The 261,150-nt window shown below is 53.0% G+C and overlaps 10 protein-coding genes and 1 pseudogene across 13 annotated transcripts; 9 read left to right on the top strand and 2 right to left on the bottom strand.

Moving 5' to 3' along the window:
- Positions 1–8,236: 8,236 nt before the first annotated feature.
- On the top strand, positions 8,237–9,143 carry MIF (macrophage migration inhibitory factor). Its single transcript, XM_090291342.1, has 3 exons — positions 8,237–8,478; positions 8,649–8,821; positions 8,947–9,143. Exons 1-3 carry the CDS (start codon positions 8,371–8,373, stop codon positions 9,011–9,013), a joined length of 348 nt encoding a protein of 115 aa, XP_090147468.1. The 5' UTR covers positions 8,237–8,370; the 3' UTR covers positions 9,014–9,143.
- Positions 9,144–32,537: 23,394 nt separating this feature from the next.
- On the top strand, positions 32,538–35,801 carry LOC149997128 (glutathione S-transferase theta-2B-like). The gene is made up of 5 exons (XM_090290584.1): positions 32,538–32,738; positions 33,300–33,387; positions 34,315–34,465; positions 34,551–34,724; positions 35,046–35,801. The coding sequence occupies exons 1-5, from the start codon at positions 32,627–32,629 to the stop codon at positions 35,253–35,255; spliced, it is 735 nt and encodes a 244-aa protein (XP_090146710.1). The 5' UTR covers positions 32,538–32,626; the 3' UTR covers positions 35,256–35,801.
- Positions 35,802–40,180: 4,379 nt separating this feature from the next.
- LOC149997127 (glutathione S-transferase theta-4-like) lies at positions 40,181–47,191 on the top strand. The gene is made up of 5 exons (XM_090257645.1): positions 40,181–40,292; positions 41,521–41,608; positions 43,766–43,916; positions 45,363–45,539; positions 46,698–47,191. The coding sequence occupies exons 1-5, from the start codon at positions 40,181–40,183 to the stop codon at positions 46,908–46,910; spliced, it is 741 nt and encodes a 246-aa protein (XP_090113771.1). The 3' UTR covers positions 46,911–47,191.
- Positions 47,192–48,029: 838 nt separating this feature from the next.
- On the top strand, positions 48,030–56,399 carry LOC149997126 (glutathione S-transferase theta-1). The gene is made up of 5 exons (XM_090257644.1): positions 48,030–48,209; positions 49,452–49,539; positions 51,063–51,213; positions 55,542–55,718; positions 55,938–56,399. Exons 1-5 carry the CDS (start codon positions 48,098–48,100, stop codon positions 56,130–56,132), a joined length of 723 nt encoding a protein of 240 aa, XP_090113770.1. The 5' UTR covers positions 48,030–48,097; the 3' UTR covers positions 56,133–56,399.
- Positions 56,400–58,132: 1,733 nt separating this feature from the next.
- LOC149997125 (glutathione S-transferase theta-3-like) lies at positions 58,133–63,225 on the top strand. The gene is made up of 5 exons (XM_090257643.1): positions 58,133–58,386; positions 59,707–59,794; positions 60,566–60,716; positions 62,447–62,623; positions 62,951–63,225. The coding sequence occupies exons 1-5, from the start codon at positions 58,275–58,277 to the stop codon at positions 63,143–63,145; spliced, it is 723 nt and encodes a 240-aa protein (XP_090113769.1). The 5' UTR covers positions 58,133–58,274; the 3' UTR covers positions 63,146–63,225.
- Positions 63,226–64,993: 1,768 nt separating this feature from the next.
- LOC149997124 (D-dopachrome decarboxylase) lies at positions 64,994–66,205 on the top strand. The gene is made up of 3 exons (XM_090292585.1): positions 64,994–65,178; positions 65,508–65,683; positions 66,064–66,205. The coding sequence occupies exons 1-3, from the start codon at positions 65,071–65,073 to the stop codon at positions 66,134–66,136; spliced, it is 357 nt and encodes a 118-aa protein (XP_090148711.1). The 5' UTR covers positions 64,994–65,070; the 3' UTR covers positions 66,137–66,205.
- A 2,302-nt stretch (positions 66,206–68,507) lies between these two features.
- On the top strand, positions 68,508–197,302 carry CABIN1 (calcineurin binding protein 1). The gene is given in 38 exon segments (XM_090292689.1): positions 68,508–68,874; positions 74,692–74,768; positions 75,617–75,709; positions 75,972–76,085; positions 79,333–79,467; positions 80,319–80,499; positions 83,143–83,272; positions 84,594–84,743; positions 87,027–87,313; positions 88,401–88,569; positions 90,803–90,939; positions 91,534–91,751; positions 93,066–93,144; positions 93,549–93,736; positions 94,760–94,912; positions 95,872–96,066; positions 99,514–99,756; positions 101,091–101,247; positions 105,497–105,612; positions 112,118–112,279; positions 113,077–113,283; positions 113,475–113,620; positions 117,152–117,413; positions 119,437–119,697; positions 123,131–123,282; positions 124,784–124,962; positions 138,454–138,636; positions 139,803–140,134; positions 153,043–153,156; positions 184,397–184,560; positions 185,344–185,440; positions 186,388–187,071; positions 188,180–188,254; positions 190,732–191,014; positions 195,266–195,430; positions 196,373–196,390; positions 196,393–196,685; positions 196,788–197,302. Coding segments are annotated over 37 exon segments (6,669 nt in total). The 5' UTR covers positions 68,508–68,874; positions 74,692–74,765; the 3' UTR covers positions 196,932–197,302.
- A 3,548-nt stretch (positions 197,303–200,850) lies between these two features.
- Positions 200,851–208,633, top strand: SUSD2 (sushi domain containing 2). The gene is made up of 15 exons (XM_090257784.1): positions 200,851–200,981; positions 202,520–202,727; positions 202,916–203,067; positions 203,559–203,726; positions 204,277–204,451; positions 204,591–204,792; positions 205,007–205,092; positions 205,178–205,446; positions 205,534–205,670; positions 205,737–205,929; positions 206,740–206,988; positions 207,114–207,386; positions 207,515–207,691; positions 207,846–207,948; positions 208,065–208,633. Exons 1-15 carry the CDS (start codon positions 200,906–200,908, stop codon positions 208,087–208,089), a joined length of 2,493 nt encoding a protein of 830 aa, XP_090113910.1. The 5' UTR covers positions 200,851–200,905; the 3' UTR covers positions 208,090–208,633.
- A 2,351-nt stretch (positions 208,634–210,984) lies between these two features.
- On the top strand, positions 210,985–216,618 carry LOC149997121 (small ribosomal subunit protein uS14 pseudogene; annotated as a pseudogene). The gene is made up of 2 exons (XR_016507258.1): positions 210,985–212,681; positions 216,336–216,618. The product of XR_016507258.1 is annotated as a small ribosomal subunit protein uS14 pseudogene (transcript).
- An 8,242-nt stretch (positions 216,619–224,860) lies between these two features.
- GGT5 (gamma-glutamyltransferase 5) lies at positions 224,861–242,068 on the bottom strand. 3 transcript variants are annotated; one of them, XM_090292143.1, is made up of 12 exons: positions 241,391–241,791; positions 232,756–232,886; positions 232,370–232,465; positions 231,712–231,907; positions 230,971–231,128; positions 230,291–230,437; positions 229,008–229,144; positions 228,472–228,662; positions 227,910–228,016; positions 227,674–227,792; positions 227,444–227,554; positions 224,861–225,313 (listed from the first exon to the last, which is right to left on the bottom strand). In XM_090292143.1, the coding sequence occupies exons 1-12, from the start codon at positions 241,561–241,563 to the stop codon at positions 225,167–225,169; spliced, it is 1,713 nt and encodes a 570-aa protein (XP_090148269.1). In that variant the 5' UTR covers positions 241,564–241,791; the 3' UTR covers positions 224,861–225,166. The 3 variants fall into 3 exon arrangements, with proteins under 3 accessions (XP_090148269.1, XP_090148270.1, XP_090148271.1); XM_090292144.1 differs by having other exon boundaries at positions 227,674–228,016; positions 241,391–242,067; XM_090292145.1 differs by lacking the exons at positions 232,370–232,465; positions 232,756–232,886 and having other exon boundaries at positions 227,674–228,016; positions 230,971–231,124; positions 241,391–242,068.
- A 1,509-nt stretch (positions 242,069–243,577) lies between these two features.
- GGT1 (gamma-glutamyltransferase 1) lies at positions 243,578–256,254 on the bottom strand. The gene is made up of 13 exons (XM_090291753.1): positions 256,223–256,254; positions 253,505–253,669; positions 252,916–253,046; positions 252,666–252,752; positions 249,728–249,920; positions 249,188–249,345; positions 248,022–248,171; positions 247,507–247,643; positions 244,897–245,084; positions 244,554–244,681; positions 244,344–244,456; positions 244,151–244,264; positions 243,578–243,847 (listed from the first exon to the last, which is right to left on the bottom strand). The coding sequence occupies exons 1-13, from the start codon at positions 256,237–256,239 to the stop codon at positions 243,701–243,703; spliced, it is 1,728 nt and encodes a 575-aa protein (XP_090147879.1). The 5' UTR covers positions 256,240–256,254; the 3' UTR covers positions 243,578–243,700.
- Between the last annotated feature and the right edge of the window lie 4,896 nt (positions 256,255–261,150).

Here is a 261,150-nt window from a genome sequence, read left to right as displayed (position 1 = left end):
GTGCATTTGTGTCTGGCTTTGCTCCCTATAATATTTTTGAAATTCATACAGGTTGTTGCCTGTGTTAATATGTATTCCTTTGTATTTCTGAGTAGTATTTCATGGTACGGATATACCATAATTTGTTTATCCATTTGCCTATTGGTGGACATTTGGGCCATCATGAATAAAACCGCTCTGAACACATGTTTTCATTTCTTTTGGGTAAATGAATTGCTGAGTTTAATAATTAAGGTGTGTTTGGTGTAGAAGAAACTTTTCGAAAGTGATTATACTGTTTGGCATCCCCACTAGCAATGTATGAAAATTCAATATGTTCCAAATCCTTATCAGCACTTGGTATTGTCAGTCTTCTTAATTTGGTCATTCTAGTTAGTGCATAATGGTGTCTTCTTGGGGTTTAATCGAGGTATTTCCCTGATGACCCCCAATGTTGAGCATCTTTTCATCTGCTCAGTATGGCCATTCATCTATTTTCTCTTGTGAAGAATCTGTCAAATATTTTGCCTATTATTTATTTTTATTTTTTAAATTTAATTTTTTAGAGCAGTTTTAGGCTCACAGCAAAATGAAAAGATACAGAGATTTCCCATGTGCCTCTTGCATGCCCCACCCCACGCACGGTGCTTCCCCCATTATAAACATCTCCCACCAGAGTGGGGCATTTGTTCCAATCAATGAACCTACAGTTACATGTCATTGTCACCCAAAGTCCATCATTCACATCAGGGTTCACTCTGGGGTTGTACAGTCTATAGGTTTGGACAAATGCATAGTTATGTGGTTTCATCATTATGGTACCATACAGAGTAGTTTTGCTGCCCTAAAATCCTCTGTGTTCTGCTTGTGGTGGCGGAGTTGGAGGCGGGGAGAGTGCCAGCCTCAGAGCCTGGTTACCTCAAGACAGGGAGAGTCTGGGCCTAGGCCCCAGATACTTCCACCGTGATAGAGGAGAAGCTCCCTCCATGACTTGGCCCTCTTTTGGGTTTCGTCCTGGGCAGATATCCTGACCCCAGAGCTGGTTAGGAAGAGGCATAGGGCATTGCAGAGCCTCAGTCCTCAGGGGGACAGGAAAGCAGGGCCAAGGCTCTGTCTCCTCTTCTTGACCCTTGAGAACCTGGGATACCTCCTCATTGTCAGTGGAGACCCCGGGGCTTCCTGGAAGGTGAATCCCTGATCTCAGGTCCCCGGAGCACTCTTGCTGGAGGGGTTCCCACCAGCCTGGGCACTCAGCTAGACCCTTCATGTCCTTTTCTTTTGGTTCCTATCAAGCCCCAAATCCCCCTGAAATGCTTCCCCCAATACCCAAATGCTCCTAAGTTCAGCCTACCTATCCAAACCCCAGACCCAGTGTGGCCTCTCCTTAATACCCAGAGCACCGAGTAGCTCCCTCTCCAGATGTTCCACATCCTCCCTTGCTTGCTGGACTGTGAGTCCCAGCTTCCCAGACCCTGCCGCCAGCAGCCTAGCCTCTCCCACTGGGCCACCACATAGTGGGCGAGTGGGTAGGCTATTGGTGGCTGCCTGGCTGCTGGGCTCCACGTGGCACTCATGAGGGTCGGATTGTGCAGCTTCCAAAGGCTGCAGTCAGTTCCACATTTGCTCTAGTGCCCTCCTCTTTCAGACTCTGCTCAGGTTCAGCAGAGGCAGGTAAGGAGCCATGGGTGGCTCTCGCCACAGAGCCTGCAGGAGGGGAAGTCATGTCCTGCCAGTTTCCTGGGTCCACGCTCCAGGCAGCAGGGAATTGCCGAAGGTTAGAGAGAACCAGAAATCAGAGAGACACAAAGACTCTAAGGGGGAGCCCAGGTCCCATCCCCATGGCCCCAGCGTTAGAATAACATTCCAGGAGCAGAACCCAAGTTTTTGCCTAATGAGCCCTATTTGGGGTGGCTGGGGAAGAAGGCTGAGAGCCAGGAGAGGGTGGACACTGAGCAGAAGGAGACAGGGCTCCAGGCCCTGGCATGTACGTGCGCGCACACACACACACAGCTTGCTTTGGAAGCAGACCATAAAAATGCATCCATGGATGCCCCAGGGTGAGGAGACCTGGAGATGGGTTTGCAGAGGGAAGGTTTACTGGGAGCGACGAATGCTAGCGCCCCGATGGCAAAGGCCTGGGACAAGGGGGAGGTGCAGGAGGGGAAGGCCAGCACCCACCTGGAGAGAGGCTCTAAGATGGAGAGGGGCCTTGAGGCCAGGCTGGGAATTTATCCTGTAATCATGACAGCCAGACCCTCCAAAGGCCTCTTCCCACATCACCCCCATGACCAGTGAGGGCCCTCCACCCCCAACTAAGGCGCATGCTCACATCTCCTCAGTGTTCTGGAGGTGAGAATTTTCGAGGGGCTCAGTACCCCACCTTTGGGACAAGCCACTGTGAGCTGCTCGTGGCTCTCTTCTGTGTACATCAGCACTGGGCCGCACCACGGTAACTAACTGCTGGTGCAGCAGCTGCAGCCGGCCTGCTCCCTGGGGCCTCCGGAGCAGCCTGGCCTCAGCTCTGGTGGGACCCAGCGAGGGGAGGGATGGCTGGGGACAGGACCTGGACACCAGGGGAGGAAGGTACCCTTGCCTGCTCTGCTGGGATGCTCACTATTAGGGTTCAGTCCTGTTAGCCATTTCCTGCTCCGGGACGCTTGTTTACAATGCAGTAAGACCCGGCAGTGCTTACTGAGCACCTACTATATGCCAGAAACTTGTGCTTGTCTCACTTAATTTTCACACAAGTCTGTGGGAAAGGAGTCACCACCCTTGTTTTGAGATGATGAAAATGAGGCTCAGAGAGCCCAGATCACCCTGCTGGCCATGACCCTGGCTCCCCACCCAAGCCTATGCCCTTCCTCTTCAGAGTCATGGTATCCTGGAAGACATCCCTCTTTGCAGTTCTGTACCTTCAGGTATGGCTGGGTGGAGGTCACCAGCGAGGATCATGAGCCCCCAGGTCTTTTTCCACGGTGATTGGAGGGAATGGGGTATTTGTGCTTGTCTTTGCTGTGGCTTTTACCACAGTCAGTGCATAGGGCACAGGGGCTGGTGAATGAGGGACAGTCAGAGCCTAGGACCAGCTGGGGTGTTTTGGCAGGAGGGAATGATTTGGCTGGGTAGAGTGACAGGAGGGTAGCCCATCCACAGACATGGACCAATGACTAGGTCCATGTCAGAGAGAGGCAGTTAAGGGGAGAGCGGGTAACCCCTCTGTGGGGAGCTGGTAGGCCGACCCCACTGTGACTTCCCCTTTCCGCTCCCTCCCTCCACATGGGTAACTCGGGTCCTGCCCTTGGAGATGTGTAACCCAGGGGCCAGCTGCCCACGTAGAGGGTCTTCCGGGTGCTCATTGTGGCCACAGTCCCCCTCACCCAGCGGACATATCCCTACATCATGAGGTTTTCTTCCCACCACCTTCTCCAGCTGGCAGCCCCTACCCACAGAATATGACACTCAGGAAGTGCTCTGCACCAGCCTGGGGTTGCACCGAGGCTGAAACCTGGACAAGCAGTGCTTTGAACAGAGAGGGGCTTATTTCCCTCCTTTAAGTGAATGGCAGCTGAAGGGGCAGCGCAGAGCCCGCAGAGCCCCAGGCTCATCGGGGCTGCCATTTGCCCCTCCTTTGTCTTGTTTTTCCAGCTCATGGTTGCCCAACAGCTGCTGCACAACCAGGGTTTCGTGTAAGTTCCAGGTAGGGCAGGGGGAACTAGGTAAGGTGATGGCACCTCCGTCAGCGAAGCAGCTGCTTCCCTGTAAACCCCATTCATCGCATGAGCCACAGCTGCGTCAGATGGCCTCCTGGCTGCCAGGCGCTCTGGAGCAGCGAGTGTTCTAACCAAGCAGAACTGGGGTGCTGTCGGAGAGGGGGAAGGGGGAGGGGACCTCAGGCAGGGCAGCAGCCTCGTCTGCCAATGTCTCCTGGGGCAGGTGTCCTGTTGTTCAGCGGATAATTATTGAACCCTATTGATGTCAGAGGTATTACTTTTTTATTGTTCCCAGAACAAAAGACCACAAACTTAGCAGCTTAAAACAACACATATTTATTACCTCACAGTTTCCGGGGGTCAGATGTCCAGCAAAGTGTGACTGGGTCTTCCGCTTAAGGTCTCACGTAGCTGAAGTCAAAGGGTCTCAGGTCAGCTAGGGAAGACCCCACTTCCACGGTCATTCAGTCTCTTGGCAGAATTCAGCTCCTTGCAGTTATATGACTGAGGCCCCAGGCCCCTTCATCTTCAAAGCCAGTCACAGCACGTGGAGCCCTCCTCCTATTCCGAGTCCCTCACTTCCCCTCCAGCCGCAGCCCTCTGACTAGCTGGAGAAAATGCTTTATTTTTAAGGACTTACGTGATTACATTGGATCTTTCCAGATAATCCATGATAATCTCCCTAATTATATCCTGTAACCTTAATTATATCTTCGAAGTGCCTTTTGCCATGTAACGCAGCACATTCCCAGCTACTAGGGATTAGAGTGTGGACATCTTTGGGGGCCCTCTGACTGCCACTGAGGTACAAGGTCAAGAGGTAAGCAGACAGCAATAGCCAAGAAGAGACAGTCTCCACCCTTCTGTACCTACCCCCTAGAAAGGAAGATTAAATTACAAACAGAAATACAGTGATGGCCTTGAAGGACAGGACAGGTAATGGGCACATTACAGGATCTGACAGTCAGGAACTCTGGGGGTTTTCCCAGGGAACTGAGCCCGAGTCAGATGAGCGAAGTGCAGGTGAAATGATTTCAGCACCAATGCCTGAGCTAGGAGCCAGAAAACAAGAGAGGTGGTATAAGACATGGGGTGGGGGGCGGGGGACTGGGGGCAGGGTAGGTCCCCAGGGCATTGTGACCATACTACCTCCAATATCAGAGAAAACTATCACAAGTATGTAGACCACTAGATCCTCACAACACCCATCTGTAAGGTGGACATTACTGGCATCCCCAAATTACAGGTGCAGAAATTGAGACTCAGAGTGGTTAGCCAAGTAGCCAAGCTAGTAAGAGGGGGGACGGGGAATCATATGGCCTGCTTAGAAAGTTGGTGCTCACTGCTCCCGTAAACAAGTTGGGGGAGGGTAAGAGCACATGGCAAATGGCTCCGAGGCTGTCCTGGTCAGAAGAGGCTCCCCTATACTACAGTAACAACCTGAAAATGGTTGTGGCTCACCTGCAGGGGCATTGCAGGTGTTCACTGGCCAGGCTCCACGTTGTCACCCACTTCCACTATCTCAGAGAGCAACAGTCCATGTGCTGGCTCTTGAATCTTCTGCCTGGAGTCACTCATGTCACAACTGTCCACATTTCACTGGGCAAGGCAAGTCACATGGCCAGATCTGCTGCTAGAGTCAGGGAAACGGGCTCCTTCCCCAAGAGTCCAGGCCAAGCCAAAGGCAATGGCAGCTCTCTAGGTGGTGGTGAAGTGGGTGGAGAGAAATAAGGATAAAGTGGGGCAAGGAGGGAGGTACATTTCACTGGCAGGCAGTGAAGCGTGGGAGGGAAAGTAGTCCACTTGGATTGGGGCATGAAGGGCAGGAAGTGCTGAGCTGGCTGCTGGAGTTCAGAAGAACACCCTGGACTGGAGATGTGGCACTGAGTGTGTCCATCCGTGTATCAGAGGCCACCATCAAGGCCAGTCTGTGCTGTGCCACCTAGACCTGCTGCATCTGCCAGAGACCAAGGACAGGACCTTCCTGGAGAGTTCTGAGGACTTGGCCAAATGCAACATGCCCCCTCCAGCACCTGAAAGAGATTCATTCCCCCAGCACAGCACCCTGGCTGGGGTGGGGCTCCTCGAGTGGGAGTAGGGTGGCCACTGAACCACAGGTTCCTCTGCCCAGTGATGACAGGTCCTGCAGGCTCATCCCTGGCTCTTGGTATAGCCATGGATCCATGTGGGGAACTGCTCCTTGTGGTTTAGGGAATTGTAGCTCTGGCCGTGAGCCTTACTTGCCGCCCGCCCCCAGTTTGTCTTTAAGTCTCAACAAAAAGCTGCGTGGGAGACATAACTGAAAACCATTCAGAACGTTTCCATGGGAATTGAATCTGAAGGTGGCCTATTATGCTTTAGAGCTTGCTCTGCTTTTCTTATCTCTTAGTTTAGTATAAACACTCTCTAGCAAGGAATGTATGAAACCTGGCACCTAATGCTAGTATGGCATCAAGATGTTTAATAGATTCTGACACAGACTGGTCACTGTGCCCTCTGTACTGGTACTTGTAATCTGTTATTGTCAACTGTAATCCAAGCACCTAAAAGCTATTGATTTATGGATTTTGACTTTATATCTCCTGTGTGTATCCTCAGTAAAAAGCATGAGGGACAGAGGTCTAGCTGCTGTTCTCCCCTAGAGAGAGCAGCTGCCTCCCTACCCCCAAGACATAATATAGTGTCCTGGATAGATTTGTTCCGCCATGGTCATGAAACCTCTGCTGGACAGAGTAGTTTCCAACCATGCCTAGGGCATCGGAGGCAACTCCACCTCAGCCCTGGCTCAATTGCTGCCCTGTCCTCTTCCTGCCGCGTCATCACTATCTTCAGTCTCCCACTCATTTGTTCAGCCAGTATATAGTCTTATAATTTTTTTTTTGCATCTTATAAACATTTTGCTTTTATTTGAATAGTTTCTGAATAGTTACTAAAACACATTTAAGTTTCTCCCTTATAGATACACATTGTATGAACTCAATGATTGCTCAGCCAGAGCTTAGTCTTGTGTGCTTGGTGCTCACTGTGAGCCTGCTGAGCTGACAGTGGAAGAGACAAAGAACTCAGCAGGAGCTCTCTGGGAGGGCACCGCAGAGGGCCTGACTGGGCTGGGCTTCCCTGAGGAGTTGAAGTTCCCAGGCCTGGAGAGAAGTTGCCCAAGAGAACTGAGGCCGAGTTGCTGACTGCCTTTGGCCCTTGGAGCTCTGTCTGGGTCTCACCACCTACTCCCTGGGCCTCCCCTTGGAGCCTCCCAGCATCCTCACCCACCCTGAAGTGGGGGGGCGGGGAGGGAGGGTAATGTAAGGAAGTCACCTGGATGGTGACTCTTGTGGCAGCCCTCCTTCCACCTGCAGCAATGACACACATTCTCTGTCTCTGTCTCTCTCTCTCTCTCACACACACACACAAAGGACTATAGCCCTTGGGGACTTAGGACACTGGGAATGAATATGTTATGCTTCTATAAAGCTACCCATATTAAGTGGTGAAAATTATTAAATATCTAGATATTTTGAAATAACAGGATACTGCAATATTAGAAAACAGTCCAAAATGTCATTGTTGCACCAACAGCTATGTTTGTTGTTTCCGTATTGTTAGTTCCTCGTGGGTAACCTTTGCTGTTGCTTCTGTAATTGTAGGAGCAAGGAGTTCATGGCATCTGGAACATCAATCTTGATTCCAAACCCATAATTAATCTTGTCATTTGTACAGGGTTTTCTTTCCATTTTTCTGCACACATTTCCTATGCATTTGTTTCCAGTTCTAGGTTCTCAGTAAACCAAAAATCAGCAGAGGCATTGTATATGTAGGCTACTCTGTGTTACAAAGCACAATTTCAACAGTAATAGGAGTGTGTGTTTTATCTCTAGCTAAAGCATGCATCTTCAGGACATTTTTTTAGATTATGTTTCTTGTTATGGTATTTGAGGCTGATCATAGTCTAACTTTTTATTACAGTATTCTTAACCTTTATTTGAAGGTTTGTTTAACCATTCACTAGCAAATCAAAGACCAGTTATAGAATTCCTAATGGCCCCAACTCAATTTGGTAAAAATGAGCCATCAATAATAGTCAAGAAACTAAAAACAACGGCATGTTTCCTTAATTTGGAAATACCATTTTAAAGTGTTAAGAAAAATTTTACAAACAAACAAAAAAACCCACATTTGCCTGCACCTAGATGTTAAGATGGGCTTTGGGACCAGAATCCCCCATCTCCTCAGGTGGCCAGCACTTGAATAAACCTCTTTCTTTTCCTACCAGCACCTCAAGTCGCAAGAGTTTGGCTTTCAGGGCGGGCAGCTGAACCTGGGATCGGTTAAACTGGCACACATACGTCACTGAGAAAACGTCAGCGACTCATGAAAGGACAAACAAGGGACAGGCAGATTTCTGGCCGCCACGTACAAAAAGGCTTTGAGGAGGTGAGCGAAGCCAGAGCCCTCCACTGGAGGTCAAGCGGACTGACGCTCCCGGAGTCCCGCCTGCGCCGCGGCCGTGACCGTGACGTCTTCAGTCGTCGGGGCGGGGCTTCCAGCCGCGGCGGCGTTACGGGAGGCGGAGCCGCGGCCGCACGGGGGCGGAACTGGGTGGTGGTCACGTAGCGCAGGTTCCCTAGCTGCAGTCCCGCGCACTTGTGGGTTCCTGTGTCCCAGTCCTCTCCGTTCCTCCGCTATCATGCCGATGTTCGTGGTGAACACCAACGTGCCCCGCGCCTCGGTGCCGGACGGGCTCCTCTCCGAGCTCACCCAGCAGCTGGCGCAGGCCACGGGCAAGCCGGCCCAGGTTTGTCGGGAGAGAACTGGAAGAGGGGTGGGCCCCGGCCGAGGTGGGCCCAGGCTGGGGCGGGGGGGGGGGGGGGCGGAGGCGACCCTGGACGGAGAAAGGCCGGGGGATGGGGTGGCGCCAGGGGCCTGCAAAGTCGCTCAGGTCCTGACCACGCCCCTTCCCCGCAGTATATCGCCGTGCACGTGGTTCCCGACCAGCTCATGGTTTTTGGCGGCTCGAGCGAGCCTTGCGCACTCTGTAGCCTGCACAGCATCGGCAAGATCGGCGGCGCGCAGAACCGCTCCTACAGCAAGCTACTGTGTGGCCTGCTGGCCGAGCGCCTGCGCATCAGCCCTGACAGGTGCTGGGGGTGCTGGGGACGCCGGGGGCGGGGTGGGGACGCCGGGGGCGGGGTGGGGATGCCGGGCGCTCAGCTCAGGGCCCAGGACCATGCAGCTTGCTTAGTCCTGCATCCATCCCCCGCAGGGTCTATATCAACTACTATGACATGAACGCCGCCAACGTGGGCTGGAACAGCTCCACCTTCGCCTGAGGGCCACGCCTCCCCGATCCACCCTCACCGGACCCCAGACCACGCCGCCCACAGTATTTGCCCGCCGCTTCCCAGGGACCCCCACCTTCCTACTTCCTGGTCGAGAGAAATAAACGTTTTGGAGACCGTAGCTGCCTCGGACTTACTTGGCTTGTGGTAGAATTAGTTCGTGGCTGGGACAGTGACTGGGGAACCAAGGCTCATGGAGGTGCCCCCTAAGAATCTGCTACCGGTGCCCTCTGAGCAGCCTTTCCCTTCTGCTCCCCTAAAAGAGGGCTTAGTCTTGGTTGGTATCCTGCCTAGGGCTACAGACCCAGGAAACAAACTTGAGTGAGAGCCTCCCAGGGCCAGTTTATGACTCCAGTTGAGTTCCCATCTAAGGGGCAGAGCCACCACGCAGTCTAGGGCTGGCAGGGAAGAGGGCAAGGGAGGGTTGATGTCCAAGTCTGATTGGTCTGGGTTGGAGGTCAGCTGGACTTGGACCTTTCTCTCAGCCCCACTTCCCTCCATATTCCAGATGAGCAAAGGGTATCTTTTGGAGAGAAAGCCTTTTGCCTGCAACTAAGGTCACTCTCTGCTAAGTTGGTGCCCCAGTTTCTTGACCTGGAAAATCCCATTGTTCTGGAACTTTGGGAATCAGTATCAAAGCCCAATATGACTGGGGGCCAGGATCACGCCTTTGTGGGGGAGGAGATAGGATGGATAGGGGGCAAATGCTGCACATGCACCTAGACCGCAGGGTCCTTAGCTGCCCTGCTGCCCACCCTCCCAGCCGGGCAGTGCTGCTTAGGTCAGTTGCCTGGGGCCAGAATTGCTTACACCCTGCAGTATGAGAGCCTCCATGTACCCTTTCCCTGGCCACAGATGCTAAGCAAGGCCACAGATAGTGACAAGCTCCTTCCATGGGATGACTACCAATGGCCCAGCCCATCCTGCATCCACTGCCCTCATGTGTCAACTTGTGGCATCACTGAATATCCTTCATGCATGAGCAAGAGGCTCTCCCTGCTCAGCCTCAGTCAACTCAGCATGGATTTACTTCCAGAAAAGCACTAAGAAGGCAGAATCAGCTTGGAGTCAAGAAGGGTGTGCCCCATTTTGGGGGGGTGACTCTTCTTCCACAAAGGCCTGTGAGAGGCTTTGTCCAGCTTACCTCAGACTCATGCTGTCTTCCATGAAGGGGCCATGGAGCCTCGTATCTGTCTCTCCTTGCTGGGGCAGGCAGCATGGCCCCAGCTGCAGCTGAAGGTCTCACTCAGCCTAGCTTGTGAGCTGGGGCCTCCCTCGTGGGTCTAAGCACCTGCCATTTAATAGGTTCCTACCTGTGCCTCAGCCCCCATGTGCCTCCAGCCCCCCAGTTCCTAACACAGGGCCTCTTTCCTCTGCTTCAGGCTCCATTCTGCCAAGCCATCAGCTTCAATCACATGGCCATGAGGGAGCAGGGCCGTGGGTCTGAGCGTTTGGTCCATCTCCCTCATTTCACAGATGAGAACACTGACCCTGGGTTCCCTGGGTATGGCACAGTTGGGTGGGCTCCCTCCCAGAGCTTGGCCATACGTTCACCCCCCACTATCCCCTGTCAGGGTTTTGCCTGAGTCCACATGAGCAATGAGTGTCTCCACAGCTAAAATTGGGGTCTCTGAGGGCCAAGAAGACAGGGCAGGCTGGGTGTCTGCTGTGTTGGAGGCTGGAAGGGTTACAGAAGTCAGGGGAGTGAAGCTTAGTCCGTTCCCCACCACAAAGCCAGAAACATCAGGCTCTGGCCAGCCTGGGCATCTGCAAGGCAGTGGCTCCTTGGAAAAGAAAAGGGGACCCACAGTGCTCCCAAGTTTCCTGGAGCTAATAGCTGGCCCTGAACCTGACCCCAGTCACCCCCTGGCCAGCCCCATTTCCTCCAAGGTATGGGCTCCACTAGGGGCAACCTGTACCTCAACCCCCAGGGGTGTGGTCTGCGTTCAGAATGGCAGCAGAGACTAATTTCCAGGCACTTCAAAGTGAGGTGTGGAACAGATCTGGGTAGGCGCACAGACAGCCACCTGCTCTCCGTCTCTGTCATTGCTCCAGTGGTACCATGTCATCTGCTGATAAAAGGATAACACGACAGTCCTCACAGCCACTCTGCAGGCCCTGGCAACCTCACAGCTCACCTTGTGGGTGCTGTTCCTTCTGCAGGGGCTGCCTGTTCCCTCATCTGCCCACTGAGTCCCATGCTATGCCCTTCTAGGGAACCTCCCCTGAGGCTGCCCAGTACATGACAACACCAAAGCCCCTCTGGCTTTGGCCTAGATCCTGGGAGGCAGGGTTTCTCTTCCTGTGTCCTCCAGCATCCTGTGGGCGCTGAGAGGAGGCTGCACCCAGCTCTGTGGTCTTTGGGCAGCAGCCCCAGCAGTGCTGGCTCTCCCCTGGGCCTCCCACCTCCCCAGGCATGCCTTCCTCGCAGAGACCCCACTGCCCCTACCCCAGCCTCAGCTGAGACCCCTACCTCAGGCCCTATCTCCACCCAACTCCCCTCAGTCTTATGCCAGCTTCCCTTGAGAAATTGGAGTCTGCTGCTCTGCTCCCCCTCTTGGCCTCAGTTTCCCCCATCTGTGAAATGAAGGGATTCACTAGATGTCCTTCCCACATACAGCCTCAGCCGTGGAGCATGACAGGACATCTCAGTCTCGGGTATGAAGGGCGGGGAAGGGCCAAGTACGGAGCCTGTGCCTGTACTCAGGTCTTGATAAACTGAACCCCCTTCCTGGGACAGAGGGAGTGTGGGCAGGTATCTTGGAGGCCGGCTCCACCCATAGTTGGGAGGTGCTGAGGCAGATGAGGGAGGAGGGCCTGGAGGAGGGCGCAGTTCTTGTGCGATTGCTATTGAAACCTTCACTGTGGACCCCAGTGCACACCAAGAGGCCCACCAAAGCACAGGAGCGGGCGGGTCAGGCCTTGGGGCTAGCTCCCCTGCTGCCTTGAAAGCAGTAGATACAGTGCAGGGCAACCCCCAAGAGCTTAGAAAGTTTCTAGCATTTCTGAGCTGTGATGTCTTCCTTGACTCTTTGTGTCACTGGTCAACTAAATGTGCTCCCCCACCCCCCAAAACTGTTTCTGTAAAGCCCTCTCCTGCCAGCCCACCCTCCCTTCCCAGCTTAGGAATTGCAAAGCCAGGTCCCAACCCTCTGGGTCTCCCAGTGAGAATTCAATAGGACGAGCTTTGGGTTGTGTGTGAAGGAACATAATGCAAACTCACCAGCCACATGCCCAGATTTCCCCTCCCCGTTAATTAAGTGGACACCCGCCTCATTTCTGTGTTCGAAGCCTACATAAAAGACAAAAATTGCCAGTTTTCAGAAATTGGTTCTGTGCCCTCACTTTCTGGAGCCTCAGCCCCAATCTGGGGACAAGAGTCTGGACTCCATATTCTCATGGGTCTAACCCCCAAAACATCCAGATAGGGCTCTGAATCCAAAAATTCGAAATGGGAAATCTCATCCTCTGTGTCCCCTGTGACCATGTGCTGCTGAGACCGTTTCTTGTGTGTGCACCTAATTTTAGTAGGTAATATATTTACATGGCTCAATTCAAAGCATTCAAAGGATCCGTTCCTACTATCTTTCTCCACAGCATAACCCTCTCTCAAATCCCTCTAGAGGCATTTTCTGCATATACAAATAAACATGTATAAAACCCTGCCCCCAGCTCCCTGCATTGATAGCATATCCTATATAAGTTCTTCATTTTGCTTTTATTTTTTTAACTTAAAAGTTTAGCCCTGGGCAGTATGTCTCAGCTAGTTGGAGGGTCATCCTGTAACTGAAAGGCTGTGGGTTCAATCCACAGTCCAGGCACTTATGATCCCTGGTCCAGGCACGCATGGGAGGCAACCAATCGATGTTTCTCTCTCACATCAATGTTTCTTTCTTTCCTTTCTCTCCTCTCTAAAACCAATGGAAAAAAACGTCCTCAGGTGTGGATAAAATATATGTATTGTCTATCTCAGTATCTGAAAAGTTTCCACTCTTGCCTTGCTAGGACTAGGACAGACCACAATTCCATCCGACCAGCCCCTATCATGAACATTTAGGCTGTCTCCAGCCTTCAGCACTTCGCTCAGCTGTGATGAATTCCACGCATGTGGAAGTGTACCTGTAGGATAGGTTTCTAGAAGTAGAATTGCTTGGTCAAAAGCAATGGTGCTATTTTAATATGGCCAGATGTTCCTCTCATTTGGGGGAGGGGGTCTGTTGCACCATGCAGCTGGGCACTGGAGGCCCTCCCAACCCAAGTTTTGACTTTTGGCTGTCTGATGGGGGAAATGCTTTTCTCTCAAGCCAAAAGGTTTAAATGTACATTTCTCTTATCATTTGGCCAACAGTCATTCCATTTTCCTGTTTTGGAAACTAAGCCACACCCTCGAGCCCATTTTCCCAGAGGAATTTTTGTTTTAAAGCTCTTTATATATTAGAGAAATTAACCCTTTGCCATGAGTTGCAAATGTGTCTCCCAGTTTGTCGTCTCGTGTTTGACTCTGTGGGCAGGATCTGGAGGCAGGCTTATCAGACCCTTCTTCAGAATGTGTGCGGACCTTTCCCACTCCACACTGTCGAAACTATTTCCCATGGTTTCTTCCAGGACTCCATGTGATTGTTTTGACATTTATGTTTTTGCTCTGTCTGGAATTCCTCATGTCAGGTCTGAGTTGTGGCTCCATTTTTTATTGCAGATGCCACCTTCTTGTCCCCTCACCATCTGTTAAATCATCCACTTTACCCCTCAGATGAAATGCCACCTTTATTTCAAATTAAATCCCCTTTTGTACTTGGGTCTACTGTTGCAGGAAGACAGATCTCTGGGTAGGGGCAGTCTCATGCCCCTCCACCCAGGTGGCATCCCATGACTCAGGAGATGATGAGCAACTCTTGTCTCCGCCTTCGGCTTTAGGCTGTCGGGGCCACTGAGTCGTGGAATCCTGGGTAAAACAGGTTCTGTTGTGTACTCCATCTGCTTCCTTGTTAATGAAGTCTTGATATGGAGCTGGCCTTGAGGATTAGTGTGTCTGCCTTGCTTCCTTGATAGGTGCTAGCTAAACCAGGAGTTACCCTGGCCGTATTTTACATATTAATGCTACTGTAAGAATTCTATCACTTGTAAAATTCTCCTGTTGTTGGCTGGAATGTCACACCCCCTGTTCTGGTAGCTTTTGAAATCCTAATAAAAAGAGGATGAGGCTTCCCGCTCTCCGCTGATGGTCAGAGCGAGCCACAGTCCTCCGTTCGTTACTGGCCAATAATCCTGCCTGCCGGATTTATTTCAGCGTCTGAAATCATAAGCAGCACTACAGTCTACTTCTGAGCTCTTGATTCTTTTTCCCCCAATAGGTTCTCTGGATTTCATTTATAACAGACAAGCTCCTTTGCAGACTGCGCCCACGCTGGGGAAGGCAGGGTACCTATCTCCGCACACCCAGTTTGGGGGCCTTCCCTCTCAGGCCTTGTCCAGGCACCATCCCAGGCCCTCCCCTCCTCCAGATGCTCCCTACCTGCCCTCAGTTTCCCCTCTGCCTGCCTCCCCACCTGCCCAATGTCAACACTTCTGGCCTTGCTCTCCTGAAGGGACTTGACTACTGGGTCCACCAGGCAGCCTGCACCACAGGGCCCGCTGATGTCTTGAGCACCAGGTAGGTGATGTGCTCAGAGGCTACATCAAGGCTGTCAGCAGTGAAAAAGGAGCTGAAACAAATTCCAGTTTTCAACTTGGCTTATGAATGAGGACCTCTTGGTGCCAGAATCCTCCCTGAGAAGTTTATTCCCTCATGCCAGTGGCTTTGTTGTGGAGGCAAAGGTCATGGCAATTGCAATTATTACTTTACATGTGTGAGAAATGCTCACAATAATAAAAAAAACTGGGACACAGGACTTGAGCAGTAAAGTGAGGCCTTTATTCACGAGTCTGCAGAGCCGGGCGCACCCTCACAGCCAGGAGAATGTGCGCGCCAAGTAGACAAAGATGGCTGGTTTTATAGTCTTAGCTTCCCCACCCTGAAATTGCCACCCTAAAGTGAAATTGCTTAGCTTCCTCGCCCTAAAGTGAGAGCGATCAGCTCCCCCACTCTAATGCAATTAGCTCCCCCTCCCCTCTCCTTCTTCCCCGTTTCTCCATTACTGGTTACTCCGGAGTTACAATCTAACACGGTTATCTAAATGCCCCTATTGTGATTTGTGAATATGCCAATGCTGTCAACTCCCTTCTCAGAGACCCTTTAATTACATTTGCCTTTTGTTATTGCTGATTTTCTACTGGTTTGGGAGTCACTATTTACTTGTTTTCTGCAAGGGTACAGGAGGCTTCCAGTACTGCTGCTAGAACCAGTACAGGGACCAATGAGCCAAGCATCAACCTTCATTGTTCCAAGGACAGGGGCAACAGTGGAAGGAGCTTCTACAGAGAAATTGACCCTGCAGGTGCCAAGAACAAAATGGAAAAGGAGCAGTGAACTTCGTGCAAGTGACCTTTACACTGGTTCAAAAATACCCCTGGGGCAACTAGCAGGAGAGATCAGCTCCTCAACTACAATGCATAATCAGGTCAAGCTTATTGATGCCCACTTCCAATTGTTGGAAGCAAAGAGGGACAAGCTACAGACAGAGGGATCCTTCGTGCATTCAAGATCCATGTAAGGAGCTCCCCTGCTGGAATCTTGTATCCTGGTCTCGTTTCAGACAGAACCAATCTTCCTACAGCTGTCACTGTGTTCTCTGCTCCAGTATCTGACGCTGAGAGCAATTTTGTGGAAGGGCAGGTGATCACCAAAAGGACACAACAACCCAAGCACAAGGGACATGAAATCCCACAGCATCTTCTCTTCCGCAGACAATCACACAGTGTCTGTGAGCGACGCCCTGAGCCCCACGTCTGGCTCTCCAGGTGAATCACATGTCTGTCCTGGACCAAACAGCACTCCCTGCCTGAGACCACCACATGGGCCTGCAGTTTAGCCCACTGTAGAAAAATCTGGAAATAATTAACAACAACCAAAAAGAAAAAAGAAAAAAAGAAAGCCACATACCGATAATGTAATTTCATTTATTTAAAGTTCAAAAACAGGGAACCCCAAACTGCATTGTTCAGAGGTTTCAGGTCTTGGTGATAAAACTGTGATGAAAGCCAGGAAATTATTTTCCTTACGGTCAGGACAGTGGTCCCACTGTAAAGAGGGAGGCCTGTGATTGGGGTGGGACACATGGGAATTGATGGGGTGCTGCCATGGTATTTTTTCCTCTTTTCTTACTGTTAGAAGTAGTAAAAAAAACGAAACCAAGGAAGCTGAGATGCAAGATTTATTAAGAGGAACCTGCCGGTCTGTCTCAAAGGAGAGAACAGCAGCTGGCGTACAGGCTGACAAGGTTTTAAAGGGAGGGATAGAGGATGACTGGAACAGGGTATCGGGGCGCCTAGTGATTGGTTTGGCCTGGAGGGAACGGCAGGAACAATGGGTTGGGTCTGGGGGTAACGGCGTGAACAATGGTGGGAACAACGAGGTACTTGGTGTTCTGTTAGGTATGTTGTTCGGGAGAAGGTACCTGGTGATTTATTGGGCGTGTTGCTGGAGAGAAGAATAGAATAAGGGAGTAAAAAATTTTCTACCTCCTACTGGTGTTTTGCAAGATTTGAAGAACTTTTCACTGGACTCCTCAATAGTCATTGTTTGTGGGTTTTACTTCCTGCTAATCAACTTATTGAGTGAGGGATTTTGAGGCTCTTACTGAACCTAAGACTTACAAGTATCTGTGTTATATTTGTGAAACTGTATGCATTTTTGTGTGTGTTATAATTCATGATACAAATTATCACATGCACACACAGGACAAAGGGAAGACTACCACTAGCACACTGTACAGAGGTGCTGCCTGACTCCCCAATGCCTCTAAGAAATTGCCCCACTATAGCCAATGCCTAGGGCTACTCTCACCCCAGCCCACCCCCAGCCTCCCTGAGTTTCCTGCCAGTGGTGCTCCTGCTGGGGTTAGGGGTCCCTTTCCCCTCACCTCCTCCTGTTTCCCCAAGATGTGATTCCATCCCTGGAGATCTCCAATTCCTCACCCCCACCCTGAACTGCCTGGCTTGCCCCCATCCCCTGCCAGGCCTGCTCTGGGCGTGTGCCATGACTTGTGCCAACTCTGTGGCAGAAGCCCCAGGATTGGACCTGGAAAGAAGCAGTGTTCTATTTAGGCCCCTCCAAACACACATCTCGCAAATGTTTGAGTCCACTCCAATAACCTCTGTGAAGACTTTAAAGAGGCTAGTGTGTACACAGGGACTTCCTGGGAACTTTGGGGATTCCTCACAATGCTTTCGTGTTGTGAGCTGGTGCATATGGTCGTGTGGTTGGCTTTTGACTAGTGGCCCTGGTGACAGGCTCCATCCTGCTGCATAAGCAGGGTCCACGTGGGGGTTTGACCTCAGCAGCTCAGGCAGTGCTTTGGGGGTGGTTACAAGTTCACAGCTGTGCTCTTTAATAAGTGAGGCCTTAGCAAGCCCTGACTGCTGGGGTTTGGTGAACAGAGAGAGAAGTTTGGTGTGAGCCTTGACCTGTGACCTGTGACAGGGACAGTGGGGTAGATGTGGCTCCAGATGACTTGAGTCTTCTGGGTGGAGGTGGGGGGGTGTTTCTCAGCCTGTCTGGATGTAGCCACTTTCAACTGCAAAGGCAGCGAGGGACTGGAGTGCACCTGAGTGAGAATCCTGGACCACCATCAGGAGGTGGTGACTTGTGAGTTCCTGCCAGAGCAGCGGCTCTGAAGGGTCCCTCCTGACCCTGGAAGTACATCCTAGGCTCTCCAGAGTTAGTCCCCTGAGTTGGTAGACTGAAGCCTGGTTCCATGAAAGAACAACAGTTTGTTAATGCACAACAACATTCAAAGGAATCAGGGCTGTTAAAAGAATGTACGACTTTCTTAGGATGGGATAGAAAAACAACTTGAGGAAATCAGTGCACACCCCAAAAGCTAGCAAGGCTGTGCAAAAGCTTGTGCCGGGAACTATCTGTCCCAGGGAGTCAGGGTTCCTTGGGAGATCCAGAAAGAACAGGAATGATATGAAAAACACGCCATAGTCGAACTCTGAGAAAACGAGACGCGGGGAATGAGAGAGACCACCTTGGGAAGAGGAATGTCCTTAAGAGAACGTGAGGCATGGGAGACAGGCCACCCCCCAGGGAGCCAGGTGACCCAGAACACTCTTGAGGGGTTGGCCCTTCAACACTGCAGCCAGGGACCTGTCAGTAAGAACCAGAAGCCATAACATGAGCCTGGCAGCTCTCAGAGGCTGTAGAGGATCTGGACAAATTTAAGAACAGAAGATCAGTGTCAAATTCTGGGACCATTTGGGAGTGGACAGCACAGTCACTGTGTGTGGGGGTCCAGGGATCGCTTGGACCCTGAGGCCATGAGTAAGTCTCAAGAAAGCTCAGCTGAGCCCGGCCAGAGGCAAGCAGGACCAGGAGTCAGAGGGGAACTGGCTGGAAGTACATGGCCCATGGCTGCCCTCTCTGGGGTGGAGCCATAGGTCTGTTTCAATAGTGGATGCTTGTGAAGAATCTGGAATTGACTGGTTTTACTTTCTCTTGCCATGAGAGACTCCAAGAGACAAAATCTAAAGGGATAGGTCAGAAAAATTAATGTCTGGGCCAGATTTAAAAGAGAAAATAAAAGGAGGAAAGGCGCTGGAATCCAGTAAAAATGGCTAGCCCTCTGTGTGGTGAAGGAAAGGGAATCAGTCAGGAACCCAGCAGCCTTCCCCACTGGGAACAACGTTACAGAAACAAATGACACTCAAGGTGAGGAGCATCCCCGATGGAGGACAGTCAAGTGTCCTGAGAATCAGTGGGACACAGCTGCAGTTCCCTGGCCCTCCCTTGGGGACCCTGACCCAGGCAGGATGTGCTGACGAGTGAGGAGTCGCACAGGTCAGCGGGCACGGCACACTGGGCTGAGCCCGAGCTTGGTTTCTGCATCACTAATCAGAGCTCAACACTGGACACACAGCGGGAAATGGAAATTAGGAGGTTTTGAACATACTGGAAGGTATAATAAATGAGACCCCATGACTGGGCTGCCCCCAGGGCAGGTGATGTCCATGTGTAAGAAGGCAGGAGTGGCAGAGACGTGCTCAGAGAGAAGGATGGTAGAAGTTGCTCCCTGCCCCACCAAACATGATCCGAACAGGGCTAAAGGTGACGTGCCATTGGGTCAGACTCCCAGGGCATGTGTGGGGTCTGGGCTATCCCTCTCTTCCTTCAGCTGCCAGGGGTCTGGACACAGCAGGAAGAATGGTACCCATGGGGCTGAGCACTGGATTCCAGGTTTACCCAGCCGTGTGCAGGCTGCCACAGGGGTTTCCCTGTGGTAGACAAGGCTCTGGGGCCGTCACCATCTGCCTCACCCTAGCAACTCTGACAGCTTACAATGCTGATTGTGGAGAAGGACCCCATTCCAGGAGTGCCCCAGCCCTCCATGCCTGCTGGCTGGGTGGGTTGGGTATGGAGCCTTGGGGAGGTAATGAATGCCACTGGGCTTTGACCGAAGGCTGGACTCTCTGCTTTGGATTTTAATTTTTTGATCTTATGGTTTTCAGTTTTGTTTTGTTTTTAATTTGAAAGGGCAAGGGAATTTAATTTTTTTGATTTGAATTTCATCCCAGGAAATTCATAGAGAGGGCATTTCTGTGTTGATGTTTTACTGGAGTATCTTTGTCATTTTCTCTCTTTGCAGAACCCCTGAGCTAAATTTGGACTTTGAGGTTAGAACTAATTTTGGATGGGAAAGAGTAGGGAGAATATTTGTTTAGGATTCAATGTGCCCTTGGGGTTCAAATACACCAGGCTCTGACTCATCCCAAGGCCTAGGTGGGGGAATCTAAACTCCCCATCGGGTCCCAAAGGGGGAGTGGATGAAATGGTGATGGTCTCCCTCACCCTGGCGCACCCTTTCATTCCCTCCCCCATCACACCCTGCCACTGTCAGCAAGTAGCAGCAATATCTCTGACCCATGAGTTTGGGAAAAGAGAGTGGTCAGGTTCAACTCAGTTTCTGTGGGTCCTCTCTTTGGATCTGGTCAACCTTATCATGTGGTGCCCTCTCTCCTATTGGGGGTGAAGCAGAGTAAGCTGTGCAGCCTCTGAAGGACTCTCTCCATCACCTCAGACCCCTAATAGGCTGCTGAGGAGCAGCCCTCCCACTCAGCCCCACATGTCCCCATCCTCTCCCTTCTGGCTTCCTCTTCTTCCTCCTCCTCCTCCCTCAGTGCTGCAGTCAGCTTCAGCTTCACTCCCCTGACCTCAGCCAGCCTGTCCCCAGAAACTGACACCCATATTTTCTCTTCTGAAAGTGAACCCAAAGCTGTCATTTCTGGCAAGATTTTTGTTTTGTAAAGGGCTCACTCCGTCCACCTTGAAGAGACAGAATATGTGCAGAAAGGTGGCAGTGGGCAGCAGGAGAGGGGTAAGAAAAGCAAGTACCAGGTACCATCAGGAGGAAAGTCAACCAGGGAAGCAAGAAGTCCTGGATGCTCCAGCCTCTAGAGCTGGCTCTCTGCCCTGCAGCCAGGGCCTCTGGTATTGGTGCCCTGACCCTGGACCCAGAGCCAGAGTGAACCCTGGGCTTTGCAGTTCCTGCTCATTGGACCCTTGCTCCTCACTGCTTGGCCCCAGCCCCAGGGCCACCCTGTCTCCACCTTTGCGGACTGGCCTCTCACACACACTCTCTTATCCTGGTGCCGGCCCATCCCTGGTCCACTTTCCTGTAGCCCCCTGGACGGGCAGACTGAGCTACTCCAGGAAGCTGGGGCCTACTGAACCAGAACAGCAACTCCTCAGCTTTCCAGGCCTTTCTGAAGGGCCAGGCCCTAAGGCGTGTACCAGTTGGGCTCAGATTCTGTGATGGCCTCGCCTGCATCAGGGGGACAGGTGTCGTCTTGAGCAGGGCTGTTCCTCCTGAGGCAGGGTCAGCTTTGAGTAAAGGCCAGCGCAGTTTCCCCAAACAGGTAAGGCCAGGCCCAGGTCCAGGACCTCTGAGTCTACTTTCCCCCTTTGGCAAAAAGAATTATGAGGGGTCCTCTCTGAGTGACCTTTCCCGATGTCCCAAGCCACTTCCCCAGATGTTACCTCGTATTATCCTCACAACAACCTTGTGAGGCAGGTATTAAAAGGACAAAAGCCCCTTCAGGCCCTCTGTACTTCTTGACCCTGTCAGCCTCTATTATCAGGACAGGAAAATGGCTGACAATATCCAAAAGCACAAATGTTCTGAAAAATTGCCCAATAGGACGTGCAAGGTCATGATGACTGGGCCCTGCACCTGAAGATAACACCAAAGCAAACTGAATACTACACAGAACTGACTGAAGCACCCTATTTTACCACCGCCAGCTGCAGCCCCTCGCCCTTCCTAACCTTCACACCTAGCCCCTTTCCTCTCTTGGAAAGTGAATAAAAACTTTGCTCTCTACATTTTTGTGAATTCTTTCACAGCCCACAGCACCTAACAGGTATTTGAGGCCCTACTTGAAAGGGGAAGCCAAGGTCCAGAGAGGTCAAGTCACACATCAGGTACAGCAGCAGGAAGAGAGCCGCCCTTACCCCACTGCCCTCTCTTCCTAACTGTGGCCTTTTTTTTCTTTCAATTCTTCTGCACTCTTTCCCATTTCCTCTTCCCTGATGATATGTCTTTTTATACTTGTGGATGAGTTTTCAGCAGTCTTATTACAGGACAAGCAGGTAAAGGGGAGCTGGCACAGGGTTCTGAAAGACCTATCTGGGACCTGAACCCCATTTCTGGCTCCCCACTCTTGCCCTTTCAGGAAGTGCACCTGTGGTTCAAAGGTCAGCTTGACCAGCTGTGTGTGTATGTGTACACGAGAGGGAAGACTGGGCTCTACAGGGAGAACTCTGCTCAGGGCCAAGGACCCCCTTCCCGTCCGGAGCAGGGGTTTTGGGGGGTGAGCACATATCTCAGGAGCCTCCCTGCTCTGCATGTTTGATGGGGGCAAAGGGAGGCAGGTGGGCTGGGGAGCTTGGGTGTCAACACAAAATTAGCCAAAATTAAGAGTCAATCAGTCCCTGTATTGTTCAAAGGCTTACACTATCTTCCCTTGAACTCTCAGGGGGCTAACCTTGAGCCCTGTGCAGCTGCAATTATTCAGAAGTGTGTTTACAGCAGAGATAAATGGAGCTGAAGCAGCTGGACCTCTGTTTGTCCTGGAAGGGGCCCTAGCAATGCTTTCAGTTGCCAGGTGCTTTTGAAAAATTTGCAGATTATTTTACAAGTTGGTTGAGGCCCACTGTCTGGTTCCATTGCAAGTTCCCTCTGTCACTTATCTCCTGTGGGAGTAGCTGTGGCCATTTTGGAGGTGGCTAAGGGGGAAGGTAAAATTGGGGAATCATGAATGTATGAGTTGAATAGGATATATTTGTGTCCTTGGAAAACCCCCCTATGTTTACTTTACTACGGATATTTTGGTGCATAAATTGCTTACTGACGAAGAATATTATTTTTGTAGAAATTGTTACAAAATCATGCTCATGTAAAAAGTCAATCAAAGAGTCTTCAGTCAAAAAATATTGGGGGGAGGTAATTTTTAAAGGTGAAGTCATGTCCAGCAGTTAACTAAAACATTTTTAAGAAAAGCCAAGATATTGTTCTTGAGTTTGTTATCATTTGTGTATTTTTTGGTAAAATTCATAATTTCCTTTTTCAGTCAAAATAATTTTATTTTTTTTAAAAAAGGATTGCTTATTTTGAGTGTGTTGACAGTGATCTGGTCTTTTCAGACTTCTTTTCCAATTTGCTCTTCACCGAAGACTCAGTGCCCCCTGGTGTTTATATGTCAGACTCTTATCACCTATTAACGGGGTCCAAATGTTCTCCACAGCTGTTCTCATGCCAATCTATCTGCTGCTTTCTAGATCTGAATACCCTCCTAAATGCATTTAAACTGTAATATAACCTAACAGCTTCCTTATCACAAGCTTACTGATTCCTATAGGAATCATCATCCTCAAGTTAGACATGAGGAAACTGAGGGTAAGGCCAATACTAAGGCTGAAGGCGGTGACAGTGTTGAAAGTGACAGCATAACATAAGGGATGAAGTCAAGGCAATTGAGGAGGTCAAAGAAATTGATGACCTACAGTGCTTTGTCCCAAGGCCATTTCAGTATCGGATTCCCAGCCAGGGCTCCTTCCCCACAGCAGCAGCCTCCCTCTGGAGCTAGAGATGCTTGGTTTTTATACGGTTTCATTCACAGGTCATCTTAGTTCTACTTAAGAAGGGAAGCAGAAATGACTTGCCCGAGATCAATCAGCTAGTAAGTGACAGATCCAGGTTTCAAATCCAGGTCCCTGGACTCAGAGAAGGGCCAAAGAGAATGAGGGCAAACAGACTTGGAGCCAGTTAAGCTGACCCAGCTCTCTTGGCAAATGGGGCAGACAGCAAGGAGAATATGGCAGTAGTAGGCTGTGGCCTGAACAGTTGGCTCCAGCCCCATCTTTCCCCCAGTGACTCCTCGAGCCATGTGGATTGGGCTTTCTGGTCACATGTCCCATGTTTGAGGGCCCCATACCCTTTAAAAGCACTTTGTGCCTCACTAAGTGTCTGTGACAACCTCAGAAGCGGGCAGAGCAGTGATTGTTTTATAGATGACAAAACAGCCTCAGAAAACTTTGGGAGCTCAATAACCTCCCCATCAGCATTAGTGCTTCCTAAAGGCCCAGGGACATTTGCCTTACAAGACCGCCAAGCTCCTCCCCGAGGGATGTGGACTGAGACCCCAAGGTGCCCTGGGGCAAAGGATGAACAAAATATGAACAAGATTGGTGGTGGGGAGGGGTCAAGCCCATGGAGTGGGTCCCACATGAAGTCTCCCAATTGACAAGGATTACTGAGAGGGGTCTTCTCCACACCCCCTTGTCTCACACTTGGTCTACCACATCAAAAAGCCACATCAAAAACGGGACTAGTGAGTTCATGAACACATACTTCTCTTAAAGTCAGTGTCTTGATCTCAGCAGGCTGGGCGCCCCACCGTAGAGTTCTCTCGCTCACCTCCCACTGACATTCCTTTCTTGCATTGCCACTGTCCTTCTGACCCCCCTTCCCCTCCTTATCCCGAAGGTAAGTACCCCAGAAGTAAAGGTAGGTCTCAGAGTGGTTAAGACAGAGCCTTAGGCACCAGAAAGAGCAGAGCTCTGGTCAGACATTCCAACTACATGTGAAAGCAACCTCTCAGGGCTCTTGATTCAGGTCAAGAGAGTTTGTTTTTTGTCAAAACAGCTTTTTGTTCCTTTTCGTTTATGCCCGACCTTCTTTTCCCCTGACTATCCTTTCCCTACCCTATCTTGCACATAAAAAATATTGACCTTCCAAAAATTGGTCATGATTTGCTTAATGATCTGGTTTATAAGGCTGGCGCATGATGCCATAGACTCAGCTTTGCGGGAGGCCTCCCCGCTCTCTTCCATCTCCATTTTTCCCTCTTCACTTTTTGAGTTTTTCCCTCTTTTCTTCCTCCCTTCCTGTCTTCCCTTCCCCTGCTCTCCCTGTGGGGCTCTGCACAGCTCCTTCCACCCGACAGGGCCAGAGACTCTGAAGTGGGCACAGCCAGGCTCCAACCCTTGCCTTCTGCCCGGGATCCAAGACAACCTGAGACTCCTCCCACCCCCAAGATCCTTTTCGCCTCTGAGGCCTCAGCACTGTCTACTCTCCCCACTTCCGGGAGGATTTTCCATCCCCCTCCCTTCAGCCTCAGAGGCCTCCTGGCAATGGGACCCTCAGAGGTACTGAGCACAGTGGGGCGCTGTGGTCACCAGCGTGAGAGTAACGGACAACCACGTGCCCGGACACCCGTTGCCGGAGTTGTCCGTTGCCCGGGCAACCTGCTCGCTAACCCCACCTCCTTCCAGCCAGTTCCAAGCACAGGGCACAGGTTAAGCGCACGCCAGGCGTGGTGGGTTGTCCATTCCCAGCATGCTCCACACGGAGCGGGGCTAGGGGCGGGAACAGGCGGGGACAGGTGTGATCAGCGCGTCCCAGCAGCCCTGGACACGTGTCCAAAGGCAAACTGAAGGCTAATTAAGTGCTGTGCCCGGGTTCTAGCATGAGGCACGCAAGAGTAGGATTATCTGGCTTGATTTTTATTTTTGCAATGACCTTTTGGTTAGTATGGTGGTTTTAGTTTGTTACTATAGAGAATAATGTATTAATACAAATATTTGTGAATTATCACTTGAGTCTGGCTGAAATGAAGCCTCCAGGCACTTTGGTCTCAGCCTCCACAGAGCAGACCACCCTCCGGAATCTGGTGTTTACAGTTGTCAACGTGTTTATAATTGAAGTACTTTAGAACATGCCACCCCAAAATAGGCCACTTTGGCATATTGGCTGTTTTAAGTTAAAGACACTGGAAAACAGGAAATACAAGAAAAACACTTTTTTTGTAAAAGCGAGCGATGAAATTGCTATGTCATTTTGATAGTCTTTTATTCCTTGCTCATGATTTAAACTTTATATTTTATATCGTCAAATATTTCAGCACACATATATTCTAATATATTTTATAATTCCAGTATCTGAAGTCACTGAAGGAATCTATTTTTCTGCCTTTTGTCTTACCATTGACTCTTAGTCTAATGGCTAGTTTCTCCTGTGGTCCATGACTTGGTAATGAAGTCTATAAGCATCTGGATTTTATGGGTGAGAATCCTTTGAGGCCTGGTTGGAAAAGGGGGAGTTCCCTCTAAAAAGCAGTTTTGTTGGCCTCTGAAAATGCCTTGAAAGTGTGCTCAGCTTGAGACCACAGAAAGTTAACTTGGGGTTTTCTGGGTTGTTCAACTAGGTATAAATAAACCCAAACCTATATGGCAGGCTTTTGTTACATGTTCTCAGAGTTGTTTGTTCCCACAAAAAAATCTAGGCCAAGACACATAACTTCCTGGTCATCTGCTAGGCCATTGAACAGGTTCCTGAGGCCCAGGCTCTGTGTGGGATCTCACTCCCTGTTCCCCACAAGTACAGGCCCTAAGGTTCTAGGTCTTAAAGAAGGACAGTTGCAGCTTCAGCCTCTCCCATCCCATTCAGACCATACTGATTTTCAGCCCCCTCTTAATTTTCACCCCTGGAGGGTTTGTTTATTTTTTATGAATTTAACTGTGCCTTTAAAAGGATGTTTGTAGTATTACATCAGCATTTGGAAGTAATTCACAGCAGCAGGATATTTCAGGCTCCCTGAGTTCCTCAGTACGGCTGCATATTTTTAGAGACTGGATTGTGGGATCACACTGGATTCTCTCTGACTTTCTTGACCAGCACTAAGATTCTAAAGTTCTTGGTCAAAATAAATTTCCAAAGCCCCTGCCCCCCCCACCCCCCCACGAGCCCTTGCCACTGTCAGCACTCTGGGCTTCTTCCGACAGATCTCAAATTGGTGGGGGATAACATATCTTACTGGGCAAAGATGAGACTTTTCAAAGAGGACTCTGGAAAGGGAAGTGCATAAATTACCGACCAGGCTCAGTGAGCAGGAACTTCCTTCTTCACGGAAACTTTCCCCAGGTCAGAGGGCTGTGGAACATCCAGGAAAATGTCAGGAAATATTTGGGGAACTCAGCTCCACCCTGAGGAGTGACTCTCTCTTACATACATACATACAATGGAGGATTACTTGGCCTTAAAAAAGATGAAATCTTGCCATTTGTGACAACATGGATGGATCTAGAAGCTATTATGTTAAGTGAAATGTCAGACTGAGAAAGACAAATACCATATGATTTCACTTACATGTGAAATCTGAAAAACAAAATAAATGAGCAAACAACACAGAAACTTATTAGTAAAGAGAACAAATTGGTGGTTGCCAGAAGGGAAGGAGGGTAAGCCTGGAGCTGTAGCAGCTCTAACTAATACATAGAAACAAACACAGGGAGGCTGCCAAAACACACACATGTACTGTTGTAAAATGCATCTGGGGTTTGTTTTAATAAGGTATGGTAAGACACACAGACATGGATATGACTGTCACGAAGGAAGAAGTTTGTTACAGTTCCCCAGGAGCCGGAGGAGAAGAGGGATTTGCAAGAACAACCCTGACCCCTTGAAATATGGTTTGAGAAAAGGAAGGCTGAGGAAGCAGGGTGTGGTACACTTTTGGTGCCTGGGTGGCCGTGGGATCATCCCGGGTGTGGAGCAGCCACTGCGGTGTCTGTTGTGGGAGCTCAGTGTTACCTGTGGAGTTTGAAAATGATAGACCCAGCCTCAGGACAGTGGGCAGAGCTGGATAGGGCAAAGGGGCCGGGGTGGGGGTGGGGGGAGTGTAGCCCAGGTGATGCCTTTGCTTTCATTTTCTTCTCCAGGTGGGAGGAGAAAGCACCCTCCCCCCCAACCCCCAATTCGCAAAGGTAAGCTTTGGATGAGCCAAACATATTTGCAAGTGTGCAATTGCTCATTCCTTGAAGTCAGAGGGAAAAATTAAAAAGGCAATCATAGGGCTGATGCAAAATTTGAGAAAAGTCAGGGGGGTACAAAAGGGAGAAAAAGACTCCAACCTTCTTCAGTCAAGCTGCAGTTCCTGGCCCCCTCAAATTCCAGCCTAGTGTTTCCCTAGAGCCCATAATGTTAACTCAGTAAATGCTGGATTTACTGCTAGAGGTCTGAGCAATTTGTAATGAGAAAAAAAGGGCGGAATTATTATTTTTTTTTTACAATGGCTTTGTATTTTGTGGCTGTTAACATGTAGATCTCCAGCAAATTTGACGTAAAATGTTATTTCCTTTAATTTCACAAATGCTGTAAGGAAAGCTGCAAAGAAAAAGTACTAGTGGCACACAACTGCCTTGTCTTAGGCTGATTAAAATTAAATTCTTTGAGTACTGAAAAGAGAACAAGGCTGAAGCTGATGATTTTTGCCTATCAGAGCCTCTGGGAAAAGGAAGATGACATGGAAAAGAGAGGCAATCTCAAAATGGAGGTACACGTTTGGAGTTTAAAACAGAAGTGTTGGTTTGCCCAAGAGCTCATGTGATTTAGAGATCTGATCCTTTGAGGTCGGTAATTTTTGGGCCTCATGGGCCTATTTTAGAGGGGGTCAATTTGGACTCTAAGTTGAATGAAGTGAAAAGGACTCAAGAAAACCTTGCTTGCCACTTGGACTTGGAACTCAGCTGTCTGGCGCTGCAGCATCTTAAAGAAAACTGATGACCTTTTTGGATCCTGATTTCATTGATCTGATCTTAACTGGCCAACGTGGCTGAAATCTGATACTGTTGACTATGGGCAGATTCATCCTCAGTCCAAGCTGTGCCCAACTGAAAGTGGGCAGGCGGCATGACCGAGATCCAGAACAGATCACAGACTCCAGGATGTTGCAGGCTTATGACACCCCTCTGTGGGGCCATAAGCTGTGAAGACTTCATGGGTAATGACTAGACTGACTGGGTCACATACAAGTGTCCACACAAAAGGGCCTGCTGGGACTACTTGCTGCTAGGCTGTGTATTTCAGATACAGAGACTGACTGCATTCCTAGCATGGAATCCCCCAAAAGCTGGGAATGGGGTGAGGACACATTATAGGGACTGTGACCCTTCTGCCCAGATGGGACTCCCAACCCCACCTCAGGGATGTCTCCCTGCTGTTGGCTTATAGCTTTCAGACTAGATGCACTTTGCAGCAGCGGACACATAACCTGGCTCTGGGTCCCTTGCCTGTCCTTGGTACACAAGCCTTAGGAAGCAGTTTGACTGTGAAATGCAACTGTTCTCAGAGAAAGACTGAGCTGTTCTAGGCTCATGACTGGTTAAATAACCAGGACAAAAGTGATGGAAGGTTATGCAAACCCATTTGAAAATTGTTGAAAATTTAGGATTTCATCCTGATTATTTCCTGAATATAATGTGTCTCTCTGATTAACTTGTACAAAAATGTTTTTCTGCGAAAACGCTTTTGTCCCTCTTGCATGCAGACATTCCAGACAAAGGTCTGGATGAGACTAAGGGATGTAAAGGTTTGATTACTAAATGGGACACCCAGATTTTATAATGAGGAAAACCCAGGCACCTGAGGAAGTGAGGGGTGGGGAGTGAGGAGATGGGGGGAGGTGGGGGGAGGACATAATAGTCTTTGTTCCTGGAAGGTTTCCCCTCTTCCTGGAGGGAAACGTCCCAAGACTGTGGTTTTATGATCACACCTGACAAGCAATGATATGAGGGATCAGGTGTGGCCCCAGCTGATGCACTTTCCACATTGAACACCTCCAGGTGTTGTCCATACTCATGAGGTGGATAAACTGGTATGGCAGACAAGCAAAACTATCCGGAACTGACTGTCTCAGGCAGTGCTTCTGAAACCGAGGGCTGAACTGTGAACGCTGTGGTGGGAGGCCATCTGGGGAACCTGTCAACCAGACTGCCTGACTAATGTGGGTCCCTGTGGGCAGTTCCCTAACACTGTAAGCTGTTTCCAGTGGGACCGCATGTGCCCTCTGGGATTGCACTTTTGTGTGTGCCCTTGAGGCAGGTTAATAAGAAGCTAGGACAATTCCTTGACTGATGGAATAAGAGAAACAGACAAAATAGTTAAATGGCTGAGCAATTAGCAGCCAACTTATAAATCGCAAGACCCTGTCCTCCCTGACCAAAGACACTTAGGCACAGATGGTTTACATCTCTCCTCCCCAGCCAGAGAGCAGGTAGCTTAAATCACCCGGGTCAGGGAGATAGATAACAGAGACCCAATTAATACCAGCCAAATCCAAGAATGGATGACATCAGGGGAATAAGTAAAAACAAAACAAAACAAATAAAATTACAGCCAGGTAAATCAAAGATAAAGGTGAAGCTGACCAGAGAATGACCCCAAACCTCACTATACACTCATTTTGATTCATCAGCATATTGAAGGACACATCTGGAAAGCTGATGAATATTCTGAGACCTCCCCTAAGATTGCCACCTGCAGAAAACAGAGAAAAACTCAAGACAAAGGGCCCTGTAGCACTCTCTCTTGAGCACACCTCCGCCCCCCCCTTTCCTCAGGCGTGTACTTTTGCTTTTTCCCCTAAGCTCTGAAGGCCCTCCTCTTGCCTAACTTCTCAGTGAGCCAAAACAGCCCGCCTTTTCTCACTCCCTTGTAATCTTTTTTCTTCTATTCTAAGCCCTTCCTTTGTCTCACTGCCCCAAGTTTTAATAAACATATTCTCAAAATCACCTGGACTCATATATTGAAATCTTTTCTGCATGAAGTCAGAAACCCACACATTCCAAAGCGTGTTGGGGCAAACCTGCCTCCACCCAGTCCCTTCCCAGTGACATCCTGACTTTAATGACACCCCTGGAAAGCATTCAGATGAACTTATTGGCCTGAGCTGTGCCTTGGGCCAGAGTTAAAAAGGCTCAGAGAAAAACTGAAGGCAGGAACTACCTGGCTTTCTAAGATGGGCTTTGTTTTGACTGGCTAAGTCCATGATAGGCTGAGGATTTCCCAAATCATCAAGTCCTGCTTCATTTTTGTTTGACCGTTCTTCCTTCATATTTTCTCCCTCCTCACATATTTTACAATAAGCAGGAAGAAGAAACCAAGTCACACCTTCAACACTTTGCTTGGAAATCTCAACTAAATATCCAAGTTAATAGTTTACAAGCTCTGCAATTTAGTTAAGTTTCAGTAACTATGTAACTGGTTCTCCGGAACTTCTTTGCTGTTTGTCAGAATTCCTTTCCTGGGAAGGGTCAGAAACTCACTGCTAACTGGTTTAGGCCAAAAGAGGGATTTCCCAGAAAACTCCATTTGTGCCGGGGAGAGGTGTAGCTGGCCCTCGTCCTGGTGGGGGGCGCGGGGCAGGGCCTGGGATCAGAATCTGTATCTCTCGCCAACTTCCCTTTTCCTTGAATAAGCTTCTTGTTCTCAGGACAGCCTGCTCAGTGAACTCAGAACCGTGACCAGTGGTGGCCCCAGGTCACTGAGCCAACATTTACCGTTCCAAAGGACCCCCTCTTTCCTGGATTCCAATTTCAGAAATCCCAGAAAATTGCATTCTGATTTGCCCACTTACTTGAGTCACGAGCCAGAGGGATGGATTACAGTAGTCCCTCTCTATATCGTGGTTCACTTATCGCGGCCTCACTGTATTGCGGGATTTTGAAAAATATTTTATTTAATTTTTTATGGCGGATTTTTCTCTATATCGATTTTGCGGTACTGTATACGTATGTTGTTAAAGTTAAGTAGGTTTAAGAGTATAGAATATGTTTAAGAACATAAGTAGTGTTTATAAAAGTGGAAAAGGTTAATAAGGGAGTGGAAACGGTTTATAAGTGTGGAAAGGGTTTCTAAAGCCTTAAGTATATATGAATACTAAAATAAATGTAAGATTCCTACTTCGCAGATTTTTACCTATGGTGGGGGTGTCTAGAACGTAATACCCGCGATAAGTGAGGGAATACTGTACTCTGAAAGATTCAGCTGTTGCTGGGGCACCCAGCCCTGTACAACTGTGAGAAACGCTCACAATATTACACCGGGACACAGGACTTGAGCAGCAAAGCGAGGCGTTTATTCACGAGTCTGCAGAGTCTGGCGCACAGCCAGCCAGGGGCATGCGGACCTGACAAAATGAACTGGCTGTTTTTATCCTAATGCGGGTAAAACCCCCTCCCCTTCTCCTTCTCAATTTTTCCATGCTGGATACTCCAGAGTTGCAATCTAACGCGATTAACTAAATTAACTGAGGGTGATTTGGTTATAGGTCTGTCCCCAGCTCTCCTTTGAAATTTCCATATCTTGTTTGCTGGGCTGTCTGGCTACATTTTCTCATTTCCCTCTGTTTGGTGGTGAATATCTCCCCCGCGTTGATCTCAGATATCCTTTGTCCTCAGAAGCATTTGTGTTGAGCTGCGGAATGCCCCCTTCCTGACTCGTAAATATGCTAATACCATTAACTCTGGCTTGGAGACTCTTTGATTACATTTGTCCTTTGCTGCTAATTATTTTCTACTGGTTTGGGTGTCACCAGTTTCCTTGCCCCTTACACCATCACTGCGGCCCCTGGGAAGATGTGGGGGGAGGGGGAAAGATACGGAGAAGAAAGGACGTTTCCTTGCAAGACATCTCTGTGATCCCGACAGCAACCTGCCTAGGTTGAGGATCCCCTACGCCCCTTCCCCGCCGTGGGCCCCCTCATACCGCACCCCCCCCCCACTGTGTGCCTCCCGCTACCCGCGCGCCCCTCCGGGCCGTGCACGCGGACCAGGTGAGAGACACCGGCAGGTGAGCAGCCACTCAACCCGCAGCAATCGCACCCGGGTGTAAACGCGTCTCCCACTCGTCACCTGGAACACAGAGCCGGTGGAGTCTGAGCAAAGTATTTTCACAGAAACTTAACCAGACAGGGGCGGGGCGGGGGCGGGGCGCGGGCGGGGCGGGGGGGCGGGGCGGGGGCGGGATCGAGTTGGGCATTTGCTGCGGTGGGGCGCGCCCTTCACTGGCGTTTGTCGGGGCGGGGCCCGACGAACCCCTATTTCCTGGAGATACCCTGCCCCTGTCACCGCTGCTGTCCCTGCCACCTTTGAGCGCCGCCATTCCTATCACCATGGGCCTGGAACTCTACCTGGACCTGCTGTCCCAGCCCTGCCGCGCCGTCTACATCTTCGCCAAGAAGAACGGCATCCCCTTCGAGCTGCGCAAGGTGGAGTTGTTCAAAGGTGGGCTCGGACGTGCTCCCCGGGTGTCCACAGGCTCCTCACGGGGCAACTCCCTGAGCGTCCCCACCGGAGGATGCCCTGGGCTGTGTGGCCTTGGACAGGCCTTCTCTGAACCTTAGCTTTCTCCTCTGAAAGGGGGAATAATGTTACCGGATTTTCAGAGTTCCTGCCCTAAAAAGCATGCGTTTAAACTCATAAATCCCTAAAAACCCTGAGGAGACTGCCACGCTGTGGTGAGAAGGGGTGGGAAGAGCTGAGGCACCCCTCCCCTTACCCATCCCAGTCCTATCTAAATAACTTCACCCACCTGAAGCACCTGGCTGCACCCACCAAAGCCCCTCTGCTGGTCTGGGAGGTAGCAGGGCAGGGATGCCAGCCCCTCCGCAGTCAGGAGGCCCAGCCTGGGAGGCCCACAGCGGAGGGGAGCAGATCCAGCGCTGCCCCCACCCCTGCTAGTTCTCCGACCAGCCTGGCCAGGGGGCTCTGGTCGGGGGAGGGAGAGGCAGGGCAGAGCAGATGAGCTCTTGCCCTGCAGGCTTTTTCTGACCTCTTTCTCCTCAGCTCAGCACCTGAGCAAGGAGTTCCTCCCAGTTAACAGCCTGCAGAGGGTGCCTGTCCTCAAGGACAGTGACTTCGTCTTGAGCGAAAGGTACTCTCCTTCCCACCCACTTCCCAAGCCCTTAGCCCACTGGCCCCTGGCTCTCCCACTGTGGCCCCTCCCAGACTCATGAGCACTGGGGGGCCAAGGTGAAGTGTGTGATGAGAGCAGGTGGTCTGGACTAAGCCCAGGGTGACGAGGGGCTCACGGAGCACGTCACTGCCCCTCTCTTGTCCTCAGACTCTGCTTCTCCCCAACACCTCTCTACCCCCACACACAGGGGCACTAGAAGAGAGGACATGTGACCTTTGTCCAGCATTGTACAGAGATGAGGCTCAACAAATACAGCCTGGGAGGGCCTCTCCTTTCATTGCTTAGAGTTTGTCAGGGCCTGAGGGCACAGCTCATGTTGAGGGCCAGCACTGGCAGGAAGAAGGCACAGGGTCAGGCACTAAGGCAGTGATAGCCGGGGGACCTGTCACAGGGGATCTACAACAGACCTGAGGACATGTTTCCCCTCCTGGTACCTGACACATACACTCAAGCATGTGAGGGACTCAACTGAGGACCCACTGTGTGCCAGCCCCAGGTGGGCTTCCAGTGGTCCAGAGAGCCTTTTCTGAGTTGTGTAGCCTTGGACAAGTCACTGAGCTATTCTGAGCCTTAGTTTCCTCATGTGCAAAAGAGATGACAAGAGTCTCTACCTCACAGGGTCGCTGCTGGAACAGCACAGAGATGAGGTTCTTAAAGTACAAAGCAGAAGGTCTGGTTGAAAGTGAGTGTCCAAGACAGAGGAGAAAGGAGACTCAGGAGGATACAGTCAGGGGAGAGAGAGGGGCAGTGCCCAGGGAGCCGGGCATGGGAGGGGAGGCCATCACATGCAAAGAAGCCCCAGGACCCCACTGGGGGATGGGAGCAGGGGGGATGAAGGCCACAAGCCAGGGTCTTCACAGCCATTGCTCCTGCCTCTGTCCCCAGCGTGGCTATCCTGATTTACCTGAGTATTAAGTATCAGACAGCAGATCACTGGTACCCATCTGACCTGCAGGCCCGCATGCGCATCCATGAGTACCTGGGCTGGCATGCTGACTGCATCCGTGGCACCTTTGGTGTGTCCCTGTGGGCCCAGGTGAGGAGAGCCATCTGGGGAGTGGTTGCCTGTCAGGGTCCTGGGAGGAGGCAGGGAACCACAGACTGAGACTACACTTTGTCAGGTGCTGGCCCCACTCATTGGGGTTCAGGTGCCCGAGGAGAAGATGAAGCGCAATAGGGCTGCCATAGACCGGGCACTGCAGCGCTTGGAGGACAAGTTCCTGCAGGACAAGGCCTTCCTCACTAGCCAGCAGATGACGCTGGCAGACCTCATGGCGCTGGAGGAGCTGATGCAGGTGTGAGCTTGGCTGGTGGAGCAGCATTTGCGGGTAACATCCCTCTTATTGCCACCACGGTTAGACAGCACTGCCGAGGACCAGAGAAAGTTAGAGCTTGCCCAGCATACAGAGCAAGTTTCTGGCTAGACTGATTCTGGAGCCGTGACCTGCTGCCTCTCTTCTGGTTGGGGTTTCATCCTAGTGCCCTCGGGTCCTGAGGTTGGCCACACTGCCCTGGGCCACGCATAGGAGTTGGGAAACACACCTGACGCCTGTGCCAGTGCTCCTGGGCATTGGGACCTCCATATCCTACCAACATTCCCAACCTTGTCCTTGCAGGTTGTGGCTCTTGGCTGTGACCTGTTTGAGGGACGGCCGCGACTGGCTGCATGGCACCAGCGAGTGGAGGCTTTCCTGGGTACTGATCTGTGCCAGGAGACTCACAGCCTCATCTTGAACATCCGGGAACAGGCAGCCAACAAAAATTTCCTGGATCCTTCCCCAGAACTCCATTCACATATGATGCTTCGTATATCCAGGATCCCCTGAAGGGACTGGGATAGGTTGATTGGGGGTCAGAAAACTAGCAGGATTCATTCTGTTTCTTACTTGTCTCTTTTCATCTTTCTATCTGGTCTCAGTCTCTTGTCTCTGATTCCTGGAGGAGCTCTTCACAAGGAGGACATTGAGTGTCCTTGGCAGAGCTTCTCCTCAGGCACAGCAGATATAATCATAGAAGGTGAAAAATTACCCTGTGTTTATAAAGAGCTCCTAAAATTCAATAACATGAAGAAAAACAAAGCAACTAAAAAATCAGCAAATGCCATCATCGGTCTTTTAAATATAATGAAGGTTCTGAACACTGATACAGAGCCAAGAATTCTTGGTTTGCCCTGGCCGGTGTGGCCAGTTGGTTGAGTGTCATCCTGCAAACTGAAAGGTTGCTGATTCGATTGGGTTGATGGATTGGACCCCAGTTGGAGCACCTATGGAAGGCAACCAGTCTCTGTTTCTCTCTCACATAGATGTTTTTCTCCCCATCTCCCTCCCTTCTCCTCTCTAAAATAAAAAATTAAAAAAGAATCCTTGCTTTTATTACATTGTTGTATTATATGCATGGAGTAAAATATGTCCCAGGAAACTTCATTACATAGTTAACCAAAGTAACTTACTGTGCCGGCAGGTTCTATGGTACCAGTGCTTTGGCCTGTTCTTTCAGCCCTCAGGAACCACTGGGCAGGCCGGGCAATGTGTTGTCCCTGGAACCGAGGGTGAAGTCAGTCCTGCCCACGCCACAGGATCTGCAGTGTGTGAGTGTGTGTGTGTGGTGGTAACCCCCAAGGTCTTGTCCACTGGCAGATGGCAGTTCCTGTGAAAAGAGTGGGAAGGCATTATGGCCCCCTTGCAGAGGTCAGGAAGGCCAGAGAATGGCTCCAATCTTCCTGGGTGCCAGAATGGGGCCAGGACAGTTTCCTGGGAGGCCTTGGCTGGGTGCCTAGGAGGGCCAGGGCCACTTTGGCTTGCTACCGACTCCATAGCCCGCCCAACCAGCATAGGCCCTGTGGACGCCAAACCATGGCTGTCCTCTGGGTCCATGGAGGCCCTGCCTACAACCCAGCCCTCAGCACCCCAGACCTGGGTCCTGATGGAAGAGAAGCCCGCAGGGCAGTCCAAGAGGAAGGCCTGTGTAGGCTGAGAAGCAACTGGACGGAGCTGGGGAGTGCAGCCACACTGGGTGAGGGGACACTTCAGCCGTGGCGGGTGTTGCACAGAGAACATAGGATCAGACTTGGACTTTAGAAATCCCCTCTGTTGCTGTGTGGACCAGGACTAAGGGCCCAGGGTAGAGGCAGGACAGCTGCTCTGGGTGCTGGTGAGGTGGCCAGGCCATCCAGAGGCTTGGTGGGCAGACAAGGGGTGCAGCATATAGAGCGACAGCATGACAGCACCTGGTGATTTAGGGTTGGGGTTGGCATGAGGAAGAGGAAGACTGTTAGGGGTCTGGCCTGATCCCTAGGGGGTGGGAAGCTCTGGAGGAGGGTAGCCGAGGGGGAGGTGCCTTTAAGATGTCAAGATGGTTATTGGGTGCGGAGAGAGGAGAGGCCTGGGCTGGGGTGGGTGGGGCATGTGTGTGTGTGAATGTATGATTTGTGCGTGTCACAAGCATACCGAGAGGGAAGACACACAAGACCTTAAACACCTGAACTTCATGCCTGCCAGCTTCTCCCAGCCTGTGTCACCTCTACTTAAAGGCTGGTGCAAGCCACCCTGGCTGCCCCAAGCGAAGATCAGGGCAGCCCAGGAGTGCAGGTGTTTGGCCCCATCCAGCGGGAGGAGCAGGACGTGGGAGTGTCTGAGGGCTTGCAATGCCCTGCGAAGGGGGAAGAGGGCCAGGCTGGGGACCTTGCTTTTGGAAAACCCATGACCAAGCCCCAGCAGAGCCACAACCCAACCTGCTGCCCCTCCTGAGAGGCCAGGAGGGGTGGCAGCTTGGCAGGGCACCCAGCCAGTCAAGGAGGAACTAGGCTTTAGAGAGGGGCACAGACCACAGATCCCATTTTGAGGGTCCCAGCGAGCCCCAGGAGGGAGGGCAGGTGAGGCCAGACTAGCACAGGGCAATGGCCTTGAGCTCTTTCTGGACTTGTACTCACCCCCCTGCTGTGCCATCAATGTTTTGACTGGAAGAATGGCATCCCTTTGAGCTGCAGCCTGTGGAGCTGGCATGGGAGAGCCAGGAAGCTAGGATGGCCCCACGGGGGGCACCTGGGGTCAGACTCTGTGCTGAGCCTCCCCTCTCTACATCCCAAATTCCTGAGGTGAACCCCCTGGGGAAGGTGCCTGCTCTCAGGGATGGGGACTTCCTGCTGGCTGAGATGTAACAGTGACCTGGTGACAGCCCAGGCTCAGCCCAGTCTCTGCCCGCATCTGGAGCTTATGGTTGGGGGGAGGCAGAGAGAGCAAGGCAGAAAGCTAATAACCCCTGGCTTGGAGCTCTTTCCCGGCTGTGGCAGCCCCTTCTGCCTTTCAGCCTGCCCAGCTCTGAGGGCAGGAGCTGGGCCAGGGGGCTGCTTTGGGGCCAAAGCTGGGAGCTTCAGGGTGGAGAGGAGGCTTAAGTCACCCAGTAATGCCCAGACAACTTGCAGCAAGGTTTGAGGTGAGCTTCTTCTCAGATGTCTCCAACCTGTCCTTTCAGAGTCATAGGCGCCAGGCAGCCTCACGGTGGCACTGGACTCTGCGTCCCAGCTCCCTACATCCTCACTCTGCTCCCGGGCAGGTCACAAACCTTCCTGCCCCAGGTTTCTCCTTTGTAAAATGAGGCTTGCCTGAGGGTGGAAGCTGAGCTCTGAGAGCCAGGAGCCCAAGGGGGATCAAAATTGGGGGACCCTCTGAGCCCCTCCCTCAGACCCTGGGCCCAAGGGAGAACTGGCTCAGGAAAGGAACTTGGAGACCCCTTGGAGGAAGGGTGTCCTTGGCAGGGCTGCCTTCCTTCCTCCGAGTGGGGAGCCTGATGCCAGAGAGCTGGGCCTTGAGGCAGAGGGCAGGTTGCAGTGGTCACCAGGAGAGAGGGTTGAAACGGAACCCAGGGAGGAGCAGACTTTGGAATGGGGGAATGGAGCAGTTTGGTGGCGGTAGTGCGGAGATGCAACCTGGAGATGGGTGTGGGAATGGGGAGGTCCTCCCCTGGAGGTGGAGCTGGAGAGAAACCTTTATTAATCAGCCTGCTTGTGAGAGTTGGAGCCACCCAGTTCTGGCAAGGTGGGGAGATCTCTGATACCTCTGCCCTCAGCATGGCCATCATTTTATACCTGAGCTGCAAGTACCAGTGGAGGCTCACTTGTACCCACTGGAGCTGAAGGCCCATGCCACATTGATGAGAACTTGGCATGCCAGCACACTGCCACCCATCTGCCTGCCACCAATGTCTACCTGTGCAAGGTGAGCCTACCTGCCCTACTGTGCAGGATTGGGCAGGAGCCAGGACGCCCAGAGCTGGAAAGGACCAGTTGCCCATATACTGCTGTCCCTCCACTGCCCTGGGCAGACATTGCTAATCTGTCACAGCATTCTTTCCCTTGAGCCTGAATGAAACCTCAGAATCCTTCTAAACATGGAGTCTCAGAGGGCATCACTGATGGATGGTAGCTGGGGAGGAGGAGACAGGAGGCCCAGGGGCTTGGAGGAGCACAAGATAAGCTGTGCCTTCTCTTTCCAGCCCAGTCTCTCCTGCCTCGCTTTCCCAGGCAACTTGTGGATGCTGCACAGCTGGAACAGCTGTTGGGGAGGCTGATGCCTGCTCTGCAACTCCTGGAATGGGGAGGTCCTTCCTAGCAGCTGAGCAGGTGTCTCTGGCAGAGCTGATGGCACTTATGGAGCTGATGCAGGTGAGTTTCTTCTGTCTTCGAATACATAGGGGGTTACACTGAACTGGGCTGAGCCCTCAGCTTCAGCTGCCCTGTCTTCCCAACCCACTGCTGTCTGCTGCGACCTCTTCTGAGACTGGCCCCGGCTGGCAGCACGGTAGCTTTTGTGGAGGCTGCCCCGGGCCCTGAGCTTGTTCAGGAGGCCCACAGGCTTGTGCTCCAGCCCCCGGAACCCCTTCCCCCATTCAAGAGGCCCTGGGACCCCCAGCTGACCCCAGAGCTGGTGCAGGTGCTCCCACTCTCCTGCACCCTGATATCTTCAATAAACACGCTGTGCACCCTCTACTTGTCTTTAGCTTCACACCTGCCCCAGGGAGTGGGGTTTCTCCATTTCTGAGCAGATGTGGAATCCCCCAATATCACACAGCAGAGCGAGCAGCACTGTTCCCCACAGTGTCTGCATTTTTCAGCTGCCAGATGCTAAGTTCCAGGTGCATGGCTTGGCCACTGCCAGACCCAACCCAGGCAGGAAGTTTCTGGGCTCCTCTGTGTGGCATAGCCTACCTGGCTGCTCCATGATTCCCCTGTGGCATCATCCCCAGTGTTCTGACAGCTCCTGTTTCTCTTCCCCCAATCCTTTTCTAGTCACAGTTCAGGCTAGATTGGTCAGTGAACACTTTCAATCTCTACTTCTGGACCCTTAGTTAGATCTCATTACCCATACTCCTTCTGAGCCCTGCAAAGGCCCCTTGGTTACGTTCTACAATGAAGGCCCGACCCTGGGAATTCCCTTGAGTGAGCCCTTTTCAGACACTGGCCATGGGCACATATGTGCACGCAAAGGAGGGGAAGGGCAGTGGCACAGCTACCCCCTAGTCCCCTACCCACCCACTCCCATTCCTGAGCCGGGGGTCTCTCCCCAGCCCACTCCTGGGTCTCAGAATCCTGGCTGCTGTGACAATTCCAGGCTTCACAGCCTCATGACAACACCAAGGGAAACAAGAAGTTCCAGAATGCAGGGTCCTGGGCTGGGGTCAGGAGGGCTGGTGGGCACAGGACCAGGGTCTCAGGCCTGCTGACCGTGGCTGGAGGGAACCCAACACGTGTCTCATCATGGGCCTGGAGCTCTACCTGGACCTGCTGTCAGCGTCCTGCCGCGCCGTCTACATCTTTGCCAAGAAGAACAGCATCCCCTTCGACTTCCAGTTTGTGGACCTGCTGAAAGGTTGGCATCCACTGCTTCCCCGGGGCACACCTGGTGCTGGGAGTAGGCAGCACACAAAGTTGTGGTGTTTCTGAAAAGTGGATACAGACACCAGGGAGACTGCCTCGTTTCAAACTCCACAGAGGAAGAAAAGGTTCCCAAGGGAATTGCAGGCTGTACACCTGTCCAGCCTGCCTTCGCCAATCCCCGCTGATTCTGCCTCTCTATGATGAACAGGCTCTTAGAGGGTCAAATGGGAGAAAGGGGTGTGGAGGGGCCCCCGGGCTCCTACCCAGTGCCCTCACCTTCTCCTTGTGGGAGTCTAGAATCTTGTTAGCTGCAGCACCTGCTATGAGGTTGGCAAAGGTCACAGAGGTGTGTGGTCATCCCGGATCTAAAAGTCCAGATGCTGCTTTGGTTCATATCCATCCTCTGCCAGCATTCAAACCTGCTCAGGGTGACCGGTACAGACCCCAGCGAAGCCCAGGGTACTGGTCTGGTCTCCAACAGCTTCCCAAGCCCCAGCACAGAGGGAACTCTGAAAACTCAACTTGCAGGAACCTCTAGAACAGCGATTTTCAACCAGTGAGCTGTAAAGAATTTTTAAACCATGCAGTCCCTGCCTGTTCAGTCAGGGGCACTGACCTCTCTTCCCTTAGGCTGTCAAATGAAAAAATGGCAACAGCCAACACAACAATAAAATGAATATGAATAAATCAAAATTATACCTATTTTTTTTGTCAGATTGGCAAAAGATGTATTTTTTGGTGTGCCGTAGAATTTTAGTAATTCATTTATGTGTGTCAGGAGGTAGAAAAGGTTGAAAATCTCTGCTCTAGAACATAGAGAAGGACACATAGGAGCTCCAGCCATGAACGAGGTATGGAAATGTTTCCAACCAAAGACATCTGGTCAAGGAAGGGTTAAAACTTGTGCCCTGTACTGGGTTGGTTGCATGTGAAAGACCCTTTTTGATTCTAGCTGTGCTAGGGCTGGGGCTCCCAGCAGCAGGCTGTGAGCCAAAGGGCAGTCCCAGATGTAGAGCCTGGGATGGGGGCAGGAGTCATGATCCTGGTCCCTTTTCTGCCACTGCACTGGCTTCCCTCTGATCTGGGGTGAGCAATGATGTCGTCTGGGCCTCGGTTTCCCCTTCTGAGCAAATGGAGAGGAGGGCATTTCTGCCTCTGGGATGCTTGGCTCTCTCTTCCCTGGGGTGTCAGCAGCTTCAGCCCTTCCCTGCCCCTCTCAGGTCACCACCACAGCAAGGAATACATTGAGATCAACCCCCTGAGAAAGCTGCCCAGCCTCAAAGATGGAAACTTTGTCTTATCTGAAAGGTAATGAAACTGGAAAAGTTGATGTTCATGCTGCCTGTCACCACCAGAACCAATAATTAGAGACAGAGATTGAATCTTTCTGGGCACTTTATTCAGATGGCCGGTGATCTAAGAAGATGGCGGGTTATGTGCCCTTACAGACCGTCTTACATCTCATCTCAAGCCGACCTTTTTTATAAGGCGCTGATGCTTCTCCGCCCACATTGCCTGTGGGGCTTCGCTGAGAGTGTGCCAGCCTCCATCTCTCAGTGTTCTCTGTACACTCACTGCCAGCAGCAGCTTTGGAGCCACATCTTTGGCGCACCTGGTTTTCTGGAAAGGAGCAACCCCTCCTTCTTGGGGGATCCGAAGCTCTCAGCTGAGTGACCTGCTTGCTTGTTGACCACTCACTGGCTGGGGAGCTTGGGACCTGTGACTGCCAGCCGGCCCCCCCTGGAAAAACTGGGGAAAGGGTGCAGGGCAGACAGAAGGCCAGATGCCCGCTTCAGGGTCATCCCAGGAACTGTGATGCCGGCAGGGGTGCCTGTCCTCCAGGAAATGGGGCTCCTCCAGTCACAGCAAGCTCTGGTCTGTTCTGGGGGCAGGAAGTGTTTGAGAACATACATGCTGGTGTGATGGACCCCCTTTGGCCCTGTGCTCCCAGTGTGGAGCCAGGGGGCTGATGTTAGGGAGTAAGTGGTGGGGACTTCAACCTCAAGGTTTAGGACAGAGACACAGAGGGTGTGGTAGTGTGGGTGGTGGGTCCTGGTGGAGGGGTGCAGATCTCAGACAAGCCTGGAGGAGCCAGCTGGGGCCGGGAGCCACTGGCAGTTCTGCCCAGAGCAGTCCTGACCCAGGAACAGGCCACCAAAAGTGGTGCTCCTGGAGGTCACAGGATGGGCAGGGGTGTTGGGCCAGTGAGTCAAGCCTCTGCCTGCCTCTCAAGCCTCCCTCAGTGGCTGGAGACAATGTCACCCCCCTTGCTGCCAATTCACTATCTTCTGTGTGCTTCCGCCAGTCCCCGTTCCCCGGCCCCACCTGACCATGGTCGCCAGCTACGCCAGGCAGTCGAGAAAGGAGGCAGTACTCATTGTTGGGGTCAAACCCCAATCCTGCCACTTGCGGGCTATGTGTCTTTGGCCAGTTAGTTGTGTATCTGAGCCCCATTTTCCTCAGATTCAGGTAGGGAACACACTGGCACCCACAGAGCAGGGTTAATGTGAGCTCAGCTGAGATGATTCAGAATTTAGGATTGCCCTCCTTCTCCGGGGCCTCTCTCCTCCCTCCCGCCTTGCAGGCTGTTCCTTCTCTTCCTCTTTCTCCACCCACCTCTGCTTCCTCTTACCTGCTGACTCTGCCGCTGGGACCCCCATCTGCTCCTCTGACTTTGATGTCCTCTCAGACTCAGCTCAGGACTCCTTGGGGCCCCAGATGTCCCAGACACCTACAGTGCCCATGCCCACCTTCAGATCCTCCCTCCCTTCCCCTCACCAGCTGACAGCAAGGCCTGAAACATCCCCTCCAAAGCCTGCCTTCAGCCCATTCCCTCCCATACCCTACCCCAGGTCCCTGCCCTGCTCAGAACCCCCAACACCTTCTGCTTGGGTATCACGGTCATCACTATCGTGGGCTCCTTGTCATTGCTTCTGTCCCTCTGGCTCACCCTCCATCCAGCACCAGAGGAATCTTTCTAAAATTTGAGGTGGATCTTTCTTATTCCCCTGCTTACAGATCCCATAACCTCGATGGCTAAGTCTATGTCCTTGCTGTATCTCTGTGGGCCTCCTTATATGGCCTCCCATCTCTGGCTGTCCCTGGGCCACGCCCCACCTGCCCCCACCCTTCTTCCAGTCATGCTTTCTGACTCCTTTCTCCAAGTTACCACGCTCCTTTTTACCTCCATATTTCCGCACACGTTGTCCCTTGTCTGGACTGCCCCTCCTGATGCCATCTGCCAACTCCCACTCACCTTGCAGGTGTCCCTCCTGCCCTTGCTGACTAGTGGACTGATGGCCTTCCCTGGAGCCCTTGGGCTCATCCTTCCCCTGGAAGAATGTCAGCACCTAGAGCCCACCTGTGGCTGGAAGCCCTGCATTCAGTCCAGGCCACACTGGGGTGGTGGTCAGTGTAGCAGAGCTGGGAGGGCAAGAGCAGTGCCCTGACCTGCCCTTTCTGCAGCGTGGCCATCCTCCTGTACCTATGCCGCAAGTACAGTGCGCCCTCACACTGGTACCCGCCAGACCTGCACACGCGTGCCCGTGTGGACGAGTTCATGGCTTGGCAGCACTCGGCCATTCAGGTGCCCATGAGCAAGATACTCTGGATCAAGGTGAGTGGGTCATGACTGGGGCTCCCTGCTGGTGAGCTTGAGCAGGTGTCCCTCCATCCCTGAGCCTCATTTCCTAGGCCCCTTTCCCGCCTGCCTCACAGAGCTGTCAGGAGTGTGGAGTGCACCACTGGGTAGGAAAGGGCCTTGTAAAGGTAAGGGGAAGGGCACCCGGGAAGCACTGATCTCTCTCAAACTAAGAGAGGGCTCAAGAAATTTTATTCTAAACTAGACTATATCAGAGTTGAAGGGCCCATAGAGACCACCACTTTGAAGATGACAAATACAGTTATGTGCCACTTAACAATAGGGGTATGTTCTGAGAAGTTCATTGCTACGCAATTTTGTCGTGTGAACATCATGGAGTATACTTGAACAAACCTAGATGGTGTAGCCTACTACTTACTTAGGCTCCCTGGTACACCCTAGTGCTACAAACCTGTATAGCATGTTACTGTATGAAACAACACACATCACATCGAGCACAAGAAAAAATGATACAGTAAAGAGACGTGATAAACACAAGACATATGAGGCTAATGCTGGTATAACTCAGCATACTATTTCACAGCAACCTTCTTTTTATAACTAGAATGAATACACTCTAAAAAATGATAAAAGTATAGCATAGTAAATACATAAACCAGAAAGATAGTCATTTATTATAATTATCAAGTATTACATACTGTACATAATAGTATGTCCTACATATATATTTTAAATATTTTATTTATTTACTTTTAGAGAGAGGGTAAGGGAGGGAGAAAGAGAGGGAGAGAAACAGAAATCAATCAGTTGCCTCTCGTGTGCCCCCCAGGCATGTATCCTGGCTGGGAATCAAACCAGCAACCTTTTGGTTAACAGGCTAGCACTCCATCCACTGAGCCACACCAGCCAGGGCTTTTCTTTGTGTTTATTTTTTTGTAGAGAGTAAAGTTTTTATTCACTCTCCAAGAAAGGAGAGGGGCATGGTGTGGAGAGAGATACCAGCAATTCCCTATTTTTATTTGACTGGCAGCATGGTAGGTTTGCCTACACCAGCATCACCACAGGCACCTGGGTAATGCACTGCACTACATTACGGCAGCTATGAGATCACCAGGCAACAGGAATTTCCAACTCCTTTATAATCTTATGGGATCACCGTCATATATGCGGTCCATCATGGTGCATGACTGTCACAAGTACATGTGCCAGTACTTTTTTATCCCACACCCATGACAGACATCACTAATGAATCATAGGGTTCTTTCCTAGTGGGATCTCAAAATTCTTCTGAACGATGGCTGCAGGTAACTTCTACCAACCAGAGCTTCTGAAAGAGGTGAAACCACTTTCATTCTTGGCTCTGTCCAACATCTCTCCAGCAGACAAAGGTACTGAGGCCTGGAGGGTCAGGCCTGAGGCTCCAGAGTACAGCCTCCTCATCCCTCCTCTCCCCAACCCCAGCTGCTGATCCCAATGATCACAGGTGAGGAGGTTCCAGCTGAGAAGACAGAGGAGCTGATAGCAGAGGTGAATAAGAACATGCAGCTCTTCGAGGAGAAGTTTCTGAAGGACCAGATGTTCATCACTGGAAACAACATCTCACTGGCAGACTTGGTGGCCCTGGTGGAGATGATGCAGGTGTGGAGTTTGGTGGTGGGGAGACAGAGCCCAGGCAGAGGTGGGTCACCTCTGTGACCAGTGGGGCCATAACTTAAAGACAGGCTGGTGAAGAGGGAGATGTGAAGGCTGTGGCAGCGAAGTCCGGGTGGCTGGACTTGATCCAGGGACCACAGGAAACACAGAAAGTTTTGAACCAGGGAGCATCACTATCATCCATGCTTCACAGCGATTCTTTAGTGTGGGCAGTAGGGGGAGGGCACGCCTGAAATAGGCAGAAGGACACAGCATTTCTTGGTCAGTCAGCCAGGATCCTGGATGCCTCCGCCTCCTGATGGTCTTTCCAGGCAGTGTCCAGAAGCTTCTAGAGTGTCCTTCTGGCTGAGGTGCCTCTTTTCCAGAGCTCCAGATAGCTGCAGAGAGCAGCTCCTCTGGCTGTGGGTCTGAGGAGCATTGTCCACTGTGCATTTTGGGGATACCTGGGTGGGGGTCACTTATGTAGCTTCTTCAGGCAGGGGAGGGTGGCCAGTTCTAACCTAGCTGGTGTGCAGGATGGTCAGTTTAGACCCTGGCCAGTGTCTTGCAAGGCCAGCATCATCTCTGACCAGTTGCAAAGTGGCCACTTTGGTCCTTGGTCAATGTGCAGTGCAGATCAGTGCCAGGAAAAACCATTCCAGATTTTCTGTCCCAAATGGTGTGGCACCTACTTTTCACCCCCGCCCTTTCATTTATCCTGCCCCACCCTCTTATGGACCTCCCAAATATCTTGGATGCATGTTTCTGAGGCTTCCTGCTGAGTCTTCCATTACTGCCCCTTTATTGCAACATGTGGGTGGGGGAGTGATTCTTCCCACCTTATCTGGGGACAAGGGGTTTCTCTGGAAGAAGGCAGGACCCATAGGAGGCTTCACACTAGAAAAGTAGGAGCCACTTAGGCCAGGGTTCACCTCAGAGAGGGATTCAGGATCCTTGGACCAAGACCAGTGACCAAGAATCCTGGGGGATTCTGGATCTTCCATCCTCATCCCTTATCTATTACAGAGCTTGTGATTCCTTGTCCAGGCATTGGGGATCAACAGACTAACTGAGGCTGTAGGAGGAGAGCCCAGGGAGGGGTGGGGGTGAGAGTGGGGGGCTGGTCCCCAGGCTGACCACGCCTTCCACTTTGTCTATCCACAGCCCATGGGGGGAAACCACAATGTCTTCCTTAGCAGCTCCAAGCTGGCGGAATGGCGCATGAGGGTAGAACTAACCATTGGCTCCGGCCTCTTCTGGGAGGCCCACAACCGGCTGATGAAATTGGCAGAGTGGGACTGTTCAACGTTGGATCCGATTGTCAAAGAGAGGATCTGCGAGTTGCTGCAGAAGTTCAGTAGAAGCAACTCATCCTGAAGGGCCTGGCTGGCTCAGCTCTGTGGCCCTCTTTCCTTGGGAGAAACGCTGAAAAGAACTCCATGTCTTTGCCTAATAAAGAACTGGAACAACCACCGTGGCTGCGGAGCCTGCAACAGCTGGTGTGAGCATAGGGTCTGATGTGGGAGTGGGTGGAGGTGGGTCCTTCCAGCTTCCAAAAGAATTTAAAAACTAAGGGTTAAATATGACTAAACTGTCGATAATAATTATTGATGACTTCAGTACCCCACTATCGGTAATATATAGAATAACAAGACAGAAGATCATCAGGGAAATAGAAGACTTGAACAACACTGTAAACAAATTGGATCTACTATATGTATACACAGAACACTCCACTCAAGGACAGCAGAATAAATATGCAAGTGCATGTGGAATATTTTCCATGACAGACCATATGTATGTTAGGCCATAAAATCTCAATAAGTTTAAACAGATTGAAATCATAACAGTGTATGTTCTCTGAACACATGGAATAAATAAAGCCTGGCTCCAGACTCCATGCCCTTAGCCCCACACTCCAGAGATCCTGGCTCTAGCAAGTGTCAAATCCTTGGGGCGTATGGTCAGCCTTTTGTGACAGCTCGCTTCACTCCAGTTTCACGCCCCGGCGTTTGGCAGCCTTGGTCTTCCTGCTTCTGTCAGTACATCCCCTGGGTTTGTTTATTTTCCTTCTCTGGGCCCCTGTTTCTTCATCTTTAAAATGACGAGGAGACACCCAGCAATCCCACTCTGGGGATATATCCAAAGGAAATAAAAACGGGGTACCCGAAAACTTTCTGGGTCTGTATTCACTCCGAGTGCCTTAATTTCCTCATCTGTAAAATGGGGATGTTGGGAAATTCTCATACATGTTAATCGATGAAGACGTGAAGCCATTATTCTAAATTCAATGAGCCAGTCACAAAGGACTGGGGCTGGGGCCCTTAGTGTGACGCTCGGAGGGGTGACCACCCCATCGCCACCCCTCTGGCTGGGCCCTGAGCCCCTGGCTTCAGCCCCTCAGACTATCCCGGGCCGCACTGGCAATTGGACCAAAGCGCCCAGGCGCCCAGAGCTGCCCAATGGGGAACGGCCCCCAGGGGGCGTGGCCACGCGGCCAGTTCGGGTCCTGCGTCCCAGCCCTCGGTTTGCTGTGTCCTGAGTTTGGTCCTACCGTCCCCACCATGGGCCTGGAGCTCTACCTGGATCTGCTGTCCCAGCCCTGCCGCGCCGTCTACATCTTTGCCAAGAAGAACGACATCCCCTTCGAGCTGCGCACCGTGGAGCTGCTCAAAGGTGGGCCGGGCGGGGCTTCGGGAGCCGAGGGGTCGGGGAGGAACGGGGAGGCCAAACATCGGTTAGGGGGACCCTTCCCTGCGCCACCTCCTTCCTGAGGCCACCGCCGAAAAAGGTGAGTCACGAGGAAGATCCGAGATTCTGGTAGTCCTCCAAACTCTGCTTGGTTCCACAGAATAGAGGACAGGGCTCATCTGAGGCCAAATACGGGGGTGCACGTCATGGGGAAAGGAGAGACCTGGGCATAGGGACAGAGGATCTCTGGAAAAGAGAAGAGGGCAGAAGAAGAGGGGTTAAGGCGTCCAAGTGTAGAGACTGGGGCAGAATCCCGTTCCTCCTGTGTGGTCTCCAACTGCTGAGATTTTGCAACAGCAGGCATTGCCCCAACTTCCCAGCGCTGCTCTCTGCAGTGGCCCAGTCTGCACTGGAGTCCCCTTCTAGCCTTTCCTCCTCCACCTCCTCCTCCTCCCGCTTGGCCTTTATTCACCTTGCCCTCTGGTTCTCTTATTCCTGATGGGGAGGGGACACTCCATGGTGTATACTGGGAGCAGGATGGGGGTTGTGAGGCCTTGGTGAACCCTCTACCCTGAGCAGGAGGATTTGTTTCTCTGTCAGGCCCCCAAAGCCCCAAGGACACAATTGGCATGCTGAGTCCTGGCGTTTGGGAGTAGAACCGACGTATTACTTGGGGAGAAAGTAGGGTGACTACTTGGCTGAGCCTTCCACCCAGCGCTTCTCCACCATGCCTTTGTGTGTTTGTACTGGCCTTTCCTCCTGAATCATCATCCCTTCCCAGCATCCTCTGTGGACCACCACATGTCCTCTGCAGAGTGAGGGGCAGGAGAGAGGGCATGAGGACAAAGGGATGTCCCAGCCGGGTTGTCAAATAGAAGGGTATAAAGGGAGATGTGTTTCATCAGGAGAAGAGGGAGCGTGTCCTTGGTGAGGGAACAGTTTGAAGGGAGGGAAAAGGGATGATCATGGGTGTGGTTGAGGCTGGAGGGTTGAAGTCATTGTATGTGGTTTTGAGGAGCTTCCCCCAATCCTGGAGTAATGGGGAGCCACTGAAGGCTTTTCCTGCTTTTCCCATAGCGGCCTTCACCAGCCTTTGCCATGCAGGAAGGCCGCTGGGGGCTGGGAAAGAGCTGTGAAATTGGGGCCTAGGCATTGCAGGGAGTGGGCACGGGCTATACAGGGCTCCATGTTGACTTCTTACCACCCAAAATGATGTGCTCTCTGCAGGCCAGCACCTCAGCGATGCCTTTGCCCAGGTGAACCCCCTGAAGAAGGTGCCTGTTTTAAAGGACGAGGACTTCACCTTGACAGAGAGGTAACTGGGGCCCTGGGCTTGCTACCAGACCTTGCTGGAACCATCTTGTCCTAACCCTCTACTGTATAGACAAGAAACCCTAAAGTCCTCAGAGGTGAAAAGCACTTTACCCATCATCCCACAGTGAGTCAAGGCTGGAACCCAGGCTCCGGCCTATTTGCTGGACCAGCCACAGGGATGTATTTTACTTCTGTATTAATCATGTGATTGTTGGTGAGAGTGCCCCAGAGAAGGAGTGCTGGGCAGGAGGTAGCAGCATTAACCCCATAAAGACAGCTCTCTGGCCAAACTTGCACTGAGGTGGCCCAGGGGTATCTGGGCTACCCAGTGGCTTATCTTCTAGCTGTAGCTTCCCTGGGTGGGCCTCATCCATGGGAGGACGCCCCTCCCCCCATCATGCATGTGGACATTTTGCATGACAACAGATCCCGAAAAGTGGAAACCTCTTTAGGGGAGGCCAAACGTTTTTGGTTGTGTCCCTTTTATCACTTAAGTCACCCTCTTGCAAGAAGATCCCAGAGCTTTAGAACTCGTCTCTGGAATGTGAAGGTGAATACACCCCTGAAGAATTCCTCAGACATTTTGCCAGTGCCACTTTTCCTTCCTGGGGCCCCTGCTGTCCTGAGTCCTTGTGTCGCCTGCTGTGGAGCAGTGTGCAGCATCTGTATTTCTCTGTCTCTTCTCTTCCCCTTGGGAGTTCTGTGGCTCCCAGGGACCGCCACCCTCCTCAGAGGTGGCTTGAACAATTTAGCTGGGAGCAGAAGGAGCTCTGGAGTATCTTGCACAGACGGGGAAGTTGTTAAGCTGGGGCGTGGGGGCAAGATTCCTAATAGCAAGACGGGTGAGTGGCAGATACAGAGGTTTTTCTGCTCTTTTGGCTGGAGTGCCCAGCCCTTGGGGTACCCCAAGTTCCTGAAAGCCTTCATGTGGCCCCAAATTTACAATCCTCTATGCCATTCCCAGTACATCCCAGTCCCAATCTCATGGCAGCCCTCATAAACCTGGGCAGGAGGAGAGCCCCAGGGGCCCTCCTGCAGCAGCCCCAGTGTTTCCTATAGTGTTTTCTACAGGAACACAAAGGGATGATGAAGAACAAAGGGATGACAGGAAAGACTTTGTGAACAATCAGGCCACCCGAGGCTGGTCTGAATGCCAGATAATGACAGCAGATGCAGACTGGAAAGAACTGAACTTCTTAAGGCTCAGCTTTAATGCCGTCTCCTCCAGGAAGCTCTCTTTGGTCTTCCCATCAGAAACTGTCTCTGAGCACATGGCAGCACATGTGGGATTTTGCCTGGTGGTAGGATGCATTTGGGTGTTAGCCTCAGAAAGACTCTTAGCTCTGCTGCCACCAAAAGGTGTGTGCCCAGGGCAAGTCCCTTCACTGTTCTTAGCCTGGCTTTCTTGTCTGGAAAATGAGGCAAATACCTTGGCATGTTGTCAAGAAGATTAGAAGGGACTCTGTGTAAAGTCTTTAGCGCAGTGCCCTGCCCACACCCATCATGTCTTCCCTTCCCCTACAGTGTGGCCATTCTACTCTACCTGACACGCAAGTATAAGGTCCCCGACCACTGGTATCCACAGGACTTACAGGCTCGTGCCCGTGTGGATGAGTACCTGGCGTGGCAGCACACGGCCCTGCGGAGAAACTGCCTCCGGGCCTTGTGGCATAAGGTGAGGCCCTGAGGGGGGACAGTGAGAGCATCACCCCAAAGAGGCTCAGGTGCCATTGCATTCTTTTCAGTTCGGATGGTTTCTACAGACCTGGCTTTGACTTCACTTCTTTCTTCTGTCATGCTCAGGTTGCTGCTAAGCCCATCTAATACATTTTTCCCTAGAGATATGTATTTTTTCATTTCTAGAAATTCCTTTTAGTTTTTTTTTTTTAGAGTTTCCATTGTTTTGTTGAAATTCACCATCTGCTCATTTGTTGGGTTCATCTTTTCTTCTAAATTCTTAATTACATTTATAATAGTTACTTCTAAGTCTTTGTCAGCTAATTTCAATACTCGGGTTCTCTGTGGGTCTGCTTGTATTAGTTGCTTTTTATCCTTTTGATTATGGGTCACATTTTCCTCTTTCTTTGCATGTTTTATTATTTATTATTGTGTGCAAGGCATTATGTATAGGACTAGAGATTGAAGTACATAATAAGTACCCCTAGAAGGAGCTTGCACTTTAGTCAGGGAGCCTGACAGCTAATCAGGAGCTGGGCTAGGTTGCAGCTTTAGTTAGTTTCAGTTCATCTCTGGTTTTAGCTATCTTGAGGATGAGATCAGATTCCTTGATTTCCCGAGCACGGATTTGGAATCTAAACACCAACTACAACCATGAGATCTCTCTACTTTTCAACCCTACCCTCAGTTCCCCACATGGCTTCTTACTAAAATCCCACACAGATGACAAGCTTGAGTCCTGCCTACTTAGTCCCCAGGGATGAAAGTGGTTTATCTAGGAAGGGCTTGTGACTCTCTGGAATTTAGTTCATTTAGTTCAGTGCTACACAATGGAACTATAAAGTAAGCCACATACGTAATTTAGAATTTTTTTAGTAGCCACATTTAAAAAATAAAAAGAAACAGGTAAGCCCTGGTTGCTGTGGCTCAGTGGACTGAGTGCCAGCCTGAGAACCAAGGGGTTGCCAGTTCGATTCCTAGTCAGGGCACATACCTAGTTTGCACGCCAGGTCTCCAGTTTGGGGGGTGCATGAGAAGCAACCACACATTGATGTTTCTCTCCCTTTCTCCTTCCCTTCCCCTCTCTCTAAAAATAAATTAATAAAATCTTAAAAAAAAAACCCCAAAAACCTGATAATCCTAAGTATACTTAAAAAAAAAAACCTCAGGTGAAATTAATATAAACACATGAAACAGGTAAAACTACTTATAAACACATGAAAAGATGCTCAGCATCACTAGTTATTAGGGAAATGAAAATTAAAACTATAATGAGATACCACTTCACATTCCTTAAGCTGGAATATATATACCAGAAAATAATAAGTGGTGTGTTGGTGAGGATGTGAGGAAATTGGAACTCTTGTGCACCGTTGGTGGGAATATAAAATGGTGCAGCTGTGGGAAACAATATGATAGATCCTCAAAAAATGAAAAGTTGGATAAATGGCGATGGAAAGAGACTTCACTTTGGATGGTGAACACACAATACAATATACAGATGATGTATTACAGAATTGTACACCTGAAACTATATAATTTTATTAACCAATGTCACCCCAATAAATTCTATTAAAAAGTAAAGAAAAAATAAGTAAAAGTTGAATTACCAAATGGCCCAGCAATTCCACTTCTGGATACATACCCAAAACAATTGGAAGCAGGATCTCGAAGAGATATTTCTACACACATGTTCATAACAACATAGTTCACGATAGCCAAAAGGTAGAAGCAGTCTCTATGTTCATTGATGAATGAATGGATAAACAAAATGTGGTACAAACATAAAATGATATCTTATTCAGCCTTAAGAAGGAAGGAAATTTTGACACATGCTACAATGTGGATGAACCTTGAAAACATTATGCAGAGTGAAATAAGCTAGACGGACGAGGACAGATATTATATGATTCCGCTTATATGAGGTACCTAGAGCAGTCAGTTCATAGAGACAGAAACTAGATTAATGGTTGCCAGTGACTGGTGAAGAGGGGAGAATGGGTACAGAGTTAACTGGTGACAAAGTGCCAATTTTGCGAGATGAAAAGAGTTCTGGAGCTGGATGATGGCGTTAGTAACACAACAATGTAAAGTACCTAATACCACTCAACCGAACACTTAAAGTTGGTTAAAATGGTAAACTTTATGACGTTACCATAATTAATTTTCTGTAGCCCTTGCCGCTCACTTGGTTGGAACATTGTCCTAATGCCCCAAGTTTGCAGGTTCAATTCCCACTCAGTCAGGGCATATACAAGAAACAACTAATGAGTGCATCAGTAAGTGGAACAACAAATCAATGTTTCTCTCTCTCTTCTTTCTCTCTCTCTTCCTTCCTCTCTCTCTAGGATCAATAAATTTAAAAAAATTAAAAAAACTTGTCATTTAAAAATGTAATCAATAGAAAATTTATTGATGAAATATCTTGCATTCCTTTTTCTTCCTTTTTTTGGTACGAAGTTCTCAGAACCTGGTATGTATTTTACACGTATAGCACATCTTAGCTAAGACCAGTCACACTTCCAGCGCTCAAAAGCCACTTCAGTCTAGTGGCTACCGTATTGGACAGTACAAGTTTACGCTTTTTTTCTTTTCTTTTGTTTTTGTCTTTTCCTTCTTTTCTATAAAAGGTCTATGACTCTTTGGTGGCTCTAAAGAAAAATAAGTTTAGTTTCTTGTCAAGGTGGTTGTGGTGGGAGCAATGCTTTTTTTGTTGACTGCTTATATCCTAATCAGAAGTGGAACTCCTCTTTTTAAAAAATGTATGGCTAATTCTGGATCATGAGGTTTATTGTTCTGACTTATATAATTTTTTATATAAGAAATAGAAATTAGAGAACAAAAGTCAAAAGACCTCTTTGTTGCCCTCAGCCCTTCCTGAGAGCCACCCCCGTCTGGGATCTGATGTAAGTTCTTCCATTCCTAATTTTATACACTATTACATGCAGGTATAGTATAAGCAAAATACAGTTTTGCTTTGAGTGTTTAAAAGTTTATATAAACGCTCTCACACCACTCTGCAACTTGCACTTTTTCATATTGTAATGGGTGGATATAGCTTATTAATTTTGAACTACTCTATAGTATTTCATCATGTATGTAAAGAGGAACAAAAATACTTTTTAAAACCCTAAGAACTTTTGAACTACCATATTGAAACAGAAGGGAAGTGTAGACCATCTCTTGCAAGTGCAAGGCAGGTAGGTAATAAATGAGGGAGGCGGGCTGGGTGGGGTCCAGGGGACTGAGAGCCCATCTGCCCCTCCTGAAGGAGCAACTTATCCCCGCAGCAGCCTTAAATGCTGAGCAGGGATGCCAGGTAGCAGTGGGGACCCCATGTGGTCAGCTGGAAATCTGGAATTTTATAGGAAATGTCTCCAATTTTAAATGTTAACAGCTGATCCGTATTTTAAAAAAAAGTTCTTTAGCTAAAGGAATGTCATTAATTCAGCACTGACCTCCAGGCCACCAGAGTGTGATCCCTAATCTTACCTTGTTGTATGGGGGTGGGAACTGAAGCCCTGAGCCAGGATCTGAGTATAGTCCCAGTCCTGAATCTCAGCCTCCAAGCAACTTCACTGCTCTCAGAATGAAGCTCAGCATGAAGGCCCCCTCCCATGCTCCCTCTTCACTGTCTCCCTGACAGTTGTCAAGTCTGAGGCTGTTGAGAGCTTTGCCCTAAAACACCCTCCTTCCTAAATCCTGGACACGTTTCTCCCCTGGCTCTCCTCCTTATTCCCTGGCAGCTCACTGGGTCATAAGACATTGGTTCTACGCTTGGCTGGCTCTTTTCTTGGCTGTGCTGCCTCTGGAAACGGTCCTTTTCTGGGCTTCACTTTTTTATATACAATATGAGTCATGTACTGTTAGTCCTATAGCGCAGAGGAGGACATTGAGGCTCAGAGGGTTTGCATATTTTGCTCTAGGTCACACAGTTTGTAAGTGACAGAATGGAGACCTTAAAAGCCCATACTACTTACTTATACTGTAAAAGGCACTGATTTTATATCGGGAGAAGTTATAAAATATAGTTTCTAAGCAAGCCTCCTCCCCTCCACCAAAGTTCGGGTTTCCTCTGAGTCATTCTTAAGGGGGTTTGAGTCCTTCAGAAGCCTTCCAGGCTCAGCCAATCAGAGCTCATGGAAGCAGGAATAGTTCGGGAAGAAGGGGTCCTTTGGGAGTTTCCCTGCAAGCCTACCCAGGACATGGAAGAAAGGTGTATGGAACCAGAAAGAAGCTCCAAGGCGGGGGATGGGGATTGCTTGCCTTTCCTGACCCCAAGACTGGGCTGGCCCTAACCCCATACTTTGCTTGCCCATTCACCAGGTGATGTTCTCTGTTTTCCTGGGTGAGCCCGTATCTCCCGAGGTGCTGGCAGCCACGCTGGGTGAATTGGATAAGACCCTGCAGATACTTGAAGACAAGTTCCTCCAGAACAAGGCTTTTCTTGCAGGACCCCACATTTCCCTGGCCGACCTGGTAGCCATCACAGAGCTGATGCATGTGAGTGCTGTGGGTAGGGGGGCCCGCTGGGCAGGGTGGGCCCACTAGGCAGGGTGAGTGCTAAAGTTCTGCTCATGTCGCCCCCACCCCAGGCTGTGGGACTGTACTTATTTGTGGTAACCTCTTCTGGAGCTATGTAGTCCCCAAACTAGGCAGATGCTGCTGTCCTTAACCCCATTCATTCACCCCTATCCTGTCCTGTCCCCTTTTCCCCTACAGCCCGTAGGTGCCGGCTGCCAAATCTTCGAAGGCCGACCCAAACTGGCTGCATGGCGCCAGCGCGTGGAGGCAGCGGTGGGGGCGGTCCTCTTCCAGGAGGCCCATGAGGTCATCCTGAAGGCCAAGGACTTTCCACTTGCAGACCCTTCTGTAAAGCAAAAGCTGATGCCTAGGGTGCAGGCCATGATCCAATGAGCCAGGAAGTCTTGCTCCTGTTCTGCCCTTGGCAGTTCAGAGAGCACCTTCATGTCAATGTTCCAAGGGAAGAAGACCCAGAGAGGAGGAGTGACTTGCCCAAGTCCCATCACTCCTCAGACCAGGTCCCTACACCTACCCCGTCTTCCACAGTTGCCTGAAAGCCATGATGAGAATGGCACACTCAGACCTTGTTTCCTTTAATCATTACATTCCATGTTCAGTTTGGGAAATAAACCTCAGCTTAGCCTGAGCCTCTACTTCTAACTCTGATGTGTGATTTATTTGACTTTCCTTTTGCCCTGGCCCTGGTATTAGTCTCTATCCAAAAGACAACCCCCGTTCCTGGGCCCTGTGTGTCAGTTTCCCCCTGATGGTTGTGAAGAGTGAAATTGAAAACAGCTCTCTCGTCTTCTCATTCTTGGAGAAGGTGATTTAGCAGCATAGGAGTCAGCAGGCATTGCCCAGGTGTTGGCTGTAGGTGTGGTGGTAGGTCAGTGGGCTGGGCTGTCCTCCCAGGACATGGCCCTTTGGCACCAAATACTCTTAAGTCATGAGTCCTGCATCTATCCTGAAGAGTTGGTTGGGGGAGTGGAAAAACCAAGTAGCAGGACTCCTGGTTGTTACCTGTCCAAAGCCCATATGCTGATGTTTTGAAAGGCCAAGAGCTCAAAATGTCAGAGTTGGATAGAGTAAGGAAAGGTGCCAGCTGAGAAGATGGGAGTGTTATGGTTCCTCAAATCTTCTTACCAAAGTATAGAGTTCAGGCTTCTTTTATGTCAAGAAAAGGGGAAATGGGAGGGGCTATCTTTGTAGAACTCAAAACTCAAGCAGAATTCCTCTAATAATTAACATGTCTACATGCAAGACTGAGCAGACGCTATTAGCCTGAAGGCCATGGGAATAAAGCAGGCTTGAACAAGATGGAGTCAAAGAGACTAAGCATTTCACTCTTACGTGGTCAGGACTCAGTCACTCAGAGCCTTGAATGTCATACCTAGGATTTGTAAACCGTGAATAGGAATGGTGTGCTCAGATTGTGTTTTAAAATAATATTCTGGCTGCTGGTAGGGGGTGGCCAGGGAAGAAGCAGGTAGATTGGATATTGCAGTAATCCAGCCAGTCAAAGGTGAGGAGGGCAGACCACTGGAGGGTGTGGAGAACATGCTCCTTGCAACCCAGAGAGGACTGCAGCACTAGGCCAGGAAGGCACTCTCCTGGGGGGACTAGGCCTTCCTTAACAGGGGAGCATGGGGGACCAGGGAGGCCAAGGTATTTTCAAAATTTTCAGTAACTGATCCTCTTGCCAAAGTTGCTTTCTCTCAGTCTTGAGTTTGGGGTCAGAGTCTCTTAATCCAGGAGGCTTTCTTAGAGAATACCGCGTTATAGCCACATATTCAAGGAGCTCCAGGATCTTAGTTGGAGGGACTTGGCCCTGCTGAACAAGTGGGGGAAGTTCTAGGTACCCCCTGCAAACCTCCAGATGAGCCCCACGGGGCTTCTACTTCCAGGGAGGGATTAACTGGAGTGTAATGAATATGACTCCAGGGATTGAGGAGGAGCTACTTCTTTCTTGGAATGTGGGTTAGGCCTGTGCAAAGAGCAGGTCCAGACACCCGTCCCAGCCTCCGCCCCGGGCACAGGGCACCGGGCCGAGGGGAGGATGCTGCCTCTGCTTTCTCCTCCTCCCTAGTGTTCTCAGCGATTCCAACTCAGCCTCCTCCCTGGGTGGGGGAGGTGGCTTAAATTCACTGAGGATCAGTGCTGGAGCGCCCTTTGGCCTACCGTTTCCCATAACCACTCCCCCTGTCCCATTTGACAAAGGCAGACATTGAGGTCCAGAGAAGGGGTGTGACCTGGCCGCGAGACCTCAGCTCAAAGTCCAGGTCTCCCTGTATCTCCCGACCGAGACTCGCAGTCTCGATCCACTGGAGAGGGAAGGAGGGAGGCCCGGAGCTCCGCTGATTGGCCTAAAGTTCTCCGGAGTTATCCAATAGGCGTGGAGGGCGTGGCCGGGCTCGGGCAGGGGCGGCCGCGTAAATCGGCTCGGGTGGCTGGACCGTTCCTGCCCACCGTTCCGGTTCGCGGTCCTGTCCCCGGTTCTGCTCACGCCCCCTCTTAGGTCAGTCTGCTGCCCCCTTCATGGGCCTGGAGCTTTACCTGGACCTGCTGTCCCAGCCCTGCCGCGCCGTCTACATCTTCGCCAAGAAGAACGGCATTCCCTTCGAGCTGCGCACCGTGGAGCTGCTCAAAGGTGGGCTCGGCAGGCAGGCCTGGGGGTCTGGGCCGCCTTTGCGCACACACCCCCTCGCCCACCGGCTCAGTCTCACGGTCGGGCTGCGTGTGCAGACAGAAGGGAATACAAGACTCTAGCTCTGACAGTTAGCATCATTTATCAGTTGGATATTTTTAAAGAACCTCGACCTTTGCCTAGTGAAATAAAAATATTCTTTAAAATATCGGTTAAGAAGGAGTGGGGCAGGTAGAGATTATTAGGGTTTGGGGGTGGGGTGGGGAAGTGGACTGAGTGCCCCAGTACCTCTACTTGGAGAAAATAATGAAACTGCCTTCTCATTTACTAGTAGGAGTACTCCCCATCTCTGGGCTCCTGCATCTTCTGGGAGGAGAAGGTTGTTCCATCTGGATCTGGTCTCTTCTTTACTCCTACCCGCCCCTGTCTAGGTCCCCTCCACGTTTACAGAATCTGGTGGAGGGGGCAAGTCTGTGACTGAACAGTAGGGCAATTTCAAGATCCAGAACCCTTTGCGCAGACCAGGAGGGAGGCTGCTGCTTGGCTGAGCCTGCCCACTTCTGTCTTTGATGCCTCTAGCCTAGGCCACCAGCTGCTACACTACCATATTGCTCTGCCTTTCCAGCCCTCCCAGGGATGGGGGGTGGGGGGGGTGGGGCTGGACACAAAGGCAGTTTCTAGAGGGATACTGGGTAGAGGTGATTCTGTCCATTAAATAGAAGGGCCACGAAGCCCACAGTGGGGTCTATAGCTAGGTTGGACCCTGGTTTCACTGAGGCAGTCCTATTCCATGAATATTAACTGGTATACCCTCAGCACTGGCCAGGGCTGGGGAGGTATGCAGAATTGAGACAGACCTGGGAACCCCCATTGAAGAGGGAGCCTTGAGGGGTTTGGCACCAGAAAGAAGAGCTGAGCTACTGGAGGCTGGGTGAGTGAATGGGCAAGAGCTCCTGGTGAGACCAAGGATGAACTAAGGGCTGGAAATAGGCGTTACTGGAGCTCTGGGGTATGGACAGCTCACTCAGCCAGCATGGGAAGATGGATTATAGGGGGCAAGCTGTAGTGTCTGACATGGATAGGCTGGCTGTGTGTGTGTGCATTACAGCTTCAGGAAATTGCCTTTCTCCCAGGCTCAAGACAAGATGCTACTTGGCCCAGGTTCCAAGGGGGTGAACACAGGAATGGTGGCCCTCTGGTGGGGTCAGGGTCTGATTTGGTGGCCAGTGGAGTGGCCTCCTCTTCCCTGGATAGGGGCATCAGGAAGGTCCTGGATACGTTGGCTCAGGGTTTTTCCCACTGCTTCATTGGTCTCTCCCACAGGTCAGCACCTCAGCGATGCCTTCACCCAGGTGAACCCCCTGAGGAAGGTGCCAGCCTTGAAGGATGGGGACTTCACCTTGGCTGAAAGGTAATTGACCCCTGGATTGCTGCATTGCCATGTGGGGCCAGTTAGCCATCTGTGGGTGCACTGTTGATGGCTTGGATCATGGCTTATGTACCCTGAGCAACTGTGCCAGCCCTAGGGTGGAGAGTGGCTTGATGTGGGCAGAGGTGCCAGAGCTGGTAGGGACATCTGGCATTGTTCCTGTCGTGTTCATGCTTTGGATGTGTTGGGGCGTGAAAATGGAGATGCTCTCATCCTTCAGGACCCAGACTGGGTGCCCCTTTTTTTGTAGCACGCTGTGTACCCCTTTTGTGTGGAAGCTTTCCCCCTTCTTCTTCTTTAAAAAAAAAAAAGATTTTACTTATTTTTAGAGAGATGGGAAGGGAGGGAGAGAAACATTGATATGTGAGAGATACATCAACCCATTGCCTATTGCACGCCCCCAACTGGGGACCTGACCTGCAACCCAGGCATGTGCCTTGACTGGGAATCAAACCAGTGACCCTTTGGTTCTCAGGCCAGCACTCAATCTGCTGAACCACACCATCCAGGACTGAGCACCTTGGTTCAGATGATGGGACAATTCAGTGTCGAGCTGTGTGACACTGGAAAGTCACCTAACATCTCTGAGCCTCACATTCCTACTCTGCACCATGCAGATAGTGAAATGTGCCACCCACAGGCATTGGGGAAACACATGCCAGGAGCAGGGGCCTGCCCCTCCCAGGGCCTGGCCCCTGTGGAGTAGCTGAAAGGTGACTGGGACATCTCTCTCACCCTTGCTGTGCTTCCCAGCGTGGCTATCCTGCTATACCTTAGCAGAAAGTATGAGGCCCCTGACCACTGGTACCCTCAGGACCTGCAGGCCCGTGCCCGCGTGGACGAGTATTTGGCGTGGCAGCACACGGCTCTGCGGAGTGCCTGCACCCGGACCATGTGGCAGAAGGTGAGCCCCGGAGGGCAGGGACCCCTCTCAGGATGCTCAGGTGATGGTGCTCTCTGTTTAAAACATCCTGTTCAGACCTGAGATCTTAGAACACCAAATTCTAGAATGTCAGAGACTCCAACCAACTTGTTTTTCAGAGGGGAAATTGAGGCAGAGCCAAGGAGTGACTACCCAATGTGTTTTAAATCCCTAGTCACTGGACATTAATCCTATGTCCCTTTGCACACTCTGGGTTGCCTGGAAATGTTGCCTTTTGAAGGATAAAAAAAAAATTAAAATAAAATCCTCACTTTATTACACACATACTTTCCAGATAGAGAGGTATTATGTGGAAAGTCAAACTAGGAAGAAATGAAGAGACATTTCAATAAAGTTGATCTGGTTTCTAGATATGCAAGGACTTCTAAGCCTAAGAGCCATGGAAGACTTAAAGAAAAGCCTAATTGACTTTACAAATACAATGAAATTTTGTGTAAGGACAAAAAAGATTAAATTTAAAACAAGGAAAAAATTGAGAAAGATCTTGGCAAAGATATGTCAGAAAGAAGTAACCTTTTTTTTTAAAAAAAAGGTTTTGCTTATTTATTTTTAGAGAGGGGAAGGGAGGGAGCAAGGGAGGGAGAGAGAAATCAATATGAGAAAGAAATATGTGCCCTGTCCAGGAACCAAACCCTCTACCTAGGCATGTGCCCTGATCAGGAATGAAATCGACCACCTTTCCCTTTGTGGAATGACTCCCAACCAACTGAGCCATACCAGTCAGGGTAAGAAGTAACATTCTTAATGTTTAAGATGCTCTTCGAAGACACAGGAAGAAAATGAGCAAAGGAAGCCAGCAGGGATTTAATGAAAGGACAGAGAGAAATGGTCAAGAATGGATGAAAACATATTTAACTTCAGTAAAACTCAAGCAAATGCATATTAAAACAGCACACACATACCATTTTTTGCTTATTTAATGTGCAGGTATTTTTTGAAACGTGTACTCTGAGTAATTATTTGTAGAGTGCTGGCACACAGAGGGTGCCCTGTGTATGTGAGGGAGTGTGAGATGGGCATGCTTATCCTCTGCTGCAGGCATGGTACCACTGTTCTGAAGGACCATTTGGCAGAAAGTAGGTTTCCATTGCCTCGAGCTTCTAGGGACTGAGAGAGGAACCCCCTCTAGCTGATGGGGGCAAGATCCTGGTGCATTTGATTGCAGAATGGAGAGAAGTTAAGTAGAATGAATGTAGATTGTGGCTCCTCAAAAGTGTGGTCCACAGGCCAGGGGTGTCAGCATCACCTGGGAACTTGTTGGAAATGCTGAGTTTCAGGCCTCACCCAAGCCTACTGATTAGAAATGTGCACTTGAACCATATCCCAGAGGGGTTCTCAGGTTCATTACCATGTGAGAAGCCTGGGTGGGGCAGGAGGTGGAGAGTGGGGGAGGATGGTGGCTATGGCAGTGGGAGCCAGGGGCCATGGTAGGCCTTATTCAGGGAAAGGATATGGGCAGACTGAGATTGCAGAAGGGTGTGCCTGGCTGCTCTGTATGAGGACCCAGTGAGAGGTGGAGGTTGTCCCTGTTTGAGCAGGAGATGAGGCCTGGGCAGATGGTGGCTGTGGGTGGAAAGGGGTGGCTGGGAACAAGGAGAAATCCAAACGACTGGTGATAAATTAGATGAGAACAGGAATTAGGTTGGGCTTTGGGCAGAACCTCAGCCCTCTTCTGCCTGCCCACCCACCAGCTGATGTTTCCTGTGTTCCTGGGTGAATGGGTACCCCCTGAGACATTGGCATCTACTCTGGCTGAGCTGGACAGGTGCTTGCAGCTGCTTGAGGACAAATTCCTAAAGGATGAAGACTTTCTTGCTGGGCCCCACATCTCGGTGGCTGACTTGGTGGCCATCACAGAGCTGATGCATGTGAGTGCCATGGGGCGGGTTGCCCATTGGGCCATAGGATATCCTGGGAAGGAGCCAATGTACTACTTCATGTTGCCCTTTCTGGCTGTGGGACCCTGGGTGAATCACTTCTCCTGTGCCTCAGTGTCCTCATCTGTAAAATGGGGCTTGAAAACCCCACACTGCAGGGATATTGAGGAGCTTCTAGGTGTCTCCTGGGAGACGACCCCCAGCCTGTCACACATGGTACAGAAGAGGGAAAATCCACCTAGTGAATCCCTAAATCAGGTCATGCTGTCTTGTGCTTGACCATGCCCAGACCCTCCACCTGACTCCCTCTTCCCATAGCCCGTCAGTGCTGGCTGCCATGTCTTCAAAAGCCGACCCAAGCTGGCTGCCTGGCGCCAGCGTGTGGAGGCCGCTGTGGGGAAGGACCTCTTCCAGGAGGCCCACGAAGTTGTCATGAAGGCCAAGGACCTGCCTCCAGCAGACACTGCCATGAAAGAGAAGCTGAAGCCTTTGGTGAAGATTTTGTTGCACTGAGTAGGGACGGGGCTTGCAGTCAATGATGGGAGTCTGTTGTCAAAATAAAGAGACGGAGCTGCCTCTCTTCTTGGCTGTGAGCAAGATATCCTACAGTCTCTGGTCCCCAGGTCCCTCCATCAGGCCGGCGTTCCTTTTGTCTATCTCCTTATTTAATTTTGGCTCTCCCATTCCAACTTTTGTGTGACTTCTGGAAAGAGCTTTAGTAAATACATGTTTGACCCTGTCCTTCCTCTGTTTGAAACTTCCCTTGGTGCCTTACTGCCCTGAGGCTACATACAGTACAGGTCAGGTCATTGAACTTTGCATCCAGGCTTTGCTCCCACCCCTCCAGGCTGCCCCCTTCTGGTTGCACACAGTAACTCATCATTTTCCAGCATTTCTTGCAACTCTTGCCTCATCTTTCTTGCCTTGCTTCATGCTGATTCCTCTGCTTACAGAACCCCTCCTCACCTTCTTTGTTTGGTACCCTCCACCTCAATCTTTGGGCACTTGTCACCATGTCACTTTTCCAGGGACATGTCCTTGATCTCTCCAGCCCCAGGCTAGGTCAGGTGACCCCTCTGGGCTCTTTAGCCTTAGTGTTTGCTTCGTTCTGTACTGGCAGGAAATTGGTTCCATGCCCCATGGGCTGAGCATGTGTCACAGATGGATGTTTACACTGTGAAGAGATGCCTGGATCAGGAATGGCCTCTCTCCTGGGTCTCTGATTCTCCCTCAGTGGAGTACAGGCTAGTGCATGAACCTCCTTGCAGGGAGGGAAGTCCCTGGTTATTCCCTGGCCCTCCAAGTGCTGCTGAGAGGCCTACTTGTAACCCTGGTTCTCCATGCCCCACTCCGGGTTCCAGACTTGCCACTTGACTTTGCCCTTTCCCCTCCAAGACTGTCACAACCTACCTGTCTTGTGTTCCAGAGCCTTTGATTATCCAATAAACTGCTAATGGAACAGGGTCATGAACAGACAGCTTCTCAGCTTACCTGCCTTCCCATAGGGGTTCCTTTAGTATGCATACATAGAGAATTTTAGATGTGTAATTGAAATTATCCATATACACACACACTGTTTCAATTACATTTTCATTTACAATTCCGATAACTTTGAAACGCTGATGATAGTGCCATGGTAAGCCACAGCAGATTTCCATGTTTTAAATAACATCTTTTGTGAAAATAATACCATATTAAAAGGTAAATGAACAAGAAATAAATAACACCTTTTGTTTTGCCTGTAAAAATATAAGGTACTGTAAACAATGTTGGTAATTCTACTGGGACCTTGCTCCCATCCCCTGGTGGGCAGTTCCTCACTGAGGCAAAGTTGCTACAGGCGCAAGAGGACATGAAGGCAGACGTTTGGGCCCGGCAGGATTTCAGTGAACCCTAGCATCTCTGCCCAGCCCCACATGCCACCCCCACGTGTCATCCCCACGTGTCACCAGGTCTCCTGATCAAGAGAAGCGCAGATTCTCATATTGAACGTGAAGTTGCCCAACTGAGTTGGTGGCAACTCATTAAAAATTTTTCTCTGTAACAATGTAACGTTTATTAGGGTCAAACCTGAGGAAGGTCCCTAGAGGTATGTGTGTGTTTGGGGGTGTTCAGACCTCCGTCTAAACGGGATAGATCTCAGAAGACTGCAACTCTGAAAAGCCAGAAGGGCTGGAGTGGGGCCGAGGCTGGGGCGCGGTGGGCCGGGCAACAGGACTTCCGGAAATCTGCGCCACAGCCCACCAAGGTTGAGGGCGGTGGCCGGGGGTGCAGCCTAAGGCAGCCAATCGTGAGGCTCTGTGTGCCTGCAAAGCCAATGAGGAGCCAGGTTTCCGTGGCGCTCCGCCCCTGCTTTTGACCCGGCGCTTGGGATCTCGGAGCCAAACTCCGCAGCTTGCTTTCTCCGCCGTCACAGCTCGCACGCTTTCCCTCCGGATATGCCGTTCGTTGAGCTGGACACAAGTTTGCCCGCTGGCCGCGTGCCTGCGGGGCTGGAGAAGCGGCTCTGCGCAGCCACCGCAGCCATCCTGAGCAAACCCGAGGACGTGAGCATGGGCTGGGGAGCATGGGGCTGGAAGAGGGTGATGGACCAGGGATCGGGCTCTGTCCACACCCTGATTTCCCTACAGTAATTCCGAGTCTTCCTCCCAGGGACCCCCACCAATCTCGCTCTCCAGTACGCCCCCCCAACCCCGTTTTCTCAGTATCGCCTTCCCCAGCCATGACTGCGATGTGACCTCCAAGGACCCCGGCCCATACTCCTAACCCAGATCCCGCGGGGCCGGGCTCGCGCTTCTCCGATTGCGCGCTCCGCGGTCCCCATCGCGAGCCTGGCTTGTGCCGGTTTCAGACGAAACTTTCGTGTCCCCCGCAGCGCGTGAACGTGACCGTGCGACCCGGCCTGGCCATGGTGGTGAATGGCTCGGCGGAGCCCGGCGCACAGCTGCTAGTTTCCTCCATCGGTGTGGTGGGCACTGCAGAGCAGAACCGCAGCCACAGCTCCCGTTTCTTCGAGTTCCTCACCAAGGAGCTGGGACTGGGCCAAGACCGGTGCGTCGGGGGAGGGAGAGGGCACTCTTGGGTCTGCTGCGCGAGCAGGGGCAGTAATCCCACGTCAGGGCCCCTCCAGAGGTTGGGGGAAAAGTTAAATTCCTCACCTTTCCCAAGAAAAGTCTAGTGTCTGGGGCCCCCTGGTGGTAGGTCCACCTTTAGTATGGTACAGGAATTGAATAAAGTTCTGGCTTTGAGTATAATTTTGGGTGGGCCACGCTGATGTACAGCCACTATCCCTCCTCTGACATGCCCACAGCCTTGCTGGAGGGAGAACATTAATGGGGGAGGCAGGCTGGCGTGGGAGCCCATGGTGGGATTGCCTGGCTAAGGGCCTTGAAATATGAGGCTGATGACATCTTTTTCTCTGTCCCCTGAAGGATACTTATCCGCTTTTATCCCCTGGAGCCCTGGCAGATTGGCAAGAAGGGGACGGTCATGACTTTTCTGTGACTGACACGGAGTTTATTCAGGGCATCTGTGAGCTGGTCACCTCTTCCAGAGAGGTCTCCTGGCTGAGTGAGGGCCTGGTGGGTACCAGCGCCTGGCAGCCCCACATGCACACACGACTGTAACCTCACAATCCTCTTCTTCCCCATTCTCATGCCAAATAAATGAAGAGCGCTTCATCTTTCAAACATGACTTCTTTACCCCACCAAGCATTCTGGTCCACCCTGGGTTGTGGGGTTGGTTTATGAAGTAAGGGGACCTTAGGGAACCTGGGAGGTGGGATGGAACCTCCCAGGTGGTGGGAACCTGTCTTCAGGGTTGCTGTTTCATGTATTGTATTTAGGCTCCTTACATTGGAAGATGCTGAGGTTTCAGCCTGGAGGCCCTGTTCTCCATGCCCATGTTTAGGCCACTCGGGAGGGGCTGACAGCCTGGGCCTTCCTGCTGACTCTGTTGACCAGATATTCCTGTCCTCATCCTGGGCTGGCCTAGGTAGTTCCCTGTCCACAGACTGCTGTGCCTGCCAGAGGAGCCAGGCAGGCTGGATTTCAGGGACCTTCCCTGGGCATTCCCAAACTCCATCTTCTCCTTTGAGTCTTGCTGAGGATTCTCTAGCTGTGTACCATGTCCCAGAAAGGCAAACCAGGAGATGCAGTGTCTGCTGTTAGAAACTGAATGAATGGGATCTCCCCTCTCCCTTCCCCCTAATACCATATCATGCTTTTACATTTAGAGGATAAACACAATGAGGGCACTGTTTCCTGACACAGCTAAAGGTTTGATCACCATTGTCTTTAGTGCACAAGTGAAATACCAAATTGAGATTTTTCAGTCTTACTTAATATAGCCAGTTTCCAGTGGAACGTGTGTCTGCCTGCTTGCTGTGTTTGGACCAGACCACCGCTGAAGATTCTCATTAAAAGCTAGAGCTTGTAGTTCCTTCCCCTGGTAACCTGTCCCAACTGTTTCTCCACTCATTCCTTAGGCCAACACAGATGTCTTGCTTCCTAGAGGGGTTCAGGGAATGTGGGTTGAATGTGAATGAATGGATGAAGTGCTCAAGGAGGGATCTAGGACCATAAGGCAACAACAACCCCCTGTCTGGTCTCTCCACCTTAAATTTCTTATTTCCACTCTAGTGAGAGTGATGTCATCTACTTGCTGTAGGGACTGGGCCCTCTGCCCTCTCCAGCATTATCTCCCCACACTGAGCTTTACCCCCTGGTAATACTGTGCTGCCTGAGGCTCCTTCTTGGCTTCACTGTTTCTCACCTCCAAACTCTTGCCACACAGCTCCCTGGTGGTTGGACCACCCTTCCCATCTTTTTAAAGCTGTTTCACTCCAGAGCATCTTTCAAGGCACAACTTAAGGGTGGGAGCTACATCCAAGCCTGCATGTTATCCATTGAAACTTTGAAACCATCTGTTTATGCTTCTGTTCACTGCTCCTCTCCCAAGGCTATATGTACTCTCAAAATCAAGGTTGGTGGCGTAATTATTTTTGTAACTCCTGGCATATCAGTAAAGCGTTATTGTTCTGAACTGACTCTTGAATTCTTCCTGATTTTACTGTCTTTAAGGTCAAAGAGAAAGCCAAAACATTCATTCCTATTTAAGTCATTCTTGCTGGACTCAAGTAGCTATGCATTTGAACCACAGTGTGAAGCCCTACCCTGCACCGCTTGGCTTCCAAGAGAGTAAGCGCTCTTCAACCCAAGGCCTTGTCAGAAACCCTTCCACACTGGACCCTCTTTTGGGATCTGAAATTCTGTCACTCCCTTCCTGGCCATTCATTTACCGGATCTTGGTTTCTTTTTTTCTTTTTCTGTTTTCCTTCTGTTTCAGTAGTTGATTGTATCTGTATTTTGGAGGGGGAGGGGGCTTCCAATCCTCAGAAGAGATGAAATACAGGCAACATGGAGAATGCTGTTCCTCCCTCGGTTCCCTCTTAGCTGTTCCCCAGGTTTCCGTTGCCTTCAGAGCGCCTAACCCCAGGTTGTTAACTATGACACCTCCTGTCATTTAGCGACCGTTCGGGGTCAGGCACCGAGCTCGGCGCTTCCAAAGTATTACAAGTGGTGGAGCCGAGAATCCGACCCGCGAACTGGCGCTGCAAGCCTCAAAAACGCGAAGACCAAACCCAAGGCTCCGGCCATCGTTCACCACCAAGCTCGGAGCGGCGCCGGAGGTCGCCCGCACGGTTTTAGCGAGCTAGTAGCCAGGCGAGCGGAGCGTGCGCCTTCGTTGATTGGTTGGCGGAGCCGGCACTGGAGCCAATAGGAGCGCGCCTTGTTGTCAGGCGCGCAGCCGGCCGGCGCGGGGGTCCGGGCGGACGGGCAGTTGCCTTGGAGACGCCTGGTGAATTCCTGCGGCCCGCCCCCGGGGTGGGGACGAGGTTCTATTCCGCTGAGCCAGGGGCGGGGGCGAAGAGGCGAACCTGAAGGGCGGCGGGATCGGAGCCGGTGCGGACGCAGGGGGCTCCTGAGCAGCCCCAGTGCCACCATCTGGGAAACAGAGGCCGGAGAGTGGGAGCAACGAGGCCGGGCTTCCCGGCTGCCCCTCGGGTCATTTCACAGCTCTTGCCGCGATCCTGGGGTGCCTCGGACGGGCTCCGGCCTCGGGCATGGTTCACAGGGACAACAGCAGGAGCCACCATTGATTTGGCGTCTGCTGGGTGCAAAGCCCGGCGCTAACCCTTGACTGGCATCCTTTCACTTCACCTTCACTACAGCCCCGCGAGGTGAGTGGTGTTACCGCCATTTACCGGGGTGGAGACTGAAGCCGAGAGGTGAAGTGAGTGTTCCAAGTCCCCCAGCTAACCAGAGGGTCAGCTCGACTCCACAATGAAATATGTCGCTGCACTGCCTCCCCGGAGGAGGCAGATGGGGCTAGATGAACTTAATGCTCGCAGGTGTCTGAACAAATGGCTTTGGGAACCACTTAACTCTTTGGGGGCCAGGGTTACTATAGGTCGTAACTGTGGGATGATGGGATTCCGTGCAGCTAGGGTTCCTTCTGTGTGATTCATAACTAAATTATCCTTAGAGTAGTTTTGTTTGAGGTCGGCAAACTTTTGTTGTAAATATAAAAATATTTATAATAATTTTGAACATTTCATATAAGTGGGATCATACAATATGTGGTTTGTGACTGGCTTCTTTTACTTAGCATAGTATTTTCAGAGTTTATGCAGGTTGTCAGTATTTCATTACTTTCTATCGCTGAATAATATTCCATTGTTTGGATATACCACATTTTACTTATCTATTAATCAGCTGATGGACATTTGGCTTGTTTCCACTTTTTGGTTATTATGAATAGTGCTGTGTGAGCATGCCCTCATTAATTTTTACAGTAATGTATTACTTCATTGTCTGGATGTACCATAGTTTATTCATCCACTCAGCTATCTATGGCCATTTAGGTTGTTTTCAATGTCTTGCAATTATAAACAGTGCTGCAGTGAATAGCCCTGTGCATATATATTTTCATATTGTTGGAGGTACATCTTCAGGGTAGATTTCTAGAAGTGTAATTGCTGGGTTGAAAGACAGCTGCATTTGTAATTTTGTCAAATTCCCCTACAGAGGGATCGTACCAAGTTGCATACCCACCAACAATGTATGAGAACAGTGTGCTGGGTGAGAAATGGTGTCTAAAGTTAAAATTTTTATTTTTCTAATTATGTGTAAGTTTGAACATACTTTCATATGTTTGAGAGCCAATTATGTCTTTTTTGGTGAATTGTCGGTTCATATATTTTCCTCATTTTTCTATTAGATTTTTGTTTTTCTGCCCTCATTTAAAAAAATTTGTGGTAAAGTATACATTACATGAAATGTACCATTTTAACTATTTTTTAAGTGTATAGTTCCATGGCATTAAAGTACATCCACATTGTTGTGTGACCATCGCTAACATTCATCTCCAGAACTTTTTTTTATCTTCCCAAACTAAAACTCTCCCCATTAAACAATAATGCCCCATTCTTCTCTCTCCCAGCCCCTGGCAACCACCATTCTCCTTTCTGTCGCTATACATTTGCCTATTCTAGGTATCTCATATAAACGGAATCATACAGCGTTTGTTCTTTTGTGATTGGCTTATTTCACTTAATTGGGAAGCTTGAAAGTTCTATTTTCTCTTCTGTATTGTGGGCTTCTTGATGGTCTTCTGACCCAGCTCATTACAGTGCTCTGGGAGCTGTGGCTTTGAGCAGTCCAGGTGCCTTCTTTATTGGAGGTGGGCAGGCGGAGGGATGGGCAGGGACTTGGACAGCCACAGAGCCAGAAACCCTTCTCCTGACTTGGAGCTCACTGTTGTTTTTTTCTCTGACTTGCCTGATCATTTATTTATTCAGTTTGTCCCGAGGGTGTATCTCCTCTGGTGCTAGGGATACACAGAAGCTCCAGGGAAGGCATAGGCACCTAGCACGGTCCCTGTGGTTGTTGGGCACTTTCATGCAAAGTTCTGCTGAATCAGGAAGTACAGGCTCGCTCCTCCTGAGAGAGTAGGTTGACCCTGGGTGTGATGGCTGTATTGATGCTCTCCCATCCACACACATGGTCCTCATCACTGCCGTACAGGACCTTATTTCTCAGCTGTCCTTGGGCCCTCCTTATGGGATGGCAGCTGGTAAGACTTGCTGAGACCTGGAACTGGCACCTGTCCAGTGGAAAGTGGGTTGAGAGGCCTGTGGTTCAGTATGAGTGCCACTTTGTATTTCTCTCCCTTTGTAGAAGAACTGCCTGCCTCTGTAGGGTATCAGGGGGCAGAGACAGGGGTCTGGTTTCATGCAGCTACAGCTTGTCAAGAACCTCCTGAGTGTCCACGCTGTGAAGGCTTGCCGTGGGGAATCCCGGTGAGTTAGCTGTTCTCCGTTCAGAGGAGTTCCCAGTCTAGTCAGGATGTTGATCCCATTTTATACACAAGGAAACTGAGGCTGGTAAAAGGTCAGGGACTTGAGCATCATGAGGCAGAACCTGGCCACACTCTGAAATCTTCCCATTCCAAACCCAGTACACTTTCCATTTTTTCTTCTTACAGCCTCAGATGTAGGAAGAATAGCAGATTTTTAGAATAAGAGAATTGTGAAAAAAATCAACCAAAAGATATTTATTGAGTGCCTGCTCTGTAAGTGAAGGTGGAAATTTGAGTGGAGGCTGTGTGATGCTATGTGGGATTGGGGTTAGAGGTCCTGTAGGATTCAGTGGGCAGAGCCCTGTGGGTGAACTAAGACAGTGACTGTGAAGTGGTGAGTTGAGAAGCTCCCCCACTTCTCATCTCTGATGGATTCTGTTGTGTTTTCCTGGCCCCTGAGTCTGAGGGTTCTGCTCAGAGTCAGCAGGACGTGGCTCAAGCTGCTGTCTGCGCCATGGGCCATTGGCTTTCCGGGGGATGAGCAGAGTCTGGCAGAGATTTTATTGGGACTAGCATTTTGTACCTTGAAAACACATTCAACTTCCATCCTTATTGGAAACTCTTTTATTCTATGGATTCATTACAAGCAGGTTTTAAAAAGTTGTGGTAAAATATATGTAACATAAAATTTACCATTTTAACTGTTTTAAAGTGTGCAGTTCAGTGGCATTTGCGTTGTTGAGCAACCATCACTACCACCCATCTCCAGAACTTTTTCATCTCGCTAAACTGGAACTCTGTCGCCATTAAACAGTAGCTACCTGTTTCCCTTCCCCAGTCTCTAACAACCACCATTCCATTTTCTGTCTTTATGAATTTGCCTCTTGTAAGTAGTACTTCTTATAAGTGGAATCAAATAATACAGTGTTCCCTCACTTATTGCGGGTATTACGTTCTAGCTCCCCCCGCGATAGGTGAAAATCTGCGACGTAGGAACCTTACATTTATTTTAGTATTTATATATATTTTAAGGCTTTATAAACCCTTCCCACACACTTATAAACCGTTCCCACTCCCTTATTAACCTTTCCCACTCCCTTATTAACCTTTTCCACACTTTTATAAACACTGCTTATGTTCTTAAACATATTCAACACTCTTAAACCTACGTAACTTTAACAACATACATATACAGTACTGCAAAATCCCATGATATAGCGAAACATCCGTGATAAATAGTTAAATATAATATTTTTAAAAATCCCATGATACAGTGAGGCCACGATAAGTGAACCGCGATATAGAGAGGGACTACTGTATTTGTCCTTTTGTGACTTGCTTATTACACTTAGCATAGTGTAAATTTCATCCATGTTGTAGCATCGTGTCAGAATGTCCTTCCTTTTTGAGTCTGAATAATGTTCCATTGTATGGATGTACAGTCGTCGGCAGCCGTCCGTCTCGAGAGACGATGGTGTAGCTTCTTAAGAGTCTATCTGCACCGCCGAGAATGGCTGTGCAGTCCGACTCGGGAGTGACACGGTATCTGTCTCCTCCCGTGTTGAATCGACATCTTGCGATGACACTGGAGTGTCCTCTCCAGTGAAGCTGAAGCTACAGAGCCTGGGCAGGGTGATATGGAGGGTCTGCTGTTGCCCATGCAGCAGACTCCCCCTCTCTTCGCAGCTGAAGGGTCCAAGGGAAAGACAGAGTCGATACAGCTTGGCTTCAGGTGCGCCGCAGGAGTTGCCGGTGTTGACTACAACGTCAAACCGCCTTAGGGACTCCGGCTCCGGATTTTCTGTCGGGGTTTACTCCCTTAGCCTTTCCCCTGAAGAGGTATGCCGCAAGGCAGCGGAGGTTTTTTGGAGTCAGAGTTTTCCTTCTCTGATGTGCCCTGACTGGAAGATTGAACCAGCGACACTTAGCTCGCAGGCCGACGCTCAATCCACTGAGCCAAACCAGCCAGGGACATGGATGTACAGTATTCCCTCACTTATCCAGGTATTATGTTCCAGACCCCCCTGCGAAGTAGGAACCTTACATTTATTCTACACTCTTAAACCTGTGTAACTTTAACAACATATGTATGCAGTACTGCAACATCTTGTTTATATAGCAAAATATCTACGTCGTCGTCGTCGTCGTCGGCAGCCGTCCGCCTCGAGAGACGATGGTGTAGCTTCTTAAGAGTCTATCTGCACCACCGAGAATGGCTGTGCAGTCCGACTCGGGAGTGACACGGTATCTGTCTCCTCCCGTGTTGAATCGACATCTTGCGATGATGCTGAAGCTACAGAGCCTGGGCAGGGTAATATGGAGGGTCTGCTGTTGCCCATGCAGCAGACCCCCCCTCTCTTCGCAGCTGAAGGGTCCAAGGGAAAGACGGAGTCGATACAGCTTGGGTTCAGGTGCGCCGCAGGAGTTGCCGGTGTTGACTACAACGTCAAACCGCCTTAGGGACTCCGGCTCCGGATTTTCTGTCGGGGTTTACTCCCTTAGCCTTTCCCCTGAAGAGGTATGCCGCAAGGCAGCGGAGGTTTTTTGGAGTCAGAGTTTTCCTTCTCTGATGTACCCTGACTGGAAGATCGAACCAGCGACACTTAGCTCGCAGGCCGACGCTCAATCCACTGAGCTAAACCAGCCAGGGCAAAATATCTACGATAAATGATTAAATATAATATTTTTAAAAATCCTGCGATACAGTGAGGCCACGATAAGTGAACCATGATATAGAGAGAGACTACTGTACCACAATTTGTTTGTCCTTTCATCCATCCATGGACACTTGGGTTGCTTCTACTTTTTGGCTGTTGTGAATAATGCTGCCAAGAGCACGTACAAATATCTTTGAGATTCTCCTTTCAATTCTTTTGGATACATCAGGGAAGTGGAATGGCTGGGTCAACTGGTAACTTTATGTTTATTTTTAAAAACTTATTGATTTCAGAGTGACAGAAAGAGAAACATTCGTTTGTTGTTCCATTCATTGGTTGATTTTTGTATGTGCCCTGACCGGGGATTGAACCTGCAGCCTTGGTGTCTCAGAACAATGCTCTAACTAACTAGGTTACCCCACCGGGGCTTTTAAACTTAACTTTTTGAGATACCACCATATTGCTTCCCATAGCAGCAATGCACAAGTATTCCTGTCAGCTGCCCCGCCCCCCCCCTTCTCTCTCTCTCTTTCTCTCTCTCTGTGAATAGCTAGATGCAGGGTTTTTTTTTTTGTTTTTTTTTTTTAAGATATTATTTTTTAGCTCTGGATGGTGTGGCTCAGTGAATTGAGTGCCGACTTATGAATTGAGGGGTTGCCAGTTTGATTCCCAGTCAGGGTACATGCCTTGGTTGTGGGCTGGGTCCCTGTTTGGGGGCTTGGGAGAGGCAACTTACCCTATGTGTCTCTCGCACATTGATGGTTCTCTCCCTCTCTTTCTCCCTCCCTTCCCCTCTCTCAAAAATAAATAAATAAAAGTCTTTAATTAAAAAAAATATTTTATTTATTTTTTAGAGAGAGGGGAAGGGAGGGAGAAAGGCGGGGGGGAGACACAGCCATCCTGAGGCAGTCACTCAACAGCCTGTGTGCAGAGCTGTGGAGCCCTGTGGCTTTGGGGACTGGTTCCCTGTGGGCCCCTGGCATTGTGACATTCTTGACTCTTCATGGGCCCTCTCTTGGTCTGTCCTGTGTCCTCTCTAGGAGACCTGTGGACTGGTGCAGCCTTCGCAGGTGATGGGAAGCAGTGCTAAGCAGCAGTGCTGAAGCGCTCGAGTATGGTAAGGACTGACGCTTGCTTATTTTCCTGGTGTCAGTGTTCTTCTGTTACTCCACTCCTGGGGGTGAGGGGCATTTTCCTGGGTGGACCCTGAAGGCTCTCACTATGGGGCAGCCTTCCTCCCAGCTGTTGGCACATTCAAGGGTGCGAATGTTAAAGCAGCTTGCAGGGCCTGTCATGGTTGCTAAAAAGGGACACAGTTCATGTGTTTTGTTGGAATCTGTTATTCCAGTTCTTGGATCTTCCTCTATGTTGGGTCATTGTTGGGTGTCCCTGGCCTCTGTTCCTTTTGCAATGAACACTACTCAGGACCTGCTCCCTGAACAGATTGTTCTGGTCCTACAGTTACCGAACTCAAGGGGTTTGCTGCTTGGGGTGCTGTATTCAAGAATGAGATGTGGTTGTCCCAAGGTAGTTATTTGCAGCAAGTAGGACACAGAATTCATATCCAAAGCTGTTTCCTGAAGAGAGGCTTAGCTGTTGCTTATGTACCCTATTTGGTCAATTACATATTGATTTCTTCTTTGCAGTTGGCTACATTTATTGGTTGAATTCCCCATCAATCTTACCCTGTTTATAGCTGGTCTGTGAAATATTGTGCTAGATTTTAACATCTAGCAGGAATAACATAGAAAGACTGGCCCAGACCCTGAGACCCTTTCCTATCTAATACTTCTTTTTTTACTGGATGATCATTTATTATTCATTTCCCACATTCTGAGAAGGCCATAGCTGTTTAAGGCAAGAATAGGTTATGGAGCAGGGTTGTAGTCATTGTGGGTTTTTGAAGAGACAAGTGACATCTCATTTAAAAGCAACTCCTTTCTTTTGTCAAACCTCTGTTTCAAGATTCGAATTGCAGCCTTAAATGCCAGCTCCACGGTTGAGGATGATCATGAAGGAAGCTTTAAAAGTCATAAAACCCAGACAAAGGAAGCCCAGGTATCTAATTCATTGTTTTCCTCTGCAGGTAGACCTTGCTTCTCATTTCTGTAGGTGGCACCTCATTTTAAATGCATTCAGATATATCCTTAATGGGGTTTTAGGGGATAAGATCCTGGGAGTTTGGAGTATTAGGACTATTTCCACTACAGAGGGTAGAGCTGACAGTTAACATGGCCTTGACTGCAGCCCTTATAACATACATTTTTGGCTTTAAAAATACAAACTTTTGTGTGAAAACTTCTCCTGTGTTTGTTTGCAGGAAGCAGAGGCTTTTGCCTTGTATCACAAGGCCCTGGATCTGCAAAAACACGACCAGTTTGAGGAGTCTGCCAAGGCCTACCATGAGCTGCTGGAGGCACGCCTGCTGCGAGAGGTGGGATGCCAGCAGGCCGGCAGGCAGGCCCTGGGGCCGGGGGGCCGGGGGGCCGGGGGGCCAGGGCTGCCCTCTGCCCTCTGCCCTCTCACTTGGCTGTAACCTCGGACACATTATTTCTCCTCTCTGCCCCTCAGCTTCCCCGCCTGTAGAGTGTGTGCCTTGCTGGGTTGCTGTGAGGGTTGAATGAATCCAATGAAGTATGTAGAATGGTTCTTGGTGCATAGTAAGAGCTCTGGAAGTGTCAGCTGTCACTGTTATTTAATCTTCACAGCCACTCTGCCAAGTAGGTGGGGTTATTGTCCTCATTTTATAGTTGTGGAAATGGAGGCCTCTGAGGTGTTGAAGGCTTAGAACTCCTTAACTAGTGAAACATCAGTCCTGACTGGTGTAGCTCAGTGGGTTGGGCATCGTCTTGCAAACTGAAAGGTTGCCAGTTTGATTCCTAGTCAGGGCACACGCCTGGGTTGCAGGCCAGGTCCCCAGTGGGGGGCACATGAGAGGCAACTAATTGCTGCTTCTCTCCCTCTCTTTCTCCCTCCCTCCCCCTCTCGCTAAAAATAAATAAATAAAATCTTAAAAGAAAAAAAAAAGGAAGAAATATTAGAGCAAAAATTGTAGTCTGTGGTGTTCTGATTTCAGAGTGCTACCCATTGGCAGCACATTTTGGTGAAATGCCATATGGGTGATAGCCCATGAGTTCAGGGAGCCTGTGTAGGTGTGACATGGGCTTTTGGAAAATGTAGTTAGAAGGGTTGGGAGACCAACATAGAGACAGATTGAGGGAGCAGAGCCACAGTGAAGACATGGGCATGGTGCAGAGGGGCAGGCACAGCAGGGCCTGGATCAGCGTGTGGCCACACTGGTGGCGAGTGAGGTAGCGGGGTCATGGAGATGTTATCTGGAGGGTTGGGAATGGGTCTCAACCTGAAATTGAATTAGGAAGATGATGTGTATTTCATTAGGAGGTATCATTTTTGTTAAGTACTCAACACAGAGATGATGTGTAGTAAGGAGGCAGATGGACTTCATCCCACAGGTATTTTCGGGATGACATAGTCCTTTATTGAGCTGAGTGTCCTGCAACCCCAGGATGGCAGTCTCTTATGTCTTAAGCCCCATCCCTGGAAGGTTTCTATCCCTGATGAGGCAGATGCTGAGTTCTAATTGTCAGCAGAAAGTGTCTATTCCTTCTCTTCCTCAAGGTATCTCTTCCTACTTCTGCTTGTATAGCTGGTCAAGATCCTTTAGGGCTGTAGGAACTGTGACCCGCCTTCCCCTTTTAGTAGGAAGTGAGTGAGGGTCCAGAGAGGCAAAATGATTCATGTCACTTTTACTGGGTGCCAGCTATGGGCCAGGGGCTAGGCATGTTTCAGGTGTGGATCTTCCCTGTCAGGCCACAGTGGAGTGGGCCTTGGAAACGTGAGTGGATGAACACAGTGCTGAGCTGGCAGTCTAAGAACAGAGCTGATTCTGGGTGGGCCCGGCCCCTGACAAGGGCCAGGCATAGAGCCTTTGACTGAAGGGCCCTGGCTATGTGTCACCTTATAGTCATAGGTGTGTCTCTCTCTCTCTATCACTCTCAGCCTTAAAGGGTTGTTGCAGCGTTCTCCCTCTTCACTTTTAAAGGAAAACATGCTCATTGTAAACAATTGAAAAGTACAGGAAAGTTTCTTCTCACACTCATCTGGTATTTGTGTACTTAATAGTAAACTAAGCTGTGTCATTACAGTCTTACAACCATGTGGCATAAACAGGCTTGGAACACAGCGGACTTCTAAGAAGTATACAGCTTAGCTGGTGGGCAAGACAGAGGGGGCTTGCTGGGGTCAGCTTTTCGGCTCCTGTGGGCATTGGAGTGTCTCATTAAGAGTAGAAAGTAGTCCTGCATCCAGCTAGTCAGTTAGATAGAAGTTAGTTACGAGAGCTTCTGCTCTTAGGTGTGGATGTATGACTGATAGTTAGTCTCTGAAGTAGACTCACGACCTCTGTAACTGTGTTCACATCCTTTTTTGAACAGTTCTGTAGCTGGAAGGCAAAGGTGTCGGGGTCCCACCCTGGTCAGCCCTTTCTTGGGGGTCTTTCTTCAGTAGAAGCCAGACAACAATACAAAATAGTGAATAAAGCTTGATTTGAGATCTTCAGTGTCTTTGATGGGATTCTTTTAAGAGCTCGAGGGTAGGTATCTTGGGTTAGTCAAAGGGTGTTTCCTGAAGGTTCCTTGGGTCTTGCCTGTTCTGAACACGAAGAGTGATGTATGAATGTGGTCTGTCCCAAGACAAGGCTGGGATGTGGACCCGCCCCTGGAAAGTACTTGTTTGTGCCAGCCAGTTTCTACTCTGTGTCCTGTGGTTGGAGTAAGAGTTTTTCTAATCAGTGGTTTTTTAGAAGTTATGTTTTCCAAGAGTTGTCGTAACTTTTTTTTTTTATTATTTTTAAGATTTTATTTATTTAGAGGGGAAGGGAAGGAGAAAGAGAGGGAGAGAAACATCAGTGTGTTGTTGCCTCTTGCATGCCCCCAACCAGGGACCTGGCCCACAACCAAGGCATGTGCCCTGACTGGGAATCGAACCTGTGACCCTTTGGTTCACAGGCTGGCGCTCAATTCACTGAGCCACGCCAGTCAGGGCGTCATAACTTTTTATATAAAGCATATTACAACCTTGATGCTCTTTGAGCTCATTTTCACTTTTGATATTATGTTACAGAGCTGTTTTGGGTACTAACTTTATAGTTAAAGTTTTAATTTGTCCATGGTCAAGTGACAGGTCACAGAGTCTGGAGCTTGGCTTCCTAACCTGGTTCCAGTGCTCTTCCTGCGGTAGGATGTGTAGGGACATGTAGGGAGGCTGGCTGCCTAAGAGAAACTCCAGGCCAGGCCTGCTGGCCTCAGGCTGTCTCCTTACACTCTGTCCCTTATCTTCAAACCTGCTGGGGGACCCACTGGCTAGCTACTGATGCCATAAATGTCACCCTCCAAACTTGAACCCTCAGGTTTCCCTCTGTCTTCTGGTGCCCAGACTACCTACCTGCCTCCTGGTGGTCAGGCCTTCCTTTTCTGTGTGCTCCAAGCTCCCGGGGTCCTGTAAGAACATCTGGTGCAGTGCTTCCACTTTCCAACAGAGGGTGGCACCAGACTGGCCCAAGGGCCTGCGGCCAAGGCCAGCCTGGAACCCAGGTGTCCTGCTAACTGCCTGCCGAGCCTTCAGGGCCTAGTGTCACTTTTACTTCTCTGTTTTGTTCCCAGGCAGTTTCATCCGGTGATGAGAAAGAAGGGTTGAAACACCCTGGGCTGATGCTGAAATATTCCACATATAAGAACCTGGCCCAGCTGGCAGCCCAGCGAGAGGACCTGGAGACAGCCATGGAATTCTACTTGGAGGTGCGGTTTTGGCACTGTTCACTTCCTTTGGTGTTTTTGAAAGTTCTTGGTGGAGTGGGTGAGGTTGTGGTCTTATTGGCTGAAAAGAATTTGTAGTGGTGTATTGCCAAGCTTAGTCCCTGAAGCCCTGGTTTCTGGGTTTTCACAGTGAACTCAGAGAGGCCTGGAGATCAGGGGCCTGTGTGTGCATTCTTCTTCTGCCATTTAGGGCACATGTGACCGTAGGTGCGGAGCTTAATCTCTCTGGGCCTCCAGGTCCACACCAATGTGGTGGAAGTAATAAGAGGATGATTGTGAAAATTACATGAATTGGTATGTACACCTGGTACCCTGTACCCATTCACAATAGTATTGCCATTATTTCTGTATTATTGTCACCATCTCTATAAGCACCTCCGAAGTGCCAGACACCAAGCTAACTGGTTTTTATGCACGTGCTGATCCTCTCATGGTCTTGCAAGGCAGGTTCTTTATCCTCATTTTAGTGATGAAGATGCTGAGGCTCAAGATCATGCCGCTCATCCAGGCAGGAGCAGGGATGTGAACCGAGGTTTATCTCTAGGACCCATAGAATCTTTCTAGAATCCCACAGGGCTCCTGTATTTTCTTTTAATTATACTTCTTTCACTTCCACTTCTGTCAAATATGTGAGAAATACAGATGTTCAGAGTGACAAAGTAGATCAAGAAAATGTTCTGGATTAGGTAAATAGGTCCATGTAACTTCTATTTGCCATTTTCCTGGGTAGTTTGAGTGGCTGGGCCAGTGCTGTGCCCCTCCCATCACCACAGGCACCTGCTCTGAGAGAGCTGACTGAGTGTGTGTGCGTCCTCTTCTTGTGCTGCTTCCAGGCGGTCATGCTGGACTCCACGGATGTCAACCTCTGGTACAAAATCGGACACGTGGCCCTGAGGCTCATCCGGGTCCCCCTGGCTCGGCATGCTTTCGAGGAAGGGCTGCGGTGCAATCCTGATCATTGGCCCTGCTTGGACAACCTCATCACTGTCCTGTACACCCTCAGTGATTATACAAGTGAGTCAGGCTTTGATACTTTTCTCCCAGGTGCTTGTGTTTTGGAGATAGAGGAGGGAGGGTGGCTTGGGTGAGCTGGAAGCCAAAGTTAACACTGACGGTCTTTTTGCTGGACTCTCAGGGAGAATGGAGATGTTTTTGCATCCCTGCTTTATTCTTTTTGTCTTTTTTACTCTATTGAAATGTATCAGGTATGTATTATAGTGTAAGTAGCATGCTGTCTGAGTGGTTTTCTCTTTGGTTATCTCATTTCATTCCTGCATTGTGCCATTCTGTGCCTGATCCATTTCTATAACTTGCTGATAGACGGTTTAGAGCTGCAGCTTGACTTTTTCTGGTGTCAGGGAGCTCACTAATCTTGAAGCGGCTTGTTCCTTTGCTAAGCAGCAGGGCTACTGGAAAGATCTCTGCCAGACAGAGCCCCAGTCTGCCTTCCAGTTGCTTCAGCTCCCTGGTCTCGGCCTTGCCCTCTGCTCTGCAGAGAACTCTTCTGCACCTTGCACGGGCTGGTCCTGAGACAGGTACTGATTTTGTGGCCTTGGGGGTTCTGGGCCTCGCATGGGGTCAGACTCTTCTGTGTGCCTTCTGTGGCCAGAGTGGAGGGTGGTTCCCCAGAAGTGCCCTGAGCAGGGCTGAACGCGCGTGCTACACGCTGGTCCTAGAAGAGCCCAGTTATTCTTTTCACAACAGACATGCTCATGAGCACTTGTTATCACGTCCAGGATTTGTGCCTGAGAAGCTGACTTGCAGAGGAGTATTTCTTTCCTTTTTAAAAAAATTTTTATTTAGTTTTTAGAGAGAGGGGAAGGGAGGGAGAAGGAGAGGGAGAGAAACATCCATGTGCAAGAGAAGATTGCCTCTTGCACTCTCTACAATGAGGGACCTGGCCTGCAACCCAGGCGTGTGCCCTGACTAGAAATCGAACTGGTGACCTTTCGGTTCACAGGCTGTTGCTCAATCCATTGAGCCACACCAGCCAGGGCATTTCCTTTCCTTTTTAAAGACAAATAGCTCGAGGATGGAGTATGTTGAGAAGCACTAGAGCCTGCTCTCCTGTCCCCACCTCCAGATCTTGTTCTCCACAACCACTTTTTAAATCTTTTAAATTAAGGTTAAACATATACACAGTAAAGTGCACACCTGAGGTCCATCAGTTTGTATATGTGAAAACACATTAAGGTGCAAAATATTTGCAGCACCCTAGGAGGCAGGCTGCTTTGGGTGTCTTTCCAGTCATTGCTACCCACTGAGGTGACCTTTAGTTTTTCCCTTTTGTCACCAGATGAGCTCTGCCTATTGCCAAACCGCCCCTAGGTGGCGTCAGATGGCAACAGGTATTGTTCTCAGCCTGGCTTCCCAGGCTGTGGGTGTCCCATCTGTGAGTGTGCTCCTAGGTAGGGCGTGGCGTTCACTAGGCCTTTTTTATTGCTGTGTAGTCTGTTATGTGCATACACAATTTGAGTGTTCTGTGCTTGGGTATTTGGGTTATTTCCAGGTTTGGGCTTTTGCATAACGCTGCTGTGAAAGTTCTTGTATGCTTCCTTCTGTTGGTTGCCCAAGTCTTCACTCCTACCAGCAGAATATGGTAGTCCCTGTGGGGCACTATTTTGGCGCTAGCAGTTTCTTCTTCCAGAGGCTTTTATTTTCTTCTGGGATGCTCTTCCTGCAGCTTGGGTCGTCAGTGTTCAGCTCTTTGTCCCTGACCATCTGTCTGGTTTAGTTCTTTGCACCCCTCTCATGGTAGGAGAAGTTGTGCTTGGTAAACTTAGGTTAGGTGGGAAAAATAGTTTTAGGGGACTGACCTGATACGTGTATCTGTTGAGAGCACTGCTAGATTTGACACGCCTTTAAACCCAAAAGGGAATGCAGCATGTTAAATCGACTTCCAGTGGCATTTATACTTTTGAGGTGAACAGGCAGGGGTGCTTGGGGTTAAAGCCCGCTGACCACCTCTTGTTCCCTTGAGACTTCTCAGGCCTTCCCTCTGCAGCTAGTTTGGTTAGTTTTGCTGCAGCTGAAATGCCTGCTGGGAACTGGCATCATTCAGATGCTCAGGGCCTCCCTGATTTTCTCCCTGAAAGTCACCGATGGCCATCCTCTAGTCCACTGTGGTCCCAGAGATGCCATATCTTTTTGTACAAAGGGAGTTGCACTGTGACTAAAATCCCCTGCCTCTTCCCCAAGCTGTACTGTGGCCTTCCTTTCGGTCAGTAAGCATCCCCCTGCCCCAGCCATCTGTGCAGTGGCTGCTCAGCACCCCAGTGTGTGGATTGGGAAAACCTTCCTTAACCAGGCTCCCATGATGGGGCACTGAGTGGTTCCTGATTTTTTTTAAAGGCTGTTTTGCAGTTAGCCAATAGCTAATCCTGGGCCCTGCAGGCTTTTTACAGCAATTTGTAGAAGTGGGTTTGTTGGGTCAATAGTGTGCAATGCCTGTGGTTCTCTAGAAAGGTCATCCAGTCTATCCTCCCCAGCAGTGGTTGGGTTGCCCCCTGGACTGTGGGTAGTAGTATTTTCAGAAATCTTTCCTGATTGAATCAGTTAAAATGGGATCTTGTTATTGTTTACTGGGCATTTCTTTGGCTGGAGCAGGAACATGCAGAGTGCACACTCAGACGTCATAACTGTTTCTTTCCCTGCCAGCGTGTCTGTACTTCATCTGTAAAGCGCTGGAGAAGGACTGCCGGTACAGCAAGGGGCTGGTTCTCAAGGAGAAGATCTTTGAGGAGCAGCCTTGTCTCCGGAAAGACTCCCTCCGAATGTTCCTTAAATGGTAGGTCCTGCCTCATTCCTTCAGGGTCTGCACCCACTTCTTCCCTCCCTGAGTATCTGGTGAATATCAGGAAGTGTGTGCACCGGTTCTCTCAGGGCCTGACCTCCTGGAGGACGAGTCGCTGCACTGCATCCCCTTCATTGTCTTCTGGTGAACTGGCTTTGACCTGCCTTTGTGTTACCCAGCTGTGTGCCTAATCTCAGCGCCACCTGCCTGGCTGGCTGCTGCCCTCCTGCCCCACTGCCCCGCGGCTCTTGGTGATTGCCAGCTCTTCTCTGTGGTTTGCAGTAACCTCATGTCCACCACGTCTCCTTGACACTTGTTTGCTCCCAAACACACCTCTTATCCTGTGCTATCCCTGCTGTACCTCCAGAGCAAAACCCCTGCTTGGTAGCATTGCCCAGGAGGTCCTCTACAGTTCTGCTTCTCCCTCCCCCAGGAGGAGAACTAGGAGATTCTAGGCCTGGTCCCATTGTGCTCTGTCCTGTCCCTGCACCCCAGTTCCTACTTTACTCTCACTTGGAATGCTCCCCTCCCCCCATGTCGTGCTGTTCCAGCTCTCAGGCACCTCTCAGCAGCTTTCTAAGCTCTGGCTGCCTCCCTGCCCCAGCCCTCCAGCTTAACCAACTCCAACACCCTCTGGTGTTTCCTTGGCCCCTTGAACTCAGCTGCTGGTGGTGGGGGTTATTTATCTCGGTCTGTCCCTTATATGACTGTCTCTTGAGGGGACTGGCCTTTGGAGAGAGAGAGAAAACAGGAAAGTCCCTAAGCAAGTGGCTCTGGTGGAGCCCTGATGGGAGCATCAGGACAGTCTGGATCTGAAGGCAGGTATTGCTGGGCCACCTCAGGCAGAGAGGTGTGTCTGGGGAAGGGAACCCGAGGCCTCAAAGCCCCGCCCTTTCTGTAGTTTGGAGACACCATAGACTTTGGTGAGCTTGGCTGGTGTCATGACTTTTAGTTGGGATGGGCAAGATGGTCTAGTTAAATTCTTTAAAATTTTTCTGTAAATAATTAGAGAACAAGATTTTATTTTCCTGTGACTTTTGACATTATTCTGATACTGTTTATACATATGAAAACCCTTGCTCAGTTTTGAATTGTAGAAGGAACAAAGGGTATTAGTCATTTCTAGTGTATGTGGGTATTAGGAATGCTAATTACTGCCCTTCAAAGGCCAGACTCAAGTGGTTATTTTATTTGTAGAAATAATTAATATAGATTAAAGGGTATTAACTTAATGACATACCTGTCTGTAAAATTTTAGATTTGGCTCTGTTTGTAACATTGTAATTTCTTCCTGTCTTACACGCTGTGCTATTAGTGACATGTCAATCCATGATGTGTCGGTGAGCGCAGCTGAGACGCAGGCCATTATAGATGAGGCCCTGGGGCTGCGGGAGAAGAGGCGAGCGCTGACTGTGCGAGAGAAGGAGCCAGACCTGAAGCTGGTGCAGCCCATCCCCTTTTTCACGTAGGTTGTCTGGGCTTCTGGGGAGGTTGGGTCAGCTGTTGGGCCCTACACAAGAGTGAGAGGCCGACCCCAGGCTGGTGGCGTGGGTGGGACCTGGGCGCACATTAACAGATGGCTGGAGGTGTGTGGCCTGCTTTTTGACAGCTAAGAAGCAGCCAGGCCTTTCCCAAGTAGGCATAGTCTAAGTCCCTCTTTGCTGTTGCCAGCCACCTGCCACATTCCTATAAGCCCCCTCTAAATCTGCCCCACCCAGGTAAGAAAAGGATGCCTTTCAGGTGCTCTTCCCCCTATTTCATTAGCTGGGTCAGGAGCTTCATCTATCTCGCGTGTGGGCTCCCTAACCAAGAGGGTCCGGGGTTTTGGAAGGGCACTGGGTGCCTCCCTGGTACAGTGAAGGAGCAGAAGTCCCGAGAGAATGACGCTCCAGGGGACTGAGGTGATGTCACTGGAGAAGAGGAGCTGTGAACTGCTGTCACAGCCGCCCTCTGTGGTGCAGGGTGAAGGTCAAATGGAAGCGTGAGGGGGATAGGTTTGTTTGGCCAAAGGAGGTGCCACTTGCTAGTTAAGTGTGGGGTTGGGTTATTAAAGGAAGGCTGTCAAGGTTCTCTCTCTGGGGGCAAAGGGTGTGGGCTTTTAAAATAACCACCATCTATTCCAGGACCTGGCGCACTTTTCCTGTAAAGATCCAGACAGTAAATGCTTAGCTTTGTGGGCCAGGCACCACCTTTGTTGTGTATTTGTGTGTGTGTGTGTGTGTGTGTGTGAGAGAGAGAGAGAGACAGAGAGAGAGAGACAGAGAGAGAGACAGAGAGAGAGAGACAGAGACAGAGATAGGCAGAGACAGAGAGAGACAGAGAGAGGGAGGAAACCATTCCGAGCTGTATATAAAAGATGCTGAGGGCCACAGTTTGCTGCCCCCTGTTCTATTCAATGCCTGCTAGGCATGAACAAGGCACGAGTAAATGAAATCGGTGTCTTTAAGCATCCAGCACAACGTAGCTGATGAGCAAATTCTTCCCTGTCTGAATGTCACCGTGACTGAAGGCAGGAAAAGAATGGAAAGAAATCCCTTATAGTCCTAGGGGCCTTCATTTGGTTAGATTCTGGATTTTGAAGTACTGTCCTTTCATTCCTTCTATAGTATTTACTGGATGCCAGCTTCATGCTGGGCACTCTGCTCTGTGCTGGGGGCTCAACATAGTAGGGCCTGATCCCTTGTGGAATGATCCCAGGGGTAGTTAATCACCCAGAAGGAGTACACACCCCAAGCTGATGGGCACCCTGAGGAGCGAAGCACAACACAGGAAGTCCACACGGCTTTGGGGGTTGAGACAGCTTAGATACCAGAGCAGGAGCCCGAGAGAGGAGTGGGCATTGACCAGGCATAGGGGTTGGGGCATGAGTGGGGGCGTTGCTTCTGGGCAGAGGGAAGCCTCTGAAGGCGCTGTGGTGTGCAGAAGTGGGAGTTTATTTGCAGAACTGAAAGAAAGCTAGCACGCGGGAGGGTTGGGGAGGTGTGAGATGAGCTGCAGCAGTTGGCCAGCCAGGCTGTTCAGCACTATGGGGTCAGGCTGGGCATTTGGGTTTTAGCCTTAGAGCATGGGAAGCCATTCAGCGGGGAGGGATGGATGGATGGATATATCATGCCATACCACATCATACCAACACAAAGACAATGCACAACACATACCACAACAGAAAACACAATAGGTAGCACACAACATAACACACCACACCACGCTATAACACACAATGGTCTTGGTTTGCCATCTACCAGCTCTGGCCCACATGGGGACTCACTGGATGCTGCTCCCAAGAGACCCTGCCCAAGGGCCCATTTACGTAGCTCCTTTAGACCACGCCGTTTTTAGTAGCTCTCTCCTTAACCCCTCTCCCCCTCCAAACCCCCAGATTAGTGGCAACAGAGAAATGTCACAGATGTTGGAAAGATTTAACCTGTAGGGAAGGAGCTTCTAAAGCGAGTCAGTGGTTTTCATGCCTGCCTGGTTGAGTGTGGAGGTGCCTGAGATGCATCAGGGCCTCTGATGTAGTGAGGGGAGGAGGGTGGAGGCCCCTGCCCCTGCTCCAGCTGCTCCATCTCAGCTGCGTTAGACTCAGGATTTTGTCAGTAATGACAGTGACAAAACCATGACAACTCTCCCTGCCCTAGTGGGGATGGCGGCCCTGGGGCCAGCTCTGCTGCCTCCCCATAGGCCAGCTGGCCGTGCATTCAGAGCACCTTGTCATGGGTGCTGGCCCACTGTGGTTACTGTCTCCTCGCAGCTGGAAGTGCCTCGGAGAGAGTTTGCTGGCCATGTACAACCACCTCACCACCTGCGAGCCCCCGCGGCCCAGCCTCGGCAAGAGGATTGACCTGTCTGACTACCAGGACCCCAGTCAGCCTCTGGCGCCCTCTGTGGTGGTGGCGCCCGTCAGTGTGATCCAGCCAAGCCTTGTCAGTGCCAGCCCGTCTGTGACCATGACAGAGCCTGTGCTTTCCTACTCCTCTGTGGCTGCAGCCAGCTTCCCGCTGCACAGTCCCAGCCTGCTGGAGACAGGTGTCCCTATGGGTGAGCGGGCCTTCGGGGGAGATCCAGTTTGCTGGGCAAGGAATGAGTTTGGGTGGCTCTGGTCGCTTCAGGGGGACAGGTGCTGCTGATTCTCCTGGTCTGAGGTTTGAGCAAGAGCACCGGGCTCTGAAGAAGAGCCTCTCGGCCTGCTCCTGGGGCTGCTGCTCCTTAGGGGCTTTTGCTCCTCAGGTGCTGCTTCAGTAAGAAGGCCTCTCAGAGAAGGGGTCAGGCTCAGGGATACAAGGCTCCTTGGGACCACTCGACACCTGGCTGATAAGTCGCGGTGTAAAGGTTCCTCTTCCGACTTGTGACGTGTGAGCTGGCAGGTCCCTCTGTTGGTTCTGCTCTGTTGCCGGCCTTATGCCGTAGCACTCAGCGCGGCTGTACACTGACAATCTGAGTTCTGTGGCCTTAAAAAATAGTCAGCAAAGTTACCACAGCGTATGGTAGTATTTTTTTAATGGTTTTATCGATTTTTATCATCATTGGGGTTATAAAAGATTTCAGACAAAAATTCCCAAGCCTGTTCTTGATCTTCTATGTCACTGAAAAATATCTACCAGTTCAAGAAGTTTCTGAATGAGAACATACACAATTGTTTCTAACTTTTTAACTTAATTACACGTGACTCTCTGCTCTCGTATCATTCCTAGAATTCTTTTCTTCCACATCATGTCATTAAGTATGCAGGATCCTGAGCAATGGGTTGGGTCAGTGTTGCTGCTGCTTGCTTTAACCCATCCCAGGTTCATCCATGAGGCCCCAGAAGCTCTTGGAACCATGCAGCATGCAGGGAGGGGGCCGGGGGGATGTTTGACTCTGCGACCCTGGTGTTCTGTATCCGTGGGAAGTAGTCCTGATATTGGGCTTGCGGACTCTGAATTTGAGGAAGGAGTGAGGGGCAAGCAGTTTGAAATGAACTGTACTCAGAATGCTGTTGTTAAAGAAGAGATGGGAGATTTCTTGAATGTTAAAGAAGTAAAGATGAACCATGCTGGCACAGATGGAAAGAAGGCACTGTTGCTGTTTGTGCTGCATTTTTAAACCTCTGCCCCTTGTATGATTTCAATTTGCATTCTTTGTGAAGGCGACATTTCTGGGGGAGATAAATCCAAGAAGGGAGTAAAGCGGAAGAAAATTTCAGAAGAGAATGGGGAGACAGCAAAGCGGCGATCTGCGCGTGTCCGAAACACGAAGTGCAAAAAAGAAGAGAAGGTAGACTTCCAGGAGCTTCTGATGAAGTTCTTGCCGTCCAGGTATAGTGCATACTTTTTCAGATTTGCAGACACACAAACTTCCAGCACGTACCACCAATGTTTCTTATTCCATTGCCACCCTTTCTGGGCATGGCCTCTGTTTTCCCATAACATCTGTGCAGATGACTGAAGCACAGATCTCACTGGATCAGGATCTAGGGCTCTTCTTGCCTCTCCTGCCTCTGAATTTCCTGAGGGCGGGAACCATGACTTGTGCTTCCTTTGGAAGACCAGGCACTTCCAGTGCCCTCAAGAGATGAATGGATTCCGGAATTGGAGGTGACACACTCAGATCTCTGTGCACTCACACCCACTTTGGGGAGGCCTAGGGCTGCTGTTCCTTGGATGCAGACACTGGGAGACCCCACAGAAAAGGCCCACCTGCTTTCAGGGGAAGCACTTGCCTGGTTTCTCTAGGCTCAGCAGTATTTCCTCACATTCTGAGAAGGTGGAGGATGGGCTGGTAAATCCTTCCTTGGTTTCACTGGCTCTTAGTGTTTCTCAGAGAAGCCTTGCAGGGAAGAGAAGGGACCAGGCTGCCTGGAGCTGGGAGTCCTGGGCCCCAGCGCTCCTTCCATAGAGTTTCGCCAGCCCTCCCACTTTTTATCCTTGCTTCTCACCTCTTTCACAGGCTCTAGGACCCTCGATTTCTGAGCTATCCTGGGGTTTATGATGCCAATAGATGCACTTCTTTTTATTTCTGTTTTTCTTTTTTTTTTGTTTGTTTGGGTGGCTTCTTGATGTTCCCCTCCTCCCACCCTTAGTTGAATCGAGAAAACAGTTCAGTTTCTGTTGGTCCATCATCTTTCTGCCTTCTGACATGTGGTGGTCACAGTTCTTATCTGCTGGGGCTTCCTCCCCCATCGCCTGTGTCTTTGTGTGTTGATACATTTTTATTCTTAACAGCCACTGGTGTGGAGCTGGGGGGTAACCATGTGTATTCCATGTGCATCTTTACCTAGGTCCTCAGCTTGGGTTTTGGCTCATGACAGTTTATTTCAGTGATGGCAATATCCAAGTGGAGGAAAAGGAGCCAGAGGCTTTAGGTGGACTGTAAATTCTTTTTACAGCAGAATTCCTATTTTTTCCTATTTTATTGCCTTTCTTGCTTAGAAATGGAGGTAGTTCTCAGTAAGCAGAGGATGCAGTGTCTCTCTCTGATCAATTCCTCCTAAGGTGCAGTAACTACCCGGAACAGGTTTCCCTTTGACAGGGCCACAGGATGGTGCTGTGGTTGATGACACAAGGGGTCTGAGTGACCTATTTCCCCACCTGCCCTACAGTCCTGTTGTCCCACCCCCTTTATCTGAAATCGTTTTTACTTTTTTATCTTTCAGTGCAGTCCTGTGTGGTTTTCACATCTGCTTCTTTGAATGGTCAGGCAAGAGCAATGTGACTGCTTGCCTGCAGCAGTCACCCTGGCTGTGTGTGCGCCACAAGCAGATGAATACATTGAAAAGTGCCCTGAGTGTGTGTACTGCAGGGCCGTGTGGCTGAGGGGAATCTACAAGGATGTTAAAACATGGTCCTTGGGAGGAGTTGGAAAGAATGGTACTTGCTGGGAGAGGCACCCACAGTTCCAAAGCTCTGTGAGAAGCCATGGGGAGACCGAAGTCAGAAGGGCCCATGTGCCCCCGTACTTCATACACCCACCTACTTTCTCCCTGCTCACTGGGCTCCCCTCGGGTCTTTGGGCATGCAGATGTTCTTCTGGCCTGCTCCCCCGTACCTCTCCATGTCCTGCTTCTTTGCGTGGTCATCCCTTTCCTCCTCCAGCATCAGTGTAAACATTACCCCCCTCTCGGAAAACTTCCTGACTGTGCCATCTCAGTGAGGTTTCTATGACAAGCACTCTGTTGTGGTTGGTCCTCATTTCGCGTCTTTATTTTGGTGTATCTGCTTGTTGTCTATCTCTCCCATTAGAAGGTAAGCCCACAGTGGGCCGGATCTGCCACACTTATGGCAGAATCCTGGTGCCCAGTACGGTGCCTGGCACATGCCGGTGCTCAGTAATCGTCTGTTGATGGAACGAATGAATGAGTAGGGTGCAGACCAGTCTGCAGCTTATGAAGGCCTGGAGAGAGGCAGAGCTGCCTGGAGGCTGGGTTCCAGACCCTGCCACTCACTTATTCTAGTTTTCTTTTGCCTGGCACAGATTTTACTTCTCTAATAGTAAGAATTCAGGTTTCAAAATGTGTGGTGTGGCTTTTGTGATTTTGGTGTGTTCGTGCAGGTTAAGAAAACTGGACCCTGAGGAGGAAGATGACCCCTTTAGTAACTACGAAGTTCAGTCAGAAGCCAAACTGGAAAGCTTCCCAAGCATTGGCCCTCATAGACTATCATTTGACTCGGCCACGTTCATGGAATCTGGTAGGAATTGAACAACGTGATCCTTCAATGTAGGGGATTCGTACTCCTGTTATCCTGTAATCTGCTTAGGTTTTGTTCTGGGAAAATGTTTCTGGGTGTGTTTTAAGATGTGGTCAGGGGGCTGCCTGGATTTGTCTGGGGCCTGAGCTCCATGGCCAGCTGGGAGGTCTGCCGAAATGGTCCATGGTCATACTTGACTATGCTTCCTGAAGGACTTGTGCTTCAGGCCAAATCCAGGGGTGTGGTTTGTATGTGACACAACTGTGGAGTGCATGTTGTGTGCCAGACACCATGCTTTGTATTTTTATTGCACACTCTCGCTCAGTGCACATGGCAGCACTTGGAGGTCAACCTTTTAATACCCATCTTAGACCTGGAGATTCAGAGAGGCTTGCTCACAACTGGTAAGGGCTGGAGCCGGGACTGGAACCCGGCAGCCTGGCCTCAGCACCACCATGTGGTGGGAGGACACGGGCTCTCTTCTGCTCCCACCCTGCCCCTGCCATTGCTCTCCTCTCCCTTCCAAAGAAAATGGGAGACCCTGCTACAGAAGGTCCTTCATTCAAGTCAGATTGTTTCTCCTTCCCCGGGCAGAGAAGCAGGATGTGCACACATTCCTGCTGGAGAACTTGACCAATGGAGGCATCTTGGAGCTGATGATGCGCTACCTGAAGGCCATGGGTCACAAGTTCCTGCTGAGGTGGCCCCCGGGCCTGGCTGAGGTTGTGCTCAGCATCTACCACAGCTGGAGGAGGCACAGTACCAGCCTGCCCAACCCGCTGCTGAGGGACTGCAGCAACAAGCACATCAAGGTCAGGCTGGGATCAGGGGATGGGCACAGGGATCTTCTGGGGATGTGGGGCTGCTGCCGTGTTGAGCCTGCTTGGCTGCATTGACTTCTGGGCCTGGAATCTGGGCCCCTGGGGGGTTTGAAAAAGTAAACCATGGAATCAGGTTTGTGCCTAAAGAGATCTCTGGTGGCTGAGCGGAGGATACCCTTGGGGTTGAGAGTGGGCAGAGGGTCCTCAGGAGGCTGTTGCTCAGTGGGTGATAGTGGTGGCAGTGGGGTGGGGGTTCTGGAGACAGAGCTGAGAGGTTGAACTGAACGTGGAGGTGAGGGGGTGAGATGGGGAGGGCTTCTAGGGCTGACTCAAGCCCAGGCCTGGTGACGGGGTGGTTTACTGAGATGGAGGAGAGCCAGCAGAGAGGCTGGGGAAAGTGAAGACTTGGTTGTGTTTGAGGTTCCAGGGACTGTTACTGATTTTTAAACAGGAAAGAAAATGGACATGCAGAGGCTAAGTACAATTGCTTAGGGGAGCATTGGGGCCTCCAGTGGTGGGAGGCCATGCATGCTCAGCCCGTCTACCTGCTGCACCCCAGGCTACTCCATCAGTGCCTCCCAGGGCTCAAAGTACCCAGGGTGCTCTGGCCCCCTTCACCTAGTGGAGGAAGAAGACTGGATGCTGAGGAGGGAGTACTGAGAGCTCTCAGGGATATCCCTGGTGGTATTTCTGGTTGGGTTCACTGAAGGTGAAAGAGCTTGGGGTTGGCAGATACTTAGAGCCACATGGGCCAGTGTTCCCTGGTGCCGCCCCTGCTGGGACCCCCGGGACTGCCTCCTGGCATTTTCTGCCTTCTGAGTCTGTCCCCTGGGGGCAGTGTGGAGTGGCAGGAGAAGCTGAGGCTTTGGTTCCCAGACAAACAGGTTGGTCATTTCCCAGCTGTGCCTGCACTTGGCCAGTGCCTCCTTATTGCTGAGCCTCTGCTTCCTCGTGTGCCCTGGGAGCAGTGTGCTGACCCTGGGTACTTTTAAAGGTTGAGTGCTATAGTGTGGATGCAGCATCTGGCCTGGCATTTGGCAGGTGATAGGACTACATTTGTCACGGGGCAGTCCCTGAGGACTGAAGACTGGTCTCTGGTGTGCTCCTAAGTGTTGTTCCAGTGTAGATTCATGTGCTTCTTCTAAGGTCCTGGCAAGTAGCCACCGATTACCACCTACTAAGTGGGAAGTAGGTAGAAGAATAATATTTTTACCAAAGTAAATTTTATTTTAGTAATGTTCCATTCCCCACCCTTGGACAACTCTTTGTGACTGTGCTCCTGACCTTTTGGTGCCTGTCCTGCAGGACATGATGCTGATGTCTGTCTCCTGCATGGAGCTCCAGCTGGACCAGTGGCTACTGACCAAGGGCAGGAGCTCTGCAGGTAGGAGGCAGTCTGTGTTTTTATGGCAGGAGTAACTTTCTGAACCTTCAGCAATCAGGAGGAAGGGGGTGTGGGGAGACGGAGTCATGGAATTCAGGTTTGAATCTGTAGTATGCACATTTCCTGGGTTGGATTGTCAGGCCTGGAAAAATCCAGGGTCTCGGAGAAGTCCTTCAGACACTCAAGAAGTGGTTAGCAGCAGCTGATCCCCAGAGGGAGCCACCCACCTGCTTTTCTGTTACTTAGGATCAAAGGAAGTGGGATCTTAGTTTTCTCAAGTTACCAGACAATTTATGTGTCCCAATTATTTTCCCAGCTAGAGGGCTGAGGGTTACCTCTAGGGGTCAGAAGGACATCTGGACCCTGCACATGAAGTTGACTCGTTCTGGCCTGGTTGTTTTCAGTGTCTCCTCGGAACTGCCCTGCTGGTGTGGTAAATGGCAGGTTTGGGCCTGATTTCCCAGGAACCCACTTCCTGGGTGACCTCCTGCAACTGTCATTTGCTTCGTCTCAGCGGGATCTGTTTGAGGATGGCTGGCTGGAGTTTGTGGTCCGCGTGTACTGGTTGAAGGCTCGGTTCCTGGCGCTGCAGGTTTGTTCTGTGATCAGCTGCTTGGGGAGCATGCCCTGGCACCTAGCAGGGATGGAAGAGAGCCAGATGCCTCATTGGGGATGTGTATGCACGCATGTGTGGTACCTGCCTGACCACTGGGCTCAGCTTGAGGAACTGGGACATGGTGGGGAATTTTCAGCAGCTCAGCAACCCCAGAGTGGCCACCAGTCTATAAAGCATATCAGCTGTAAGGGGTTTCCTGTGCCCCTATGGAACCTTCACTCACGATTGCCCTGGCATCTTGACCCTTTGCTTATGTTTCCTGAGAAAGCCTGAGTGAGTACATGAATGGCAGCAGAGCTTTCTAAAAGGGAATTAACCACCTGACTTGTGTGAATACTCGGAAGGCTTTCCTTCGGAGCCTGGCCTGGAAGGCCGGGACAGACTGGTTGTTAGCCAACACCTTTGTGCATGGCGATACCTAGTGCACTGTGGGCAGCTGAGTAGAAGTGTCACAGTCAGCTCTGGAATTAGGACAGGCTTAGCTTTTTTAAAAAATTTTTTTATTGCTGTGTGGTTGCCTCTCACTCGCGTCCCCAACTGGGGACCTGACGTGCAACCTAGTCATGTGCCCTGACTGGGATTCGAACCAGCGATACTTGGCTCACAGGCTGACGGTCAATCCACTGAGCCACAGCAGTCAGGCAGGACAGGCCTAGCTTTTAATCCATTTATTATTGTGATTTTTGAGCAAGATACTCAGTTTTGCTCAAGTGTCCTCAGTGTTCTCACCTATAATATGGGGTTAATGATACCACCCCCTGGAGCTGTAGTGTGATTTCATTCATCTGTTTGTCCATCTATCTATCCATCCACCCAGCAAATACTTAGCCCCCTGCACGTGTCAGGTCCCTTTTCAGAGGGTATAGCAGTAACTGGATAAAACTGCCCTCATTGTGCCTGCAGTCAGTCTAGTGGGATCAGGAAGGTAAGGCACCTGGTGTGGCAGAGTGAGTTCCTTTCCTTCTGGCCCTGTCCCTTAACTGCTTTTACTTTGACCAGGGAGACATGGAGCAGGCCCTGGAGAACTATGACATCTGCACAGAAATGCTCCAGAGCTCCACTGCCATCCAGGCAGAGGCAGGGGCTGAACAAAGAGACATTGTCATCCGGCTCCCCAACCTCCACAATGACTCAGTCGTTTCCCTGGAGGAGGTGAGTGGGAGTTTTCTTAATGGTGTTGCTTGGTCAAAGATTTATGCTGGGTTGGCTCAGTTAGACTAGGCCCCACCTGTCCCTGAGGACCAGGAGAGCGGCTCACAGGCTGAGTAGGGCTCCTTCCTCCCTGGGGAGCATGAATGCACCTGGGAGGGGCAGCTCCGGTGCACAAGGGCTCCTCAGACTCACACCCCGCCCCCCCAATGGTAAGCTGTCCAGGTGGCAGGGGGCAGGGGTGGAGGTATTTACTAGCACGATTTAGAGTGATCATTGCTCAGCTCTCTGGGCTGTGTGTGGCAGCAGCCCCAGCAGAGTTAGAGGGAAACTCCAGCAGAAGCAGAACAGTGCTGGTCTGGCTGTGGGGCTGGGTCAGCAGTGCGTGGTATGTGTGCTAGGCTCTGCCAGCTTCTAACCCTGCTCTCACCATGCGTCTTCAGACCCCACCGGTTCCAAGGCTGTGCCGTGTCCCCGGTAGCTGAAAGAGGCCCTCAGATTCTTAGAGAGCTGTTTTGGGGCAAGGTGAAGTGCAGTGCCCCTGCTGCCTGGGGACTATGGCGGGACCCCTGTGAGGAGAGGGTCTTGTGGGTTAGTGACGTATGCCACCCTTTGGCTCCGGGCTCACTGAGTCTCTGGCAGCCTGATGCCCCATGGTCCCACGAGTCTGGTTCGCTGGCTGGACTGTGACGACAAGACTGTCCAGCTATTTTGTCATACACTTTTCTGAACCTCTCTGCTTCTGGGTAGCTTTTGTGTGTTTTTGTTGTTGTTATGTTTGTTTTTTAAAAAATTGAATGCCTTGACCTTAATAGAAATACTTTTTATAAAGTATTCACCTAATGTAAATGCTGATATATTAAGGGGAGTCTAATTTTGGGTCTGATAAATGCAAACATTGGCTGGATTCAGGGAGCATGTGAGGTGTTTGTCCTTGGGCAGCGATTCTGGGTTTCTTCCAGATCGATAAGAACCTGAAGTCGCTGGAGCGGTGTCAGTCACTAGAGGAGATCCAGCGGCTGTACGAGGCTGGCGACTATGAGGCCGTCGTGCACCTGCTCCGCCCCACCTTGTGCACCAGTGGGTTTGACCGGGCCAAACACCTGGAGTTTATGACGTCCATTCCCGAGAGGCCAGCCCAGCTGCTGCTGCTGCAGGTGTGTGCTGCTGTGTCCCCCTCACCCACTCGTGCCCTCCTGGCTTGGTGTGACTTTATTCCCTGGAGGCTTCGAGGTGGTCCTTGAGAACCTAGAAGAGAAAAGTGGGAGTAAAAACCTCTAACTCAGCACCCAGAAAGATGCCAGTTGGCAAATGTGGGAGAAAGTTGGAACTTGGGTGTGCAGGTTCTAGGGTTGTACATGGCTCAAGGTGAGCCCACACTTGACTCTGAACTTCTTTGCATGGCGGCGGAGGAGGAAGAATAGTTAGGACATTAGCTGTCCATCCCACCTGTTTGTTCCTTTGCCTGTGTTTTTAAATTATTTTTAAAGTACTCTTCAGTAGGTATAATAATGGCTAAAATACAGTGTGAAGAATCAAGATAAAATAAACACCCGTGTATGATCATGTAGTTGAAGGAAGAGAACACCAGTGTGATGTCTGAAGGCCATGTGCCCGCTTGGCTCCCTCCATGCCGAGAGCTTGCCAGGTGCCAGGGGCTTACGGGCCGGCACTGGGCATTTACTCAGCCTCTCTGTGACTCAGGTCCTCAACTCCAGGTTGGGAACAATCATTGCCCTCACCTCAGAGGCCTGTTGTGGGGATTATAAGAGTTATTGTGTGTTGGCACTGTGCCTGGCTTGTATCAAACGCATGGACATGCCAGCTCTCATCACTGCCACCCTCCTCAGGAAGCACCGAGCTGGACATGGAAGGCGATGAGAGTGATGTGCTTAATAGCACTGGGTGGTCCAGTGTCCTGCCTCTTATGGGTCACACGCCAGTCAATTGTATTTATTACCTTATTGGGTCCTTCTCCTTCAATTTGGAAAGAGAGCCCAGTGTTTTCTCAGGTTTTTTGCTCAGATTACATGAGGCATTGTAGTTAATACCGTTCTTGAACTGGGAAACAGTTAAGAGGTGCAGCTGTGGGAGCAAATGGAGGCATCCCCGCTCCGGTGAAGGGGAGGAAAGAGCTGGTTCTGGAAAGGGAGGGAAGGGGGCAGAGAGGAGAGGTAAGAAGGAGGGTCCAGCTCTGGGCAGAGAAAGTCAAGAGGTTGAGGGATGAGATTGTCTGACCTCAGTTGCCATGGCAGGTGGGGGAGAGTCCAGCATGGCTGTGTGTGGGAGGGACAGTTGGGTGTACCCAGGCAGGCCACTGGGTGGATGGGGAGAGAGAGGCCAGTCCTCTCTGCCTTTGTAAGGTGGTCCCAATGGCTCGGATGTCGTCTTGCTCCTGTAGTCCACAACTCCTGGGTGTGGCAGATGCCCTGTTAGGGGGAGCTGCTATATGGACGGGCACTGAGCAAAACTATGGGCGAGGCGAGGCCTGGACCAGGAACCATGGACGCTCCTGCTTTTTGCAAATAAGTGACTCCTGGTTTTTGCTCAGTTTCCTATTGGGGGTGGGGGGAGGGTCTTACTGATTTGGAGTGCTTTTTACATATGAAAGATATCGATCTCTTTCTCATCAAATGTTGAAAATATTTTTCCCAGTTTGTTGTTTGCTTTGTAATTGTATCTTGTATTTTTTTGATATACAGAAGTTTTGAATTATGTTGTCAAGTCTTTTGATATTTTCAAGTGTTTTAGATTTTTTTCATTATGCTTAGACAGCCTTTCCAAGACTGGAAAAAATATTTATCTGCTCATTCCATACGCATGGATTGAATTCCTACAGTGTTCCTGGCGTTGGACAGGAGAAGCTGCCTCTAACAGAACCTGTATTCTTCTACAAGGGAGGCAGACAGATATGTCAGCAAACACACACGAAGTCCTGTTTGCCTTTGTTTTCTTCCAGTGGTGTTACTGTTCCACGTTGTGCATTTAAATTGTTTCATCAACCTGTTATAGGATGGGGGTCTGCCCGGGAATCCTCCCCTCCAAAGTGTGAAGGCTGTCTCTCCCACTTTTTATGTTTTTCAAATTAATATATAGTTTTCTTATGGTTGAGCCGATTCTTAGTTCTTACTATTTTTGGTTGCTGTTTTGAGCAGGACCTTTTTGTTGGTCATGTTTTCTAACGGTACAGGTCTGGTCTATAGGAACCTTACTGATTTTTTCATGTTTATTTTTCAGCTAGCCACTTCACTGAATTCCCGTTAGTTCTGAGAGTGGTCATTTGTTGGCAGTTATTCTGCCTTTTAGCTCTTTCTGGCCTTGAGCACTGGGGATTATGTCACAGAAGAGCGCTGCTGGCAGGTCCTTGTCTTGACTTTGACTTCCATGGCAACTCTGGCTGCAGTTTAAGGTCAATATTCTTTATCCTGCTAGAAAATATCCTTCAGCCCCTTGCGTGTTTGGCATTTGATCAGGAGGGGTCAGCTCGGGCCTCAGGGGCTCCACGTGTGCACCCAGTAGGTGCCTTCCCACCTTATTGGCCTCCTGCTAGAGTGCTGTTTTCTTTTAAAGAAACACGGGCCTTGTGTCCCTGGCAATTAGGGCTTTTACATTGGGGGTGGTTTTGATCTGTGTTCAGATGTTGCAGCACATACCAAAGGCAGCTTTGGATGTGTCTGTCCCCACACCTGTCTGTGTCGCCTCAGTGTGTGGCAGCTGCACGTGTGAAGGCTGGCAGGAGCCGCTGCTGTGCCTCAGCTGTCGTGAGGTCAGGGCCGACAGGGCGCCAGGCAGCAGGTGCTTCCTGTGAGTCTAACAGGCTGCCCGCCAGATCTGTGAACTCGCGGCCAGGCTGGTCTCCATGGTGATGGGAGAGCCTGAGACCAAAGGGGCTTAAATGGGTTTGTTCTAGAGCAAAAGGAGAGGGAGATTGACAAGAAGCCATGGCTTTCAAAGAGGAAATTTTAAAATAGCAGTCGGAGTGCAGTGTGGCCGAGAGCACCTTCATGTCAGGATGCTGTGCTGAGTGCATTAAGTGATGCCCATTTAATGCCCAGGGCACCCCGAAAGGGTGTTGAGATGGCTGGTGCGCAGAGGGGCTCAGTGCCTTGCTCCCCTGGTACTTGGCTTCAGTGTTGCCTGGCCAGTGCCCCTGCCCTTGTCTTGTCTCAGGCCCTCCTCTGTGAGACAGTCCCTCCCTGGCAGTTGGCCTCCCCTGCTGAGACCCTCCAGAGCCATGGCCCTGGATGAGCCCATAACTGGGTGGCCTGGGGGACAGTGAGTACTGACAGAGGTAATGGAGTTACTCAGCCTCATTCTGGCTGCTTGCTAGCTCTGTGGCCTCACCCAGTGTCCCAGATTTATAAAAGAGGAGACTGAGGCAAGGAAGTTCAACACCTTTCTGAAAGCTCCCTGGATGATGGCCTGTCATGCGTGATTGCACACAGTGAGCTGCGTGCCCTTGCAGACTCCCCAAGGCTATGTATGCTCCCCCTTTCCTTTGGACTGCCCCTCGTGTCTACATCCTGGCCACCTGCCCCACAGTCCAAAGGACCAGGTGCGGTGAGCACTGTCACAGCCCTCTCAGCACGCCTTCCTGTGCCCAGGACTCCCTGCTCCGGCTGAAGGACCACCGGCAGTGTTTTGAGTGCTCTGACGTGGCTCTGAACGAGGCGGTCCAGCAGATGGTAAACGCAAGTGAGGCTACAGCCAAGGAGGAGTGGGTGGCCACAGTGACCCAGCTGCTGCTGGGCATCGAGCAGGCCCTCTCGGCAGACAGCAGTGGCGGCATCCTGAAGGAATCGTCCTCTGCCACCGGCCTCATCCGGCTCACCAACAACCTCATCCAGGTAGCGCCCTGCCCTGCCGCAGCGGCTGTGCCTGTCTGATGCCCCCCTTTTCCATAGTTCACCAGCTTTTATCATGAGTTAGGTACCCCCAGGGGATACCCTGGCTCCTCTGGCTGGAGAAAGGTGGGTACCGCCGGTGGTGAGTGGCTGTTCACTGGCTGCAAACCCTCCCAGCCGGAGCTGGCAGGGCCTCGCTCGGGGTTAGAGACTGCGCAGCACTTGGCGCCACAGGTTCCTGCTAGACCCCCTGTTTGGGAGGAAGCAGGCTCTGCGCAGGAGGCCCTGGCCTGTGTAAGTGAGCCGGAGTCAGAGCTGGCTGGAGCCCAGGCCTCTGCCTCCTGCTGGGCTCTCCACCACCCCCGCTGTCCTGGCACTTGTAGCTGAGGGGTGGTCACAGCACTCTGCATTGTCCAGGCAGGCTTTGTGACAGGGAACCTTCCTCTGAGCCCCTCTCGGCTCTCTCCTGACAAGTTCCGCCCAGGCTGTCCGCAGGCTCTGCCATGTCCTCATGCTTAACATCCCTGTCCTCTGTTTCTGCCCCGTTGTCACTGCTCTGCTGCAGCCCAGGCCAACAGCATCTCCTGCTTGAACTGTGGCAGCACGCTCCCTGCAGTCCTTCCTGCCCCTCTCCCCTCCCATCCAGCTGCCACCCTGCCTCGGAGGCACCTTTGCAAAACGGAAAGATGAGTGCGCTTCTCCCTCACTTCACCCTTCACATGCCCTCTGGGTGCCTGTCACCCAAAGTGCACTGATCCACCATCCTCCCTCTCCACCCACATCTTTCATTTTCTCGGCCACTGCTGGGGCCTCTGCCTGCATACCTGTCCTCTGCCATCACTCCCTGACCCCCCTGGGGGTCGGGCACACCACAGCCACTTAACCTGGCAACCTTCTCCCAAGGGCTCTCCTCTGCCTGTCCCCACCCCTCTTCTGTGACCCCACTACAACCCTCAGTTGCTTCCAGCACAGCAACCATACAGGTCCCTGGCCCTTGCGTGGCTTGTCTCTGGATCTTCCCCCTGGACTGTTAACTCCCCTGTGCCCTGTTCACCTCTGTCACCCTTGCGTGTGGCACAGGGCCCAGCACACCGCAGGGACCGCATGTGTCATGAGAGAGGATGGTCAGAGCTGGCTCCTCTGAGGCCTGGGCACAGCTCTGTTGTTGGGCTCTGCGGCCCTGGGTTTGGTGACCTGAAGGGATGCTGCTGCGTCAGTGTTTCCACACCGAACAATGGAGACGGGCCCCTGCCCCTCCCCCTGCCCTGCACTGCGGACTCTCCCTGGGTTGGGGGGCGGGGGCGCTGGCCCTGCTGTGACTTTCCTGTCCCCCCCAGATCATTGACTGCAGCATGGCTGTGCAGGAAGAGCCCAAGGAGCCCCATGTCTCCTCAGTGCTGCCCTGGGTCATCCTGCACCGGATTATCTGGCAGGAAGAAGACACCTTCCACTCCCTGTGCCACCAGCAGCAGCTTCAGAACCCCGCAGATGAAGGTGGTGGGACGTGGGTCCGGGTGGGGGCTGGTCCTTGAACTGTGTGTCCCTTGCCTCCTGCCTCTGCCCCAGGGCCCTGCAGCCCTATCCAGGTGCTGTGAGTGGGCTTGGGGCTTAGCTGACTAGATTTTTTTTGTCTCTTGGACAGAGACAGAGGCTCCCTTAGAGAGTTCACTGTGCAGTGGGGTCAGGAGTCAGTGAGCGTGTGAAGCATTTTATATCTGGTGCAGGTGTCAGTGCAGAGGAAGTGACAGCCTGGTGAGCGCTTACGAAGGGTGCCGGCGCCGCTCTGAGAGGCCTCACGCCTGCTAACTGCTTGGATTTCCACCAGAGCCCTATGAGCTGGGCAGCCATGTGCCAGCCCTTGCACTTAACCACAGTACCCAATGGCTCCTCCTGTGTGGGGGGCCCTGCGGCCGGGGGATGAGCGTGGCTGGAGGGCAGCGTGGTTCCAAATCCCAACTGGTGCTTCTTGGCTGTGTGACCTTGGGCAAATCATATAACCTCTCTGCCTCTGTTCCCTGTATCCATGCTGGGGATAATGGTACCTGCCCCAAAAGGTTGTTCCGAGGACCACAGGGCATAATAAAGCCATCACTTGCTGTGGCAAATCAGGGCAGGTACGTGGAGGCTCTGAGTGCAGAGTGGTCGTTGCGAATTGGGAGGCTGCAGAGGGCAAGCCCAGGGCCCTTCGTTGGAGATGGCACCTGAGCCGTCAACGCAGTGGACCCAAATTGCATAAGTTACACAACAGTTACAGCTAAATGACATTTACGCAAGATCATCTACCAGATGATTTTCCCCTTTGGTTTTCTTGCATTTTCTGTCTAAACTTGGTCAATATACATATACCTTGTATGTAACTGTGACTGTAATACACATATTTAACTAGCTTAAAATTAAATTTATTGGTGTTTTCCTTCGGTAACTTGAAAAATCAGAAAAGTAGAAAGGAAAGAAAACAAACCCTATCCCAGTGAGCACGGAGTTAACATGTGATGTGTTGCCTTCCGTTCACTCTCTCTCTGTTTGCTTACTCCCCAGTTATTTGTCAGCTCCTCACTGCATGTCAGACCTCTGTGAATCAGATACTCCAGGCTCTGACAGGTGGGAGGTGACAGACAAGAACACCAGTGGCACTGAGCCAGTGGCTGGCTGGGTGGGGGTTGGGCTGAGGCCTGAGGGGAGAGCAGGGGCAGAGGAGGACACTGGAGAGATGGAGCAGCGTGGACACGGGGCCAGGAGAGCTGGGCCATGCGGGATGGACAGGGAAGGGGCCAGACTGAGAAGGATGCTAATTAATAACCTGTTTCCTAAAGCTCCTTAGTCTTCACAATGCTACTGAGCTGGCTGCAGTGTTTCTCTCTCACAGGTCACGCTTCAGGTGAACACCCCATGCATACCTTTTTGCTTCTGCCTAGTTGATTTTTAAAAAATTAATTTCTAGGATGAATATCTTTAGAGCTCTTAACAAACAGTACCTCTGTATTTTCCAAAAGGGTTTTAGTGAATGGTGAAAATTAAAGTTTACAATGATAAATGCTTATTATTTTTTTAATAAAAATAATACAAAAAAACAAAAACAAAAACAAAAAAACCCTCGTGGATTAGGGTCTCCTTTCCCCCAGATTAATTATGCAAACAAAATAGTTTTTATAAAACTGCCAGTATGCAAATAAGAAAAGGGGCATCAGTCAAATGCCATAAACTTTGAAAATGTAGGCCAGAGAAAGAAATCAAAGATTCTGGTGGACTGGCAGCAGGTATGGCTCCTGTCTCCTCCTCTGCCTTTAGTAGGAGGACTGAGGGAAGGGGGTAAGTTGATAGAATCCTGGGATTTATTATTTATATCCTCATTTATAGAGAATAGACTAGGAAGGAAGGCCCTCCCTATTTCCCTGGGCCTGGCAGGCACTGGAGGGGCTGCTGGGTCCTGCCATCTTCCAGTGACCAGACTATTGAGGGAAGGGGCCCAGGGATGGAACACACTTCTGGTCAGGTGGTGAGGGGCTTGGTGTAGGATGTTTGTCACATATTGAGTTCTTTGGAAGCAGACACTGAGGTGGTTTATTGGGGATCATTACTTGTGAAAGGAAAGGGGAGGAAGTGGGATGGCCTAGCTGTGATGCAGGCCTGACAAAGACTTGGCCCAGAACAGGGAGCTCTGGAGCAGGAGGTGCCCATCCAAGTTGTACCAGGTTGGACGGAAGTAGCCAGGCCTTGACATTCCCATCTTTCTCAGTCACTGGATATGGGCTCCCGCGGGCAGTGCGTGACCTTGGGTGAGGGGAGCCTCTGCAGGTGCAGCAGATCCTGAAGGAACTGACCACTGAGGGCTGTCTGCTGACTGCACTCCTCCCCAGGCAGCAGGTCCTACCTTAAAGCAGATCTCAGAGGAGAAAACAACACCTAGGTCCTCCAACAGTGACTGCATACAGCCCTAGCCAGGTGACCTCCCTTCTACCTCTGTAGACATAGGCTACGGAAAAGTGGATTGAGAGCAACACCTGCTTTATAATGAGAGCTTTGAGGAGAGGCCTTATGTGGGAAAATTCGTTCATGATGTATTGAGCACTTACACAGTCTGGAGGAACTGCCTTAGCTGACTATAAATGGGATCGAAAGAAATGACATGGCAGGTATTCCAATACTGAAGTCCACTCCCCACCCCAGGTGGGGGACAAAAAGGAAGGAAGAATATGCCATGCGTAAAACAGATGAACTTAGTTTGGAAGAAAACATAAACAAAGAAACAGGCAGAGGCCCTGTAAATGATTTGCACAAGAAAATTATTTATTTAAAAAATTTGAGCTGATGAAATGAAAAGGAAAATTGCAAAACTAAAGGAAAACACTGCAAACCATATCTCACCATTATAACTTAATAAACCAAAACCGTAAGGAGCAGAATGAATACAACTGAACCCAGTGGATATGATTAGGAGCTAAGAACATTGGAGAGAAAGAAGATGAGTTGACTGGCGTGGAAACAAAGATGGTCCAGTGTGAGGACAAGTGGTGCTCTGATGGAAAGACTTCAACAGTGAGGCTGAAGAAGCAACCAACCCAGTGTTAATACAGGAAGATTTCTCTGATTTGTAATAAGAACTGGGTCTTCAGATTGAAAGTGTACGGTGTATGAGGCTCATTTCAGGTTTCTCCATAGCAGCACTCCAGGCAGCTGTGGTGACGTCTGTATGTTTACACAGCTCAAGGAGAGCAAGCGCGACCGAAGCTTTCGAGCCAAGTTGTTTGTGATTATAGTGTAACGGGGATTCCAGCTCCTAGGAGTGCTTCTTAAAAACACTGCTGGGTGATGAAGTCAGTAAACCAGCACCAGTCTGAATGAAAAAGCTATAGGAAGGAACTTACGATGAGCACCAGAAAGCAACCGGGCTAATGAAGGCTGCAGAACAGAATCTAAATGTTATACACCGAGGAGCACTACAAATAATGTCCCCTCCCCAAAACTGGGAGATGGAGGGAAAGAAGGAAGTGTTACAAAGGTATTGCTAATCTTGTATAATAGTCATTTCATGCTGTTGAAAATGGAAACTAAAAGAACAGTTAAAAAAACCTAATGGCTTGAACTTCCTAGTGACCTTCTGGTTTTTTAATAACCAGTGCTTTTCATACTTTTTTAACTTGGACAACCCAATAGTAAAAAGAACAAAACAAATTTCATGAAAGAGTCTTTATTCTACTGGGTGTGATTTCCTCTAATATTTTCTATCCTAATCCTCTTTTAAAATGTTAGTTATAAGCCCACTAATGGGTTATGGCCCAGTTTCAAAACTACTGAGGGATCTTTAAAGAAACTAGTAATATTCCAGTGGTGAACAATCACTTAACTGAAATTTGATAGTTTTTTTCTTCTCTAATATCCAAGTAGACCTAAACATAAGGATTTTTCATTTAAGAAATGGTGTATGTAGTACGGGTTCCCTTGTTATAAATTATTCGTTTTTTCCAAAGTGTCTCATATGCCCAGTAAGGTGCTGCCAGTGATGCTCACCCAATGTCTGCTTCGTGAATGAAGCATTTTTTTCTTCATGCCTTACTGCATGATTTGAATTGCTTAGTAAAATCAGTCAAATCATCACTTATTTAAAAAGACAAAGAGATAAAAAAGGAATGCAAGGGAAATCTGTAGCTACCTTGGTAACGAAAGCAAAGCCCACATGGGAGAGACTGCCTGCAGCCTTCATGTGTGCGCCCGCTAACTCATTGTCGGTCCGTTCTCTCCCCAGCGATGGCCGAGACGCCCATGCTCCCTTCCTCCCTCATGCTGCTCAACACAGCCCATGAGTATTTGGGCAGGAGGTCCTGGTGCTGCAATTCCGATGGGGCTCTGCTGCGATTCTACGTAAGTGCTGCTGGGCTTGCTCGGCCTGCTCCTGCCGTGGGGCCTGCTGTACTTCTTTGACTTGTTGAGCAGATGTGACTACTCAGAGTTTCCAGAAAGCCTGAACATGGTGTTCTGTGCACCTGAGGCTCAGGGGCTCTGGGCCTGGCCTTGAACTGTAGGCAGACTTAGAATCACTGGTCGTTGCTGAGTCTGTTATGGGTTGGGGGAAGGGCCAGGCCTTTAATAGTACTTTTAGAAGTAAATACTGCATTCACCACCTTCTGTTGAGTCCTGTCTGCCAAGCACCACTCATCATACCACGTAGTAGTTGCTTAATCAATAGCTATTGAATTCATGCAGTCAATAAATACATACTTAGTGAGCAAAGATAGACTTCCTCGCTTTTGCCAGCTTTGATTGATGGCTCACTGGTGATAAGCAGTATGTTCCCCGCCCCCATATCTTACTGTTGAGTCCAAGGCCAAGCAGCTCTCAGACAAGTTACAGAGCCCAGGAGGGGCTCCCAACCCAGCCGGTAATATCTGTAAATAAATGTTTTAGTGGAATATAGCTACACCCACATTTATATATTAATATTAACTAGGGCTGGTTTTGCAGTACAGTAGCAGGGTTGACAGAGTTCATATGGGCTGGGATGCCTAAAATATTTATTATCTGGCCCTTTAAGAAAAGGTTTGCCATCCTCTGCTTTATTCCCTTTCAGTGAGCAACCCCTCCACAGCTGCTGTCTCCCTCCTCAGTCCTCCTGGTCCTGCTCCACTGCCCTCTGCTTTCCTCATGACTCATCACCTAGCATGCCTTGTCACTTACTCTGTTTATGAGCGTCCCTTCTCCATTGAAATGTAACTTCCACGAAGGTAGGGATTTTTGTTAGTTTTGTTCACCTCTGGATTCACGTACCTAGCCCAGCATCCAGCCCATAGTAGGTGCTTAATAAACATGGACTGAATGAATGAGACTAATGTATGTGTAAAGTACTTGTAGGAGGACTTGGAGACCCATCTGGCTGGCTCAGGGTCCTAGAGCTGGTTAGAGTCTGAGGTGGGTTCCAGCCCCAGCTGTAGGTGCCTGAGTGTGTGCCCCACCCTGTGAGCTTCGAGAGCCTATGGGGTGCCCATCCTGGGTCAGCTCTGTGTTCCTGGACCATTTTTGAGAAAATCGTGCCAGGCTGAACTTCTTAATGCTTCTCAGGAATCAGTGACTCCTTTCTACCTTCCTTCTCCTAATTAGAGAGTGTTGGGGCACTGTTTACTTCCACAGGGTCGCCTCCACAAGGCAGTCTCCCTTATACTGATTTAGGGGCAGGTTGAGAATGAATTAGCACCTTTGCAAACTGGTGTCCAGTGGGAGTATCACCGAGAGGAAAGAGTAGGCAGAAGGGGTGATGATGGCATGGTCCTACTCCTGTTTTTTGTGTTTTTTTTGTCTCGTCTTTTTTTGGTAGAGCATGAATTTTAGCTGCCAGGATCTGCCAGTTGAATTGGGGGGAGTAGAAGTGGTATGAGTACTGCTGTGTTCCATAGCACCTAATTTTCCTGCCTTTGGCCCAGCTGCGGCGACTGCACTTCTGTGGACACAGCCCCTGTTTGTTAACTGTACCCTCTCTGCTCAGAGTTTGACCATCCCAGTGCCCTCTGCCTGCCGTACTCTTCCCCAGGGTTTGCGTGGCTGGTTCATCTTTTCCTTCTTGCCATGCAGGTCTCAGCTCAGAAGGCACCTTCTCAAAGTGGTCTTGCCTGGCCCTGCCACTCTCTGTCCCATTGACTGCTGGGCAGCCTTGCTCTTTGTTTCTGTATCATCTGCCCCTCACCCAGCAGATGGCATTCCTGGAGATCAGGGACCTTCGGAAGTCTTGCTGTCTGAAGGATCTCCAGGGTTCTGAGCAGTACTTGGCATAGGTTACTGCCCTGTTGATGTTTATTGAGTGAATGAATAAACAAACATGAAGACATTCATTCACTGATCCAGAAATGCTTGCGGAGCATTCATCATTCTGGGTACTGTGGAGTTTAGGGAGGGGAACACTTTATTACGGCCTCTTCTCAGGGCCCCAGATTTCTGGTCTGCAGGGAAAGGACTGTGTCTTGAGAATGCTTGTGGCCAGCAAAGGGAGACCTTTGGCTGCCTTCTTTTCCTGCGGGGTGAAAATGTTCTTGAGGGGGAAATCCTCTTGGATTTCATATTTTCTTAAGTTATATTTCTTTCCATATGTTCTGTTTGGATTGTTGAATGCTTATCTGTTCATCTATGCTCAGCTCAAGCAGCCCCTCCCCTGTGGAGCCTTCACTAACCTCTGGCTGGTCCCTCTTACGCTGTGTCCTGTGTGTCGCAACCCAGACTGTGCACACGCTAGCCATCTGCTGTATTTGCTGTGACCTTGTCTTCTGATAAAAAACCAGATGTTACAGGAAGGTTAGTTAATATCCTCTTCATTATCTTCCTTCCCTCCCTCTCTTGATATAGATCTTTTGGCCATGTTTTTATATGTGTCACATACTGTATGTCAGAAAGTACTATATAGTTGCATGGGTTAAATTTTACATACAAAATATCATATAGTACATAATCTCTTGCAGTTTATAAATCAATTCGCTAAGATATTTTCACTTGATACAAGAAAGTCTGGCTCATTCATTTTAACTGCTTTATAGGATATTGTGTGAGTATACCAAAATTTAAAACTTTTTATTTCTGTAAATTCTAAACATATATTAAGTAGAAATAATAGTATAATGAGCTCTTATATGAGCACTGAACAGTAATTACTAATTCATAATGCATAGCCACTCTTACACCTAACTCTCCCTTGGCCATCCCACATTATTTCGAAGCAATCTTAGGCATTATTTTACTTCAGTTGTAAATATTTGTTATCATAATTTTTAAAATTTATTCTCCTAATGATGCCATTAAGGTTGTTGATCTATCTTTTGGTGTGTGTGCATGTGTAATAAGTAGTACTATGGTTAATATCCACCACCAAGTTGTTTTATGTGTATATGTGAGTTTTTTTTGGTGTGGATTTCTGTAAAGGAATTACTATCACATGGTTTGCACATTTAAACTTTAAAGATTGTGTTTTCAAGACTGTTCTCTGAAATAATTGAACTCATTCTATGTTTTTAATGGCAGTATGGGAATTCCCACATATCCCGCTCATCCCTAAGTACTACAGACTTAAATGCTGATTTCTCTCTGAGAGGGAGAAATGATATTTCATTGTTCTAAAGTGTTTTTAAAATAGTTTATGGATATTAGGAAGGTTGAGTATCTTTGTATATTTATTGGCTCTCTGGATTTCCTCTCTGGTAATTTGCTTGTTCTTATAATTTGTCCATTCTTCTATTATATTGTTTTTTTTTTTTCTGTTGATTTGTAGCTTTTTGTACTCTGAGTTTCAGTCTTTTGTCTAATATATATTTTACCAGTTTTTCGTGTACATTGTGTATTGTGTGTGTATTTAGTTCTATTTGTATCCAGTTTTATGGTGGCATGCCTTTAACTTTGTGTATTTGTTTTGCAGAATTTTAAAGTCAAATTTATTAGTCCTTTCCTTTATGGTCTATGATTTTTTTGGTACTTTGATTAAGAAATGCTTTTCCTCCCACAAGAGTACAAAGATTTTCTCCTCTATGGTAACCTAGAAGTTTACTCTAATTTCTCACATTTGATCTTTATTCCATTTGGATGTCATTGTTGTTTATGAGATAAGGTAGGAACCCATTTTACATTCCATATGGATGTCAGTTATTTGTACAGTTATTGGAGAGTTTGTTCTCTCTGCACTGACGTGTAAGGTACCCTCAGTCTTCGGTCCATATGTGTGAGGGTTTGTCATTGGGGTCTATTCTGTCTACAGTATTCCCTCACTTATCACGGGTATTACGTTCTAGACCCGCCGCCCCCCCTGCCCCCCACAATAGGTGAAAATCTGCGAAGTAGGAACCTAACATTTATTTTAATATTTATATATATATTTTAGGCTATTTAAACCCTCCCACACACTTGTAAACTGTTCCTAGTCCCTTATTAGCCTTTTCCACACTTTTATAAACACTACTTGTGTTCTTAAACATATTCTACACTCTTAAACCTACGTAACTTTAACAACATACGTATACAGTACCGCGAAATCCCATGACAAAGCGAAAAATCTGCGATAAATAATTAAATATAATATTTTAAAAAATCCCGCGATACAATGAGGCTGTGATAAGTGAACCGTGATATAGAGAGGGACTACTGTATTGGTTTATGTGTCTGTGCCAACACCACGTTATCTTCGGGAGATCTTGATTCCTGCTAGCATTAATCTATTTACATACCTATTAATCACGTTCTCTTGGCTATTCTTGACCCTCTCCTCTTCCAAAATATTGTAATATTAGTCAGGAAAAGTTTTACAAACCCTCTCCTCCAATATTGGAATTTGATTGGAATAGCATTGACCTCAGATTAATTTAGGGTAAAGTTGCCATTTTCATATGATTGAGTCTTTCCAGTTGTGAACAGAGTATCTCTCCATTTATTTAGGTCTTACATTTTTATGTCCCTTAATATGGTTATATAATTTTCTCTTTAAAACTCTTAGTTGTATTTTGTCAGATTTATACCTAGGGGTTTTTTTTTTTTAATTAGTGCTATAAGTGGATATTTGAAAATTAAATTTTCCATTTTGTTTTTGCAGACACATAGAAACACTATTTTTTAAAAAAATAAATTTTTTGCCCTGGCCACATAGCTCAGTTGGTTAGAGTGTTGTATGGATACACGGAGGTTGTGGGTTCAATCCCCAGTCAGGGCACATACAAGGCTCAACCAATGAGGCATAAATAAGTGGAACAACAAACTGATGTTTCTCTCTCTCTCTCATTCTCTCTCTCTTGTTCTCCTGACCCCATCCTTTCTCTCTCTAAAGATCAATTAAAAAAAAAAGTTTCTCTTATGCACAGCTTCTTTGCTCATTGCTTTTATTCTAGTGGGTTGTAGATTTCTTGAGTTTTCTATGTAGACAGTCATATTGTCCATGAATAAATTTTTTTTCTCCTTTCAATCTTTATAGTTTTTTTTTTTATTCTCTTGGTCAGGGATCTACAGAACTTTTCCTGTAAAAGGACAGATAGTACATCTTTTAGTCTTTGCAGACCACAGGTCTCTGTCACAACTACTGAGTGCTCCAACTGTAGTGCAAAAACAACCATATAAAGACATTATGTACAGACTAGTGGATATCGACATTTGAATTTCATGTTTCAGATATTACAAAGTTGTATTCTTCCTTTGATATTTTGAAGTCATTTAAAAATGTAAATGCTGTTCTTAACTCCTGGGCAGAAACAGGCAACGGCAGGATTTGTCCCATGGGTCATAGTTTGTCACTTTTTACCTAGTGCTCTCTCTCTCTCTTTATGGGAGGGGGGATGTGGGGATAATTTTTAAACTGTTGTGTTTATTTCTTTAGTGATTATAGTATAGGTCCATTTAGATTTTCTCTTCTTAAGTCAGTTGTGTTTTGGAATAGTATTCACATAAGCATAAAATTGTTCATGGTGTTTGCTTATAATTTAAAATGTCTCTGTGCTATCTCTAGTTATGACTCCTTTTTCACTGCTAAAATTATTTATCTCTTCTCCACCCCTCTTTTAAAACCAGTCTTTTCTGAGGTTTATCTAAATTAGTCTTTTCCAAACTATCAGCTAAGTGTTCACTCTTCTGATACATGTATTGCCGTATTCATGGTTATAAATTTTTTCCCAAGTACATTTTTAGCTATATGCCATAATTTTGACATTTGGTATTTGCTATCTTTATGTAATTTATTTCTAATTTTATTGAATTATGTTCAGGGGATGTGGTCTGTAACATATCTAGTCTTTGGTACTTGCTGAGACTTGCTTTCTGTCTAGTTTTGGTCAAACTCTCATGGATGCTTGAAAAGATTGTGTATTTGCTAATAGTTGGGCATAATAATAGTAATTAGATCTGCATCCATAGATACCACTTTTTTACTGTGGTGTTTGTTCACATCCTCTGTAATCCTCACTAATGTTTTGTCTGAAAGAGAGTCCCTCAGCCCTAATGGGATTTATCATCTTACATTACAACTATTTGTTTAATTAATTGGAATCTGAACTTCTTAAAAGCAGGGACTAGGTTGCACTGTGCCAAGCATAGAAAGGTGCTCAGTAAATATTTTAGGAGCAAATGAATGGCTAAATAAATGAGTAAGAATTTCTCAGAGGGAATATAATACCTCTTTCTAGCAGTACTGGGAGTGCTGAAAGGAAGGCTACTGGGCAAGCCCCTTTGTAGGCCACTGCTGGAGCTGGGCCCAGAGTGGCTCCTGTAAGGGTGACAGGCCCTTTCCAGAAAATGGGCCCAACAGGCATGGCCTCCTCAGGCTAACAGAGTTGATAAGAGTGGTGGTCACCCTGGGCCCCTGCTGTGCCAGGGAAGCTTTGGGCCCTCTCCTCAGGCGTCTCTTCCCATCTGCTCATTGTAGGTACGAGTTCTCCAGAAGGAGCTCGCAGCATCTGCTTCTGAAGACACACACCCCTACAAGGAGGAGCTGGAGACAGCCTTGGAGCAGTGCTTCTACTGCCTGTACAGCTTCCCCAGCAAGAAGAGCAAGGCCAGGTACCTGGAGGAGCACTCGGTGCAGCAGGTGAGGTGCCCCTCCTGGCCCGCTCCCCGACCCCTGCCGGGAACTCGGAGCGGCAGGGGCTCTGAGCACTCCCAGAGGATGCGACATGCAGCTCCGAAGTCCCAGGCTGGAGTTGTACCAGGAGGACCAGAGGATGGTCTGACACAGTCTGTCTGATCCTTGCACAGAGTAGCTTCATAAGTATTGACTAATCATTCAAGAATGTAGCATGGTGATTTTTAATAAACTTCTTTTAACAATTTGGATAATATGAATTTCTTAGAGATTTTTCAGTTTTTGTTGTTTTGATTTTCAGAGCACTATTGGGAGTATTACGACTCAGAATTACCATCAGTAGCTCTCTGATCTTACAAATCCCACCCCTGAATGTAAGCTCCTTTGGGCAGGGCCCCTGCTGTGGCCACTGCACAGAAGGTGGACTCACCCTGGCCCAGAGCAAGCACTTGGTCAGTACTTGTCAACCAAGTGACCCGTGGGGCAGCTGAGGCGAGTAGAGGGTCAGTGGCCCACGATCCCCACGCTCTGGCTGGGCCCCGCGAACTCACAAAGTGCGGCGCTCAGTTTCTAGAGTTTTTCTTTGGAAAGACCAGGCAGATGCCAGTCCACTTTTCTGCACCTCATACACTTGGGTTGGGGATCACAGTGGGCATACAGGTTTTGTCAAAGTATATGGCACTTATTTCAGACTCGGATACGTTGTGACCTTGTCTACTTCAACTCTGTATTTCCTTGGAAGAACTTTCCCTTTATGCTTTGCCCTGGCTGCACTGTGATCAACCTTCTCTCTTTTTTCCAAGGTGGACCTTATATGGGAAGATGCCCTGTTTATGTTTGAGTATTTTAAGCCCAAGACTCTTCCTGAATTTGACAGCTACAAGACCAGCACAGTTTCTGCTGACTTGGCTAACCTCCTGAAGAGAATTGCCACCATCGTGCCCCGCACTGAGAGGCCGGCCCTGAGACTGGACAAAGTCTCTGCGTACATTGAGGGGACCTCGGCCGAGGTAGGGGCTGTACGCCTTAACCTTTTCTTCAGCACAGCTGCTTATGTGCCTTGGCTCTGCACCAGAAGCAGGGCCTTGAGAAGCAAGGGTTTGTCCTGTGCTGATGTGAATGGTCCTGAGTTTGAAGCATCACTGGTTACATTGGAGTCCATGGCTCCACCTCCCCTTATTTTTGACCTCTCACCTGCCAGGTGCCCTGCCTCCCAGAAGGGGCTGACCCCTCCCCTCCAGTGGTGAATGAGCTCTACTACCTGCTGGCTGATTACCATTTTAAAAACAAGGAACAGTCCAAGGCCATCAAGTTCTACATGCATGACATCTGCATCTGCCCTGACAGGTGAGTGGCTGGGGCCAGTGACTTTGTGTGAGGCCAGGCTGGTGGGACTGTTGGGGTGACTGCAGCTCAGCAAGCTCTTTCCTGACCATGGCAAGGAGGCCAGGGAAGAAGGAATGACAAGGTGGCTTAGGGTCTACAATTATGAGGGCAGTCTCTCCATAAAAAGAAAAGCAATGGAGAAAGCCTCTTTCTGGAAGGCCCCTGAGACTGGCACTGGGACATGAGAAGGTGTCCATCTGCGTCCTGACCTGCAGGGCAAGGATGTGCAGCCTGGTTCCACATGGGCTGTGTGCTGCCCCTTTTCCTGGCTCCTGTACTGGGAAGCTGGCTGTTGCATACTCCTGCTTCTTCCATTGCAATGTCTTTAATTACAATTGTTTTCTCATTTTGGAGGTGGGGGAGTAATAGAAAGGCTAAAGCAGGACTTCTCGTTCCTTGCTCTGACGCAGTGCATTGTTGGCAGTGGCAATAGTCATAGTGGCAAAGGTAGATGAGCCATTGTGCATCAGGCTCATGCTTTCTTCCCACTGTGCCCTGGTAGGTTTTTTTTGTTATTTTTTAAAAAATATTTTATTTATTTGTTTTTAGAGAGATGGGAAAGGAGAGAGAAAGGGAGAGAAACATCAATGTGTGAGAGAAACATTGGCTGCCTCTTGCACACCCCCAACTGGGGGTCTGGCTTGCAACCCAGGAACGTGCCCTGACTGGGAATTGAACTGGTGACATTTTGGTTCACAGGTCTGCACGTGATCCACTGAGCCACACCAGCCAGGGCACCCTAGTAGCTTTTTATTAAAATGTGGTGATTGGCCTGCTCATCCTGAGGTAGCCTGCTAAGCTCACAAATTCTGATTTGCTTGATTGAGTGGGCATGTTTTCTCATGGCTGCCACAGCTAGGAGGTAAACCTTGGGTCATAATCAGACCAAGGCCACCCTCTGTGGCTGACCTGCACCTGAAGGGTCCAGACTGGCATCTGCAGGCAGCCTTCCTGGAATTCACCAGGGGCCAGCCCATGGTGGTCACTCCCCGAACCGTGGGTAAGCCACCTTTTCTACCTTGTGAGGATCCACCTGGCTGGGATCTAAGTGTAGAAGCCAATTTCAGGCCTTCATAGCACGTGGGAACGGTTTTGACCCCGTTTTGCTCAGCCGATGGTTACCTTGAGGCAGGGAGCCATGTGCAGGCACTGGCCCTGGCTGTCTTTTCCCAGTCACTGTGGAACAGACCAGCACTCAGGCTGGCGGAGTGTCACTGTGCAGAACAGAGAGGAATCACCTCCTCTTCACTGCTGCCTCCATGTCTGAAAAGTGAGGGTGACCACACCCACCTTTCCATGGGGAGGGGAGAGCCTGGCATGTCACCTCTCAGATGATGGTCCCTCAGGCAACGCTGTGAGGGTCATGACAGCTCAACTGGGCCTCTGTCTAGCCTGCACACCTGGCTGGCTGTTCAGAGGCCGTCAACTCCTTAGGCCCAGGCCACCAAGGGCCCTGCTGGAGAAGGGGGGTGTCCTGTGAGGACCTGCCCCAGGACCAGGAGGGACTTGGTGGCCTGGTCCTGGGCCTCCTTCATTCCAGCCTTTATAGGCACATGTCAAGGGAGACGGGCTCAGTCTCATCTGTTTTTTTCTTTAAATCTTCTGAGACTACTGGGTATAGATGAAGCCCACAGCAGAAGGCTGAGTGGCTAGTGGAATGTTCTGGCTGCAGTGTTTTTTGATAGTTCCTGTGGGGACACAGTCTGTGAGGATGCTAGTGACGTGTTTTGTGTTTTTTTTCCACTGTGTTCACCATTTCTTTTCTTGATCAACTGGAAGTGGCCCAGCTTGGCCAGGCATTTTGTAGAGTGGCATTTGGGAAGGAGGAGGCTGGGCATAGTCCTCAGTATAGCTCATCCCCACTGCCAAAGTGCCAGGACCGGGCCTGCCCTGCATGAGTAAGAGCCCAGCACATGGGCTCTGGACACTTGTTCCTTCTGAAATCATGGTGTCACCACCTGCCAGGGTCTCAGTGTCCCTTTAGGTCACACTCTTGAGTGTGGGCTGTGTACTGCTCCGCTAGAATCAGGAACCCCTATCAGAACAAGGCTCTTGGTAGCACACAGAGGAACGTTTTAAGTTTTCGTGGTAGTGCGTCTGTGTTCTCGGTTACTTGTATTTGTGACAGGAGGTAGCGGTTTCCATTTTGGTATTACTGTAGGCACAGGGACAGGCACCCCGATGTGGTCTCTTCCCTTAGGTTGAGGGTAAAGGGAGTTGCTGAAGGTACTCTGGAAATTGAGAGGAAACGCCCCAGTGTGACAAGAGCTGGCCTGGTAGACCGTCCCTAACTCAGTTCCCAGCATCCAAAGGGAAGTTTGACACACCTGCCTGCTTCCTCCCTTCCCCAGGGTGACCTTAGCAGAGCTGGGGGAGACTTGGTTGCCCTGAATCCCCAGGCCTCTGTGGAGAAAAGGGTAGACTCAATCACCCCCACATGAAGAGTAAGGCCTTCATTTTTGCTGCCCTCCTGTCACCATGAATCCTTTAGGTCCCTCTTGTCCACACTTTCTCATCTTTGGGGCCTGGAGTGCGGCAAAAGTGCATGTGAGCCTCACAAGTTCCCTCCATCCTTACCACATCCTGGGGACTGTCACATACTTCAGTAAGTCAGTTAGTCCGTTTTAAAGTTAGTATAGATGTAAGTTAGGAATTGTCAGCATGTGGAGGAGAGCATCTGCATGTGATTGCTCAGCCTATTCTGTTCTCTGTAATAGCACTCAGAAAATTCCAGACTCTCAAGTGCCCAGAACTCGACTTGTCTTGGCCTCTGTGGCCGTTCGTCCTTTCAGAGAGACTTCTGCATTCTCATCATCAGCTTCTTTCAGGTGATCTCAGAATGGTAGGCTCAGCCATCATGTGGTCCCTTCACACTCCGTCTTGCTGCTGGGAACTACACTGGCGAAGGTCCAGAGGGAGCATGGGGCAGATGCTGGGTGGCTGTGGCCTCAGGGGACTGGGCTGCCCTGTGGTTTTGGTCAGGGTGTGTCTTGACGGCAGGCTCTTCCAATGCTGGGTTAGTTAAGGTTATAGCTGGATGGGAGCCCTCCTGTCGCCTTGGGGCCATTACTTCAGGGCCTTGTAGAACATTCCTTTTTCTTCCCATCAGAGACATTCTGTGGGTAACCCCTCAAAGCAGGGGAGCAGAGTCCAGGAGCTCATCCATGTTGGGGAGCGCAGCTTGAGCTCCAAGAGGTAGTGATTCTCTTAAAGCAGTGACTGAGTGCTGTTAAGGCGCTCCTGAACTTAAAAGAAACATGTCTGTGGGTCCCCAACAGCCCTTCTCTTAAGGTAGGTCTTCTTAGCTGTGTTTCATGGATCAGAAACCGAGGCTCAGAGACACAATTGGTCACAGTCATGGAGTTAGTGAACGACAGGCTGGGTTTGGGAGGTGGGCTCCCTTGATGGCTGTCTGCCTTGCTCTCCAGACTGTCGTGTTTGCAGTGCATGAGTGCAGTGGTGTGTTTACCAGTGCTTTTGTCATGACCACAGGTTTGATTCCTGGGCAGGCATGGCCCTGGCCCGGGCCAGTCGCATTCAGGACAAGCTGAATTCCAATGAGCTGAAGAGTGATGGGCCCATCTGGAAACATGCCACGCCTGTCCTGAACTGCTTCCGGCGGGCCCTGGAGATCGATAGCTCCAACCTCTCCCTGTGGATCGAATACGGCACCATGTCCTATGCCTTGCACTCCTTCGCCTCCCGCCAGCTGAAACAGTGGAGAGGTGAGCTGCCCTCCGAGCTCATCCAGCAGGTAAGGGGGGTACTGTGGAAGAGCTGCCATCCAGCTGTCTGACCAGAGTGCCCTTGGTCAGCAAAGTTCTGACCTAGCCATTCTTTCCTTTTGTCCTCACGGCCATGCTGGGAGCTCCTGATGATTCTCCCCATGAGACTCAAGCCTTGGTCGTGACAGCTTGGTCCCTGTCTTTGGGTACCCAGCCCGGTGTGGCAAATTCAGGGCCAGCTGTGAGGTCTGAGGAAAGAACTTGACATCCTTGCTTTGGTTTTGCCTGTAAATGAGCTGATTGTTCCTTCTTTGTGGCAATATTCTGACAGCAAACATCTCCTGAGCCCCTCTCATGGGCCAGCCTTAAGCCGGGCCCCCTGGCCACATGGTGAATGAGGTGCCACACAGAGGGTACACCTCTGGCTCTGAGGATGGAGAGGTGGTGTGAGAGTGTCCAGCGGAGCTTCTGAAACAGGGAAAATCCTTAGTGGCTGTCCCTCCTATCCCTGTCTGAGGGGTTCTGACTGCCACACCTACCAAGGACAGGGACACTGGCAGTGTGTCGTTCATATGAGGCACCTCACGGTGCTAGATGGGGAGGGGTGCTCCTCATAGTCACCCTTCCTTTCTCAGTAGGTGGCCGTATGAGCCCCAGTGGCAGAGCTGGTTGGGTGGAAGGCTAGTGACTTGGTCAAAACCACACAGCTACAGAGCAATCAGAATAGAAGGACACAGATTTGCCTCGGAATCCCATCTGGGTTGGTTTATGATGGGGTTGCTTGCTTTGTGCCATGTTTTGGCTCTGTACCATGATTCTTCCCACCTACCATATTTCACCCAGGGTTGGTTTCATGATTCCTAGGTGGTACCTTTCTTTCCCCGGAAGTGTCTAGCAGAGTACTAAGGGTAGCACTAGGCTGCTTTGTGTCAGCCCCAGGGCCATTGCTACAGGAGATTCACAGAAATAAGTGTCCGCCGGACAGATGTTCATTGTGCAGCCTCCCCGTGCACAATGGAGCAGAGACACTGCTCTCCCAGGCTATGAGCAGCACCCTTACAGAGCCTGGTGCCCGAAGCCTCTCCCTTCCTCTGGCCCCTAGGATGAGGTGAGAAGAGGCTGCAGTCTTCCTGTCATCGAGCCAGGGCTAGGGCAGAAGAGGCTGGAGACCCGGGTGCTCCAAACAGCTGCCTCTGTGCCCCACACAGGCAGTGGTCAGCTGCCAGCCCAGCTCTGGGATGAAGGGATGTGGGTGCACCCGATAGCTGACATCCTGTGTGGAGTCTCACACAGGGACTGGAAAAGTGGCTCTCCGAAGCTGACTCTGTCCTAGCGGTGTTCGCCCGTGGTGTGTGAGAGCGCCGTGGGGGTGCTGCTGCTGATGCACAGGGCGTGGAGAGAGGGCGGGAAGTCCTGGGCGACCCTAGAGGTGTACACTCTCTGGTGCTGTGGCACTGGGTGCTGGGTGCACGTCTTCTCCGGCTCTGCTTGTCCACCCTGGGGGGTGGGGGTGAGAGAACGAGGTGCTCACTGCCTGCAATGGCGGCTCTTCTCATGATGTCAGCTCTGGTGACCTGGCCGCCTCAGGTTGATGCGGCAGAGTCACTGTTGCCTTAGTCCTCATGGCAGTGGTGGCTGGCAGCCCACGCAGCCGCAGCCCCAGCCCCACGTGTTCTTCCTCTCCCAGGCACAGGCCCTCCCTGCAGCCACATAGGTCATAGTTGGGACCTTTAGAAGGGTGTCCGTAGGTACGTCATAAAGGCATGAACTGTTAGATACTGCAGGGGAAGATGGAAGAAAACAGTTGACGTGAGGTGACCTGGGTTTCGGTCCAGCCCCGTGCCTGACTTGAGGTGGGCTTCTGAGGAGTCCCCAGGCCTCTCTGCAGTGTCCCAGCTGTGAAATGGTGACAGCACCTCTGTGTCTCAGGGTTGTGACAAGGATTACCAGTTTGCACACAAGGCAGCAGGACTTCCTACAGGGTAAGACATGATTCTGTGCAGGTTCTGGTCGCTCAGCTAAGGCTGGCCTGGTCTCGTGGTCTCGTTACAGATGGAGGGCCGGCGCGACAGCATGCTAGAGACAGCCAGGCACTGCTTTATGTCGGCGGCCCGCTGCGAGGGCGATGGTGACGAGGAGGAGTGGCTCATCCATTACATGCTGGGCAAGGTGGCTGAGAAGCAGCAGCAGCCGCCCACGGTTTACCTGCTGCACTACAGGCAGGCTGGCCACTACCTGCATGAGGAGGCTGCCCGCTACCCCAAGAAGATCCACTACCACAACCCACCTGAGCTGGCCATGGAGGCCCTGGAGGTGACACTGTGCTGGCCCCGGGTGGTGAAGCAGGGCAGGGGCGGGCCGGTCTCTCTGTCTCCCTGCGGACGGGGCCTGCGGTCCCAGTGACTCCCCTGCAACCTGCTGGAAACTTCTCAGTGTTTAGCAGCTTTGTGAGCAATTAAATTAAAGCAGCCTTTCCTGTCTGTTTCTCCCATGCTTTCAGGGAGAGTGAGCTTTTTGTTCTTCCCTCCCTGAAGGAACCTGGTCTTTCTTCGTTAGCATGCACAGTTCCAAGAACCTGGCTTGGCGACACCCATGCAGCGCCTTGCAGCCTGGCGGGAGGAGGGCAGGCACCTGCTCTCCAGGTGCAGATGAGACAGCTGAGGCCTGCCGTGGCAGGACTGAGACAGGGGGACAGCCTGTGCTCTTGACCCCAGATTTGGGGTGTTCCACTGCTCCCCAAGAGCAGAGAGCACTTGTTTACTGCTTGGATTTGCTATGTTTTCTGGACCATTTCACATGATGCTCTTACTGGTGCTCACGGCAGTCCTGTGAGGTGGGTTGGGTGGCTGTGACCAGCACACTGTGTAGGGAGGAGACTAAAGACATGAATGCAAATCCAGATATGCTTGGCCTAGACCAGGACTCTCTGCTTCCTGAATCCCAGAGCTTATTAGCTTTGCCCTTTCTGAGGCTGTGTGCCCAGCTCCCTTAGGACCCCTGTGCCCAGCTTCTTGGAGTTTGGGGCAGAATCTGCTTGCTTATGTCTTTTCTTCACTTATTTTTTCTGATTATAGATTTGTGGTTAAAAAATATACAACAATCAAGCAACTCAGAAATGTGTGAAAACAAAAAGTTAAAGTCCCCAAGTGATTCTAGACGCCCCCACCCCAGTCATGCCTATGTACAGTTTGGGCAAGTCCTTATTTTCCTAGATTTTTTTCCTATTAATATATAGATACACTATCACTTTGTGACTTGCCTTTTTCACTGGACAAGATGTAGTAGAAGGAGTCGTGGGCCTCCTTCTGTGCCTCATGCCCTCTAGTCTGGCTGGGCATCCCTGTATTTGTGTGGTCCCTTCCTTATGGGTTTGGCCTTCTCTTCCATCTCTTTCATGACAGGTGTAGGCAGGGCATGGCCCTGAACACATATCAGGGAGCACTCATCTGAGCACAGTTCCCTCTTGAACAGTGAGGTTGTTAGGGGCACCCACTGCTTATGCAGTTGAAAATCCATGTATAGCTTCAGTTGGCCATCCACATGCTCATATTCCCAACCACCAGTTGGCCTTTGAGCAATGCCGGTTTGAACTGCGCAGGTCAATTGAAAAAAAAAAAAACCCATGTATACGTATATCTGCCCAACTCGAACATGCATTGTTCAAGGGTCAGTTGTATTTCCAAGGTCATTTAACATTGGATCAACAATGTCTCGTTTCCCGAAAAGGCTGTACTGATCTATGAACTTTTATGTTTTTCATCAGCCTAGCTAATACGCCTCTTTTTAATACTTGATAATCTTGTGAGCAAGCAAAAAGTCTCATTTTTAAAAATTTGCCTTTTTAAAATGACTCATGCTGCGTGGTTTTAGCAGCTGTTTTGGGGCCATATTTGTGGGGGAGGATTTTATTTGCAAAACTTCCTATCGAGCGTGTCTTCAGCAGTTTCCTGGTGGCTGTCATTCACAGCCAGGTCTATGTCCTTCCCCGTCACAGTTCTTTCATGCTTTCACTCAGGCTTCCTGTGCCTGTTCTTGGAGGGACTTCCGTTTGGGGACGAGAAGCCTGAGGCCCAGAGGACTGCCATGACTTGCCCTAAGTAAGCAGTAGGAGAGAGGGGCAGCTGGGGCCAGAGCCCACAGAGCCCGGGGCTCTCAGGGGGCACCTCTGGGCAGCACCAAACCCTCTTGCAGCGGGAGGTGCCCCAGCCCTCAGGAAAATGGCAGCTGTTTTCCTTCCATGGTTTTTCTTCTACTTTTGGCCTCTGCTGCTGCCTGAGAGCACCAGTGGGCAGGCAGGATGGTGGCCCCGTGGTACTCAGCTGTGTAGACTGCCCTCCTCGAGCATACCACACTGGCCCTCAGGAGAGCGGGTACTCAGTTGGAACATGTACATATCTTGCTTTAAAAATGACATTTCTCTTAAGAATTGAACCTTGTCCTTGTGAAAATTCCCCTGTGCTGTTGAGGCCTCATTCAAAATACCTTATCTGCCATTAGGATAAACTGCCAGTTAGACACTTTGTCCTTCCCCACGTGTGGCCACCTGGGCATGTGTGGTGCCTCAGAGGTTTCCTACATCTGAAAATGGAGTTGCTGGGCTAGTTCTTCTGTGTCCATGGGTGGGCCAGAGGGGGAGGGGCTCTGGGTGGGAGCCCCTCTGTCTGGGATACCCCCTTGAGAGTGCTGCCAGGGCCAGACCTCCAGGCATCTTACCTAGTGGGTCCTTGGAGACATCTCTTGAGAACCACCTCTGGGTGAGGGGAGGCTGGTTAATCAGGGCCTGTGGCCACAGTGTTTCTCAGCCCTGTGGCACCCATTATGCCATCTGAAGGAGCATATGTCAGGGGTGGGAACTTGTATTACATCTACACCTGGATGGGAAGGTCAGGCCAAGTTGCCTGTGGAGGTGCCTGTGTGCCTGCGGGCAGTAAAAGGCAGGAGCAGGATGGACCTGGGTTTAACCTGACCCTGGGCTTTCTTGCTGTAAGGCCTTGGGCAACTCACGTCAGGCATTTGTAAATGGATTTGGGGAAGTGAAGGAAAGAACAGGACCTGACTGACTCAGCTAGGGTAGAGCTTCTTGACGCCTGTGGTTCCTGGCTTTCCCAGGTGCTGGGACACAAACAGATCCAGCCTACTCCTTGCTTCAAGGAGTCCATGGTCCAGTGAGGAGACAGGTGTGGGAGCTCCCTTTAAAAAAATTTATTTATTTATTTATTTATTTTTAGAGAGGGGGAAGGGAGGGAGAGAGGGAGAGAAGCATCGATGTGCGAGAGAAACATTGATCAGTTGCCTCTCACAACGCCCTGAACTGGGGAACCTGGCCCTCACCCCAGGCACGTGCCCTGACCAAGAATCGAACTGGTGATCTTATGGTTTGTGGGACGATGCCCAACCCACTGAGCCATACCAGTCAGGTCTGGAAGCTCCCTTTCTATGGGTGCCAGGCGAGAGGCACAAAGAGGGCAGCGTGCACTTTGGTGGGAGGAGGGGCCCAGTGAGCAGAACTGAAGGCTTCTCGTTATCTTACCACTTCATACCAGGGCCAGAATGCTGACAGTTTGTGTCCATATGAATTGTCAGTGCTTGCTTTGATGACAGGTTGGCTAGTTGAAAACTAATGAGAAAAGGTAATGTGTGGCGGCACATCTTCCCTGTCAGGGTCCCGTTTCCTGTGTGGCTGGCTGGCCCATGGAACAAACTGAGCCGCTGGGAGGGCTGCTCACACCTGAGTGTCACCCCCCAGGTGTACTTCCGGCTCCACGCTTCCATCCTGAAGCTCCTGGGGAAGCCCGATTTGGGGGTTGGTGCAGAGGTCCTGGTCAACTTCATGAAGGAGGCTGCAGAAGGCCCCTTTGCCAGGGGCGAGGAGAAGAATACACCCAAAGCTTCAGAAAAGTGAGTAGCACACTTGTCCAGCCAGTCTATCCGCTGTGTACCATGATGGTTCATTTATGGCAAGGTAGCGTTCAAGGGGTACTGCTGAGTAAGCCAGAGTTCATGGAGCTTCTGGATCTCATCTGGAGATTTGCAGTGGCTTGGCTGATACGCATTTCTGTTGAACTTGAGAAGGAGAGGCTGCCAACATGCCTGGCCTACCCCATCCTCCAGGCCAAGTCCTGGAGAGAAGCCGACGCCTTCCCCTCCCACTGTGTGCAGCTCTGCCTCGTGCAGAACACTGTTGGGGAGCAGTTTTCACGTTGCTGGCTCTTGCTCTTGGGTCCTCACGGGAGCCCTCCGAGGGGCTGGTCTATTGCCCATTCTTCCAAGAAGCAGAGGGAGGGCTTGGGGGAGGCATGGGCTCTTTCTGCGGTGTCAGAGGGCCTGAGGACGCTGGAGCCCTGGTGTGGTCCCCTCACTGGGCCTGAGACATACCCTGGAGCTTTGGCTTAGCTCACCCAACCTCTGGACCTCTGCCTGGCTGGACACTGTGCAGGGCTCAGCTGAGTGCCAGTGGAACCAGCACCCAGGCCCTGTCCTTGAGGTAGAGATGGGCACACACATGGCAGGTCACACAGGTGGATGCAGTACGCCCCAAAGTTATAGATAATGTATTTTTTAGTCACAAAGGGCCCCATCTTAGTGATGTTGTTTTTTATTGATAATAATTTTTTCAAAAAATTTAAAGTCTTACAAATGATTCATGAACATATGCTGTTCAATAATTACAGAAAATTCCAGCAGTTTATAAATATATAGACAAACCACCCTCTTCTTCTCCCTTGAGTTAGCCACTATTCACAGTTTAATTTCTCATATCATTTTTCGTGCATTTACATACTTACATGTACACATACAATTACAGGGTTTGTTTTATAAAAAAACGAACTACCGATACTGGGTTTGGGACCCAGTCCGCAGAGATGGTGCTGCACCTACCCCATTCTTTCTAGTGACTGCCAGTGACTGTGGCGCTCTTATTCCACAGGTGGATGCACCTTGTTTCTGTAACCATGTCGACATTTCAGGTGTTTCTAACCCTTTTGCTCAGCAGCAGATTTCCTTACGCACATGCGAGCAGATGTTTTTCTCTTGTCTGGTTGGGGATTAATCTGTCAGCCTCGGGCATTACACGGAAGGACACTGACTTGGTGTGGAGGGTGCTCGGGTGGGCATTTCTGAGGTGAGCCTCATCAGGTTTCCACAGTCCCCGAGGCCTGAGACCTGAGACACCTGCAGAGCCCTGCTGTTCTTGAGGGCTGAGCCAGAGTGAGTGCCATGTGGGCAGCTCCTTTGATGCCCTGAAATGCCAGCCAAAGGGGACGTGTATGGCAGTAGTGGGCCCCCGGAAGGGAGGCTTGGGGATTTGAGAGCTGAGAAGGGCACTGTCCCAAACCTGTATACAACCTTCAGTGCCATGCAGAGATTCTGACCTGCACCCTAACCCTCTGCCCCATAGGGAGAAGGCCTGCCTGGTGGATGAGGACTCCCACTCTTCAGCTGGGACACTGCCGGGCCCCGGAGCCTCCTTTCCCTCCTCCTCTGGCCCAGGTCTGACATCCCCACCTTACACAGCTACTCCGATTGACCACGATTACGTCAAATGTAAAAAACCCCACCAGCAGGCAACGCCGGACGGTACAGTCCCTGTTCTCCCTACTGCCAGCCCAGGGCGGCACGCCAGTTGGGGGTGGGAGCTTTGGGCAATGAGTCGCTTTGTTTTGGTGAGGGGGGTGCTGGGTCTGGGGTGACACGGGCAATGTTGTGGCTGTTCATTAACCTCATGGACTCACGGTGATTCTGTGCTTCCAAGACATGCTCAGGGTCGCCACCTGCCAGCTCACCCACCTGGGAGCCGGGGGGAGGGGGGCGGCAGGCTAGAGCACCTTGCCTCTCTGAGCCTGCATTTTCCCACCTGCAAACAGGGGCGTTGAAGGGCAGTTGGAAAACTCTGTGGGCTCGCTGTCAGTGTCTGCGGGCTGCCTAGAGCAGCTCCTGTGCAGTCAGCTGCATTGTTATGGCATGCCCTTCTGATGGTCACGGGAATGCTGCGACTGGTGCTGAGTCTGTTGCCCTTGGGAATCCAGGCAGGCTGGGGGAGTGTCAGCTGGGACTATAGAAGGCCATCCCATGTGGGATGGGGCAGGTGGCGACTGTTCAACCACATTCCTTACTAATATTAGGAGGCTCGCATGCTGACCTCGTAGCTCAACTTCATGTTCTCTTCACATTTACAGTGATGAGCTCTATTTGCTCAAATGAGCCAGATTGGTGGACTTAGAGGGCCATTAAAGTGGAGACTTATGGAGGTAGTGACAATGCTGAAAGACGCCCAGGTTCTTACATGTCACTCATCTCATTAGGCTTTGGGGAGATGGGGTTCCCCCAGGATGACGGGACCCCCTAGTCATGCAGTGCATGGGTTCCTGGAAAGCACAAGCATCGCCATGTGAGCAGGGCTGAAAGCAGGTTTAGAGAAGAGCTGGCGGAGGGTGGCAAGGTGGCAGGGCCCAGCTGCTCCAGGTCAGGGGAATCCGGGTGATCTCAGAGGCAAGGAGACTTGCAAGTGTTCCCTCCGGGTTCAGTTTGACCTGCAGTGTGTGTGCTGAGAGAGAGGCTGCAGACCCAAGTGTGTGCTGTGTGGTTCCATCACCTCCTTCCGGTCTGCCTGTCGGGCTTGCCCTCGCCGCCCCAGAGGTTGGGCAGAGACGGGAGTAACGGGCCTGCTGCTCCTCCGCACTTCAGTCCTGCAGACCTGCCCCAAGGGCCGTCTCCCTTCTTATTTCACTCAAGTTACATAGGAAAACCACCCTGTTCCCAACCCTTTGCTCATGAAACTACTGAGAAAACATGAGCCAGGACTGCTTCTTTGGTTGTTCGTGGCTTGGGGCCGGCACCCTCCTCAGCCCTGCAGGCTTGAGCCAAACTCAGGAGCAGGAATTGTGCTTGGCTCTGTCGGCCCACGGAGCTGGGTACGCCCCCTCTGGTGTGGGCGCCCCGGGGAGCAGCAAAGGCGGGAGGCAGGACTGCCTTAGAAAGGGGCTGTGACACCACCTGCACTGCTGGCTGCCCAGCCATCTCCTGTCTGGTGCACACATGTGCACGGAGCTGTAGGGGAGCAAGAGTGCTGCGCCCGGTGCTGTTGTGACATGTCCTTAGTGCCAACATGACGGTCATTTGTTGTGGACGGTTGCAGAGGGAGCCATACAAATGGGTTTTCAATGGTTGTAAAAATTATTTTTTCAAAGTGATTCCTGTCTACGATGTGGAGCCATCGAGATCCCACAGCCCACCTCTGCCCAGCCCCAGCCCAGCGTGCTGGGAAGCCTGGCACTGGCTGTACTGTGCTCTGCCTGGGCCTGGCTGTGCGGGGCTTTCAGAAGTCTCACCCTCCTCACCTTGGAGAGAAAGCAGTGTCCACAACATGAAAATGTTTTGGGCTGTAACATAGCCATGATCTTAGAATGTTAAAGTGACCCTCTTAGCAGCTGCACTAGCTCCTAGGGAAAGGCCCTGACTCAGACAGAAGTGCCAGGTTGCTGGTGTCAGGGCATTTGCCACTAGCCTCAGGGGTTCACACCACTCACCTCTACTCCTGCCTCCTGTGACCCGGCCCTGGGAAAATGTGTGGCCTGAGACCAACTCCGGGTCGAGGCGCTAGTGACCCCTCCAGGCCAGAGTGGAGCCCTGGTACAGGCGAAGGAAAGCAGGTGAGGGGCCCTCTCAATGTCGGACAGGGAGGCCCGGGCAGAGTGGGCTTTCGGGTCAGGAGTCTGAGCTCCGTTCCCAGCTCCTTCGCCTACTTGCTTGGCATTCTCGGGCAAGGGACGTCACTTGTCTGAACCTCAGTTTCCTCACCTGTATGGGATGTTTTCCTCAGGGGTGTCAAACAAAGACGCTGCCACGTTCCAGCTGTTCCTTAGACGCAGTCCTCCCTGTGTTATCCAAGCTCTGACACGAGACACAGACAGCACTGGGTGGCGGGAGGAGCCCGGCTCTGGGGCCAGTCCCCCTCAGGGTGTACCCCAGCACTCTCCAGCTAGTGATGTGGTATCAGGAGAGGGACAGGCGGTGTCCTCTGAATCAGCAGCCTGTGAGTGAGCCGGGCCTTGGGCCTTCTGGGCCCTAGACTTCTGTACCAGCAGAGCCTGTCAGAGGCTGGTTCGCCACCCACTGGACAGGGAGCCACGCCTCAGGACCTCCCCTGGGCATGGGTAGGAGACTCTACCTTGGATTGCCTCTCCACTTTTATATGCCTTTGCTTCAAAACCAGGAATGAGCTGGGTCAGGTCTTACTTGGTGTAAGATTTAGAAAAATGGCTCTAGGTATGTGTAGGCAGCTCAGCACTTGATACTGGCTTCTCAGTAGGACTCAAATGCACTCTCTGAACCTGCCCTGCCTGCACCCTTGTGCCACCCATCGTAGGGTTGGAAACGTCTGTAGCTCGTCCACAACTCAGGTCAAAGCCCCTTGGAACTGGCCCTCAGATGCCTCTGAGACTCTTACCATGGCAGGGCACCCACGCTGGCCTAAGGAGGAGCCCTTCAGCCAAGCTGAGGGGCAGAGACAGGGAACAGATTAAGCCATTGGCTGCTGGCCTGGCGGCACTGCCTGACCCCTCCTGCCTGCCTAACTTGTGCCTTCCATCTGTCTTGGAATTCCTCCCCAGTGCAGAAATCCGTAGCATTGAAGCTCCCTGACCAGGAAAAAAATGTCATGTGGGGAGCACAGTTTGACCTTCAAGGGGCTCCCAGTGATTATTGTCTATACATGTTCAAACAGAGTGTAATGAGATTTCTGAACAACATCTGAAACTCCCCCACATGCAATGTGTGCATGTGTGTTTGTGTGTGTGGAAGTGATTGGACCCTGCCACACAGCAGCATGCGCTTGCTCTGTGCTGGGCTCTGGACTGGGTGCTTGCGGTGTGTTAGTATGTTCCCGTCCTCACAGTCGCCCTGTGTTCTATGCCCCATGAAGAAGCCCAGCTGAGGGCAGGTGGGTGCTCATCCAGGGCCATGTGGCTAGTTGGGGCAGAGCCAAGGCAGAGCTGGGGTCTCAGCCTCCTTCTGCCCCAGGCCGGGGTGAGGCTACCACAAGGAGGGTCCCTGTGCCCACTGACCTGAATGAAGACTGGACCTGCATACACGTCCCTCTTTGGTGGAGTCTGGCTGGTGGCAAGGCTGTTAAAGAACGCCTTGGTCCATAATTTGGTCCAGCTGAGCTGGCCTTTGGGATATGTCCACAGTAGCTCTGTTGGACTGGCCAAGACCTTTGCTGTATGCCTGAGAGGCTCCATGTCACCTCAGAACGCCAGGGCCAGAAAGGGCCTCAGAGGTCTGAGGCTGAGCCTCCTATGGGGTTCTCTGGCCTGCCTGTGGCTGTGACCATCCAGGTGTTCCATCAGTACTGTGCCAGGTGCCCAGGACAGTCCTGGTATCTGCAGCAGACTCTTAGGAGGGATGGCAAGTATGAATCAGTGAATTACACAGCTCAGGGTTGGGGTGCAACTGAAACTGTCCCAAGAGACCTGGCCTGGCCACTTGGTGGGGTAGAAGGCCTCCCTGAGGGGGCAAAGCTTAGCTGGGATCTGAGGGGTATGTCGGCATTTCCCATGAGGGGCGGGGTGAGAGGAACTAATCAGGGGTCGAAGAGTGGGGGCTGTAGGGGCTGGTGTTCATGGTTGCAGGTGGCCCATCTGGCCCCACTTACAGCATGAATAGAGGCCTCCCTGAGCCCCAAGTTGTAGGGTGTGGGCTAGGTGGACCTTCCAAGGGGAACTGAGGGTACCTTGTCCCAACCCCATATGCAGCATCCATCTTCACCTGCCATGCTGTCGCTGTCTGTGTTGTGTCCCGTCTGTGCTCATTCTCGCCTGCTCGCCCACAGCGCCCTGTCAGTATTGCCCGTGCTGCCCCTAACCCTGACCACACTCTGTCTCCAGGCTTTGTCTTTCTGCTTGCACTGTCACGGCTCGCTTCAGGGGACAGCGCAGACCGCATGCTTCGCCCTCAGTCCGGCTTCCTGCTCCCCCTGTGACCAGGAGCACCTCCACATCTGCTGCTCCTGTGATTTGGAGAGTGCGTGTTTGATGTGCTTGGCTTCTGCCCACGGCCCATCTTCCTGGCTCTGGACAGATGCAGATGCAGCAGTGCCCTCCCCTGCCTGCCTGCCTGCGTGGCAGGTGTCTCAGTCCTGTGTCCCCATTGCTTTGCTCTTTCTTGCTTTAAAAAAATAACAAAGGCAACAGACTCTTAAGATACCAAGTTATCTTTACAAGAACAAATATATCAAAACACAATTCGTGCACGGTAGCCAAGATACCACAAGGGAGGAGCTGCAGGTGGCAGGTAGTGCTGGAGGGCAGGCATGGCCTGGTCTCTGCTCACTGGCCTCCCTTCCGAGGGCAGGAGGAAGTAAGCTTATGGTGGGCGAGCTGTGTTCCTGTGAACAGACCTCCTCAAAGTGGGAGGGACTCTGAGTGCAGCTCAGTTTGTCTTGCACGTCCTCCATAGGGTGGGGATGGGTTTGGGGGCCGGCAGGGAAGCTCTTAGAGGGCAGAGCCGGCCACCTCCTTTGTACTCTCCTTCAGTCTTGCATTTTACGAAATGTCTTCAAGCCACAGCTGGTCATGGCATTTACTGAGTGCCTGCTGTGTTAGGAAAGGAAAAGGGTGCCATGGGGAAAGCCAAGATGAGGGCACCCTGATCCCTCCTGCCTGTTGCATCTGTGTGTCCCTAGGCAGTGTCATGGGACAGTAGTTATTTGGTCCCAAGAGGGAATGCTGTGAGCTGGCTCTGGGGTTTGATGGACTGGAAGGGCTTTCTGGAGGGGGTGGGCCTCCAGAGAGGCCCTTGGGCCATTTTGGGTGATGGACAATAGGAGCAAGACATGGAGGTTTGGTAACTGCGGTGGGCAGAAGGAGACCTTGAGAGGAGAGAGCTTGGGAAACCAGCTGAGCCTAATGAGGCTTCTTTCCTACAGAAGACAGGGCGAGTGACGTGGTCACAACATCTCTCTCCCTTTTGACTCTAAATAAGGCAGATTCTCCCAGTCATCCTTCTTTGAAGAGCCTTCCTGGGAACCTCACCAGATAACTGGGTGGGCTCTGGACTCTCTCGTTGTAAGAGCTGCTCTTCTTCCCCTGGGGTTTGTGTTATAAAGTGGCTGCCCACCTGCCTTTGGATAAGAAAATGGTTAAAGCTTCCCCAAGCCCTACCTGGTCAGTGCCTCGCCTGGCTTGGGGAGCAGAGTGAGGCATGATGAGGGCCACAGGACGAAGGGGACACTGTGAGAGGGGCGCAGCGAGGCCAAGTGTTCTCCCCACTCTGAGTATCAGGGTCCCACCAGGGCACTGCCACTGTCTCAGCACATTTGGGCTGTGACGTGCCTGGTGCTGCTTGGTCAGCCCTTGCTGGTGAACACTGGCAGAGAAGGGGCAGGGGACGAACCCGGCCCCCACAGCAATGCCTCGGTACCCCGCCTGCTGCTGCTTGTGTGTCTGCCTCTTTTGGGAGCCCACTGGGTTTTTGGCATATCTCTTGAGCACCTGTATAGCCTCCTTGGCCTATAGGAGGGTTCCCCATCCCACACAGCCCATGGACATGTCCTTTCCCAGTGGTCATCAGGGACCGACTGGGGCAGATTTGTCAAAGTGAGTTCTCAAAATACTGATTCCACCCAAGTTTCTGTTGTTAGAAATCATAGTTTTCTAGTTGGCAGAACATTTGTGACCTAGTCAGAGTTGCTGCAGTTTTCGATGACACAACCATGGCCTTTTCCTCAAACTTTCATTGAACTGAGCTGATGGAATACAGGGCTGTGAACTCTTCCCAGCGTTACTGCCGGAGCAGATGGAGAGGACACATATCAGGAACCTGTAACTGGCCTAGAGCTCCTGACAGTGACCAAGGGATTTGAATTGAGTCAAACTGAACAAAAAATCCTTGTGGGACAGGCAGCCTTTCTGTCGCCGAGCCAGATCCCTTTCCTCTGTGTCCCCAGCTCTCATTGCTCTGCAGTTGGCCCCGCAGGTCCCGCTCTGGAAGTGGAGGGTGCCGGGGCTTAGAAGCAGGCGGTGTCATCAGCTGTTGCTTGTCAGATGCACATCCATGTAAGGATTCAGCAGAGGGGCTGCACTGGCCCAAAGGCACAGAAGGGAAACATCCTAGTGATTAACAGTAAGAGAATGAAGTGTTTATAATCTTGCCACAAATATTAATTAGCATGAGCAGGCTTTGTGTGGGCAGACTTTTAAAAAGACACACTGAGAGAAGAGCAGGGCAGCCTGTGGAGTGTGCTCACCAGTGACAGGCTTTCCTGTTGGCCTGTAGGCGGCTCCTGAAGAAAATCAGGAGCCCGGGCAGTCCCTGTGGTCCCGTTCAGTGTGGGTGTTTTCCCACCCAGCTCCGTGGGAAGCCTGGCTTCTCAGCTGAATCTGGCCTCCTACATGGAAGAAGTGTTCATCTATCTCCTGCTCTGCCTCAGGACCAAGGGGCGTGGAGCAGCTTAGCCGTGGTCTTCCTGCAGCAGAACCTCCAGGTGGTATCCGTGACAGGACAGCAACTGCCTCTGCTGGCCCTTGCCTTCCCCCCTCTGGCCTTTCTCCATCGGGCAGGCAGGAGAACAGAGGATGCTGCCATCAGACTTGGCACCCTTTGCCTGCAGAGCATCAACAGACCCACCTGGTTCTTTCTGAGCACAGACCAGCACCTGGGGTGTCCCATTGTGCCTGGCCTGTGCCTGGGCCTCTGGGATGTGGAGGAAGCACCCCAGGCCATTAGTGTATGATTACGCAAAGCCATATGTCAGCCCGGTTAGACCCTTGGCCCACAGGGTCCCAGATAAGAACTGTGACACCCAGGGACAGCTTTGTGGAGGAGGGAGGACTAGAGTCATGCCTGGAAGGTTGGCCAGCTGATGAAAGCTGAGTGTTCCCCAGGTCAGAACTGCCCCACTCCCTATATGCACACTGGCTCCCCTTGAGCCTTTATGGGGTATACTGGCAGCGTGAGGGCTATGCACTGGGGTACTTGAGCCTGTGCTGAATTCAGCTGACGGGGGGGCAGGCAGAGTGTGCTCAGGGAAGGTTGGTTCTTACCCGAGTCACATAGCTTTGGGATGGTGTCCAGGGCTGTTTGCTTACTGAACCCAAAGGAGCCTTCACCCCTGTTCTCCCAGAAGTTTCCCCATTCGTGGCCTTCCCTGGGTTCACTGGCCTCTCTCTTCCACACCTACTCTCTGAGCACCTCCTGGGGCAGCGCTGTTCTAGAAGCCGGCGTCACAGCAGTGACCGCACAACATGGACACCAAGCCAAGGGTGCAGCCCAGCTTCTGGAGGGGCACAGGCCTCACAGGGCTGCAGAATCTGACCGCAGGGCTTACAAGGAATGGGGTGGACCTGGTGATCTGAGAGTTGATACACTACACCTTCTGGGAATGGGGAGAGGAAAAGGGTCAGTGGATCCATCCCTCTCCTTCTGCCCCACTGCAGAAGCCTCCCAAGCAGGAATTTTCTGTCCCAGGCTGCTCTGGGTTGCACAGCCCAGTCCAGAGAGCCCTCTGATCTCTGCATCACTCCCAACTCCCCTGCTGTGGCCTCCCCAGCCAGCTCATCCGGGGCCAGGCCTCTAAGGCTGGCCCTGAGTTCTCTATGAGCTGCTTCCCAGCACCGTGAACCTGTCCTCCTGGTTGCATCTGGCCCAGCCCTGAGCAGTCCCATCTACAGTGGCTTGGCTGGTGGTAGGAAGATGGTCCTCATGGCAGCTCTCTCCTACCATCTGTGTCTGGTCTCACTGAGGCCCACAGTTAGCTGCGCCAGGGAAGGGCCGATTTACTGGGAGAGGTGGGGAAGGGTGAGGCGCCAGATGCCCAGGGGTGTAGAGCGAGTTTTCAAGAGCTTTTTAATTTTCTTTCACCCTATTGATGTAAAAAGAATGAAACGTAGTCTTCTTTTGATCTGACTTGCTCCTTGGTGTGAAACCTAGCTTGTTTCTTGGTATTTAAAATCAGGATTGTTTTAAATAGCCTTGTGTCAACCCTCTCAAACACACAAGACCCAAAAGGATTAGGGAGAAACTTGGTCTTGGGCTTTTTGAGTCCCTGTTGGTGGCTTGTTTGCAGCAATGCTCTTGTCTTCTGTTTACCCGGTATGCACACCCCTGGCAGGAACCTTGGCCAGCACCCCTCCCCTCCCCCTTTGCTTCACAGCTCCTGCCAGGGCACCTCAGTGCTCTGTTCCATCTCTCCAGACCTGACCCAGCAGCCCACAGGGGCGCTACACAGCAGGTTGCTCCTGGGGCCTTCCTGACCCTTTTCTCCTCCCTTCTGAGCACCAGCCTTCCTCATGGCTTCTTAGTTGCCCTTGATCATCCCAGGACAAGGGCTTGTCCAGAATCACCACAGTGCCACCCGGGGCCAGCTCTCATTGCCCTTTCAGAGGGTCAGCCACGCTGCGTTCTCAAGCTTGTGTCTGTCTGAGGGTTCCAAGAATGTGCGGTTGCAGCCCCCATCACTGCTAGGTCCCTCAGCTTACCCAGGTCCTGCTCCTCTGCTGTAGCTGTTGTTGCTATGGATGTTATTCTACCAGAGGCTCAGTGGAGGCCTCACCTCTCAGGGGAGCAGGCACCTCGGAGCTTGGTGCCGTCCTTTGTTGTCCACACCTCTCTCGGTGCAGCCTGCTGCTTTGTGCACGCTCCGGTGCAGACGAGGTTCCCTCGCCCAGCAGCACTGAGAGGGCGCTGGCACATTGGGAGTAAATATCTGTTTGCTTACGCCAGTCCCAGGATTTGGTAATGATCACACTGGATTCCACCAAATTTGCCATTCTTCCAGGCCCAAAGCCCAACAGCTTGTGAGCACATGAGCTCATCGGGCAGTGTGCCAGTTCTCATGAGGTCCTCCCAGCTCAGCTTGCTTCCTGGACACTTGCCAAATGGTGTGCTGCTCAGCCATGCAGTGACTTTACCTGGTACGATGCTGGCTAAGGATTGCCTGCCCTGGCCTGACTTTCTTAAAACTTCACAGGCCATCAGTCCCATGTGCCTGGCACTAGGCCAGACCCCTGGGGGGATCATGTGTGTGTCAGGTTCGGAGGCAGGGAAAGCAGTGAAAAACGTGTTAAAAAGTGTCAAGTGGAGGCCTGGACATCCCGAGTGGCAGATCTGGGGCTGGAATGCAGGTCTGGGACTGCTGAGTCCCGAGTTTCTGCAGTGATCCCGTATGGCCTCTGGAGCAATGGGTATCGTTTGCCAGCCTTCCACTCTCACGCAAAGAATGGGTGGCACCCGCCACTTCTCTGGGAGAGGTGATCCCCTCACACTGGGGACTGGGGTTGGAGACTTATTGTGAGGGCTGCAGGCCTTCCTGTAATACCTCATGGAGCCTTGGGAGGTCTGGCCTTGCGAGTCAGGGAAGAGCCCCTTGCTGAGTGTGAGGCAGAGAAGTCCAGCTAGGTCCCTGCTCCCCTATTAGTGGCACACAGATTTTCTCTGTGGGTCACTTGGGTTTTACACATGCCTCACATCTGAGTTTCTTGTGCTTCATCAGCTCAGTTGACACTGATGACCCATGGTTACTAGGCAGTGGACATTGCAAAGGCAGCTATGGAGGAAGGCTGTATGGAACTGCCTCAGAGGTCGTTGTCCCCATGCCCTGATCTGTGACCAGATGTGGGTGACGAGGGCAGAGCTGTGTGCTGCCTTTGGCGGCATGGGCCTAATTCTCAGTGTTCCTCTGTGCAGGCCCGCTTCAGATGTCCTGTCATGTAATGTGTAAGAAGTGATCGCCATCCCACTGACATGGTGCGGCTTGGGCATTATCTCCAGTATGGATAAGCAAAGCCCTCTGTGCATTCAGAACGCAGTCTCTGTAATGTCAAGTTTGAGACATTAGAGATAAAATAGGTTCATGTTCTTTGAAGTAACAATATTGATAATTGAGCTAACATTTCATAAACATTTACTGTGTATCAGGCCCTGTTCCAAGCACTTTACATGTATTAACCTATTTAATCCTCATAACAATTCTTTGAAGTGGGCACTTGTATTATCAAAAGTTTACTTGTGAGAAGACTGAAGTGTAAAGGAAGTATGGCAATTGCATAGGCTCTCCCACCTAGTCAGCGACAGAGCAGCTCGGATCTCCCACAGTCCAGGCTTTTGACTTTGTTGAGATGACTTTACATTTTGTTGCATTTTGTTTTGCCCACCAAGCTGCTCCTGTCTGCCCTCCCAGTGGACCCTGGGTAATTGTCTGTTAGGTACCAATGCATCACCCAAGACCCGGTTTTCAAGGTAGCCAAGCAGAGGGTTGGAGGATCCTGGGGGCCATGTTTGACTTTTTCCCTGATTAGGAAGGGATTTACCTGTTTAAGATCATACAACTAGTGAGTGGCACAAGAGGAACTTAGCTTTCTTGATTCCCATTTCATTTTGTTCTCATTCGAAAGACAGGGGAGGGGTAGAGGGAGTGAGGGAGAGAGAGAGAAAGAGAAAGAGAAAATGAGAGAGAGAGACAGCGACATCAGTGTGAGAGAGAAACACCACTGATTGGTTGCCTCCTGTGTGTTCCCTGACTGGGAATTGAACCAGTGACCTTTGGTTATGGAACAGCACTCCAACCAACTGAGCCATCCCGGCCAGGGCACCATGTTTTATTTTTAATGATTGCATTTTATCTCTACTATTGATTTATTATTTATACCTCTTTTTAAAAATAAAATGTAGTTACTTCCTTAGAGTTAACAAAAAAAAGAAAAACACACAAAACATTCTTAAGTGATCACAGCCTACCTTCAAATGATACTAAACGACTTCATGTGCAGTGGAAGAACCTCCCATGTCTGTATTCTTGTTTCCATTCATTCTACCCACAAAATGTTGCTACTATTTTCTCTCTAGACAGTAGTCAATATGTTAGAGAAATTAAAAACATGAAAAAGAATATGTTTTATATTTATCACTACTTTTAACCATTTTTGAGGAACTTTATTTCTTTATATAGATCTATGTTTCTGTCTGGTTTCAATTTATAACATTTCTTCTAACTCAGATCTAATAGTAAGAAATCCTCTTTTTGTTTATCTGAAAAAAGTCTGTTCTTTATTTCTGAGCAAGATTTTCTCTGGATATAGAATTCTAGGTTGACTTTTTCTTTTAGCACTTCAATGGTATCTGACTTGCGCAGTTTCTGATGAGAAGTATGCTGTAATTCTTAACTTTGTTCCCCTATATGTGATGTATCTTTCTCTGCCTTCAAGGTTTTCTCTATGTCTTTGGTTTTCAGCAGTTTGAATACGATGCAGTGGTGTGACTTTTTTTTTTTTTTAATATGTGTGAAGAAGTCCTTGACCGTCTTGGTGGTCTTTGAGAGTCTTGGTAATTTGATGTCTTTCATTAGTTTTAGAGAATTCTCAGTCATTATATCATAAAATATTTCTTCGGTTTCTGTCTCATTTTCTCCTGGGATCGCAATTAGTATGTTAGATAATTTGGATGATCTGTTCTGATTTCCCTCCACTGTTTCTCTCAGCTTGGATTATTTCTACTGAACTGTCTTCAGATTTTTTATTATTTTTCTCTCATCTGTGTCAAATTTGCTGAGAAGCCTGACAAAGGCATTCTTTGACTCTTTTACTGTGTTTTTTTTCTTCATTTCTATCATCTTTATTTGACTCTTATTTATAGCTTCCATTTCATTCCTGAAATTCCCCGTCTGTTCATGTATATGTCTACCTTTTCAACTAGAGCTTTTTATCATATTTATGAATCATATTAATCTTAGTTATTTTAAATAGGTCATCTCTGAGTCTGATTATGTTGATTATTATATCTCTTGCCAGTGTTCTTTTCTTTTATGTGTGTGTGTCTCAGTTTTTTTACTGAATGCCAGATATCGTGTGTAGGATGGAGAGACTGAAATAAATAATATTTATGCCTAGAATGGGCTTTCCTCTTTTGTTTCTAGGCATGGGAGGAGCTGGGCAGTTGAGTTAGGCTAGTCAAGAAGTTGAGCTGGGGTTGGGTTTTATTGTTGCTATGGTTCCTTTCAGTGCACCACCAGCTTCTAATTCCTATGATGTTATTTTACGCTCAGAGTGGGGGCTTGTTTGCCAGAAGGTATTTTCAGGGTTCCATTTCCACCTTCTCTCTGTGTTCTTGCCTCTCTTCCTGCAGTAGGCTCTGTACGTGTTACTCATGCTCAGTAGCCTGGAGGAAGGGGCAGGGTTGGTTCTCTGTTGTCTTGGTCCAGCCTCAGACTTAGGCTCTGTCCCTGTGTCTTTGGAGTGGGTCTCTCTCAGTGACCTAGTTCCTCCCCCAGTGGTGGGAGATCTGACTGTTTGGGCCCTGGATTGTTTCCTGTCCCTCCCTCGGGCTAGCTTTTCTCTTTTCCCCTCTCTAGCTGCTACAGTAGGTCTTCACCTGCACCCTGGAGACAATAAGGTTTGCTACCCTTCCCCTGGTGGCTTAAGGCTTTGTTCCTTAAGGGAGAGAGGTCCAGCCAGGGCTCTATGCCTTCCTGTGGCAGTGGCCTCTCCTCTTCCCCAGGCCTGCACCCCAGTAAGGCTTTTTCCAATCTCCCTCCCTGCCCTCCCTCCCTCCCCTCCTCTGCAGGTCCGAGGAGAGGAGTCGACAAGTAGGGACCAGCCTCCCTTGTGTCTGCGATTCCCAGGAACCTATACTCTTGTGCTAGACCATACTTGGCCTTTAGCAACTGCTTAAAAGTTTTTGCTGAATTCTCTCCCACTTTAGTTATGTATGCCATTATATTTATATGGTAGAAATGCTATATGTTCAACAACATATGTTGGAAGCTTGAAATCAGCCCTGATGGGAGTATTTGCACCATAGAAATCGATAAATGCTGCAAATGAGGGCTTTCCCCCCACTGAAAGCTGGTGGTTAAACATTTACCAGAATATTATTGCTTGGAGAAACCCCCCCAAGGTTGGCCGTGGAGCTTGGTGCCTTTGGTGAGTGGCTCAGCAGCTCGGAGTGACTGTGTTTGGGCTGCCTCCTGTGCAGGGCAGTCTCCAGGCCTCCTGTGCAGGGAGACTCGCCTCCGGGGCTCCTCCGTGCCGGAGGTGGTGGGTTCATGCTGCTGCCCTCCCTCCCTCTCTGTCCCCTCAGAGCGCAGCCAGGACAGCTCGGCCGTGGCACTCTCGGACTCCAGCTCAACGCAGGACTTCTTTAATGAGCCCTGCGGTTCGCTGGAGGGTTCCCGGAAACCCTACGTTGAGAAGAGACTGCCTGCTCCCAGTTCCCAACCAGCAGCAACCAGTAAAGACCTTCCAGGGGCCGCAGAGGAAAGAGGTATGAAGGCCGAGCTCTGTGAACTAGAACTGCTTTGAGGTCCTGCGGCCGTCTGGGCGGCGCTGAAGGAAGCAGGCTGTGCAGCGGCCCAGGCCCGGCATGGCTTTCGTCCTCATGCCTCCGCCGGCTGCCCTGGGCCTCGGCTGGGCAGGTTACTCCCCTCTCTGGGCCTCCGTTGTCCTTCCCGTGGATGGGAGTGATCCTGCGGCCTCTCCAGGGCTGTGAGGATAAAACGACACAGCTCAGAAGGTGCCTGCACTGGGCCTGGCACGCAGTGTGCTCGCGGTGGCACTTGTCATTGTTGCTATGACCTCCACCAGGGCTCAGAGTGGGGAAGCCACGTCCATGACATGAGTGCCCCTATTTTTTTCTTAATAAATGGTTGTTGAAAAAGTCTTTGGATTCTAAATGTCACAAATGTGTTTTCTTTGTAGTCTGAATTATAGCAGGTATTTAGGAAAAAAATAAGATTTTTTTGTTTTTTTTTTTTTACTAATGTACAAGAGAGGCCTTTGTCTGTGGCCCATCAAGCAGCGAACTGCTGTGGTTGCTTTTCTGTCATCACGGGCCTCTTCACTGCTTGGGGAAGTGAGGGAGCCTGGGGTGTTTCTGAGCTCGAGAAGGCAGCTTTGGTCCGGCCCAGCCTATGCAGGGCTTTCCAGACGTAGGAGGGGCATGCTGCCTTTTCTCTCCTTCCAGTCAGAATCAGTGGGTTCAGCAGATGGTGTATGGGGCCGGCCCTGCCATCCCGGTGGGGTAGTCCTGGGTGTCCAGGCCCTGAGCTCATGCTTCACACACACACAGCAGCATCCGCCGCCGCCGCCGCTCTGGAGAAGGATGTTGGGCTGTGGGCTGAGGCACTCACTGGTGGGGCAGGTGCAGCCCTTTGTGTGCCTTTCTGGCTGTTCTATTCTGTGGTGGTGGCAGCCATGCCTGCCCTCTCTGGGCCGCAGCCATGTGCACCTGCACAGACCCCAGAGGGGGGACAGCCTTGTGCCACCATACAGAATCCAACTCTGACCCCTGTGCTCTACAGCCTCGGGGCCCCTCTGCTGTGTGCCAGCTAGGACATCCTGAGAGCTGCACCAGCCAGCTCACTGAGGTGTTTCCATCGCTGGTGGCAGAGCCTAAAACTGAGGTGACTTTCTTTTCCTTCTTAACTGTAGGAAAAACCGACGAGTCCTTGGAGAGCACAGAGGGCTTCCGAGCCACAGAGCAAGGCAGCCAAAAGCCTGTTGCTGAGCCCCCAACCTCTGCCTGCATCCCTGTCAAGTCCTCAGCATCTGCACTCACCCTGTGGGACGGAAGGAAGAGAGGCGACGCCCCTGGGGAGCCAGCAGCCTTCCCGCAGGGGCTGCCAGCCGGGGCCGAGGAGCAGCGCCAGTTCCTCACTGAGCAGTGCATCGCCGCTTTCCGCCTGTGCCTCAGCCGCTTCCCCCAGCACTACAAGAGCCTCTACCGGCTGGCCTTCCTGTATACCTACAGCAAGACCCACCACGTGAGTGGGTGCCGGGAGTGGGTGCCGGGCCGAGCAGGTCAGGAGAGGGGTTGAACATTCCTAGGGTTCACAGACATCTTCGAGGGTTGGTGGGCAGAACAAAGACAGATTGGAGCTGTGAAAGGTCTTGGATGGCATTGCTGGGAAGGATGGGAGAGGTGATGGCAGGAGACAGGGTCAGTCCAAGAATGGTCAGCTTTCCGGGTGAGAGGGGGCGAGGGCTGCAGGTTGCGGTGAGGGATTGAAGGAGGAGTGGGCCCGGAGGCCGCTCCCATGGTGGGACCACAAGCTGTGGGTGAAGGATGAGGGCCAGTAGGCTCACCTCCTCTGATCTCTGCGGCTCTGTGTAGCGACTTGCACCCTGCTCTCAGGTTCCTTCACCCTGGCCATTCTCGTCATCCTCGGCTTGGCCCACCACGCCATGTCCCAGGGCCCTGTCCCCTCTGGTTGCATCTTACAGAGGCCTTCTTGCCACCTCCCTGCCCCTGGGCTCGCCTCTCTGGTGCAACTGCCAGAGCTGTCCTCACAGCCTCAGCTGCGTGGGGGTTGGGTGCTGACAGCCTCCTCTAGCCCCTTTTGGAAAGCAGATGATGTAGCAATTCATAACAGCTGTGCCCCAGGCTTAAGCGCTCCTAGGGGTTTCCTAGCCAGACCTTTAAGCTGGCATTTAGCATTTGTGGAGGGATTGTGGCATGCCATGCATTCTTCCACACTCCTTGCTTACCCAGGAGGCACTGTGGAGACAGTACCCTGGTTGTGGTCTCTGTCCCCTATTAAGCCACATTCAGGGGGGCAGACAAATGGAAAACATGCAGTTGAGCAAATAAAACAAGTACATTGTGATAAATACTACAGAGAAGATAATGGGGTGGCATACAGGGTGGGGTGCCCTGTGGCTCTTTGAAGGCCCCTGTTATGTTGAGACCTTTAGGGTGGCCATGGGCAGAGTGGGGGGTAGCAGTGGGCTGCAGGAGAGGGCAAGCAGTCTGGACATGTGGCAGGCCTGGATGAGCACCCAGGTTGAGGGGGCGGGGGGCATTGAGGGCCAGGGTGGCAGGAGCCAATAGGGGCGGCTATGGTCTTTGCTTTGTCTGGCTGCCTCCTCAGCAAGGGCCAGGCTCAAAACCTCCTCCTCCCAGAGGCCCCTGCCAGCCCCTGTCACCACCTATTCTGTGGGATGCTTGAAGAACTTCAGGGAGGGCAGTTGGCCAGAGAGACAGGCACTAAGCTTGGCACTGGGTATGTGATAGGAAGTTGTTATTTGGCAGAATTCTTTTTGGGGACTGGGCACAGGTAAGTGCCCTGTTGCAGTAGTGACTGTAGTGACTGCCCATCACACTCACGTGGCCTGGTTGGTTTTCTTAGAGCAGAGCCGGTGGAACTGGTGTTGTCGGGCCTGGGGCTGGGGGTGTGATCTCTGGGGCTCCGTCCCTGCTGCTGGGTGTCTGCCTTTCCCAGCTGCTACTGCCCATCACTGCTGCTGGTGCCACGCTTGAGCCTGGACTGTTCATTGCCCGCCCTGCACTTCACAGTGGAACTTACCTCTGGTATCCCAGCTTCCTGGACCTAGGCAGATCTGGGTTTTAATAAAACCCCCTCAGTAGCGGTCTGCGGGTCCCCCTGGCCGATGCTTCCTTCTTATCCCCAACATGCACCAGCATTGCTTTGGGAACTTTCTCCCTTCAGTGCAGGAGCTCTCACTAGTCTTGGGTGGAAGGTATGCTGGCAACTGTCATCCAGGCCTTTCCTGCCTTGGGTGTCCCCCTCATCAGATGCTACCCTAGGCAGCCATGTGACTCCTGTCAGGTATGGTCACTCTGAGTAGGACAGAGTGTGGCAGGTTGCCTTCTCCAGAAGCTGAGATGGAATTTGGGGTGTAGGATACCTATTAGGGATGAGCCCTTGTGGAAGGGAGGAGGAAGAGGCAGGGTTGGGTAGAGGGAGAGTTGAACTATGATATGAGCCCCATGGAGTCCCTAGTGGTCAGCCTTCCTCCCACTCCCCCTCATTAAATGGCTTTCATCTGAGCAGGAAGGAGCCTTTGCAGGCAAAAAGGGCTCCCCATAGTCCCAGACACTGGCTCCTGTTATTACAACCTGTCCCCTCACTGGGTGAGTTTTTTAAAAGTGTAGAACAGTATTTATGTCAAAAGTAAAGAAAAACAGGAGTGGGGACATTCACAGTTCTGCCACCCTGAACGAAAGCATTTGTGTGTTTCTCCCCAGCTCTGTGTATACACACTGTGGACTGTTACTTCTGAGGCTCCAGGTACTTGAGGTACAGGAGGTGGGGATCATGACCTTTCTACTTTATATCTGGGCATCTGGCTCAGGGTCAGTCACACAGGCATCAGTGACAGTCGGGCATCAGTCCAGCAGCCTCACCCAGGCCCAGTCATTTCACTGGCCTCTGTACACATTAGAGCACCTATGCCCACAGTGTGCCATTTTGTTCTTTCCGTGAGTGTCTGCCAGGTCATTTTGGTCACCCTGTGATGGTCCCTGCTGACACAGCCATCCCTGAGAGTGGGGACAGAGGCTGGCCTGGCTGTCTGCCTCATGGATGTCAGTGTTCATGACAACCCCCACAGATGTCATGTTCTGTTTCAGTTAGCTGAGTTCCCAGGCTGGGATCCTCGGTTTTCTGAATGGAATGCTGGCCTTGATTCTGAAATCATGCAGCAACTCTGCATGGGTGCCAGTGTGCTAGGTGCTCTGGAGGCCACCACATACCTTTGGTCCTGATGGTACCCCTGACGGCTCCTTGGTTTGCTTCATTCCGACCTTTGCTGAGTAGTCTTTGCCACCTCAACTTGAAGGGCAGGTTACTGGCTCCACTGAGAGCCTGAGTTAAGGCTGACCCTGCCTGGGGAAAGCTTCCATCCTGGGGGCTAGGCCCTGGTCTCAGCGTGGCCACAGATCTGGGGACACTACTAGGTTCTCAACGACTAATGCAGAGCCATTAACTGACAGGCAGCCACAGCTTTCCAAACACAGCTGTTTGGTAACAAACACTTCCTGCTGTGTGTATTTAATAGCCTCACATTGCTTCATGAAGTCCTGTCTGTGGGCTTGGCAGTGGCACTTTCCTTTTGCTGTCTTGTGGCTTGCTGGCTGCCAGAGCATCCATCTCTACATCTTCGGAGAGGCCCCAGGGGCTGTGCGGGGTCTTTCGTAAGTGCCCCCAGGTGAGGATCTGCTCAGTTCAGAGCTCCTCAAGCCTCTGCAAAGGAACTGCCTTCAGGGTGTAAAGCACTATGGACTTGCTTAGCTGCTGGCAGCAACATTTTGTGGGAGGGGAGAGAATGTGGGCTTTGAAGCCTGTCTCACCTGGGTTCGGATGCTGGCTCTGTGTGGGAACTCGTAGATCTCAGGGCACTTGTCTCATGATGCTCCCACAGAATTATTGTGACAACGAGGTAAGGGATGCGGTGCCGGGCAGTACCGAGCACACTATGCACCGGCCCTCAGCCTGCAGTCCTCCTCTTCCCTTCAGCTGGGCCTCTTACCAGGATGCCAGGACCCATTCCTCTGTGTCAGCATCTCCTGTGTCTTATAGCACCTTCACTGGGCCTTCTGAGGGCTGGGTCTGCCCCTCATGGACCCTTGTGTGCCTGCCTAAATCTGCCCTCCTGCCCAAGGTTGGGTTTGCCGCACACAGGCTGGCCGCAGTGCCCCATGGCAGGCCTCCTGCTGGCCTCCACCGATGGCCAGGGACGTCTGAGGTGTGTGTCCTAATGCTCTCCACACCTGAGACAGAGAAGATCAGTTATGCTGATGGCCATCGGGCCCTAAGTCTAGTTATTTCATCACTTAAAATCTCTGAGATCATAGTCTTCCCCAGGGTTTTGAGCCCTGGACTCAGTATATACTCATAACAACCTGGCTCTTTGAGCCTACAGGCAGCCCAGGAGAAAGATCACATGGATTGGGATACTTTTCATCATGAGGGTTCTGGCCTTCACTGATGGGACCCATGGGTGCCCCTGTCCTGACTCCCCCCACCCACTGCTTATAAATGTTGAGGAACTGAGCCCCCACCTCCTGCTTTGAGGGATTTAGGATAGAGTAGTTTATAAGATGGTCCCTGGTGCCAGACTTGAAAAAGAACAAACTTGGAGAATTCACACTTCCCAATTTCAAAACTTAATGTAAATTTATAGTAATCAAAATAGTGTGGAATATTATTTAGCCTTAAAAAGAAAGGAAATTGTAACACATGCTACAGCATGAATGAAGCTTGAGGACATCATACTAACCAAAATAAAACCAGTCACCAAAAGACAAATACTATATGATTCCATTTATATGAGGCACCTAAAATAGTCTGATTCAGAGAGACTGTAGAATGGCCCTGGAATCTCCCGGGTGGTGCAGGCCAAAGTCTGCCCCCACCTGTGTTTTGCCCGGGGCACCCTGCCTGAGCTCTAAAGCAGTCTGAGATGGCTGCTACTTGTGCTGGGCGTGGAGATTTCCAGAGGAAGCCAACCTGTGAATGCAGGGTGGCTGCTGCTAGTGCCAGGCCTGGAGCTCACTGAGGCCAGCTGTTGCTTGTTTGATAGGATTTAGAAAGTTGTGAAGCAGGAGCCAAGACCAGCCATTCATATGGAAAAGCAGCTCGGGTGGGCCTGTAGTTGGGTGGGGCAGAGTTTCTGGGGAGCTCCAGGGCAGGTCAAACAGTGTTAGTCAGGTTGATGGAGTCTCAAATATGGCACCAGCTTGCTGGCTCTGTTGGGGTAGGGTTTAGAAAAGAGACAATATTGTGTAGTGTCAGACTTCCATTCAACTCGATTTCTGACAGTTTTGAGTGGTGGTGGTTCTGTATTTTAGTTGTAGTTTTGATGTGGTTGTGCAGAGAGGTGAGCCATGTCTGCCTACATCACCATCTTGACCAGAAGTCCTTGGCTATGCATGTCAAAGTCTGCCACATGGTTTGAAGGTTTTGTGCCTTTGGGAGCCAGAAGAGGTGAGACAAATGGCCCCCATAAGGGCCACTGCGTTCCTGGTTCTCTCTCCGCAGAGAGATGTAGATTCTAGCAGTGTGAATTGCATCCACTGCAAATATATTGTTTAGGTTTGGAAATAAGAGTGTAACTCCACCACCTTATTGTTCCACAAGCCACGACATGGCAGAACTGCTTGTGCTTCAGTGTGTCCCTCCAGCATGGTTCCTGTGCATTTCTGTGGGTTCGTTCGTCCGTCCATTCTGCAGCTGACTACGTAGCAGTAGTCGAATGTGAGGCCGTTTGCGGTGCTGGGGACACAGTGGTGTGCACAGCAAAGCCCCCACCCTTAAGTGCACACACTTGGTGTGCAGAGTGAAAACCTGATGGCAGTGTACTCTTGCCTCCGTGGAGAACTGGAGAACAGTAAAGGGTGCTTTAAGAAGATAGACCTCATGCCCCAGTGTCCCCTGGCACATGAGTTCTCAAGCAGCCTCTTCTCCCTATAGCGCCCTTGAGTAAAGGAGCCTCAGGAGCCTCAGGACGGCAGCTGTGCCCTCAGCACCTCCACCCCCAGTGCCCTGGGCCTGCCCGCTCCTCCACATACCATGGCCAAAGACCATCGCCTTGGACTTCCGGCCAAGATGGAGGCCTAGACAGACATGCTGCGTCTCCCTCCACACCTAAGAAGGAATACAACTACCTCAAAACTAGAGACAACCAGAAGTTCCAGAAAATCAAACTGCATGGAAGTCCAGCAAACAAAGATATAAAGAAGAAATACTCATTCAGACAGGTAGGAGGGGCAGAGCCGGGCAGAGAGGACTCTGTGTGGTGGTGGCAGCAGCGGCAACAGCAGCAGGCTGGCGGAAAGTGCAGTCACACATTTTAAAAAGTCAGGAGGGACACCTGGGGAGCGTTCCCAGCCCCTCACCGGACCTCGAAGCTCACGGTCCCAGCACTGGAGAAAATCAAGCCTCATTGCTTTTGACCATGCAAGACCAGTGGGGGTTGGAGCAGAGGCAGAAACTACCAGTCTCAGTAGAGTCCGCTTGTTTAAAGGGCCCCCACGGTCCTGGAACATCTGCAGACCCACCCATTCTGGGAACAATGGCCAGGGCAGCAGCTAGAGGGGCGCCAGTCTGATGTGGAAGTGGGAGAGGTGCCTGGAAAAGGGGCGAGTGCTGGGCAGGCGGCATTGTTCCTTCTCAGACCCCTCCCCTGCATACAGCGCCACAACCTGGTGAAACAGGTCGCCTGTTACTGACGAATCCCTAAGGCTCCATCCCTTACAACATAGTAGGAGCGACAGCTTTCACTGGGACATGGAAGCAGACAAACACAGGAGACTTCTGGCCAAAATGGAGGCCTAGACTGACACGCTCCATTTCCCTCCACAACTAAGAAGGAATACAACTACTGCAAAACCAGAAATAACCAGAAGTTCCAGAAAATAAATGGAAGTCCAGTGTATAAAGTTATAAATAAGTGGTGCTCGTCTGGACAGGTAGGAGGGGCGAAGCCGGGGAGAAGACTTCAGACTGTTCTGTCTGCGGCAGCAGCAGCGATGGAGGCAGGACAGCGGTAAGTACAGACACCCGTATTTAGGGGGAGGTGAGAAGCGCCTGGGGAGCACCCCTGGCTGCAGACCAGACCCGTCAGCTTGCGATTCCAAAGCCAGGGAAGGCAGACCTCTATTGCCTTGGACTGTGGGGCCCGGAGGGTGTGGGGATGGAGGAGGAGGAGGCGCCCGGTCTCTCAGTGGAGAGTGAATGGCAGGAATCCATCTTGGACCCCCACCCCCACAGAAAACGCCACAGTGTGGTGATAAGGGTCGCCTGGTAGTGACGAGTGCATGGGGCTCTGCCCCCTATAGCTTAGGAGGTGTGACAGCTCTGCCCAGGAAGCAAAGGTAGACACAAAACAGTCAGGATGGCACAGATCATGATAGAGATCCCGGTGACACAACTGACCAGACAGCAAATATCTAATCTAACGAAGCAGCAGATAGGAAATCTTTCTGAGGCTCAGTTCAGAGCTTTGGCTATACTAATGCTTACAGACCTAACAGCAGATCTTAAACAAGATGGGGAAGGAATGAAGGCTAGTTCTGCTGAAATGAACAAAAACACATACGAAACTAGTGGTGAGGGAGAGAAAACCAGGGATCAAATCAACAAATCGGAATATAGGGAAGGAACAAACAGTCAACCAGTGCAGAAAGAGGAAATGAGAAGTGAGGAAAATGAGGAGAGGCTCAGAAACTTATCGGACAGCTATAAGCGGGCCAACATCCAAGTCATTGGGCTACCAGAAGGTGAAGAAGAAGAACTAGAAATTGAAAAATTATGTGAAAAGATAATGAAGCAGAACTTCCCTAACTTGGGGAAGGAAATAGACTTACAGGTCCAGGAAGCACAGAGAGTTCCTCAAAAACTGGACCCAGGGAGAAGCACACCAAGACACACTATAATCAAAATGTCAAAAATTAAGGATAAAGAGAGAATCTTAAAAGTAGCAAGAGAGAAGACTAGAATTATATACAAAGGGGTCCCAATAAGACTATCAGCTGATTTCTCAAAAGAAACTGCAGGCAAGAAGGGACTGGCAAGAAATATTCAAAGTAATGAAAAGCAAAAACCTACAACCATGATTACTCTCCATCGAAGCTGTCGTTCAGAATAGAAGGGCAGAGAAAGTGCTTCCAGGACAAAGTAAAGCTGAAGGAGTTCATCAGATCCAAACCACTGTTATATGAAATGTTAAAGAAACTTGTTTAGGAGAAAGAGGATCAAAACTATGAACATTAAAACGAAAACTGTATCACAACAACCAACAACAGAAGCTAGGGAACCGAAACAAAGGCAAACTAAGTAGGCAACAAGAGTGGGAAATGAATTACAGGTATGGGGAACATTTTGGGGGGAGGTCAGTGGGGAGGGGGAAGGAGGGAAAGGGAGGGAGATGGTACAGGAATTAAGAAGCATAGTAGGAGGGAGTGGAGTAGACAGGAAGATGTTGAGAACTATATGCACAACCAATGGGCATGGACTAAGTGGGGGGGGGGCAACTGGAGGGAGGGGGGTCACTGGGTGGAGGGGAACAAAGGGAAAAGAAATTGGGACAACTGTAATAGCATAAACAATAAAGCATATTTAAAAAAAAAAAAAAAGACCATCCTCTTGGCCTGTCGGGCTGATCGTTTTCTGCAAGCTCAGAATCTGTCCGTCTCCCTTTCGTTCTTCCCCCAAATATCCGTCTCATCCTTCTCTGGATCTAATACTGGTCTGGTCCCTCAGGAGCCATCAGTAAGGAAGTAAGACCGCGTGCCTGCCCTCATGGGGCTGACAGACAAGTGGGAACAGAGAAGCTGTTGGTGAGTTAGTGGAAGAGGCTGTTTAAGATGGCCATGGGGGTGGGGTGAGATGGTGCCAAGCTGAGGGACATGGGATCAAGGTGCAGGCAGAGGCAAGTGTAAGCACAGGAAAGATGGGAGGGGACAAGCCGGCATGTGGACTGAAGTGCGGAACTGGCCCGCACCTTGAGAAAGGTGAGACCTTCAGGCAGAGGGGTACCTCTCATCAGGACGCCTCTGCCCTCTCTCTGCTCCTCTTCAGAGCATTGAGTGTGTTCTTTCAGAGTAGATCTGTGCACAAGCCTTGGGGGACTTATGTATCCCAGGAAGATGGGTGCCGTTCTGTGGCATGCGTGTTCCTCCCATTCCCAGAGGTGTTGCTGAGCCAGAGGCTCTGGGCCAGTGGTATAGGTGACGGCCTGAGAGGGTGCTGCTGTGAGAGTTACTTCTGGTGTCTGGCTCTGTGTCAAGCACACAACACGTGACCGGGCAGATTTGTACAGTGACTCGCCTATCCGTGGGGAAGTAGAGGAAGAGCCCAGGTCTCCGAGTCCCTCTGGCTTGGACCCGAAGGCAAGCCTGGTTCTATCACTTCCTGGCTCTAGAGCCATGGGCTAGCTCTTGAACCTGTCTGAGCCTCAGTTTCCTCGTCGCTAATAGGTCAGTTACATGGGATGACGAGTTATAGCTCTGTGCTCAGCCCAGGTGGCATCAAGTCTCAACCTCGTCACTACGCAAAGCAGTGGGCCAGCCTCTGTGGTATGGTTGCAGTGTATGTACAGGTTAGCTCCCCATGCCCCCTCCTCACCTCCCTGGCCCGGTCCTCGTCAGCTCCCATCTGGGGCCTCAGACGTGAAAGTCCAGATGGACACTTTGTGCCTTAGCTATCGACCGGCATTTTCTCTGATGGACCTGGGAGACGTCTGGGAGCCACGCTCCCCGCTAGTGTGCAGCAGCCAAGTCCGCAGGAGGCTAATTGCCAGTCCTTGGGTTTGGCAGGCCAGTGCTTCTTGAACTCTCAAGTGCCTGCCTTTCAGGTCTCTGAGAGCCCTGGGACCACTCCCACTGCCTCCTCCCTCCCTGGTCCTCCACGCTCTGCCTGACTGTCGGCAGGAGTGCAGTCTTAGTGCTAATGTCCTTGGAGAAGCTGCAGATTGGTAGCAGAAACAGAAGCCACAGAAGGATGTACCTTCCTGTCCTGGGGGCCTGGACCAAGGTCCCCCCCGCCCAGCCCCGACTTCCCCTGGCTTCAGTACTGTGCTGTTCCCAGCCAGAAGGAAGTCTTCATTGGGTTTTATTTTCTTGGTATCCTTAAGAAAATGGTGGCCACTGTGGAGATGCTTCTTTAAGCCTTATTCCCCCATCAAGCCCCCAAAACTGCTACTACTTAAAAGGGGTTACCTGGATACTTCCTGCAAGTCCCCAAGGAGCTCCAGAAGAGGTTTTGGGGTCATAGCTCTGGGGTGACTTCTCTCGGGTCTCCTGTGTAGTGCTGGCCAGGCCTATGCACTGGGTCTCCCAGAGGCACTTTCCTGGAGGAGCAGTTGGCCTAGGACCTGAGAAAGGTGGGGAGAGCAAGCACAGGCTCAGGCCCACGGGTGTTCCCAGGGCCCAAGTCCTGCCCTGCCTCCTGCCTCCCTCCTGGCCTTGTGGTCGGCCACAGCTGGTCTCTGCCTCCCCAGCTGGGCCCTGGCCGTCCTGCGTGTCTGGGATTTTGCCTCAGTGGGTCCTTCAGTCCCAGGACAGGCTTGTACAAACCATAGCTCAGGTGTCATCTCCTTCGGAAGCCTCCCCGACCTACTCAGGCCGGACGTGATGTGGGTCTCCTTTGTATGGTTGGGTGGGCTCACCTATTGTATTCAGAGTGCAGTTAGTGGTCTCCTGTCCTATGCCCTGTTCTGTGAGGGTGCATCTGTGGCTGATGAGACCGACAGTCAACACCTGCCTAAGCCAGGCCTCTCAGATCTCCCTTGGGAGAGACCTTGTACCAAGTGGCCGTGAGGCTGAGGGGTCATGGCCAAGCCCCAGTGTAGGTCATGAGCCTCCTGGGCTCCCTGAGTTGCCTGAGGACCTAGCTCGAGCTAATCTTGAGTTGGATTTTATTCTTTATAATGAAGCATGCCTAACCCACCCTGTTTCCTCACTCTGCACTGTTTCTCCAAGGCCTGCTATGAGGCCCGGGTGCAACCCTGGGGCCAGGGCTTGTCACCAACCTTAGGAGGCTTCTTAATGGACTGGTCTGGGAGGTGCGTTCTCCGAGCCAGACTGTGGGGCTCTGCTAGAGGCACTGGAATGTCAGCTGCAAGTTGATCCTCCTGGTGTGTTGGATCTCAAACGTTAACCGCTGGGACTGGGTAGTTCACTCTAATTTCTGAGTGTGGAGCAAAGTGACCTTGTTTTCCTGTTTACTTCTGCCTCCGGGGGAGAGGGGGACAGAGAAGGGGTGCCTTGGTAGGCAGGAAGCCCCATCACTCACTGTGAATGGCTGCAGCATCGTTCCTGAGGCCCTGGAAAGGACTATGAGTCCTGGAGGGAAAAATGTCTCAGTCAACTGCAGCTGCTGCTTCCTGGCAGCCGCTGAACCTCACTGAGCAGGGGGCCCCACATGGCCCTTGATGTGACTCCTGATTAGGGGCTCCCCTCTGGGGACAGGCTCTAAGCAAGAGAGCAAGCTACCCGAGTGCCAGGTGGAAGGGTCAGCTGAGCAGAGGGCAGTGGGTGGCACATGCCCTCTTGTCTACTTGGGGCTGTCCCTGCCCCCCTGGTGCATTAGGATGTCCATGTCCCTCTGGATTCAGCCCCACATGAGCCTGCTTAGACCAGGCAGGCCAGGCTACAGCACTGCTGGGCAAGGGCAGCCTTGCCTTTATGGGGCCTCGGCCATCAGCCACTCTCAGAGCCAGGCTGTGTCCCTATAGAAATCAGCCTTGGAGTCGATGCTAGGCTTAATCATCCAGGCTTCCCCTAGGACAGTGACTTCGAACCTTTTTCATCTCATGGCACACATAAACTAATTACTAAAATTCTACAGCACACCAAAATAATACTTTTTGCTGATTTGACACACAAAACAGGTATAATTTTGATTCATTCACAGCAGACAGCTGTTGTTGTGTTGGCTGTTGTCATTTATTTTTATTTGACCATCTAAGGGAAAAAGAGGGCAGTGACCCTCACTAAATAGTTGGGTATTGCATGTTTTAAAATTCTTGTGGCCTACCAGGTGAAAATTCCCACCCTAGGAGGTGATGCTGTCCCTCAAGCTTCCATAGAAGAGCCAGCTTTGTCTTCTGTGAGTGTGTCATCCAGGAGATGTGTGCTTGACACCTCATCTGTCCCCTTTCCAGAGAGACCCTCATTTCTGTGTGCCCCATCCCTACTCAGCTGCAGGGTTCTGTCCTGTGGAGCAGCCCTCAGCCCCATGGCAGCCTCTGGGGCTTGTCCCTCCGTGCAGAGGTGGGAGCAGAGACGCAGAAGCACACCAGTGGGGGCCCCAGCCAGCAAGCCAGGGAGCTAGGTTTGCACTTTTGCCTGAAGTTGTGACAAAAGCAACTATTTCATAAGTTCCACCTGACTAGTAGTGAACAGCGTGGGAGCAGGTGGGACAGGCTCACAGGCTGAGAAGTGAGAGGGTGCTTACCGTAGTTGGGACATGAGATGATGAAGGCCTGGTCCCAGGGGTGCAAAGGCAAGGAAGGGACCTGGCTGGGGGATGGGAGGGTGGAGGGAGGACTGATTGGCTGGGGATGAGGGAGGAGGACTGTGGACAAACCAAGTGGCTGGCATTGTTAGCCCTGGCTTCCAGTCCTAGCTGTCCCTGCAGGCCTGTCCCTGTAGAACAGCATAGTCCTGAGGTGGAGTGAAATGGTGCCTGCAGGGTGCCTAGCACTGGTTCTGGCCATGGAGTCACAGTGGTAAAGACATTAGAGGGGAAGGTGGTTGGCCAGGCTGGTGGGGAAGGGCTGCCCTCTGAGGCAGCGAGAAAGTCCCAGGGAAGGCCAAGGCAGCCAGACCCTTGGCCAGCCTCACTCTGCCCTCCAGTACCACCTAGGCCAGGAGACTCTTGTTCTCACCCTGCCGGGTTCCAGCAAGAGGCACCATTGCTCAGGGAGCACTGGCCTGAGCTCTTGGACAGAACCCCCTTCCCTGCAAGCATGCAGGCCCCTGGCATCCCATAGAGCCCCAGCGAGCCTGAGCCTGAACCTAAGGCAGCTGTGCTGCTGGCCATGATAAGGAGCAATGCTAACAAGTCAGCACTGACCATTTGGGCTAGTGGGGGTCTCCCTACAGAAGGTGGGGCTCTAGGTCCATGCAGCAACTTGACAAGGTTGGCCAGGTTGAGGGGTCCCTATCGGTGCCCTCTTTGGGCAGTTTGAGGCCATCCTGATTCAGCTGTGCTAGGCAAGAAATCAGTTCCAGAAAACCGCCCCACAGCCAGATGATCAAAGCCAGCAGCCAGAGCTGCCTGGAGCTGCAGGATCAATGTCAGCAGGAGCTGCCACTCGTCACCGCTTTGCCAATGCAGCCAGGAAGGAGAGGACTGCCTCCCTTCCCCGTGGGTGCCGTGAGCTGCCCACACACTCACTTCCAACCTACTTCTTGTTTCCCCAGAACCTCCAGTGGGCCCGCGACGTGTTGCTAGGCAGCAGTATCCCGTGGCAACAACTGCAGCACATGCCGGCACAGGGGCTCTTCTGCGAGAGGAACAAGACCAATTTCTTCAACGTGAGTACTTTGCCTTGTTGATTTCCAAGGCTGCTTGTCACTGCTTTTCACCAAAGGTGTGAGAATGAACCCCTGGGTGGGCGTTCCCAGGACCATGGGTTTGCGGCATCCTCAGAGGGCAGGCAGGGTGATGCAGTTGAGAGTGCGCCAGACTCGGGAGTGGGTCAGTGCTTGCTGAGGGACTTCTGGCATGTCACTGCCCCCTGTGGGCACCGGTTTGCCCATCTTTGGGGAGAAGCATGGACAAGCTTGGTGCGTTCTCTGGAGCCCCCAGTATTCTGGGGCCATGGCAAGTAGTGGTGAGAGGGGCTTCATGCCAATGGCCCTGCTTCCTTTAGAGCAGCTTCATGTGCCCCTGTGTGGTCTGGGGCAGCTGGAAATTCTGATTGAAACTGGGTCTGCTGCTTAAAACCAAGTTTGGCCAGCTGCTGGGCTCTTGGTGCCCTTCCAACCCTCACATTCCATACAGCGTGGAGACCCACCTCTCAGGCAGGACATGGCCCAGCACCAAGGCCTATCTGCCTCCTATCCCCGAGGACCCTAGGGCCTGCATCTACTCCTTCCTCATTCACTGTCTTGCACAGAGACAGGTGTTCCTTCATTCTGCTCCACTTCCAAGTCCTCGCCACCTTCCACCATCTCTCTTTGGCAAGTTACACAGATCCTCTGAGCTTTGGTTTCTTCTCTATTTTCCCCAATTCCTTGTTTCATGTAGAGAAGGAGGACAGGTCTCAGGTCTAGAGGTTTGTGACAAGAGGCTGGTTCTGGAAGCATATGGGCAGGGTGAGGTCCCCACTGAGAGCTGGCTGGGTGGTGTGGTGTCTGGGTCCATGGCTCTTCTCTCTCAGGCTGTGAGCTGCTGGGGGCCAGGTGGGGGCTCTGGAGCTGGGCACTGCATCTGTCAGTCCTCTCTCTTTGGATATTTTATAGACAAGTGGTAGATGTAATCTCTATGGAACCTAGGGGTTTGCAGTGAAAGAGAGGCTTCCTCGTCCCAGATGCCCAGGCCCCAGCCAATGCCCCATTGCAGCCTCTGTTCCTGGTCCTGAATGTGTTCTTCCAGAGGGCAGCTCCCATTTATAAACCAGTGCACAGAGGTATACACAAGGACAAAGTACACATGCTTCTGCTCTTGTTATTCTTTTTGCTTTTCTCACTTACGAGTATATGTTGGAAAGTGTTTTAGAACTCACTTGTTCTTTTTAGTAGCTGTGTAGTACTCCCAACATATGGATGTCCCACAATTTATCTACCCATCCTCTATTGACGGGAATTTATATTGTTTCCAGTCTTTTGTTATTACAAACAATGCTTCATATATTCATCTTTGCATATATATGGCAGTCCATTTATAGGATAAATTGCTAGAAACTGTTCCTGGGTCAAAGGGTTGTGGTACCCTTAAAGGTTTAGTTGATGCTAAAGGTCCAACCCACCCTCCCAACCTTCAGTAATACTCTCTGCTTTTGAACTCATATTTGTCTCATATTTGCTCTTCAGTAGGTGAAAAATGCTATTGTGTTTAAATGGGATTAACTGTGGCATCATGTTAGCAGTTTTAACTTCTTCTGTGCAGTTTCTACTCATGGTCATTTTCCTATTGGATTATTGATCCTTTTCTTAAGAGAACTCTTTATATATTAATGAAATGGGCCCTTTGTCAATGTTGCTAAACCAAAGTTAGAGCAGGGAAAGTAGCTTAATTTTCCTGATCTTCTGGGTTACTCTCCTTATTAAATGGGCTCCCATTACCTGCCTTGAAGAGTATTTGTAGGGATCAAGTTAGGTAATGGGGTAATGTCTCTAACTTGGGAGCTGGCACATGGTAGGTATTCAAGAAAACAGTTTTATCTCCCTCTCCCCTCCCCCACTGTTGGTGCTTTGCCCTTAAAGACTGTGCAGTGAGCCTCAGCTGGTGTGTCTCACTTGGTTGGGTGTCATCTCGCAAACCCAAAGGGGGCACGGTTTGCATGTTTGCGGTCCCCACTCCGGGTGTGTACAGAAGGCACCCAATCGATAGTTTAACATCAATGTTTCTCTCCTTCTCTTTCTCCCTCCCTTCTCTCTCTAAAATAAAAAATAAAAATTTAAAATTAAATTAAAAAAAGACTGTGTAGTCATGTTGGAAGGAGACCCAACACTCCTTTCTTCCTCACAGGTGAAGAAGTCAGCCTTCCTAAGGGTGGAGTTTAGGAGGCTGGCACCTCAGATACCTGCTCCCTGGGGCACGTTTGAGTTGGTGTGGTGGGGTTCTCCAGGCCCCTTCCCCATTGGGCTCACTCCTGTGGTTTCCAGGGCCGTCCAGGAAATGAGTCCTGCAGAAAGGCAGCCAGGCTGTGCCAATGGGAAGGAAGGCCAGCAGAGGGTCGGGTGGGCCTGGCACGTGGGCAACACTTTCCCCACAGTTGGAAGTCCCTACAGATACTGGCCACCCAGCCTGGACTGATGTTTTGGGTGTTCTGCCTCTCTGGGTTAGGTGTTTGTTCCTCTGTGCTTCCAGTGACCCGCTGCTTTTATCACCCTTGGGCCCTCTCCCAGCCTGAGTCCTGGACTCTCTACTTTCTTAGCTCTTCTCTTTGGAAGTGGATTGGGCTCCTTGGGCTCCTTGAGCCTGAAAGGTTAACCTCTGGAGAGGGGCCAGGCAGATACTCGCACCTTCATTTATGAAGCACCTGAGAGACAAGCACTCCCAACTGGTAGGTTCAGGATGGCCCTTGCCAAACCCACCCCACCCTGTCCTTGCTGCTGCTGCAGGTGGCCCTCCGGGGTGGACAGCTTTAGCCAGACCTTGCACCCAGCACATCAGAGAGCGTGACCCTGCGCCTTCTCAGCGCATGAGTTTGTCCAGCAGCTTTTACTGGGTGTGAGGAAGCTGTTTGCTCCCACGCTTATGGAAGAGCATTTAGGGCAGCCCCTGGCTGATGGCTGCGATGGGGCCCTGTCTCCGACAGCTGGGGCTGGAGGTCCGGATTAGCAGGCTGGTTCTTCTCCCTTTTAATATGCACTGGGGTTTACTGCCTGGGGTGGGAGTAAAGGCACAGGTTGGGGGCAGCCCTTGTGAGGAGATGGAGAATGGGTGAGGGCAGGGTCATTGGGTGCCCTGACCTGCCACCCACGCTACCCACCCAGCCTTGGTGTCACTCACCCAAGGTGCTATCTGGGTGCCCCCTCCATCCTCAGGGCTCAGGCCGGGGGATCCTCCTGTTATTCATTGCCACAGTTCAGACACATAGCGAAGCCCAGACTCCCCGGTCTGCCCATACCCAGGTGCTGTGCCCTTCTCAGAGGGACTGCTGTCAGTGGCCCGGCTTTCCCTTTTTCTTCAGGCGTCTGTGTACATAATAAGACAAGTTCGCCATGCAGCTTTAAAAAATATGCACATGTGTGTGTATGTGTGGGAGGGGTGCTTTTTGGCAACTTGCTTTCTTCACTGACACCAAGTCTTGGAGTATTTCCCTATGAGAAGTGCAGGCCGTCTCCCTCTTCGCAGTTGCCGCCATCACGCCTTGTGCTCCAGCCACAGTCTCCTTGGGGGGGGCACACAGGTGGGGCCAGTCTTTGTGCTGACAAGTAGGGTGCAGTGGGCCTGCCTACGCACGGGTCTTGTGCTATTCCCGTGTTCCTCTTAGAGTCCCTGGCTTGTCCCGGCCTGGTTCAGAGGAGGTGCTCACTGAGCATTTGTGGATTGTTTCCGTTCATGTCTTCTCCCTTAACAGATGGTCTCCAAGCATGTTATTCTGGTCCAGCCAGTGCTGGCCGATGTAGGACCCCGGCCGCAGGCCACTTGAAGGCTTGCGGTAGAGCCCGCATGCATGTCCCTGCATGCAAGGTTCTGCAGGTTGCTGTGGGGATGTGGGTGAGATGGAGCACCCTTGAGGAGTCTTGGTGGGCTGGAGGCAGTGCTTCTCCTGGTAGGTAGGGTGCTGCTCAGTGAGGAAAAGGCAAGAGGAGGCCAGGGCAAAGAGGCATCCGCAGGGGAGCTCCTCAAGGCGGGGCCATGCCTGGGGCAGTGCTGGCCGAGCCTTCATGGGGAGTATGAAGGATGGGCGCTGAGGGCAGGTGAGTACAATATGGGGTGTGGTCCGCTTTCTTGGTGGGAGCGCCTTTCCCGAAGGGCCCTGCAGCAGCAGAGATGTGGCCTGTAGCAGGTCCCAGCAGTGTGGCCAGACGAGCATTTGAGAGAGAGAGGAATGAACTTGGTGCACTGGCAGTCCCACTGTTCCCAGCCTGACTGAGAAGGAGCAGCTCCCAGCACCCCTTTCCTCGGTCATGAAAAATGGCTGCTTGTGGGCTGTCTGCTGAGCAGGTTGGTGCGCTGGGCCAGGGCTCATGCTCCAGAGCCTCATCGGAAGGCCTCATTACCCCAGCCTGCTCTAGCCAGGCAGCAGTCTTGTCTTTGTCAAAACAGAGCTGAAGTTGTCGGATGTTGTTGGTTGAGGGCCTGTGGCCCTCCCTGCGCTGGCAGGGCCTGGCCGAGGCCCTGGTGCCTGTCCTTTCACAGTTCACAGTATTGGGGCAGGGGGTGGGGTTTGGGGACAGGGAAGGCCTGGAGGTGTAAGGATGCATTCCGAGACAGTGTCATCTCTGAGGGGAAACCGGGGTGCTCTCCCTCCCTGGGCAGAGAGGCCAGGAAAGCAAGCACCAGACATACCTTGGAGGCTGAGGACTGGCTTATCTCTGAGTGCCCAGAAGCTTCCCTGGCTTCCTGGTGCAGGCATGCACCCCTCTGGGCAGGTGGGCCCGTGGAGCCTGGCTGCTTTGGCCAGGGTGAACTTTTCTCCCCTCGTAGTTGATGCAGAAATGTTCCCATAGTAACCAGCTAGAGATGGCTCTTCCTCTTTCCCCAAAATGTTTGCTTATTTTAGCAAGCAGCGTTTTTTCTTGTTTCAACCCAGTTTCCAGCCACTGTGAAAGATGCACAGGGAGCCGAGGCCGGCTAGCACTGCTTCCTGTTTCTGAGGCTGGCTGTGCAGTCAGCGGTAGCTGTGGCCTGAGTGCAAGGGAGTCGAGGGCGGAGCTCGGCCGCTGTGGCTCGGCCACCCTGCCTCAGCGCTGCCTCCCGGCCACTCCTGCCCACGTGGGGGTTCTGCCTGCAGCACAGGCCACCAGCTCTTGTCCTGCGGCACCTGGGGGCAAGTCCCAGGGCCCCGGGGTTACTGAGAAGAGCACAGATTTTGGGGCTCAGGCAGGCTTGGCTCTTGGGCACTCTGCTTCTTACGCAGCCCTACACAGGGCACAGGGCTGGCTGTAGGCAGGGTGGTCACAAGTGGACGGGAGTCCTCAGCGCATACTTAGCACATCACACAACTTATCCTTAGGACCAGAAATCGGCTTACACAGAGCCTCAGGGGCTCATCTGTGGATCCCAGTCGTGTGCCAGGACAGTGCTGGTATCAGAAAGGATGTAGCTGGGGTTAGGGTGGTGGGAGCCCAACTCTTGCCTGGCTAGGGCCCTCCAGAAGCTCCAGGGCTGCCCTGGCTCAAGTAGGGCCACCTGAGATGCAGACGTAGCCTTCCCTGCTCGCCATGTGGACCCCTTTCTGTGCGGCATGGATATGTCACTCCTTGGTCACAGCTGTGTAGTGCTGCACACCTGACTTTTGTCCTGGCTTACCTACCTGTCCTCTTCCCAGTGCATAAGTGGCTTCCGGTTTTCCACCAGTACAAAACTCTGCCTTTCCCGGTCTCCTCCCCCACCGGTGCAAGTATCCAGGACGAGTGCCTGGAGCTGGAGACCGAGTTACAAGCCCTCTGCACCCAGTGCCTCACCTCATTGCCCGATAGTTCTGCAGAGCTGGGCCAGGCCCTCCCACAGCCACTGCTCTGCCCGCTTCTGGCACTCAGAATGGCAGACCACTTTCATTTTGGCCCATCTGTGGGTGACCAGAGAGTCTGAGCCCCTTCCCACACCTGTGGCCAGTCCCTTTGTCTACCTGGGCTCTGGCGAGCTTCCTACCTGGCAGCTACCACACAGGCCCGGTGGTTCATTTTGGCATGACTCTATTGCTTGTAATGATGAATGAGAGTTACAGCTGGCACAAACCATCTTTGCTTCTTTAAGCATTTGTGCTGTGTCTCCCTGAGCTCTGGAGCCTGAGGGCTCACTGAGGGCCCTGATGTGACAGGAAGGGCCCCTACTCATTGGACAGCCAACTGGGAAGAAGGACAGGTCTTTAAAGCCTTAAAGCCTTTGACACCCATCCTTCCTGACAGTCACTCCCATTCTACTCTGACTTGCCACCAGTTGGCTGTGTGACCTTGGGGGAGTCCTCCTCCCCTACCCAGTAAGCAGATGCTAGGCATTAAGGAGGAGCCTTTGCAGATACTGGCAGGAAGCCAAGCCTCTGACCCTAGTGCGTGGCCCAGCCTGAGACAGTGTCCGTGGTATAGGCCAGACCTCAGCGAGTGCCCCTCTGCCTCTGGAGACAGAGAGCCTGTGGTCCAGCTAGCGGCCAGCAGTGCTGGGAAGAGCACAGTCTCTGGTGCCCCTGGCACACCTTCTCTAGAACAGCATTGCCATCACCATCCTGGTGTATCCTCTGGCATGGTGCCCAGCAGGCAGGGCATGCCTGGTGACCGTGAATTCCTTTCACTCTCCAGAGTTCCCTAGGACAAGAAACTCTAGGAAGCAGAAGCCGCAGAGCAAGGGGCATGGGCACCATCGGGCTTACGAGCGCAGGAACCCAGCCCTGGCCAGGCCGTAGGGTCTGTGCCTGAGAGAGCCGCCTCCTGTTGCTCAGCCAGACTTGGCCCTTCCCTCCCATCCCTTTCAGCCCCGAAAGGCACCGTGCTGCTGGGCTTGTGGGAGCCTCTGCCTCACTCACATCCACCCCAAAGCAGAGTCACTGACACCCGCCCCCAGATGCCAACCCCAAGTTCAGGGCTTTTGCCTGTAGACATCAGCAAAGACCAAGGCACAACCCAGGGATGAGGTGTTTGTCTCCACCCAGTTAATTATACCGCACACCGCCTTACACAGTGGCATATCTGTGCTGCCTCCCAGCAGTAAACAAGCCCCAGGAACATCAGTGAGGGGTGCTCCACAGGGCCCGTGGGGCCCCCAGTGTGGCTCCTCTCGCTCTGAGTCCCGCCCTCCCTCCCTCTCTGGCCCGGGCTAGGGAAGGAATGGGTAGGAAGCGCCCAGTTGGCAACGGACCCACTCCTTTCCTGAAGTTGGTCCCACCCACATCACCTTCTCTCCACTCAGGCCCCGTTTTAACCACTTCACTGCCCACCTCTGCTTGTCTCTGTGCCCACACCTCAAGGAGGGTGTTGCCCCACTGTTAAATCTGCTGGTGCCAGGCCTTAGGCCAGCTGCATTGTCAGAGTCCAACGGCTGATCCAAAAGTCTGGATTATTAGTCCCGTTTCATAGAGGTGCCAGGAGGTAAGGTGCCTTGGCTGAGGTCCCACAGCCAAGTTGTGCTGGAGAAGGGATGTGAACCTTGCTGGCTAGTGCCGAAGCCCATGGGTGGTGGCCGGCAGCCGCATGAAAGGGTGGAAAGGGTGGCTCCTACCCTGGGATTGGCCAGTTGTTCCCAAGTAGGAGTGTTGCCCAAATGGCCCCTTGGCGGGATGGGAGGATGGCGTGGCAGTGAGCAGGAGGACATGGGCATCTAGCCTGACCCAGGAGGTGAGTCTGGGATTCCAGGTTGGTGGAAGGCAGAGTCAGGTATAAACAAGAACCGCCCTTGGGGGCCACCCTGCACTGTCAGCTGGCTTGGGCACTGGGCCTGTGTGGGCATGGCCTTGAGTGGCTGTCTGGTTGGGTCGCGTGACCTCTCTCTAGTACATCCCCAACCCCCTCAGGCCCACCCAGGTACTAGGGCTCCTGAGGCCAAGTGCAGCAACAGTGGAGGCTGCCATCCTGCCCAAAGTGCCAAACTATCTGTACCTGGCCCAGCCCGGCTCTGTAGGGGTTGGGGAGGGGGCAGCTCACAGCAGCAGTGGCAGGACTGGCCCCGTTCATGGCCCTCATGGGGAGCTTCACTTGTGCCTCCTCTGCTCCTCCACGGCGTCTGAGAGGCTTAGGGACTGTTTTCCCCACTGTGCGGATGGGGAAGTTCATACCAAAAGGTATCTCCAAAAGCCTTTTTCTACCTTCTGCCCAGCAGGCTGACCAGAGGCCAGGCCCCTCCCCTTAGACAGCAGAGCTTGTGACCTTGTTTTCAGGCCCTGCTCCCAGGCCACTTCCTGGCTGACTTGGTTGCTCTGGGTTCTGGGAGAGGAGTGGACAGATCGCTTGCCGAGCGTGCTGCTACAGCAGCCATTGCCAGCCCAGGCCCTGCGGGAAGCTGCTTCTTTTAGACCCCCTTGAACGAGGAGCAGAAGCTGAGGGAGCAGCCCAGGATCTCACAGCTAGCAAGTGGCCAGGCTGGGACTCACATCCAGGTCTGTCTCACTCCAAGGCCCATGCCCTTACCTGCTATGTCGATGGGCATTCAGGGGTGCTATCCGAGCTCTCTCTGCTCCATCAGCGATGTCTGCTATGGGTACATGGGGTGGGATGGTAAGAGTAACAGACTGTGTCCTCACCCTCTACTCCCCTCCTTGCCCCTCCCTGCTCTGAGACCTCCCTAGCGGTGAAGCCCTGTCTGCTAGGCCCTTGACCCATTTAGTCTTCCGTTAAGCCACGCGAGAGGCTCACTCTTGAGGGACTCCCAGGTCCCGTGGTGAGGTGATCAGGTGAACAGCGACTGTGGAAGCCCAGAGCTCATGGTGGGTTTTGGGTAGGACTGGGTGGATAGGGAAGAACATTGGCATGTGGAGACATGGGAGGTTTGTTTAAGTCACAAGTAAGTCCCTCCATGCTTGGGGCTCCCTTTTGGAACCTTGCCTGTATGTCACTGGCTCTCCTGCCCACAGGCTTCGGTCTCCCTCAGCCTTTGAAAGCATGCAGGTTGGGGGCCGTCTGCACAGGAAGGGCTTCCCTCTGTGCTTCCCTCACCTGCTGTGTTTTCCCAGCCACAGTAGCCCAGCCCTCCCCAAGCTCATGCCACCTTCTCTTGACCCTTTCAGTCCTGCCCATGGCTGGCCTCCTCCAGCAGGTGTCAGGCCCTGCTGAGCCCTGCCACTGCAGTCATTTTTGCACATGTGTTCTTTAAGACCCCCAGGCCTGAATAAGCCTCCACCCCTCCTGGAACTCAGACCCCAAAGCCTGAGGGTGAGCAGAGAGTGTGAGAAAGGCAGAGGAAGTGACCATGGAGGAGGTACCTGCAGACAGAGCAGGGTTGTGCTTCTGAGCACAGGGAGCAGTTTGAGCCAGGGAGTGGGCAGAGGTGGGTGCTGCGTGCGTACCAGGTGCTGTGGGGGCTTCCCCAGAGGGCAGAGGGGCCAGGGTGAAGGAGATCTTCCAGGTGCTGCTCTACGACACAGATGTACTGGAGGGGCCTGGCTGGGTTGGGGCTCGGGAGCGGGGCTGGCCCGCCACTTCTCAGGGTTGCACTACACCCAACAGCTCATTGAATCCTCATGACCCATGACGTGTAGGTGGTGCCATTATCCTGCCTTATAGGTGAGAAAACTGAGGCTTGGCCATACCACAAGTCAGCCCCTGAAACGGGATCTAGACTCACAGCAATGTCAGCTTCTAAGGTGAGAACCAGCCTTAGAACCAAGTCGGGGCAGTGGAAATGGCAGCCAGTGGATAGGCCCCCAAAGATGAAGCCGAGGAAGGGCCAGAGCACCTGTGGGATGACGGGCAGGGCAGTAAGAACGGGAAATCTGGAGGAGGGGACAGGCTGGGCCCAGGGCACCTGGCCTGGTGCTCAGCTTTTTGCTGGTGCACCAGGTCCACCATCTGACGTGCCTCTGGTGTGGGACCAGGGTCCGTGTGTGTGCCTGTGGGCCACCAAAGGGCTACTGTGCATCATCCCACTGTTCCCCCGCTGTGGCCCCAGTTCCCATGCACTGTCTTCTGATTCTCAGAAGAAATTGCCTGGGGTTTGTTGTGGCTGTTCATCTTCCCCTAGGGTACCTAGTCACATGGTCTTGTACATCCCGCCCCTGGCCAGTGAGGAAGAGGGCTTGGCCTCTGCTCCTGGGCCCACCTTTGATGGCAGTGACTGAGGCAGGTGACCCTGACTCCCCTTTCTCCTCCTGAGTAAGATCAGAGTGTTGCAGCAGTGAGGTTTAAGGAAACCCAATGACATCACAGTGGGAATCAGAGAACAGAAAAGAAGGGAGAAAGTTTAAATTGAGGAAATATGAGCTCCTCGGCTGTAGTAGGAATTGCTGCACTAGTGCTATTTTTAGCCTTGTTGAGATGATCTATGGGCCAGTTGCAAAAGCAGAGTAAACAAAAGAATCATTTCAAGTTCTCGAGGGAAAAAATGTCCAGTTTTTAAGTCTTAAAAAGGTTAACAAACTTGTGTGACTTCTTAACTTACCCTCAAGCTCTCCTTCCTTCCCGTCCTGTGCTCTTCAAGATGCCAGCTTGCTAGGGCAGGGTTTAGTCTGGAGCAAGTGCCTCAGGCCTTCTCTTACCGGACCCTGCCTCCCTGTCTATGGGGACAGTGTGAGCCCAAGAGGCAGCAGGTAGGGCTGGGCTGATTCCTGCCTTGGAAGCCATGGTGTGTCCTCGCCCAGGGGGCTGGCGGGAAGCATGCAGTGGGGCAGTGGGAACAAGGCAGGACTGGGCCACAAAATGCCCAGGGCCCTGCCCTGGCAGAATCACAGCACAGTCAAGAATCCCCACCCAAGCCAAGCCACCCTCATTCATACCTAGAATTAAATGAACAAAGGTAAGCAGCCTTCAGATGGTCATCTGGGTGCATTCTTCTCTGGCCATAGGAGATAGTGTCCATCTCCAGGTGTGGATTCACAGTGTGGCAGTGCCAGGTGCTTGGGCAGAGGCAGAAGATGTGCGTAAGCCCTTAGCATTCACAGTTGCGCCATGCAGTCCTGCACGGGGGTGTGGAAGCCCCTGCAGTTCACACGCCCGTGACCTGCCCTGGGCCATGCAGCTCTAAATGGCAGAGCATGGGCCTGGGACCCCACATCCTGTGGGCAGCCTCCACGCCAGAGTTTCTGGCCAGCCCGAGGGCCCCTGGCAGTGTTTGTGTACTCTAGGGTGCTCAGTCAGGAGCTCTCTGTTTAACATTCCTGAAGAGAAGAACATTTTTCAGGGTGAACTGCTTTTCCCACTTCAAGTTATTTTTCAGAGGTTTGCTCCTGGAGTAAGTGTTCTGCCATGTCTTTCTGAGGCATGTACCTAACAGACTCAGCTTGGACAGAGTGCTCTGAGCTTTGTCCTCGGATGCTACCCCAGGCACCCCATGTGGAGAGGCAGCACCCTGGTCCTGAGAGCATAGGGGGAGGCCCACTTCCAGGAGGGGGGAGAAAGCATGGAGCCTTCCGAGAGGCTTTGGACAGCAGAGTAGGGTAGGCAGCCCACCCAAACCAAGGATCTGAGGATGGCTGGGAGCCCTGGGAGAGAGAGGCTGCGGGAGGGCTGTGGCTGCTGAGGCAGCAGGACCCGGAGGTGGGGGAGGGGCAGGGGCTGTGGGTGCCCCATCTCAAGGCCCGGAGTAAGAGGGGCTTCCTGCCAGGTCTTCACTGTGGCAGTCCCTGGAAAATGTGCCCTTTGGAAAGGAAAAGGCTTAGCAATGCCAGCCTCTGCTCGATCACTCAGCCCACCGTGGGGGCTCACTCCAGATTCAGGTCCGCGCTGTACCCCCACTCCCAGCCTGCGGGAGGCAATGGGTGCAGCCTGGCTCCTAAGCAGAGGTGGGAGGGAATGTCAGTGAGTAGGCCTCTGCTGAGGGGCCACAGGGCTTGTTTCCGTGCAGAGGCTCTCGGGGGTGGCAGGCACCTCCCAGATACTCTCCCATCTACTCCTCCCGGTGGCCCAGTGGTGCCCATCTCATGAAGAGTAAGCTGAAGCTGGCAGTGATGGCAGCGGAGGCCGAGGGTCACTCAGCCTGTGAGGAGCAGAGCTGGGATTCCCAGTCCAGAGCCTGGCTGTGGAGAACAGGCCTCTCTACCTGTCCCCGCGCCCATCCACATCCACCCGCATCCAGCCTGAAGAATTCAAGGTTACAGCCCAAGCAGAGTTCACACTGCATGGCCATGGTGCCTAGGGCAGAGGGGAGACAGCCTGCAGGCGCTGCTATGACGGCCCTGGGCTGTGTCCTGCTTACCGGGTCCTGATCAGCTGGCTCCATCCAAATCCGGCAGGAAGGAGGGGCATTACATTACCCTGTTTGCAAATGAGGAAACTGAGGTGGCGAGCCCTGGTCCAGGGTATGGAAGCGCCGTGTCCTCTGCAAGGGGCCACGCTACCACTCAGACTCAGTCTCATCTGTCATGTGGGAGATGTAAGCGTCCAGCATGTAGTACTCAAGAGTCCTGTGGTCCCAACACTGTTGAGGTGGCCATGAGCCACACATATGATTCCCAAGGAGCAGCCTGGTGCAGTGAGGACATGGCCTGTTGCTGGTGCACCCCCACAGAGTGAGTGACCGCCCTGTCCTGGGAAGGCAGGCAGGGGCCCAGGTCATTCGGGAGGGACCATCCTGCCCTGCCTGACACTTGCCACAGACAGCACTGGTGACTGGTGGGCTGTTGTTCCCCTTTAACATTCCCATTGCCCCTCCAGAAAACCTGCCTGGACAATAACAGCTGTAGCATCCCCCACCAGAGAAAATCATGGGTGTGGGGTAGAGCAGCTGAGGGCCTCAAGGGGTGGGGCAAAGGGGAGGGCAGGCTGTGTTGGATCACCTTTGTTACCCATCCCCCCTGGGCGTCTGCCCCTTGGTGTTCCCTTTCTGCATATTCATCCCCTTCCTTGCCAAAGCTTCCTGGGTATCCGCTTAGTAGGGCATTAGTGGCTCCAGGGGTGCTCAGAGAGGCAGGCCTTGGCCACCCTGCCACACCCTAAGCTAGAGTTAAGGCCTCCAAGGGAGGATGGGTCTCCTGAGGCAATGAGTATGGCCCTGGGAGCCCAAGTAAGGGGCCCAGGTGGTACCTCCTATGGCCCAATGATGGACATTGTTGCACTTGTTCCCAGAGCTTCTCTGATGGCAGGGCCAGTAGAGTTTAGTCCTGTTGTTGACTTCCTGGTCCCAGTCCCATATGATCTCAGTTTTCCCGTCTCCAAAGGTGGGCCAGTGGTTTTCCAGCCCTTTTTCCAAAAGAACCCTTTCTCACCGCCCTCTGAAAAACATGAAAGGACAGCCATTCCAGCAGAGACAGGAAGGGCCGGGCCCCAGCTGCTCTGGCTGGCCCACCCATCCAGGCTCCCTGGAAAGAGGGGCAGGAGCCGGGAGAGGCAGAGTGGGGGTCTCTTCCCTGTCCCCACTCTGCCACACCAACAAGACTTCCTGAGGTCGGTGGCCAGGCCTTCTTTCTGGAGTGGTTTCAGTCTTGGGAATTTGTCTCTCTCCCTCTCTTTTTTTCCACTTTTCCTATTTGGAAAGTTTGACCAAGTTGCTTCTGAAAGAACAGCATTGGGTTTGAAATCCAAACCAGAGCTTTGGGCTCCAGGAGCTCCTGCCTGGTTTCCATAGTGATGGATTGTGGACTTCCTCACACACGTGGGTCTTCCACATTCTGCCTTACTCTGCTGGTGTGTCCTGTCCCCGTGCTTACCCTCACCCGCCTGTGAGCCTCAAGAGATGCCCCCTGGCCAGCCCTAGGCCCTGCTCCATGCCTGGCTCAACCCAGACAGCCAGGTGACTTGGGCAAGCCAGTCAGTATTTGTAAGGCTTAGTTTCTTCATCTGTAAAGTAGGGGACCATATACTTCATGTGGTTATTGGGGACCACAGGACATGTTACCACCATCTGCCCTTGGGGCCACTGGGTCCAGGAGAGGGTAGGAAGAACCATGCAGAAGGAGGAACGAGAGGCCAGCTCTGGGCTGCAAGGGGAGGGACCTTGTATATAAGGGCACATGAGTGACAGGGCTTATAGGGGTCAGTGGAGGAAGAGGAGGGATGGTTTAGGGTCAATTAGGAAGGCCCTTTGAAGGAAATACAGGAATTTGGTTAATTAAAAATCCAAGTTTTGCTATTCTGATCTCTAAATACAAGAATTCTAAAATTAGGGTATGTCAGAACAGGTGAACCTTCCCGTGGGGAACTTCCATGAACCCAGCCCATGACTGGTGATGGCAGTGACTGAGACTGTCCATCAGCAGGAGCATGTGGTAGGAACTGCAGTCTCAGCCCCATGGCTCAGCGCTGGGCTTTATGCCCAGAGAGGTACCCACCTGGCTCTCCTCAGGGGATGGGTGAGAGCCCTGAATTCCAGGCCATGCTGCGGCTCAGGCCCAGGTTCCTCTTGTGGGGATTGAATTTGGCCCTGTTGAGGGCTAGAAACCCAGCAAGTCAGTGTTGTGGAATCCCTTGAAATGGGAAGCTGGCCCCCCAGGGCTGCAGGTTAGGAACCTGTCCTGGGAAACAGGAGATAGCTGTGCTCAGAGGGAGCGCTCAGAGCCCACGCTCTCAGCTCTACTTACTTTGGGAGGTTGGGTGTGAGGACCCAGCCCCAGCACTGGCCCAGGCACCCTGGGTGTATTAGTTACTGTGTGAGCCTCAGGGCACTGGAGGAGCAGGAAAGGGCTGTCTACCAGCTCAGTAATTAAGAAGTCAGGAGGTGGTCGGGAATACTCCTGGAGGCCTGGACTAACCTTGAAATTGGCTGGGTTATAGATAGATGAGGGAAAAACAAGAGAGGCAGTGTGAGGTGCGATGTTGTCACAGGCCTGAGGTAGGTGATGGTGGAGGAGGTGAGTTGGGCCCGTCTTGAGGGCCACCTGCATCCATGGTCAGTAGGCTGGACCTGTTCTGGGGCAGTGGGGCCAAGCTGGATCCAAGCTGGAGCGCTGTGGTCGAGCTGGGAGCTCTCAGAGCAGTGGGCTGCTGGGCATGAAAGTCCGGCCGGAGGGAAAGGCCTGGGGCTAAACAGACCACAGAGATGGTTGGTTGGGACCAAAAGGATCATATGTCTCAAGGTGTCAGAGCGGAGTCTCAGGGAGGGTATGTTCTGGCCATGGAGTAATCAGACACATACTTGCTGCAGCTCTTTGTGGCTCTGCTTGTGGAAGAGCACTGTGTTTGGAATTAGACCTGTGCCGATTTCTACCACTGTCCAACCCAAGCGTCTTGCAGCTGTGGGAGCCTCTCTGAACAAGTAACCTCACACCTGGGGGATGGAGCCCTGTCCTGCTTTCTCACAGCACGGGTGTGGGGTTCCCATGCTGTAAGGGAGGCTGCATGTCACTCTAGAGAGGAGTGGGGTGCTGTGTGTGGATCGTGTCTTCTGGTCACTTCTTAAATGTGTTCCTCTGGTTTGGGGACACCTCTGCAGATTGGGGACTGAGCCCTGCTCTGCCAGGCAAGCCTGAATGAGTTTGTTCCCCTTCTGATGCTGTACATGAAATTTGAAGGGTTTCTCCTTGAGGCTGTCATGGGGCAGGAGGAGGTGGTGGGCATGAGCCTACTTGGGAACCCGATACTCTGCTGCAGGATCCTGTAGCCATCCAGGGCCATGGCCCCTCTTGCCATCTGTGGCCTAAACCCTGGTCTGGTCCCAGCCAGAGAGACCAGTGCCCCCCACTCCACCAAGTTCCCCAGGGCCATTCATTAGGGACCAGGGTCAGGCGGCAGATGGGCTGCCCTAGTTTTCTCAATGTGCGTGTCACACCTGGTTTTTCTGGGATGTGGGCTCCCCTCCTGAGATGAAATGGAAGCAGCTCAGCTGTCCTGCAGAGTGGACTGTTCTAGAAGTCTAGGTGGCAGCTCTCATTTCCAACCCTGATGGGGAGGGGTGGGCTTAGAAGAACCCAATGAGGAGGCTCTCATGGGCCCATCAGATTACACCCTGAGTGCCAGCTCAACCTGAGAGGTCTTAGAGCTGTTGGCCTCCCTGCTCTGCCCTGCCTATTCCCCAGGCCCCCTGCAGCCCCTTTCCTGCAGAGGCCACATGCAACCCCATCACACACACTGAGTACTCATCGTGCTCCACGTGGTCTTGTTGTCTGTCCCTGGTTATCCCAGGCCCCCCACTGTCTCTCCTTCTCCACTCTGTCTCCCCATGTGGGGAAATCCCAGTCCATCAGCACCCAACCCCTACATCTGCTGCTGCTTTCTCCAGGAAGCTGCCCTGTCCCCTGTCCCCATTCTTGTTTCTCTCCCTCTGTGGCCAGCTCTGCACTTGAACTCTAAGCTGGGCTGGAAGTGCCAGGTAAACTGAGCTGATGTGGGCTGTGGCTGCCCACAAGAGCCCTGGCATCATGACGCAGACTCCTTCTCTGCCTCATGACGACATGAGGACGTGGGCACAGCCCCCGCGGGGTATCCCTTTCCCCTCGGTAAGGCGCTGCTGGGAACGTATGCACATAGGGACTCACGTGCTGGTCCCTGTGGAGCTGAGTATGGCATGGGTGCAGCTGTCTGCTGAGGTGAATGCTGTCCTAAACTGAGGGACAAGGATCCTTGCGTCGAGCCAGGCTGTGTTTCCCTGGGGAGGTCATTTCCCTGTTCCACCTGTGTCCTCACTTATGGGTAAAATGGCTAGAATAACTGGACTCACTGACTTCAAAGGCACCATGCAGCTATAGAGCACACGCAACAATTTCTGAGAACCAGAAGGTCTAGCGTGTGAGAATAAAGCGCAGCTGTAGCTGGGGATCTGTGTCTTGTGAGGACAGGCATGTTTCACGGTCTTAGCCATCAGGGGAGGAGAGGAAGCTGGCCCGTGTGGGACCATAAGGCCCAGCAGGCTCTGGCTGGCGCACTCTCAGCAAGGAAGCTGTGCTCCACAGCAGAGGCAGGCGAGGGGTGGCAGGGCACGTGCCTCCAAATTAGCTGGCAGCTCCGAGCACCAAGGCTGAGAATTCAGACTCTTGACTCCAAGAAGCGTTCTTGCCATCTAAAAGGCAGCATTGAGCCCAGCCCTGGGGAAGGCTGGGGTTAGGACAAGTGGGGACGGAGGTAGGTCTGCATTGGCTCAGGTCTTGAGAGGGGATGGTTGCAGGGAGCTACTGGGTCTGGGTCATCCTCTGAAACTCTCAGCCAGCAGCACCTTGGGCAGCAGCCCGGCTCTGGGGTCTGGGCCTTGGCTTCATGGGGCGACGAGCCTACCTCTGCCTGAGGTGGTGGCCTGTGGGGTGCTTGCTCTCACCAGCCTCGTGAACCAAAAGCCAAGGACATATTTCCGAGCAGAGCTGTGGCCACTCAAGGGGTCTCTGCTGTCAGGGTGACCAGGAGAGGCATGAGAAGGACCCTCTCTGCCCTCTGCTGGCCCACCTCAGGCAGAGATTTGGGGGCACGTACGCATTCACCCCTGTTAATCTGGGTTCCGCACCCAGGTCCATGGCATGCCTCTTGACCTTGGAGTCTTCCTTTCCACTCGATAGTAGCACTGGATGGCAGCACCTGTCCCACGAGCCATTGTTCATCCTCTGCTGCTCTTCTCTTGGCACCGACACCTTGAGATAGTTCGGACTTTGTCCTCTGATCCCGCTCACTCTCCTCGTCCCATCTGCCCTTGCCAAGGGCTACTCACATAAACAAGGCTATAGTCACCCAGGCTTGCTTTCTTTGGTCCCTTCTGGCTTTGGTGACCATTCCTAGGCTCCCGGATTGCCATCTCACATCTCCCTCTCTGCAGACGCCTATAGGAGCCCCTGTGCATCATCAGAGGGGGCAGGCCTTTATCCTTAGAGTGGCAGGCAGTTTGCATTTCAGAAGTAGCTTCGGTGTGGAGAATAAATTACAGGGCAGCCAGGTGGGGGCTGCAAGAAGAACATTGACTGTCCAACTTCCCTGTGTGGAGATGAGTGAAGCCCTGGCTGGCCTGCTTCCCCACCGGCTTCTAGGGGATGCTGGTGGACAACAGCTGAGGACGTGAAGGATCAGGGCTTTCCAGGGCTGGTTCTTTCCTTTGGGGCTGAGGAAGAGGAGGACAAGGAGAAGAGAGAGCGAGGCCCTGGAGGTAGTGAGGGTTGCCCGGGATGAAGGCAATGGGAGGAAGGCCTAGGGTGTGGGCAGAGGGCAGGAGGAGGGGCTGTTTTCTTACCCAACTCAGCCCTGGCCACCTCCGCCTCCTGGCCCCCAGCCCCTCTCCCATCCAGAAGAGGTTAGCAAGCAAGGCCCTGGGCTGGGGCTGGTGATGGGGGGTGGGGCTCTCTGGGCCAACTACCTGTTGCCTTTGCTACCATCTTCCCTGTCTCCATGGTGGTTCATCTGTCCTGGAGCTGGAGCAGGGAGAGAAGTAACCCCTGTGGTGACCAGGTGATGTCCTCGTCCTCAGGACATTTTTCTTATGAGTGATTGTTGAAATATGTTCTGGGAAGTTGAAGGTCAGGTGTCCCTTGGAGGCCTTGGGTCCCCAATAGCGTGGGGCTCATCCGCCTGGAGGGTGAGGGGGCTTCTCAGAGGCCCAGGCATGTCTGAGCCCAGGCCCTACCCCGACCTCTCACATCAGCTCCTCTCTGGGCCATGCCCAAGCGCAGGGAGTCCCTGGGCTCTTGTCTGTAACTAGGCCAGTGAGCAAGAGATGGGCTGGAACATGGCTAGGGATACCCGTAACGCAGGACTAACCCAGAGCAAGCAGCCACTCCCTGCCAATGGGGGCTCCTGCTGGCCTGTGAGTGAGTGTGATCAGGGTGGCCTGGCCTCCTGGGTCCACAGGGCTAAAGCACTGCAGGAGCCTCTGACCTCTTAGGCCTTTAGGGGTGGCCCTGAGGTGAGTGAGTGGCTGTCTCTTCTGGGCAGCATCAGAGGCCTGTGTCCTGAATGTCCAGGTGCTCTGTGGCTTCCATAGGACTCTCTTGCATAGGGTGCTGACAAGTCCCAGAAGAGGCACAAGGATCTTTTGGGCCCAAAGAAGTTTTGAGGATCTGGTATGTTCAGGTCCACCAGGTCTCCACTTTCACTGCGCTCTTATGTGACCCCACAGGGGCTCCCAATGTGCACTGGAGTGCTGCCCCCAGGGGTCAGGGAGAGTGATCCTCCCCTCCCTGTCCTGCGCCTGTCAGCTAGAGATGGAGATACCCGCGTCCTGGGGCTCTGGATGGGGCTGGCACACACAGGGCTCGGGGTACCAGGTGTGCTGTGGTGCTGGGAGCAGGGCCCAGGAGACTGGAGACTGGCAGGCGCAGACCTTCTCCCAGGGAAGTCCCCTCAGAGGCTTTACTCAGCAGTGGTCTGGCATAAAACCTCTGAGCCCACCTCACTCACCACGGGCCTCCCTCTTGCTGTGACAGCCAAGATCCAGGACCCTGGGCTGCCCCAGCCCGCACTAGCTCTGCCCCCCACATGCTCTGGGTGTGAGGGCTCATGTGCTATGGGCTCGTGGCAGCTTGGGGGCCACCAAGGATCAGACCTGGAGGCCTCCTGGATGCACGCAGTCAATACAGACCATTTCTTCCTGGCCTAGGTGTGATGAGACATGTTCTCAGCCTCCTTTGCTCTGACTGTCTTAGAGGAAGTAGATAAGGTATGAAATGAGGTCATGAGCTGTGCAAGGCATAGATAGGTGTTGCATGTCTGCTCCAGCCCTGGGGACAGCCAGGAGGAATGTCAGCTCTGGAGCTGTCCAGGCCTGGGGTGGGTCCTGGCCATATTGGACTTCCTGCTGTGTGACTTTGAACCAGTGCCCAACACTCTGAACCCATCCCCACATGTGGATGAGGAGCTGTTGTGACTTGAGTGATACGTGGATTTAGAATTCCTTTCCTGAGACCCAGCCTATAGTGAGCACTCGGTGGGAAGCCCCTTGTTTTCCTCATACAACCTTGGGGTGGCTTGTCCTCATGCTTGTCTCCTCCATACCTCTTGGAGCCCAGCCTGGTTCTTCCAGTGCCTGGCAGGGAGCAGTAATCCTCCAGGGGGTGCTGAGACACTACCTCTGTGTCCCAGGAGGGAGGCCAGAGTGCAACATGATGACCAAAGGGCTAGGTTGAACCTTGACCGATGCACTGGGGACACCTGGCAAAGGTGCGTGCAAACCTCAGAATCCCAGTGGACTGGAGCCAGGGTGGATGTAAGACAGGTGGGAACTAGCCATCTTGGGGAGATGTCACCTAGACAAGTGTCACCAGGATAGGGGCCAAGTAGATCTGAAGCCTCTGGGTGTGTGGGAGGGAGGAGGGAGCAAGGAGCTTGTGGTGCTGAGGTGGTATGAGAGAAACTTGTGTGGGGGCGCGGTGCCTGGCAAGGGCTTGGGGCAGCCTCTCTATCCAGCTCGGTCCTGCCTTTGCCTGGCCTTTCCTGAGCTGGGATGGGAGGGGCAACCAGCATTTGCTGAGCAGTCCTGGAGCAGCCTGCCCCACAGGAAATTGTGGAGGAAGGTGCTGTGTACACACTGGAGCTGTGGGTGCCAGGAGATTGGCCCGTATGCTCTTGGGTGAGACTCTTCCCTTCTGAGCCCGTTCTTCATCTGTGGAATGGGCATCACCAGAGCAGATATGCAAGGGAGCAGCCCTCCCAACACTGTACAGAAAGGTGCCCCGTGCTGAGCGGGAGGGCTGCTACTCTCCTGTTCTTGGAACGCAATCTGAGGGGGGAATTCTGAGGCTACCTGCTTTCTGCCCAGCTCCGCCGCTCACCCCTTGGCCCAGTGCCTTCTCCTCGCTGGGCCTCACAACCCAGCTGGAAAATGAGGCCCCTTCCAGCCGTGAAACTCACTGGGGAACTGCCATGGCATCTCTGATCTGCCCCCACCATCCCACGATGTTACTCCAGAAGTCTTCACTCCAGCTCCCACTGCTCCACTGGATTAGCAAGGACAGCTCCAGTGGCTGCATGCCCCTTCCCTCCCACACCTCTGCCCTCCACAGGGTCCTCGGCACAACTCCAGGGGGCGCCATCCACATAGCTAACCGCGTGCAGGGTGAGGACAGCCCCGCACTACTGGCCACCCCTACACCGCTCTGTCCGGCCTGGTGGGTCTGCAGCCCACCAGCGCCGCGCAGGCAGCTGGGCTATGGAGGATTGGCCGACAAAAGTCAGTTGTGCTTCTGGGCCCGCTTCCAGGCCGAGCGAGAGCCCGCGCCCCGTCCAGCTCTGCCCGCCCCGCCCCGGCCCACCGCGAGTAAGCCTCCGCGGCCATGGCCCGGTGCCCGCACTAGCTCCGCTGCACAGATGCCACAGCGGAGCCAGCGGGTAGGAACTTGCCCGGGGGCGGGGGCCTGTGCCGTGACTGCCTCTCCCCTCTGCCCTCACAGCTCTCGCTTTTCGGAGCTCCCCGGCTCGGCCCGAGCGGCCGGAGCCCTGCCCGCCTAGCGCAGCAGGAAGCCTGCGGGCCGCGGTTTCCCGGGCGCTGCTGCGGAGGAAGTCTGCCCCTGGTGGGCCTCGGCACCCCATGCCCCGGGCCGGCGCCCTGCACAGCGTCAGGTGGGCGGAAGGGCGGGCCGGGTGGCGGCGCGCGGGGGCGGACGGCTAGCACCCGCGGCGCCACACACGCCCGAGCTGCCTGGGGAGAAGCCGCGCAGCGAGCCCGGGGCGAACCCAGCCCGGGGCCACGAGCAGGCGCGTGGAGTGTACGCTGCGCCGCGCGAAAGCGAAAGCTGCTCTCGGGCCTCGGGCCCTAGCAACTTCTCGGCGGGCGGCGTGACGAGGAGCTGCGCGGGGCGCTCCTGGGGATGGTGAGCGGACCCATCGGTGGGCAGCGGCGCGCCACGCGGTGCTTCCCCAGCTATAAATAGCTCTGTGCGGGGGCGGGAAGATGGTGCCACCGCTTTGCGAGCACCCAGCCTGCTCGGAGCCCTGAGCCAGGCCAGGACCTTGCCCCGCGCCAGGGTGGAAGGGAGGGGTAGAGGAATGCGGGTCCCTGGCACAGGGTGGGGTGCGGCACGTGCAGGTGGGGCCGTGGAGTAGTTGTCAGCCGGGCTCCCCCGATGCACTTAGTTGTTTGTTATTTGTCGTTTCAGCTTTTACCCAGGAGGGGGAGGGGAGGGACAGCCCTGCCGTTCTGGAAACCCAGTGTGCAACGTCTCATTTGGCAGAAGAGGCTGGAAACGGCGCGTGCCGACTGCAAGCAAATTGCAGGCTTTCCCAGCCCCTGCCTGCGCTGGGGACTCGTTACCTGTGGATAGCGCGGGGAATCCCTTGCCTTCAGCAGCCCAGCCTGGACCGCTAGTGCTGGGAGGGCAGTGGCGCCCCTGGCGGCCTCTGTACAACCCTGCGGCGGGAGAGGCCGGCCCTGAGGGGTTTGCAGTGGAAACTGCAGGACTTCCTGCCCCCAGGGGTGTTCAACCTAGCCCGCTCCTGGTAGCACCCCCAACCTGACCGGTGACTCTGAGTGCTGGAGGAGGGGTACGGTGTGGAGCTGACCCCTGGAAACTGAGTCCTGGCCCCAGAGGCCTGAGGGTTCCTGAGCAGGGCCGCTCCTGCAGATGGAGGCATTTGGGCCAATGGTGGGACAGAGGCTCCCCTGCCTTCCTGCTCTTTCTGTGACATTCACCTTACTTGGCGTCAAACAGGTTGGAGTGGGAAGAGCCAGGTAGGCTGAGTTCTGCTGCAGGCTCAGCTCCTTGATAACAGTGTGCCCTGGAACAAGTCTCTCCCAGCGAGGTGTAAGTGAAATCATGTGTTGGGGAAGCTGGGCAGGCACCCTGTGAGTACCATTGGCCCCAGGAGCTCATGGGCACAAGTGCAGCCCTACACACCCCTCTCCATCCCCTCTCCAATTGGTCTTGCTGTTTGGCAGGTTCATCTGAGTTTGCAGGTTACAGGTTTCTCCCCAAGACTATGGAGGACATTGGTATTCTCCCCAAGGCTGCTCCTAACCTCAGGGTCTACAGCCCAGATTCCATCCTATTCTTGGTTGTCCTAGAAACAGCAGGAAGTTTTTATGCTTCTCTGGGGGAGAGAGGCTACCCCAGCACCCCTCCCTGCTGAGGGGCTCCCTCACTCTCTCCAGGGCCAGCCACCCCCGTGCATCTGGTCCTCAGCTAGCAGCAGCCTGATCCTACAGCCCCACACCTGCTGCTCCGGGGAATGGGATGCCAGCAGGCTCCCGCCCTCGCCTGTTTGGAGCTGAGTCACCACTGCAGTCATGCCAAGTGGGGGGTACAGGAATCCCACTGCTGGTGGGGGGGGGGAATGGGCTCTCCCTTGGGTGCTCCAGGCACTGTGTTCTCTGTGAACAGGGATGTTGAAGCTGAGAGGCCCCAGGAAGCTTTGCTCACCTGTCAGACCGTAGCCTGTGGGCCTGGCTGGGGTCTCAGGGAGCTGGGTCCAGCATGACAAAGGACTCAGGCCCTGCCTGCAGGAGTACACCTGCTGCTGCCTGCCCACCCTCTTGGTCTCCTTGGGGATCCATCCTGAGGAGAGGGTGAAAAGCTATGTGGAGAAGGCTGTTCAGCCAGCGTTCTTCATAATCAACCTGAAGACTCAGATCCCACCTGCAGGGAACTTGCTGAGTATGTAAAGGGATACCTGTGGGCTGATGCGCCATGGCCATTTTAAATGGTGGGGAGTTTTTGATGTAAGAAAATATGTGTGCTGTATTTACTGAGTTAAAAATGAAGATAAAAATTACATGCTCCTTTGTTCCTTCTGCTCAGGACACCCAGGTGACTAGGTCGACTCTATTGGGCTGCCTATGTCCTCCTCGCTTGGGAGAGGCTCCCCTCCTCCTCTTTCAGCTTCTGTTCCTTCTTGACTTCTTTCTGGCTCCCCCTGTTTACCCATCCTCAAATTCCTTGCTCTCTTGGCCCATTACCCCTTGTAATTGCCTCTTCCATGCCCTCAACCTGGATGGCAACCACATGGGGTCTCTGTCCGACTAGAAGAAACCCTCACGGGGGAGGGTGTCTGACCCATCCACATGACCCCAGGCACCTGGGGTGCACTTGGCTTTCTGTGCAGTTGCCAGGCTGCAGATGGAAGGACATGCCGGGCTGACCTGCCCTGGGGGACCTACGGGCCACACCAGACCACTCCTGAGTTGGGCCTCCCCATACCCAAAGGGCACTCACCTGGGCATAAACTCCCGAGAGCCTGCTTAGACTTTGGCCCAGATGCCCCTCTGGAGGGTTCACTGAGAGCTGTCTAGAGCTGCACCAAGGTTGAGCCAACTTGGAGGCCAGAGTTTATGACTGACCTAGAACATTCTTTGTCTGGAGGGAGGCCCATTGGACCTGCCTTCCTCTCTGCCTGGCCTGACTCTCAAGTAAGGGGGCTTTCCTTTCTCCCAGCAGAGCTGCAGGAGCTCCCTGAGCCTTCATCTTATCTCAGGCTGTGAGCACACCAGGAGACCAGGCTTTGTTCAGGGGGCTGGAGGTGCAGCCCCTCCTGCCCATTTGCCTGTCTTTAGGCAGGTCAGAGTCCAGGGGACCATGGTAGGGCACGCAAGGGTTCAGGCCCTTGAAACTGGCTGCTGACCTCGAGAGCTAGATCAGCCATGGAACCAGCCTATGGGCAGAAGTCCTCAAGGAGACATGAGCCTGGGGTGCGCTGGAAAGGGGAGGGTCCACAGCATGTAGCAGACCACCAGCTGCCCACTGCTGCCTGGTCAAGCCAAGTGCTCTGACTCTTTCCAGAGCACTATGGGTGCCTCACTGCCTTTCCCTCCTAGATCCTCCATGATGCACCCAGGCCTGGCTCCTTCAGGGCCTTGCTAGCTGTTCCATGTGTGGTTACTCCCTCCTGTCTGAGCCTCACATGTTCCCCCAGCTGGACATGGCCCTAGGCTCAGCAGAGTGGGAAAGGGGCCTCATTTGAGTTCATGATGTGGCAGCAGGAGGCAGCAGGAGAAGCCCAGTGGAGTCCCGGAGACTGAGGCTGGAGGCCATTCCCACCACAAGGGCCCAAGGGACTTGATTCTGAAACCGCTGAAGCACTCAGTTGCTGGCAGGTGCCCACCACTCCCCATTTCTCTGTGGGCTGGCATTCCAGTCCCAGCCTGCCCCTGTGAGGGGGAATCCTCAGGTCTTCAAAGACCGTGGCTCAACACTGAAGTGATTTGGTCTCACTGTCCAATTCTCTGTGCCTTTGTTGCTATTATCTGTAAATCACAGTTCACTTTGCTGACTTTCTCTTCCTTTATTAGCATCCAGGGAGGGTGCAGGGAAGACCCAAGGAGGGCAACTCTGGCTTCTGTGTCCTGGTCCCACCCCAGGGTCACTAGACAGCCTTAAGCAGGTCATCAGAACTCATTTTTCCCCTCTGGAGGTGAGTTGATTACCCGCTGGGCCTGTCTGTGCCAGGTGGACGTGGGATGAGTGTCAGCCCTCTCCTAGCCCCCATGGCCTGAGCCTCATCCATTCTTGGATACATTCATGCCCTGGGTCTGCATATGGCTCCGACAGATCCTGACTGGGCCATGCCTCTCGCCTGCCTTCTTTTCTGTGCTGGCATTTCCAGGCTACTAGAGGGCCTCTGCCTGTGCCCTTGGAGTGGAGGAGCTGTGACTGAAAGGTAGGGTCCAAGAGGGTGACCGGTGGGGCTAGAAGCCCCAGAACAACCTTGGGATGGGCTGTTGAGAATGGCCTGAGCAGTAGCCCAGCAGAGAGTGGTGTGTCTACTGTGAGACCCAGAACTGTGCCTGGATCTGTGGCCTCAGGCTACCAAGCTTCAAGTTGGCCCTGGGCCTGGTGAAGAGGCTGTGCCTGCAGCCCTACTGGTGCGCAAGACACCGGGGGTCCAGATGTATGGATGGGCAGGGTCTTCCGGCCCACACTGAGGCAGTCAGTGAGGTGTGGACTGGCCAGCTGATCAGTAATCTGGGGAGAGGGGAGTCTCTGCCTCTCCAGGAAGAAGCCCCCCTAAGACCACAGTGCTCAGACCACAGCTCACGCTGTTGGACCAGAGCATGGCTTTAGCCTACCCTCCAGGGGTAGTGCTCTGTGCCAGGGACATGTGCTGTTCTCACCTCCTGGGGGTGCCACCTGCCAAGATTGCAGTGACCAGAGGCCAGCCCCCATGGCCCTCCTGCCCAGGCACCAGCCCTGACCCGTTTTCCACCCCCTTTTGTGAATGGACAGTGCGTGTGTGGGCAGGAGCGCAGGCTGGCCCAGCAGCACCTGCACCCTCCACCAATCCAGCTCTTAGCTTCTCTTGAAGGCCTCCAAGTGTCCCCAACTGTGGCAACCAGGCCCCACCGTGGGACTCAGCTTATGAAGCTCTGTTTCCTCAAGAGCAGTGGGAGGATGCCTGAGACTCAAGGCTGCAGGGAGGGTTTGGTAACTTGTATCAGAGAGTGGGGCCCCATGAATTATTCAGGTGGTTATAGTCTGTCTTGGTTACCTCATCTGCCAGGCAGAAGCCTGGAACCACTCTGATGGGTTCAGGGGGTCAGCTGAGTTGCTCCCATGAAGACGCTTGGCACACAGGCAGAGCTTTGAGCACAGTCCCAGTGCTTCTAAGTGCCCTCCAACTGCCTACAGCTCTCCAAGCAAGCATCTTCCCAGCCAGGAATTGAATTGTGTGCCTGCGGCACTGGGAGAAGGGTCTTGGAAGAGGCAGTCAATCGCGCATGCTGGGGAAGAACTGGGGAGCGCCTGAGTCATAGCCCCAAAGCCCCACCTGGCACCAGTACTACCTTCCCTCTAGGGTGAGCCACTCCCCAGACCCTCCTCCTGGGGTCCCCTGGCTCCTGTGTGTGGCCGTTTCCTACCTTGTTGTGCCTTCTCCCTCCCTGGGAGCTCCCTGGTTCCCTAGGGGGCTTCCTGGCCATTCACAGGCACAGAGTGGAAAGGCCGTCTTTTCCCAAGGGCATAGTATGGGGGGGCGGGGGGGGCGTGTCCCAGCCATCTTGGGGCTGCTGGTATCCAGGTTCTGGTTGTAAACACAGAAGCCCAGCACAGTCTGCTTGGGCACAAGGCTTACTTGCCAACCCCGCCAGCTTGTGACTCTGCCTGGTGGCTCCACGCCCTCAGGCCAGCTGTCCCTGGAGGCCAGCCTCATGGCAGCAGGAACCTCCTCAGGGCTTATGTTGTCTGTGGTTCCTTTCTGATTTTCTGTGGACACGTTGCCTGATATGTTCAGTCTTCCATCCTTCTGGAGGTAGGTGGCTTTATGATATGCCTGTGTACACGGCTCTGGGAAGGAAGGAAATGGATTGATAGGGAGCCCGTCTGTGCATGGAGCCAGACTGTGCCATGAAACGTGCAATGCAAACTAGACCTGACCTCGGGGTACATCCTGGCTCTGGCCCTCTTTGGGGATTAGCTGAAAGCCCCTCGGGAATCTGGCTCCTGGACATTGGGACCCTGTGCCTGTCTCTAGAGTGATGATAGCAGATGTGCCAGGCCCACCCGCCCCAGACATATGGAGGGAATCCACACACAATCTGGGCTCAGCTGGGGTCCAGCAGTGTGGCTGAGGGCAGGATTCCCCTCACTGGGACTCAGGTTCCCACCTACACAACAAGCAGTTTCAGCCAGCTAAATGTGCTTGCAAATGTGCGTGATTGTGTACTGATGCCACCAGATTCTTTAGTGGGCAGCACCTTAGGAATTGGAAAGGGGGTGCTGGAAGAACGGCAGGAGCAGAGGGCAATCCCAGAGGGTGAGACGGGTAGGTGAGCCGTGGTGCGACAGGGAGTGGATGGCAGGCAGACAGCCTCGGTGTGCATCTGGAAAATGTCATAAATGCGGCACTGCCTCACTCCAGTGGCCAGATGGCAGCCCCTGCCTCCATCTGATCCCTGGTGATGCTGACAGTGTCAGGATGCCCTGCATAGTCCCAGGTTAGCCCACTTCAGGAGGTGGCCTGGTGGGCCCTCCAGGGAGGTTTTTAGCACACTGATTGGCTCATTTTGGCACACCACCACTCCACCACCACCCCAAGGGAAAAATAAAAACAAAACAGGTAAATACTGTGTCTTCAATTTCAGAACTTGGGAGCAAGAGTAGGTGTTGGGATCCCTCTCTACAAGGGCCCCACCCATGCCCCCCCGCCTGCCATCTACTAAGGCCACTGTGCCCACCTGGCCTACCCTGCAGAGGGCCAAATGTGTTTCACCTTTTGACAGTGCCTTCTCACCCCCTTTCTCAGGGTAGAGGGGGAGCCGGCTGTCTCCTGGCTAGGAGCCTGGCCCACACCACCCCTGCACAGCCGAGGTTCTGCCAGCCTCAGTGAGTGTGCTGCTTACTGCCGTGGTGTTGGTGACTTGCCGCCTTCTCAGTAAGGACTGCTGCCCCCTGCTCCCCACCCCCAGTGTAGGGCCGCATGCACCCAGAACCCTGAAGAATATTTGTTTTACTGTGAGCAGGATGGTATCCCACCTGCCTTGGAAATCTCCAGGATGAGAGGCCTGCAGGGTAATGGGGGAGTCACCCTTCCCCGAGCCTTGTTCAAGCTGGCCACCTCGCCGACTCTGCCAGGTTTGTGTCAGCGTCCTAGCAACCCAGAGCTGGAGAAGAACTGCTCCTATCTAGAACACATTTCCAGCCACAGACCCACCCACTGACAATCTGAGGGGCTGGCTTCGAGTGGTCCTGGCAGAGCCTTAGGAGAGCAGCAAGCCAGGAGGGCTTCGGAGAGGAGGTGATGTCACAGCTGGACCTGGGAGGACACAGAACTGGCTGGGCAGAAGAGGTAGAGGGCACCAAAAAGGCAAGAAGCATGAAATTCACGGCTGTGTGAGGGGGTGGTGAGTGTCCCAAGTTGAGGCAAGAGGGTGTGAAAGCCAGCATGGCACAGACTTGTGCTGAGGTCGGTGAAGGGGGCTGTCTGTCATGATGATGAGCAGGGAGGGATGCAGCCACACTATCCTATTCCAGGCTTGCCATGGCCCAGGCTGGGTAGATGGATTTGGGTGGCAAGAGGAGAAGGAAGAGGCATGATGAAGCCTGGGCTATAGCAGGGATGTGGGGGTACAAGGTGCAGGCTTGGGAGCCAGGGAGGGGCAGGGGCATGGGGACGACCCTTGGGTTCCAGCACATTGTGAAGGAGCCTTTTCTAGTAATTAACCAAAGATGAAACTGGTCACCTCCAGAGGTGATGCGCCCCCCACCCCCTCAGATGTGCAGACCTTGCAGGTGTCTCTGCAAGTACCTGGAGTCCCCCAAGGCATTAGCACCATATCTAAGGCCCCATGACCCCTGCCCCTGCCTGCCTCTCAGCCAGGCTGACCCTGAGTCCTTGGCAGCTTGTCTCGAGACTTACTCCCTCCCCTCCCCCTGCCTGTACTCTGGCTCCACTGGTGTGGACGGCAGGGGTGACATAGGAGGGACAGGGCCACTTCCCAGGGGTGGGCCCAGAGAAGTCAACACCCCTCTCCTCACACACATACCCCCAAACACAGGGAAGGCAAATGTGATCCTGATAGCTCTCCCAAGGAGGGTGGGGACCCTTCACCCCAGCTGCTCCTAAGGGCAGCTGGGAGAGACCTTCTGACCCTGGATCAAGTGACCACTACCTGTCCTTTGAGTCTTGAGAGGTTCTGGGGAAGTGTTGAGGGAGTGGGGATTTGGTGGATTGCACAGTCACCTGGATCTTGTGGTTGAGAGAGTGCCCCTCTGTGCCCGAGGAGGAACGAGAGCCCAGAGCAGCTGCACCGGGCCCCGGGCCAGCCCCAGCACGTGCCTGTGGTGTCTGGGCCGGAGACTGGGCCACGCTTCCAGCTCTTCTCCCCTTCCTGTTAGGCGCGAAGAGGAGCCAAGGGGCCAGTGGTGGAGGCTTCCCTCTGGACTCATTCTCCTTATCCTCAGGGGTGGTGAGGGACCAGCCCTGGGGCTGCCTCTTGCATTGTGTGACCCTGAGGGACTTGCTCTGAGTTCCACCTTCCCTGGTGTCACTGTGAAGCTGTGCTGAGGACCACAGTGCTGTCTGTAGTGCCCCCGCAGTGCCAGGTCCTTACCTGCTGGGCCTGGCGGGTGACACGGATGGCACCTTCCCAGCCACTGCTGTCACACCTGAGCATGGATGCCAGGACCACACTGGTGGGACAGCTATTCAAGGCTCTTATTATCTCAACTGGCATCTTCTGAGCTGTTGTAGGAGCCATATCTGCCGGGTAGGAAGATGCAGCATTGGTGTTAATGCCCTAGGCAAGGGTGGCCTTAGCCCTCTTTGGTCCACATGGGGCTTGGGGCAGCTGGTGCCTTTTCTGGCACCACCAGGGATGGAGGTGGCTGCCCTATGCACACAGCCCCCACCCCACCCCACCACTGGTCTGCCTGGGTGAGCCGGTGACCCACTGTGGAATCTGTAGACTCAAACCTAAGGGTTTCAGATCCTCTCTTGCTCAAATGGCTCAGGTCAAGAGGTGCCCTGGCTTCCCTCCCTGGACTGCTGGAGAGGGTGGGTGCCCTGAGCAGTCACTGAGTGTTCAGGGAACAGGGCCCTGGGAGGGGCACCGCCTGGAAGCCTCGCCATGGGCCCTGTGCAGAGGAGGCGTCGTCGCTCACAGTCCTGGTTCATTCCAGGCAGGAATCTCTCTCTAGGGTGTTGGCTACTGGGACCTGTCATGGAGCCTGCCTGCTCCTTCCAGGCCCCAGGGTGCAGCTTCAGAGGCATGACTCCTGATGTCCAGGTACTGGAACCTTAGGCCTGCTCAGGAGGTGTGAGCTGCTGTGCAGGTGTCATTCAGTCTCTGGGTCATCCTTCCCTTCAGCACACCTTGACTGGACCCAAGTGGGTGTCAGAGGCCATGCTGGATGTGGGGACATTGCAGGGAATCAGACCTTGGGGCTGGCAATGGGCAGAGTGCCCAGTTCAGCAATGGGCTAGGCTTGGTGGAGGAGGGGTGGGACTCTCCAGAGCCAGCCCTGCCCCAGCTCAGCTTTCAGATAGTGGGTTGGATGGGCAAGAACTGATGGAGGGGGTCCTGGCCAAAGTGAACTGCGGACAAAGGCAAATTGGTGGGAACTGGGTATCCTAGGAGCTGCAGGTCATTTTCTGCTCAAACCTTGATTCTCTGGATGCTGCTGGAGGAAGTGCATGTGGGGGATAGGGTCCCATGCCTGAACTTGTCAGGCTGGCAACACCTGCCAGAAGTTCACCTCCAAGTATTGGGCTCATTGCTGAATCTGCACCTGTGCAGACCACTAGGCATTGAGCTTCTCCCAGTTGCATTTGATAGCCACGACCTGCATGCTTCCCATAGGGGACAAATCAAGTGAATGTGTGCCGTGCAGTCATTCACCATTCAGAAGAGAGTGGGTACCTAGCATCACATGTATCCCTTCATGCCGTTTGTGGGAGGGGAGAGTGAGGTGGGGGTGGCCACACTTCCATCCCCCTTCGGACAGTGAGAAGGTTATGAGGCAAAGTCCCTGCTGGCACATGGCAGCTCCAGCTGCAGCAGCCCTTTTCACATGCTCTCCCGTCCACCCCACAGGGCATCTGGCGGATCCCCGTGGACGAGATCGACCGGCCGGGCAGCTTCGCCTGGCACATGAACCGCTCCATTGTGCTGCTGCTCAAGGTGCTGGCCCAGCTCCGGGACCACAGCACCCTGTTGAAGGTGTCCTCCATGCTGCAGCGGACCCCGGACCAGGGCAAGTGAGTGCAGCACACACTGGCTGGAGCCCCTCCTACTCAGGGTGTCTTCACATGGGTCAGGGTTCCTCTGTTCCAGAGTCTAGGACCCAAACAGTGCCACCCCTGCCCTGGAACACAGGCCCTCCCCACTGGGTTTGATTTTCCCACTGAGACTCTGAACAAGCCAGTCTTCACTTTCCTTCTGCCTCGCCCACCCTGGGTTTCTCAGGGATGCTGTCAGGGCATGGGGAAACAGGTGTCCAGGTAATAGCTGGGGTACCCCAGGTGAAGGCCAGTAACAACATGCCAGGGAAGAGGAGGGCCTGGGCCTCCGAGGTAACCAGGGATCCCTTTGTCAGAAAGGGTGGGACAAGCAGAACCAAGGGACATCTGCTACTGCTGCCACTTGCAGAGGATGTAAGGGATCCCAGGAGAGACACATCTCAGAGACATGGTCTGGCCCAGCCATGAGTCCTCACACTGGCAGCTAGGCCTCCTCTTCCTGCTATCTCATTCACCTGCCCTGTGCCTGGAGCCGGGGAGGGGCCTTCAGCTGGGGCCTGGTGTGTACCAGAGACAGGTTCGTGGGAGAGAAGCCAGAGGCTCTGGCTCTCACTGAGCCTGGCCTTGCCTATCCTGCCCCCGGGGCAGGCTTCTGGGGAGCAGACCCCTGGGCAGATGGACAGGGGGAACCCTGAGGGACTAGCAGGTGTAATCAGGGCAGGGAGGGGCTCAGGCTGCCATGTAGCAGTGCTGTGTGGCTCTGACACTCTGCCACCATTCTGACTTCCTGTGTGCCTGCAGGAAGTATCTGCGAGATGCTGACCGCCAGGTCCTGGCGCAGCGGGCCTTCATCCTCACTGTGAAGGTGCTGGAGGACACACTGAGCGAGCTCGCAGAGGTATGCTACCTGCAGCCCCTCTCCTCTCCCAGGCGGTGGTCCCGCCATTCACACACTAGTACCCTTAGACAGGTCCCCGTGTCTTCACCTGTGAAGCATCACCCTCCTGCCTCCCCAGGTGGGCAAAGTCAAGGAAGGTCAGCTGCAGTAATGAATGCACAGGCACATAGGTGCCAATGTGCTAGGCAAACATGGACTTATGGGCAATGAGAATAATAGTGACATTCCCCAGGCTGCTCCCACCCATGGCTCTCTGTCCCAACCCTGAGCTCGGGTAATAGTAGCTATAATGACAGAGCAGGTGGCAAAGCTGGCCACCCCCTCACCCAGCCAGCTTCCCACAGGCTGAGCAAGGCCTCTGAGGGTGCCCTGACACATGGTCCCTTCTTACCCTCCAAGGGAACGCACAGTCCTTGCCCCATGTCACAGCTGAGCACATGGAGGGCCAGGAGGCTAGGTCACTGGCAGAGCAAGTAGGGCTGTTGGGAGCTGAGCCGGAGCAGTCTGCAGCATCGCCTGCCCAGTAGGACTGGCTGGGCTGTGGTACAGGGGCCCAGGGCAGCGCCTCTTGGCACCCTCACCCCGACCTCTGTTCATTGGGGTCACGTGTTAGCCCAGAACAGGAGGAGTTGGCTCTGCAGCAAGCCTGGCAGGTCACCTCCCCATCAGACGCCCAGGGCTGTCCTGAGGCTCCCTTTGAGAGGAAGGCTGACCCGGTGGCCAGGACGGTTCTGCAGCAGTGCCACCTCCAGAGGCCCACAGGCCCATCTCAAGGCTGGAGGTCCAGAGCAGGGAGGGCCTTCCTCAGGCAGGTCTTCGGGCCCAGCCCTGGCCCACAAGTAGGTGGGCAAAGCCAGAGTGGGCTTGGGTAGGCACACCTGGTGCCCAGGACTGCTTTGTGGTGTAGACACCAAAGACATAGTCTTTTACCTTTGGTTTCTTTGTAGGGGTCAGAACACCCAGGGCCCAAGGCCTGTGGCTTCCCTGGAGCCAGGATGACCACTGACGTGTCCCACAAAGCCAGTCCTGAAGACGGTCAAGAAGGCCTCCCCCACCCCAAGAAGCCCCCTCTGGCTGATGGCTCAGGGCCGGGGGCTGAGCCAGGGGGCAAAGTGTGTCCCCTCAACCACCGGCCTGTGGCCATGGATGCAGGAGACAGTGCAGACCAGGGCGGGGAGCGGAAGGACAAGGAGAGCCCCTGCGTGGGCCCCACCGAGCCCATGGACACGGGTGAGGCTGCTGCTCGCCACTCGGACTCAGAGCGGGCACTGCCCCTGCCGCCAGGTCGCTCCCCTCGGGATTGGGCCCCTGAGAGCCGGCCCACCGAGCTGTCCCTGGAGGAGCTGAGCATCAGCACCCGGCAGCAGCCCAACCCGCTCCCTCCAGCCCAACCAGCCCCCACCACTGCCACCACCACAGCCACCACCGCCACCACCGCGAGGGCAGGTGGCCATCCTGAGGAGCCACCTCCACGGCCCAGCCGCAAGAGGAAACTCCTGGAGGATGCAGAGTCTGGCAAGACGCTCCTGCTGGATGCCTACCGTGTGTGGCAGCAGGGCCAGAAGGGCGTGGCCTATGACCTGGGCCGCATCGAGAGGATCATGTCTGAGACCTACATGCTCATCAAGCAGGTGGGTGGTCTGGGGTCTGTTCTCATGGACAGCCATGCCCAGTCTACCCCGGGGTTTCAGGGCCTGCCCTTCAGGGTCGGTGCAGGTGTCGTTCCCACCCACCCCTGCTGTTCACTTACACTGGAGGTTTCCTACAGTGTGTGAGCACTGGGTTTAGGGTCAGAAAAACTGAGCATGTCAGGGCATTGTGTTGTGCGTTTTAAATGCGTTTCAGTTTTGCCACTATACCTCAATACCACTGGGTAAAATAGGCCAAGAAAACCCAAGCTTTAAAAAGTCTGTTGAATTTCAAACGAAATGAAACCACTTGGCAGACATCTTATCCAATCCAGGACAGGGAGACGGGACCCTGAGGCCACTGCAGCGACGACGGGGCTCTGGGGACTTGCTGCTCCTGTGGCAGTGCCCCGAGTGTCTGAGGAGGGTCTGTTGCCCTTCTCATTTTGCCTTCCTTTTTTTCTTTTAAGGCATTAGACACGTAGCTTTTTCTCTATTTAAAATGATTTCCGTAGGAAGAACCCCAGAACTGCAATGACTTGCTTAAACAGGGTGACCATCCTCATATGCAGTTTCTTCTTAAATTGTGTTGATTGCAGGGCCACTTCTGAGAGTGCCGTTTTATCACCGCTCACCAACATCCAGTATTAACTTCTATTTGTTTCTGTTGCCGATTAATTCGTAGGAAGAAAAGCCCTGCATTCCCTGCTGTGGGTGTGCATTTTTCCCACATTGCCTGTTCTGGCCTCGCTGCTCCTGACACTCCAGGCTGTCTCCCTCAACCCTGCCCGCTTCTCCAAGGTGTTCCCCCACCTCCCTAGCCTTGTCCCCACGCCCTGTGCCTTGGTTCTAAGGCTCCGAGTCAGAGCAGACCTACCTCTCATTCAGACCTTGGCTTCCAAGACGCCCTGCATCCTTTCAACTTCAGCTTCTGAGGGTGAAATAATATGGTCACAGGAATGAACTTGGCCTGGCCAGATGGGCCAGAGCTTGGGTTCTAGGGGATGGACCTGGGAGATGGATGTGTGCCTGCCCAGGCTTCCCAGAGGGCCAGGGGTCAGCGATGGGATCTGGGGCCAGACCTTCTGACATTGGGTGTTTCCTTGCTCAGGTGGACGAGGAGGCTGCGCTGGAGCAGGCTGTGAAGTTCTGTCAGGTGCACCTTGGGGCCGCCGCCCAGAGACAGGTGAGCCTGTCCCAGCGTGTGCCAGTCTTGCTGTGCAGGGCCCACCCCGTGCCAAGGCCCTGGGTTGCAGCCAGTAAGCACCGCTGACCCAGGCCGGGCTGTTTCTGTGGTCAGTGAGGCTGAGGGGAGATGAGCGGGAGGCAGCAAAGCCTCAGGCGCCTACAGGGAGCCCCTGGCCACTGGCCTGGGTGGTCACCATCATACAACGGGCGGGGCCTTGGCAGACCCAGGGCTGCAAGATATGGTGGCAGGGAAGAAGGGCGAGGCCCTCCTGGGCTCTAGCAGATGGATATTCTCCTGGGAGGCCCCAGCCAAGGTCAAGATTGCATTTGTGTTGAGTCTGAGACTCTCCCAAGGCAGCAGCTGAGTAGGCAGAAAGGTTGGGGGCTTACGCCCAGAGGGACGGTCCGGGCTGGAGCCCCAGGTGTAGGTGTCCCTGAGCCACTGAGGTGGGGCCAGCAGAGGGCACAGGCAGGGCTGAGCTCCGAGACTGGGCTGCCGGCACAGGGAGAAACGGAACAGAGCCCGGTGGTGTCCAGGAAGGGAGCGTGCCAGGCAGCAGGGATGCGACTCGTTGGATTTGGGGCTCAGAGACCAGCTTGTTTCTGAGGAATGGTTGGGCTGCGGCCGAAGGAGAGGGGTCTCCCTTGGAGAGGCCCTGCTCAAGGGAAGGCCCTTTGCACAGGGTCTGGCTGGCAGAGAAAAGGCACAGCGTGGCTCCCTTGTTCAACATTCCTGAGGGGCATCTTCCGGCACCACACATGGATGCTTCTGTAGAAATGATGCCTGAGTCAGGGTCACTGGGTCAGAGGGTGCGTACTTGCCATTTGAATGGGTACAGCCTAGTGTCCCCAGGGGCGGCCCAACTGCCCCTGCCCCACGAGTGAGTGGGTCTTGCCCTCCCTCCCCTCGCACAACAGGGCCCTGGAGATGTGTGTCACAAGGGTGTCCTGGCGCAGGAGCTCAGGGCCGTGGGCACCCAGCTGCAGCCTAGGGGCTTCCTCTCAGAAGATGGGGCATCAGGCCTGCAGGTCTGAGGAGTCCCAGGGGTTCAGCCTTGACCAAGCAGGCTGTGAGCCACACAGGTGGGCTGCTCTGCCAGCCTGGGGCCAGACTCCCTGGAGAGACATGCCCTGCCCGCCAGTAGTCCACACCACTCTGTTACTGCCAAAGTAGCCAGAGGGGTCCCACTTCTTAGATGACATGATTGAGACCAAAAGAGGACCAGCACCCAGCTGGGGTCTATCATGTTTGAGGAGCCCAGGGAGGGAACTCAGAGAAGGCGAGGGGGACGATCACAGCTGTCCTGGGCCCTCCTCTGTCTAGTGCTGGGGAAGAAGTGGCCATGGCAGCCTGGTGCACACCTGGAGTGCACTCTGGACATGGAGGCTCACTGCCAACGCCTTCAGCTGAGGCCCCCTCCTCGAGGACAGGGACACAGTGCTCCCCTTCACCCTGGTCTGTCTACCCAGGAGAGACAGGTCTGTCCTACCCACCCTCGCACTGGAGGCCTAGGTTCATCCCAAACTCCCTCCTCACTGCAGTCTCAGGGTGATCAACCCACATGCAGCTGGGGGTGGGGCGTCTCAAGCAGAACAAATGTCAGAAGAGGCAGGGTCCTCAGGGGCACTAGCCTGACCAAGGTGCCCCCAGCAGGCACGAGACTCTCCCAAATCAGTGCAGTAGGCCCAGGGCTGGGGCCTGAGGCCTGGGGTCTGCTCACATGCTGGCACCCGGGCCCATGGCTCTGCTCTGAGAGGCTCTACGGGCACCATGCCCCACCTTGCAGCATGTCCTCATCCTCAGGAGCTCCGCTGTCACACTGTCCTGGGAGGGCGGGCTCTCAGTGTAGAGTAGAAAGGGCCTGGTGGCAGAGGGAAGAAACTGGACAAAGACAGGGAGGCCCCAAAGGAATAGAAAGCTGTAACGGGAAGCTGCTGGGGCTGCCGAGGCCAGATGCAGGTGGAGGGCCTGCCTGGCTGGGCTGGGGGCAGCAGTGGGTGCTGTGGCTTTGGGACGACAGTTCAGAGCCTGGGAGCTGACTCCTGCGGTGTCACTCCAGTCGCCTCAACCCTCCCATCAGTAACCTTTGGGAAGTCGCCCTCTAGGACTGACCTTTGTTACTGCAGTCCCCACATCGGCCACCGCAACTCCATGCCCGAAGTCATGGCCAGTGTGCTCCTCCCAGGCCAGCACCGTAAGTGGGAGGGGGAAGCTTGCTGGAGGTCCTGGCCAGCCTGGGGCCTCTCCATGGAGTCCCCACCACCATGGCCCGCACGTCCTCCAGGAGAGGGATTCTGGGTCCCCAGCAGTGTCCTAAAGGGCTGCCTGTGAGCCTCACTGGCGCCGGGGCCCAGAGCATGGGACTGTGGGTGCGGGCAGTGTCGGCAGTGCCAGGCACAGGTGGGTGTCCTGTGGGACCGTCCGGGCTCAGGGCCGCCTAGCCTGCCTTCCTCACCTCCCTTTTGTCCTCACAGGCCGCAGGGGAAACACCCACCACCCCAAAGCACCCCAAGGATAGTCGAGAGAACTTCTTCCCTGCGACCATGGCCCCCACAGCCCCTGAGCCTGTGCCAGCAGACTCTCTTCAACGGCCCAGTGACACCCATACCATGCCCCGTCCTGCGCTGGCTGCCACCACAGCTGTCATCACCTGCCCTCCCTCGGTGCCAGCCTCTGCTCCAGACCCGTCCAAGGACTCTGGGACCCAACAGCCACACAGGCCTGAGGCCACCCCCAGCATGGCCTCTCTGAGCCCAGGTGAGCACTGCTCCTTGCGTGAAGAGTGTGGAGGTCACGGGTGGGAGGCAGGGCAACCTCCAGCCTGGTGCTCCCTGAGCTGCAAGTGGAGGTGGGCAGGCCCTCCTGGTCTGCTCATCAGCCACTCATCCTGGTGGGCACATCCTGCACCACCACTCTTTTTTTTTTCTTTAGGATTTTATTTATTTTTAGAGAGAGGGGAAGGGAAGGAGAAAGGGAGAAAGAGAGAGAAACGGCGATGCGTGGTTGCCTCTCGCGCTCCCGCAACCCAGGCATGGGTGAACTGGCGACCCTTTCGTTTGCAGGCCGGTGCTCAGTCCACTGAGCCGCAGCAGCCAGGGCTGCACCACTGCTTTTCACCTGACCTTCAGGGGTCTCAGGCTCGTGTGTTAAAGGGGTGGTGAGGGGGGAGAGAGGAGCACTCGCTTCCTGGATTGCCTAGATTCTGTTCTCTCCTCCCGCAAAGCCTCAGGATAAAGAGATAAAATAGAAGGACACTCAGGAGCGGGAGGAGGTCCTGACCCTGAGCACACACATGACCTCCCAGGCTTGTTTAGTGGGAGGCAGAGGCAAAGGAAAAGGGGCAGGGCAAGGTGACCCTGTTAGTAGGAGAAAGGGAGCCCTATTCCTTCCATTAACCCAGGAAGGCACTGGGAAGAGCAGCTGCGGGCTGGTGCTGCCGGCAGACCAAAGAGGGGCGGCAGGGCCTGAGGCTTCTCGAGGAGGGGTCACTGCGGCGATGCTTCAAGGGCCAGTGGGCAGGAAGGGAGTGAGCAAAGCGCTGTCCGGACCCTCCATTTCAGACCCTCCTGCGCAGACCCAGCCTGTGCTCTTGCCAAGGCCCTGCCCTGGCTCACAGCCGGGCACCTGCCTGCCTGCACACCCAGGTCGTCCCTGAAGGCTTGCGTTCCTAAAGGATGGGACAGCCACCCCTGGCAAGAGTGCCCGACAGTGCCAGACCTGAAAGCTCCAGCCAGCAGTGACCTAGGAGCGCTGCCCGCAGGTTGAGGGTGGCGGTCCTTCCTCTCTGTGCTCTCCCCTGCGCTTCAAACATCAGGCACTGATGTTTTCACCCAGTGCCACCCCCAGTTTGCTTTGAGGACCATGGAAGCGTGAGCACCCTCTGCGCAGTCAGGTACAGTAGTGTTAGCCGTGGCCCTGTGAGATGAGGAGTCGCTGCGCCTGGCGTCAGCTGCTGCAGCCGTTTGTGCTGAGAGGAGCCTCTGAGGGCTGCAGGACAGTGAGGCGTTAAAGAACTGTGACTGGTGGTTCCACCACCAGGTGGCCTTGGCTGTCCCTGTCCCTTCGCTGTTTGTCTCACTGGACCTGTGTCCAGCACACACTGGATGTGTAAGATGAGGGGTTGATGCACGCACTCCAGGGTTCAGGACAGAGCTGGCGGGCAGCACGCAGGGTCGCAGTCTGGGTTTGGTGCTGGTGGTGATTTCAAGGGGCAGCTGTTGATGGGTACACTGCATAAGGAAGTCACTCCCTCCCACAAAGACTGGCTTCTGTCCCTCTGTGGTTCCTGCGCCTCGGACTGTCCTGCCCTCCACCGGCCTCTTGCTCCTGGGATCTTATTTGCAGTCTCTAAGGATTAGGAACCTGGGAATATCAAGCTTCAGCTGCTCAACCGAGTTCACGCAGGTGGCAGGCGGGCCTCAGGTCCTCCACTGGGCCGCACCATGGGCTCAAGTGTCCCTGAGTCATGGCTGCTGGCTTCCCTCAGGGCCTGGGGTCTGAGAGAGGCAGACAGGTAGAGAGCTGGAAGCAAGCTCCGGTGTCCTCTGTAGCCTAATCTCAGAAGTGATTGAACATCACTGGCGTTGGCCACACACAGCCTGATACAAGGAGGGGGGTTCCTCGTGGATACCAGTGGCCGTCCTGTTGGCCTGGAGCCTGCCTGTCTGCCTTTTCTCGCCTGCATACCTGGTCCCACCCCCCGGCAGGCCAAAAACTATGGTTGGCACCTGTCTTTCCCTCTAACTGTTAGATCTGTGGAAGAGTGTGTGCTTCCTGCTACATATCCTTTAGACTGAAGAATTGGTTCTCCTTTATTTTCTTCTCTAAAACTAAATTAAATGGTCGTTTGCTAGGATGGAACTCTTGAATGACACTGGGTGTGGGGGGAGGAGTGGCCCCAGGAAGGACCAAGTGCTCGGCCAGCCCCTCCCACCCCTAAGCAGCCCTCCCTGCATGTCCACCCCTGCCTCATGGAGTAACCTCCCTGTCTTTTGGGGCTGCTAAGGTGGTTGGTGTTTGGCTGGCCATGTTGAAGTGGGTATCCCCAGTGGTTCCCGCAGCTTCTGGGATGGTGTCAAGTCAAGGCTGGGACAGGCAGGACTCCCGAGACACCATCTCCCACACAGCATCCAGAACAGGGCAGGCACCAGGAAGGAGCTGCCCAGCAGCGTTCTGTTCCCCAGGTGTGATGGGGTGGCCTGGCATTGTGGCCTTGTCTGCCACTCCTGGTAACCAGCGGGTAGCCCAGAACTGGGTGTAGGTTCGGGTGGACAGGAAGAGTGGGGCCTGCCCTCTCTAGGTGCCCAGAGACTGTAGGGTGTGCAAGTCTAGAGCCAAAGCTGGGGGTCGCAACACAGAAGGTTGTGAGCCACTTGGGAGCGTAGGCTTAAGGACAGATTCTCCCAGGACGCTGTCCCCAAGGTGTGAGAGAGCGGGGAAGTCAGCCACAGGGAGAGCGTAGACCAGGGCCAGGCATGTTGTGGGACTGCCCAGGGGAGCAGAGAGAGTTGCCCGATGCTCAGGATTCCAACCTGGCGGCAGGTGCCCTACCCCTCACACCTACTTGTAGACATCCTCACAGTTGCTTTGGGGACGGCACGGAGTTGCTTGGCCTGAGGAGCACCACCCCATGTGTTGGAGCCTCTGTTGGACACTCCTGCCCTGAGTGTCCCTCCTCCTGGCCACTCACCAAAAAGAAAGGGCCTGGGAATGGTGGGCAGTACCCTGGGGCAGGAGGGAGCCAGCCTACCACGTGGCCCCGCTGATGGCGGCCTCCCAGCTCCAGGTGTGCCAGGCCCAATGTATCACAGCCCTGTCCTGTAGAATCCTGCTGCCCCGGTCCCCTCACCCTCACACCTGAGCAGCCCCCAGGGCATTCAGCCAGGCCCTTCAGGAGCAGCTGTGTGAGGAAAGGCAGGCAGGGCATTGCCACTGTGAAGGGCTGGACCAGCCGGGCCTGCCTCATGGGTGTGTGCCGGTCTTTAGTGGCCCGAGTCCTGCCCCAGTGACATGACAGTTTGGCTCGCGTCCAGGAGGACAGCAGGAGGAACCTTCCAGGTGCCATCCCTGCCATTGCGGGTGGGGCTGGACTGATTGTGTACAGGGACGAAGAGTCTGTTACTGTGATTGCTGGCAGGGGGTGTCTTGAGGCTCCGGCGGCCAGGGAAGGCTCTATCCTGGAGCACCTGGAAGCAACACCTTGTCTTTGTCCCTGTACCAGGAGCTGTCTTTTCTGCCTGGCAGGGGTGGGGGGCACTTCACCTGATGGAGAAGGGGGGGATGTTCTTGGCAGAAGGAACTTGATTGGCAAAGTGGGGGAGTGGAGGGTAGGAAGGCGGTGGCCCGTGTGGTAGGAGATTCTGGGCCTGAAAAGACAGAGGAGAGCAGCGTAAGGACCAGAGTGGAGTGGCCTGGATGCAGCCAGGAGCGGAGGGGAGGGCAGAGGCAGAGACTTGGGGCCTGGGGGCCTGGGGGCCTGGGAGCAGCAGATTGCTGCTGACTAATGGCCTGGCTGGTGGCCATGGTGCAGTCTTTCTCCCTTGAACTCATCCAGGCCTTGGCACGTTTCCCAGTCCCTGTCTCACGCCCAGGAAGGTGTGGCATGGTGGGACGGCATGGTGCCAGCATACCACTCCATCCGCTTTGGTCCTAGATGGTTGGTTTGATTTGGGGTCCTGACCCAAAACCGTGTTTCTGATTGCCATTCCTGTGAGCTGTGGGGAGTGGGGAGGCACTGGGTCAGGTGCACAACAGTCCAGGTGGGGAGCTGACTCCACCAGGGTCCACTGGTGAGGGGGGCGGAGTGAGAGGTTTCCTGCCAGTACCAGCCTGGCCACACCCATGCAGTTGTTCCAGAGGAGTGTCCCTAATGGTCCAGGGGCCGCTCCGTAGAGGTAGGCAGCTGTCTCAGTGCAGGGCCCCTGCGGGGTATCCTAGGGCAGGGGTTAGAGGAGCCTGTTCCATGGGCTGGATGAGGATGTAACCCACAGCCACCTTGTGTCCCCACAGAGGGAGAAGAGCTGGCAGGAGGGGCAGAGGGCACCAGCTTTCCGCTCCAGGAGCCTCAGTGCAGTGAACAGGTGAAGACGGCCCCTGTGGGCCCCCCAGCAGAGCCACACGGCTGGCCAGCAGAGGCCACCCCCCCTACAGGCACCGAGCCCACCTGCAGCCAGGGTAAGGCAGTTGGGAGCAGCCCAGCACTGGCCCCATGGCCAGCAGCCAGGGTGGGCTTCCCAGCAGAGGCACCTCCCTCCCCTGGAAGGATGGAAGGGCTGGTAGGTGGGGTCCTGGAGAGGGCCCAGTGGTGAGATATAGGCAAGGGAGGCCTCCCCTGAAGAGCCTGGTGGGGTGAGGTGTCTAGAGGGGTAGGAGAGGAGTCCCTGAGAGCCCCTCATTCTACCCTCAGCTCCACAGAGGGGAGGAGCTAGAGCAGGCAGAGCCCAGGCCCAGGCTGCTTATGGAGTGGGAGGGGTGCTTATGCTCAGATCGGGGGAGGAGTCAGGCAGGCAGAGAGGGGTGGTCAATAGGGCTGGGTCAGTCAGGGTTCATGTCCAAGTCAGAGCCCATTCCCATCAGCTGCTCCACCCAGCCAGGCCCCTTGGGGACATCTTAGGGCCAGAGCCTCTCCCAGACCCCACTCTGGCGCCAGGCCTGAGCTCTGAGTGAGCCCTGCTCCTTTTAAAGCCATGGGAGGAATGTGGAGACCAGCCAGGCTCATGCAGCTCCCCAGAAGCTGCTGCCCGGAACTGCTGCCTCCAGGCTCCAGGCGCAGGAAACCCTGAACCCCGCCCTGGAGCATGAGGGGAAAGTGCGCACCTTGGGGCACAGGGACGTGAGAGTTAATGCAAACACAGCGCCCGGAGGGCCTATGAAATCCCTGGGAAGGCTCAGGGGACGTTGCCCTTGTCCCCAGCCTTGGGCTCCCAGAGTGCACTGTGCTCCTGAGGATGTCCCAGTCCCCACAGCTCACAGCCTGGAGCCAGAGCCCAGTGCTCAGGGAGGCAGAGAGAGACAGGGCACCTCGGTCTGCCAGCCAGCTCGGGCAGAAAGGCCAAGAGAATGCACCCATGGACTGATGGAGGCAGAGGAGGCATTCTTGGGGCCCCCATCTTCCAGAGGGGAAACTGAGGCCCAAGTTGGGGAGGGGCAGGTGGGCTTAGGAGACTGTGAGCCAGGCTCAGAGCCCATGGTCCACCCCACAGTTGCCAGCTCCAAGGTGCCCAGCAGTGGGAGTCCACAGCTACCCGAGGGCCCCCTGGGCAAGGCAGAGCCCAGCCGGGCCAAGTCTCGCCTCCTATCCAACATGCCAAAGCTGGTCATCCCCTCAGCTGCCACCAAGTTCCCCCCTGAGATCACCGTCACACCACCTACCCCGACCCTGCTCTCGCCCAAAGGCAGCATCTCCGAGGAAACCAAGCAGAAGCTGAAGGTGACCCAGGGTGCTGGGCAGGGGGCATGGATGGGGGCTTGGGCTACAGGGGGCCTGGGGCCGGGCCAGGCCACCCTGACCAGTGCCCTGCCCGGCCTGCAGTCGGCTATCCTGTCTGCCCAGTCGGCTGCCAATGTGAGGAAGGAGAGCCTGTGCCAGCCGGCCCTGGAGGTCTTGGAGACATCAAGCCAGGAATCCTCGCTGGAGAGCGACACGGATGAGGAGGACGACTACATGGACATCTGAGGGGCCAGAGCCCCCAGCCACGCCCCGGGGCCCAGAAAGCCCCCCAGCTGCCCAGCCTCCCTCCTACGGGGCAGCTTCCTGCCTGCTTGGGTCGGGAGCTGTCCCCACCGAGCGGGGCCCAGAGGAGGCTGAGCCGAGCCACGTGAAAACGGACGGATTGGTCGAAGTTGGCACAGGCCGGCGTCCTTTTCTATGAAGTGTTGACTGTAAATGTGCCCAAGCCCAGCCCAGCCCAGGAGGCCGTCCACACCTCGGTGCCCGGGCAAGCCGGACAAGCCAGGCGCAGCCTGTGTCACAGTGGAGGGGTCACTTAGGGTCGGGCTCACCCCACCCCCTTTTTTGGTTTCTTTTTTAATAAAGATGGAACAGTTCTTTTTGCCTCTTTGTTCACTACCCCGCCCGCTCCCGGGGCCTCCCCCAGCCAATTGTTGTCCAGAGTTTCTGGGCTCCTCTTCCCATAGGTCTGGGGGCAGCCCTCAGGTACCCCAGGGAGCAGTTGGGAGGAAGTAAGCACAGGCCCAGGAGCCAAGTGGCGCCAATCCTTCTGGGTGAGACGAGCCAGAGCTGGAAGGGGTGTCAGGAGCATCCCCTGAAGGACACAGAGGTATGAGGGCTAGTCCCTCTCGAATGAGGATGGGGGAGGTTGCAGGGGGCAGGTAGGGTCCAGGCTGTGCTGAGGAGCTGGCTTGCACCCCAATGTGTTGGAGATCCTGGGAAGTCCTGAGGGGCAGGGTTTGTATCAGGAAGGGGGAGCTGGGGGGAGGGGGCAATGGGGGCCGAAAGCAAGGATGTTTACCTTCCACTACACTTACCCTCTAACAGGACCAGCCACGTAAGTTGTGGGTTCAATGCAGGATACAAGAGTGGGGTCCACTGGGGACAGCAGTGTGCTCGGCTAGCCCGCAGTGCTGGCCCTGCCCTCTCAGGCCTCAGGCCCATCTGTTTTGGGAAGGCCTGGGTTTAAGGAGCCCCAACCAGCCCTTCTCCACAGTCAACCCACTGGGGCCCTAGCTGCCCCCACAGCTCTGCGCTGGCTCTGCCCCTAGGCCTCCCATGAAAAGCTCTGTCCAGGATGGAGATTGAGACCCTCCTTGATGCTCTCTGCCCCTCAACGGCTGGGTACCTTGTGCCCCCAGCCCAGGCCTGGCAGAGCCACCACAGGGACCCCAAGGCACAGCAGCCTCGGGTGGGTCCTCCCTGAACCTGTGTTCTGGCCCTTCTCAAGGCTGCCTGGGGCCGAGGGGCCAGCAGGTACTCAGCTGACCATCTCCCACCTCCACCCTGCAGAGCCAGGGGTGTGGAGGCCCCCCACCGCACTCCCAGCATCTCCTCGACCTCTTCCATCCTGCTCTTGGGTACCTACAGCCAGAGCGCCCAGGCTGCAGGCCAGAAAGAGGAAATGGACAGCTACCTTCCTTTCTCCTGGTCCGCAGGCCGCCTCCCAGGAACAACCTAGCCTCTCCCAGGGTCTCTCCTGGCAGCAGGACACCTCAGCCCGCCCCACCAGCACTCGCACCATCTTTCTCCCTAGCCTGTGACGGAGGGAACCCCCAGGGCCCCGGGGCCCACACCCACTGCCTGTTAGTAGAAAGGGGACCTGCCTCTGCCCAGCTGGGAATGTGTGGGTTCTTGACTTTGTGCAGGAAAGATTTCACAACGCGAGTTGAGGTGATTTTGAGGGTATGTTTTTTAAAGTTGGCAATTAATTTTGACAATGAAACAAGGAAGGGCTTAGGACAGAGGAAGCAACAGGAGAGCCCAGGTGGGGCGGGGCTGCTTTGGCTCATTGGAGAGTTGGGGGAAAGGGTGGTCCTGGGGACAGATTCAGAGGGGTTAGCCCTGGACGAGCTGCCACTGCCCATCCATTGCTCCCCTGGTTGAAAGTCTCGTGGGGACCTTTGGAGGTCAGGAGATGCATGCCTGTGGGGGACAAGGGGGGCAGAGAAAGGCCAGCTCATGCTCCCTGGAAAGTTCTTGCATTCCTGTGCTGGGTCCTTTATTTATTTATTTATTTAAGGATAGGAGTTTAGGGGAGAATTTCCATAGAATATTCATTAGGTTTTCCAGATGTAACCTTGTAGGGTCACAGTCTCCACTGATTGGTCGGTGACAGGGAAGGGGGGTCATTAGTTACTGCAGCTGGTCCTGGCCTCGCCCACCTGGTTTTGTGGCTTTTCTGGGCCTGGAGCTGAAGTAACAGGCCTGGATATTATTTCTAGGGAGGAGAGGTCAGAGGTGTCAAAATTGCACGACCAGGGGGTCTGTCTGACTCAGTTTACCCTCTACTTGCCAAGGAATTTTCCTAGCTTCTTACTCATCTGCCTCGTGCCTACAAGAGGTACCCGGAGCACCCAGCAACCAAGTTGGGAGTTGTGTTCCCAGCTCCCCGGCATAGCTTCCCTACAAGAGGTGCCACCTCTCAGGAGCGACTGCAGGCATTTCCACCATTCCAGAGGGGGCAGTGCCCAGGCAACAGGGGGGCCAGACCCCAGAAGCTGAAGCAGCACACAGCTGGATAGCCTAAGCTCATGCCCCAGGCTAGCTTCAGCTCTCTGGGAGGTCAGGGATGTGTCTCTTTTGGATACCTTGAGAAGATGCCCCTGGGGAGAGGGCCACCTGGCTGTCTGGAGACCCAGCACACGTGACAGGACCCAAGTGACAGGGCCCAAGTGAGTTCTAGGCCTGGACCCTCCCCACCCACATGGCTTCGGGGCTTTCATAAGTGGCCAGGGGCTTCCTACTGCTGCCTCTCCCAGGGACTTTGGTCCCAACCCTCTCTTCTGGGCCTCAGTGTCCCTACTTACACAATGAGAAGGACGGGAACACAGGAGAGGTTATGCAAACTCCTTGAGTGACAGCACGGGGGGTGGGACTGGGCGGCTTCTCTCTGGAGTCTAGAACACAGGGTTCTGGTCTTAGTTCCCCACCCTTGGCTCTTCCCTCACATTCACCACCTCCCTCCAAAGGACTTGACAACTCCCGCCCACCCGCCCTTACTCCCCAGGGGCCCTCCTTCAGTGCCCACACACCTCCCTACAGGGAAAGTGAGTACTAGAGATGAAACATCTCTGGCAGAAGATCCCAGAGACTGGAATCCTGGGATTGCAAATACAGCCTCGCCTAGAATGCAGAAAAGCCTGCGCTCCTGCTCCCTGTCACTACCAGACCCAATAAGCAGAGACAGGGATTGAATCTTTACTGGCGCTTTATTCAGTGGGTCAATGATCTGAGAAGACGGTGGGTTCGTACCCTAACAGACTGTCTTAAGTTCCATTATAAACGGACCCTTTTTATAAGAAGAAGAAAAGTGTAGTAGGCAAGGGGTTTGGAATTCAGGGGAAAAGTTAATCAGATAAAAGCTGTAGCATTTTTTTTCTGTGTCCTGGGCAGTGGTCATCTCTGTGGAGAACAATGACTCAGAGACCGTCTTGATTGCCTGCAGGCCTCCAGAGGCACAAAGGCAGAACTGCTTATGGTCTCCTGGAGTCAAGGTGGGTCATACCTCCAGTTCCTGAAACAACAGTTTTTCACGTACATTGATTACTAAGCGTATTAGCTATTGCTCGAAACTAAGATTTTTCCTTCTTTTGAGTCCCCCATCAGCCTTACCCACTTTGAAGCTCAGTCCCTTTCCAGAGCCTCGCCCTGGCCACCCAGCTCTGGGGCAAGGCTGGGATCCATCCGTCAGAGCCGCTGCCTTGGGACATCCGGCTCCTCCTCTAGTGCCAGAAGTCTGGTGGCTTGGGCCCCCCTCCCCACCAAGTTCTAGGCTGGGTGGCTAAGAATGTGTTAATGGGGCAGGTTGGGCCCTGCTGGCCCACACGGACACCTGTGGACTTTGAGAGGGGACCCAGCAAGGGGCAGGGGCGGGGCGTTGGTGCTAAACTCGAGAAGGGCGGGGCCAGGCTCTGGGAGTGAGCTGGCAGCACCTCCCAGCTACTGCTGCGCAGCCAGCTGCAAACACAGGCCACACAATGAAGCCGCTCCTCCTGCCGTGGGCCCTGCTGCTGCTGGCGGCAGCCCCCGGCCCAGGGTCCTGGCCTGCAGCAGGTAGGTCCTCACCCTGCCCTTCTGTCTCCCTGTCTGTCCATCTGTCTGTTGCAGCCAGGCCAGGGGCAGACACCCCTCTGGCCATCTGACCATCTGTCGGGCCAGCTGTGGCTGTACTGGGGGCTGTGGGAAGAAATTGGGATCCAGGGTCAAGGGGCCACCTAGCTGGTTGGGGTGGGGTTTCTGGGCAGAGATCCCCCTAAACCTGCTAGAAGCCGGGAGGTATTGGCTGCCTGGGAGGGAAGCGGCTAGGCAGTGGCAGACTCAAAAGAGCCCTTGGCCTGTACCCCAAACCCTGATGGAGGGTATGCTTGCCCATGGAGGAAATCCCAGTCCCATTGGCCCCCTGTCTGGCCAGAGGCAGGATGTGGCCTTGTCAGGGTGGAGCCGAACCCCAGAAAGTCTAGCAGAAGAGCCACACTTCAGAGCAAGAACTCTGCTCCCCCAACCCACTATGGGGCAAGGCCAAAGGTCACAGTCTTCCCTGTCTCCTACGGTCCCTATCTCCCTAACAGGGAAGTGCCACCACCCTCCTGCCACTTAACTCACTGGCATCACAAAGCCCCCTCCCCCACCTCCTTGAGCCATCACATCCTCAGTCAATAAATATTTATTGATGCTCTTGAGTGCCCAGATGGGTGAGGTGGAGCCACCAGGATGGCTCAGGCCCGGGCCTGGCCCTGACTGGTTCCCTTTAGGCGATGTCAGGGAAGGGCCAGGTGGCACCTGTGATCCCAGCCTCAGTGCCTGCACCCCACCCTAGTCTCCACCCTCCATCCTGCCCAACCCTGCCTGCTCAAGGGACCAATTCCCTGCAATGTGGCCCTGCCATGAGTCCCTACAGCTGGAGGAAAGGCCTGGGACCTCAGTCCACAGCCCCCTGCCAGACCACTCCCCTGTCCTGGCCATGCTGGACCTTCTGCTGGAAATGCCCTCTCCCCTAAGAGGAGGAACATACCCCTTGCCTTCTCCTCAGAGGGTGGGGCTCCCTTTGGGGCCACAATCAGTGAGTCAGCACTGCCCTGCAGAGATGGGCCAGCTCAGCTCAAACACCTGTCCCTACCTGGCCTTCAGTGAGACTCGTAATAGCTACATATTTAGACCCCATACATGTGAGCCCTGGAGTCCTCTTCCAGGCTGCGGGTCCTCTTCCAGGCTGTGGGTCCACAGATTCTCAGGTAGTGGAGATAGGTCCCCGGGCCATGTCAGGGCTCAGGCATCTGTGGCCATCTGAGGATGCTATCAGCTGCAGACTTGGAGGCTGAGGGTTCCTCCTGACACTGCAGAGTTGTATGTCTGGAGGTACGTCCCTTCTCTCCTCTCATTCTAGCTAGTCATTCAGGGGAACTGCTAGATGAACTACACTAAGAATGACCCAGCCCACAGGCCCTCGGGTTTGCACGTGTCCACGTGGTGGTCAGTACAATCCCTGGCCTCACTGTCTGGGTGTGCTTCTCTCTAATAAGTTCTGGGAAACAGACATGGGGAGACCAGCCTGGCGCCCACTGGGGACAGGCGCTGAGGGCCCTCTTCTGCAGGTGCCCAGGAGAGCTGCTCCCAACGCTGTGGGGACCTGGGCGGGCTGTGCTCTTGCCATCCGACCTGCTCCGGTCTGGGGAACTGCTGCTCAGACTTGCGGGACTTCTGCCTGGAGATCAAACCCTACTCAGGCTCCATGATGGGTGGCAAGGACTTCGTGGTGCAGCACCTCCGCTGGCCGAGCCGCACCAACAACGTGATCTGCAGGTGGGAGCCCGAGGGGCCGTGCATGCTGGGGGCCCAGACCCCCCCAGCTGGTTGGGTGGAGCCCTGAGGACCAAAGACAGGGAGAGCTGGCTGAATGGGCTCCCCAGCAATGTCAGGGGCCCAGGCCTTGGAGAAGGTCAGCCCCCCACCCCTTGCCCAGCTTCTCCTGCCACCTCTACCCTCCACAGGTTTAAGGACAGTATCCAGACCCTGGGCCACGTGGACTCCCTCGGACGTGTGCACTGTGTGTCGCCCTTGCTATATGAGACCGGCCGCATCCCCTTCACTATCTCCATGGACAATGGCCGCTCCTTCCCTCGCTCAGGCACCTGGCTGGCTGGTGAGCCCCACCTTGCTGGTCCAGGCCTGGGCACCAGGCTCTACTCTCTCTAGGCCCTGGCACCCCATGGGGACTTTCCCCAGCAATAATCTATGCACATCTGGCCCACTCACCAGGTCCTGCCACTCTGGCTGAACCAGTCCATTGAGAGGCCCGCCCAACCACAGGGGTTTCGATTACTGCAGCTCCTTTTCCCGCTCTGTGGTATCTAGACAGGAGTCTTAGCCCAGAGGGAGAGGGGGCTGCAGGGGTCCCCCAGCAAGTGGGAGAGCACCTGCCTCCTCAGCTGGGCCGAGCAGTGGGGGACAGGGACCTGCTCTCCCAGCCTCTGTCCTTTCCCACCACCATGAGGGTCTGGAGGACATCATGGCTCCAATGGGACTGTCATACTTTGTCTTGGGGAGGCCCCCACAGCTGTCAGAGCTCCAAGGCCCCCTCTCTTAGACCCTCTGAGTCCCAGGTCTTCCCTCACCTTACCTCTCCCTGCCCAGTGCACCCCAGCAAAGTGTCGGAGACAGAGAAGAGCCAGCTGATGAATGAGACCCGCTGGCAGTACTATGGCACTGCTGGTACCAGTGGTAATCTGTCCGTGACCTGGAACTCCTCGGCTCTGCCAACCAAGTTTGTCACCATCGAGCTGTGGGGCTACGAGGAGACAGGTGAGGCCCTCTGCAGGCTGCCTCTGCGGGACATGGCTGGACCAGACGCTTCGGGCGTACAGAGATGAGACAAAGGGCATGCCAGCGGGGAAGTCCCGGAGTGGGGAGACTCCTGGGGCATTAGAGTGAGGGAAGTACAAGGAAGGGGGGTTGGCAAGGACGTGAGGGGCAGTGGAGAACCATGCAGGGAGGCTGGGGCCCCTCAAGAAGGACGTATGGATGGGTGCTTGGCCCCTGGGTACAAGGTTTGTCCTGGAAACAGAAAAGTCTTGCTTTCTTCCTCCTCCTCTTCCTCCCTGAGTCCCTGGATGGCTAGCGTGGCCCTGGGCCTGGCCTCAAGCAGGGACAGTGACCCTGGAGTGTAGGGGGAGCAGGTGGTGCTGGTCACTCGAGCCAGAGTCCTTATGGGAGCAACAGAGAAGGTCCTCTTATGGGGCCCATCTGTCCACCTAGCAGACTTCTCTGAGCACCCCAGACTGGCACCTGCACCTTCTCTGCCCCTGGGTCCTCGGATAAGCTGCAGGGCTGACTGGCATCTTCTTTCCCTCAGGGAAGCCGTACTCAGATGAATGGATGGCAAAGTGGTCATTTCTATACCCCCTGGCCACAAACATCACCAACTCTGGCTCCTTCACCTTCACTCCAAAACCCGCGCCTCAGAACTACCAGAGATGGGAAGTAGGTGCACTTAGAATCATGGACAGCAAACACTACAACGGGAAGAAGTAAGGATCGTGCAGGGGCCCGGGCAGGGGGTCGGGGGTCTGCTGTCCACCATGCCTGACGGGGAAGCCAGGGGATGAGGCAGGGAAGCCAGGGGCGGAGGCGGGGAAGGCAGGCCTTATTGTGCACGCGTCCCCACAGGGATGTGCAAGCACTCTGGAGCAACGAGCACGCGCTGGCCTGGCACCTGGGTGATGACTTCCTCGCAGACCCTGTTGCCTGGGCCCGCAATCAGTGCCTGGCCTGGGAGCAGCTGGAGGACCAACTGCCCGACTTCCTGACGGAACTGCCCGACTGCCCCTGCACCCTGGCCCAGGCCCGGGCTGACTCTGGCCGCTTCCATGTGAGTCCCTGCCCAGGTCAGGGCCCAGGAACAAGCAAGGGTGCAAGTGTGGCCCCCACCATGGCCACAGCTGCACCTACCCAGAACAGCACAAGAGGAGGCAGATAGAGGCCTCTGGGAGGGGAGACTGGGGTCTGAGGGCCCTTGGGAGGCAGGGAGGTGGGAACAGAGAGCCTGACACTGGGGCAGGTGACCGAAGCCTGCTGCTCTGCAGACGGACTACGGCTGTGACATCGAGCATGGCAGCGTGTGCACCTACCACCCTGGGGCCGTGCACTGTGTGCGCTCTGTGCAAGCCAGGTGAGACCCCAGGTGGTGGCTGGGACATGGGCGGGGCCTGAGGGCAGGGCCCCCGACGCCGGGCCTGACCTGTCTGTACCCCCAGCCCCCGGTTTGGCTCAGGCCAGCAGTGCTGCTACATGGCAGACGGCACGCAGCTCCTGACAGCCGACTCCACCAGCGGCAGCACCCCTGACCGCGGCCACGACTGGGGCGCACCCCCATTCCGCACACCACCCCGTGTGCCCGGCCTCTCCCACTGGCTCTATGATGTCATCAGCTTCTACCACTGTTGCCTCTGGGCGCCCGAGTGCTCCCGCTACATGAGTCGGCGGCCCTCCAGTGACTGCCGCAAGTACCGGCCGCCTCGCCTGGGTGAGTGCCGGCCAGAGTGGGGGCGGGGGGCCCTGGGCAGGGCCAGGCCAGTCCAGGGCAGCTCACCTGATTCCCCACTCTCCCCAGCCTCTGCTTTCGGGGACCCCCACTTTGTCACCTTCGATGGTGCCAACTTCACATTCAACGGGCGCGGCGAATATGTGCTGTTGGAATCGGTGCTGACCAATCTGAAGGTGCAGGCTCGGGCCCAGCCCAGGGCAACGGCCGAGGGTAAGGCCAGGCCCCGAGGGCGTGGGATGGCTCAGGGTCACCCAGGTGGGGGGCTGGAGCCGAGTGGACCCCATTCTGCACCCACAACCCTAGGTGCACAGTACCAAGGCACAGGGCTGACTGCCGTAGCCGTCCAGGAGGGCAACTCTGATGTTGTGGAGGTCCGGCTGGCCAACAGGATGGGGGTCCTGCAGGTGCTGCTGAACCAGGAGGTGCTCACCTTTGCCGAGCAAAGCTGGATGGACCTGAAGGGTGAGTGGGACCGCCGGCCAGATGAGGTTGGAGAGCTGCCCTCACTCCCTTCCCTTCCACCAGGGCCTCCACCCCTCTTACTGGCCCTGGAAGGAGGCAGAGGCTTCCCAGAGCCTGCTGCAGAGCAGCGGTGGGCCCCTCTCCACCACACCCCACTGTGGAGGGGCCTGGCGTAGCGGACGTGTGCCCGTGGCTGTCTGCGGGCAGACATGGTTCTAGGCCCCAGACAGCAAAGTCCAGCCTGGAGAACCTGCTCTGATCTTGAGCCTGCTCACCCATGGAGCCACGAGACACACCCTAGTCAGAGCCTTGAGAAGCCAGGACGGGGGTCGGGGTGTGTGTGAGGGGTGGGATGAGTCCTCACTGGAACCCAGAGGAGCTGGGAGCTGTGGTGCTTCAGGGAAGCAGCCTGAGGGTTAAGGAGCAGAAGCTCCCTGCCCAGCCCCCTTCCCTCGGTGGTCTGCCTCGGGAAACTGAATGAATAAAAAGACTCCCAGGTGGAGTGGGCGGGGACCTGAGACGGGCCTATCAGCACTGAGAATGCAGGGACCCCTTGAAAGGGCAGAGGCTGCTGCCTGCCAGTCAAGGATCAAGGGCCATCAGGCATGGCCTTGGCACAGGGGACATTCTCTCTGGATCAACACGGGGCCTGGCACCAGAGCGGGCCTGGAGTGGTGGAGTGTCACAGTCCTGGGGACACCCTTCCCTTCCCCTGAAGCCCAAGGGTGCAGGCTCACCCATCCAGGGGCTCTGGGGTCACCACGCAGTGCCCATGGGAGGTGACCCTTACCCTAACTTCACTGTGCCCAGGCATGTTCCTGTCCGTGGCTGCTGGGGACAGCGTAACAATCATGTTGTCATCGGGGGCTGGCCTGGAGGTCAGCGTCCAGGGTCCCTTCCTGAGTGTGACCATCCTGCTGCCTGAGAAGTTCTTTACCCACACGCAAGGCCTCCTCGGGACTCTCAATGACAACCCTGCAGATGACTTCACCCTGCGCAGCGGGGTGTTCCTGCCCCCAACGGCAAGTTCCCGGGAGCTGTTCCAGTTTGGGGCTGACTGTGAGTGACCATAAGAGCCATGCTGGAGGAAGGGACATGGCGGCGGGGGAGGGGGGGTAGTCAGTGCCGTGAGGGGGCGGCCTCAGGCTCTCTTCCACAGCCAGACCTGCTGCGTGTCTCCCCAGGGGCCGTGGAGAACGCCTCCTCCCTGCTCACCTATGACTCTTGGTTCCTGGTCAAAAACTTCCTGTACGAGCCCAAGCATGATCCCACCTTCCTACCCCTCTTCCCCGAGGACACCACCCCCAGCCCCGGCCAGGACAACGAGGCAGCCAAATTATGTGGGGACAGCTATTTCTGCAGCTTTGACGTTGCAGCCACCGGGAGCCTGAGCGTGGGCAATGCCACACGGGTGGCCCACCAGCTACACCAACATCGTGTGCAGAGTCTGAAGCCTGGTGAGGGTGGCAGGGGGCGCTGGTGAGGGGGCAGGCACCTTGCACTGGGACAGGGTCCCCAAGGCAGGTGGCTGCAGAAGGCAGCCAGCAGCTTAAGGTTGCCATCTGCACCCTGTCCCCTACCTCAGTGGTGTCCTGTGGCTGGCTGGCCCCACCCTCCAATGGGCTGAAGGACAACATCAAGTACCTCGTGGGCTCCACTGTCTACTTCCATTGCAACAACGGCTACAGCCTGGAAGGGGCGGAGAGCAGCGTCTGCCAGGCTGATGGCACCTGGTCCGGACTCACCCCAACATGCCGGCCAGGTGAGATTGCCTGCAGCACTTGTCCTTGGCCCCCTGCTGCCCAGTTTCACCTGGTCCCGCCCACCTGCTTGCCCTGCCCATATGCCTCACCCCAGTCCCCACACCACCCCCACTCCACGCCCTGGGCTGCCCTCACCTCCCACCCTCTCTCCAGGACGGAGCCACACTGTGCTGCTGAGCATCATCTTTGGAGGCCTGGCACTGGTGGCACTGGTCTCACTGGTCTATGTGCTGCTGCGACGCAGGAAAAACAACAGGTGAGACCCCACCCACACGAACCCAGGGTCCTGCCCCTCCACAGCTGCCCAGACCCTGGGCCCCGGGGGTGCCGGTGGGACCACCGCGCCTGCTGCAGACCGCCTCTCTGTTGCAGGGCCCCGTGGACTTCACAGCCCTGAGGGGAGCTCTCTCAGCCGACGCAGTGCACCGGGTCCCTCGGGGACCAGAGACCAACCTTGAGGAGAAAGCCCCAAACTCCCAAGGACAGGCACCCCAGTACTTCAATCCCCGAATCCTTAGCACCTGGACCTGGACACCTGATAACTGAGCCTGTGGACTCGAGGCCCAGTACCCTGCTGTGTCACCATAGACCCAGACCCCGACCTCTAACTGTACACTTCTCAAGGCGCCGGTCCCCAAGTGCTCGCACCTCTAATTCTCCAGACTCAAGAGTCCGTGCCCTTGAACTCTAACCCCTGTCTCCCCTGCCCTATTACTCCAGCATCTGATGCCCAATTGCCGATACCTCGGATCTGGTGTCTCATACCCATGCCCCTGACCCCTGATATACTGAGACCTGGTGCCATAACTCTGGAGGCCCAGCACCCAGCTGCCTTGATTCCCAGACCCTGGGCCCAGCCGAGACTGCAGGTGCGCCCACTCCAGGGCATGGAGAGGCCATAGGACCCCCAAGCAAAGCTACCCTCTGAGCTCCAAGCTTGTCATTCTTGGGAATGTCACTTGAAACACTTCTCCCTGCCTTACAAAGAGAAAACAAGCCCGTGGTGCTCCTCCCTGTGTCCTGATGCTCATGCTATGCCTCGAGAAAGTTCCACAGTTGCCCTTTGGGGTCCAGAGCAACCTGGGTCTGGGTCCATCATCCACTGCCAGGTTACCTGGGACAGGTCTCTTCTTGGCTTCTGTCTCCCTCTGAGAAGTGGGATTGAGAAGTGACCACTTAGTGGGCTAGGGAGGAAGGGCTTGGTATTTGGGATGCTACATTAGGTGCCCAGGAGGTGAGATGGAGCCAGCATGCCCTTCCCCAGTGCCAGCATCTCCCCCTTCATCCTGCAGAAACCTGGCTCTGGGCCCCCATCCTGCCCAGGCACTTCCCTGAAGCAGGTGGCATGCCCAAGTCCTCCAACTGGGGTCCATGTTCTGGGTCCCTGGGCCCTCCACCCAGGAGTGTCCAGAAGCTAAGTACGGAGCACGGGCCTCCTGCCACTGCTGCCTGTCTGAGCCCCTACCCCTCTTCCAGGGCCAGGCATGGAAACAGACGAGGAGCTGGCTTGAGGGCAATTGGAGCCCAAAGTTTGCCTTTGTAACCAGGGGGTTTAATGGGGGTCATGGGAGGGCCGGGACAGGGTTGGGTTTGCATTGTAGGTGTCAGGCAGAGAAAGCACTGAGGAAGGTGGGACTGCAGGTTGGTGCTCCCTGGACCAGGCAGGCAGCTCAGTCAGAGAGGGCGGGGGCGAGGTGGGTAGTGTGCCCACAGGATGAAGAGCCCTGGGCGGGAGGGGATGAGCGGAGGCCCTCTTCACTATGGCCTGCAGCACCAAGAGTAGCCACATGGGGGAAGCAGAGGGTAAGAACAGCGAGCAAAGGTGGAAGCTGCAACGGGACCCGCCAGGCCAGGGGCTGGGCAGTCAGCCCCAACCCTGCAGCTGAGCTAGCAAGCTGTGGTCACAACCTCGGCCAAGGTTCGTGCAGGCCCCCCTCTGCATCTCCTCTCAGCTGGAGGGCTTCAAGTCACCCCCAGTCTCAGGAGCTCAAGTCTCAGAGGTTGCCCAGGTCACCCCTAGGCCGTCCATGGAGCTGGCACTGACCACCAGGCCTCGGAGCCCCGACCTCCCCACCCCCTCAGCCTCCTCTTTGGTGGAGGGTTCCAGGCAGATGTGGGGGCTGGATGGCAGGGGCAGGTCTTGTCTGCAGGGTTTCTGGAAGTGGGTGAGTAGGCACGATGGGCACATTTGAAGGAACAGAGGTGAGACAGGGGTTTGGGGGACTCCCAGGGATGGTGCCCGGAAGACTAAAGGAAGGAAGATGAGCCCAGACCCCCGCTTCTCCCCATCTCTGTCTTCCAGCTCAGGACAGGGTGGGGCACAGGGAGAGCCCCTTGGCTGCTGGGCAGGTACTTTCCTCTCCAGATGAGGTAAGGTAGGACTGGCCTTCCACCGACCTGAGTTTCCCGTGCATCCCTCTGCTGAGCCAGTCCAGCTGGGCACTTGTCAGTGGCCAAAAGGTCAGTTTCATGGTCAAGGCAGCCTGGACACGTGGGAGCAGACACATAAGAGCCTAGGAGGTTTGGGGCGGTTTCACAGCTCCCATAACAAGCCTCAAGGGACCAGTGGAGTTCTCAGAGATGGAATTGCAGGGCAAAGGCTCAGGAGGAAGCACAGCTGAGTCTGAGGAACAGGGGTGGCAACCGAGGGTCCTCCCCCTCAGGCCCTGGCATTCAGGCATTCAACCTAAGAGTAAAGCATGGCTTCCCTTAGCCCTCTAGTCCCACCCTGTGCCTCTTGGACAGACCCTGGAGCTCTTCTTGCCCCTCCCCAGCCAGAGAAGAGGTGCCTGTCTGTGGCCCTGGCCAGACATCGGGCGCTTTCTGAGCCAGGGGCAGGCCGGGCTGGGAAGCCCCAACACCTGGCAGGGTTTCCCCAGGGGCCCTGAGGGAGTCAGGGGGTTCTGTTGGGGCCTGTGTGAAGGCAGAACGTCCCAGAACCCAGCGCAGACTTCCCGGAGACATCAAAGGCAGAGACTCCAACCTCAAGGAGGTGGTCTCCCTGGTGCAACCTGTGGGAATCATGACATCAAAACCCAGTGGCAAGTGGGGGACTTGTACCAGGCAGGGTTTGGGGGACAGAGATTCAGGGACTTGGAAACGTAGGGGCTGGGAAGTTAAAGGGAGCTGGTGAGACAGCCACTGGATCCCAGCAGCACCCCTGGGCTGAAGGACAAAAGAGGAAGGTGCTACCCAGCCAGGCTCAGGTCCCACACAGGCCCATGGGGACCCAGCAGGAGCCATGGAAGCAGTAGCCCCACCACAGATGCCCCACAAGCCTCAGATGGGGGGAAGTGCCCCTCCTCTTCCTGTCTCTAGCCTCCCTCTAGAGAATCCTGTTGGCTGTTCACAGTGGGGGCCGCTGACACAGAGGTGCGGGACCCCTCCTAAGCCAGGCTGGCTTCTTCTGCAAGTCCCTGGATGGCGGAGTGGCCATGGGGCTCAGGGCCCAGCGCTGCCCATGGAAGAGAGGTAGTCAGGGCAGTGCAATGAGGGCGTGGGAGCTAAAGGGGTGCTTCCTGGAGGAGCCCAGCTCCAGCTGAACTTCAAAAGATAAAAACTGTTAGGCAGCCCTGGCTGGTGTGGCTCAGTGGATTGAGTGCCGGCCTGCGAACCAAAGGGTTGCTGGCTCAGTTCAGTTCCCAGTCAGGACACATGCCTGGGTTGTGGGCCAGGTCCCCGGTTGGGGGAACGCAAGAGGCAACCACACATTGATTTCTCTCTCTCTCTCTTTCTCCCTCCCTTCCCCTCTCTCTAAAAATAAATAAAAAAATTAAAAAAAAAAAAAACTTAGGGAAATGGGGTTGAGTAGATGCCTGCAGCTGTTCAGGAGCTCACAAGCCCACACTGCCCAAACTCCTCTTCTGGGGGGCACACCGGACTACATCTCCCAGCCTCCCTTGCAGTTAGGGTAGTCATGTGACTGTGTTCTAACCAGTGCAATGGGACCAGAACTGGTCAGGCACTTCCAGGCCTGGCTGGAACCCCACCCTCACCCCCCGCCCCAAACAGCCCTCCAACCTCTTTCCCCTGCTGCGGGCAATGCGATTTGGGAAGCTGTGTCAACCTGGGTCCTCAACCCTGAACTGGCTACCCATCCAGTACTACAGAGACAAGAAATAAATCTCTCATGACTAAAGCCATAATGCATTTTGGGGTCTATTTGTTACAGCATTTGGCTCTAACTGTACGCCAGAGTCAGAGAAGCAAAAAGATGGCCTTACATTTTTCATTAGTATTGAAAATACTGTGTGTGTAAGGTTTTTAAAAATTCAAACAGATACACCAATGTTCATAGCAGCATTATTTACAATAACCAAAAGGTGGAAGCCACCCAAGTGTCTATTCATGGATGGATGGATAAACAATGTGTGGTCCATCCATACAACAGAATATTGTTCAGCCTTAAGAGGAAGGAATTTCTGACACATGCTATAATGTGGATAAACCTTGAGGTCATTGTGCTAAGTGAAACAAGTCAGTCACAAAAGGACCAATACTGTACGGTTCCACATATGCGAGGTATCTAGGGCAGTCAGATTCACAGAGATAGAATGGGGGGTTGCCAATGACTTGGAGAAGGGGAATGGGAAGTTACTGCTTAATGGGAACAGAGTTTAGGTTTTGCAAGATGGAAAAGTTCTGGAGCTGGGTGGTGGTGATGGTTGCTCAACAATGTGAATGTGCTGAATGCCACTGAACTGCACTGTTAACAATGGTTAAGATGATAAATGTTATGTATTTTACAATTAAAACTAAACAATAAATTGAAACAAGACAATGCACTTAATGCCCAGTCTGTGGACATTAAGCTGTGCTCAGTCTTTTGCTTCAAACTCTATTGTGCTTTGAAAATAAGTTCAAGTTTACCTGTAGGAGAAATTCAAAGAATTGGCTGGTTAAACAGCACATGCGCTTCCTTCCTAGAGTTGCACCAATTGACACTCAGCACCAACCTACGAGAGCTTGATCTCCCACGCCCTTGTCAGGGTAAGGAGCCTTCAAATATTTTGCCAGGTAGATAAAACATGGGGTTGGGCCTGTGCCAATTTGGCTAGACTGAATGAAATTACCAGAATTCCCTCCCTGTGTGCTTTGGGTTAGGAGGGGCCACAAGAGAGGTTCCCATGCAGGATTGGGGGGGTGGGGTGGAAGTGAATCTGCAGTCTTTTTTGTAGCTCACAGTCCTTGTGGCGTGGCTGCTGACCCAGCTGGTCTGCAGGGACAGAGGTCAGGCCTGTAACTGCTCCACCTGCCACCACCCCACCAACCCCCTCCACCTTCAGATTCCCACACTCCTGGGCCAGGTGTGTGATGAAGGGTTACAGCTTCTGCACGAAATCTTGTTGCCCTTGGCAACAAGAAGAGACATGTGTTTCAGACTATTGTTTTGGGCTCCAGCCCAAACTTGGGGTTCCAACCAGCTCTGGATCCTTCCCTCCACTTCACATCCATCTTCTCTCCTGACTCCCTGCCACGTGGACCCCAAGTTCTAGTGTCAGAGCAAAGACAATAGCGTCAACTAGCTCCTAGATTGGCGGTCCTAGTTCTCAGATTGAACCTGTACTAATACAGTTGTGGTATCTCTGACACCTCTTTAGTATAAGTTGTGAGAATGTAACTTGGTTTAGTCATTATGAAAACAGTATAGAGAGTTCTCAAAAAATTAAATATAGAATTACCATATAATACAGCAATCCCACTTCTGGGTGTTTATCCAAAGGAAATAAAAATAGTATATCAAAAAGATATCTGCATTCCCATGTTTATTACAGTGTTATTCATGATAGTTAAGATATGGAAATAATCTAAATGCCTTCAATGGATAGAGAAGATACGGTTTATATATACACTAGAAATTATTTTCTCCTCCATGATAAAAAAGTATATCTTGCCACCTGCAAAAATATGGATGGACCTGGGGCCATTATGCTAAGGGAGATAAGTCACAGAGAAAGAAAAATACTCTATGATCTCATTTACATGTGGAATCTAAAAGAGCCAAACTCATAGAAACAGAGAGGGCAATGGTGGCTACTGGGGGCTGGAGGGGTGGAGGGAAAGGGGGGCTATTGCTCAAAGAATACAAACTTCTGGCAATAAAAATGTTTTAAAATAAAAATAAATATAGCATAAGTTGTATGCCTGAAAGCACATGCCTCAGGATACAGTTCCATGAATTAATCCAAAGCAAACACAATCAGTTAACCACCACCCAGTACTAATCCCGTCTCACTGCACACCGTTTTCTGTCAGTCACTCTCCCCTTCCTCCTTCCTGTTCAATCGCTAATTTCTCACACCCAAGATTAGTTTTGCCAGATTGTGTACTTCACATAGATGGACCTGTAGAGTCAATGCTCTCTTGTGTCTAGCTTCTTGATGTTTCCATATGAATTTTAGAATCAGCTTGCCAATTTCCACACACACACACACAAAAAAACTTGTTAAGATTTTGATTAGGATTGCATTGAATCTATAGATGAATATGGGGAGAACTGGCATCTTCACGGTATTATGCCTTCTAGTCCATGAACATAGTATAACTCTCCATTTACTTAGGTCTTCTTCAAATTCTTTCAGTCATATTTCGTAGTGTTCAGTGTAGAGGTCTTGCTTACCTTTGTTATTTTAACTTCTGGGCTTTGATATTTTTTCTTTTTTCCTATTCTAAGTGACCTCAATTCAAAAAGGTATGAAAACCAGAAAAGCTGGTGTTCATGCCGCCTGTCACTACCAGACCCAATAAGCAGAGACAGGGATTGAATCATGATGGGCACTTTATTCAGACGGTTGGCGATCTGAGAAGACAGTGGGTTTGTACCCTAACAGACTATCTTAAATTCCATTATAAACGGACCTTTTTTATAAGGAGAAGAAAAGTGTAGGTTAGAGGTTTGGAATTCAGGGGAAAAGTTAATCAGATAAAAGCTGCCGCATTCCTTCATCTGTGCCCTGGGTGGTGGTCATCTCTCCCTGGAGAACAATGACTCAGATACCATCTTCATCACTTTCAGGCCTCCTGCGGCACAGAGGTGTAACTACTTATGGTCTCCTGGAGTCAAGGCGGGTCATGCCTTCAGTTACTGAACAAGTCTTTTTACATACATTGATTACTAAGCTTATTAGCTGTTACCTAAAACTAAAATTTTCCCAACATTTGAGTCCCCCATCAGTATTTTCTGTTTGTGGATAGTATGTAGATTATCATTGATTTTTGTATATTTTCTTTGACTTCAATGATCTTGATAGATTTACCTATTTCTACAAATAACAATAGTTGTATGTCCTCCTTTCCAATAGCTACACCTTTTATTGTTCTCACCTTACTGCACTGGGAATGACTTTCCTTACACTATTGAAAGGAAATCATCAAAGCTGATGTTTTCCTTATCTCAAAAGGAACTGGTCTCCATCTGGAAAAGGGAGGTTTTTTATATTTTACCATGAAATATGACCTTTACCATAGGGTTTTGTGGCCACAACTTACCAGAATAAATAAGTTTCTTTCCATTTTAATTACTGAGAATTTTTAAAAATTTTTATTGAACTTATTGGGTTGTCATTGAGGCAGGATAGTAAGAAGCTAGGAAAAGTCCTTGGTAAATGGAATGGGGAAACTGAGACAGCTGATTCAAACCAGCCTCATCCAGCACCTGACTCACCTGCCCCTCCTCCCTGGCAGGGCCACTCCCTTCATCATTAAGCCCTCAGGACAATGAGATTCTGTTCAGCATCAAATAATCCTCGGAACAAAGTTTCAGGTCTGTTGACCAGAGACAACTTCTGATCAAACTAGAGATAACATCTAGGCCTCAGAAGTGTCTCAGCTCCAGGCCCAGAAAAGCAGCAAAACCAGATGAAGGATGCCACGCCTGGCAACGGGACAAGGTGCAATGGCCAATGACCTCCTACCCTAGTGCCAACCAATCTGTAGAGACCATGACTCTTACCCTATATGCTCATTTTGGTGAATCAGCATGTTAAAGGCACACCTGGAAAGTGGATGAATATTCTATTAAGATCCTCCGCTGAAAAGTCCCCTAAAATTCCTGCCTTTAGAAAATCCCTGAAAACCCTAAGACAGAGGACCCAGTGCACGGCCTCTCTCTGGAGCACACTTGTGCCTCCTGTCTTCAGGAGTGTATCTCTGCTCTCTTTCACCTGAGCTCTAAGGGTCCCTACGAGACTTGCATCCGGGGGAGCAGTAGGCAGTGGCAGCTCGTCCTGGGTAACCGCCTGAACCTGTCCCCAAGAGCCCTTCCTTTTCCTCTGTAACTTGTTTCCTGAGTGCTCATAGCCCAGCTGCCTCACTTCTGCCTCTGTGATTTTATTTCTAAAAGCCCAAGGCAGCTGTCTGAGCGGCTCACTTCATCTTTCTTTTAGTGCACTTTTGTTTTGCTTGCTAAATGAACTTCCTCTTCTGCTAGAGGTTTTAGCTCTGAGGATCTTTTAAAATTGATTTAAGAGAGAGAGGAGATGGGGGAAGGCAGGAGAGAGAGAGAGAGAGAGAGAGAGAGAGAGAGAGAGAGAGAGAGAGAGAGAGAAACACCAATTTGTTGTTCCACTGATTCATGCATCATTGGTTGATTCTTGGATGTGACCTGACTGAGAACCAAATCTGCAACCTCCTTTTGCCTCGTAGCATCAGAGAGAGCAAAATGGGTCACCAGCAGCTCTACTGGAGCCATCTGAGGAACCTGGGCCAGCGCTCTTGTCCTTGCCGCCTCTGCTCAAACCAGCGCAGCCTCCATATGGCCCACCAGTGTTTCCGTCAGCACACAGAGGACACAGGCTTCCTTAAGCTGGACTAAGGGAACTTCCGTGAATGGGGCATTTGCCACATCTAACTTACTGCAGGATGGCTAGCTCTTCGTACATAGAATAAAATTTAGAAGTTAAATTATGAGAGTTTCAATGTGAATGGGATAGGCACGTGATTGTAGAACTTTCCTTTTTAAAAATTTCTATTCTCAGTGGACTCAGCTTTAATATTGTGGTGTATTTCTTCCTGGTTATATAAAGTATTCGCGCTTCACTCTGGTAAAAACCAAAAAAATAAAAAAATAAAAACAACAACAACAAAAAACCCTGCAACCTTGTGTATTGAGATGACACTCTGACCAGCTTACCTACCTGGCCAGGGCCTGTAGGGGATTTTTATAGTATGAGCCCAAACTGATGACATATGCCAGGAAGCAAAATCTCAAATGCTCCAGAAGTACGTTTTATAGCTTTTTTATACATTAGAATTTAAGGAGGATAAGGAAGATTACATGAAGGTGGAAAAAAACAAGGTGAGGATTAGATTACAGAACAGTTAACAAAATTACATGCTCTCTTGAGTGTGGTTACAATTTATTTCAAAGATCCCTTAACCTGGAGGCATAGAAGCAGTGGATAAAGCTTGTTTAAGGCAAAGACAAACCTTTTACTAAAGACCTTACATACTCTGAGCATAACTACTCACCATGAACTGCCCAGCTAAGGACTTATGATCAGACCACCCTGGTAGGTTACTTTCCATAGAATCCTTTTTTTTTCTTGGTTCACATTTCCCCATTTTGTTCATAAATCAAGTAATAGGATGCATCGATGATCACCCTTTTGGTGGGATAGTATGGTTGTTACCAGATAGTAACTGGGCCTGGAGTGGGTCTCCCTCGGGCCAGCCTGAAGTGTGTGGGTTCTTGACTTTGTGCAGGAAAGATTTCACATCATGAGACTAGGTGATTTTGGAAGTAAGTTTATTAAAGTCGGGGACAGTGAAACAATGAAGGGCTCAGGATAGAAGAAGCTGTAGGAGAGCCTAGGTGGGGCTGCTTTGGCTCTTTAGAAGTCAGAGAAAAGGGAGCCTTGGAGACAGGTGCAGGGGTTTAGCCTGGGACAAGCTGCTGCTGCCTTTTGCTCACCTGGTTGCAAATCTTGTGAGGACTCTTAGAAATTAGGAAATGTACACCTGAGAGGGAAGAAAGGTGTGGGCATGCTCCCAGGAAGGAGAGCACACCAAGTTCTTGGCTCTGAATTCTTTCTTTGCCAAAATCAAGAACCAAGAGATGACATTGCCGTTAACAACAGTGGTTATTACATAGGTTTCAAGTGTACCATTTTATAATACATCATCTGTATATTATATTGTGTGTTCACCACCCAAAGTCAGTCACCTTCCACTGAGAGCTTTTGAATTCTGTGTCTGTTAGGTTGTCTAACTCCTCATCTGTGAGGTTGGCTATCTCCTCATCGCTTAGTTCTTCCAATGGAACCTTGGTTCATACCCTCTTTGGGGCCATGCTTCTCTGTCTCCTCATTCTGCCAGGCTCCTGTGTTTGCCTCTGTGTCTTAGCTAGAGCTGTCGCACCTGTTACGTTGTAACGGACAGAGCCTTAGGTATTTATCGGTACAGGGCGACCCGTTTCACCACATTGTGGCGCTGTATGTGGGGGAGGGGTCCAAGAGGGAACAATGCTGCCTGTCTACCACTCGCCCCTTTTCCAGGCACCTATCCCACTTCTGCACCGAACTGGCGCCCTCCAGCTGCTGCCCTGGCCATTGTTCCCAGAATGGGTGTGTCTGTGGCCTGTGGGGGCTCTTTAAACAAGCAGACTCTGTTGAGAGACTGGCAGTTTCTTCCTCTGCCCCAACCCCCACTAGTCTGCACAGTCGGAAGCAATGAGGCTTGATTTTCCCCGGTGCTGGGACCGTGAGCTGCTAGGTCCGGTGAGGAGCTGGAAATGCTCCCCAGGTGTCCCTCCTGACTTTTAAACGTTTGACTGTGCTTTCTGCCGGCCCGCCGCTGCTGCCGACGCTGCTGCCACCACACTGCGTCCTCTCCACTCCAGTTCCACCCCTCCTACCTGTCTGATTGAGTATTTCTTCTTCATATCTTTGTTTGCTGGACTTCCATGCAGTTTGATTTTCTGGAACTTCTGGTTGTTCCTAGTTTTGAGGTAGTTGTATTCCTTGTTAGTTGTGGAGGGTGAGATGCAGTGTGTCTGTCTACGCCTCCATCTTGGCCCTGGAAATCCACTGAGAGCTTTTATTGTGAGTAAAAGTTAGGAAATTTTATTGAGTGCTTTTCTGGGCCCTGGATGTGTAACTTGCTTGGTTAGAGCATCATCCCAATATGCCGAGGTTTCAGGTTTGATCCCTGATCAGGACATATATAAGAATCAACAAATGAATGCACCAATCAATGGAATGATAAATCAATGTCTCTCTCTCTTCCTGCTCTTTCCCCTCTCTTTCTAAAATCAATAAGTAAAAAAATTCAAATGCTTTTCTGTATTTACTGAGATGGTCAATGATTTTTCTTCTTTATTCTGTTAGTGTATTGACATGGTGAATTACTTTGCTTGATTTTCAAATGGTCATTCAATCTTGCATTCACAGAAGAAACCCAAATTGGTGGTGAAGAATTTTCTTTTTTATATATCCCATTTGATTTGCTTATATTTTATTTCAGAATTTTCATTTCTGTGCATAAATGAAATCACCCCTTACTGTTCCTTTATAAAATATCTTTGTTGAGTTTTCTTCTCAAGATTATGCTGGTCTCATTTTAAAAGTTGGGCAATGAGCCCTGACTGGGGTGGCTCAGTTGGTTGAGCGTCCATTCCCAGTCAGGACACATGCCTGAGCTGCGGATTCAGTACCCAGTTGGGGTGCATATGAGAGGAAACTGATTGATATTTCTCTCCCTCTCTTACTCCCTCACTTCCTCTCTCTCTATAAACAAACAAACAAATAAATAAAATCCTTAAAAAAATAAAAAGTTGGGCAATGCTTCCTGTTTTCTGTTCAGTGGAAGAATTTGTGTAAGACTGGTGTTTTTTTCTTTCATAAGTCTTCTGAAGAACTCACCAAGGATGCTATGCCTTCTGGGCCTAGAGTTCTTTTGTTTCTGTGGGATCTCATTTTTGTTTTAATTGGCAACACTTATTTATGAGTGAAGTTGAGCAACTATTTTGCATGTTGAAACAGCCATTTGTAGCTCTCTGTGGTCTGAGTCATCTTCCTGTCCATCTTTCTAATACATATTTGGTCTTTGATATTAAATATTTAAAAAGCGAGCCCCATATCATATTACTTATTGAAACCATTTCCCCCACCTTTTTCTTTAGTCTTTTAAGATATGTTCCACATCAAAAATTTTAATTTTTATGTGTTCACATTTATCCATGTTTTTCTTTTACGGCCTCTTGATTTTATGTCATGCCTAAAATAGACTTCCTCACTCTAAGAATATAAATAAAACATTCCCCTGTTTTCATATGATAGGTATGTGGGTTCATTTTTAACTCTTAAATCTTTGTTCCAATTGAAATTTATTTTGGTATAAATAAAAAGATAAGGATCTCAGGCTATTATTTTCCCGAGATGGCTACCCACTTGTTCCAATACCAGTTGTTAACCATTCACCTTTTCCTGCAGATTTGATATGTTCCTTTAGCAGAGACAAAATTCCCATACTTACTTGCATCTCTTTGTGAACTTCGTGCTGTTGGTGGTTGAGTTATGCCTTAGGTATACTCATATGCTGTTTTAACTACTGTATGTTTATAATTTGTCTTAAGATCTGATGGATTTGTTTAGTTTATTTTTTTCTTACAAAAGGACTGATGTAATTCAATGAGGAAAATGAAAGTTTTTATAATAAATGATGCTGGAGCAATTGTGCAGGCAATTATTTTAACTTTTTCATTTAGGCCTCATCTCAAGTTACTTTTTATATGTATGGTGTGAAGTAGGGATTACAATTCCTTTTCTCCACCTGCCTATCCAGTGTCCACCTTTGGCATTTATTCTGCATGACTCTTGAAGCATTAGTACTTCAGTACTGTCATCTGTAAGACTGGAATGATTATAGCTCCCCTTCGTTAGGGAGAATGATTTGAATTGAGTTAATACATGTAAAACAATAGAATAGCATCCAGTCTAGGGTCAATGCCCAGCAGATGTTGTTATTATTGTCTTGAGATATATTCATGTATAAAAAATAATATAAATGGAGCTACTTTAAAATGGAGTCAGAGCTGCCATTCCAGAGCTGCCTTGCACAGCTTATGCCTCAAATCTTTGGATGTTAAAACTGGACAAAATAACCTTTGGACTGGGCTTCGTATCCCAAACAATTGTGTGCAAGGATAACAGGAAAGCAGACATTCTATTATTACCCTTCCCTTTCTCATAAATATCCAGTGCTGTCACCTCTTGATTGGAACACTGTTTGGGTTCCTGCCTGAATCAATGCTTCCCAGAATTGCAATTGTATTTTGGATCACTTGTTGCCCCTCACCTTGACTTTTTTATTTTTAGGTTAACACATTTAGGGGAATAGCACTGTGTGCCTTTTTTTTGGTTTGTTTTTTGTTGTTATTTGTTTGTTTTATAACCAAGAGTGGGTGTTGAATTTTGTCAAATGCCTCTTCAGTCTCTGTGGGGATCACCCTGTGAATTTTCTCCTCCTTCCTTGCAGTGCGGGTGCTGCCTCCACCGGGCTAGATGGGACTTGTTCTTTTTCCCATGTTGCTGGACTCTCTTTGTTAATAGTTTATTTGGGAATTCTGTGCTGAGTTTCATAAACACAAGTGGTCTGTTTGCTTTGCCAGACCTGGGGTCGGTGCTGCTCTGGCTTCAGAAAGTGAATGTGGGTATTTTATTTCTTGTCCTCAACTGTGGGAGCTTAACTGGCAGGAGAGGTTTCTAGACCTAATGGCAGGACAAACTTCACCTGTGGAACTTTCTAGAATGGTGTCTCAGGTAGGCAAGTGTACCCACAATGCTCTAAAAAAAATGTTTTTTAAATCCTCACCCAAGGATATATTTATTGATTTTAGAAAGAGAAAAAGTGGGGGGTGGGGAGGCAGAGAGAGAGAGAGACATCAGTGTGAGAGACACCGACTGGCCACCTCCCATACGTGTACTGACAGGGGATTGAACCCACAACATAGGTATGTACCCTGACCAGGAAGGAACTTGCAAACTTGGTGCACAAGACAATGCTCCAACCAACTGAGCTACCAGTTGGGCCAGTGTTCTCAATTTTTTAAATGATCATTGATGTGTCTAGATCTTTGCCCCTTCTTGAGTCCATTTGTCATTTATACTTAAGGTTGCCAGATGTAGCAAATAAAAATGTAGGATGCCCAATTAATTTCAGAAAAGCAACAGTGTTTTTAGTATAAGTATACCCCAATACTGCAATTATATTGTCTTAAAAAGTAATTTATTTTGTCAACACTTCTGAATTTATTTGAACAAAGGTAATTAATTTTTTATAATTATAACTTCCTCTATATCAGGTTATTTTCCCATTTTTATTTCTCCTTTTGTGTATTCACACTTCCTTCATTTTTACTGGTTGGCTAGCTAACAGCTTGTTATATTTTTCTCAAAGACCTGTTATTTCTGATTCCAAATTTATAAATTTCTGCCTCAGTTTTTACTGAGTCCTTCTTCTCACTTCCCTGCTTGTTCTGATTTCTCCTTTACTAACTTAAGTTAGTCGCTTTATTTGTTTTGATTCTTACTGTTAATGTTACTATTTCAGGCAATACATTTTCCTCTGAGCCCTGCTTTAGCTGTATTCTATGGGGCTGATCTGTTCTGATGTCAATGTTATTTTGAAGATACCACAGCCTTGGTTTTTATTCCCTCCATGTAGCAGGCTGTACAATGACCTCACTGGGCTGGGAATACACTGCTGGGGGTCCCTGTGGGGTGTGGTCAGGGGCAGGACAAGTCTCCCAGGGCAGGATGAACAGGAAGGGAGAGAAGCAGGCTTCTTCCAGGGGCCCAGGAGCCGAGGAGGGCTCCCTGCTGCCTTGAGGCAGGTAAGGCGTGCTTTTCCAAGGCTCATCATTGCCATGAATGGGGAATGGGTCAAGGTGGTGGCCATGGTGAGGGGGCTGAGAGGGACAAGGAGATGGGTCCAGGGCTGAGCCATGCTGCTGGAGGGAGAGCACAGAGTAATAAGGGGAGGGGGAGAGGCAGACACTAGAGAGCTTCTTGCTGTCTTAGAACCGGCTTCCTGGTTTGGTGTGTTGAGTTTGAGCTTCCTGTGGACCCCACATGCTCTGAAGGTAGATGAGTGGGTTTATGGGTCTGATGCTCCAGAAACCTGGGCCAGAGGCTTGGTTGGGGTCCCCATCCACTCACAAGTGGCGACTGAGCCTCCAGGTGGGTGACAGCCCCAGGGATGGCTGAGGGTGAATTCAGGAGGGGGGCACCAGCATGCAGGGACATGAATGACACTGGAAGGCACTGCAGGGAGGGACGGGCACGGCCCTCACAGGCTGGTCCAGGCCTCACTGATGCAGGGCAGCCTCCCTGGACCCCGGGCCGGGCACAGGTCTGGTCTGGGAGCACAAAGGCAGGCTCCTGCCGCAGGAGTGCTGAGGCTCGTGTGGAGCAGCCTCCTCGCCACGGGGTTTGGGGCAGCTCTTAGGGCTGGTCCCCCTGACCTGAGCCAACCAGCCCTCCCCACAGGCTCAGGGAGGGGCCCGCTGGGCCCGTGAGAGCTGGGCCTGGAACTTCTATTCAACTGAGAGGGGCAGGGTGCCGGGGAGAAGCACTGTCACCCTTGATGACTGGGGAGCTCAGCAGGTGTTCTAGAGCCATTGGGATGGTGGCCAGGGAGCCTGCCTAGGGTGAGGCCACCCGTGGAGGGTCCTGATGTTAGGGGCCAGCCTCTGGATCCCCCCAGGTCTGAAGCCCGTCTGCTCTGCTTCTGTCTAAGCTCACCTTTTCTGCATCCCCTGACCCCCGACCAGACCTGCCCTTGCAGAAAGTCTGCTCCCCCTCCTCCCGGGAGGGGCTGGCGCCTTGAGGCTGCCTGAGTGCACCTCAGAGCGTGCCTGTGGCCCCAGGCCTGTCTCCTGCGTCTGTCCGAGTACCCCTTCTGCCCTCCCAGTCAAGCCCGGGTCGGGGATTCAGACCGCTCTCATCACGTGCGGTCCGCAAGTATGCCCCGCCCTGCCCCGCCCCTGGAACCTGTGAGGGCAAAGCGATGTTGTGGCGGAGTTAAGGCTCCTGAGATGGGGACTTATCCTGACTGTCTGTAAGGGCCCTTCATGTCCTTACACTTTCTGAGGGTGCCTTCTCCATCGAGGTGCACCCAAAGCAGAAGGGGATTCCACACTCACAGAGGAGGAGGCCATGAGACCACATGGGAGAGACTGGAGTGATGTGGTCACAAGCCCAGGAACACTGGCAGCCACCAGAAGCTGGAAGAGGCAGGAAGGATTTTCCCCTGGAGCCCTGGGGGGAGCGCGGCCCCACCTACACCTTGATTTCTGCCCAGTGATACTGATTTCAGACTCCGAGGCTGGGAGAAAATAGATTTCTGTTGTTTTGAGAGGCACCTCGTTTGTGGTCTTTTGTCTCAGCAGGCGCAGGGAACCTACACCTGCCCCCATCCTGCGTGGCCTGGCTCCAGGGCAGAGTGGGAAATGATGACTCAGAGGTCACCCGGCTCCTCCGCCCTGCCAGGTATAAGCACAGCCCCAAGGGACGTTTGGGGTGGAAAGGGAAGCTCTGATGTTCTCAGGAAAAAGGTGGGGCTCCAGTCAGTCCAGTGAGCCCCCCCGCGCCCCGCCCCTAGTCAGGATGGCCCACCCAGCAGCTGGCAAAGCTATTCACAGTGCTTGGGGGCTCATCAGTCCCAAGCAACGGTTCTCAGTCAGGGGTGATTTGATGACTGGTTGTTGGGGGTGAGGGGGCTGCTGCTGCCTCTAGCGGGTAGAGGCCAGGGTTGCTGCCCAACATCTTACAATGTCGGGGCAGCACTACAACAAAGAATGGGTCACCCAAAATGTCAGCAGTGCTGAGGGTGAGAACATGAGCTGTTGGGGCTGGGGGCTGGGCTGGGGTCTTAGGTCTTACTGCATCCAACACTTTCCTGGCACAGAAGAAAAGATTCAGAGACAGGCCTTGGCCACGGGCCCCAGGACACACCCTTGCCTTTTCTCCAATAAGAGGCCCCGGGCAGCCACATTTTGGAGCCCCAGCAAGTGGTGGGGGTGCTGCTTCTGTCCAGGGGTGGCCTGGATGGGCCCAACTGCCTCTGGGCTTGAGTTAACCCACTTCTATGATGGCTAATTGCCAAGGACTGTAGGAACCCATGTGATGCTTTCTGAGGGTCCCCTCCCTCCCCTCAACCCTGAATAAGGCTTTGGTCAGCCTCCTCTTTAATCTTGAACTGGAGGATATACAGATGGGGAGTGGGGTCACAGGGGGAGGATGGGCCACAGTCCTGGGTGAGAGGCCTGGGGAAGGCTAGAGGGGCCAGGGGAGGGCCACCAGAAGCTCTGAGGGAGGGCTCAGCCCTCACCAGCATGTCCCCACCGCTTGCCACCCCAGGCTGGCTCCCCACAAGGGGTCCGGGTCCTGGCGGAATGCTGTCTCACAGTCACAGCCATGCCAGCCTGGGCCACACACGGACACTGAGCCAGATGCCAGAGCTCGGGCACAGTCTCCTCAGTAGCCTGCGGCTTCCCCTCCCTTCCTCGGGTCCGCTGCAGCATACACACAGCCCCCGTCCTGGGACACAGCCTGGACCACGTTCAGGAAAAAGGGCCGCCTGGTCTGGCTCTGGCCCCGGTGCTGGAGCCCCTTCTGCACCTCCTGGAGAGGAAAGAAGGCCGACTCATAGGTGAGGGCAGCTTAGATCTGTCTTCATGGGCCACTAGGCCCAGGCTGGAACCTGAGATCCCAGCTGAGCAGACAGGACTGGATGGGGTGGGGGGTGAGGACAGGAGGGCATGGAGTCTACATTTCCCACTAAAAAGACCCTGAAGGCCCTGGCTGGTGTAGCTCAGTGGATTGAGCACCAGCCTGCGAATGGAAATGTGGCCGGTTCAATTCCTGGTCAGGGCACATGCCTGGGTTGCGGGCCAAGTCCCCAGTTTGGGGCTTGCAAGAGGCAACTGATTGATGTATCTCTCATACATTGCTGTTTCTCTCCCTCTCTCTCTCCCTCCCTTCCCCTCTCTATAAAAGTAAATAAATACAATCCTTTTTTTTTGTTTTTAAAGGCCCTGAAGGAGAAGCATGGCGGGGAGGAATTTCCCAGGTCAGAAGGAGCTTGAGATGCAAGCTCATTTCTGTCCTGAATTTGAGGACACCAGGGACCTCAGACATGAAGCTGCAGACACCATTTGCTTTGCAGTTTGCCCAAAAGTCCAAGGACCTTGACCCTCAGGCTAAAAGGACCAGTAGTCCCGAGGGTGAGGTTCCTTGGAGCCCCGGGCCCTAAGTGCTCAGGTTTGAGATGCTGAGTCTGTGAAATTTGAGGGCATCAGGGACCCACGTCCTGGTTTCTAGGATACTGAGTGCCTTGTCTCAGGGTATGGTTTCCACACATTTGTCTGTCTGTAAAGGGCCTAAATCCTGGCATGTAAGGAGCTGTGCTACTCGAGCCCCATGTTTCCAGTTATCCTTTTGGGCCAAGAGTCTGCGGACAGTAGCTGACCAGGATCCTCAATACCAGACCTCTAGAACCAAAGACTCTGGTGCCCTAGAGCCCCGGGACAAGGGCCTCCGACCTGAGGCCCCCTGAGGAAGCCATGGGACCTTAATTGTTGGCGAGGAGAGGTCTCCGGAGTGTTTCACACTCCCTCTGCCTGACACACTGATTTTCTAATGTGCTTAGATTTAAAGGCCAAGATCCTCATGGCCAAGGCCACAGCAGGGCCTGCAGTCATCAGAGACTCCATTTCTCATGGCCTACTGGCAACTCCAGGGCCCTGAGAAACAAAGACTCTCTGGACCTCAGTCCCTGGGACTTTGTGTGAAGGCCCTTGGAGACCCATGGTTGCCACTCAGAGTCTAGGAATTTCTCCATGGAAGATCCTAGAGTCGAAGGTCCTTGAAGAATTGTGTTCACAGAGTAAGGACAAGGTCAAGGAAAAGGGCCCAAGACAATGAGCCCCGAGGGAGCATGTGATGTCGTTCCATGGGGAGAACCCTAAACAGGAGGAGAGGGCCTTGGGCTCTGAGAGCTTGAGCCTGGTGGGCTGAGGTCCTTCGTCCCCAGGCCCATGGACCAAGCCTCTCAGGGGTGACACGGCCCCTTGGGCTCAAGGCCTCTCACTCTGGTCATTAGTGAGTTCTAAGGCCATGAGAGGCTCCTAAAACGAACGGCAGCTTTCAGGATCTTGGACCCTGGCTGGTTGAACTGACGCCGGACATGAAGTTTGGAGCCTTAAAAAGCCGCCAGTGTTCTGAATTCGGTCCTAGCAAAGGGCATCTGCTAGCCCAGAGCAGCTTCGAGAAAGCTGGGGCGGGGGTCAAGGTGGCGTGGATTTCAGCTCCCAGACCTGCTTGTGTAGGGGCACCGAGACAGGGGTGAGAGTCCACACCAACGCAGCCCCTGATGCAGACTCTTGTGGGAATGATAAATTCTTTCATAAATAAACTTGCACGTAAAAGCTGCAAATCACACGAGGAAACAATCATCACGAGGGAGAGTCTGAGAGGCCACAGCCCCAAAAAGCAGCTTTGGAGAGACAGAGCTGGGACCCAGGGGCTGAGGTGCTCGGCCTGGGAGAAGCATGGACGGCAAACACCCTGTTCTCTGCCTCGGAGGCCCCAGGGCTGGCCTTGTGCCACCCCCACTGAGCTTCTCAACTCCTCACGGTGCCCAGAACCGAAGTGCGCTGGGCTGAACACACTCAGCGGCTGAGAGCCACCAGGGGCTTTGAGCAGCGTGCGCTGGGGCGTCCCGCCTAGAGGTGGCGCGGACCGCAGCCTCACCTGACTGAAATTGGGCTCGTACTCCACCTGTCCCTTGCCATTCACGTGCAAGATGGGGGCTGCAATGGCTGCTCCCAGGTCAAGGCCAAGCCACAGTTTGTTCATGATGGCCTGGGGGAGAGAAGGAGGACGCAGAGAGGGAGGGGGCACCAGCCAGCACCCTGCCCCCAGGAGAGCAGAACAGGGTTGTCCAGAGAGGGGACGCTCCAGCCAGGAGCCCCCAGACTCACCTGGGCCACAGCAGAGATGATGAGCTCCCCACCAGCCCCACCGATCACCAGTTTTGACCCCTGCGCTGTGTTGACCAAGATGGAGGGGGCCATGAGTGATGGGGGTCTCTCTCCTGGGACTGGAAGCCAGATGGGTGTCACTGGCGGCCTGGCTTCCGAGCCAGCATCCTTCAGGGTGCCACCATGCAGCACCCTCCCTGCCTGCCTTCCTCCCCCCAGCGGGGCCCCACACTCACCAGGGGGAGGGGGCACCCGAGAGCCAGGCTGGCGCCTCCAGCAGAGATCCAGGAGTTCGTTGTTGAGGAGGACGCCCGTGCGCGGCGAGTACACCATCGCTCCAAAGCTGCGGATGCGGACGTGGGACCTGGGCTCAGGCTGCAGGCTCCTGTCTCCCACACCTGGCGCAGAGGCCCACTCCCCAGCCTTCAAGGAGCCCCCCGTTTTAGTGGCTGCCCCCCAGCATGCCAGAGCCGCTATTTTCTCCCTGACACCGGCCCTGAAGACCCACCCATGCGCCCCAATCAGGGCATCCTTCTCGGTAAAGCCCATCCCCTGGTGGGTCCTGGTTCAGGGTCACCCATCAGCAGCCTTGTGAGCCAGAGATATCAGGGGTGTAGAACCCCTTCTGGCAGAGAGGAAGAGACAACGGGAGAAGCATGGTGCTGCGCCACGGAGACAACCAAGAAGAGGCAAGGGGATTGGGACACCAGCTGGGGATAGGGGTCAGGGTAGGAGGGGGCCTCAGGTCTAGGAGGCAGAGGAATGGGGGCTGCCCGCCTGCCTCCAGGGTACACGCACGGAGTGTTGATGGTGCTGGTGGCAGCCACGGCGCTGCCATCCTCCCCCAGCACGGACACATGGGCAGTGCCCAGCCTGTGGTCCCCAGCCCCATCCAGGCTGTAGTGGCTGAGATGGTGGTCTCCCCGAGCATCGATCTGCTGGCGGATGTGCTGAGCCAGAGCCTCTCTGAGCAGCTCCTGGGAGGCGTTCTGGGGTGGGCGGTCAGTTGACAAGGTAAGTGAAGGGCCAGGTGGGGTCCACACAGTAGACGGCCCCCTTGGGGGACCCTCTCCGGTCTGTTCTCCCTTGAGCCCAGGCTACACCCTGCCCACCTTCTGGGTCCTCTGAGAACTGGTTTCACCACTACCCTCCTGTAGCCGCCTTCCACAATGCCCAGACCCGCTACACCCGCCCTGCCCTGGGCCGCCCTGTTCTAGAGGCAACTAGGTACACATCCCTCCAACCTCACCCGGCCAGCATCTCAGGCTCCATGGACAGAATGCTCACTGGCCCAATCCTCCCTTCATGCTCAGCCCTGGGCCTGCCCTCTTCACCTGGACCTCTGGGTGGCTTCGAGGGTCCCACTGCTGCCACCCCTGCCCTCTGGCAAACTTGAGTGTTTCCACGAGGTGATGGTACAAGTCCACACGCCCCTCGGGCCTGGCCACTGACTCCGCAGAGAAGTTGAACCCTGGCAAGGGGGTGGGTGCAGGTGGGGATCACTCTGTGTTTGACACCCCCCAAAAAAGATTTGTCCATGTCTCAATCCCCAGAACCTGTGAATACCACCATATATGGCAAAAGAGTGAATATTACCTTATATGGCAAAATATGTGATTAAATTAAGGATTTTAAGAAGAACAGATTATCCTGGTGGGCTCTAAATCAGTGGTTCTCAACCTTCCTAATGCCACAACCCTTTAATACAGTTCCTCATGTTGTGGCGACCCCCAACCATAAAATTATTTTTGTTGCTACTTCATAACTGTAATTTTGCTACTGTTATCAGTCCTAATGTAAATATCTGATATGCAGGATGTATTTTCACTGGTACAAATTGAACATAATTAAAGCATAGTGATTAATCACAAAAACAATATGTAATTATAGATGTGTTTTCCGATGGTCTTAGGCGACCCCTATGAAAGAGTCGTTCAACCCCAAAGGGGTCACGACCCACAGGTTGAGAACCGCTGTTCTAAATGTAATCACATGGAACCTTATAAAACAGACACAGAGAGAAGGAGAGGAGGTCATGTGACCGCAGAGGCAGAGACTGGACTGATGCAGCTACAAGCCTGGGAAGGCTGGCAGGTACCAGGAGCTGGAAGGAGCAAAGCATGGTTCTCCCCAAAACCCGCAGAGCTCCCAGAGGAAGCTAGGCTGGCCCCCTGGTTTTGAACTTCTGGCCTCCAGAACTATGAGAGAATAAATATCTGTTGTTTTAAGCCACTAGGTTTGGGGTAATTTGTTACAGCGGCCCCAGGGAACAAGTAGAGTCAGCCTCGGCATCCCTGCTCTGGGCACTGCCAGGCCCCCCTGGCCACCCTGCAGGCTTCCACAGGCCAGGCCGGCCACACAGGATGCGCACACTGGATGGGCAGTTTACCACCTGGGGGGCTACCTGCTCCTATACTCTGGGACTAGTCCCCTGGTGGGGAGGACTCAGGGGGTAGATGACGTCAGACCCTTCAGCAAAGACCTAGGCCAGCTCTAGAACACACCATCTTGACCCATTTTCCACAGCCCTGCCTTCAGCTGAGCTGGAAAAGGCAATAGCTGACCAAGGGCGTGGCTGGGCTTGGAGTTCAGGTGACCAGCAGGTCTGGAGCCTCACCTTGGAGCACGTTGAGGATGAGGCTGAGAACTGCACCCCCTGCAGGCGGCGGCGGGGAGTACAGGGTGTAGTCCCCCAGAGGCATCGCCAGCGCGTCCACCACCTCGGGCTGGAATGATGCCAGGTCCTGCATGGTCAGCTGGCTGCCTGGAGTGAGACAGAAGCCTCCATGTACAGATGGTGAAGCAGGTGGAGGGTGGCAGCCACTGGTCCCAGGTCACACAGTGGGGTTTCCCTTGTCCCCTAACATTCTAGACCCAGAGAGGTGAGGTTGTTTCTGCGAGCAGTGGCGGCGGGGCTAAGCCCTAGAGCCAGGTCGGGGATGGGTAGACAGGGACCAGAAGCAGGTGGGTTGGGAGAAGGAGGGGTGGGTGGGAGAAGCAAGCTGGCCTCTGGGTTACTGGGAGAGTAGCCAGGTCCAGGCCCAGGAGCCCACCATGGCCTCCCATGGCCACCAATGACTCCCCTCTTTTGATCTTAAACCACAGGGACTCTGCTCCTTGAGGGCTGTGACAGCAGGGTCACTGAGGCTGGCAGCGGGCAGGACAGAGCACATGGCCTCGCCAAGCCCTGGGAGCAGCTGGCACTTCCTCAAGGCCTGGCGCTCTCAAGACCCCATGTCCAGAAGCTGGCACTTTCTCTGGCAGGACGGGGGGCTTTGGGACCGCAGTGTGGCTCACCGTCCTTGGCAATGTCTTCCAGCAGTGTCTGGCCCAGCCTCCCTGTATAGAAGACCTCTGCGCCTTCCTTGGCCACCATCTCCAGGGTGGCAGCCAGCGCAGGCCAGGAGAATGGGTCCTGAGGCCGCAGAGGCTCTGTCCCATTGAAGAAGAGCTGCCTGGGGGTGGGGGGGCAGCATCAGGGTGGGCCCAGTGCCAGAGGACAGCCTGCAAGGGCTCTCTCAGGGTCCTTAGGGATGGGGGTGGACATCGAGGGGAAAGATTCTCTAGGATTGGCTGAGGCTGACACCTCTCACCTCACTCATCACCCTGTCCAGGGAGGGAGGACGCACTCCCCACTCAGGCCTGTGTCCACCCAGGGCCTATCCTCCCACACTCCCAGGAGGGCCAGGCCAGTGGGCTGCAAGGTGGGCAAGGGGGTGGGCAAAGCTGTTCTGCCAGCTCAGAGGAGAGTGAGGAGGGCAGAGCCCAAACCCACATCCTGGGGATCCCATAGCTTGTGCACAAACTCCCTCCAGCCTGAGCCCCTCCCGTTAGGTTTTGCCACATGGAGCCCAGAAGTCTAAACTGAGACATCAAAGTGCTGGCCATTCAAGGTTCCCCAGCACCCGCATAGGGCTGGCCCTCCAGGGTGCAGTGATGGAGCAGGGCTGGGGGGCTGGGCTCAGACCTACCATGGCCTAGACGCAGGAGCTGAGAAGGGGCCCCTGCACCCAACCCCCACCCTGGGCAGCCGCTCACCTCAGGGAAGAAGCAAGCAAGAAGGGGCGCAGTAAGCTGCTGTTCAGGAACTGACTGAGGATGGGGGAAATGCGGTAGTCCCCGCGGAGCAGCTCGATGGTGGGCTGGAACAGCTGTGCCCAGGGCAGGCGGCCGTGGCGGCGGTGGGCCTCGGCATAGCCACGGAGCTCCCCAGGCACCCCTATCCACGAGGTCCCTGCGGGGCATGGCAGCGTCACACTCCTGCCCCCACGCTCCCCCCACTCTGCCCTCAGCCCCATGACTTCCAGGCCTGCCCCAGCCGTGGCAGCCAGAGTGAGCTTTCCGGAGCCCACACCTGACTATGTCCCTCCCCACTCAAACCTCCGTGGCTGCCTACTGCCCTCAGTATAAAGTCCACCACACAAACTGGCTCCAGGACTCCCCCATCCCCACAACCGATCTCCATTGAACACCCCAGCCTTTGCCTGGGCCAGTCCCCCCGTTTTGATCACTTGTCCTTACTCAGGGAGCTCTTCCCCCCGGAACACTCCCTCAGTCACAGCTGGTCAGGACCTCCATAGGGCTCTGCACCGCCCTGCTGCTGTCCCCCAGGGCCAAGGTGTCAGCCTGTCCATGAGGCATGCTGCCCTTCAGGGGGCATTCTGGTCAGCCCCAGCAGCCCCTTCGGGGGCCGTACCTGTGCTCAGTAACTGGACGTGTTCACACTGGTCCAGCAGACCACGGCCATGGCTGGCGGGCACCGTCTCCCTGGCATTGATGACCTCCACCTTCCCTGGAGTTGGGGCAGGGGGAGAAGCGATCAGGGGCTGCCCAGGCTTGGCCCACACCACAGTCCTCGTCAGATGTCCCTAGCCCTGCTCTGAGCCTAAGTTTCCCTCTCTGTTTCATGAATTGGCCTCTATTAGGAATAGGACCTGCCATGAAGGTGAGGCAGGGGGTGGGGGATAACTGGGGGCACCGAGAAGACCCAGGAAGGAGCACGGGCAGACAGAAAGGCTCGTTCAGGCACTTAGTGCTCGTGGACAAGCCCATCCTCCCCATGGAGGTCCCGTATGGACACACCTGTGGTCGCATTGTAGATGGTGAAGATGACTCCTCCACCCAGGCCCATGCTCTGGGGGTTGACAACACTGGTGCAGACAAGAGCCGCGATGGTGGCATCCACAGGTGAGCCCTGCTGCTGGAGGATGGCTCTAGAAGACATGGCACAGAGTGAGGGAGGGGCCTGCCTCTGACCTCCCCACCTGGGCTTGCTCAGCTGACAATCACTGGAGAATGGGGACAGGCAGGTGGTCTATTTGTTGCCGCCCAACTGTCAGAGACCAGACCAGGTTGCCCTGTCAAGTCCAGCCACTCACAGATCCACAGGACTCTACAGCTTGCAAACTGTGATGCCACACGCACGGACCCTTGCCACACGTAAGGTGCTTCTCAGTTTGCAAGGTTCTTCTGTTGCATTTATCCCGAGGTCCTCCCAGCAGCACTGGCTCACTTGTAACAGGCAGAACCAGGCCTGGGCTCACCCCTCGGTCCCTCCGGCATCCCAGGAGCCCAGCCTTGGCTGCCACCATTCCCCATCTCACTGGGGACACATGAGCTCCAGCCCCTTTAAGACTAGACTTTTTTGGAGTAACTCCCTTTTCCTGGATCTCTTCTAATTATGAAGGGGAGGGTCTGAACTGCAGGACCATTGGATATGCTAGGGGAGGAAAGGTTGCCCTGGGGGTGAGGTCCTTGTTTCCTAGTTTTGCCTGTTGGTAGGCACCTGGAGCTTTCCACCCTGCTGACCTTCTGTACCTGGCCCATTGTCCTTGATCTGCTCTTGTGGTGCTAGGATTCAAACCTCTGCTCTGCCCTGTCTGAGACTCTATCAACCTTGCTCACACTGTTTGCCCTGCCCTGGTGACTCCCTGAGACTCTGCCCTATCCAACATATGGGCCCACTGAAGCAGTTAACAGTGGCTTTTCCATACAAATAACTTGTCTTGGCTCATACTTTCACTAGCAGCAGCTGGCCTTGGTTCATAGCCTAACCTCAGTAGGGCACCTCCAAGCCCAGCATAAGAAGCAGCCAGCTGCTGATCACTTTGCAGCTTATGCCAAGTGGCCCCAGACAGAACACAGAGGGATATAAGGGCCCTGCTGAAGTAAGCCCTGCTCTGTGGAGTGGGCCTCTCCCTGCACAGCTGATCCTCCTATAGGGTCAGTGGTCACAGCCAGTCCTTGCAGCTGACTGGCCTGGGTAAATCCCTTCCATTGACCTGCAACAGCAACCAAGGCTCAGCTATTAGAGGAGGGTACACTCAGCTGCATGGAGGTGCACCTCAAGTACCCAGCTTGGGTGACAGGGGAGGCTATGCCACTGGACCCTACAGGACACTTACTACGTTAGGCCACACTACCAGGACACGGAGTCAATGCAACTCTACCCAATACACAGAAACAAACACAGGGAGGCTGCCAAAATGAGGAGACAAAGAAACATGGCTCAAATGAAAGAACAGAAAACTCCAGAAAAAAAACTAAAAAAAATGGAGTTACGCAATCTTTCAGATGCAGGGTTCGAAACACTGGCTATAAGGATGCTCATGGAACTTAGTGAAGACCTCAGCAGCATAAAAAAGATCCAGTCAGAAACGAAGGATACACTAATTGAAATAAAGAACAATTTTTAGGGCATCAACAGTAGAGTGAATGAAGTCAAGAATCAAATCAGTGATTTGGAACATAAGGAAGAAAAAGGAAAAAAAAACAAAAACAAAAAAATAGAACAGCAAGAAGAAAAAAGAATCCAAAAAACCGAGGATAGTATAAGGAGCCTCTGGGACAATTTCAAGCATACAAACATTCACATCATAGGGATGCCAGAAGGAGAAGAGAAAGAGCAAGGAATTGGAAATCTATTTGAAAAGATAATGAAAGAAAACTTCCCTAATTTGGTGAAGGAAATAGACATACAAGTCCAGAAAGCACAGAGAGTTCCAAACACAAAGAGGCCCACACCAAGATAATCATAATTAAAATGCCAAAGGTTAAAGATAAAGAGAGAATCTTAAAAGTAGCAAAGGAAAAGCAGGTAGTTACCTACAAGGAAGTTCCCATAAGACTGTCAGCTGATTTTTCAAAAGAAACTTTGCAGGCTAAGGCTAGAAGAGATTGTCAAGGAGTATTTTGATGAAAAGCAAGGACCTACAACTAAAATTACTCCATCCAGCAAAGCTATCACTTAGAATCGAAAGGTTGATAAAGAGCTTCCAAGACAAGAAAAAGCTAAAGGAGTTAATCATCACCAAACCCTTATTACATGAATGTTAAAGGGACTTACTTAAGAAAAAGAAGACCAAAACTATGAATGATAAAATGGCAATAAATACATATCTATCAACATTTGAAGCTAAAAAACAAACAAACCACCACCAACAAACTAAGCAAACAAGCAGGACAGAAACAGAATCATAGGTGCGGAGAATGGTTCGATGGCAGCCAGATGGAGGGGGGTGTGGAGAAATGGGTGAAAAACTGAGGGGATTAAGAAGCACAAATAGGTAGTTACAGAATAGTCATAGGCATGTAAAATATAGTATAAGAAATGGAGAAGCCAAAGGACTTACACACATGACCCATGTACATGAACAAAGGTGTGGGGATTTCCTGAGGGTGTGGGGGTGCCTGATGGAGGGGGCAAAGGGGGAAAAATTGGGACAACTGTAATAGCAAAATCAATAAAATATAATTAAGAAGTAAGAAAAAAATGATATAAGAACCAAAATTACTAAAGGTTGTCCAACCTGAAAACACTGTCAGAAGAACACAAGTTATGTGATAAATAATTTTATTTTTCTGAAATAAGACAAGAAAATAAATGTCATGAAATTAAAAAGAAAAAAAAAGACTGGACTTCTTTAAGTGACCCCAGGATCCTTCCCTGCCATCAGGGCTTGGGTCTTGCGCTGATGGGTCCCACAACCCTTCCCCAAGCCCCAGTGTCTGCAGGAATGCTCTCTGGCCTCAGTCTCCCCATCTACCTGTGGGCAGTGAGGAGGCAGACCCTTCAGTTTCCAGATGCAGTCAGACCAGCCTATGTGGAGGGAGTGACCCTGTCCCTGGGGCATAGCCCTGCACAGCTCACTAGGGGCCGCCTCTTCCCTTATACCTAGGAATCCTCCCCAGCACCTCTGGGAAGTCAGCATTTCAACCCGTTACAGATTGGGAAGCCAAGGCTCAGAGAGAGAGTGGACCTGGGTCCCCTTCCCCATCCCCAAGGGACTTCTGACCCCAGCAACTCCCTCTGCTCAGGCACCTCCAGTTGGCCACTCCATCCTGGATTTACACCCTCTCCTGCGACATGTCCCTGCTCTGGGCCAACACATGGGCGCCGCACGGAAAGAAGGCACAAAGCCAGATGCATGATATAACTAAGACTGTTACAGTCAGGCCCAGAAAAACACAACTTTCTAATAAAGGTTTTGTTTATTTACTTTTAGAGAGAGGAGAAGGGAGGGAGAAAGAGAGGGAGAGAAACATCAGTGTTCAGTTTTCTCTTGAGTGCCCCCAGCTGGGGACCTGGCCCACAACCCAGGCAGGTGTTCTGACTGGGAGTCAAACTGGCAACCCTTTGGTTCCTAGGCCCGGCACTCAATCCACAGAGCCACACTAGCCAAGGTGAGAAACACAATTTTTTAAGCAAGAATAAAACACCCTAAAGTCAAAAGACAAACTAAGAACAAATTGTTTCAGTTCCCATCCCAGACAAAGGCCTCATCTCTCCTGACCCATCGCTCCCTCCCCCTGGAGTGTTTTCTGCATTAGGCTCTAGGGAGACGTGCCCCACCCACTGTGCTCTGGTTTTCCTCCCACCACCCACCCTGACCTCAGGATGTCAGAGGCCCTGCGCTCAGCCCTTGGTCCTTGGGCAATTGTATCCTCTTCCGGATGAGCTTACCCAGCTTGGAGCTTAAAATGCAGCCTCTGTGCTGATGACCCCTAAATGTTATCCCTAGTCCAGCCCCCTCCCCTAAATTTCAGACACTTGATCCCCAGCCACACACAAGATGCCTCCCCTGGGCATCTAGGACACATTTCACTCTTAACATGACCTAAACTGAACTTTTTACTTCCCTCCTGCCTCCGCCCCCTAAATGGCTTCTCTCCTAGTCTTTGCTGCCTTAGAAAAGGACACGACCATTTTTTCCTTTGCCCAGAGCAATTAAGGATCGAGTTGTCCTTGATTGGCCACCTTCTTTTACCCCCATATCCAATCCACTGGCAAAATCCTGCCAGCTCGTTATACCTTCAAAATACACCCAGATTCTGATCCTTTCTCATCGCTTCCACCACCAGCACCTGGTTCAAGCCACCAGCCTCTCTCACGTGGGTTATTGCAATTCTCTCCCACCTGGAACCTGCATCTGCCTTGCTCTCTTATGTTGTAAAGAAGTAATCTGTCAAAATGTAAGTCAGACATCCCAGGAACAGAAGACCAACCAAATAAGTCAGACCAAACTAAAAAGCCAGGCATATAGAGAACATCTGCTCATAAAGACATTAGAGGGAGGGAAGAAATACAGGCCGAGAGAGAGATGCTTTTCCCCTCAAGGTGACTGCCAGTCCTGGAAGAGGTGGCTGAGCGGCCAAGTGCGTTTGACATCCTTGCGTGTCTGTGAGCGGGACATGCCGGCAAATCGCACTTGGAGATGGATCCTGCCTCTAGGAATAACAGTAAACAAGAACTAGACTGGCCCTTATAAGTACTTCATCTCAAGTTACTCAAATTAGATTAAAGCGATTCCAGAATATTGGCATCTTAGGCCTCACATTATTTCTAAAAATTATTTTAAGCAATTTTTATACCCATGCTCCAGTGCTAAATTAAAAACAACCAAGCAAACACGGAAGTAATACAGCACAAATAGAGCCCAAGGGGAAGCACAGATATGAAGAACAAGACCCATAGGATCTCCAGATTATGAAATTGTCAGACCACAGACTTTAAAGAACCACATTCAAGCCCTGACTGATGTGGCTCAGTGGGTTGGGTGTTGCTCCTCAAAGTGAAAGGTCGCTGGTTCAAATCCCAGTCAGGGCACACACCTGGGTTATGTGCCAGGTCCCCGGTTGGGGTCGTGTGAGAGGCAACCAACTGATGTTTCTCCCGCACATTGATGTTTCTCCCTGTCTCTCTCCCTTCCTTCCCCTCTCTCTAAAATATAAATAAATAAATCTTTAAAAAGATAAATAACCACATTTAAGGATGTAAAAGACAAAATTTTAAATTTCAACAGAGGACTGGAAATGATAAAATATGGAATTAGGAGCTCAATACCAAACGGTATGAACAATAGGTTATACACAGAAGCAAGAAAAATTTATTTAATACATGTATCCAAATTTAACTACAGAGAGAAAAAAGGATAGAATATTCAGAATATAGATTAAGAGACATAGGGGATAAAATGAAGCCCCCCCCCAAAAAAAATACAGCATGCAAAAACTCATCAAGAAAGCTTATATAACTACACTAATTTTAGACAAAGTAGACTTTAAGAAGAAAAGCATTATTAGAGATAATGAGGAATACATTATTATTATAAAAGCTCAATTCAACAGAAAGATCTGAAAACCTAAATGTGTGTGCACTTAACAGTTTTAAAATATATAAAGCAAAACTTGGCAGAATGACAAGAAGAAGTAGACAAATATACACAGTGGGAGACTTTCACACACTTCCCACAGTAACTGATATAATAAGCAGGAAAGTCAGTGAGGCTGCAGAAGATTTGAATGATACCATTACAGTAAATTGACCTGGCAGAGAGAGAGGGCTATGCTCAATGATCCTGCAGTTGAATACACATTCTTTTCCAGAACACATTAAATATTTATAAAAACTGATCATTTGCTGGACCTTATAGTAAGTCTCAACGACTTTCAAAGACCTTAAATCAGATAAATTAATTAGAAAATCCCCATATGTATGGAAACCAAGAAAATCACTAATAAGTAACACATGAAACAAAGAAGACATTACAATGGAAATTAGACAACATTTGAACCGAGTGTAATGAAAACGCCATACATCAAAAACTGTGGGGTTTTCAGTGGAGAAAGGAGAGGGAAGGCACGAGCCCGGAGGACTCCCGACCCCACAGGCTCCCACGGGCAAGCCTGGAAGGTCAACCATCTGAGCACCTTCACTCAGCTGAGTGTTACAGGCACAGTTTTGCCATCTCCAGCCCGTGGGTGAGTAAAAGGGGGCCAAGGGAAGGCTGAAGGATGCTCAAGACTTCTGGGTCCTGAGAAGTCCCCAAATAAGGAAACCAATGCTCTGCTCCAAGGCAGAGATTTGCACGTTGGAGAAGCCGCTGGGAGAGAAGTCAGACTGAGCAGGACAACAGGGGCAGCTGAAAGAGAAGAGTCAGATTTTTTATTTCCCTCTTAAAGTTGTGGAGATGATCAGAGAAGATAGATATTGAATGTAGGCGGTCATTTGTATCTTTTATACAGTTTTATTTATTTATTTATTTATTTATTTATTTATTTATTTATTTATTTATTTATTTTTAGTGAGAGGGGAATGGAGGGAGAAAGAGAGGGAGAGAAACATCACTGTGTGGTTGCCTCTCACATGCCCCCAACTGGGGACCTGGCCTGCAACCCAGGCATGTGCCCTGACCGGGAATTGAATCTGTGACTGTTTGCTTTGCGGGATGATGCCCAACCAAGTCACACTGATCAGGGTCATTTGTATATTTTATTTTTATTTTTTAAAGATGTCATTTATTTATTTTTAGAGAGAGAGGAAGGGAAGGAGAGAAACATCAATGTATAGTTGCCTCTCATGAGAAACATCAGTGTGTGGTTGCCTCTCACGCACCCCCAACTGGGGACCTGGCCTGCAACCCAGGCATGTGCCCTGACTGGGAATTGAACCAGCGATCCTTTGGTTCACAGGTCAATGCTCAATCTACTGAGCCACACCAACCAGGGCCCATTTATATCTTTTATTTTATTTTATTTTTTTAAGTATATTTTATTGATTCTGTTGTTATAGTTGACCCAATTTCTTTTCCCTTTGCTCCCCTCTGCCCAGTATCCCCCTTCCCTCCAGCAACAGCAGGACCAGAAAGCTCCCAGCCCAACTGGCTTGCAGGACCCCCTGACCCACAGCAGCTGGGGCCAGCTCCAGGCCCTCTCCCTCTTCTGGCTTCTTAAAACAAGAACAGGAAGCGGAGAGTGCTGTTTGACAAGAACGCAAACACTGGGGAGAAACCACATCCGTTCTCACTGAGGGAGCATTGCTGGGAGCATCTCGGGCAGAGACCCCAACCCCAGACTCTCACGTGCACAGCAGGGCATGTCACAGAGACCCAAGACAAGACAAGGGAGATACGATGGGTCCAGACCCCCTAGGAGAGAAGTGGCAGCAGCCCCCACTCCTGGGGGCTGTGTCCCCATAAGTGGTGTCTGTGGCCTGAAGTCCCAGATTGGGTCTGCGTCTTTGCAACTGTGGGTTTAGGTGGGCACGGTGGCACCTCTGCATGTTCTCATGAGCATGGTGGGGCTCACTTCCCTCCCATCCCCTGGGAGCCCTCTGGGGAGACAAAGCAGCCTGCTTCCCACTTGTCCCTGAGCTGCCACCCTCAACCACTGTCATCCTATAAGGAGTCCTAAGGGAAGGGACAGAAAGCCCTGAGAAGAGCCCAGAGTACCAGGTCTGGAGAGGGTAGGACAGGGACAGACAGACTGATGAAGGGAGGAAGGTATGAATGAAAAGGTGAATGAATGAAACAGCAAAAGAAAGCAATCAGGAGGGGTGAAGCTAGGACAAAGCGGGAATAAACCCCATCCGCCCAGTAGCGCCTTGGGCTGGGATTTGGCCATATTCCCCCTTCCTCGGGGACAGCCCCTTTCGGTTTACAAAGGGAGCCTGATCCTGACAATGGCCCACGAGGCAGATATTCCAGGAAGCAGACCCAACCAGCAGGGAGGGGGTGGGGGTAGAGGCATCCTGCCAAGTCCAACCCCAGGGGGCAACAGAAGCCTCCCCAGGCCTGGACTTCCTGGAAGAGGGTCACAAACGCCAGCTGGGGTCCCTCTCCATCGTCCCACTTGACCCGGCCCACCAAACAGCAAAAAATCACTCTGTGCACTGCTGGCCCAGTGCCAGGCCCTGACACAGGCGGGTGAAGCCGTGGGGGTGCGGCTCCAGCAGCGGTGGGTTTCCAGGTCCCAGGCCAGGGTGGGATAATAGCCTGGACAGCACTGAGTGCACCCCAGCAGGCCAGTACTCATATAAGGAGCCCCCCAAACCCATTACCCATGCCCCTGGAAGAATACCCAGCCTTGGAGAAATGGCACGACCTCTCTGAAGGGGCCAGCACTAGTCATTGGGATCAGCCTGGGCCAGACCGGTGACACTTTGGCAGTGCCTTTGCTGAGCCTCCTGACTCCTGGAACTATAAATCAAGTCACATATCATCTCTTCTCTGCCCACGCTGTCTTGTTCCCAAATGCCCATTCGTCCCATGAACATGCCTGCTGCCTGCCCTATGCAAAGGCCCTGAGGCTGCTTCCTTGCTGGAGCCCAAACCCATGTGTCCCCCACATGTCAGCACACAACAAATACACCTTCTCCACACTCTTGCCACTGGTCACAATATCTCTGGGAGGAGCAAGCCGCTGCCCACCCCGTACTCACCGTCCAATATCTGAGCAGACCTTGGAGTCAGCGGCGACTGCAGCATGGGCAAAGGCCTGGGGGCCGCAGGGGGAGGAGTGGCGAGAGAGGACCACTGCAGGCACAATGATGGCCAGGGCCAGGCCCAGCCCTATAAGTACCATGCTGAACGTGACCCCGAAGCCCCGGGCCATGGCTCTGCAGCCCCAGGGGAGGCAGGAAAGGGGAAGCAGGTGGGCAGACAGGCCAGAAGAGAGACAGATGCACAGACAGCTGTGTGATTGAATAGACAAGACAATTTGCAGATGCACTCACAGATGATAGGACAGATAGAGATATGGGGCCAGAGACAGACAAACAGATTGATGGACAACCAGACAGAGAGAAGACAGCAAGAGAAGGATGGTCAGATGGACAATGGAACAAAGGTGAGATTATAGGACAGCCAGGTTTACAGCAGGACAGGTGGGTGGCTGGACAGACGGCTGGTGGCAGCAGGACTGCTGCCCTCCTCGAGTGCTTGCTACGGCAGGAGAGCTGGCTGCCGTCTAACTCCAGTGTTCAGCTCCAGCCCTGGAACAAGGCCAAGAAGCAGTGTGTTTATGGGGAATTTTTCCTTCTAGAGGAGCAAGCGGTGGCGTTAACCCCCTCACTGCCATTCCCATGGCCTGCCCCGGCAAGCCTTGATGGTACAGCTGCCCCTCCTGTCTGCATACTGGTGCAGCCTTTCCCGTAGCCAGTTCCCATGGCTGCCTCCTGGGCTGGTGAGGGCTGCGGGTGCCTCCTCCCACCCTACCTCCACCCCCATACTCCAGTGGCATTGCTCAACTGGGAACCAAAGTGCAGTCCTGGGCCAGGGCCAGCCCACCCGCCAAGAAGCAGACACGGGGGGCATGGGGCAGGGCAGGGGCAGGGGCGGGACATCCCCCTTCCTCTGCCCAGCCATCCTGGTCGGGCAGAGGCCAGGGTGCAGGGGCCACAGAGCAAAAGCCCAGGAAAGGAACTGCCATCACACTGGCCTGGCCAGAGGCACAGCCAGGAAGGGCCCTGAATGTCTTTGTCCAGACGGTGAGGGTCAGGAGACAATGGGAAGGAAAGGGAGGGAAAACAAAGTCCCCCAGACCCCAAGGAGCTCTCTGCTGAGCCCCTTGGGGTCTGGGGAACTGGGGTACACCCTGTCTTCGTGTCTGGGTGCAAGGAGCTTCCTGGGCAGCCCCTACTTCCATCAGGATCACTGCCCATCCTTCTGGCCTATCTTTTCCCCTGCAAATGTGGCCATGGCCTCTCCTCTGGGACCAAAGTGAGGGCTAAGGAGTGGCTTGTACATTTTCCGGGCCTAGCCTCCATCCTGTTCCCAGGGATCCCAGAGACAGACTCAGACGCCGTAGGCACAAAACCCATTTCCCTGTGGACACACTGGAAGCACCAGGTGTTCCCTCCTCAGAAAGTAGAGTCAGACTTGCCCTGCGCTGGCCCCTGCGCCCCTGCCCTCAGACCCACCCCCCCGCCCCATGTTCACTGGCGGGGCACCATCTGTTGGGCCGTGACCCCCTCTCCTGCCGCCTCCACCAGCCTTTCCCAGCACCTCACTTTAGGTGCTGCAATGAGTTAGCAGACCCCGAGGCAGGGCGAGGGTCTGGCCCATGGTGGGGGAAATAGGGTGTTGTGTTCCCCCAGACCCCCTCCCTGGGCTGCGTTCCCCAGCCGCCCGCCGGTTCAAGCTCTGACCCTCAGGGACCTAGGGACCGCTTCCAGTTCCATGTTCCTGAGAACTGGGCCTCCTGGAGCTGAGCACAGCTTGGGTTTCATTCTGGGTTTGTGCTTGGAAAGCACCCCCGGGTCTGGCTCTGACCAGCACGTTCTGCTTGTCTCTTGCCCAATCCCACTGCCCAGACCTCAGCTTCCCCTCCTTGCGTCTTCAGCAATCTGGGCATCCGCCAGGCTGAGGAGGTGCCCAGGTTCCTAGCCAGGGGGCGCTGCTTCTGCTCCAGTGAAAGCCAGGGCTATGGCGCCCTCTGGCGGCCAATACTGGAGGCGCTGCTGCCCAGCACAGAGATGGAGCTAGGGCTCAGGGTGAGGGAGGACAGGGTTTGGCACGTGTCTGCCCTGTGCCACCTCCTACCCACGGGGCTCTCCACCTTTCCCCACCAGATGGCTCCATTTTACACAGAATATTGACGCTCAGGAAATTGGAAGCCAGCCAGCACCTAGAGTTGTGGTCCCCATTTATTGCACTGCTTTCCAACTCACAGAAGACCATCCCCCAAAGTCTCAGTCCTCTGCAGGCATCTTAACACTGGGCTGCCGGCTAGCCTTGCCTGCTCTGCATACTCAGTAGCCAGCAGGCTCCCCGCCTTTCCTGGAGTCTGAGGCGGCCGCCCAGCCACCAGCCGTGTGCACGATGGCCTGCACCACAGCAATGAAGGTGGGAACGACCTTGGTGTAGTGGCGCCGGGTCTCCAGGGCTGTAGTCACTGCCTAGGGGTAAGAAAGGAGAAGGAGGTTAAGGGGGGCTCAAGATCCCCTCTGAACCATGCCTGTGTGGTCACAGGCTTCATAGACCGAGATGATGTCATTTCTGGTCAAATGGCCAGGAAAAGCAAGTTGGAGGCAGCTGGGCCTATTGGGTCTCATTGGAGCATGTGGCCTGGCCCTCCTTGCACAGGGGCTCAAGACAGCCCAGCAGAGGACACCAGCCTTCATCCACTCCATGATGACCCAGGAAATCCAGACCTCCATCTCAAGATGGCCCCCCCTACTGGCCCCCATCTCCCATCCTACCGGATCCATGTGTCTCTCCACTGTTGTGGTGTTGGGCAGAAGCTGGTTGTGCAGCCGGGGCTCCTCAACTGCCTGCTTCACATCGTAGCCAAACCACATGCTGTTGATAATGGCCTAAGCGGGGAAGTGGGGGAAAGATGGGGTCAGTGTGGCCCAACGGCAGGGGCTGAGGGGACAGGTGGGTGGCACATACCAATGCGGTGGCTGTGGTGATCTGCGTGCCCCCAGAGGCACCCACCACCATACGGACCCGGCCGTCCCGGTCCACGATGATCACTGGGCACATGGACGAGAGTGGCTGCTTCCCTGAGGCCAGTGGGCAGTAGGGGACAGAGATGCCGGTCAGCTGCCTGCCTGGGACACAAACCCCGTCCCCACCCAACTCCCCACCCCCAACCCACACCTGGCTTGATGAAGTTGGCTGGTGAGGGGGGCACCCCAAACTGGTTGGTGATGTTAGGGGAACTGAAGTCGTCCATCTCATCATTGAACAGGATCCCACTGACGTGCGATAGCACCTTGGAACCAAAGCTGCAGACAGGCTGAGTCAGACAGCTATGCCCTGCCCAGCCCGCCTGCCCCCCACCCCTGCCCACCAAAGCTCCAACTTGTACCCCATGAGGTCCAGGGCAAGTGTCCTACCAAGGTGGGGGCTCAGTTTCCCACCATGAAAGGGGTTGATGGAGCCCCGCTTCTGGGACATGAGGGTAGCCCCTGCCCCACCCAGGCCGCCTGGCAGCCCCTACTAGAGGTTGATGGTGCTGGTGGCTGACACGGCGCTGCCGTCCTCTGCAACCACGGACAGGTGGGCAGTGCCCCCATCGTCTGGTGTGTAGAACTCGGGCTCGTAGTAGGATGCGGGGTGAGTGGTGTCATCGGAGATCCTGCCCCGGAGTTGAGCAGCAAAGAACTCAGAGCTCATGTTTCGGACCACCTGCCGAGACCCCAGAGCTGTCCTGAGGAGGTGGAGGGGTGGGAAGGGGGCACAGGCTTGTGCAGGCAGCTCTCAGGAAGGCCCCAACCATGACTCTGACCACAAGCTTCCTGTGCCCTAAACCTCATGTGGCCCATCCACCCCCCTCCTCCAGCTTCTGTCTCTTTTGCAGTCCAGCAACTCTGAATGTCTGTCTGTCTGTTCCCAAGCCTCCACTCTAGCCACATTCATTTATTCAGGGAGCTTGTACTGTGTGCCTGGCACTGAGGGGTCAGCAGGGAACAGATAAGCAGTTCCCCACCCTCATAGCAGGAAAGACAAAGTCAGGCAGGGACATGCTGGGAAGAACAAGGCAGGTAAAGGTGGTAGAGAATGATGGAGTTGGGGTGGAGTGGTCAGGGAGGGCATCTCAGAGGAGGTGACACATGAAGAGCTCTGAATGAGGCCTGGATGGCAAATAAAAAGGCCCTGAGGCAAACCTGTGAGTGACAGGCAGATGGTGTGTTGGGTAAGGAAGACAGGCCATTGAAGATGCTGGCAGGCCCTGATCTCATCGGTCCTCATAGGCCTCAGACAGACTTTGGCTTTTGCTTTCAGCCATCCAGGATTGGGACAGAGGAGAGCATGCCAGGATCCCCCTGGAGGCCATGTGGGAGAAAAGAGTGGAACCCAATAGAGAGTCTACGACCTCAGCTGGGGAGAGATAAAGTGGCTCACCCAGGTGGGAAAGAGGGAGGGATTGAAAATGGCCCAAAGTCTTCAGTCCAGAATGGTCCTTAACTGGGGAGGTGGTAGCACATGTTGGAAAGGACAGGTTTGGGGAGAGTACGGACCTTGATTTTGGACAGGTGCCCATTGCACAATGAGAAGCCTGTCTTGGGTCAGGGGTGAACCTGTGTGTCAAGATCATGGGCAAGATCAACTGAGGGATAAACATGGAGGCAGTTGCTTAAAGTCATGAGCCTGGATGGGCAGTGAGAGGGGAAGGACAGACAGAGAGCAGAGGGGGAGACGAGGGAGGAGCCAGTAAGAATGACCCTTTGGGGCCTAGTGGTGGAAATGCCTCCAGAAGTTTCCAGCAATACCCCTCAGATTAACTGACTAATCAGGGTGGAGTGGGGTGGGGATTTACAGCCTGAATCTACTCCCAAGGAAACGAAGTCAAATCGAGGATGTGGGACATTCTACAAGAAAACTGTCCTGGGCTTTAAAAATCTGCAAGAGAGCCAAGGGGGCCATTGTAGGTGAGGAGACTGAAGAGACAGAACAGTGACTGCCAGTGTGAGCCCCATGGGCCCCGGGCCAAACCCCATCACAGGCTTCTAACATGCCACGTAGCTTGATAGGTGTAGGAGAAGTCCTCGCTCAGAAGGTACCATTCGAAGTATGATATCTGCAGCTTATTCTCCCCTGATTCAGAAATTCTAACACGATATCAAAGGCAGAGGCCAACAGGACAGGGCACCAGAGAGGACAGAGCGGGCCACATTCGCTCTGAGGGGAGCGGAGGAAGAGCAGGTGGAGGGGGCCGGACTGACAGAGGCACACCTTTCTCAGGAATGATGCACCAGGAAGGGCAGAATGGGGCAGAAGAGGCAGATCAGCATCGTAGGAAGGACGCACGGAGTCAGCGAGTGGATGAGCAGAAGGCCCGCTCATCTCAGGAGGGAGGGCAGAGGGGGTCCCAATGCAGCGGCTTCTGTCCCCTTAGGGGTACAAGATGCCAGGCCACTAGCTGTGGTGGGAAATGGGGGTACAAAGTGGTCACCAGGAAAGAGAAAAGCCCTGGGAGACCAGAGGGGCTGCTGAAGTCCCTCCTGGGAGGCACAGGTCAATGGGAGGAGTCTGCAGGTCTACTCCAGAGTCGGGGGATCCAGGTAGGTAAGGAGGGATGTGACGGTCACAGTGGAGGCCCAGCCTGGAGCTGGGGGACCTGGCGGTGAGAGGGTGGGCAGTGCAGAGCCTGAGTGGGGACCTGGGAAGTGTCAGCTCCTGGGTGCGACCAGCCTGTAGGTGGCCAAGCCTCTGCCCCCCGGGAACGCTGGTCCTCTCCCCTCACCCATCCTGCTCATCACTCTGAGGGCTGCACCTCACATGCCTTCCTCACCTCAGCACTGACTACTCTAGAACCTTCCAGGCTGAGGGCACAACAGGTGCAAAGGCCTGGAGGTGGGAGTGTGGGGGACAAAGGGGCACTAATTACTCATTGTCAAGTCTGTTACACTGTGAGCTCCATGGGGCAGAGGCTCAGACTCTGAGTCACCAGTCCATCCCATCACATAGTAGGCCCACCACCAAAGTTGATGAAACGGATTAGTAAGAGAGGTGTAAGGCTCTACGAACCCATAGAGAATCCCAGGGAACCCGCCTGACCTCTCCACAGCCGGCCCCCGCCCATTGAGGGCCAGCCCCTGTCCCTTACCTCAGTCACATTGACGAACTTGGGGTCCCCAAGTAGGGTCCTCTTGGCATAAGCAAACCGGAAGGCCTCCACGATGCGGTGGTAGGTCAGGCCCTTCTGCTCGGGTGTCTCCACGCTTGCCCGGGAGAAGTTGTACCCTGGTAGGGCACAGCCGGGAAAATGGTGGCAGCCCCAGGGCCCTCAGGACACCCCAGCTCAGCCGGGACAGCTGGGTGCCCGGGGTAGACTCACCTCCCTGAACCACCTGGCCCACCTTAGAAGGACAACATTTAATAACCAGCAGCAGTGGCTGCTTCAAGAGGACTGGGTCTCATATATCCAGCCAAAGGGCTGCTCAGTCGCAGACGATCTGGCACTGGGTGCCTGGGGAGAACCAGACTCTGTTGCCCTTGAGCCCCACTCCTGGGACACTGCTCCCACCTCTCTCTCTCCCACACTCCCCCAGGCCCCGAGAGTACCCTCTAAGGGCCGGGTCACTCAGCACTGCCCCCTGCAGGGCGCAGTGGATGGCTCACCCTTGAGGATGTTGAGGATGAGGGCCAGCACAGGCCCACTGAGTGGGGCGCTGGGCATGTACAGCCGGGCATCCCCAAGGCTGATGCTCAGTGGGTGCTCGATTAGCTCCGCACGGTAGTTGCTTAGGTCCTTGGCAGTCACAATGCCCCCTGCGACAAGACAGCTCCATGGGGGAAGTGGCGACAGGGATCGGGCTGCACCATTAGGGGCAGGGCTGCCATTTGAGGAGGATAGGGCTGCACCATGCGCAGGAGACCTGCCTACTCCGCAGGGCTGCTGCCCCTCCACCTCCACACTGGCCCACCCTCCAGCCCCTCAGGCCCCCCTGATGGTGCCACATTCCCACGGCCAGACCTAGACCAGCTGCCCTTGACCTGCTTGTCCCCCTGGCCTTCAGGGAAACCATCTCTCCTCTGGGCAGCCAGAGTCTACATAAGTGGAAAACATCTGCTCCATCTCCTCTCTGTCCAGCCCCCTCCTTCTGTAACTAATGGGTGGGTGGAGGGAGGCTCTTAATTCTCCAGGGGGAGGCTCCAGACAGACGAGTATGTGCAAGCTAATTTCAAGCATCAGTGGTGAAGGTCAATGTGCCAATCACCCTCCTCCGTGACACATTGACAAAAATAACATATGAAGAAGGCCACAGCTCAGGGAGGGAGTGGCAGCTTTGGGCTCCATCAGAACCTGCCCCACAAGGTTCCCACCACAGGACCCTGCATGCAGACCCTCCAATGCCTCTCTCACCAAGCCCACCCTCATTTCCTGTGAGCTTCCTGGAGCATTAAAACCCCCCTCTGCAGGTATACCCTATCTCTCTATGCCTATAAAGTACAATCTCATCTGTAGTGTAGGCATTGCCTCCTCCAGGAAGGCCTCCCAGATCTGTACTTTAGTGCTTCCTCAGCCCTGGCTCATGCCTATGCCTGCATTTACCACCCTCACTGCCCCCCCCCCCACACCCAGAAAGCCCAGGGTGGGAGGGCTTTCTCTCCTGCTTGTACTATCTCTCTCATCTTTGACCTAACCAGGAGCTGTGGATCTGCTGCAAACATATCTGTAACCTCCCCTGCCAAGTGTTCCTTGAGGGCCCAGTGCCCAGCCCAGGCAGGACCCGAGGTTCTCTCTACGAAGTTCCTCACCCAGATCCCTGAGGTCATCCACTCACCAGCCGCCTGGATGTCCTTGATAAGCTGGGCTGTGAGGCTCCCATTGTAGAAAGCCTGGGCACCCTCAGAGGCCAGCGTCTCATACGTGTCAGCGAGCCGTGGCATCGTCACTCTGTCCCCCTCTCGCAGCACCTTCCCGTCCCGACAGAACACCTCGCTGGGGCAGAGCGGGCTCCAGTGAGGCAGATGGGTATGGCGGACTGAACCAAACCATCCCCATAGCCACCCAACACAGGGAAACAACAAAGGACAGTCAGCTCCTGTCCACAGGGGCGTGGCCCTGTCACTCAGGGCTCATACTCCAGCATCCAGCCCAGGCCTCTTGGAGTCCCCTGCCACTCAGGATATACAGACCAGAACCCCAAGTGCCAGGCTCAGAATGTGTCTCCAGTCATGATGGGAAGGGATTTGCATTTTCTGGAGCCTGTCCCTCTAACAGCTCAGGTTCCTGAAATTGCTCCAGCCACTCACAGCCTGCAGGGCCCTGGGGACTTGCCTGCCTCACCTGTGCCCCAGAGCAGGCCAGCGTGCAGACGTACCACAGGGCGGGCTGCTGCTCAATAGCAGCCTGGCTTCTCTGTAGGGCCGCCGCCAAGCCCTTTCCCACTGGGAAGCCCTGACGTGCCAGCTGGATGCTGGGCTGGAAGAGGCGGGCCCAGGGCAGGCGCCCGTGCCGCTGGTGCGCCAACTCATAGCCACGGATCTCACCAGGAACTGCCACCGACAGCCCCCCTGTGAAACGAGAGGGACACAGTTGGTGGTTCTAGAAAAGGGACATCACGGCCTCCCTTGGGCAGCATCCAGGTACAGTGCCCAGATGGGACCGGTGAGGCGCAGGAAGGGAATGATTTGTGAGGTCATAGCTGGACTCGGCAGGCAAGGCTGCGGCAGATCAGCCAGGGATGTCTAACAGGGCACGGGAGGGCAGGGAGGTAGCACGTGTGCTGGGTTTGGCTGTCCCAGGTCTAGATGTCTATTTCCGCAGGTGCCACCAAGTCTGCAATCCTGTGTCAGGCACAATGAGACCATGGGGAAGCTGGACACATGCCATCTCTCAGTCTGAGCCTCCCAGTCCTCAAGGTCTCTCACCCCACGAGACTCAAGTGTGCCACCAGAACCTGCCAAAGCCCCCAGTGCAAACCCAGACCACTCTCAAGACTGGGTCAGCCCCAAGGCAAGGGCCTCTCTTCTATTGCCCCAGCTAGGACCGGATTCCAAATCCCTGCCCTGTTCCCTCTCTGGACCACAGTTTTCCTATCTGACCAGAGAGAGTTTTTTGTCTTCCAGTTCTGATCTTTGAGGAGCCCATGACTGTACTGGAAACAGACCCCAGGGTGCCACTGCCCACCGTGCCCAAAGCCAGACACTGACAGAAAGGTTCAGCCACAGCCCCCACTCCAGGCCCCCTCCTGCGGTCACCCCTGAGATGACTGGGGTCATTTCAGCAACCCGCAGGCTTGGTTCCAAGGGCTGGGTTGCTACATCCGCATATCTCAGGTCTGACATCCAGCACAAAACTCCTCCCACCTGAAGTAAATGCTACCATAACCTCGGGCCAATCAGATTCCCATACCGCCCTGCTCACCACACTCACCAGTGACCCGCACACTGCCAGGCCAGGGCCCCACCCAGCCTCGCCTCACCTGGCCCGTCGTTCTCCCCTCCGGCGTCAGCTCTGTAACACACGTGCCTGGCTCTCCTCACATCTCCCCCCACCCCTGTCCTCTCTCTACACTCAGTCTCTTGGTCACCTGCTCCAGGTCCCATTTACATGCTGACAGCTCCCAAATTTACTCTCTGGCCTGGCCTGCTCCCTGACAGCCAGATCTGGGGGTGTACCCGTGCATTTGAAAAAGACATCTCAAACTTAACACATCCAACACCCAAATCCTAACTGTCACCTTGACAGTCTCTGTCAGGGCCTCCCTGTCCTTCCAGTTGCAGACCACAGACCCTCAGTCATCGGGACTCCCAGCATACATCACACCCAACGGTCAGCAAATCCACAAGCTCCACCTTCCACGTGTGTTCAGCATCAGCCACCAACCACAACCCTCATCTCTCCCTGATTGGATCACCAAGATGTCCCAACGGATCACCTGCTGCACAGGTGGTTTGCTTCCTGTCCCTTCCACAGAACCCAAGGCATCCCATCACAAACAGGCCAGATCCGTCGCAACCACCCCACACTCAGATACCCAGAGGACAGCTCTACCTCCCTCAGATAAGAAGCATGGTCTTCATAATGACCCATGGGGTCCGATGCAATCTGGGCTGTTTCAGCTGGCCCCTGCTCGTCTGTCTTCTTCCCCCTAAACACCCATGCAGCCCCCCCCCCCCCCCCGCCGCCCCAGTCTCTGGGTGTTTGCTCAGATGCCACCTCCCAGACCAGGCCACCTTGGTGAACCCACGTACCCGCCGGCCCTTCCCACCTCTGCTTTCCCGGCAGCACGTGGCTCAGCCCCCTCTGCTCAGCCTCTTTCCTGCACCTGACACGGCAGCCTGACCAAGCCATGGCTTTCCTCTGTTGCCTTTGTTTCAGACCCCAGCTCGAGGAGCAGACCCTGCCACTTTAGGGACACCCAGTAAGTCCTAGTCCTAGTTAATAAGTGAATGGCAGTGTCCACACAATGATGGTCTATAAGATTCCAGCAACCTCTAATTTCATTTTTACCCATTCTGAGTTTTTCAATGGGTAAAAGTCAAAGATTCTGCATGTTGGAGAGGACTCTAAAGGGGCTGTTAATAGTGTGCAGTAGGTGATCAGGCTAACTGTGGCCCAGGTGCCCTGCCCTTCCTGCTCTTGGATCTCTTTTCAGGCAATCCATTTGGGGGTGGGGCCCGGGGTTGGGGGTGGGGGGGAAGCCGGTGGTGAGCGGAGTTGTCCTTCAGAGCAGCGCCCCCTGGTGGTCACTGGCTTCCCCTCAGCTGCCTGGGGAGTTGTGGGCAAGGGGTCTCCTCTTTGCTTATGGCCAGATTAGAAGAGAAACTGCATCCCATACTCATCAAATGAACAAATGAATGGCCTGGTATCTGGGAAAAATGCAGGGTTTAGACAGCCTGCTTCATCACCATAGAGCTCTGTGACCCCAGCTGGTTTGCATGACCTCTCTGGGACTCAGCATCCCCACCTATAAAATGGGAGCTAACACAGCACTCCCCTGGCCAAGTGTACAGGGAGGATTCAAGGGCCTCGTCCGTGAACAGGGCTGAGCAGAGTGCTGGCCCCAGTGACCCCGGGATGAAGAGCTGTTTTACAATAGTAACAATTATTCTCTCCGTGTCCCAGCGCAGGGTGGCCCTGCAGAGGCCGGAGCAGAAACAGCAGAAGCGCTGTCCTTTACTCTCCGGGATGATGGCCTTGACCATTCATTAAGGAGGCTGTTTGGGGGGCTGGGAAGGGATGGGGGTGCATCAGTGACTGCCAGAGCTGTCCCTGTCAGACCTCCCTGTCCCACATTCGCACCTGCCCCTCACCTTTCTGTGCCTGCTCCGAGCTGTTGAACATGTTGGTGGAGGCCAGCTCAGGGGCCACCTCTCGGGCATTGATGACCTCAGCTCTTCCTGGAAGGAGAAGTAGGTGGGCAGCCTGGACCAACACCAAACCTTCACCCAGCGTGAGCCCAGGGGCCACCCAACTGTGCTCGCCCCAGCCCAAGTCCAGTCTGAAGCAGACACCTTGCCACTCACGCCCTGCCATTCACCCCCTGCTCCCGCGGGCACTTACCTGTGGTGCTGTTGTAGATGGTGAGGAACAGGCCGCCCCCGATGCCCATGCTGTGGGCGTTCATGAGCCCCACGCACAGCAGGGCCGCGATGGCGGCGTCCACCGCGGAGCCTCCCTCCTGCAGCATGTCCCTGCCCGCGGCACGTGGATGGGATTAAGAACCTGAGGACTCCCCAATCCCACACTAACCCTGCCACCCACCTCCGCCCTGCTGGGGTACTGAAAAGAAGTCTGCAGGAGTTTTTGGTTTTCAAATGTAACTCTAAAACCGATGAGCTTATATTTTCCTCTTTTTCGAGCAAGTGAATGAGTGTAACTTTCATAATTTAAAAAATTTGTTTCCTTTCATGGATAACATTTGTTCTAAGTGTTTAAGTGGGAACTTATCTTTTTATATAATGTGAGATAGGAGTCGAAAATAGTATCAAATAGCAGTTTATCCAAAGAGACAGGCACCCTTAGAACAGAGAAAAGGGCTCAGCCCATTTACAGGTGGAGAAACAGTCTCAGAGGGGCAAAGGATCTTGCCCGGGTCCACTTATAGTGGTTGTCCTCTACGACCTGTGTCCCCACACCCGGCCCCACTCACCTCCCTATCTCTGAGCAGCGCTTGGCGTCTGTGGCCACGGCTGCCCGGGGGTACACATGGTTGGGCGGCCTGGAGGTGGAGGGCAGCCAGAGGGACAGGCTAATGATGATGAGCATCAGAACTATGGCCACCAAGGCCAGCACCACGTAACGCTTCTTCATGGTTCTGTGGGTATGGAAGGGAGTGGAGGAGCAGGGTCAGGGAACCGTGCCAGTCTGGCCTTGGGCACATCCTGATCCTCACCCCTACAGGACACAGCCCCAAGCCAAGCCTCAGAAATGTCCCTGTGTATCCTGCCTGCCTGCTGCTCAGAACACGTGCGGGTCAGGTCACTCCCTCTGCCAGAAGCTCCTGGTCCCAACTCTGGCCCCCCAAACCCTCTTTGTCTATCCACAGGGCCCCAGCCCAGTAAGAACCCCATCTCAAGCAGCAACTCCTCTTGGAACCCCCAGATTTCACACGAACCTTTTTCTGCCACACCTTGTCTGCCTTTTTCCAGGGGCCCAGCCCTCTACTGCAAATAGGTTGCTCTAGAAGGGACAAGTCAGGCCTGCTTTCTTCTGTGTCCCCCACATCATCTCAGAGCTCAGCACTGTCCATGGGTCCCCCAGAGTTGTCTGCTACAGAGTGTGGGGTTCAGCTTCTGTCATGCCCTAGAAGGGCCCCTGCAGTCTCTGCCTGAAATCATTGGATCAGTGGTGACGGAGCAGGGCCTACCTTCCTCAATGGATGGGAGCCCCGAGCCTTGCCTGGGGAGATGGCCACAAAAGCTGGGAGAGTTTGCCTAAAACAGCTGGTGAAAATAACTGGGGAAGGGGAGGGTTCTCTCTCTCACTGTAGGAGGCTGTGCCACAGAATCTGTTCCAGAGAGATGCCCCAACCACATAGGTGAGTGTATCTGAAGCAGACCCAGCCCTCCCCAGGGGGTTCTGTGAGGTTTCTCTGCCTCCAGATGAGCTCTAGAGTCAAAGAGGAGGCTGGGAGCTGCTCACATGCCTGAATTCTCCTAGCATTTCTGCTCCCAGGCAAGGCTGAGAGAGGGTTTGCACAGAGCAAGGCAGGCAGCAGTGGGGGCATTCCTGTACAAGGCCGGCTGGGGGGTGAGCATGTCTTGTGATCAAGTGGTAAGCCTAGCTGAAGGGTTGAGGGGTGGGGTGGGGATGGAATGGGACCCGGAGCCAGTCTGCTCCTTCTGAGACTGGACTTGTCCCTTAGCTGCTGTGAGGCCTTGGGTAAGTAACTGACAATCTGTCCTGGGGGAATGACAGAGGCATTCTGCTTGGGGATGTCATGGAGATTAGGTGGGTTGTAAAATGGGAAATGCTAGGTAAGTGTTGACCACACTGAGCTATGCTGGGGGGTTCCCTGGAGGCCTGCAGGCAGCTGCTGAGAAGCTGGTCAGCCTCTTGCTCGATTTTTTTCTCTGTTGACTTCCTTCTATGCTGTGCTGAGAGTGACAGCAGTCACCCTTGAGGTCCGCCTGGTTGTGGCAGCAGGTGAGGGGCACGATCCCAACAGGGAAGGAGCGGTAAGGTGACAGAGGGACAGGGTCTCCCTTTCCCAGAATCGGTTTCCTCCAAAGGGCAGGTGTCTGTCGGTGAGCCCCAGGCTGGGACCCCTCTGGCTCACTCCATCCTTATTCAGGGGGTCTGAACACCAGGACCAGAGATAGTCTAGAAATGGAGCCCCAGCCCCATGTGGGGAGCACCCAGACACCAGCACGGAGGGGCTTTCTCCTCTCCAGACCCAGGGGGCAGTCACACAGCAGACTGCTACCCCATGTCCGCAGCAGGATGCCACCAGCCCCTCCGCTCCCCCATGACAGCATCAGGGCACTGTGGTCTCTGGCTGGACTCAAGACAGCCCCTCCCTGGCACCTCCTGTTCCTCAATCCTCCGAAAAGCTGGCACAGAGCCTTCTCCCAAGTGCCAGCCAGGCCCTGCCCCTTGCTAACGCCCTCAAGGACGGACCATGCTCTCTGCCTTCGGCCCCTGTCAGCCCAACAGCCCTCAGGGCACACCCTGGGCCCGGCAGGGAGGCTGCTCTGGGTTAAGGGCTCCTGGAGGGACAGCTGCGCTGGGAGGTCAGGAGCTGACCGGCAACATGCGGCGCCCATTTGGGACACAGAACTTTCCCACTGCGTGCAGTCGGACAGGACTGGACCGGACAGGGCCCCCCACTGGGGTAGGCCGTGCTGGGCACCTTGGGGCATGGCCGAATGTCTCCTGGGATTGGGGCCATCGGCTCAGACTCCCCCCGGGGCCCTCCTCTCGCCTGCCAGGCCCCTGGGTTGAGCAAGGTCCACACTCCAGCCTGCTCTGTCCATCCACCCACCCAAGGGCCCAAGCAGGCGCCCGGAGGGGCAGGTGCGCCCAGAGAGGCTTAGGCTTCCAGGGTGTGTGGGGAGGGTGTGGGCAGCTCTGAGCCGCACCCCCTGTCCCCTGGGCAGAGCAGCAGGGAGGCCTGGCTCAGCCCCCCACAGGCAGACAGAGGACAGAGCCAGCCTCCCGGAAGACACCCCACTGGGAGACTGGGCTGCTGTTTCCCACTCCCCCACCCCACGTTTTTCTCGAAGACTCAGTAAACAAAGTCCAAGCCTAAAGGCCTGGTTCCCACATAAACCGATATCAGGAGGGGAAACCAAGGCTAGAGAGTGGATCGGGGACCATGCCGGGCCTCAAACCTCAGCCCAGCTCCTCATCACCCTGGTGAGCTTACCTGAGGCCTGGAGGCATCAGGGGCCCAGAGAAGCTTCTGTTCCTCAGAAGACAGCTCTGGGTTGGGGCACAGCAGGGGAGGAAGACGCAGATTTATCTGCCTGGGAAAGTCTCAGTCACATCAAGGCCAGCTTCCCACTCCCGGGGGAGGCAGCTGTGCTGGGAGGGTTGAGGGACCTCGGGAGCCAGAGCCATGCTTGCAGCCCCTGCTGCGCTGTTCTGGGGACCTCTGAACTGGACTGAGATCTGGGGATGGACATCTCCAAGGAGCAGCAGAGGCAGGAGGGACTGGAGGAACTCACATGCTCATCTAGTCCCAGCAGGGGCTAGAGGCCAACCCCGGGGATGCCCAGCCTCCCCATGGGGCAGCTGAGGCATTTGGTGGAGAGTAGGTGGTCCTTTAAGGGAGGTCCAGCCTGTCAGGGAGGACGGTCAAAGGCTGACATATGGCCAGCAAGGAGGCACAGTGACTTGGCCTGTCACCAGGTACCTGAAGTTTATGAGGCCCTGGAAGGCACTGTACTAGCAGTGACTCTTGGAGTCCCCATGGCAGTGGCAGCAGGTGAAGGTGTAACCCGATGGGGAAGGGCGGGGGTGGTGACAGAGGCAGGGGCTCCCGTTCCAGGACTCAGATCCTTCCAAAAGGCTGTCGAACAAGAGCCCCTCTAGGGAGCCCTGTCTCTGTTCAGGGTACCAGGTCAGACACAGTGTCCCAGAGACGGCCCCCGAGGCAGTGCAGCAGGACCTGGGAGGCCTCTCCACAACCCACAGCCCCTCAGTCAGCCAGATGCATAGGGAGCCTCTCAAAACCACAGCCCAGGGCCACGGGTCAGAACCAGTTCCACCACCTACCCAGGAACATTGCTGCCTCAGGCCCAAGGAGCCACCTGAACATCCTGGAAAGGTAGGGCCCACAGAGGGCCAGAGCTGGTCCAAAGTCACACAGCCCAGCAGTGCAGGCCTGGCGACCGCTTACATGTCCCCATGTTGCTGAGTGTCCCTGACCAGCCCACCAAAGAAGTCCTGAGTCAGCAGCTGCTCTGGCCTGGCCCAGGGAACCCTGGACACTACTCCCAATTGTCCATGCCTTTATCTGCTAAGGACAAGGGTCTGCCACTTCCTGAGTCATGACTCCCACCCAGCTCCCAGGCTGGTGTGTCTAAGCTGCCCAGGAGCCTCATCTCTAACATTGGATCCACAACTGCCCTGCAGGGCTGTGCCCTCCGCAGATAGGAGATACAGAGGCCGAGCAGATGCCGCTGCCTGCCCGGGATCACGCAGCCAGAGCAGACCTCGCTCCGTCCCCCTCTGCCTTTGAGCAGGGTAGAGATGCTATCACCGAACAGTGTGCTGGGCATCACCTCAGCTGCAGACCAGAGCAACTGGGAACGTGAGCAGGGAAGGAGCCAGGACCGAGGCCCAGGACCTATCCAGGACACCAGCCAGGAGCACAGGGGATCTGGCCCTGCCTGAGTGGCTGCATTGCAGGGCAGGCAGCTGGGAGGAGTCTGCAGAGGAGACCACAGTGCTCTGTCCCAAAACTGAGCCTGCTCGGCAGTGTCTCCCTGCCTGGGATGGCATCAGACACAGCAGTATGCGCAGCAGCAGAGGACAGGAAGAGTGTCAGAGTGAGCAGAGGGTGGCCCAGCCCCCACAGACAACCCCACAGGAAAGCGCTAGGCACAGAGAGCTGCTGGCAACGAGGCACAGCTATATCTGTGTCCACCAGCAGCGGCGGGTTCCAGGGAAGGGGGACAAGACGGAAGGCGGCCCGTCCAAGGCCACGTTAGCAGAAGCATGACATACAGAACAGAGGAGGCCCCTTCTCCCATGTCACGTGTGTCACATTCTGTCCTGATCAGCCTCCCCTACATGTAGAGAGGAGGTCTGATGGGGGGTGGGAAGCGTCTGTTGAAACCATGTCATCCCAGGTAAGGCCTCAGGGGCTGGGCTGCAGGCCTCCTTCAGACCCTCCACTTCCTGTCCCAGACCCAGAATGTGGTGAGCCCCCCATCCCCAAGAATGTGCAAGTCTCACCCACCCAAAGAAACTAACTCCGCCATTAGCACCACCCCCTCCTGACACTTATGCACACCCACCAGCTGAATCGAGGCTGAGCCAAGCGAGTTCCCAGGACACAGCAAAGAGCAGCACAAGGAAGAGGAAGGCAGAGCAGCCAGCTTGGAGTTTCTGTTAATCATCCGACCCAGACTGACGGCTGTGTCTTCGCAACCCCAGAGCCATGGGGTTGAAAATAGGTCACAGGCCCAAACCCATGCATAGACAGGAAACCAAGGCTTAGGTAGAAACAACTTGGCCAAGGTCAGATGGCCCCACCACAGCCAGTCCTCAGCGAAGAGTCACCTACCTTGGGTAGGAGTGAGGACGCAGCTCTCAGCGCTTCCTTAGCCTTCTCCACACCCCTGGACAGGAAGTTACAGAGCTGGGATCACTTTCACTTGCTGCCCACCCTGGTGAAACAAGGTTGAGAATCAGATAAAGGCCTCTTCCCCAGGACTTAATCATCACCGCCTGCCGGAAACCGGTGGAGATATGCCTGAAATGATCAAAAAGTGATGGGCACACCTAGAGTTGTACAATGACCCTTGCACAACCCACCCTGCCCCACCTCCACCACAGCCACAAACCAGAGTCCCAGAGGGGCAAGCATGGCCCAAGAACAGCACTTGCAGCCCCTCTCAACTCCGGCTCCATGCCACACCTGACCCCCCAGTGCCTCCCTCACCCTGGGCTGCCAGATCCTTCTAGGACTCAGTTTCTCCATGGTGCACTCCTCTCTCTTAATGCTGAAAAGCCCACTTCTTAGGTGCTGTGGCTTCTTCAAAGCCTTCAGAGAAGTCAGGTGGCTCCACCCAGCCCTCCTCCACCCACACCTGTGGCGGAGTGAGCCAGAAAGCCTGACAGGCAGTCTCAAACCCACTCAGCAGACAAGCCACAGGCTCCCAGCCCAGACCCTGCCAGACAGAGCCTAGAGTTCTGTGCCCCTGTGGACCCCTCTGCCAATCGGTCCACAGGAGCCCTCCGCTTGTCACCCTGAAACTCACTCCCATCACACAGGAGCATAAACTGAAGCCCAGAGTGGAAGAGGGGCTCCTCCAGAGCACGGCCAGCACATGGGAGAGCTGGGACTGCAACCCAGGCCTCCAGATGTTCCCAGGAGGCCCCAAGCCCAAGCTCCCCACACCTACGATGTCCAGCAGCTCAGAGAGGGTGAGCTAGGCTTTGGGATAGCACAGCACTGGGGTGCAGCCAGAGCCCATTCCCTCCCTGCTCACCTCGTTCCAGGGCTGGTCCTCCTGCTGCACTCCAGCACAGGACTAAGCCCCAGAGCCCAGCTGTGACCCAGCTCCTCCCCGCCCTCCTCGTGCTGGCCTGGGGTGGGGGAAGACTTTAAAGGCACAGGAACCTGTCCAGGTGGGAAGAGGGCTGGCTCCTGGTCCTGACCCTGTGGCTGTGTGACCTGGGATAGCTGCTGACCTCTCTGAGCCCAGTGGGTTCCCAACCCCTGAATGAGGGACCTGAGCTTTGGGGCTGAGTGAGTTTGGGTTTCAAGCAGAGGCAGATCAGACCAATGGTTTCCTGAGAGGAAGTAAGCTTCTCCCTAACTTATGATGTCCAGAGAGGGGTCACACAGCATTGGGGTACAGCCAGACGCCTGCACCAGAGAGGATTGGGAGTAAAAGCATCTGCTACCCCACTAAGCCTGAGGAGCCTAAAATTCTCTCTACAACTTCAGGGAGTGGCCATACCTCTAAGTATGACCACCCCCCCCCCCCAACCCTCGGGGCTGCAGGCGGACTGTCTAGAGGCTGTCACTTCAAGGACCTTGGTCACTTGGACTGAAGGGTGTCACATGTGCCGTGAGGGAGAGGCACACCTCATGGGGGCAGGGGTTCTGGGCAGAGCTGGGACTGGACTGGGGCAGCCGGCCGGAGAGAACGACTTGAGCTCGGAGGCTGGGCAGGGGAGGAATCTCCGGAGCAGTGAGGGTGCCAGGGAGAGTCCTGACCCCCATGGACCCTTCTGAGTCCTGAGGTGTCAAGGCTGGAAAGGGAGGTGGCTGAGCTCAGACCCTGAAGGACAGTAGTCTGGACCTTGAGACCCCAGGGGGGCTGGTGAATGTGTCACTGGGCTGGGTAACCCATTTACCCCAGTTCACTCATTAAGCCCCCGGTGGGTGACCATTAGCTCCTCAGCCAGCCATGCAGTGGGCAGGAGCTGTGGGAGGAAGGGAGTGTTGATGTGGGCGTTGGCTGGGGACTAGCCACCGGCAGAGCTGGGCTTTCTGCATCCCTGTTCCTTGATGAGGTTTCCTGGGCCAAGCTGGCCTCCAGCCAGGGGTGGGGGGCAGGCGCCACCCCACTATCCTGGTGCTTTTCATCTCCTAATCACCCCTGCTGTGCCGGCCCCAGCCACCTAGAGTGCCTCAGGTGCCGTGGCGGACAGGAGGCCCGGGCTCTGCGCCAGCCGGCACCCAGCCCGTCTGCCCCTGAGAAATGGGCCCACAGTGGCCTCCACGGCCGTTCCTATTCTGCGGGCTTGGATCTGCCGCACTTTTGTGCCTGTGAAAACGAGGCCCTGGTGGAGGAAGAGCGGTCCTTCCAGCCCAAGGAAACTGCCGCCTGTGAGGGCAAGGGGTTTATCCAAAGCCACTCAGCAGGGCAGTGACCCACGACAGGGGGAAGTCCTTGCAACCCACTTCCTCGTGCTGCCTCTGTCATGCCCCGCCCTGCTGCCAGATCCTGGGAGCGGCTGTGCCTGAGTTCCAGTAAGTGCCAGGTGAGCGCGGTGCCCCGGGTGGACCCCAGCTGGTAGAGATACAACCTCCCTAGATGCGATCACGAGCCCGACGGGAAGCGAGCTGGACAGGCAGGTCCGATGGAGGTGCAAGCAGTGCCTGATCCAGGC

This window comes from Furipterus horrens, unplaced genomic scaffold (assembly GCF_987537825.1).
Source record: "Furipterus horrens unplaced genomic scaffold, mFurHor1.1.pri manual_scaffold_11, whole genome shotgun sequence".
NCBI classification, from domain to species: Eukaryota; Metazoa; Chordata; class Mammalia; order Chiroptera; family Furipteridae; genus Furipterus; species Furipterus horrens.
Note: the sequence above shows the minus strand (reverse complement) of the source record. Positions and strands in the feature narration are given on the sequence as shown.

Coding starts and splice junctions, on each gene's coding strand:
- LOC149997128 (XM_090290584.1), top strand. CDS start 32,627: ATGGGCCTGGAACTCTACCTGGACCTGCTGTCCCAGCCCTGCCGCGCC. Junction 32,739..33,299: donor CAAGGTGGAGTTGTTCAAAG/GTGGGCTCGGAC, acceptor CTTTCTCCTCAG/CTCAGCACCTGAGCAAGGAG. Junction 34,466..34,550: donor GTGTGTCCCTGTGGGCCCAG/GTGAGGAGAGCC, acceptor ACACTTTGTCAG/GTGCTGGCCCCACTCATTGG.
- GGT1 (XM_090291753.1), bottom strand. Junction 249,346..249,727: donor GAGCAGCAGCCCGCCCTGTG/GTACGTCTGCAC, acceptor GCTCTGCCCCAG/CGAGGTGTTCTGTCGGGACG. Junction 244,265..244,343: donor TCACCACAGCCACCGCATTG/GTATGTGCCACC, acceptor TTCCCCGCTTAG/GCCATTATCAACAGCATGTG.
- LOC149997126 (XM_090257644.1), top strand. CDS start 48,098: ATGGGCCTGGAGCTCTACCTGGATCTGCTGTCCCAGCCCTGCCGCGCC. Junction 48,210..49,451: donor CACCGTGGAGCTGCTCAAAG/GTGGGCCGGGCG, acceptor TGCTCTCTGCAG/GCCAGCACCTCAGCGATGCC. Junction 55,719..55,937: donor CCATCACAGAGCTGATGCAT/GTGAGTGCTGTG, acceptor TTTCCCCTACAG/CCCGTAGGTGCCGGCTGCCA.
- GGT5 (XM_090292144.1), bottom strand. CDS start 241,563: ATGGCCCGGGGCTTCGGGGTCACGTTCAGCATGGTACTTATAGGGCTG. Junction 232,466..232,755: donor CATCTACAATGCGACCACAG/GTGTGTCCATAC, acceptor CCCCAACTCCAG/GGAAGGTGGAGGTCATCAAT. Junction 231,129..231,711: donor TTGCTTGCTTCTTCCCTGAG/GTGAGCGGCTGC, acceptor CCCCACCCCCAG/GCAGCTCTTCTTCAATGGGA.
- SUSD2 (XM_090257784.1), top strand. CDS start 200,906: ATGAAGCCGCTCCTCCTGCCGTGGGCCCTGCTGCTGCTGGCGGCAGCC. Junction 202,728..202,915: donor ACCAACAACGTGATCTGCAG/GTGGGAGCCCGA, acceptor TACCCTCCACAG/GTTTAAGGACAGTATCCAGA. Junction 204,793..205,006: donor CTGACTCTGGCCGCTTCCAT/GTGAGTCCCTGC, acceptor GCTGCTCTGCAG/ACGGACTACGGCTGTGACAT.
- LOC149997125 (XM_090257643.1), top strand. CDS start 58,275: ATGGGCCTGGAGCTTTACCTGGACCTGCTGTCCCAGCCCTGCCGCGCC. Junction 59,795..60,565: donor GACTTCACCTTGGCTGAAAG/GTAATTGACCCC, acceptor TGTGCTTCCCAG/CGTGGCTATCCTGCTATACC. Junction 62,624..62,950: donor CCATCACAGAGCTGATGCAT/GTGAGTGCCATG, acceptor CTCTTCCCATAG/CCCGTCAGTGCTGGCTGCCA.
- LOC149997124 (XM_090292585.1), top strand. CDS start 65,071: ATGCCGTTCGTTGAGCTGGACACAAGTTTGCCCGCTGGCCGCGTGCCT. Junction 65,179..65,507: donor TCCTGAGCAAACCCGAGGAC/GTGAGCATGGGC, acceptor TGTCCCCCGCAG/CGCGTGAACGTGACCGTGCG. Junction 65,684..66,063: donor CTGGGACTGGGCCAAGACCG/GTGCGTCGGGGG, acceptor TGTCCCCTGAAG/GATACTTATCCGCTTTTATC.
- LOC149997127 (XM_090257645.1), top strand. CDS start 40,181: ATGGGCCTGGAGCTCTACCTGGACCTGCTGTCAGCGTCCTGCCGCGCC. Junction 41,609..43,765: donor AACTTTGTCTTATCTGAAAG/GTAATGAAACTG, acceptor CCCTTTCTGCAG/CGTGGCCATCCTCCTGTACC. Junction 43,917..45,362: donor GCAAGATACTCTGGATCAAG/GTGAGTGGGTCA, acceptor CCCCAACCCCAG/CTGCTGATCCCAATGATCAC.
- MIF (XM_090291342.1), top strand. CDS start 8,371: ATGCCGATGTTCGTGGTGAACACCAACGTGCCCCGCGCCTCGGTGCCG. Junction 8,479..8,648: donor CCACGGGCAAGCCGGCCCAG/GTTTGTCGGGAG, acceptor CCTTCCCCGCAG/TATATCGCCGTGCACGTGGT. Junction 8,822..8,946: donor CTGCGCATCAGCCCTGACAG/GTGCTGGGGGTG, acceptor CATCCCCCGCAG/GGTCTATATCAACTACTATG.